This window comes from Amyelois transitella, chromosome 9, assembly GCF_032362555.1.
Source record: "Amyelois transitella isolate CPQ chromosome 9, ilAmyTran1.1, whole genome shotgun sequence".
NCBI lineage: Eukaryota > Metazoa > Arthropoda > Insecta > Lepidoptera > Pyralidae > Amyelois > Amyelois transitella.
In genome coordinates, this window is record NC_083512.1 from 6,055,418 (window position 1) to 6,283,709 (window position 228,292).

The 228,292-nt window shown below is 34.8% G+C and overlaps 13 protein-coding genes across 18 annotated transcripts; 7 read left to right on the forward strand and 6 right to left on the reverse strand.

Moving 5' to 3' along the window:
* The first annotated feature begins 3,899 nt into the window (after window positions 1–3,899).
* Window positions 3,900–41,093, forward strand: LOC106134688 (acetylcholine receptor subunit alpha-like). Its single transcript, XM_013334790.2, has 10 exons — window positions 3,900–4,139; window positions 16,952–17,106; window positions 20,671–20,851; window positions 23,698–23,813; window positions 26,536–26,704; window positions 30,314–30,450; window positions 33,375–33,521; window positions 35,493–35,690; window positions 36,434–36,668; window positions 38,209–41,093. The coding sequence occupies exons 1-10, from the start codon at window positions 3,951–3,953 to the stop codon at window positions 38,401–38,403; spliced, it is 1,722 nt and encodes a 573-aa protein (XP_013190244.1). The 5' UTR covers window positions 3,900–3,950; the 3' UTR covers window positions 38,404–41,093.
* Window positions 41,094–41,235: 142 nt separating this feature from the next.
* Window positions 41,236–42,949, reverse strand: LOC106134689 (uncharacterized). The gene is made up of 2 exons (XM_013334791.2): window positions 42,496–42,949; window positions 41,236–42,421 (listed from the first exon to the last, which is right to left on the reverse strand). The coding sequence occupies exons 1-2, from the start codon at window positions 42,538–42,540 to the stop codon at window positions 41,402–41,404; spliced, it is 1,065 nt and encodes a 354-aa protein (XP_013190245.1). The 5' UTR covers window positions 42,541–42,949; the 3' UTR covers window positions 41,236–41,401.
* A 127-nt stretch (window positions 42,950–43,076) lies between these two features.
* LOC106134687 (protein draper) lies at window positions 43,077–68,602 on the reverse strand. 4 transcript variants are annotated; one of them, XM_060945695.1, is made up of 20 exons: window positions 68,379–68,602; window positions 62,497–62,752; window positions 58,171–58,466; window positions 57,675–57,921; window positions 56,823–56,951; window positions 56,364–56,481; window positions 54,486–54,694; window positions 53,647–53,792; window positions 52,908–53,058; window positions 52,592–52,698; window positions 52,102–52,263; window positions 50,264–50,470; window positions 49,848–50,003; window positions 49,330–49,377; window positions 49,201–49,266; window positions 48,463–48,630; window positions 47,605–47,763; window positions 47,151–47,315; window positions 46,387–46,512; window positions 43,077–46,133 (listed from the first exon to the last, which is right to left on the reverse strand). In XM_060945695.1, exons 2-20 carry the CDS (start codon window positions 62,583–62,585, stop codon window positions 45,844–45,846), a joined length of 3,039 nt encoding a protein of 1,012 aa, XP_060801678.1. In that variant the 5' UTR covers window positions 62,586–62,752; window positions 68,379–68,602; the 3' UTR covers window positions 43,077–45,843. The 4 variants fall into 4 exon arrangements, with proteins under 4 accessions (XP_060801678.1, XP_060801676.1, XP_060801677.1 ...); XM_060945693.1 differs by having other exon boundaries at window positions 49,201–49,377; window positions 68,387–68,602; XM_060945694.1 differs by having other exon boundaries at window positions 49,201–49,377; window positions 68,383–68,602.
* A 2,321-nt stretch (window positions 68,603–70,923) lies between these two features.
* LOC106134647 (protein spindle-F) lies at window positions 70,924–72,746 on the forward strand. The gene is made up of 2 exons (XM_013334742.2): window positions 70,924–71,749; window positions 72,342–72,746. Exons 1-2 carry the CDS (start codon window positions 71,020–71,022, stop codon window positions 72,698–72,700), a joined length of 1,089 nt encoding a protein of 362 aa, XP_013190196.1. The 5' UTR covers window positions 70,924–71,019; the 3' UTR covers window positions 72,701–72,746.
* Window positions 72,747–72,951: 205 nt separating this feature from the next.
* LOC106134648 (large ribosomal subunit protein bL32m) lies at window positions 72,952–74,587 on the reverse strand. The gene is made up of 4 exons (XM_013334743.2): window positions 74,374–74,587; window positions 73,876–74,115; window positions 73,636–73,763; window positions 72,952–73,100 (listed from the first exon to the last, which is right to left on the reverse strand). The coding sequence occupies exons 1-4, from the start codon at window positions 74,459–74,461 to the stop codon at window positions 72,963–72,965; spliced, it is 594 nt and encodes a 197-aa protein (XP_013190197.1). The 5' UTR covers window positions 74,462–74,587; the 3' UTR covers window positions 72,952–72,962.
* Window positions 74,588–75,203: 616 nt separating this feature from the next.
* Window positions 75,204–113,912, forward strand: LOC106134616 (all trans-polyprenyl-diphosphate synthase PDSS1). The gene is made up of 8 exons (XM_013334711.2): window positions 75,204–75,471; window positions 88,847–89,038; window positions 93,332–93,471; window positions 95,949–96,090; window positions 107,884–107,973; window positions 110,076–110,207; window positions 110,971–111,165; window positions 112,056–113,912. The coding sequence occupies exons 1-8, from the start codon at window positions 75,322–75,324 to the stop codon at window positions 112,275–112,277; spliced, it is 1,263 nt and encodes a 420-aa protein (XP_013190165.2). The 5' UTR covers window positions 75,204–75,321; the 3' UTR covers window positions 112,278–113,912.
* A 2,760-nt stretch (window positions 113,913–116,672) lies between these two features.
* Window positions 116,673–129,184, forward strand: LOC106134615 (uncharacterized). Its single transcript, XM_013334710.2, has 9 exons — window positions 116,673–116,944; window positions 117,401–117,545; window positions 120,793–120,915; window positions 122,437–122,626; window positions 122,893–122,966; window positions 123,032–123,124; window positions 123,203–123,819; window positions 127,967–128,042; window positions 128,601–129,184. Exons 1-9 carry the CDS (start codon window positions 116,913–116,915, stop codon window positions 128,760–128,762), a joined length of 1,512 nt encoding a protein of 503 aa, XP_013190164.1. The 5' UTR covers window positions 116,673–116,912; the 3' UTR covers window positions 128,763–129,184.
* An 8,801-nt stretch (window positions 129,185–137,985) lies between these two features.
* LOC106134614 (serum response factor homolog A) lies at window positions 137,986–153,584 on the forward strand. The gene is made up of 2 exons (XM_060945889.1): window positions 137,986–138,069; window positions 151,411–153,584. Exons 1-2 carry the CDS (start codon window positions 138,061–138,063, stop codon window positions 153,157–153,159), a joined length of 1,758 nt encoding a protein of 585 aa, XP_060801872.1. The 5' UTR covers window positions 137,986–138,060; the 3' UTR covers window positions 153,160–153,584.
* Window positions 153,585–158,248: 4,664 nt separating this feature from the next.
* Window positions 158,249–162,298, reverse strand: LOC132902100 (uncharacterized protein K02A2.6-like). Its single transcript, XM_060945919.1, has one exon. It carries the CDS (start codon window positions 162,296–162,298, stop codon window positions 158,249–158,251), a length of 4,050 nt encoding a protein of 1,349 aa, XP_060801902.1.
* Window positions 162,299–162,997: 699 nt separating this feature from the next.
* Window positions 162,998–168,254, forward strand: LOC106134681 (coiled-coil domain-containing protein 12). 2 transcript variants are annotated; one of them, XM_060945842.1, is made up of 4 exons: window positions 162,998–163,309; window positions 163,757–163,877; window positions 164,054–164,273; window positions 168,117–168,254. In XM_060945842.1, the coding sequence occupies exons 1-3, from the start codon at window positions 163,167–163,169 to the stop codon at window positions 164,264–164,266; spliced, it is 477 nt and encodes a 158-aa protein (XP_060801825.1). In that variant the 5' UTR covers window positions 162,998–163,166; the 3' UTR covers window positions 164,267–164,273; window positions 168,117–168,254. The 2 variants fall into 2 exon arrangements, with proteins under 2 accessions (XP_060801825.1, XP_013190235.1); XM_013334781.2 differs by lacking the exon at window positions 168,117–168,254 and having other exon boundaries at window positions 164,054–164,383.
* On the reverse strand, window positions 167,427–192,330 carry LOC106134613 (carbonic anhydrase 7; the record flags this gene model as incomplete). The annotated part of the gene is made up of 7 exons (XM_060945920.1): window positions 192,035–192,330; window positions 173,857–173,904; window positions 173,032–173,196; window positions 170,209–170,347; window positions 168,587–168,692; window positions 168,083–168,310; window positions 167,427–167,678 (listed from the first exon to the last, which is right to left on the reverse strand). Coding segments are annotated over exons 1-7 (984 nt in total), but the record flags the coding sequence as incomplete, so codon positions are not given.
* A 7,049-nt stretch (window positions 192,331–199,379) lies between these two features.
* On the reverse strand, window positions 199,380–205,746 carry LOC106134612 (F-box only protein 28). 2 transcript variants are annotated; one of them, XM_060945717.1, is made up of 8 exons: window positions 205,599–205,746; window positions 205,002–205,304; window positions 204,363–204,611; window positions 203,504–203,699; window positions 201,423–201,639; window positions 200,855–201,053; window positions 200,269–200,388; window positions 199,380–199,765 (listed from the first exon to the last, which is right to left on the reverse strand). In XM_060945717.1, the coding sequence occupies exons 2-8, from the start codon at window positions 205,272–205,274 to the stop codon at window positions 199,517–199,519; spliced, it is 1,503 nt and encodes a 500-aa protein (XP_060801700.1). In that variant the 5' UTR covers window positions 205,275–205,304; window positions 205,599–205,746; the 3' UTR covers window positions 199,380–199,516. The 2 variants fall into 2 exon arrangements, with proteins under 2 accessions (XP_060801700.1, XP_060801701.1); XM_060945718.1 differs by having other exon boundaries at window positions 205,002–205,297; window positions 205,599–205,730.
* A 415-nt stretch (window positions 205,747–206,161) lies between these two features.
* Window positions 206,162–209,745, forward strand: LOC106134643 (max-like protein X). The gene is made up of 5 exons (XM_013334737.2): window positions 206,162–206,398; window positions 206,716–206,792; window positions 207,020–207,130; window positions 208,486–208,683; window positions 208,908–209,745. The coding sequence occupies exons 1-5, from the start codon at window positions 206,323–206,325 to the stop codon at window positions 209,073–209,075; spliced, it is 630 nt and encodes a 209-aa protein (XP_013190191.1). The 5' UTR covers window positions 206,162–206,322; the 3' UTR covers window positions 209,076–209,745.
* The last annotated feature ends 18,547 nt before the right edge of the window (window positions 209,746–228,292 follow it).

Sequence of the window (228,292 nt, forward strand, 5' to 3'; positions counted from 1 at the left end):
ACAGTAAATCAGTAACGGCGGAAATAACCATGCTTAAGTATCGGTTAAGCTTAGTTGCAATTTCTGTACTAAGGGCTTCTCATGAACTTAGTCAAACTCAAATACATATATAATATGGGTACGGGGTAAAAGAATCAAAAGTCAAGAGATTCGAAGGATTCCTATTCCTGCAGTCCCTACAGTCTTTTCAAGACTGTCGACTCTGCCTTGTGTCTATTATTGCTGAAAATAAAATCATATGTCATGTGGTTCCCGGCACTAATAAAAAAAAGAATAGGACTACTGTGTATCGTTTCAATGGATGTCGTAAAAGGCGACTAAGGAATAGGCTTATAAACTTGGAATTCTTCTTTAGGCGATAGGCTAGCAACCTGCCACTATTCAAATTTTAATTCTATCATTAAGCCAAACAGCTGAACATGGCCTGTAGCCAATTTTTTCTATTAAAATTTAATTCATCAAAACAAAGAAAGACTCTAATAAACTTCTTTATTAGAGCCGAGTTCTTAAATCTTGTTCAGAAAGTTATTTGTAATAATGGTACCCTATTAAAGCTTATTCCGGTTATTCCATTTTTTCTTTTAAATTTTACTCGCTTCCCAAGTGATACCTATTATGGAAATTATATTTAACTAGCGACCCTTTCAGGTTTCTAACTGTAGATGAATGTAATCTAACGAGTTCATAACCTTGTTATCAAACAATTCTTATTAAGAGATTAAATGATTTAAGCCTAAAAGAATATGTTCTATGGCATAATAGTTCAAAACTAATTTTTTTGTAATCATAGTGTAGTTATTTTTAAATTATCTTAACACTTTCACAATGGTCACCAAACTCGAAGACCCTGTTAAATGGATTCGCCTATATAAGCCCAAAAAAGGCTTATTTATTAGTCTTTGCTTTGTCTAAACCTATATTAGATTAATTGACATATCCAAATTTATCAATTTTAGCCGTGGAAGCTTACAGAAAGACTGAATGAATATATAACGGATTCAAATTAAAACCCCACAAGAGCTGTGATAACCAGCTTATATGTGAAATAAAAATTGTACCCGGGTAACGAATAGAATAATTTGTTGGAAAGATATTCACGAGAAGGGCCGCCTTAGCCGCTAAGCCGTATTTCAGGGGGAAATAAAACCAACAATTTGCCCGCGCCTTACTTAACGTTCACCGTAAATTCTGTTTCTGCGTTCAAATGATACTTGTGCCAAAATCAGTAACAAATTTCCAAATATTATTTATATTTTTAATTTTTTTTGCGTTACCCATTACATACATACCAGCTACTAGGACAGATAGTAAGAAGGTGTAAGTGTTACGGATAAAGGGACCTTGTCGTAGACTCTTCCTAGAGTCACTTAATAATTAAAGTTAATCTACAAATTTTGAAAATATGCACTTATTCTAATATAAGTCATTTACTTTTAAGAAATACCTCATAGACTGTTTTAATTTAAAATAAAGAAAATATAAATTAATGTCATTCAGGTCGGAGGTGCATAAAGGTACCCCTGCTCTGTTTTTGAAGCACGACATCAATTTTATTCTTGAATTTCTTTTACTTTTCTTCGTCAAGTAATACCAACATTTAATGTGCCTTCTTTTCTGACACACTGTAAGTAAATAAAATTTACAATATTTCGTTACTAAGAAGATACACTAAGTGCAAGAAATATGTTAACTACACTGTGAATAGCCTTAAAATGGAAAACCTCTGTCGTAAGGTCGGCAAAAATGCAATAAAAATATTTATGAGAGCATTCCCGAATACTGTTGTCTCAAACGGCGACGCAGCAGCCTTACAATAAAGAATTTAACGGGATCTATGTTTAGCTCGTCGAGAGTTGTTTGCTCCGTGACCTGGGTTCCGAGCTATACATGTTGTAGCTGCAATGATCCTTATTAGATCACATTGGATTATATCGAAACGTGAATGTAATATCACAGTTATTTCGGTGTCTTTTATAATTTGCATTCTTGGAATAGCTACCTCTGAGTATTTATTTTTACACGTTTTAATATTTCGTTATAGTGCCTTCTTTATTTGTATGAAATAAATCACAACAATTATTTTTATAGATTTCTGTCTGAACATTTGAACTTACTATCTACATACCACTCATACTTTGATTCTTTATAACAATATAGAAATACCATTGCTTACACTGAACATCTCAGGTACCCAACAAAGACGTTATATGCGTTATTTTGATTTATCTTTTGGAACTGACGGTACATGATCGTATGAAAGGGTCTTCTGTAATTGTCGACCTTTTTGTTTTCCTCAACAAATATAATATTTTTTGGAGTAGGTAAAGATATATATTGTTAATTTTGTCATAAAATGCTCTTTTTTAAAAATTGTATTGTTCAACTGACGCAAAAAAATCCAACGCTGAGATTTACGAGTAAATTTTTTAACATCGGACTTTAAATTTTCAGCCGGACCTTTGTTCTAAAATCTCACTGTATTTAGGGAGACATGAAATCTTCGTCTGCTGCACCATATATTTTTGTTGTTTAAATCATAACCATTAATTTAATTAAATGTAAAAAGTAAAAACATGAAATCAAGTAGCTGTAACAAAATCAGTAAAAACAATGGGAGCACTCACGAGAATAATTCAAATCGTGAACAAGCTATAAACAGTAAAGCTCCCGGGTCACTTGTACTCCGCTAATATAATATTTTGTGGAAATGTTTCCCCACAACTCTGAATCACGTTTTAATTTTACGGTATGCGAGTTAACAAAACTCTTTTATAAACACTTTGTCATGACACGCATGGCGATTTTTATCGGATATATCTTTGTTTGGTCGTTAAATTGAAAGAGAATACCTGCCGAGTTGCGTTTCCATTGTCATCGTGATACCGTGATTTCGGTTGGAGAGCTCCTTATTTTGGAGGAACAGAAAGCCGGGGACGCGTTGGGGTGGCGACAAGAACTTTCAGATTGTCATTTTCGTGGAAAATCTCGCTTCTCAAATAGCGCTGTAATCTTCCATCACCCAGTTATCTCATAAATTCGGTTATATTATATCCTATACAGAGCGCTATAAATTTCATCATGTTTATTACGATCTTGTCCTCAACTCACCCAAACCTTTACAGAACAAATAGTCTGTAGATCATTCTCTATGGATAAAAAATGTCATGTGTAGAAAATAGCCTTTATAAAAAAATATTTTTTCTACTTACTCTACTTTTTTATTTGATCCATAAGTAACCGCGTTTTGTAAAGTTAGCTTATTTTCTCTATTCATTAACGAAAAGTTGCAGTATGACTTTAACATAAACAAAGAGGTCAGACAATGCACTGCGATATCGACTCGCATATTTATAGATGGATGCGGGCGGGTAGCGGCCGCAGGACAGTCGGGACCCCGCCATCGACACAGCAGCATCCCTCGGGATCTATTACAGCTCGCAACACTCTAGTTACCGCTCTGAATGTGAACCATTATCATTCAACGCATTAAACGAACACTTAAGTTTTGTATAAATGTGCTGATAAAATTTTATTTTTAATTAAAATAGGTTAATTGTCGATTAAGTAATCAAACAAATAGTTTTATTTGCCATCGTTTGTAAAATAGTCACCTTCAAAAGACACAAATGATTGCTTTTCGCAAGCTTTTTCATCGGTGTCCTAAGAATCTAAAAACCCCAAAGGATCTAAATGTGACTTCCTAAATTAAACTACACATTCGGAATTCGTAGGTATAAGTAAATAGCGTTAATTAAAGCTACCGCAACTACTCGTACAAGAGTCGGTTGTCGGAGTGTACGGTGATTGTTTGGCAGGCGGCGGCAGGGCGCGGGTAGTGGCGGCAGGGCGCGCGGGGGCCCGGCGGGCGCGCAGGGCGGCAGTCAGCGCCGCGCCGCGCCCGGGCCCGCCGCATCCGAGCCTTACGTAACGATGGCCGAGCCCGCGAGCTGATGGCCGCGCTCGTCTGGTGGCTGGCGGCCTGCTGCCTGCTGCGCGCCGCCACCGCCGGCAACCCCGACGCCAAGCGCCTCTACGACGACCTCCTCTCCAATTACAACAAACTCGTGCGGCCCGTCGTCAACACCACCGACGTGCTCCGCGTTTGCATCAAACTTAAACTTAGTCAACTCATCGATGTTGTAAGTTTTTTCTATAAGCTAGCCGTTCATATGCACCGTCATTCCGACTGACCTACATCCCATAAAAGCGAGGGTGCACCGCCAACGCATACCTTGCTTGCACTTGCGCGTCGCATTTGGAATTTAAATAGACATGAATCGCATCAACGCCTCGAGCAGCGACCCAGTTTCTGCAGAACACTTCAGGTTTACACAAATATTGTACTCACTCGAGTGAGAAGTAGCCGAGTATTTTTAAAGATTGTGCATCGCGCGTTCCCGATATCGCAAATTCTCGCGAGGCGCCGCGCTGTCTCCTTATGTATTTCAAATCAGATCCCATAAATCACCCGGATAGAAAGAATTGCCAACCCATTGCTTCATATTTATTCAAGTGGTTCTCTTGTATGGGAAATGGATTATGGATCCAAAATTATTATCATTTTTTTGTATTGACGGTTTATGTAACTAGCTGTTTTGTTACTTAATTGAAGGTGACATTGCTTAAATTTTACATAAAAGTGATAAATAGGAGGAATTTCGGGATATTTTTGTCAATGGTTCTTTGTTTCTTATTTATTTAACAAAATATGTGTCCTATAGTTTGACAGACTCAGTAAATCTTGTACATTATATCATTCACATTTCTACAGAGATAAATAGTAACGCCTTTTTGCCTTAGATAAATTCCAAAATGATGGTATTTCTAACAGTAAACACCTTCAGATTTTTAGTAAAGTAATATGATATTTGCTTCATTATTGCCATATTTATAAGCCATTGATATGTTTATGACAAAGAAGGAATAAGATATATAACACGAGCTTCCCTAATAAACATTGGCTTAAAACGTAATTTTTCTTCTTCTCTTACTTTATTTACTTGATTCTGTAAAACACAGCTGAACGTGGCCTTCGAGACTTTTCGTGATTGCGAGCTTTGTGTACCCCGTAAGGGATAAAGACGTGACTATATGTAAGTATGTACGTATGTTCTGTTAAAAACTCTTTGTTTTTCGTGGAAGTATTTCAATACTAAGTAATTGGAATATCAAACTAGAGTATTCGCTAAATAAAAAAAATGATTCAAAAGATAAATGCTGAAAACCAGATCTCAGAAAATTACTGCTCATTTTCTTCGAAAATCGATTATTTATCTATCAAAATAGAGTATATTTATTTATCTTGTCCTGTAAAAGGTTACCATTTGGCTACAAAGGTAGAAGTTATACATCCCCACTAGTATTATAACCACTGAAACATAATTGGAATTCAGGTAAAGTAATTGTAATTACAAGCCGGTGTTGAAAGCGAAACTTTGTTTATTTTTATGATTGTAGCGAGGTTAATATTTGCAGAATAAATATTCTATTGCCCAAAATGAAATTAGCTTTATTTTATCAAGGTACTATTTATTATACACTTAACTGTTATGGATCACACAGAAACGCCTCATCAAATGTCTTACTACTATGAAAACCGATATGTACCGTATGACTATAGAAAGAAGTTTGACTATTTTCTACCACCGTTCCCAAGATCCATTCCCAAAATACTTCAGAAATGTTTACAAAATAAAGACATAAACTTCGCTCAATCAAAAACAAAGAACATCTTAGATAAAGTATCGCCGATGATTGGTTACAAATGGGAGCATCAAATTGCGGCTAAAAGCTGGGGCGATTCTCTTATTATGAGAACGAATCAGACTATAATGGCTAGATAAGGTATCCTACATTGAAAGGTATCTTATCATACTTATGTAAGGATACGTTTTGAATTAATACTATCCGTCGATGAAGTTCATTCACTTTTAGCACAGACCTACCAAAAAAAGTAACGTAAAAGACCAACCTTTTTTAAAGGCATATAAATTAATATGTAGAAATTTCGCCAGAGTCAAACATAGGCCGTTTACGCCTTTGGACCACATACCTGGTTCGACCACGGTGTTGGAAAATAATCATTTTCTGATCTGGATGGGGATAATATTTCAAAAGGTAAAAGAGAATCAGTTAACAAAGTTTTCTTGCACAATTTTTTACTAAATCCCTATTCGTCCATCTGTGCTTCAGAAAAAAAGGACTTATATACTGTCTGTGTTGTGATGACAGTCGCTAAGTCAGACGTTGTGTAACATACATACATACATACATAAAATCACGCCTCTTTCCCGGAGGGGTAGGCAGAGACTACCTCTTTCCACTTGCCACGATCTCTGCATACTTCTTTCGCTTCGTCCACATTCATAACTCTCTTCATACAAGCTCGGCGGTTTCGGGTACTTTTGACCTGACCCTTTACCAGGACGTCCTTAATTTGATCAAGATACGTTCGTCTAGGTCTTCCCACTCCGACCTTTCCCTCCACACTCTCCTTGTATATCTGCTTAGTCAACCTGCTTTCATTCATCCTCTCCACATGACGTTGTGTAAGCGGATTGAAAATCCGGTTCAATCTTGTTTATCTATGTATGAGTGGTCGTAATAATATGTGTGTAGTTACTTTTACATTATAAATTTCTATGTACTTTTTGTACCTGAAAGAAGCGATATTTTTCTTCCTCCCGGCGTTTATCCCGGCTACGTCCTCACCTTTCTGGAAAGGAGCTCGGGGTGGGCCTTGGACCTGGATCCTGGATTGGATGGGTCAGGTTTTTTACACAAAGCTTCCATTCTTCCATCTGACTTAGGGAACCTTTGCAGGGGAACCTAATACATATTGGCTCATGGTTTATCATTTCGGTTCCTCGCCATGTTTTCCTTCACGGTAATAGCAACGAGACTCGATTCAACAGACTATAGTCTGTTATGAAACTAAAATTTATTTATATTTCTCTAATTATTAAATAATTCCCTGTACTTTAGAATAGAAATACTCCAAAACTCTTGTCTATATCGTAAAAGGCGATATAGGGATAGGATTATAAACTTGGAATTCCTCTTGTAGGCGATGGGATAGCTGTCACGATTTGAATCTCAATTCCATCAAGAAACCATACAACTGAAAGTGGCCTTTCAGTACTTTTGAGACTGTTAGCTCTGTCTACCGCGCAAGGGATATAGACGTGACTATATATGTATGTTAAATATTTAAATTTTATACAAAAAATTTAACTGATTTATTTTTAAAATAAGGATTCATTCCGTTATAATGCAAATTCACAGTAAACAGTTTGAATTTCGAAGCGAAATTACGGGACTGGGATTTGGAAAACATTTGTTTGTTCTCGGTACTTTGCAAATACCCGTATTTAAATAGGTCCACCGATTTTAAGGCCATTATACAAACACTCAGAAACCTACAACTTTCCTCTTTCGACCAAATATATATAGGGCGGTACTGGCAGGGAGCCGCTCTAATTCCTTGCCATCAGATTGGTTGACGCGTAAGGAATTAAATATGGTAATATATTGTCATATATCTTTTCTGTTTTATGTGAACTTAAACACGTTAAAATAATAGGCGATTTATGATACTAATCTATTCCACGTAAATAATAACAAGAACATGGTATGATAGAAGTCACCCTCTGCTTCTGTCTACATCTGAACTTTGCTCTTTTATGAAGACGCAATGAATTTTGATGGAGATACAAAACGTTGTTCAAGGGACATTGAGCGATGCCCGGCTAGATCATTAGTATTTCATATAAGCACAAAAACACTAAATACTAAAACTTGCCTTTAAGTATTTATAAAACTATGTTGCAATATTGTGTAATAACCTTGAGACGCACTTTCCTAGCTTAGACACACAGACATAGATCTTGATCTTTGTCTGTTTAGACTTGATTTATTGCACAAATTTTCCGAGCATTATCTGCGGCATCTTATACCTAAGTGCTATAAATAATAGCCTCTGTTTATTGTACACTGTTCAGACACTTCAGTGCAGGATCATTAATCACATTTACAGTTCTACAACATTGCAGCTAAGTGGAATGCGCGACGGAGTAGCAATGCATTTTATATTTTTCGTCATAAATGTTGAGTGGCCCTTGATCTTAGTGATGCGGCTTTCATACGTAGTAAAAAAATCTTGTTTACATTTCACCGTAAAGCGTGAGTGTATTAAAATATGTATGTAGACACAAGGAGGGTAGGCGAAACGATAGCGAAAGCAAGTATCGAACAAACTTCGTCCTTACAGAGACACGTTTTGATTGCTTATTACCTGATCAAGTAATTTTAGGATTAAAGTAACTTTTGAGAAATTAAGAGTTAATAAATTTGAGAAGAATATGATTTCAATTTAATTTAAGTTTGTAATCAATGAAAATTACCTTTTTTTTGAAAGGAAAAAGATGCCAAGTCCAAACGGTTTCTCATTGTCGAGGTTCTTTATGCAAAATTATGCATATTATTGTTTGAGTATTCCTTTAAAAGTTGAGTCGAGATAGAACTTTACCGCGAACATCGTGTCAGTTAACTGGTTATTAATTTATTGAAATAGGGAAGAATTCAATTTGTTAAAGATAAAAGTAGTTTTGTGCCAAAGTATTGAGTATTGTGCCAAGTATGATTAAAATGGAAATCTGTTTGTCTGCTTTTACCACCAAAACTACTGGAAACATTTAATTCAATAAAATGTGTACTGTTAAATTGTTTACCATTTTCGCTAAACATCATTCTTCGTTGCTCTTCTGTAGTACGGACTGTAGAATAAGAGATCAAATTTTGTCATTTTACAATGTGTATGGTATGACGGAATTCTTTCAATCGTGTATTTCTATTGATCCGTGCCGATTCCGGTAATCTGAGCTGTCATATTCCAATGAATAATATCCGTGGAACACCCGGCCATCGTTCATGCTGCGACACATTTACCACATCGACATTTAATGATTACCGACTGACGACTTACAAAAAAGGATTCAAGGAAAATATAAAAGTGAAAAGGAGAATCTTTAAGCAGTTTGTTACCGCTTCTTCTGCACTGACGCCTTGGAAGCGGCAGTAAACTTAGTTTTTAAGTAATTTATTTGACGTCAACCAAGTTGTTAAACCATACGACAATTATTAAGCGATATGGAGGTATCCTATAATAATGAATAAAAAATTTTGAATTTTGAATTTTGAATTCTTGAGCAGTATCGTCTTTATATATATATATGTCTTTATACATAAATATATGCCGGACAAGTTACACAGATCGAGTTAGCCTCAAAGTTGATTCCGCTTTGCCGTCATAAACATTTTTCATGCAAAGCTTTAAAAATTCCAAAAAAATATTCATGTTCAAGCTAGGCTATATCTTTGATCATTAATCAGGCTGGTCAAATATATACCTAATGGGATTTGTTTTAAAATTATAAAGTATTAAAGTCACTATCTATCTATATCTATATATCTAATATTAGTTGGTATTCTGGTTTGTTCACATCCGTACATTGACTACTTAGAAACAGTTATATTTTTGCAGTACCATATGCCTTTGAGAGCTCTCAAAAGATCTGTTGGAAGCATCGTACGAGCATGAAAATCGATATTTTATTTTAAGCAGCAGCAAATTGAAAACACACAGAGTGTCTTCAGCAAGGAAAATTCTCAATCATTGTGATGTGTACATCACGACATGCATTGAAATTAATGTATACTGGGAATGGGAATAGGACCACTCCATCTCCCTCTCATAGATGTCGTAAAAGGCGACTAAGGGATAGGCTTACAAACTTGGGGTTCTTTTTTAGGCGAAGGGCTAGCAACCTATCACTATTTGAATCTCAATTCTATCTTAAAGCCAAATAGCTTAACGTGGCCTATCAGTCTTTTCAAGACTGTTGGCTCTGTCTACCCCACAAGGGATATAGACGTGATTATATGTATGTAAGTTCCTGAGATTAACGCGTTCAAACAAACAAACAAACTTTTCAGCTTTGTAATATTAGTATAGGTTAATACAGTATGACTATGCAAAATCTCAGCTTGAATAAATTGAATATCAATAGGTATAATCGAAGCTTATTCAATCTGTGTAATTTGTCCCGTATATATATTTATTTAATCGATATATCGGTTTCAAGAAATAATTTGAATTTAAAAATTTAAGGTAAGTAGTGTAGGTAGGTAAGTGTAGGTTTAGTACATAATTTTATGTGTATTTCATGGCCAAAAGTGTCAGCAAACAAGGCTATAAAATACAATATTTAATATTTCTTGATCCCAAAATCCAATATCTCTTAAAGCAATATGATATACACAATATTTACTTCATGATAAATATAGAATGTAGTGCAATAAAACGGTTCTTAAGGAATATTTATTGAACGGTTAGCAGTGATATTATTCACTGCTTAGTTGTGCGTTATACCAGAAAGCTTTCAAGGATTTCATATGTTGGAATAAAGGTTAGAATAAGTAACTCGTTTCAAACATTCACCTGCTCTGCATCTATTTGAAATTCTAGAAGGTAGCTTAAAATAACGGTGGAGTTATTCCAGATTTTCTGGCAGTTTTCTCTTTGTTACGTAATGGAGATTTGTGGCATCGAAAATTGTGCTAATATTATATTATGATCGGATGATGTTCATAATAAAACCCGCTTTCGGTAACCAGAATTCAATTATGAAGTAATTAATTTAAAGCCCGTAAGAATTTCCCCATAGTCATAGTCAGGGAATATTTGCTAAAATAACTACAAATAACGATTTTGGTTATAATTTTACCTAATTAATTTGCAAAAGAGCTCAATAGTTTTTAATAAGGTATATAAATTTTAAATGTCCAAATAAAAGTTTATTTATACCGCATTTTAATAAATAAATGGATGGACATATCTTTATAAATCAAGGTTTCGTTCGATTTTCCTTGGCGACCCAAGTGTCTGTTAAGATATGGAAAACAAAATGGCGGATTTCGGCTGCTCAATTCGTGAAAGAATCCAATTTTCTAGTGAAGTTTTAACATTAAACGTTATGAGGGTCCAATCGATTTAATTTTGACACTGTTGTTCAACAACACAATAAACGACAAAGGTTCCTTTAAAACAATCTGTCCGAATAAATAAATTTCATTTGTAATTTATCGGTACCTATTACTTTTTTTTTTTAACCCTTTTCCTGTATCTTTGATAATGTTGACCTTTTTTTTTAAATTTCAAGCGCTTAACAGGCTAATACGTTAGCAGTAAAAAAATATACTTTATTATTGCTGCGACAATTGATTAAAAAGTGAATTTACTTTACACACACACACATCTGCGTAATCACAAAAACCGTCCTTTTAAACGACCCAACGTGCGAGACGTAATGTTATTCAGTGATTAGAACGTTTTAGGAAAGCTTTCAGAGGTTGCAGGGAGCGGCTAGGACAGTAGACGTGACTCGTTGCGGAAAATTGATGACGAGCCCTTTGATACATAAAAGCAAAAGTTATGCTTCCTGAAACTTTAGGAGGCAATTCAGGCGTAAAAAATATAAGACATATCCTTTATAAGAACATACAATTTATGATACGCTGACATTATCATGTTAGAATCAAATTTGTTGCATGCCTGCAGGCTTATACAAATTGTATCATTAAGATATTAAATGGCTGAAAGAAATTAAATATTTTGATAATATTTTGCAAATTTTTCTAATTTTATGTTAAATAGAATTTTATCTTCTGATACGAAATTCTTTTTTTATTTCCCATCGGGCCTTTACTATTAATTTATCGGGCATAAAACGAAGGTATAAAATAAAAGGGCACGTTATGATGACGAAGGTCGTTCGACGTGCTCCCGATTTAGGCGTCCCCTGTGTTTGACTTGCTACTTTGTGCCTCCCGGGTATTTACACCAACTTTACTGAATGTTTGTGTGCGCTCACACTTCTTAACCGGGATCGAAGGTGAAATACTAAATTTGTGTTTATTGATTGTCTTCGCCTCTGGTTTCTGTCACAGGCTTCCTTAATTAAGTAAAAAATATCATATTTTTTCACCGAAAAACACAGTAATAATATTTTTACACCGAAGATACATGAACTGACGGCCTCTGTGGCGCAGCGGTAGTGCGCTTGTCTGTGACACCGGAGTTACCGGGTTCGAATCTCGGTCAGGGCATGATGAGAAACGAACTTTCTCTGATTGGCCTGGATCTTGGATGTTTATCAATATAAGTATTTATTATAAAACATAGTATCGTTGAGTTAGTATCTTGTAACACAAGTTTCGAACTTATTTCGAGGCTAACTCAATCTGTGTAATTTGTCCCGTATATATTTATTTATGAAAGTGAAATAAGGTAAAAGAATATTGAATTCACGATGATAAAACTATGAATAACCACATGCATCAATGAGTATAACAAATAGATACATTTTATCAAAATCCGTCTCCGAAAATTAGGGTTTTTTATGCAGCTGTCACATGACTAAAAACGACCGTGATTGGTTATTTCTATTATGACGTAAATTACCCATAAACAGACTGTGGATCGCACCGTTCTTTGGTGTTCGCTTTTATTTTTCAAGATTTAATAAGTGTTTTATCGCTCAGGATTGCTCAGATAACATAGGTATTTAATAATGGAACCAATTTCGAGAGAGCTGACAGTCGAAACCTACCAAAAGTGGACGCAATAATGGTTGGCGTCTTCTTCAAAGACAATCCAGATTTTTTTGCTGCCGAATAATAAGAACTTATCATCGTAAAAACTCACATCAAAGTGGTCTTCACAAAAATGAGGACATGTTTTGATGATATATCATCAGCATTTTGCCGAGAAAGCTGAAACCACTTCTTGCGAATATTCAAATCCATCGGCACAGAAAAAAACAGTTTCGTAGGAGTTTTTATTGTTGTATTAGTGCATTGAGGTACTGCACAACATTTATAGAAACTCATTTTAATAATTTTCACACATATGACGTGGCACAAGTTACATAAATAAAACAAGAGAAAATCAAAAACTATTCGAAACACCAACAAGCTCTGATATTTATGCGAAATTTACGTCACTGCATGCCATGGCCGCCATATTGCTAAAAGTCACGTTTTGGCGGCATATTTGAATATTCCATTTTCTTTTTCGATTTTTTTATAAAATAGCTAAAATAAAGACAAAAGTGTTTTTCTAGGGCTCCTTATAAACAAATAAATACCCTAAGATAGTTTTTAGAACATTGACAAATAGCCTATTAAAGCTATTTTAGCTTTGAAAAAAATAATTTATACATATTTATATTATATTATAATATGATAAGAGTGAAAATGATTCCATAACTATGATTATATGGCTTGAAGTAAGTTTAGGTAAGAAAAAAAAAGCTTAGTAAAACTACTTAGGAAGAATAAATCTTGTCGATTTAAGAATCAAGAATTAAAATCTAGCACCCGGAGAAATGAGAAATTTCTCCTAATTACATTCGCACAATGTAATTAATTAAGACCAAAATCCTCACAATTAAGATTGTGTGTTTTGTTAATCAAATCATATTTTGAATTGTATTGGTTAATGAGATTGTCATTAAGTATTTTTATGCTGTGTTCATTTGTGTGATTTCATTTAGCGGTGCACAAAACAAACCAACCACTGAGTGAATGTCACTAGAACATCAATAACTAGAAAAACATATCCTGTTTTAATGTTTATGATGGAGGATTTTTTCTGAAATTTTCGATAAATTCTATCTTAGTACACCCTATAGGAACCTGAGGCCACATTTCAAATCTCTAGATCCTGCGGTTTTGACAATTGACTGTCCTTGATTGAGTCAATCAGTATCCTCTTTTATATATTCAGAAGATTCGTTACGAAGAAACAAAAATACTAATCTCTTCTCTTTACTAGCTAATAAAAGCCGTACAATATATAATTGGAACAGTAATAAAGCTAGTAAACGACAAAGCCATATTAATACACGACTAGTTCAAACACACACTGTGTTGTCGGCGGATGTTGACTTCATCAGGCTTGCATAAACGCGGCGCCTAATCACCTGACCCAACAGCGTTCACTATTCACATGGTCCAGCCATGTGTTGACAACTTTGGTAAAAGGGGATTATAAACTTTTTTCAAATTAGGTTTATAGCTTGATCTAAAAATATCGTATACTATCAAGTTTTTGTAAAATAAAAAAAAGTAAAAGCTCATATCTCACATTAAACCGATAGCATACTTTTTAAAGTTATTGATGAAGATTTTAATTTCCTAACAAATTATTGTATGGCTGTCTGCATGACAACAAATTCTAACAGAACATATCGTATATATTATTATTTATAGTTATCGTGGTTTCAAAGGACTCCGATACTGACTTATTAAAAATAATAAAAATTGCTTACAAAACAATACCTACCTAATTACGTATTTAATTTGAACTTGAATTGTGTGGTTACCGGCACCAATAGAAAAAAGAATAGGACCACTTTATCTCTTTTCCATGGATGTCGTAAAAGGCGCCTAAGGGATAGGCTTGTAAACTAGGCTTTCTTCTATTATTTGAATTTCAATTTTATAATTAAGCCAAAAAAACAGCTAAACGTGACCTATCAATTTTTTCAAGACTGCTGGCTTTGTCTACCCCACAAGGGATATACACGTGATTGTATGCACATTTATGTATATGTATGTATGCACTTACCCGGTTTTCTTTAAGATGTCGTAATTTTATCGAAGGATCAAAGATAATTTTCCTAAGGTATATTAGTACCTGCCTATTTCGAATTCCTTCCACTAAGTTACTGTAACATTACTCGCTTTCACTTTTTCACTTGTTTTCACGTTTAGCTTCAGAGAATTAATGGAAATTATTGGTTGACACCAAACTGAGGCTGAGTAAATTACGGTTAATGGTTGTATTTATAATACAAACGATTTTAATTTCTCTTCTCTCTAGAGTAGAAATATATTTAAAAGCTACGTAACGTAACTCTTATTCTCAATATCATTGAAATGATAACTTTGTAGAACTAGTAGCTAAGAAAAAAAGTAGCCAGTTGCTTCTCTTATCCAACACATCTCATTAGGGAAAATCTCATAAACTTAGGATCCTTCTTTTACTCGATCGGCTGATAATCTGTCTCTATTTCTGAATCTATCTTTAACCCTTATAATGGGTCGACGAAACTTGTGACTGCTTATGCATATCCCCTGAAATATAAAGACGTGATATGTGGGAAACAGTGTAAAAGGCTCGTAATAAAATGACTTAACACAATTTGTGTTTGTTTGCAAAGAAGTAAATGAAGACAAAGTTATCTCCACCTATCGACTTGGCCGTCGTTCGTCGCGGGAGAAATCTAATATCCTTCGGGAAAACACGGCCGGTGATAGGCGTGATAGCGCCTCCCAGGAATATTAAATATTCACTCAGAAAGATAAGCTTTGGATTTATCTTTCATGTAATACCGCCGAGCTAGGCCAAATAAGGATTTTACTATCTTAATTGTAGTTAATTTTTATTATATATATTTTTAAAGTAAATTTTCCTTTTACTTACTTAGAATTTATCACGTTTTATTGCTGTATTTATTTTCTTGGTGCAATAAAGTGCACATTTACTTACTTACTCTTTGAGATGTTCAATTAATATCTTGTGACTTACCTATATTTTAAAAGCCGCAGGGTTAATTAATGGTCTGGGCTCATCGACGCGGCATAAACAACATTTTAAACAATTACGTCCATAGAAGTCCCTCGTAAGTCCCCTTTTAAAATATTAGAGATATATTATTTGTGGAATTGGTTTTTGAAATATTTGTTTAGGTTTTTTTTTAAATTATTTTATCAATGTTTTTTTAAATGAAAAATGGGTATAAATAAATAGCTTTCTGCTTTTCTTTTTACGCAGATTGCTCGTATAAAGTTTGGATTTTTCTTTAGGCTATATGTGCCCACTTCAGAATAGCCGGTATTTCTATGAAACGATATGATATTGTTGGATAGAAGTATAAGAGTGGAGATTTCAATTTTTATTTACTGTGTTATTTACTCTTTTAGTAGGTAATTCTTTTGGTTTGTAATTATTTTTATAGTTTGTTGAAAGAATTATTTTTAAGTAATAAGTAGTAAGTTAATTTAATTAAGAAAATAAAGAATACATAACGATATAACTATAAACTTGTAGTATAAGAAAACTTATGAGGTAATAATCAATATATTATAATATACATTAGAGTTTAATAACATTAACTTGTGTAGGTATATTGAGAAAATATACGCAATATCATTGACATCTACAGAATATTCATATTTCTATACAACAGAAATGTGAATTCATTTTATATTAGTATGTAGTGCTTATATGTACCTATTAGTGTTATTGTAAACAACTTATATATTCAGTGAATTCGGATACCATTGTCATTATAGTTATGTGTATGTCAGTCATAAACAAAAAATGCTGAATTCTCATTAAAACTATCATAAACTCAAGTTATTCGAATTAAATTTATGCCAAACAGGGTCGAACAAAGTAAGTTACGCAAAGCGAGAGCGGCAGTTAAAGTAAATAAAATAACTAAACTTGTTGAAGAAAGTGTTTAGTTAACACGAATTTCTCCATAATTTGGTCGAGAACTGAGAATCATAAACCTGCAGAATGTGAAGATATTAAAACGCCAACTATTTCCCTGCTTTCTCTCTAATAATGTTTGAGTTGTTACTCGTATCTTTAGCTATTTTATTTTGAGCCTAAGATCCACATAATAGATAGTTAAATGTTGCTAGTTCATCGCCTAAAAGAAGAATCACTAGTTTAAAAGGTTTTCCTTCGATTGATCATCCAAAGAGCTCGAGATGAGAAGCACCCAACTCATACTATATTTTCTTCACTACTACGAGTAGTATGGAGCTTGTATTAGATAAATGTGCTTATTAACTTAAGATCTGTTTCCTTCTCCAGAACCTGAAGAATCAGATAATGACGACGAACCTCTGGGTGGAGCAGTCGTGGTACGACTACAAGCTGCGCTGGGAGCCCAAGGAGTACGGCGGGGTGCACATGCTGCACGTGCCCTCCGACCACATATGGAGGCCCGACATCGTGCTGTACAACAAGTGAGACCAACACAGAACATCATGCATTGAGTTGTCTGATAAAACCAAAACTAAAACACGATTCAATGGCGTAGCGATGCGAGTTATTTGTATGTATCTCAATATACAAAGATTTATTTATTTATTTTTATTTATCAATGATAATGAACGAATATCAATCAGTTTACATATTTATATAACTCTTCCGTTACTAAACGACCAATACGCAACGTACATCCGAAACTACTGTGCAAATGAAGCTGAATTTTTTAATCAATTTAAAGCATTAGAATATTTTAAGAAATTTTGATACACACTAAAATTCAAGCGATTTTCCATCTTGAATTGTTATTGGTATTTTAGTTTTTTAAATAAAACTTTATAGTTTCTAAGTTAAGCAGTTAAAGCATAGAAATCTAAATAATATTTGAGAAAAATATCGAAGTGAGATTCACATTGTCATTTCCAGATATCGAATGATAAATGCCGTTTTAATATACCTAGCTTAAAATGGAATAGCTTTGTAAGATTTGCACAGATGTCTTTGTCATCGAACTTTATTGATCGCACGGGATGAGACGAAAAAGTTTTGGCAAATTGTATGCATATTAAATTATTTTCGACTAATTTAGATAAGTTTGAAGGACTTATTCAGGAAATTTTCTTTAAAAATAAAGTAATATTTTGTATGTTATTTATTATTAGTAATACATACATACATATGGTCACGTCTACATCCCCTGCGGGGTAGACAGAGCCAACAGTCTTAAAAAGGCTGAATGGCCACGTTCAGCTATTTGGCTTAATGATAGAATTGAGATTCAAATAGTGACAGGTTGCCAACCCAACGCCTAAAAAAGAATCCCAAGTTTGTAAGCCTATCCCTTAGTCGCCTTTTACGACATCCATGGAAAAGAGCTGGAGTGGTCTATTCTTTTTTGTGTTGGTGCCGAAACCACACGGCACGGCATTATTAGTAATATGTTCATAAAATGGTGCAGCTTACAAAGTAGTAAGCTATTTCACGCAATTGTGAGTGTGAGAGAAAATTTATTTACATTTGAATTCGTTACACAAATTTTCAACACAAAAATAACTTATTTTCACTTTATATACATACAATAAAAAGGTGCATTTTGTGATTTGTCTAAGTATTAAGTATCGCTAAGTAGCAAGTTTCCTCGTTTGAAATAACTTTTGTTTAAGATGTCTTTATGCTCCAAATATTTGCATTATCATGCCGCCATATATATTATGAATATTTCCAGTCTCATTTTCAAAAAATATTATGAGAGCTAATTATCTTTGAGTTCATCTTAAATTGTACGATCTCGCATCGCTACTTCATTATATTTAAAACAGTACTTAACATTTCATAACTTTTCGTAATTTGATCCAAATTTTAATTGCTGTGTGTAGATCTTCTGTATTGTAAAATCATTATTACTTTCAAATAAACAACACCAACCACTGCAAACATCCTTATAATTATGTACCTACATCATTGAATCATAATATACCCATAGACTCTACGAAATCCCGATATTACTCTACAGAACATTTTAATGCCCGGGAATTGTTTCAAAACTAAAAACAAACTCAATTTAATACTTGCAAACTAAAGGCGCGGTAACAACGTTACAAAGCTGAAAGTTGGTTGTAACAGAAAATAAATAAAGACGTAAATGGATTTCCAGCTAAGAGAGGCGGCGGCGCCGCGGGGCGCCTTTTGTAAAATACTACCTATAGCCATTCACACCATAGATAAGCGTAGGCCCAATCGATTGTCATCTACCAGACTATTCCGACTAAATCAGCGTGTTACGTTACGAGGCTACATCCAAAGGTGATCTATCTAGTCACACCCTCGAGGCACTTATTTGTTAGCAATCTGTGTAGTAGATAGACTGTAGATAAATAATTATTTATAATAAAATGAGGTTTCCTTATAAGCATAAAATTATATACTTATCAATAAAATTTCATTTTTTTTATACTAATACCACTCTTATATATTTCTGTTACGTATAATTTCGTTTTCGTTGTTTAATAATTATCCTGTAATGTTCTGTGCTTACTCTCTTAACTGTCTACTAAAAGTTTGTAAAACTTTTAGCGAAGACTTATTATCAAAATTATCTAGAAGTTTCACCTTAATTTATATGCCCGAACACTTGCTTCATTGTTCAGACGAACATTACCGAAGGCTTCGTGCTCATTGTTTTATGTGTAAATACATTTATATTTCATTAAAAAGATGTTTGTGCACGTATAGTTTGTGAGGTGACATTTCCCTAGACAGATAGTCGTGTTCTGTGTTCTAAACACAATGAAACCAATGTACTCGTATATCTTAATCTTGATATTGTTGCTACATTCTGTAAGTTTATTGGACGATTTTCCATGTTAACTACTAAGCCGAATAGTTTGTTTCACCAATTGTGATATTTTAGGTCAACGGGAATCCAGATATTATCTATGGTGTGAAAGTAATATACGAAGGCTTAAAGTACGGCGTATCGAAGTTGATTCGTGACGTGAAAGAAGATTTATGTAACGTATACAACGTAACCGTTCATACCGTGGATCGTTTGACGCACTTACAATATTCCTAAACCAACTGGTATGTAAGAGTAAATTATTATTATGCAGTCACAAAGCTTTTTAACAAAAGAAGTTCTCGTTTAACAGAATCCCAATGAATGTCGTCTCAGCGTGTACTCGTTAAATAAAGACATTAACAGTTATAAGCTGTATTAGTTCAGTTCTGTCCACCACCTCGCAGCTTTGATAAATGGCCGCGGACACGGGACGGCCATCGTTACTCATTTCCGATCCCTTCTCTACAATCTCGGTGCGCATTTCCTCCACTAATGCACACTTTTTTCCCCCCAACTTCCCACGGCGGTAAGATTAAAAGTGTATCCATTAGGTTGTCATTTCATGTCCATTTTTAATTTTGTAGTATTCCTGTTTTTTCTCCTTATATGGTGAATGTACTTCGATGTATTTTAATAAAAACAACTATAATAATATTAAACCATATAAAATGCATGTATTCGTGTTTCATTGTTTTTGTGTTGTGTAGGTGTATAGAAGTAACAATACACGGACAGCTAATAGCCCTGAATGCGGACGCCTCTGAATCCTCCGATCGTTAAACTTCATAAAAATTTACGCATTTTCCAGTGCAAAGTTATGCCGTGCTCTTTTTCGTGTAGTAATTGTATGATGACGTTAAACGACATATTTGATCTAAGAAGAATAGTTAATTAAATCAATGTTCTTAGGCGCAGATCCGCAAACTAACATTAATGTTATTGAATAAGGTGGGTAACAATATGAACGCGAGAGTCAATAGCGTTGACTACAGATTACACTTGTATACACACACATTCTAGGTACACAAACGTCACGTCTAGATAAACTATTCTATACATCAGGCCGAAGGTACATGAATCTTTAACAAAAAGTGCCTTAAGATGCACCACATGCGATACAGAAGCGACTGTTGAAGTTTCGACACAAACAGAGCACGCAAGGTAGGCGGTGCGTGCGGCGTGTAAACGTGCATTCACATTACAGTGCCGACGGCAACTTCGAGGTAACGTTGGCGACCAAGGCGACAATCTACCACCAGGGGCTAGTTGAATGGAAACCGCCTGCGATATACAAGTCCTCCTGTGAAATTGATGTGGAATATTTTCCGTTCGACGAGCAAACGTGCGTTCTTAAGTTCGGTAGCTGGACGTACGACGGATTCAAGGTAATTTGCGCGGAGCTCCGTCGCCGCTCTCGTTGACCGCTCTGTTTGTCCGCAGCGCTGACGGGAACTACGAGGTGACGCTGATGACCAAGGCCACCGTGTACTACAACGGCATGGTGGTGTGGCAGCCGCCCGCCGTCTATAAATCCTCCTGCTCGATCGACGTCGAGTTCTTTCCTTACGACGTGCAAACCTGTGTGCTTAAGTTAGGCAGCTGGACGTATGACGGCTTCAAGGTGACGCCCCGCTGTACGCTGCTTGGCGCCGCGCGCGCGGGCCGTAGCCGTAGGGCCCGCCGCCCCGGCCGATGTCCTTGCAATAGCTTGTTGGCTCGAACGTAATTCGTCGTGTAATTAAAACATTACTTTTCTGTCCATGTGGTATGTCTCACTTTTACATATTGACTGTACGACGGTGCTAGTTAGAGGCGTAGAGCGCGCGTCTCTTGCCGCCGCCCGCTCCCCGCCCCTGCTCCTTAGTTCTGACATGTTGCAAGTTTACATTTCTATTGCGATGGTGATGTTAAAGTATGTGGAGTAGCGGTATGTCGACGTGCGTGACCACGAATGCTCCAGATTATCCTCGGCCGGTTCCACTTAGCTCGGTCGGCCTTCCTCGCTCCACACGGAAAGGTATAAAATTCTCAACTGCCAGGTGATATGGGATGCAAATACTTCACTCGATCCGTTCCCATCCGACACATCCCGCTCCGCTTGAGTCTACCCGTGCTACGCGATTTCGTTTCTACGTAGTTATCTAAATGGCTTTTACTAAACTTGTAAGATGTCAATCAACGAGCCAACATGCATCGCGGCGCGGAGTGGCGTCACGCGGGGCCCTCACACCTTCCCTTAGCTGGCTCCGCTCGCGCCACACACACACGACACACTCCCACACTGAGCTTGTTGCATGTCTCCCTCGAGGTCGATGTACACTCACTCACCGCATGACTCCGGCTTCACTCCGAACCACTTGCATTCCCGATCACGGCGGCCCTTGCCGCGAGACGCGGCCTCGGCTCTGACACAGCTTCACACGATACCTACACGCGAACAGGTTGAGCACAGCACGTGAAATAACCAATGAAAATTCACATTTCTTGCTCAGAACACAATCGAGCATAAACAGTCATCATGATGCATATTTTATACCTTTCCCTATTAGCGACTCCCACTGGCTGTACTAATTCGGTGTCGCTGGTCGTCCATTGCATGAATGTCATTTTAAATTATTAAAAAGACTAATTTTCTACTCAAATCCAGACATGGAGTCCATCACAGAAATGCTAGATGTTATACTTTAGTAGAACGAATGTTTCGCCAACGGAAACGATCACCTGGCGACTTCTATTGGCGAGACATTCTTTGCATGCGATTACAACACTGACGGAGCTTCTGCTGATCTCAACAAGTAACAATTGTTGCGATTATAAGAACAATATTAGAATGTCAACGCTAATCGAAGTCCAGTACTGCGGCGGGTTGGCATCAGTGCGTAGCTCCAGACGCCGCGCCGCGTCCGCGCGATACACACATGCGCGGCGGAGCCGGCGCTTCCGACCTCTTATTATAAATTTGACGACCCATACAGAAACTTGTGGGTTATCATTATATTATACTTTCCTTAATATAAGATAACAGTGTGATCACTGTTTCGATAATGGCGTCAAAAAGGTCGTTTTTATTTTCTCCACTTTCGTCGAAGTCGACATGACATTCCTTTTATTATTCGGTGTTTCTGTGTTTTACGCGTTGATTCTTCGCATGATACGAAACATTGCGTTTTGATGTCTTATTTGAAAAAAAAGTTTACAGCTTTTCGACAGAAGTTTCTTGTCTGAGACTCATTTATTTTTTGTTGAAACAGGTACATCCTAACTTGGCACACTGTGGTAGGTCAGAAAGAAACACTGCGATTGATAACTTTTAAGTGGTGGAATTGTTTAACTAATATCTGAATGTATATATTCTCGGTTACTATGTGGATTTGGCTGAACTAAAAAAATAATTGATAACAATAAAAGTACCTATTGCTGCTAATATAGAAAAGAAATTGCTAAACAAGTCACGAAATGTAAAACAATGTTAATATATATTAACATAGTGTGACAGGGTGCATGTATCAAGTAAATAACACCGACATGATTTGTCATAAAAGCCTATCAATTAAACAAATTAATAAATCAAATTTTTTTATATGCTATTACGTGGTAGCAAAATATTTATTGCTGTAAAACTGGTTCATCAAAAATAGTTAATTATTATTTTTGCTGTACGTAAATAGCTATTATAAATAAACAACTAAAAGCATTATCTAGTAGATTAATAAAAAAACAAATTAAATATTTCAAACATAAAACTATTGACATTTGTTGTTGAATTTTATGTGTCTGTATTTTGAATGTTTTTGTCATTGTGTCAAAAGTGTGTAGTACGAGTATTTACAACTTAATTAATAGTCTACGAATTTTAAACTTTTATTATTTTAAGCTCAACTCGGGTTCAATCCCCGATCTGATAACGATATAAATTGGACGTTTTATAATTTAACTGGGTCTTAGATGTTGTTGTTAGTTGTCTTTACATGTATTTAAAAAAAAAACATTGAGTTATATATCCTGTACACAGCTTACTAAGGGGCCAGCTCAATCTGTTTGATATAACCTCTATATCTTGACATGTCCCCAGTTGCACCCTCAACTGTTACCTGGGATGAATAAATAAAATTCTAACATTTATTTCTCCACTTAAATTGTAATTTGCCTCTATTAAGGTATTTATTTATATGTTATCTTTGAAGATGAACATAAAAAGAATTGTGCATTTTTTGAGAGTTGCCGTGCGTAGGTGGACCTTCGACACATGGATGAGCAGGCCGGCAGCAACGTGGTGTCCGCGGGCGTGGACCTCTCGGAATTCTACATGTCTGTCGAGTGGGACATCCTGGAGGTGCCGGCTGTTAGGTATGGTCATCCTTTCCTTCTTCAGTAGCTAGTGTTTGTCTGTAATATCTTTGCAGTGCGAACAAAAATATACATTACAAATTAAGTATACAAAAGCGGACTTATTCCAAATAGGGATTTTGACTTGAGTACCATGAGTTGAATCCAGTTCAGTTTTTAGCATTATCCAATATCGGTTCGGTTTTCCTGCAAAGGTTGCGGAGATCAGACAAGAGTCGTTTCGTGTAAAAATCTATCTTACCTAATGCAGGATCATGGTCTCAAGGCCAACCCCAAGTTTCTCTTAAAAGAGGTTATCACGGTTATCACCGAGATTAATGCCTATATACTGCCCCATTAGGGCCAGTCACTGACCCTGGAGTAAAATGAGCGGCCAGCAACGTACTGGTCTACTGCCTTTTAATACACTGCGCAGTGGTTTGAAACACCGGGCTTGATTCCTGATAAAGTCAAGATAGAAATAAGATTTTTACATTATTAACATTTTTTATTACTCACTTAAAATAATATTTACATGACTGGAAGCTGGATGTTCTAGCAAAATATTGGCGAATTTACTTTCACTTAGAGAGGCGACGCGCCCGGAAAATAAATAGAAACGCCTCAAGTTATTAGTGAGTCCCAATTCCCCGTAGCACTAATGAAATGTTATGAGAGGGATGACGAGACTAAAAATAATGTGGCCGATTCAGTATGAGAACAATGAGAATATTCATCTCATGGAAAGGTACTTAGTGCGTAAATCTTACTGCGCTAACTTTAAAACTTATTTTCAAAGAGCAAGAGTATACAACAAATAATGTAAACTGCGAGTGTTGTAGACTAATATGAGAGTGATAAATGTGGATTATGGCAATGTGCTAACAACCGATGACTATCTCAATCTCAATTGCATCATTCTACCCAAATAAAGAAACTCCTTAATTATTTTCAAGACTCTGTCTACCCCACAAGGGATAAAGACTCGATATATGCATGTATGGTGCGTTCAGTGTAGTCATCTTAACATGGCCTATAATAAACTACCTATTATGTGGACGAAGCGAAAGAAGTATACGGCAAGTGCAAAGATGGAGTCTCTGCCCACCCCTTTGGGATGCATTTGGACGAGAGTTTAAGCAAACGCTTGATAGTGCAATCTGGAAAGCGCTGTGACAATGAAGAGGTCAGGATAGATACGGTAAAAGGAAGATCAAGTGGTCGCCGTTCCTAGCTCTCAGTTATGACTCTGACAAAGTTCACCTCCACGTCACTTTATGACGTGTATCCGCTTTGCTACATTAAGCCTTACTCAAAGCTTCATTCCGTGCTGTTATCGCGAATTCCACCCTTTCACAGACACACTTTGTTCTATTACGAAGGTACGAACTTTAATTCTTTTGATGTCGTTTTATTTTTAGCCTAGATTAAAAAGTAGATATGTACTCGTATTGAAGTGTATGTATATAAGTACCTTTTATCTATTATCATCGCTCCAAAATGGATGGTCAGATTTATGAAGCATTTTAATTCTTGCCATTTTTACAGTAAATACGAGTATAAAATTAAGACATTTCAATTTTCAAACAAATCGGTAAAAGAATGTGTTAATCTACAATAACTTTATACAATTCACAAGACTCCACAGTTAAAATATATATAAATAAAGTTACGGTTAGTTTACTACTATACCTATAGTTCATATCAGTGAAAACAAGAACAAAATTACATAAATGATTTGTGTAATTTCACTGTTAATGCTACGAATACAATAAACTGGGCTATTGTGAGACTAAATGTCTTTTCTCCTATAACAACAACTCTGGTTTAAACCAACAGCAAATCCACTTTGGAAAGCCTCCCGGCAATGTCCCTTACAATTATTATTATTATCATTACCAACAGCCATACCCTAGTTCCTTTGGTAGTTGTTACAAAGGTTGAATTCCCATAACACATATTCTATATTAAGTTTGCGAGCTTTGGCCAACATCTTCGTGCGTGCCTGAAAAAATATTGTTATATTATTATAAAATGTTCTTGTAAGGTGCAATATCTCAGACCTGTGTCGTTAAAAACACAAAGTGAAAATTGTGGTTAAACCTTTTTGTTCAATATTCCATAAAATGATGATATTCAGCTGAACGTGGTTTTAAGTCTTCTTAAGGCTGTTCTAATCTCTGTTTTCACCGTTAAGGATAAAGACGTGATTATATGTATCAAATGATGTAAACCTTTTGCCCTCATCATACGGTTTCCCTGTTGCATTCGCGGTTGTTAGCTTCTAACGTGCCGTAAATTGATTGGACAATAGTCTGTACGGTTGTGCGGTTGGCTATCGGACTAATATCAATCTTTCCTGAAAGTTAATTTTAGGCGATGGGCTCGCAATCTATCACATTTGAATGTCAATTCTATCATTAAGCCATACAGCTGAACTTAGCCTTTCTGTCGGTCTAAGCCATAAAGGATAAAGACATGATTGTATGTATGATTTTTTTTCACCAGGTTTGAATGTCTTTTAGTCTTCTCTCTTCCATGGCTCATTGTATCATAAACTTTTTACAATATAATTGTAATGAAATCCTTCAAACAGTAAAAAGTAAGATATTTTCAGTGTTTGTTGGCCAAAAAGCAGGTTAACATAACGTCAGCAGCAGTTACCTAGTGGATTAAAAATAAAATAACATTAATGTGCTGTGTTAAATGATAACGGTGGATTTCTACATTTGTTTTGTTGCAGGAATGAAAAGTTTTATACATGTTGCGACGAGCCGTACCTGGACATCACATTCAACATCACGATGAGGAGAAAAACATTATTTTATACAGTGAACATTATAATCCCTTGTATGGGGATTTCATTTCTCACAGTTCTAACATTTTATTTGCCGTCAGACAGCGGAGAAAAGGTATTTATGAAAATTTTTGTACTTTGTTATTGTAATTATTACTCCTTTTTGTAATTCGATTTCATTTAAACGCTAGACGAATTGAATAATTGAATGAATGAAATACTCAAACTTATGATTCAAACAAGTCGTTTTTACATACCTTATGTCATTTCTACACATAGTTTTTAGACGAAGCTATCACGAGACACTGTAAATATACATATAGTCGCGTCTATATCCCTCGCGAGGCAGACAGTGCAAACAGTCTTGATAAGTGAACACGTTCAGCTGTATAGGTGAATGATGGAATTGAGATTCAAATAGTGACAGGTTGCTAGCCCATCGTCTACAAGAGGAATTCCAAGTTTACAGGCCTATTCCTTAGTAGCCATATGAAAGATACTCGTAGTGAAGTGGTTCTATTCTAAAGTGACGGAAACCACACGGCTGTAAATACTCTATAAGTTAATTACTCAACGGCAATATTAAAGTGCTCGTTAAGTATCAGAGCATATCATGAATAGATACTGCAGTAACGACGTCGTTAGCTAGTGAAAAATTACACAGACGACAATGGCTTACTCTCCTCTTTGAATACCAAACGATAGAACTTTGCCTGCCGTCTGCCGTCACTCAATATCACATAAATGCAAAGCCGCTGGGTAACTTCAATTTATTATTATAACCAGCCATCAAGGCTCCTTTTCGTTGATATTCCTTTCAGTCTATGTGGTTATAAATTTTATGCAATAAATATAGAAGCGAATTTTATTATTACTTACATACATCTAAACGTGTCTAAAAATTGTTTTATTTGTCGCGTACATTGTGCAGAAAGTATACTAGATCTGTATAAGGAAAACGATAATATAAAACGCATTGAGGTCAACAATAATTTTAAACGATTATTGACCGGTTGAAATTGTTAGTCCCATCCGCTTCCTGCTTCCGTTATATTTCCGCTACCATAAATTTCCATCTCATGTTTCCAATTTTATGATTATTCTCTGAAGAAAATCACATTTAAGTTCTTGACATGCACACTTTTAAAAATATGTACGATAGTCAAATTTACATTTACATTTCATTTAATTTTAAAAATAAATTAGGTAATATAAAGTCGTCCTAGTAATATTCCATCATTTTATCGTGACTACGATATATGATGACGATAGAATCTATACTTAATATTATAAAGCTGAAGAGTTTGTTTTGTTTGTTTGTTTAAACGCGCTAATCTCAGAAACTACTGAACCGATTTGAATAATTCTTTCACTGTTAGATAGTCTATTTATCGAGGAAGGCTATAGGCTACATTTTATCCCGGATTTCCTACGGGAAACGTCAACAATGCAGGTGAAAGTTGAATGAGTCGGCCATCTGCGAGCTTTCCACGCGAACGCTGCGCAAACCAACAAAGATATAGTAAAACAATGTACTAAAGATGTGAAGTACTCATTATTTGCCACAAAAAAGTCCGCGAGAGCATATATCTATCTCTTAAGGTTTACTTACAATAACCACTTTTATGTTCATTTTTTAAGATTATTTTTTCATTATAAACATAAGTTATTTTGAAACCAATTTTCTTTAATTCAGTATTAATCCTTATCCAAATAAATATGTTTATTACTTTCGGCTTTTCATGTAGACTAAAATTGCCATTCACAGTATATAAATCAGACGAATAGGTTTTGAGATATAGTCATTATAAGCAATTTGCAGCGAAACATTTAATACGGCGAACCAGCGTTCTAATACGCGTGACCGCCTGACCGTCCCCCCGACTTCCACGCGGACGAAGTCGCGGGCACAGCTAGTTCATAATATAACATCCAACAAACTTCACAGTACACGGTAGGAAAACTACATCTTACGAGCACCATACATATACACGTTTTTAATTACAAAATATCTCCAAGAAGGTAGCAACAATCAAGTAAAATGTGAAGAAAATAACGGCTTTAAAATATTGCTAGGCACTTTGTGTTTTATTCTTATTGCCATATTTCATTTCTAGAAAGAAAAAGTTTCCTAAAATTGAAGCATTTCGCGCTCCACTACTCTAAATAGAGATACAACCTTAGGGTTTTCCACGGAGACTTGTACAAATCGGAGAATGTTTCGTCATCGAGAAATATATGACTAAGTTGCTTTGACGTAGGATTCCATTTTGCGTGATGAGATGTTTTGATGTCGAGTCGCAATTTGTATACATCTTTTTCGCAGCATGCACATACAATTTAACAAGCATCTCATGAAGCGACCTTCTTCGAGCGAGATTCCTCTTAGAATAAGAATAACATCTCAGGCGTTTGCTCAAGAGATGACTTTTAGTAGACTCGTGAATACAAAACTTGGCAGATATTTAATTGGAGGTCTTTTTATGTAGATTGTAGGAACATAGAAATAAATTCGTCCTTTTTATGGCAATAGTCAACCAGTGGATTGATTAAAATCTAAACAATTAAAGTACCTGTAAAACGAATATTCCCACTCGATTAATAATAAACAAAGTACATCAGCAAAAACTAGTTATCAATTGTGTCTTTCAAAACTAGTTATCAATTATGTACTAGTTATCAAAGTTTTGTTTTGTCTTAACTTAAATAGTAAAGACAAAACAAAACTGATCAATATCTTATATTAATGTCATACGCGTGGCATGCACTTGTTTCAACAACAACCGCTGAAAAGTTGAATAAAACATGAATAGTCAACACACAATGTACAAATTATGAAAAAAAATATTTGAACTACATATATTAATACTCCCTACACCTATAAGAACGATATTCATATTAAATTTCTTACGCTCATCGTATCATTAAATATAATATATCAAAATAACGAAAGTTTATTGGTTTTACACGTTTATTAAAAAAGTTGACATATTGATCTTCGTGACTTGACGTGAAAAAACGCTTTATTTTTACGCAACTAAAACTTAATTAGGCAATTCGTGAAAAACAGTTTTTTTATTCATGAAACGGGCATTATTACACGCTATTATGCTTTGTTGAGACAAAGACGAAATATTTTTAAATTATGGCTATATACATTTGCGCGACGGGCGTTTTGCGGAGGCGCGTACATACTGTTTTCACACAAGCATGAGGTAACGCCGCGGCGCGTCTCTGGAGCGCAGCGTGCGGGCCAGCTCCAACGACATTCTCAATATGACTGCCGACAGACTTGACAGACCTTATCTCCGGCATTGTAATGACAGACACATCTCTGTACCTATAACGGAGAGAAGATTCTAACTAAATTTGAGAACAATTTTAATTTTATAATTTGAGAAATGTAATTTTAAAATGTTTAACGAAAGATAAGAGCGTGGAGGGAAAGGTTGGAGTGGGAAGACCTAGACGAACGTATCTTCATCAAATTAAGGACGTCCTGGTCAGGTCAAGAGTGCCCGAAACCGCCGAGCTTGCATGAAGGGAGTTATGAATGTGGATGAAGCGAAGGAAGTATGTAGAGATTGTGGCAAGTGGAAAGAGGTAGCCTTTGCCTACCCCTCCGGGAAAGAAGCGTGATTTTATGTATATATGTATGTTAACGAAATAAATGTATATTGTTTATTTATTTATTTTATCTAATGGGGATTTTTTTTATTAACAGGTGACGTTATCGATATCGATATTGATTAGTCTCCACGTGTTCTTCCTGTTAGTAGTTGAAATTATCCCTCCAACCTCCCTGGTCGTGCCACTTCTGGGGAAGTACCTCATTTTTGCAATGATACTCGTCTCTATAAGGTAAGCACCAATTTGTATACATACTGCATACATAAGTTCTACATGTATGTATATGTCTATATCCCTTGCGGGGTAGACAGGGCCAACAGCCTTGATAAGGCTGACAGGAATTGGGATTCAAATAGTGACAGGATGCTAGCCCATCGCCTACAAGATGAATTCCAATTATAAGTCTTTTCCTAAGTCCCCTTGTACGGCACCCATGGCAAGTAATGGAGTGGTCCTATTCTAAAGGGCCGGGAACCACATGGCATATACCTACCCACCAATTTATATACTACTGACTAATATTTTAACAAATATCTATGGAACATTTTTTTTATAAAATAAACATCATCATATTATAAAACAAAAAACTGCTTGAATATATGTAATATACCTAAATAAATACAAAAAATAAGCAACTTGAACTTTCCTTCGTGAAGGTTTTTATGGAGATACCCAACGCTAATCTTGTACACACACTATGATGGAATTTAACGAGGGGTATAAAATATAATGTTAGGATATTATCGTTGTCACCCGAAGACCAAGACGAAGTGTGTTGTGTGTAACCAACCTCTGTTTTATTAAATTATATTTATGAGTGCTTTGAGTTCATATCGTGCAACAAAATTAAGTTAAAACGGTAGAAAACATAAATATTAACACATTATTAGTCTACAGCTAGGCAAATACTAGGCAAAAACTTTTCGCGAATTTGACAATATTATTTCAGTACGAAACTGTATTGTTTTACTTTTACTGTATTGATTTACTAATAAATCACTTTACGTAAATTTTCTTTAATGTACGAACTAAACAAAAGTTGACGTTTCGTTTTTCATTAATCAATTTAATTAAAACCCTAATAACATATTTGAAACAACCGCATTATAATCGAAGCAAGTTTTCGCGTTTTGCGAGGCCAAACATACAGACAGACAGGCAGACATGCGCATAGGCGATAACGTGGTCGAGCCCACAGATCTTTTTAAATACCTGCGATATCTGTACCAATTTTACATCGATTGCGACATTAAAGCCCGCATAACAACACCTTGGGCAAAAAGGCGTGAGCTGACGGGTGTCATCTGTGAACCCAGAATGTTAAAGGGGCAAATCTATAAATCATTAGACCTGTGTATGGCATTGAGACATGGCCAGTTCTAAAGCGGCAAAAGCAGGAGCTGCGTGTTACGGAGATGAATATGATGCGATGTATAAGCGGCGTTTTGCAGAGAGATGGCGTTAGGAACTCCCGTATTCACGGTAGCCTTCATGTCCGTGACTTGAAGGCGTGACAAGCGCCGCCTGTGCTGGTCCGGCCATGTCTTGTGGAAGTCTGCAGACTATCTGGGGAACAAAACGTCTGGTTATGCCGCTCCACCGCGTCCTTGGCGTCGCGAAATATGATAAAGATGCCAACCTTCTTAGGCGCCGTAGATCGGAAGAAGTGGTAAGAGAGCAGTAAGAAAGCCTGGGCTTTTTTACTTAACCAGGGCAACTGGCTGGGAACACGCCAAAATGAAAGAGAGATTAACGAGAAGCTTAATCAAGAAATATCAATCCTACTTAGGACATTACCAATTAGGTACAAAAGTTAAAGTGACATTGTTGCGTGTTGTTTTCGGAATAAAATAATATTTTAACTTCAAAAAGTGACGGTTTTTTGTTAATGAAAGTAATTTAATTATTTAAATCAAGCTCCGGGTCGCTCACAAGTTACGTAATTTACATATAAATTAAAAGTAAGTTTTACCAAATAAGTTATTTAATTGGTTACTTCAGCTTAAAGAAAATTACCATCCAACTATGAAGCATAATGATATACCCATTCAACGCTACATCTTCTTACATTTATGAACATGAGGATAACGTTTCAATTTTAATGAAAAATTACTCTCCTTTTTGGCGTATTTTCTCTTACTAATTAAGGAAACATTGATTTTACTTTACCATTAAGTTAAACTAAGTATCATATTAATAGGTACCATAAGTACAAATACCTAATTTATGGGTAGCTTTACTCAATGATAGTAACCTACGCTTATCAACAATGAAAGCTTTACAAAAAAATAAATCCATCTAAAAGTATTTCATCTGTTCGGTCTTGTACAGACCTTTGTATTTCGACTATTGAATGTTTGCAAAGGCACCAAATTAACTCCGCGCTTGTAATCAACATATTACGACCTAAGAAACGAGGTAACGTTAAATCGTATTCGTTTATTAGCCTGGCGTTACCACTTGAGTTGTGACACAAATTAAGGCACAGTACAGAAAATATACCTACCTCATGACAAAGAAAACAGTTTCTAAATAAGGTACAAAAATTTTCAACAGAGTTAAACACCGATAGCAACTTTTTTGTTTGCTTAGATTTAATTTGCACTTAAACAAGTAAAATCTAGGTGAGGTTGGTAAGGTAATATTTCTTTTGAACTAATCTTTAAATAAATGCACAAAGAAGCTTTTCGTTGGTGAAATAATGACTCTAATTTATCAGTACTGCAAACAAAACAGAAATCATCAATAAATAGTATAATAACATCGGCTGAAATTCTATTCTGTCCTTAATTTTCGCTCGTGTGGAAGGTAAATACCAAAACTGCTTATTCAGTGCGCCGCTCACACGCCCCTACGGCGAAATCCCCTCTAGCAAAGCCTCACCCCTGGCTATTAAGTTCACCCAATAAATCTTGATTAATTGCTATCGCTCTGTACTCGACACACTGTATATTAAAACTATTAAGAGACAATAAATGTTAAACTGATTATTGCCCCAATACAGACTTTTATTTAACAAGTGTTTAAAAATACTTATGCTATTTTGACGGCGAAAAAACTCGCAAATAGTTAGTATTCATATCTCTAAAACGAGCATGGTTAGGCAGAAAGTTTATCTTGTGTAGAACCCATCTAACTTCTCTGTTTATTTTCAGTATATGTGTCACGGTAGTGGTTTTAAATGTCCACTTCCGATCGCCACAGACACATCGGATGGCGCCGTGGGTGAAGAGAGTTTTTATACACATTTTACCAAGATTGCTATTCATGAAACGACCACAGTACAAGTTTGATACAACGAGGTGAGTAGACGGTGTTAGGTCCAGATGTTAAAATGTTCGCATCAATTGGAAGTTACGTGTGAACATAATCAAGCGCTAGTTAACAACGATTTATAGCAGCATCGGTGGAACACTGCATCAATGCGCACAGATACCCGCATCCGATCTCATAGAGGCACCAAATCGCGTTCCATTCAGTTTCGTGTTAAATTGACCCCAAACAAACTTTATTACGATTTGGCAGATACAGACAAATTTACTTCTGAGTTATGTATTGAGTGTTAATCTGTTAATGTTCAGATTAAATTGGAGCTCTACAAACTCGTTAGTTACAAATCCGACCGCGGATCAAAACAAGTGTAAATTAATTATAAGTTGGTTAAGACTCGTCCGCCGATAAAGTTGCTCGCTTATTTCCCGCCGCGGATGTAGTCAACTTTAATATTAATAAGCTTAAGTCGGAAAGTAGAAGTAAGAGCAGAAGCCGAGCCGCTCAAGAAAATAAACGTTTGTAAAGGAAACCTCGGCAGCGCCCGCGAAGACTTGGGAGATGGGGCGTTTGCAAATCAACATCGTTACTAAAGTTGTATTTATTTTTTCATTTTCATTTCGAAGTACTAAGTAAGCGTTTTCTATAAAATGTACTGATCAAATTCATAACCTATGATGAATGATTTCTTTGAACGAAATGATATTGATGATGTAGATTGAATTAGAAAACAATGTCCCTTATAACGAAATAGCGCAGTTCCAAATCATTTGCGTGAATATCCAGATGCTATCGTAAGTCAGTGGAGAATGTCTATTAGCAAGGCAAGTGGTATAAAAGGCGGCGCCCGCCTCGCAAAATAATTAAGATACAGAAAGTTACAAAGCAAACCCCGATCCTCTAAAAACGGTGATAAAACTATACGGTGATACGGGTATACACAAAGGTGAGAAAGTGAGGGAGACAGAAAGATTATTTTTTTTTTATGTTAATAACTACTTTAATTTTCGAAATCGCAGGAAGGCATACATTGGAATAAAACTCAATAGCTACAAATTTTTTTGCAGAATTCAAGCAAGCAATCTATGGTATTCTGTTAATTTTGTTCGTTCAATATTTTGTGTTACTCGTATGGTAGCCGAACATTACGTAAATGGATCAGTGGGCCGGATTAGGCTTGCCAAGCTCACTTTGATGCGAATGCTAAAAACTATTTTAGCATGAAACTGAATGCTTTAAGATATCATAAAATTTTCATTTTTTAATATGAGTAAAATTTGATACTCTTTACTTTACTCAGGTATCTTTTAATCACTAAAATTAAAGGCGGGATGTGTTTATTTTAAGTAACGACTTCATTTAGATATGAGTAAGTAATTCCAAAGAAATGTATGTTTAAAAAATGTTGTCAAAAACTAGTTAAAGAAAGAATGTATATTTTACAGACTACCTACCTATTAATCGCCATTACCACTATTAATGAGTGTAAAATGACAGATTACTTTATGCATAAAAATATGCAAAATATTTCATCAATATTTAATTGTATTGAGCGAGGCGCAATTAACCTGATTGCGACAAAATGGTTTTATGCTACCATAACAAGTTACTTTATATACGATGCATTACCTTTATTACTAAATATACTTTGAATAGGTAGATCTTATAGGAGTAGCTGAGTACCTACCTAAGTAATATCGTAATCAACACTTGTTCTCACCAGTGCATCAGATTCTATACCTAAGAACTCTATCTGAGAAATTTTCTTCTGTTTGCTATAATTGCTCTTTATAAGTCCTCCTGAAATTTGTGTCCTCAGCAAAGTTCTTCAGATCAGCATTTCGAATACATTCGTATCATTCTTATATGTATTTGTTTTAAATGAAATCAATTTAGATCATTTATAAACTCCAAAGCGAAAAGTTTTAACAAGAATATGAAAGCCGGAATGAAAGAGACGACCACTGTACCAAGTAAAACTACATAAGTATTTATTCGTATAGATCACGCTACACAGCGTGCGGCGTTGTGGTCCGTTGCGGCGGAGCTGCGAGGCCCCTGTACCCGTACCGACTGGCGGCCGCAGATGACGACTGCTGCGCGCCCGGGGCTTGGCCGCCGCCCGCCGCGCCGCCGCCGCGACCGCTCACACGCACTCCGAGCAAGGAGGACCTGACGCATACCACCTACCTCAATTCCGGGTAACGTACTGTAAAAGTTTTACTTGTATTACCCATCGCTTAAAGAATGGCAAGTTATACTCTATACTTATAAAGCCATCCAGTTAAGCATAGAATTTGGAATCCAAATGACCTATATGGGATGAACCCGCGTGTGGAATAAGGTAACGAAGAAGATAACAACAACAATTAAGTATAAGTATAGTAGAACAAGTTAAATGTATCACCACAACGCTTATAGACAACAACACACCCATATATATGGATAATATGGAAATTAAGCTTACTTTTTCGTGTTGCGAGGTACCTTTGCAAAATTTGGTCGGGGCATGATGGGATAATGTCCCGTTTTGCCTCGATCGACAAAGAGAATATCTAATTTATAAAGAAGACTAAGGGCATAAAAAACATTGATAAACAAAAATCAGAAAAAAAAGTTGACAAGGAAAACACTGAAAAGATCAGACAAAAAGAACAAAAACAAAAAATACCACTAATACAAGTTCATCTGAAGTCGATGAAAATGTTTAAAATGAACTGAAGGATGATTGACGAAAACTACAAATAGGCTCACATGTGAACATTGCCAACAAGATACATAAATATGTACACGCTATGCCCCATGGCCATTCCCATTTTGTCCCAATCGGGGAGCAAAACGGATTTTTTTTCCATTATCACACAATCATTATGTTAATTAAATGTATAAGTATTACGTTCGTTAACTTTGATTTTTACATTTTTTTTATTTTGACTTTTTACAGTATGGGTGACAGCAACCGCTTCGGTGGCAGCTGTGTCGTCCATGGATCTACGGAAGGTGGCCCCGGCGGTCTAGGTGGACTGCCAGGCCCGGCCAGCGAGGAAGAAACCTTGAGCCCCGTGCCGGACCCACCCCCTGGGTTCAGTCACTCCGCCTGCCCACCAGAAGTACACAAGACATGTTTCTGCGTGAGGTTCATAGCAGAGCATACACGGATGTTAGAAGATTCCACTAAAGTAAGTTAAATTATAGCGTCGGTGATCGAACTGTTAAGGTACCCCTGCAAAAAATGTTTTAGTCCCCGTGCCCGAACCCAGCCTGGTTTCAGCCACTCCGCCTGCCCGCCAGAAGTACACAAGACATGCTTCTGTGTGAGGTTCATAGTGAACATATCCGCGTATGAAAGAGAGAAGAGATTCCACTAAAGTAAGTATTGATCACTCATTTCTAAGATGATGTTGTATCGATCAAACAGTTAAGGCAACCCACGAAAAGAATGATGCACTGATTCAAATCCTAAAAGTCACTGTTCTGAGTTTGAAATATTTGTTTGATGATAATTGATCGGTTTCTTTCCGATACTCTTGTCTTGACGGAAAATATCGTAGCAAATTTACCAGATCAGAGAGATAAGGACGCGAGCACTACCTATACACCAAGAGAATGATGTCGTTTAAGATTTCAACATGAAAGAATCGATTGCACTTTTATAAAGAGTATAAGTAAGTAGATCAAGTTTCTTTCTTTGAATTCGAATACGTTCATTCTTTGAGTTCTTAATTTAAAGCAATATCTTCCTTTTCGCAAGGGTGTAAGATAAGTGTCGGTATCAAATGTTTTCCTTCATAAAATTGAATTAAACTTTTTAACATGAAACTGCACAAGATTTTCTTCAAGAAGCAAGAGGTTTAGGTTTTCTCCGCTGCCGCGAACATATTGATCTGATTGTAAAAACAATTTTCGTAATACAGAGCGCTTCGAAATAAGTAGGTACATTTTTATTTAGTTGCTTCGAAAGCGCTTTTATTATTTATTGAATAAAAGATTTTATAACTTTAAATAAAACTCCCTTATTTTTCCTAACATCGTACAAGTACCACGTCAACACGAGAAAAGAGACCCTAAGCATACGAAAGATATGTCCCCCTTGCCTCTTCTCCGGGAAAAGGGGCATTATCTATATCAATATCTTACATTTTCCCGCCGCTCTTACCGTGTACGTTTAAAGTCTGTGCATTATCATAAAATATGTGTCCATTTCGATCGGAATACTCAAAGGGAATATAAAGGCCTCTCAGCCGCCCACACCGCTGCGACTAGTCTTGGCAAGTGGAACTTTTTGCTCATAAGAACAAGTAAACATTGCGTACGTGCCTAAATCGACATCCTTTTAGGAAATAGGTCCAGTATACCTATACCTATATACCTATATTTTAGGAAATAATATTTCTAGATGACATTGATACACTCTACTAAGTTATCCAACCCAATACTGTAATTTTTTTTGCATTCAAAATGAAGTAGTATAATATATTAAGTTGACTCTTAAGTACTTAATACTTTTAAAAAAATCATCATACTTCTTATTTAGATGTATCTCCTTCCCTCTCATTTTCATAAAACAACTATTTTACTTAGCCCAAGAATTAATAGAATAAAGATAGGTTCCTAGAATACAAAGAAATATTATAAGACTTTGTAATTATATTGTTTTTAATAATAATAAAATAATTTCGTATGCCTAAACAAACCAATAAAAATCAAATGACGCAACAGGTAAAAGAAGATTGGAAGTACGTGGCGATGGTCCTAGACCGGCTGTTTCTCTGGATCTTCACACTCGCCGTGCTGGTGGGGACTGCCGGCATCATCCTGCAGGCGCCGACGCTGTACGACGACAGAGTACCCATCGACAACCACTTCAACCAGTATGCAACGTCCTCCTTGGTACGGTGTCCGCCGCCCGTCTAAGAACACAACTGAGTTCTGACTACAGCTGGGAATGACCTCGTGTGAACGTGTCATTTAAATCATAATAAATAACGACCATTTTTTTTCTTTTTTAGGTGGTCAATACAAAAAGAATGCTACAAATCGTAGAGTATCTTTATTTTTGAAATATCTGACTAGATTTCAATCAAACCTAATGGTCTGATGGTACATGAGCCTCACAGGGTTTAAGATATGATCACACGACAAATCTGTTAAATAGTCACAACTTCAGAAATTTACGAGAACACGTAGATGTGACTGGTGATGACTGATGTGGTGTGAATAACTGAAATTAAAAACCTGTAGTATTCCTGCCATATTAATAAGTAGTAAAAATATAACTGCCCAATATGTATAAAGATCTGCTACTTTGGGGCCCAATTCAACCTCAACCAACCACACCAATAAGTAAAATACATTATTTCATATTTTTTTTGTTTGCATTTTCGTGCATTCCTTACCGATTTTAAATCCTGAATGGTTTTGCATAGGATCACCGTGGTTTATTGCCGTCGTGAACAACATACTCCGATACATACAAATACTATTAGCCGAAGTATCGCCTTTCTGCCATAATAATAATTACGATAAGTAGGTATACGTCGCTGTGTGAGACTGCAGTTCAAACAATACATCTAAACTGCTACAGGTGGAGTTACTTACTACCAAACTAATTTGTCATTGAGTGTTTAATCAACTGATTCAGAGGCAAAAGGATCTACATCACATCTACGTTTTCCGTAATATTGCGTTGTATTAGTATGTCATATATGATATTACCATTCAATAAGTATGAAATTAGCTGTGGCATATGTTGTAGTTTATTTCGTAATAATTTATATATGTTCTTCTTGGCGTCAAAGAAAAAACAGGCATTTATTGAAACACTCGGTCCATTTCGAATTGTGATTGAAGTACTTGGCATATATGCCTACATCTATCTAGTTATGCCCTATTAATAAGTATTTTCATAAAGCAATTCATTATTGTTCCCTCGAGTCGCTAATGGCTAATTATTCACTAAATGCGCGTTACCCAAAATTAAGTTAAAAAAAGTTTTAGTGTGTGTGGTTTTACCACATTGATTTCAATACGAAGTAAATTACAACAACTGCAGTGGAGGAATACGAGACCCAACGCACACCCGTCCCGCCCGGCACGTGTTCTATTCCACGACACGTACCTACCTACTATTATGATAGTCATGTAAGATACTACTCTATTTCTCATCTTTTACACTTTAAAGTCACTATTGTAATCTAAGTCTTGAAACATAAGTTCATTATTTCGAATATGTTCCTATTTTATCATCTATTGATGACAATAACACATCGTAATCGATTTGTCATTACAATACAATGAGTTTAATGTGATTATTAGAGATTTTGATATGGTTTTATTTGTTATAAAATATTCTTAATGTCATAAAAATATTTTATTAATAAAAGTTCCGTTTGTTGTCTTTTTTTCAAAAGGTTAAGTCAGTCACATGTAACTTCTTTGAAAACTGACAGAATCTTAGCAATCGTTAAAATAAGAAAACGAATGAAACACCACCAAACTTAAATTGTCTGTGTTCAAAAAATGTATAGCTAATAACAGTAGGTCTAGTGGAAGTAGTGTCATCGTTCATGCTCCTATCATATGTAGCTCATAATTCGCACCTCGCTTATTCTTATAAGAACTTTACCTACTTATGTTTTCGTTCGTGTAATAAATGTTAGCGCTAAAGTAGAAATCAAAAGTAATGTAAATTAGGCATTTAATATACGGTTAGCTAATTTCAGTCTCTTCTAAGCTATGCTATTAGATATTACTGTAAATTGTCGTAGAATAGAACATGTACATTATAAATAACGATTTTATTATTTATAAGGAAAATATAGAAGTCGAAACCAATGAAATTCCGCTGGGTAAAATGATCATTTATGCGAAAATTATTGGCTTCGATAAAATTATGTTGAAGCGAATTTTTATAAAGACTACTAAAGGTTGACATGCCCAATATATGAAGAATTATCCTTATGATAATAAGTACAACATAACATTTAATTTAAGTAATGATTGCTCAATTTTCGAATGGGTATCTATTTTTCGCTACTCGATTTTCCCATTGATATATAATAATAAAAACAATTTATACCTTGTTTAATACTTACCTATGTTTTAAGTACTAATAAACAGAATTCATAAATGGTTTTTCTACATGTAATATGTACAATATGTAAAACAAATTATTTCATTTGTATGATTGTTTTTGCATTCATTTTATTAGGTACGTATCTATATTTGTTGTTCATGTAAATAATAATTTATTGTAAAGACAGTCTACTTAGTGGACTGATCATGTCGAAAATTTGGACAGGAATTGAAAAAAATATATAAACTGTAAAATTGTGAAAGTCGGTAAAAAGTAACAATGTATTTAAATGTTTGTACAAAAATAAATAACGAAATTTAACGGAAAACACAATAAAAATGTGTTTTTAATTATTATGATACGATGATTTTGGTAAAATTTCACACGAAATAAATTTTAAGATTCTTACATGATTGAAATTGATTGTCAGGTCGAGAGATAGTTAGGAAACGTTTTGGTGCATAGTTTAGTAGTAATATTAAATAGAAAATAATAGTTATGAATAAATTATTATTTATAATCTAAACACGACTAAGAAATTAAGCACATTGGACTGCTCGCGGTAGAGTAGCGCAGCTCAATTGTAGAAAAGTAAGTTTGTAATTACGTATTTATATTGTTAATAAAACCGTTATACATAGAAATATGAATTTTATTTAAACCAAGTATAAAATTACCAATCCTTCAATTTCTCCATTGATAACAATACTGTACTTACTTATTATTTAACTTGAACACAAATAATGTCATGATACATAGGCGTCACGGTCAGTACATAATTTGATAACATAATACTATTATTATACACTATACAGTTCGATATACAAATAAAGTTATCTATGTACCGAAATTGAATAGTTCAGGATGATCAAACAAATCAGTGCTTGTACTTTCGGCTTTTGCCAAACTATCAAACACTTTATTACGATATTTACTATCTTTGATTAGTTTCGTCGCTTCTTCCAAGGCAGCCTTTTTATCTTCACTATCTTTTGGGCCAAGTTGAGAAAGAACGTAGTTTTCAAATGCTTCGAACTCTGGTAAAGGTGTCGTAGTCGTAGATGATATAGGAGAAACGGTAGATGAGTCAGTTTTATTTTCTTTAATAATTTCACTTACATTTATATTCGATGCATTTTTATTTTTATCATTTGAAAGAGACTCGTGTTTTCGCATGTTTTCATTTTTTTCTTCTTTTTTCCACTCGGCGAACTGGTCATCTACCTCGGTTAATACGTGTTTTGAATTCTTTCCTAAGTCTTTAACGATGGTTTGAATTTTATCATCGTCTGATTCATTCGCATCAATACTATTTACTTTCATTATATTTAGAGTTTCATCAAGTACGTGTTGTATTTCACTAAGATGGGCATAATTTTTATAGCTGTGTTCAACATCGTGCAAGATTTTCAAATTATGCCAAATACTCCTAATAGGTTCTTGAGGTTCAGGCTCAATTTTAATATTTAATTTTAAATCTTTTGAAATGTTTTCCACTTCACGTTTTAACAGAGAACTTATTGTCATTAACCGATCAGTTTCGCTTTTAAATTCCGTTTCAATATTTTCTAATTCATGATTAGCATTTATACTGTTTATATAACTATATGCCTCATTTTTTTTATCCAGTTTTGGAAGTTCTTGAGTGACAGGCCGTGTCTGACCCCCGCATCTGCGATTGTAGTCTGAAGACTCATTGAATGTTTTATCAAAAGCAAGTACTTGTTTTACTGCTAATATTGTACAACCAATCGTTTGCGACACATCTGTATATACATCACTTATAAGCCTACCAAAACTATCTTGAACAGAATTCATTGCTCCGCGAAACTCTTCAAAGAACGATGCCGACGACGCCTTAAATAGTTAATAATAAAATGATTAAATTTCTGGATTATAGACATAAATAATAAATAAAAGAATTATCTCACCTGTGCAATAAAGAAAAATAAAATTATCACGTTTAATTTCATCATAGACAATTTTCACAATATACACTGCCTAATAATATGGTAGCATGTGCTTACATCTAGAAGAAGCATCACTTATTGATACTCCTCATTAGCCCCCAACAATTGATATTTGTCGTATATTTGTACGCTACGTCGTTTTTTCTTCACTTGTTTAAATATTTGCTGTTATACAGCCAGCAAGAATGGTATACTCGAAAAAACAACTGTTAGGTCTATGTGTGAAAAATAATTTATTTTATGAAATATTAACGAACAAAAAGTCCAACTTTGATTAGTTCATTTATTTTCAAATATCTTACACAATATTTATCACAAGATTTTATCTTTACACAATCGATGACAATATTTTATATATTTAGCGGGATTTTTTTCCACTTTATTGTCAAATATCATTTAATTATAATATTGACATATAAATTATATATTTTTAAATGCTGTAATGACAGTGTTTATAGGTATATTAAATTAATAAATAGTAAATAAATTAGATACCATGATAAAATAACGAAGCAGCCAAATTAAAGTCAATCTCAAAAAAATTTGCAAGCATTAATAAATGTTTAATAAATTCTCTACAAGTCTTTACAGATAATGTAAATAGACATACGTTTCTCACAATGGGTCAACTGCAAAAACTCGTGTCAAAGCGCAGACCGACAACACAATATGTACATTGCTGGTTACTTTGCTTTGTTAAATACGTGATACTTTTTCAATAAGGGTAATTCAATTTAGCTATTAGGCAAACAATTACTTACATGGTTATTTATAACTATTTATATTCATACCGTAAATAATTAAATGTTATAAAATATGGTTTTCTTTTCGTATTTCTAATGCCAGTTTTAGGTAGGTACTTACATTATTGCCAAAAGTTCTTACTAGTCAAATAACAAGTTTGATCGCAAAATTTAATAGTATAAAGTTTGGCACATTTTGAGCAAGTCCAATACTGTAGTATTGTAATTTCTCCCCATAGATATTCCCAAACAGCAATTCATTAACAATAAGAATTTTATCTGAAAAGCTAATTGAGATAAAGTTTATCTATTACTAAAAATACCTACAATTTAATACAAAAAAATTTAGACGATCATAGATCTTAACTTGTATTTTCTTTACCTTTACCTTTTTTGTCTATAGTTTTTTACATAACATTGAAAATATTTTTGTGTCTATAAAACGGATAAATATTATACAGTACAATGATGTTATCACGGGTATACAGTGTTGGGCATTAATCAATTAATTTGTTAATTGTCTTGTTAATTGATTAAAAAAGTAATTGCAATTAAATTAATTACAATTAAGTTAATCGCAATTGAACTTTTAATTGCACCTTGCAATTAAATTAATTTGATTAACGTGTGTCAATTGCAACTCACAATTAAAATAATTGCAATTAACTTTTTTAATTGTTTTATGAAACAATTAAAATTAACAATTAACTTATATACCACACGCACGCATACACACACAAACATACACACGCACGCGCGCTAACACACACATTCTCATGTGCACTGAGGCACGTACACCACAAAAAAAAAGTTGTCATGTAAACCTATTTAATTTAGTTCTCTACTCTTTGTTTTTGTTAAAGTCATACTTATTAGATATTGTAATAAAATCCTTATATAAACCTGTGGATGAAGGGATTCCCGGTGACTCAAAGGGGATTTATATATACCGGCTTTATATTATACAACAGTATTTTTATAATTGTTATTTTTAATTAAAATTAACAAAACAATTGAAAATTAATTAATTGTTAATTGTTACTAATACAGTTAACAATTAATTAATTGTAAATTGTTACTAATACAGTTAACAATTAAATAATTGTTAATTGTAATTTTTCACAATTACAATTGATTAATTGTTAATTGTATTAGTAACAATTAACAATTAATTAATTGTTAATCTTTAATTGTTCTTGCAATTAAAATTTGCCCAACACTGCGGGTATACAATAGTTTGTAATCTATTAAACATGCATGCTTAATAATATTCAGTTTTTACGTCAGAATAATTTAGCATTCAATAATTGTGATAACAAGAACTTTGTATGCAAGACGATAATGATAAATATGTAACTTCTGCATTTCATTTTGTTGTGACCTATGTTAATTACGTGTATGCATATCGATTTTTATTTATAAGCTATGTAACTTTATTCTTAAATTAGTTTTCTAATAGCAAAGCGCGCAAGTCCTGGTGGCATTTAAGATGCTGCGGTAAAAACTGTCCATTTAGTTAAAAATACAAGATTCGAATTGAATATGGACAATCACAGCGCCAACACGCTGTGATTGTCCGTTACATACACTAAAACACCCAAATCATTAATTTTATAAATATTAATAAGATACAAAACTTATACTTACCTACTATTCGTATCGTATATAAAAAAAATATGAAAAATGAGATGCCTAGCGTTGATTGAGAAAAGTAATTTGATAAATCTATTAAAATAATATTTCACAATAATAAAAATAGTCAAAACTATTTTATAAAAAAGAATATGTAAAACGAAAAATATAATCATATAATATTCATAAAAGCATTAGATTTCTATAAAATTAAAATGATAAATTACTCTATTAAAAATATAAACGTATTTGGGAATGGTTCCGTTGGTTTGACATATCAAGTTTTAAAAATAAATGTGTAAGTTGTAATTCTTTTAATTTCCTTAATATAAACTTTACCATAATTAGGTTAACATATTAAAATAGGTATGAAAAAATTACTAAAGTTGAACACAGGCCTGGTAGACCTTTACACCAATTTATAATGAATATAATAAACTGGCTTAATAATTAAATTTCTTTTTTCATAAATATTTGATTTGTAACATAAAAAAAATATTTATAAGAAATAACTTTCAATCGAATTATACGTCTCTTAATAAATATTAAAATTAACCTACAAATTAAAATAAGACATCTGATATCAGATTAAATATTCATCAAATCATTTTTTTAAGATATGGTATTACTAGATATGTGAGACAGTCTCTCAACCTTGACATGAAAGTACAACCATTGCATAAACACCAGTTCACAATAAATTGCATCATCAAACATTCGCAACCAACGTCAACGAATTACTATTCTAATCATTTAAGGCGACTGTGAAGGTCTACCACCTCAATATATCGATCATTACAAGGAGATCACTCACATAATATCATTTAATAACACGCGTTGTGTAAATTTTTATAAAAATATGATTCGTCGTAATAGATCGCTAAATAGTCTTCTACTTGGCACCGATCAAATGTTGATCACAAATTTCACTTATTTATTTGTTGTGTGTCTGCACAGACGCATTATCTAGTTCGGAAGGGGCGTCGTCTTCCCTCTCCGGTGGGGTGGGGGGTTCGGATCCGACGCTGTGCTGGTCGATGTCGGGCAGCGCGGGAGATATGATGTTCATTTTGGGGAGTGGCGGGATAGGCGGCGTCGAGATATCGTTCCGGGGAGCGGGGACCGGCTGGCCGTTGGGTACAGTGAATCCGTTCGTCATTCTTTGGTAATTTTGCTTCCATTTGTTGGCCGGTGGGGTATAGTTAAGATGATCGTATTCCCCTTCTGAAAGATAATTTGTTACTGATGATGACGTGTTCTCTTTTTGGCGAAACATGAGATACTGGATATATTTAAACGCTGTTTTTTTTTTTATTAATTCTATGAATAAAATACGAGTATTATTTTCGTTTAAATCTGCTGTGAAATGACAAAAGTTTTTGATCCTTAGAGAATTCAATGACAAAAGCATGATTTACCATTTAACCTTCAGAGAATCGAATATAAACCATAACTTGTATAGCATCACAATACTTACCATAACCCTCCTTATGCTTTATTTCATCGTAGACGTGATCTAGTTTTTCATCATCGATTATGTGGTATAAGTTGGGGTTGTTCGCGTCTGCATCTTTATTCTTCAAGGACGACAGGGGATCATATGCTATAAAAAAAAAGAAAGACCGCATAAATAAAAACGGAGATTATTTTTTTTTATTATTACTAACTGGCTAGTACCCCACGGCTTTAAAAAAATTTTCGCAAAATTAACTATCGCAACTACGAACGAAAAATATTTGTAATTTAACTACTTAGACATTCCCTCATAAACGAAACATCAGGCAAAACCTAGTTCAAGCTTGGTTAGAATTATAACATGCAATGAGAGCGCTAGTTCTGTATTTCATGTGGCAACACCAAATAGTAATGCCACATTGAGTGTATATATAATTTGACAATAGTGCACTATTGTCACATTGACGGCCTCTGTGGCGCAGCGGAAGTACGCTTGTCTGTGACAACGGATGTCCCGGGTCCGGCCAGGCCAAGATGAGAAACGAACTTTCTCTGATTGTCCTGGGTCTTGGATGTTTATCTATTTAAGTATTTATTGTAAAATATGGTATCGTTGAGTTAGTATCTTGTAACACAAGATTCGAACTTACTGCGAGGCTAACTCAATCTGTGTAATTTGTCCCGTATATATTTATTTATTTATTATCTCCAGTAAGTTTTGCCAACTCAATACTTTTATTCCTTTTTTAATATGTAACATATTTCTGGTCAAGCCATAAGACTCACTATCAGAAGAGCCGCCAGCCCTCATCCGGAGTTTCTCGAGAGTGGCGTTGTTGTTCTTGTTGCCGTTGCCCAAGTTGTTGAATATCGTGTTGTTGAGAAGAGTGGTCGCATCGTCGCTGCGGGTCGAGCCTTGATACGAGTACACCGGGTTGTCGAAGTGTTGTTCTGTACAAACGATCGATAAATCACTTTATTGCATTTGGAGAATGAAACCTTACAAAGTCTTAGAAATTTTTAACTTACTCCAAATGTTATTTGGAGTTTAAAATTAGATCTTTTGCACTCACATTCTCGAATGCTTTCTTTGTTCTCTCTCTCGTTTTGAGGTATTCCCGATTTCAGTTTATGTATTACTAGCGCTATTTTTAAAATCACGATCATGACATACACAGTTATACCCAGGCTATTTTCTAAAGAAAATATTATATGTCTATTATTGTTGAAGCAAGCTAACCTGGCTGCGCGTTAGGGTCGGCGGTGTAGTGCACGTGCGCGATCTCCCGCTTGAGGCTGCGCACGCGCTTGCGGTAGTACACGTACACCAGCAGCGCGGCCGCCGCGCACACCAACGCCAGGATCACCATCAGCACCGTCAGGCCTGTCGTCGATGATGCTGGGAAAAAGAAAATCATTAAATCCATACTTTAATATCTATACTAATATTATAAAACTGAAGAGTTTAGTTTGTTTGAACGCGCTAATCCCAGGAACTACTGGTTCAAATTATAAAAAATCCTTTTCTGTTGAATAGACCATTCATCGAGGAAGGCTTTAGGCTAAAAATTATCACGCTGCAAATATTAGGAGCAAAGAAATAATGGAGAATGTGAAAAAAATGCCCAAAATAACTATTCCACGCGGACAAGTCGCGGACACAGCTAGTTTAAATATAAGTAATTAAAAGATTTGTATTTTCGTTTGTAACAAATAAAATCACAAATTACTGAACCGATTTTGACGAAATTTAGCACAGAGATATATATCCCTTCACAGAGAAACACAATCTACTCCCGTGCACGAGCAACGTTCCGCGTAAAAGCTAGTTGTAAATAAAAAGAACCAGTGAAAGCGCTATATGTAACCGTCCAGGGGGTAGGAAGCATAATAAGTCATATTTTATGGTTTATCTTTATATTAAATTAAAAGAGAGTTTTAATAAGTCAACGTTCGTGAAGAAGAGGATAGGTGCCCAAAAAAAGTGCATAGTGGCACAGGGTCTACCACTCTTTTCCGAATTATGTACATTAGTTTGATTGCTGTTACCGTGAGTGAAAACATCGTGAAGAAACTTGCGCATTCAGAAAACACCCACCTTCCGCTCGGTTAGTAACAATCTGGTCTGCGGCGTGTATGTCGCAGTGCTCGCCGATGAAGTTCCTGTGACAGATGCAACCTTGTATGGGGTCGCACACCCAGTTGCCGACAGACGGACAAGAACACGCCTCCATGCAGTGGTCCCCGTAGTAACCTTCGGGGCAGACTGAAACAGAAAGAAGATATAATCCATGTAAATCAGAAAAATAATGTGTCTTCTTGGATTATGCAATTTTCTGTGTAGTTGCACAGCTTAAAATGTTTGATGATTCACCAGTACTAAATTATATTAGAAAAGAATAGATCTAGAATAGAAAATAACCCCCCTCCTTCCTTCTTCCCCCTCTTCACTTTTTTTTTTAAGTGTACTACTTGCGGTTCCAGTTTCTGAATTATCGGCACCTAGCCCTGTCAATGTTTATCCCTACGCATGAGGGTCGTGCCAGAAATGTGTTTCACTCGTATCGGTACACACATTTTCTTAACATGTCATTCTTAGCAGGGACCTGATGTGTGGAGACAACCTTAAGATGTAGTGTACGTGGACATGTACAAGAGTGAAAGAGAAGGAAGTATTATGCTCTCAGACACGCACACTCACTGTACTTTCCATCATGAACTGCTGTCCTGCTCTCTCTATAATGGCGGCTAGGGACGTCATAATACCTCCTACTGTTTCATTGATACACTTGTGCACACAGACAAGGGTTGTATCATTATAGTGGTATATACATACACTGCGTGCAGTAGTGGCCGGTGTAGCCGGGCCGACAGCGGCAGAAGCCGTCGCTGGCGCGGCACTGCGCGGCGTGCTGGCAGCGGCACGGCTGCGAGCAGCCCGCGCCCCACCAGCCCGCCGCGCAGCGCGCCTCGCAGCCGGCGCCCTGCCAGCCCGGCAGGCACTGGCACTCGCCTGGAAACGCATCATAACTATAATCAAATTGAAGATCAACGCGGGAATTGGCAAAAGTTAAGTTATGAGTACCTAAACAGACTAAGACGTAATAAATATTTATTTATTTAAAACTTTATTGCACATTAAAACATGTACAAAATGTAGACTTAATGCCGTTTAGCATTCTCTACCGGTCCCAGCTGACCAAGTAGAAAAAATTTTAGTTATAATATGTGTCTTTCTATCTATTTATGTACACTGAATGTCTATCTATCTAAACAAAGTTTGCCTACCCTTACAAGAAATATGCATGATTTTATGTAGATATGTACTAGTTGTTAACCGCAGTGCGAGCAGCGATTCACCCTTTTAATTGAATTTTAATGCCGTCCAGATAAGAGATGATACGAACGGATTTTAATGTGTAATAAATACAGTCGAGGAGCAGCAACGGCGCTCCGTTGCTCTGATCTGTTTAATATATTTACCTGTAACATGGTGACAATCGGCACCGTTCTTGCAATTACATTTCTGCAGACAGCCATCGCCGTAGGTGCCGAGTGGACACGGGTATTGGCAAGTAGGCCCGGTGTAGCCACTGCGACACGAGAAGTCGCCGGTCACAGGGTCGCACGTTGTGTTATCTGCCAAGAAATATAGCAAGAAAATTAGAAAAAAATAATAGAATACTTAAGTTCACACACGGGGGCACACACGTCGCAGGGATTTACTGTGATAAATATGTACATACAAAACTTTACGATAGGAATAATTTGAATAATCGAACACAAAATTTCGTTCACAATTTTGCTATTGCATTTTTTGCTACATCATTATATACGGAACTCTAGAACGTTCGCTCCCAACATTCATCGACTAAAACTTTAAAGTTTAAAAGTGGTACCGTCCCGCTGGTGGCGACACAGCTGCGAGCAGCCGGGCCCGTAGGAGCCGGGCGGGCACGGCGTGCGGCAGTCGTCGCCGGTCCAGCCGGCCGCGCACACGCAGCGCCCGCTGCCCGCCTCGCACGACGAGTTGTTCAGGCAGCGGCACCGCTGATCGCAATCCGGCCCGTACAGGCCTTCCGGACATTGGGTCTCGCAGCGGACGCCTGATTGATTAAATTCAGTTACAATAAATATTTGGTTTTCAAAATTTAATCTCAATTCCATTATTAAACCGTACAGCTGGAACATAAAGTAAAAACATATTTTCGTCGTCACATCAGTTTTACTGAGACATAATCTAAGCTAATCTATATTATTAGAAAGTTTGTAGAAATTCTTCCTTAAGCAGATGTAAAGTTTTATTATAAATATTTGTGCTAAATTACGTTTAAATCTTACCTGTGCGTTAAATGTAAATGTCAATCAACTATTTTTTTAATTTATTAAAATTTTATGCTTGTTTATTTACACAAAATTTCCTTCTGCCTTACTTTTTATATTTTTATGACTGAACACAAAAGTAAAAGTATTGTTTTCATCCAAAATTCCATGAGAAGTAACAAAAATTTCGTTCTATATTTAATTCAATATACAACAAAACCTTTCCAAGTTAATGTCGATCCAGTCTTGAATCAGATACAAATCTTAACACCTAATAAACAAACATTATCGTGCCTGGAAAGTGTAGTTTCTTCAACGGACGACAGTATAGGTATTTCGTAGAATTTATAATTACAGTGATATTGTATACCTAGTTTCAACCACATAGAAGACGGATATTTGTTCCACAGTAAGCGGTAAGATTATAAAGTTTTCTTTTACTTGATAAAGAGACCATTACATATAATAATTAGTATGTGCGCAAAATACATATCTGCTAACAAGTTCTATCAACGTTATGTGCAATTAGTATCAACATATTCCAATGGCAAACAAAGGCATGTAAGAACAATTTTTTTAGGATGCCCAAGAAAGTAAGAACATTTGTTTCTAATACATTTGCAAGACAATCATCGATAAAGAAATTTTCTCATAACAATTTAAAATTGTTACCACATAAAGTGCAATTAATATAAAACCCCATAATAGAAAATTTTCTTTAGTTTAGGTACATACCAAACGTCCTAGGTAGACCTGAACCAAGAGAAAATAGTATCAATACACTATACCTTCACATAAACGTCAATAAAATGCGTCTGTTGTATTGTTTGTGTAAAATGCAGTTTATAATAATATCACTGTTTTGTTATACAAATAAATACATATTTTTTAATAAAGTGAACTACGTTTATAAAAGTATATTGAGTGACGGTGATGTGGTATGTATAACATAAAAATATTAGTGAACAAAATATATTTTTATATATACTTTAAATATAAAGCGGAAATAGGTGAAGATAAAATTATTCTTTCACACTACATACATAAACAATTTCATGCAGGTGTTTGACACTTAATAAAATATCGTATTGTGTATTTGTATTGAGTAGGTGGTTTTATTTTTTAAAACAATGTACTTAACTAGTTCTATGGATTGCATTTGTAATTTTAAAAATGCGTAAATGAAGTTGTTAGGCTGGTATTGCAAATATTAAATAATAATACGAAATAATATTTGTTTGTTTCTTTTTACGCGTTATCTTGCAATCTCTTCTTGAAATTTCATGGAGTACATTTCATCCCGGTCAAAACTATAGTTCCCGTAGCATTTGTGAATTTTTATGTTGGCACTAAATTCACGCAAGCGAAACTATAAGTAAAAGCTAGCAGGCATCTAAATTAAAAAAAGTGTGACCTCTCCAGTTGGTGTCGCAGATGCACTGCCCGGTGACGTGGTGGCAGCCGGCCGCGTGCTCGCTGCAGGCGCACGCCGAGCCGCAGCCCGCGCCGAACGAGCCGCTCGCGCAGCGCCGCTCGCAGCGCGCGCCCGTGTACCCGGCGCTGCACACGCATTCACCTGCAATGCAAACGGTATTCCGACACGTCAGCTCCGGTAGCATGCCACGCGAGAAACTGTCGCTGCATCGCTTTATATTGTGATGTGAAAAGGGAAAATAACAGCATCGCGCGTGCCATGCTGCGGGGACTGGAATGAACAAAGAAAATAGGAATTCCGAAACTTTGTCGAACTAATGAACCAATATTTTTTAACTCGGGATGAAACATGTTGCGGCCACGTGCCGAGCACCGATTTGATGTACAATATCTACAGAAAGAAAATATAAGTACAAAATGTATTTAGTTCATAAATAGTTTAAGATAATACAATAACGATAACAATTTACCTGTGACAGGATTACAAGGAGCGTCGTTTTCACAGTTGCAAGGTTGCAGGCAATTGGGTCCAAATTTCTTGCCGTCACAAGGTCTATCGCACTTCAAGCCATCGTATCTATAAAGAAAAAAGGGATGTTTTATTTTAATTTCCACTCTTACCATCGATGTAGCGAAAGACATTTTGTTTTTTGACTTTATGTTTAATGCTCTTGTAATAAAGTTTTTTTATTTAAATCGACGATAGGTTGCGCTATTCTGCACGGTCTAATATTGCTGAGGCGACTAATAAACATGGTGGTACTGTATGGATGATAATTAACTCACCCAGGTGTGCAGTGACACTGTCCGGTCTCGGGCGAGCAGGTGGCGTTGTTGTAGCACTCGCACTTGTCCGCGCAGTTGTCGCCGTAGTACGGGAACTCGCACGTTTGCTCGCAACGAATGCCGCGGTAACCAGGCGCGCATAGACATGATCCTGAAAAAAAAAAACATTTTTATTTATATTTTTTACTTAAGAGGATCTTTTTGTACCAATGAGAAATGGTTGTGGTTGGAAATACCCTATTCTTGTAGCGGATGTAAAAATCTCGCCTCTTTTTAGAACAGCTGAAGATTGAAACCGCCCAAGAAAAATAACAGTGTTTGAACTGAGAAACATCTTTAGGTAAACTTATAAAAAACTCATTAACAACTTTTGCCTAGAATATCCTTAGGCATCGCTCATCACAATGGTAGTGAAAACAGACAGATGTTATGTCATCGGGTTTATTGCAAAATGAAGCCAAGCCTCTACTATGTCTTCTTCTCTATTGATCGGCTACTGCCGTTCTTCCAGACTGTTACTTCCTCCCCGGAAGAGATATAGCACTTTTATTCTAAAGTGTCGAAAACCACACTTCTTTGAAATATTATTATTATTCTCCTAAATTTTATTCCGGTTGCATCTTCCGTGAGACAAAAGTGGAATTCTTAGCAGCGAGGTAAGTCATAAATTAATAAAATGCTACCCTGAAGTGAAATATGTAATGGCGTGAGGTTTCGCTGAAGTTTATAAAAAAGTTACCGTTGACAGGCGAGCAGTGGCCGGAGTTCTCGCAGCGGCAGGTGTTGCGGCAGCCCTTGCCGTAGGTGAGCAGCGGGCACTGCCGCGAGCACTGCTCCCCGCCCCAGCCCGCCGCGCACTCGCACGCCCCCGTCCACGGGTCGCAGCTGGAGGGGAACAACGATATAAGCTATACGATCTAGACTAGATGCCGTGGGCTCGTCAAAAATGTTTCATTCGGCATTATATTCTTCTTTTTATTCTTCCTGCCCTTAGAACCGGCTGAGTTAAAAATATGAACAAATATATACGGGACAGGTTCTCTTTCAGTTCTCGCACCTGGACTGAGCAGGCTCTTCCAATGACCACGATCCAGGAGTCTTTACGACTCCCGTCTGACACCCGCAACCTCTGACAGCCCTTATCCGTATTTGATCATTGTTAAAACCATACGAATTAACATAAGGGATGTCACTGACAAGTTAATGGTGGGTCCTCACTTGCCGTTCATACAATCCTACTAACCTCACTCAGACTACATACGCACACCATCCGTTCTACTGTAGAACCATTAGAGAAAATGTGCCAGTACTACTGTGCTGTGTGGCTCCCGGCACCAATACAAAAAAAATAGGACCACTCCATCTCTTTCCCATGGATGTCGTCAAAGGCGACTAAGGGATAGGCTTACAAACTTGGGATTCTTTTTTAGGCGATGGGCTAGCAACCTGTCGCTAGTTGAATCTCAGTTCTATCGTTAAGCCAAATAGCTGTACGTGGCCATTCAGTCTTTTCAAGACTGTTGGCTCTGTCCACCCCGCAAGGGATATAGACGTGACCATGTATGTGTCAGTACTAACATGTCAGTGGTAGAAGGGTTGCACTCGCAGTCGTGTTCGCAGTTCGGCCCCCACTTGCCATCAGCACAGGCCCGCAGCTCGCACCACTCGCCGCGCCAGCCAGGCTTGCAGGCGCACGACCCGTTCCGCGGGGAACATTCCCCGTGCTGGCACGAACACTTGCCCAGGCAGTCCACGCCGTACGTACCCACTGGGCACTCTTCGAGGCACTGCAATGTTAAATTATATTTTATTTACATAGAAACGATCACTTATAATGCCGATCGCTCTATCATCAAACTTTTAGATAGATAGATAAACTCTTTATTGCACCAAAAGAAAAACAGAAAAGTTATTGTACATAGAATTTTGATTTTTATGTAAACTAATTTTGACAAGATCTGTATAAGAAAAGTTGTCAGTGAATTGGTTCTGCTGGAGGGCAGATCAAACAACGAATGTTTTCTGGGACTGGGACCTGCACCTGGTGTTAATGTTACTTACGAAGAACCCTTTCCTCGTTAGTACCTTTAACATCAAGTGCAAGTCCGGTGCAGCATCAAGCGAATCAACAAAATTATTTCGGATTTTGTAAAGGAAAATCTGATCACTATGAATTCTTTGATATTATAGACTAGATAAGATTGCGAACATCATAAGAAAACGGCCCTTAACGGTATTTGTTTTATAACTAAGTTAGCTTAAAATTGTCTTATTAAAACTAAAACAACAACTGAACAGATGCGTGTCACGTAGGATTAGGGCAGACATCGACAACGACATCTAGAATGTCAAATGTGCTATCAAATTATTCAAAAGCATTATAATTCTCAACTTATTAATATCCTTTGAAATAACAAACAATAAATTATCTCCATTCGCGCAATAAAATTACGGGTCACTTGAAATGTATGACTCAGTCCTGTAATTATTGTAATTGTTTTGTAAATCAGAAGGAAAATATATTGCAATTAATCACCAACAATGACACATAAATAATTTTATTTTCATACTAAACTTGAATGCAGCCTTAAAAAATTTCTTTCACGAAATTAAGCGAATATTCATTAAACCTTTACTTTGAATTTTTTAGTACACATACCCAAGTGGATGAGGGTTATTTAAGTAACTAAATATTCTTAAATTGTTCGCTTGCAGATCAATTGGGGTGCCAGAACAATTGATTCTGCATTTCCTGTTGTGAAGTTTCTGATTCAAAATACTTTATGCTTTATTGAGATGGTCGAGGTCTATAGACTTATTGTGACATTTGCCTTTCGAAATATGGAAAATTGTTTATTATCAGACAAATTGCACCCTAGTTTAAATTATTGATTGAACCTTTGAGCCTTATACAAATAGTACTGAGGTCTTACTAATCTCACAAATTTTTGCCGTACAAGAGATGATAAATCAACACTATTATAAGATGAAATTAGTAATATCAAATAATTTACTAAGTACATACTTGCAACACAGCAAATACTTTGGAAAATAAACTGATCATTGTTTAGTTAACAAAAACTTAAATATGTAATTACTTTATTACTTTGTAAATGATTTAATGAAATGTATTTTTTTCAAGGAAAGTAAAGTTCTGTCATAATAATTTATCAAAACACGCAAAATGAAATTGGTGTGGAGTGAAAGAGCAAAACAATGTTCAGTTCAGGAGAAAGTTAGTACTTACTATATTTTTAACTCATCTGTCCGCTCGAAAATAAATTCGAAATTAGAAGGTTGTCTGCTTAATTTCAATAGGTACCCTTTGATCAATTTTGGAATGGTCTTAATTTTTTTAAATGACGTATAAAAAACAAGATTTTTTTGTTTGATTTTGCCTCGTCTGTGAATCTAATACATAGTTGATCAGAGTAAGTATGTAATATTTTTAGTTACCTTTTCCCCGGTGAAACCTGCTTCACACTGACAGCGACCAGTCACGTGATGACAACCAGCGCCATTGGCACACTCACATGTCTTTTGACACTCCTCGCCCCATTTGCCAGTCGGACATCTGAAAAAAACCGAATAGGTGCTTTTTAATCAAATCCACCGTTTACATCTTTTAATTTTAACAAAAATATCTTGGTATTTTCAAAGTTCCAACAAAGCATTGTATGTCTTGGTGGTGGAAGGTCAGGTCAAGATTAAACAAACAAGCTTGCATCTCATCAGCTAAGGGGTCAATTAAAGATTTATGTCTAATAGGTAATGCAATATAACATTATGGTTACAGGTAACACTAATTTGACACTTATTAGTGTTAAGATTTTATATAAGTCGACATAAAATAGATATTCGAGATCGATTTATATTATCTATTCTATTAAGATAGGTCTTTAAATCTGAGTGTACCTGTTGGCGCACACTTCGCCAGTCCAGCCGGCGGTACAGTTGCACACGCCAAAAGCGTTGCAAACTCCATCGTTCTGACACCTGCAGCCCTGTGCGCACGGCTCATCTTCTTCACACTGTTTTTCACATCTGATAATCAAGTAAGAAACATTAAAGTAATCAACGTAGGGTGGACAAAAGAAGTATGTGAAAGCAAAAAATGTTTTGTTTGTAAAAACGACATTCAATCTTATACCAGTTCACGCTAAGAATATTGATGCTTATTATTACAATTGTTGGATATAAATATTAATTGCGTGCATATAATCCTGACCTTGAATATAAATGCAATCAATAAAGTTTGGTCATGCAGGCACAGGATAAGACTAAACATAACATTGTGATCCTTCCCACATTTGGTAAACAAGACGTGACTTATCTTATAAATAACAAATGCCCGACGTACATATACATAGAGCAATGCCTTTACTCAAGTCAATACAGAAAATATTTTCTTTCAGCTTAGTGTGATGACTGAAGTATGATTCAATACTCATTAACATTGAGTAGTTGTGACACAAATTATAACATTGAGGTAAAAGACAGAAACACAAGTTAGCTGAATGTAGATTATTATTATGCCCTTTTATTTTAGCGGCTTCGGTGGCGTAACGGTGCCTTCTGTACCTCCAGCTCAGGGTTCAAAATTGCGTGTGGTCAAAATGGAATATATAGGCGTGAACGAAAAAAAACGCGAGTATGTTGATCTAGAGCTAGCTGAATTTGCAAACGCACCAACGGCAAGAATCAAAATTCTCAAGCCACTGGTTGCTTATCACTTAAAAATTCAGCCCCTGACGGTGAAATACTAACAATGGTCCCGTAAATCCCGGTTTACAAGAGCAGGCTCCGCTGGCCGGATGGCAGGCCGCGCGGTTCTTACACATGCAGACCTCTCTGCAGTTGTCTCCGAAAGTGGTCAGGGGACAGGATTGCTCGCACGACTCGCCGCGCCACCCGGCCGTGCACGAACATTGACCTGTCAGCGGCTCGCAAGTACCGCCATTTTGGCAGTGGCAAGTGTTCTGACAGTGGCGACCCCAACGGCCTTGTGGGCAAGCTACGCAAAAAAAAAAACAAAAACATCAGTATTTTTCTTTCAGCTTGAATTATCAAAATAAAGCTTGCTGGTCTGAAAGACACTTAGGCATTAAATTAATTAAATTGTGATCAAATAATGGTCACCTAGTCAGGTACACATGATTCGTGTTTCTAATTACTAAAAATTTCATAGCCTTTTTATATTTCTTTCAAATATACACTTATTAAATCTGCAAGTTAGCCGATGAGGGCTCGTCGGTTTACTTACAAATGTCACACGCTGGTCCCCCATATCCGTGATTGCACGCACACGTATTAGGAGCGACGCATGTGCCGTATACACACTTTTCCTCGCACACAGGTACACAGTGTTGTCCCATTTCATCTGGCGCATATCCCTCGCAACATTCCTCCACTGGTCGATGCTTTGTAAGGGTTTGGTTTTTGAATACAGTCCGGAACTGTATTTTGTACTTTGAACATCGTGGCGGAAAATTAAAACACCATTTTGATTCTTTAACTTGGAACGGTTGGCTTTCCGAGACTCTGATGGTTGTGACATATCTACAAAACAATGAGGTCAAGGTTTATTTCTTGATTTCCCTTAGCAAATATCCAAACATCAAATACCTGCAAAATGTTTGCAAGTATGATCCATAAAATTAATTAACAACCACATTAATTCATGGTGATCCTAAAATTGATAAGGTCAAGGATTGTTGGGTATACAAACATCATTCATAATGATGTTGGGCCAATGTCATAACAGGAAGGAACGATAAAGTTAACTGACCCGACACATTACGTCCCGATGAGCGGTAATCAGTCGCCCCGGCCAGCGTATGAAAATAAATAATGAGCTTATTGGGTGAACAAAGAACAATAGCCATATTGGCCTGATCAAGCATGTCACAATTGTGTTATTTGAAACATCGGGTTACTTATTCATAATCTTTTCTAGGTACAAATGTATATGTATAATATACCTACGAAATACATTAAGAAAATGCCACACACAAAGGTTTAAGATTATTTTACAAATAAAAGATTGGGATGTGGGTTCGAGGGGTACAACATCAGCAAAAAGCGAAAACGAGGAGTTCTGGAATAGTGTAAGAGAAGTATTGAAAGTTACCAAGCCAAATGAGAAGATTATTATGTTAGGTGATTTTAATGGATGGGTGGGTGTAAAGCGTGATGGATATGAAAAGGTGCTTGGTGCGTTTGGTGACGAAAAGGTGAATGATAATGGAAGAAGTGTATTAGAAATTTGTCTAGAGTGGGATCTTTTTGTGTCGAACTCAATGTTTCAACATAAAGAGATCCACACCTACACAAGAGTGGAAGGTATTTTAAAAAGTATGATAGACTTTGTGATTGTAGATGAAAGATTGAAGAACAAAGTGCTGGATACCCGTGCATATCGCGGTGCTGGCATTGACTCGGACCATTTACTGGTGATATCCCGGATAAGGGGTATCTTCAATCGCTGGCGGCACAGGGTAAGGGAGCAAACCAGCGCTTTGGAAAGAGTAAAAGTAGAAAATTTGCAAGATATGGATGTAGGTAAGAAGTATATTAATAGACTGAAGGATGAATTTGAAGATTTAGAGGAAATGAGCGATATTGAAGATGGATGGAAGGAATTTAAAGAAAGAATTGTGAAAGTAGCTGTTGAAGTGTGTGGTGTAAGTAGAAGAAGGAAAGGAAAAAATCACAAAAATGCGTGGATGAGTAAAGATGTGCAAGAACTTGTGCGATTAAAGAAGAAAGCATGGCTGGATTTGTTAGCAGCAAAAGCTAACTTAAGAATGCAAGAGGTTATAGATGAAGATGTGAATGAAGCACGTAAGGAATATAAGAAAATGAAAGATTTGGTTAAGAAAGCTGTGATTAGAAAGAAAGAAGAGTATAAAGAGGATTTTGATAAAAGGCTATCAGAAGACTTTCAGTCAAATCTGAAAGTATTCTGGAAATCCGAAAGGTCAGCCCGAGGAAATACTATAACCAGAGAGCTGACTAGGATCAGATGCCAGGATGGTAGCGTTGTGAAAGGAGAAGAATGTGTACTAAAGATATGGAAGGACTATTTTGAAAGTTTATTTGAAAAAAAGGAAGGAAATAAGAAAGATTTCTGCTATAGCGAAGAAAAAGAGAATGAGATGGAAGGCGAAATTGAAATGTTCGAAATTGTGGAAGCACTTAAGAGTATGAAAGCGGGAAAGGCTGCTGGGTGTGATAGAGTGTCGGTCGAGATGCTTAAAGCAGGAAAAGGCGTAGTAGCTAGTCAGTTGTACTGCCTTTTCAATTTGTGTTAGAGAAGCGGCCGAGTACCAAAAGATTGGTGTAAGGCTGTTATCGTGCCACTTTACAAAGGAAAAGGGTCACAGCTGGACTGCAAAAATTATCGTGGTATAAGCCTGCTTAGCGTCGTCGGCAAATTGTATGCTAAGGTATTGATTAATAGAGTCAGGAATGAAACTGATGACAAAATATGGGATGCTCAAGCGGGATTTCGAAAGGGAATGGGATGTACTGATCAGGTCTTTTCCTTGCGGTGCATAGCCGAAAAGTTTTTGGCCAAGAGTCAAAAAGTCTATTGCACATTCGTAGATCTGGAAAAGGCCTATGACAGAGTTGAGAGGAATGAATTGTGGTCAGCACTTTCTATGCATGGGGTGAGCAGTCTCTTAATACGAGCACTGAAATCCTTATATGAGGATTCGAGTGCTTGTGTCAGGATAAACGGAGCGCACACTGAGTGGTTTAAGATTGAGAAAGGCGTTAGGCAAGGATGTGTTGCGTCACCGTGGCTGTTCAACCTATTTATGGATAGCTGTTTGACAGATTTGAAAGAGTCTAAAAGTGGATTAAGGATGAATGAGTTACTCGTCAAATGTCTGCTCTATGCCGACGATCAGGTTATACTGGCGTCATCAGCGGAGGAGTTATAGGAGATGGTAAACTGTATGCATGAAGCTTTAAAAGAGAAAGGAATGAAAGTGAACGTAAGTAAAACTAAAACACTGGTTTTTGAAATGGAGAAAGAAATGACAGCATGTAATATTTTGATTGGAGGAGAAAAAGTGGAGCAAGTGAAAGAGTTTGTATATCTAGGATCAAAGTTTACATCAGATGGCAAGTATGATAGTGATATTGAAAGGAGAGTGAACGCGGGGAACATGGTGAATGGAGCTTTGCATGCCTTTATGAGCAGTCAGAAACTATCCAAAAAGGCTCGACTGGCTGTGCACAGGGGCGTGTTGGTCCCGACATTAATGTATGGGAGTGAAAGTTGGGTATGGCAAAAGAAGCATGAAAGCAGAATAAATGCAGTGGAAATGAGAGCGTTAAGGAGTATGATGGGTGTGAAATTGAGTGACAGGATAAGGAACAGCGTGATAAGGGAATGTTGTGATGTGAAAGAAGATGTAGTTACAGGAATAGAAAAGGGTATGTTAAGATGGTTCGGTCATGTGGAGAGGATGAATGAAAGCAGGTTGACTAAGCAGATATACAAGGAGAGTGTGGAGGGAAAGGTCGGAGTGGGAAGACCTAGACGAACGTATCTTGATCAAATTAAAGACGTCCTGGTAAAGGGTCAGGTCAAAAGTACCCGAAACCGCCGAGCTTGTATGAAGAGAGTTATGAATGTGGACGAAGCGAAAGAAGTATGCAGAGATCGTGGCAAGTGGAAAGAGGTAGTCTCTGCCTACCCCTCCGGGAAAGAGGCGTGATTTTATGTATGTATGTATGTATGTAAAAGATTCATTGTTATAAAAAAAATACTCTCTTATTAGGTATGCTAAAGCCCTTCGGCATGGATATTAGAGTGCTTTAATTTGTCTTTATAATATTACTGCACAACTGAGCGACTGATGTTACTGTAGAAGATATATTTATATTTATGGACGAGCACTTTAATACATAACACTTTATTAGGTCATAACTAGGTACATCTGTTCAAAGTATGTGCTTCTATGAAAACAATATTTCTACGAAATTTGATTCCAGATGTTGGATGTTCTATTTTTACTTTTGATACTATCTTAACGTTTTATCGATTTGTAATATATGGAAAAACCCAGATTTTATATTAACTTGCTGTTATTTTTTAATGAATAATGTAAAATTTATCGCGAATTTAATTTCAAACATCATAACGTGTTATCATTATCACTAAAAAATCAATGCGGTATGCATTGATTTTTTGGCCAATTTATTAAATGATTTTATACCTTTTGATAACCAACTACAGGATGTTTTATTTTGAACTCGCCTTTATCTTTACTTTTGTTTAAATATGTCATAGTAAATAAATAACTCTTTCAGTAACCACACACTTTTTACGTGGAAAATCAAGAAGATAACAACCACCTATACTACATATTACATAATGCTAAACAGGTGAACCAGAACTTTCGTTCCTATAAGAAGACGTATATGTAAGTGCGAAGTAAAGTGGCCGTCAGCTACTACGTGTGTGTACACACGACACGACAAACAACAAAAGTACTTAACTACAAAATTTTGAAAAAAGTGAATTATACCATATATTGGCACGAGAAACAATATAATAAAATTAAACACTTACGCTTGCTGTTTGATACAGACATTGGGTCCTTCAAGCAAGGCAATCGCCGAGCCAAACAGTACGACGAGGACGCCAATATTCGACCACATCTTGACTCAGTTCACACCACAGTTTACCGTAAAGCCGCCATAACACGTCTATTGTTTAGGCGTAATGACATAACAGGCATATACGCATTCAAATATTATTCTTCTTAGCTACTATAGTTACTTTTCATAGCTGATATGAATTCGCAGAATTCGGCAGGGTATATTATCTGAAAGAAAACATTGTTGAAGTACATTTTACAAAGTATCGAGCAAAAATCAATCGCATGTAGACATTGAAGGTTTTAAGATGATGATTCAATAGACTAGGAAACTACCGGAACTTCAGTTAACAAAAGAAAAACAATGGCGCATCACACGATATCCTTTTCTTAACCTTGCTTGATTAAAATACACAATCAATAAAAACAATTATGTCAGTGTCATCAGACAACGTAAGAATCTTTATATTATTCTTTGTAAACTCAATTATTGTATTGTATTGTTCTCAATAATCCCCTTGCTTCAGATTTTCTTAGATCCGAATGTCGATTTCTCTCATGAAAGAATCCTACGTTCCTCTGAGAGATTGAGACCCTTGCAACACCTTTTCAACGTACAGGTTTCTAATCAAATTCTTTCGCTGCTTCAGTTGTTAGACTTTGGAATGCACTTCCCGATTCCGTACAAGCTTCTTCAAGCGTCGCACGTGGTCCGGTTGTTTCTGACTCGGTCGGTCATGAGAGAATAAATAATCTCTGTATGTAATTATATAGGTCTGTGTATGTTTAGTACAGGTTTATAGTATACAACGTATAGTATAGTATGTATGATTATTGCTTTCCCAAAAATATCCAAATATTATGCAATACAAGCAATAAAATTAAAATATGTTAGTAATTTCTAATTTTTATCGCCAATAACGCCCAGTTTAGCCAATTCGTCGAGAATTGGAGTAACTCCCATCCGGCTCGGTGAACCTGCCCCTATGACGACGGTTGAGAAAAATTTATTCAACGACCCTGGTATTTCGGCCCCGGCAAAAAACGGTGTTGATGTCCCGAATGATTCTCAACCATTCCGGTGGTCGGACCGGGTCAGACGGTTAGCAAAAAAAAATTCATTGACCCCGTTAGATCGGCCCGGTCCACCAACAGGATAAATGACACAGATTACATAAGTAACAACTATACAGGTGTGAGTTTTTACAAAAGCTATCTCGTCACAACGCTCACAGACATGATAGATTAGGTAGGTCACAGCTAGATATGTTTAAGAAAACGACGTTTACTCTAATTGTTTTCTTACATCGATGACTACTTTCCTACATTAATTACACCACGAAATTTAAAACACAGTATAAATTTACACTAACGGAACCTGTTAGTAAACGTCAATGGAAACTAAACACCGTTATTATGTTGTAGAGGTATGTAAAACTGACTGGCCTAGAAAACCGAACGATGATTATTTACTAAAATGCTTTTAAAATTTTGCACATTACAAATTAGGTATAAAATAATAGAACATAGGAAAATAATGGTTAAATACGTACATAGTTTAACGTTAGCTGTGGCGTAGCGGTAGTACGATTGTCTGTGACACCGGAGGTCCCGCGTTCGAATCCCGGTCAGGGCATAATGAGAAAAGAACTTTTTCTGATTGGCCTGGGTCTTGGATGTTTATCTATATAAGTATTTATTATAAAATATAGTATCGTTGAGTTAGTATCTTGTAACACAAGTCTCGAACTTCGAGGCTAACTCAATCAGTGTAATTTGTTTCGTATAAATATATACTTATATTTATTATATTTATATTTATTTTATTTATAGTTAAGAAATCAAAGTTAAGATTACGTATAACAATCAATAATTACATGCTATCAGTTGGTAACGAGGACTGTGAAAGACCCTACTTAGAAGATTATAATGAATGATTATGTGCATACATAAATATCATTAGGCATGTAAACAAAGTATTATTAATAACATCTGAAAACTATAAATCTGTTATGCAGGCACGGCAGGCGATACTGCATTTTCGATATTTTTAAATTAACCCTGAAAAGAATGTTCCGTATACGTACTAATATTAGGTACTTAGGTAGGTATATGCGAAAATCTGTTATACATTCTAAGGTCTACAGGACCAGTTTTTTTCTGGATATTCCCTTGGGAGATAGTTCCCAAAAAATAGTGCTTCCATAATTGCCAGGGTATGAAATGAAACTATAAGTTAACGTCAAACCTTAGGATACAGGCTAGTTAGGAAACAACTATGAACCGTAATGGTATATTACGGTTCAGAGGTACTAAGTTCCACGCGGGAGGAGCCGCAATCTAATACCAATTACAATATCCAGTTCTGTCGATCGTGTTAATAGGCTATTTGATAAAGTTCTAAAAACTATCTTAGGCTATTTATTTGTTTATAAGGAGCCCTACAAAAATACTTTTCTGCCTTTATTACAGCTATTTTATTAAAAAATCGAAAAAGAAAATGCTATATTCAAATATGCCGCCAAAACGCGACTTTTAGCAATATGGCGGCCATGGCATGCAGTGACGTAAATTTCGTGTAAATATCATACAAAGCTTGTTGGTGTTTCGAAAAGTTTTGATTTTCTCTTGTTTTATTTAACTTGTGCCACGTCATATGTGTGAAAATTATTAAAATGAGTTCCTATAAATGCTGTGCAGTGCCTAAATGCACTAATACAACAATAAAATCTCCTACGAAATCGTTTTTTTCTATGCCGATGGATTTGAATATTCGCAAGAAGTGGTTTCAGATCATGATCTAAGATCAGTGGTTACCAAGATATACTTACATTGATGTTTTCACATTCCTCAGTTTGGCAGCATAGAAATCTGGATTGTCTTTGAAGAAGACGCCAACCATTATTGGGTCCACTTTTGCCAAAAGTGGACCTACCAAAAGTCTTTTGGTAGGTTTCGACTGTCAGCTTTCGCGAAATTGGTTTCCATTATTAAATACCTATGTTATCTGAGTAATCCCGAGCGATCAAACACTTATAAAATCTTGAAAAATAATAGTAAACACTAAGGAACAGTACGATCCACAGTCTGTTTATGGATAATTGACGTCATAATAGAAATAGCCAATCACGTTCGTTTTTAGTCACGTGCCAGCTGCATAAAAAAGCCTAATTTTCTGAGACGGATTTTGTTAAAATAATGCAATATTTTTATCTCGCGTTATTACCAATCGCTCCAAAAAAATAATATTAAGACTGATGACATAAAAGAAATGTATATTTTTATTACAGTCAAATAGCCTATTGTACTAGGAATGTAGATCGATGTAGTACCTACTCCGTCAGGGAATTATTGAATTCATCAAAATTTAATCAATTCAAAATGCAACCACAGCGAATATTGTTCAAACACCAGTCAGTATGGTTGAAATTGCAGACAAAACAATTGAGTTCGTTGTTATGAGTTTAACAGGTCGCCTCGCTGGCCAATCGTGTGGGCAAACATGCAGACAATTGATACAAGGAGCGAAAGTAGATATCACGAATAGACATAACTATATATACTATATTAAAGGGTTAGTTGATTTTCGATTGTTGGTGTGTAAAGCTTATTTTCGTAAATACTGAACCGATCAAGAAAGAAAATGCTTTCACCGTTAATAAGGTACATTACCTGCGTGAATTATAGGTAATGTGTGTACAATGAACATAGGTAGGCTTTTATTTAAAAAAGGTTCATAAAAGTAATTATTAAAAGCATGACACTGGCTTATAAAGTTAAGATTCCTCTTTCAGGCGATGGGCTAGCAACCTGTCACTATTTGAATCTCAAATCTATCATTAAGCCAAATAGCTGAACGTGGCCATTCAGTCTTTTCAAGACTGTTGGCTCTGTCTACCCCGCAGGGGATATAGACGTGACCATATGTATGTATGACACTATAACACAATAAATGTACTCAGTCTTGTAGGGGGTTTGAACTGGCTTATCTTGTTTATTTTCAGTTATGCTTCTCCTTTCTAGGTACTTATGTCATATAAACAATACTTATGGCATATTCATTCTAAGAATCTTGTTCTGATATTCTATTGTATCATATATCATTACAGGATGAATTTCTTAGAGGGACTATATCACTACTGTATTGTAGCATAAGTAAGCATTTTGATTCAATATGCTCCTAATTTATATGATTAGGTTAATAAGTTAATTCATTAAACTTTATTGTAATATATTAAGATTTAAATTAATTTATTATACAGAGGGACCATTTTTAGGGTTCCATACCAAAAGCATAAAAACAATACCCTATTACCAAGCCTATGCCGTCTGACTCTCTGTCTGTCGCCAGTCTGTATCTTATAAACAGTGAAAGTTAAAAACCTGTCTTGTTTATATATGTAATTCCGATGCTGCTATAAAAATGCTTAAAAATAAAACAAATATTAAGGTACATACAGGAAATATGTTTTTATTTTTGCTCAATATTAATTACGATGAATGGAAGATTAAATATTCACAGTGCATTTACTCTTGTTAATAAACTTTCAAAATAAATAATTAAATAACAATAAAGTTATAATTACAGGGGGCTCACTGTTCAAGCCAGATTATAAAAGATAATTTTTCAACCACCTAATGTTGTGTGCAACTTGGTTGTGAAAGCAAAAGAATTCAAGATAGCAACTTCTGTTCTTGTATTATTTGTATGTTGAACATATATATATATTTTTTTCTTTTCTTTTTTTTTGTTTTGTTTTCATTGTACGTATGTCCGTGATGCCTACCCGGACACCCCCGGAAGATCAGCGCTGGCCGTGTAGCATATTGTTTACGGCCAGCATTATGCTGAGGGGGTACCCTTTCGGGAGCACCATACTACATGTTTGTTTTTGTACATATTCTTGTTTCCTTTTTTGTCTTTTTGTTATGGTGTTCTTTGAATAAATTCTTTTTACTTTACTTTTACTTTTTACTTACAACTTCAGCACAAAATGTGAGGTGCAAATAAATTTGGAACTGGTTTATTTCTAAACACCAAGTTCATATGCTATGTAGGAAAATAAGCTTTAATTTTGTACCTACTATATTTTAATTTGCTCCTTGCAGCTTTACAACCTACAAGAAACTTAATTATGGCAAAAAATCCTAAAGTTACTCTGTCTGTTGAAACCATGACACTTTCAAGCCTCAACCAATTTCAAACAGAGATAGAGTTCACTCTAAGGAAGACAAGGCTTTGGGAAAATAGGGTAGAAGGGGTTGATAGAGGCAATGTATGTTTGTATGGAAATTTGATGCAGACAAAGTCACAGGCAAAAGCTAGTATGCATCTTTTTCATCACATCATAATAAAAATAGTATTTAAACTGTAACCAAGTTCTGTGCAACTTGCTAAAATATTTGATTTTAAGTTAACTATAATATGCATATCTCATTCATCCACGAGAGATAATTTTAGCTAGGTAGTTATAAAGGAACATTGTCATCAGGCAATCAGTACCTAATGCAAGGGTTTTATTTATTTATTGATCTTTGATAAAAAAAACATGACATTTTATGAAATACCTAATAAAGGTGGTCAATTTCATTCTAAAGTTCCAACTAAACCAAATGAATAGAAATGCTAGTACTAGCTACTATAATAAACGCTATTTATTGTCGACGAATTTACCAAAATTAAAATTAAGACCTGAATGTAAAAATTCTATTGTAAGCTTAGTTATTATTATGCATTGAAGGTTTTATGAATAAAAAGGACATAAGAGATACATGGAAATAACGAACATACCTATATTATTTTACAATTTATGACGCTCTAACAATAAAAAAATAGTAATGATTCACTGTTTACCTACTTACTGCCAATCAAGAAATTCCACTGAACACAAACTCGATTTCCCTCACAAAAGTGGAGTATAACCACAATACAAAATAATAAAAGTCGGTTTAGATTTTTATTTCTTACGAATCACTGAAATCACTCCTCACAATCCAATTTTATAATTTCGGATCGTCTTCACGAATGAAATAGGTATACAAAATACAAATTGTCAGTCAGAGACAGATAGGGATGACGATCTGACCTCGATTAATCGCATAATCGATTATTTATGAACAAAGTCGATTTTTAAAATCGATAAATTGGAATCAAATTGGAAAATAAAAATCGAGCGAATCGTTTTTTCTTTAAAAATCGTAATTCGATTTTTTTATAACTATTAAATTATTTACAATTACTTAAATGTATCCATAATGTTACGTTGTTGCCAATAATTTGCGAAAATGTGGCTTTGAAAGTTTATAATTTCGTATAAAGTTTATAAACTTACGGTTCTTGTTAATTTCAGGTGACATTTACATAACATACTAAAACTTCACATTATTAATGATGGCCACTGTGAGTGTGAAGTTCACGTCACTGTGTTCGTATTAGTCAAAGTCAATTCCATATCGTCAATGTTGTTAGGTCAGACAATTTTTTTGCTGTGGTGGCAGTTATTATTCATATAATTTGGTTTGCTGTAGAGAAGACGATTCGTACCGAAAAAGAAATTGATTCGAATCGTAAGCGGATGAAGCGAATCACAACAAAATCGAAATCTAAAAGATGGATTTCTTCAAAATAGTTATTTTTATTCAAGTTTACATTCATAATGTAATATTAAATCCATTTTATGAAAAACAAGATAGATAACTTAAAAACTGATCGCTTACCAGTAAAATCAATTTTCTTTTTAGTTCAGGGAATTCGATAATATCAATAATTTATTAAATGCTTGTGCATTTTTGACATGATGTTGACATAATAGGTATTTATAGTGTGTACATATCTTATTTTATCTTTATTCGTGTTATTAATGTAGACATTGAGCATTCGTCCACGATTTAGATTCAAAAGATCTATATTTGTAAAAAGACGTCCGGTGAAAATGCTGCAGTGTAGTTTGTTCCGTCGCTTTTTCTACACATGACTTTTGGAAGCGGTAGTAGTTATAATTTGATTGAAGTGATGTGATTTCAATAAGTGATACCTTGTATCCAATTTTGAAAATAGATCTATTCTATTCATTTTATGTATTACCATATCAAAATCAGATCAGGTATGACAGTCATTTATTTTCAAAATGTATTAATTAAATGGAAAAGCTACAAATACTTCATAGAGTCTGGCTACCGAAAGATGACACTGGTTTTTAACCTAGGTTGTTGATCTGTCAAACAGAAAAATATTTCTGCGGTTTGTGAGATTTATTGTTGAAATCATATCTAAAACCCTAAAAAGCTACTTGCGGAGAGTTCTCTTTACTATGATTAATAAATTTGATAAGAAAAAATCGAAAGATATGTGATTTTTTATCAAAAACAAGAGTGTTTAGGTACGTATACTGAGTGCATTGGTTAGTATGAGGCGGACATGTTGATACTTTTTTTTGCGCATTATTATGATTAGCAAATGGTAATACGACAATGTGTCTAATATGTATTCTTTTGCAGGTAACATGGATGATAGGAATAAGGAAGTCATAGAAACGATAAAAGCATCCATTAACAAATTGAATGATCTCTTCGAAAAAGAACACATAATAGGTATTCTTGTGATAAATATCAAGTATTTAGACTATATTTCCAACTACAACACGAGTTGCCATATGTTGATTTTTTAAATTTGCCGCTTTTTTCAGTCTCATCTTTCGTTACCCAGACTCTATCTAAACAAAAATTCATACAATAAGTCTATGTGCTTTGTCAATAGTTAGCCAATAGTTTCCTAAAGACAGGTTACTATTCCACAAGAAGAATAGAATGGTCCTATTCTTTTCCTATTGGATCCGAGAACCACACGGCACACATATAATAAGTAAACTTAAAAAAAAAATTACGATAAAAATCGATTCTTGATTCTTCGATTTAAGATCGCCATCCCTAGTTTGCTGAAGTGAATGAATTAGGGATAACGATTCTTTCCAAAAAGGTCTATTTTTAAATCGTTCCGAATCGTTGACGGATGTATCGATTAACAAAAAAATCGAAATCTAAAAGATATAATTCCGAAATAAATACATTTTATGATAAAGAAGATAAAAAGCATTATAACTGGTCTCTCACCAGTGAAATCAGTTTTTTTTTTGATTTGATCAGGAAATTCGCTAATAACAATAATTTTATTACCATATCAGAGTCAGATCAGGCACAAAATAAGGATTTTCTTTTCAAAATGTATTTTTTAATTGCATGATAAAGTTAAAGCTTCCAATGCTTTTTAAATAAATTTAAAAAAAATCGAATTACGATTTTCAAAGGTAAAGTATCAATTCCCTGGATCGTTTCAGTATTGCATATCGATTTAAAAATCGAAATTTCTTTCCCAAACAAAAAAAATCGATTATCGATTAATTGATCTCAGATCATCATCCCTAGAATGAATTGAAAGAAAAATTGAGAGAAAGAAAGAAATACACACTTTACTGATTTTATCCAATTTTTAATTTAAAATGGATTCGTCTATTGTCAGTTTTACCAATGATGCCACATTCCAAAGTACATTGAAAGGAGACCATAACAATGTCAGTGTTCATGAATTAGCACTTCACGCTATGAGGGATCGCTGTTTGCTGCTACAAAAAAGAATCAACGCATTAGAAAGTGATAATATGCGTTTAAAGCTAGATTATACGAAGGCTACAGAGACCAAGCCTTACATTCCTTTGCAAGAAGATGAAAAGTCTGCCCTGTTACAGAAAATAGCCGAACTAAATCGACAAAAATCGCAATTAATGCATCATGTTTTTATGGTTTCATGTGAGAATAAAAATTTGTGGACCAAAATTTCATCTAATAAAATTAATAACAAAGATTACAACAAGCAACCTTTGTTACGCACTGAGACATACATTCATAGTACTCCGAAAAGTAGTGCTAACTATCAAGAAAAATATTCAGAGTCCAGCTTAGAAGAAATTTCATTAAAGCTAATCAATAGTTATATTGAAGAAAAATCTCAGCTGGTGAAGCAGTATGAACAATTGACACAACTTCAAAATGAAGACGATCAATTTTTGAATGTGGACTCAATCGGTTTTAATTACATTGAAGACCCAGCTATGAATTCCCTAAAAGAAATTCATATCCAAACAGAAAAACTACTCAATCTAAAGAAAGAAGTTGCTCAACAGGAATCTGATCTTAAATTAGTTATTTCTAAAATTGAAGAGTTCTTGAAAGGTTAGTTTAAGTTGTAATGTTAAATTGCCATAGTAGGGGAATTACCAAATGATAAATACTTTTCCATTAAATGTTATATTTGAAATAATTATAAAATCAATGTATCAAGTGGACACTGTTGCATGAAACACAATAGCTGAGGATAGTTGCCAGGTATATAATGTACAAGGGTACAAGTAATGGCTGATAGAGATCTGTGTTTGGTCAAACATTTGGGTAAAAAGCTGGACACCCTGAAATGAGATTAATTTCATTGGGTGTTGTTGGAGTACTTACTTGCTTGTAGATAAGGTAATTATTTAGGTCAAGCATGAGTGTTGCAATCAAATTTTGTGTTCAATTTAAAATTTGATTAGTGGGATCCCTGGCAACTTTAAGCTAAAGATGCAAAGAGAGGGATAAAAGGTGACTACGAATATTAATTACCAACTCTACTGCTGTGCTGATATAATTTTGAACAATTTTGGTAGACTAGAGATCTCTCTAGTCTGTCTCATTTTAAGTTTTCATAATCTTATGAAAACTTAAAATGAGGCAGACTATTTACCTATAATTATTTATTAATCTATCATTTATTGTAACCTTTTTTCAGATGGTTATAAATGTTCTACATGTGTAACAAGAAATAATGCGAAAATAATTTCATCAGAACACAAAGAAATAGAAACTAGTGATAGCTTAGCCAATTGGGCAACTCCAGTGGAATCTACCAATTATAATTACAATGATTTAAACTCATCAGCTTTCAAGAAAAACCAGGATGAAAACAATGTCAAAGAAGACACTGTTGATAAAATATGTCCTATGTGTGGCCAACAATTCCCAAGAAATGTAGCTTTTAATGAATTTCAAACCCATGTTGAAAATCATTTTATTGGTGAAAGTGACCCAGATTCCGTTATTATAGATAATTTTGAAAATGTACCAACTTCTTTTGACAACATTATTTAATTTATATTTTTTATCACTAGAAATAAATAAAAAATAAGATAGACTTTATTTAAGTTTTATTTAATATTAGATATATATTCTGTTGTTGATAGGAGTCTGAAAAATTTGGTTAGGAAATGGGTAGCAAGACACCTTCATCAAACACAAATACCCATATCTATAGACTTCTGATTGATCCAAATTCTATTATATTCAACAATGAAATAGAAAAGTCTAAATACATAACTGACATATTTTTTAACTACAATCTCAATACTAAAATCTAGGCTAGGTCAGTTGGTTTCACATCAGTAGAGTCTGAAGGCTTTTGTGTTGTTTTCTGAAGGAGATTTTTGCTGAACCACTGTGGCCTTTCCTTTTGCATCTCTATTATCCTTTTTCCTTTCCAAAACTCTGGTGGCTGAAAGAGAAAAATATATAAGCCAAATCAAATTTGATCACAAGAATTGAAGCAAATGCCTGAGAATGCAATCAGGGATCAGCCATGTCGACAGTACCATGATTGTTCAATCAAAAGGTAATAACACTAAACACCTTCCTTCCCTGTAACCTTGTTAATAGATGAATAGGCTATTTGACTGTAATAAAAATATACATTTCTTTTATGTCATCAGTCTTAATATAAATTTTTTGGAGCAATTTGTAATAACCCGAGATAAAAATATTGCATTTTCGATTTTTTAATAAAATATGTAAAATAAAGACAGAAAAGTATTTTTTAGGGCTCCTTATAAACAAATAAATACCCTAAGATAGTTTTTAGAACTTTGTCAAATAGCCTATTTGATAAGTGCTTATTCAATTGGTCACCATTTATAAAATCCATGGGAAAATACTATTTGTGTTAGGAAATGTAGCACATAGAAAAGTTTATTATCCTGTTTGAAACTGATTGCTTCTTAAATAAAAAATAGTCCTTTATAAAATCTACCTACCTGTTCAGGAGTGCTGTCACCTTCATACAATACAATAACATCCTTTTCAATAGGCCCGGTACCTAATTTCTCTTGGATTTTTTGTTTAATTTCTTCAGTTTCTTCCTTTACTTTTGAATAGCAGTTCCCTGTAAAAATATATACAGTAAAACTTGTGGTCCAGCCTACTCCATAAGAGATAAAGATGTGAATAATTGTATTAAATAGATATTGATTTGAAATATGAAAAATATTTATTACCACACAGTCTGCCACTTTCATAATGATGACCACAATCACGACAAACTTTGAGATTTGTTTTGACCTCTAACATTTTCCACACATAGTCTGGAGAACCGAACTTCCTCTTCAGTCTCTTTTCAACTGTTCTTCTAAACTTAGGAACCGCAAATAAAATGCCATCACCAATGATATCTTTTATTGACATCTTGCTCCTAATAGGAGTTTGGTTAGAATCTCCAACATACACTATGGAAAATTCTGTAAAAAATATGTTTATTATAATAGGTAGATGGATCAAATGGCAAATACAGAGAGATGAACTTTTGATACACTGTGTCTTTCTCACTAAAACCCTATACAGTTATGGTTATTATTATTAACAGCCCAATAAATTTGACTTAATACGTAAGTACTTTCATTGGAACTTGGAATACTACCTACCCATCGGAAACTTTGAAAGAAGTAGGATTAGCTGCAGTAAAATCATAGAAATGGAATTAGATGCGTAAAACTAACCTTTAGGTGGTCCCCCAAATACGCGATTATATATGTTACGTTCGATTTGTTTCATTATATTTATAAACTGAGCAACACGCGGAATCATTTTGAAATAATTTACTGTTTCCTTTCTTATTTATACGTTTATTCTAATAATAAATTAAAATATTACAAAAAATGCAAAACTACTGCTAGGTTAAAAGAATTAGAGTATGGGTACCTATACCTATCAAAGACTGTAATTTGAAATTTTATGAATTTAACTAACAATGACAGTGACAGATATTTTTTTTCTTAGGGATCAAGAAAATGAGACAAGGACAGACACTCATTACACACTATAGACGTTTTTGAAATATATGTTGCTAACAAGGTGAAAATATCAATGATTGATTGGAATTCAATGAATCATTTAGTAAATATGTATCCTATTTATGACAAATATTGATTTATAAAAAATCCAAAATAATCATACAAAAAGTGGGCTGTGATTAATCCATGTAGGATCTTGATATTCTATCCGTGCGACTATATTACTAAGTGTGCAACTAGAAATACAGAGCAGGCAACTCCAATATTGAAAAAAATACAGTGTCACGTTTGCACTCACATAAATATTATGAAGCTGCTAGTTAGTTATTTTAAGTAACTTAAATTAATGTTTGTAAGTCGCTATTCTGTTGATTTCTCGTCACTCGCAGTCAGTCGCTCACTTAATAATAATTAAGGTAAATTAAGTATTTTCGACACTTAAACGTTTAATTTATACTCGCACGATTAAATACTACCCTTTTCCTATTGGAACCTGTCAAAGAATTGTGGATGGACTTGGCAACACTTAACAAAACATGGCGCTTGTTTGACAATCAGCTGTCTGAAAGTGGGGAGGAAAAGGCGAACCGAACGTCTGTGTTTTATGTTCGTAATGTAGTTTATGTCCTCAAGCGTTTCGTTGCAGTTGTAACTATGGCGTGTTTAAGTTCGAGTAGGCTCTGTGCTCGTGTACAAGATAAGTTGTTGTGTCAATTTGGACATAAAGTTCGAAGGCAAACTGTATTTGTGAAACTCAAACCTCCTGGACCAACTCCGCTGCGGATATTTGGAAAGACCTGTCAGGTTAGATATTTCTGTAAAAAACTTTCATTTAAAATGTATATAATATATCTATCCCCAATCTGGACCTTGTATAAAATAGTAACAAAGCGTCTCATAATATTATGTCACTCCATACATTTCTGAGGACTTTTTACATAACACCCAGCGTGACAGTAAATAACCTATAAGTCAGCTGTTTTAGTTGAAAGTTTTAAAAAGTTTTTTTTTTTATGATTGTAGGTACTTAGGTATTTAAATAGAAATAGTGCTTAATTTTAAATAATCAAAATAGCCCTTATCGCGAATGATAAAAGTGAAATCTTCGCAAGTGTTGGACAGTGGGTCGCATCGCGCGCAGCACTGGTTTGTTGGGTTTGTTCAACGATTTCACTGTATGTAATGTAGGTACCACATAACTTTTACTTTCAGTTACAAGGCATTCTTTTATTCATAGTTCATGAAAAGACTACTTAATAAAATCTGGTATGAATGTAAAAAAACATAGGTAGTATCGTCACGTAATTATCGGCATATATTGCGAAATATTAGGCACTTTATTTGTAAGTAAACTTATTCACAATAAGGATCAATTATTGATGTTAAAAAGTTTTGTTTGGTTCTTTTTTTATTAAAAAATTTATCAACATGATTGAGCACGGCCTTTTTCGGCGCGGGCGCAGCTGCGGGTACGTCCAATACGCGCGTGAGTCCGTCGCCGCCGCTGTTGTCGCTCACTAGCGTCGTGCTTTCTCGCGCAGCATGCGGGCATGCAATGTCCAATCTCGACGACCACGAAACTTTCTAAGCAACAATTATTTTTCGCATTAATATTTCATTTGCTTCTTCAATCGCAACCGATTAGTGATAAATTTCTTTGAATGCGTTGAGCGTTGCATTTGCTTCGTTTTTCAAAGTCAAAAGTTATTGAAAGGATTGATATAGTTAGGTAGGTAGGTATGTATGAGAAAAAAAGCTAGTTAATATTGCAAACTTTTACGATCAGACATTTTGTAGGGTGTGCAGGATCAATGGACCTGACGCCTCCTTTATACCTATATTCACTGCCGAAAATATATCAAATTACCATTTCAAAAGAGGATGCTTTGATTAATAGGTAATCCAAAAAAATATCGCCTTAGATCGGGACTTAAATTCGTGGACTAGATCTTCTTATTCCTGCTGGCGTTAGTCCTGGTTACATACATACATACATACATATGGTCACGTCTATATCCCTTGCGGGGTAGACAGAGCCAACAGTCTTAAAAAGGCTGAATGGCCACGTTCAGCTTTTTGGCTTAATGATAGAATTGAGATTCAAATAGTGACAGGTTGCTAACCCAACGCCTAAAAAAGAATCCCAAGTTTGTAAGCCTATCCCTTAGTCGCCTTTTACGACATCCATGGAAAAGAGCTGGAGTGGTCCTATTCTTTTTTGTGTTGGTGCCGGGAACCACACGGCACCTGGTTACATCCTTAACTTTTTTTGGAGAGGACCCCGGGGTACGCCTTTACGACCATGATCTTGCATTAGGTGAGTCAGGTTTTTCACGAAGCAGCTCCCATCTGACCTTCGCAACGTTTGCAGATTAACCAAACTCATATTGGATCATGGTTACACATTTAGTTGCATGTCCTCACGATGTTAGCAGTCATACTAATGTAAGTACATAACTCAGAAAAAGCGAGTCATTGGTACAATACCGAGGTAAGATTGGAACCTGTGTCCCCATACGCATGATTTGTGCCGGTCTTTATTCGTGGACTAGATAAAGACTAAATAAATATTTAATATTAATGTAAAGATTGGTCCTATAGTTATATCATAAGGAAATTAAACTAAAAAATGTCGTGAAATGCGCATTGCCAGTGAAAGTCGTGTGATGATTCGTTGAATTTTTAATAGCTTGTAAAGTGCAAGTTGCCTTTCCAAAAGGATTGAAGCCTTTCTTATTGCTAGTCCTTTTGACGACATTGGACCTTCCTAAAATAGATGAAACTTACCCTTCAAAGAAAGTAACAAAAGGAATTTCAAAACGTAACAGTAAGTAACATTATAATATTTCGAGTTCCAAATTTTATTTTTCATATATTGTTTACACAGTTACAAGATTTAGGGTACGTTTGGTCAAGACTGAAAGTTGTTTTGATTCGCAAAGCGCATTTTCCTATCAAAAATTAACAAATATTGCCCAAACAGCCCTCAATTATTCATCTTAATAATAAAACAAAGGGCTTACAAAGGTGAACGGTTAAGCGGATGTGTCTTCAAAAATCAATTCAAATTGTTCGTGCGTAATGTATTTTTTTTTACAATTACTATTGGACGCTATGTTACACAGGAATTAATAGAACAATGGATTTACATACACAATTATTGAAAAAAAAAAAACGATATGTGGATATTAGTAAATCAAACCGATAGAACTCGCCGATATTGGCACATTGTTTCTTGAAAAGAAAAACACTATGGAGCTAAAGTAGACACAGCTTTATTTACTTAACGTGTATATTGTTATTTTTTTCACCTTTTGATGTTATCAGTTAATTCATGAGGAATATCAATGTGAAATTAACAAAAAAAGACGAGCGCAACCGTGGACTGGACACAGACTTCAAACAATTGTCGTAATAGTATGCACAGATTTTTAGTTTCCTAATAAGAAATCCTCATGTAATATGACGTATAAAAATATGTGTTACATTATTAGAATACGACAAAAAATAAATATAAATGATATAAAGACTGAAACTGTAAGGATTAGTAAAATAATGGTAAACTAAGCAAATAAATATGGATAATGTGCAATTACATAACTATGAGGAGAAAATGTATCTCTTGAGGTTCAGATTAGCATGTTGTCCACAATAATAACCATGTTACTGTTCATTGTTAATTTTCAAGTAGAATTTAGTGCATGAATTGGTCGAGTGAGCCGTGCCGCACGTAACGTCCTGCGTAAATGAAGCTCGGTAGAAATGCGGAACACACAACTATTTGTTCAGTCGACATCATTGTATAAGAGTTTGCGGCAACACATACCACGTAGCATATGTTATTTTCGCCTTACAACATTTTCTTGAATCCTAAATGACGTGATGGAAATATTAAGGGCCGCGTATAAAGCTTTAAATGTTTTATAGCTAAAGTTTGGTTTATTACTTAACAAGTTAAGATAGTTCAAGAACGGCTATTCGCCTTTGGAATATTTCTATGCGATATCATAATGGTAATGATGAATAGAAGAGCAAAATTTCCTCTAAAATTATACTTAAGATTATACACAATATATATATGTTCAGGGAAATTGCAAATTTTCAAATTGCCGATATCATATATTCCAGAAACCGCGTTCGTGCAAATTGCGTCAACAAGCAAGGGTCCACCGCTAAACAGCCTAATTTAATATGAATCAAACTTTCACATAAATAAAAAAAATATGCTTCACAAAATGTAACAAAGAATCAGCCTTAGGTACGCGAGAAAATTTATAGATTCAAAAATGTTAAAAAACCGCTTTAGCACCCGCCAAACCAACTGTGGTCCCATAAGATACGTTAATGCCATTATAAATATTAATGTAATCTCGAATTTACGTCTCACGTGGCAAGGTCATGTTTGCAGAACTAGGAAGACAATATAATTAGCTAAAACATAAATAAATATGTGAATTAAATACGTGATTTTAAACTGTAAATGAGATCGGATTGCTATAAGACACTAATTTCGGAAAACCTGTCCCCTGAACAAGTATAAAGCACAAAATTGTTGTGTTAGTTGTGGAAGATATTCCTTCAACTAATGTAGTCTAATAAAGTCGATGATGAACGGTTGCGACCCTGAATACTGGATAAGTTTTATATTTTACAACAAGATAGACATGTATTACTAGATCGTAAACTGGGACTACGGAAGAGATTTCCGCAATATTAATTCTTGTCTCTACCAGTTCTGTTCTCCTAAATCAATGCAACTAGACTGGTTCTTTGTTAAGCTGCGATTCACAAAATGCGTAGTTGTCAAAATTATTGAGTTAACCGCTGCAGAGGAAGGGGTCACCAGTTACTTGGCGTCCTTGCAGTGGCAGCGTGCTTAGCCCGGCATAGTTGAGCAACCGCGTTTCGGTCAGCACTTGCAAACAATGAACTCATCAGCAGCGTCTGGAAGCAATTTTAATTGCTGTCACTTGCGCTTGCGCACGTGACGATATTTGATAAGGGCCACGGTTTCTCATTGAGCAATCCGTCACCATGTACGTACATAATTGCTGTTTGTCATTTGCAAGATTAATATAAGACGAGTTAAATATTTAACGAAGTCTATGTTACGCAGTCCAGAAAATTGAATATGTGATATTTAACATAAATTAGTTGCTTAATTATAAATTTATCCTGTATAATAATTTAATTAATTTATCTATTGATTATTGTGTAAGTGGGCGACGTGATAGCCATCTATTACGATTTCAGAATCTTTATTCCACCTTTATGACCATTTGAAAAATATATATTGATTAATGTCACAGTAACATGCCATAGGGATAAACATAATTTTGCATGAAGATATGTTTATATGTGATGTACTGTGTACCCGTAAATCAGCATTGCGACATATCCGCGAAATCGTTCTTCAATGCCAATAAACGCCCTCGCTGGAGGAACCGACGCGATTACATTTTGTAGTTAAAAGTAGGTAAGAAAATATTTCATTTTTCTAAGCTACTTAAGCTTGGTTTGCGACTCCGTATACGATTGCTTCGATTATGTCGTAAAAAGTAGCCTTTCCATAGTTGAGACTGATAACCTGTTGCTATGATATGAGATATTTTCGATATAAATATGAGTTGGATGTTGCAGTACCCAAGAATCGGCTTCCGTATAAAGTTTTCCTTTCACACCCGTGTATTTATTTATCGAAACGTAAAATTACTCTCTTATCTGGTTCTGAAGGTTAACATTTTAATAATACCCTGTTTATAATAATAAGCCCAGGTATTTTTCCCAGTAACTTAAGTATTTAATTTTATCGTAACGGCGCTTTTATTAAAGAATTTTATTTATTTCTCACTTGGCTTGTTAATATTTCGCCTAATTTTTTATGTATCTCTCATTTCCCGGTTTCCCCTTGACCGCAATGATACGGGTACCAGAGTCCGCCACTGGTGTTTTTTTTTTAACCATAATGTGATAATATTTGAACAATTTTTTTTTAAACCTATTTCGTTGCTGAAAAGTTTCCGTCCAGACAATTCTATCTTATGGCTTAGTTATTTTTATTCATATTAAAGGTAAATCACCAGTAATTATAACATAGTTTTGAAATGTTTAGTGACCCCAAGTGCTATTTAGCTAAGTAATTATGATACACAATTATAAAAATATGTTTTCTTTATGTGTACCGTTGCAAAATATGAATTACTTTAATTATTTACAATTACTTAATTACATGAATATTTTTTGGTTTCTCTACCAAGGACTAACGTAATACTATTTTTTTATTTCTCTATGTCTCTTAAATGATTGAATAAAATTGAATTAAAAAGTGTCGACCTTCATTCTTAAGTACTGTATAAGCATCCAAGTTCTATTGCCACAAAAATCGTGGGAGTTAATGTTGAATGTTTCACGAGTTTCTATTATGTTCTCAAATAACTTACCAGGTTATAACGACCTTTTGTTAAGGTCAGTCAAAGCTAACACAACAAAACTTGGTTTGCTTATATTTTGGTCATCACAATCGATAAGTTTCTTAATTGTGAACCGCGAATAATTTCGATTAATCTTTTTTTTTTTCATTTCTAAGATTTTCTATTAACAAATAAAGCATAAATATTAAAATAACAAATATTTGTTGTTTAAAAACTGAATCAATAGAAAATTTATATAACCTCACTGTACTTATCAAATACTCTTTTCTGTGAGTCATAAAAGTGATTCTAAACCAAAACAAATAAAGAAAATACCTAAACATAATGCTACGGCGACATAGACAAGCATTCTAGCTAGATTCGTCCTTGATTCATAACCTCAGAGGCGGGCGCCCGTCTTCGACCCACATTCAAGACTCAAGTAATTACAGTACCGATAGTTATCTGTAGATGTGGTGAACGGACCCGGCAATGCACACATCCAAATGCAACCAGATTGCAACTGGATAGCGATTTAATGAATAGGTTTACTTTAAAGAATTCTGTCGAAATACGAGTTGATATTAAATTTAAGATAAAGATAAATGGATCGTTTATTTGGAAATGCTACGCTTTTTAAACACTTTTAGTTATCGATTTGAAAGTTATAAATAAGAAATGTATACGGTAATTGTTTTAAACGCAACTTAGTGTTATAAAAGTTTTTTATATATATACTTTTACGAAAGAAAGACTTTTAAGAAAAGTTTTGACTAGATAAACCATACCTATTATTCGGATGCCGGTAAATAATGTTGTATAACATTTTGTTTAGAAGAAAGTTAGCAGTAAACGTATGACGTTATTTTGCAAGACGATAACTTTCAACACAATAAATGCTATTAACTTTTCACAGTGCAATTTCTTACTGTGCGAATGAGTAAAGATAACTGACATCGGCAAGGATTATCCCTTTAATATAATATACCTACGTAAGAACTCATTAAAAACATAAAATAGAAATTTGTAATAATTAGTGAAAAAAATCAAACTTGTAGTAATCGCTAATCTAAGTACTATTAAAAATACTCGCGTTAATGATAGACTGGGTAATACGAAATGTACATCCAAAACAGTTGGCCGAAGGAAGCTAAAATTTGCGTGATTTTTTAAGCAACGAAGATTTCCCAAAATTGCCTAAGGAACAAGACGAGATTGTTACTTTTACGCGGGCGTTCTGAATTTAAATACATATCGGTACATCTAGTGACTTCAATATTCCTTGCGGGGAAGACAGCCTACAGTCTATGTAGAAAAAACTTGAAAAAAGGCACATTCAGTTGTATGAGGGAATTGAGATTCAAGTGGTGACAGGTTGGTAGCCCATCGCCCACAAGAGGAATCACAAGTTTATTAGCCTTTTCCTTAGTCGCCTTTTACGACATCCATGGAAAAGGAGTGGTTCTATTCTTAAGTACCGGAAACCACATGGTACGGCATCCGAATCCGAAAAACAAAAACTTTGGAATCCTGACACGACGTTTTATTCGTGAAATTTCTAATAGTATTTATTCTCTTTTGTTAGTCGTTAACATCTTACAATGTTAACATGAGGTAACCACACCGCGCCAAGGTTGCGCGTGTATCGACACGGATGCGGTTTGCAACACCCCGCTTTCAGCAACAGGAGCTGAATCTTCTAAATAAATGACATCTTCCGTTGTGCCTTTAAAATAATATATAGTTAACATCAAGTTCTACAAGCTGAATTAACATTAAAAATAATCATCATTAGTTAGGTACTCAAAGTTGACGAACGAGCGTAACGTAAATATTCCAATCAAATTAATTTTAACGTATTTATATAACGTGTGTACTTATTTGTAATACGTAGCTATACATAGATATTTGTCACAGGTTTCTGGTTATTTTTATTAAGTAGTTGTTAATAATATAAAATAAATAAAACAAGAAAACCGTAGGGAAATCGGTAAAGTTAGTTATTTACTATGCGTGTCTTCGACATTTAAAATATTGTTATGAATACTATATTTATTTTGTAGGTAATTACCTGATCAATGCTTTTAGCTATGATCAGGACCATTAAGTAGAAGTACACAGATACACGTTGTCGCGGTCACGCAACGCGTGTCGCATGTCCAGAATAATTTTACGCCGAACACACAATCAACACAGATGATATTGACCCTTTTTGGCCCAGACATACTTTGCTGAATACCCCTGCTAATAACTGTGTAATTTGTTAGCAAACCAGTTTATTTTCATTGATAAATATTTCAATTGTTGAAACTGTTATTGTTATATATAATTTCTGACAAGTAAATTGCTCACGCGCAGCTCAGCCGGCCGTGGCGCGTTGATGTCTTTTGTATGGAGTGTTAAATCGCGTCGATTCGAACATTCAATTTTGTTTAAAATGCTTTTCAATGTTTTAACGATTTATGGTAAAATTTTAAGATGATGATTCTTCGTCAAAGTATTTACACATATGCGTAAAATAAACACTCTATTATGCAAAACTCAAAGTGATTACATTTTGATATATTACCGATTGTATTTTGCACAAAGGCGTAAGTGAATAGCGAATGACAAAACTGGGAAGTTTAGAGTTATGTCACAGGTATTTCCAAATACTTTATGAAGAATATTTTACGTGAAGGAATATACTTGCTATCGTGCATATTGAATAGAAAAATATTTTATAATGTTGTCAAGATTTTGTTAAAGATAGTTCTAGAGTATCAGGTTGTATATATCGTTGAAAGTATGTTCAGAAGACTTAACTATTTATCATTCATGCCAATATGCTCTCCGATGAACGTTCGGCAACAGCAATCAGTCAATAATAAAGACGTGTCAATTGCTGCTCACTTCTATTTTAAGAATCGCAAGGAACGCTCACTTTCTATCGTGTTTTAATTGTTATGTGCGACCGGCGCACACGCATGCAATTTTACGTGCCGCTATGCTGTTCATCATTTACATCGATCACGGATTTGTTTTTGTTTTAATACAATTCTGTTCCTGATGCCGCTTGCGCATATTGACTACAGGTCGTCGCTCTCTCTTTCATCGTATTGTTATTTCCGGTTGTATCTGGTTGCTTCGATATTCGAAAATATAGGTGAGACAGGATTGGAGGGATTTAAACGTGATGTGTAATAAATTAGACAAAGTTTTTAGGGTTGTCTGCCTTACACTATGTGTGGGCGGCAAAGTAGCAATCAGCAGTATGCAGGAAATTGAGTTAAAGTAAAATTTAATTGTATTTATAAAAATATCTTTCAAGTATGTTCTAAATTTATTCCAATACGGAAATACGAATTATAAATAGGTTACAACAAAAACATGTACAACGTATGATTAGCGAACGACCATGTTATATTTTGGCGTGTTATCAAATCAGTTTAATGAAAAATAAGTAGGTAAAAATAAGTAATTTTGATTAAAACAGGAAATCCATTCTACTTTCCATTAGTTCCACAATTATCCTAAAAATTTACTTATCAAATTATGACGCCCAGTAATTATGCTGGAAAAGAAAGTGCGTTAGTGCGTTTACCACACCTGCCAAAAGTGAAGTCAGTCGCTAAGAAGTATTTGTTTTGTGTGAACTATCCGCTGAATGCTAAACAAAGGATTATGTTAGTAGAAGCTAGTTGGATAATAATGCGTAATACGGGTTGCGTTTTTTTAAATCGAATCTAGTTCAACTTGTTCGTTGAAAGATTTATTTACAAACGTGGTATCATTACAGTTGTCGTGTGCAATATAATAACAAGTAATCTTACAACATGCATCACGCTTTTTCCCGGAGATTTTGGCATTGCTCCATTTGCCGCGATCCATATATACTTACCTTTTTTCGCTCCATAATGCAAATCACCCTTTACGGGTAATTATTTTTGTAACTACGTAGGTAAATATTCTTAAACTATTTATTGCCAGAATATTGCAATCACAAAAATACTTAAGGGTCTTTTCAATTTGGTTAACCTCCAAAGATAGAAAGGGGGGCATTTATGCCTTAACAACGTCCTGACGTGAATAAGCCTCCTGAGCATTTCATACAACTCCTTATTCATAATACAACCTTCAAAAACAGAACTAATTCTGTTAAATAGTTACACAATGTCTACTAATGTTGTTGCACTCAGTATAATAAAATAGGTGTCAAATGGTGGTAATGTATGGTTGTGATATTATATACGATATCATAATAATACGTGACTCTTTCGTGGCAGGTCTAGTAATAAAATAAACAAGGCGATACGAAGCAGAAAAAAATTGTTTCAGTTTACTTCAGAATGAGATAAATGAAAATTTCATAAATCTATGAAAAACGGTATCTGTACTAGGTTACAGATTTGCTAAGTAAAATGAGAATTAACTAGGTGAAAAAAGTTAAACTGAGCCAATTGTTGTTAAGTTCTTTGTTTCATGTTACCGTTTTAATGGTTAATTATGACTAACGATTTAGTTCACTTTGTATTATAATGACGCATTTGGCAATTAAAATTCCCCAGAAGATTTACTGGCCGCAATAACTGTGACAAATTTCGTTGTTTTAATATCGTAGGTATTAATAACAGGAATAACTGGACGTGTGTTGACATATTTTTTTAAAACGCTTGTAGGTGCATTTTGTTTAGGATTTACGAAGTCGATAACTCTATTAATATTCCTTATCGCTCTAATCTTATTCGAAGTTATTCAACGCAGGCTGTAGTGACGCGTGTGAAATCGCGTGCGTATAATGTATTGTTATTCCGCCCCGTCACTGGGAATTAGGAAAACTGCCAGAACAACGTCGCTTATGGTGCCATCTACTTCCGAGAATCTACATGATAATGAGACACGTGCTGCCTGAATAAACCACGAATTTCAATGTCTTTATCTAAAAATTTAAAAAGAAGAATGATTGACATACATGTCAAGACACAGCTCAAACCCCTGCTGGGTAGCTGTTAAAATTTGGTATACATGTAAGTTTCTAAGGTCGAAGAGTTGTTGTACTGTCTTAGTTTCGCTCCAAACCACAAAAATTTCAAAAACTATACTTAGTTTAATCTAACTAAGCAATTTATGAGCTATGTATTATAACTCTAACCTTAGCATGGCAACCCTGCTAAGTGCTTATGTTGTTTGTCTTTTGTTTAGGGGTGTCGTATCTTGAGTGGTCACATGCGATTTAAATAGAAACATTTATTGTTTTCTAAGCATTACTTTTACTTGTCCTTGAATTGGGTATTGTAAAAGTATGTTCTAGAAAAACTGCATTTACTTATATTACTACATTAAAGTAGTTGACAAAATATTATCTATCACATAGCAAGATTTAAGAAGAAAAGAACCGAATTTAAACCCTGTGTCTTACTTCAGAATAAACGTTTCAATTTCATTCACTTAATAATAATTGTTTTAGTACGTTTTTAAAATATTTTTTGTTTTGTTGTTCAACATATCAAATCACACTGTGATCTATCTAAATTGCGTTATTATAAAGTAGGTTATATCTGTATGAATATGGATTTTATGAAATCATTGCTACTAGTTTTTTTAATTAGTCACGGTTGGTTACTTATGCTTTTTAACAATGAAATGAAGGTTAGTCGTCATATTTACTGAGATGACATTAGCAATGATGATTTACTTAAGTGTGTCATTATGAACTGGGTACGTTATTGTGACCATTTTCATAATACCCTAAATTATTTCCTTTTATACCCGTGATCTTACCGATCGTAATTAAACTTAAGCTACAGAACGCTGTGTTTGTATTAAAATCTACAAGTATGTTTTATTATTAAATCGATATTTCTAATAAATTTGATTTTGTAAAGTTATCTTCAATAATTAAATTATAGGTGTTACATAATCTTACACTGCTATTAGCTATCTCGATGTTTTTAAATGATTTATTAATTGTAGGATGTATTGCTACTCATTATGAGCTGCAAGTGATCCTTACATGGCATCGTACGTGCATTTGTACAGACAGTTGCGCATCAACCTTTCCAAATCCATTGCAATTTAGCAACTATTACCGCGTCATAAGGGCCATTGTAATTTAGTACGATATTCAGTCGATTGTACGTGTGCCTCTAGGTTTTGCAATGGTTGGTCGAAGCCCATCAGACTGCACTCGCTGCAGTTGCATAAATGCATTGCGAAACCCGAATCGCGGTCACTGCCGCCGCCACATAGTTAAGGGCACACGGCGCACCCTTCGCAGCTCGTACTAGTAACAAATATGTACCATTAATATTAGTGCGGAACATAAAGAACATTTATCTGTTATATAAACTTTCGAGTAGCACAAAACTAAAAAGGTCGCTTTGACAAAAATCATTTTGTCATGTTTATTGATGAGATTTCTTTGACTATTAGGATTTAAATGCCGTCTGAAAGATAACGAATTTATTTAAGAAAAAGAACCAACTTAAAAAAATAGTTGAGTGTTTATTTGTTTCAACCGCATGATATTTTAGAAACTATGATTTCAGTCTTGCGTAAAATGGTTGATAACAACGTTATAGATTCCAGATCGTTACTTAACAGTAGATTGGATTGTTTTCTGAAAACACCCGTTCAATTGCGTGAGTGACTCACTATCGTAACAATGTGGTTAAACATGTATGGAGTTAATTACCTAGTTTTTGTAAAAAATATTTTAAAATGTCACTAGCTTTTGTGCCCGATGGGATTCCCAAGTTACAAGGTCTGTTCTTTCTCTACCAATCAGGATACTCGTATACATTCCTATAAAAATACCTTGTATATGTGTAGTTTAATGTTAGAACACGTGGGAAGTTAAAAGTAAGGCCGACCACATATGCGGAATTCCGTTCTGAATTCAGAACGGAAAATTACAGTTTTTGTGTGGTTCATAGAACTGTTTTAAGTTTCTTCGTTCGATATTCTAAATCAATATTTCCGTATAGGACCATTTGTCCATCTTCATTTCGCGATGACATAAGTAATCGATTAAATGTTATCAACTTAGTCAGCATGCCATAGACAACGTTTCGCACATTGAATTTTTATTATTTTAATATTTATTAAGTTTACTTCCTAGTATCATCATTTTATTGTGTATATCGTAGAGATTTGCATTAAAATTTATTGCTAAACGTGATTCATCGCAATGTGCCTTTTCGTATAGTCGTTTTAATATTATTACGATTGTTTTGGCGATTTATCAAGTCTTCATTTCCGATTTTGAACTTTACAGTATTTTGAGAGGTCTTTGTCGTATATGTGTGCGAATTTATTTTACGCATGCAACTCATTATTGGGTTTGCCTTTTGTAATTTTCACTACTAAGTGAAACCTAAAAATGTAATCCAGACTAACTAGCAACAGGACTAATAATAGTAACTTGCTAGTTGCTTTTCTTCCCAGGCAGACCGTACTTATCAGGACTGTAGGACTGACTGGATTTCTCTATGATGGATTATAAGCTAAACAAGTTTTCGAGACCTGTGTTAATAAAGGTTGTGTTTAGTTTCGTTAAGTTCGGCCAAAAAGGCGGACCCCAGATATCTCTTCAGAGAGGCGAGGACGCCAGGAGGATGATAATTAATGTCCCAAACTTACTTTGGGGTTAAATAAATTTGTTTAATAAACCTTACATATTAGAAATTTACTGCCTTGTGTATAAAATTTATAATAATTACATAACTTTATTCTTATTTGATAAGATAGAGTTCACGTTTATAACTCCAGTACCTATTGATTTGTTACAGAGAGTAGCCACATGCGGCCCCGCGTGCGGCTCGGGCGGCGCCCCGGCGGCAGCGGTCGGCGTTGCTCGCCGTCTCGCCTCCAGCCTACAGAGCACGAGCACTGGCTCTCTCCCGGACTACGGCACACAGATCGTCGACCCTTACCGCTTGCTCGAAGACGACCTCAACGGAATCTATGAAGACATACGATCGGTAAGGATTTTGTTTCAAACTCATTTGTTTTTAGGAGCTTGAATTGGGATGATAGATAGTAATTAAAGTTAGCCGTTTCTTTCTCTACTTTTGGATTATCTTTTTGTCCAGAATGTGTAGTATAGTTGGCATTTGTTACTAGACAATAAATCAAGACTACTGTCTAAGAAACTGCATATTTTCCGGTAAAGTGACATTAAGTAAAAATCAAAAACAAGTAGCGTTTAAACGTTTACATTAAATAAAATTGGAGTTAAAGGAACAAAACTAAGATTGGCTCATTGATCACCAAGTGTGTCAAAGTCATGACAGTGTTTGCACGGCATGCCTTGCCGTTTCGTGATTAGCACATCGATGGTAATTAAATTTATTGTACTCTGCCTACTGTTGGGTTATTTTGATATACATAGTAAAATTTAATTAGCAATTTTATGACAAGAATGAACATCCATACAGGTGTGGATTATACTCTTATATAATATAAATGACTATGCGAAAACGAGGTTGAGCCTTGTAGGCAGTAAGGAAAAATAAAAATCTCGAAAGAAGTTCAATACAATATTTTCTCTGTCTGTATGAATGTTCTAATCACTAACAATTGGGGACGGATTTTGTTCCTTTTTGGCTTTTTCTGAGGAAGGTTAATATCTATAAATACTAGCTGTGCGTAGACTTTCCGAGATCGTAAGTATTTAATTAAGTTTGTCTTATTGGCATATCTCATTGGTCCATAGGTTTGAATACCGTAATTATACGTCAGAGGCTGTTTTCTACGACATTTGCAATGGCCGCTTCTCGCTTACCTACTTTCTGTTGGAAAACTCGTCCAAAACTAGGCCCCCTACGTGAATGTTGCTAGTTGCACATTTCTAAATACCCGTTTCCTACACCTTGTATTACCATATCAGCAGGCATCTAGGTATTTGTGTATAGGACTGGTTCCTTTTTAGCTTAAAGTAAGGTGAGAATTGGCATTGCTACACCAAAATGACTCGAGTGCAGCTGAATTTTTTAAAATTATTTGTTAAGTGTTAAATACGACCAATAATATGGCATACGACTTATTTTATGTGCTTTGACCTCTACGAGTAACTTGTTGTTGTTGTTAGTTAAATTAGTTCTATAGAAAATTTTATTTTTGGTCGATGAATGCTGTGATATCGGGTGGGCCCAGCAATGGAAAGTACGCCGCGTGAAACCACGCGAAACTTGAACATTGACCTTCTTTCCAGCTTCCTCGGCATGTACAGATCGTACAGAGCAAGCTATTATTACTGGAGAAGAAAGTGATTTCATTATACCTAAATATTTAATCTTAGCTTTTATGTGTATTTTAAGAAAATGACACGATATTTTATGTTTGTTTCAACTATTTGATGAATCTCCTTTTATGTCAAAATTTGTAAATTTTGGCATTCCTCTTGTTCAATTTACAACCATATTGTGAATCATTTTATATTTCACAGTACGCGAAGTGTCGAAACATGTCATTGGCGCATCATTTTCATTCATTACTACTAATAAAAATTAGCGCTTTTTCTGTGAAGCAGAATTGGTGACATTGTATTGAAAACGACCTTGATCCACAAACAGTTTTGTTGTCTACGGTCGGTCATAGTCACACTGCAATGATGACATATTATGGCTGGTTTCAGAGTAAATGCCTTGTCGATAAGAGTGCGATCGGTTATCCTTCACACGAAAAACATTTGTAGTTATTGTTTTGAACTGTTATTACGAATTACAAAGTATTAAACTTCCGGACGGTAGTGTAACAACGGAACAACGATTACAAAAATTGTATGATACATTGTAGTATCTTAGGAGTTAGTTTTAACCACCGTTTTTGTATAAGTTTTCGTTAGTTAATGTTTATTAGTAATTTATAAACAATTTAATTTCAAACCTTACAAAATGCACGAAATTAATTTAAGTATTAAGTAATTGAAGATTCTTATAATAAAGTAGAAATATAAGAAATCGGTAATGTTTGCTAGAATATAGCTTAAATTATCAATCGATCAGTGAACTAGACGGCCTCGAGTTTCGTAATCAGGCGTGCTTGATTTTACGTGCTACGCGCGTCTGCCACTACTTAAATAACATACAAATAATATGTGTATAACAAAATCAATAGTGCACATACAAAAAGGAAGTCTCGATTGAAATGGTGGAAGCCGCGAGCAAAATAAACAGTATCATAACGCAATTGCCCATTTAGTTACAAATTATGTTTTCCGTAATTATTTTATGATATACTCGTATTATTTAGATCGAAATTTAAAAAAATTGCTCTTTGTTATGTTTGTGCGGGTAATTGTAACTAATTTAGGCGTAATTTTCTGATTAATTGTATTGTTCTGACCAAGGCGTTGCCTATGGTTCAAAGATTGTGGATTAAAACTTGTGGAAAATTCGTTGTGCGGTTGTAAGCCATGTAAGAATACTGATAATGGCGCGGTTAAAAAAAGTGCTTCTGTGGAAGACGCAAACCGATTGGGTTGGAAAGGTAATATGGCAGTCGCTCTGTGTAAAACCAGTGACTTCCTCAAATCACTTTGAACGGAAGCTTGTAAGGATTCGATCGAGCAAACATTAACATACATATAAACGTAACATATAATCACGTCTATGCGGGTAAATACCCTTGCGGGGTAGACAGAGCCAACAGTTATCAAAAGACTGAAAGGAAAAAAAAGACATTAACGTTATGTTTATTTTTTGAACTTGTTGCTTGAATTAAGTTGAAATACGAACAGATGCGTGGTACTGTGATATCACATTCAACATTCAAGTATATCTGATTATATTCTTATCAAAAGCAGATTATATCTAAGTACTTGGTAGCAAACACTATGACGTGGTTTCATATTTGTAATCAATGTAATTGATATTGTCAAAATCCAATAGTACCTTTTTTGTTACCGTTTTGTTTTTATGTTAATATTCCAATAAACAATTGATTTGAAATTCTAGAGTCCACGCAGACTACCTCGCGGGTATCAGACAAAATTACATAATAACAGGTTGGTTCCGGCTGATAAAGATATTTTTTGCCGATGACCTTAACATCTGCCTATTTGAATGTGTGATGTATGGAGGCGGGCTATCAATTGGTTGTTAATAAAATGTTCAAGTTCGAGTAATAATATGTTTTATCATAAGCAGGTTATTTTTCTAAAACAATTATATAAAGGTACTTGATTCTTTTGTGTACTCAGATCTTTTCGGTTTGATACATATGAGTTACTGCCATTATGTGAATTATGCATCCTGTTCTGCTTCCATAAAATAAAATTGGTGTATAACAATGACAATGGTTGATGCAAAATTTTCACAATATGATTTTTGAAATGCATTGTGTGATCCATGCAGATTCTTGTAAAACAGTTTCAAAATCTGTTAAGTACATCCGTAACCACTGAAAGGATATCGAAAAAATTGCCATTATAAATAGTTAATGACAAACATTAGCAAAAAGTGTGGTCGCGGAAGTGAGTTCAGGATAACAAGAGAATTGAATATGAATATTAGTTTGCCTCAAAAAGTCATCCATTTTTAATACATATAATATTGATAACGACAGTAATTTTATACCGCATTAACATTTGAAAGCCTGAATTCCACAAATTACGAAGTATATGTCAAGTTTAAAAATTAGGTAAAGATGTAGCAATTCGTAGCAGTTTCGTAGAATGATCTACGAATATGTGAAGTCGTAGCCGCAACACTTTGCATTACGTAGTATCAAATTTGTTAAATATTTTTAATGAAACTTATAAGTGGATATCTTTCTATACAATTTGAAAGACATTTAAAATTAAACTATAATAACCTTAGAAAATCGAGTTCAGTTTCGTAACTATTTTCAACTCGTAAAACCTGTTAGGCGAGGCTTGCTGGAGAGATTAATATTGGCATTAAAATATGTGAATTCGAATAAACTTTACTCACACACACCCATAGATAAATAATGGCCCACCTTGATGGCTGAAAATAATAAACGTTTTCACGCGTCATTAAATTTTACAACTTAGTAGATTTTATTTAAGACCAAGTTTTGTACGGGCGTTCGCTGTTCGCTCTTGTATAAAATTCTTTTAATTAGAGAATCCTCATTACTCCTAAAGGTCTGTTTATTTCTGTGCAAAATTTTCGAATTTATATAAGAGTTGTTGAGTTAATTCGCTTTTCGTTAAATTTTTTTTTATTATGCTGTGTTGTTCCAATAGCAAGAAAAGAATGTGAACCACGATAAAGATTAGTTTTGACTGTAGGTCTTCTGTCTCACAGGAATTGGAGAAGAACACGAACCAGTCTGAACTGAACACCATAGCCACATACTACTTCGACGGGCAAGGCAAGGCTCTCAGGCCCATGGTCGCAATCCTGATGGCCAGGGCGGTCAACTATCACGTTTATGGTGAAAATAGGTAAGTCACACACATTTTACTCACAATACCCATATTATTATTATTATAAATCAAATAAAACGAAAGTATTTATTTTTATTTCTTACTGTCAATATATTATTTCACAAAATTGTAATGTGCAATATATAAATATGAGATAAAAAAACGAGACTAATGTATGCAGAGCCTGTATTACAATCCCATAGAACTCTGTTCGCTGGTTATTAAACATTATTCCATCAATCTAAATTTGGATCCCTTTTGAAAATAATGTAAGGGGCATTTTAAAGTTTACCTTAATTTCATTTTTATCATCTGTGTTGTTTATTTTTTCTTGTCAGACTTGTTGAATGCTTCAATCGTGATTACAACCAAAATGCACAAATAATTTCGCGAACTAATGCATTACCTGAATTGACATTAGTGTCTTCGCCTCTTAAATGATTATTATTTATCACGGTCGATGTGCGGTTTGTGTAAACTTCAATTTGTACAAGGCCCATTTTGTAATTCACGAACACATTATGTTTATAACAATATTTACTGAAATAACACATTATCCACTATTTCTTGTGGTTTAATTAATAAAAATAAAACATAAATGGTAACTCGAGTAATTATTATGTTACAGTTACATACATCTGTGTGGAAAATCTTTTAGTTCCAAAAAAAAAAAGAATGTTTTGTTTACAAAAGATAATCATCGAACAACTCTGTGCCTAATATTTCTATTCGTAGCCAAGTATCTGAATGAAGAATATTGCTCAATTTATGTTTAGCAATAATCGGAGATTGCGATCGGTGTCGGTCATCAGACCACACGCTCAATAGTTCAATGTCTCGTGGGAACCTTGGAGGAGTTTCTTTTCAAAATCAACCTTTTAATGTTGTCACGTTTCGCTATGGGCCATTCGGAAATATTATGAAAATAGGTCAGATTTGATTCCAAAATTTCGGATCTAAATATTACAAAGTACTTTTTTTTATAATAGTTAAGAATTTTTGTTTTTGTAATATAAGTGGTTTTCTAAATTAATAATACATAGTAGCATTAAAAATTTATCGAAAACTACTAAAATGTTTTAATTTGACACATCTTTAAGGAATGCGTGTGAAAAACCCACACGTGCGAAAAAAATATTGCCTTAATACATGAATAGTAAATTTATCTATTGAAGAGTAGGCTCACGCTTCCCTTAACATATGCCGCAGACGGATCCTAACACGCGGAGAATATTTTAAATAAAATACGATGAATGAGTTAAGATTAAATAGTTCTTAGAATTATTTATTATTAACCTGAGAGAAAATATTAGTACCGATCACCAGGCACAATAAGTATTTCTATCCCCTTATCTATGTGAATTTAAGAATGGTTGCTTAAATTGAATTACTTGTTTTTAAAGTTAAGGGCACGTCGAATCATTTTGGATAAATAAAGTCAATTGATAATAAAATCATGTGTGGTTCCCGGCACCAATAGAAAAAGAATAGGACTACACCATCTCGCTCCCATGGATGTCGTAAAAGGCGACTTAGTGGTAGTCTTATAAACTTGGGATTCTTCTTTAAGGCAATGGGCTAGCAACCTGTCACTATTTGAATCTCAATTCTATCTTAAAGCCAAATAGCTGAACGTGGCCTATCAGTCTTTTCAAGACTGTTGGCTCTGTCTTCTCCGCAAGGGATATAGACGTGATTATATGTATGTATGTATGTATCAAATAAACAGTTATAAAATTGCAAGTCATTGCGTCTCCATCATCAATGCCCTTGTCCTAGTTCATGTGGTTATGGCTATCAGGCCTCTCAGTTCGGAGGCGAAAGAATGTTCTATTCTAAATCACTGTGTCACAAGTTTATTAGATGTAATATATTAATTTTCCCACTATTGCCTTTGGATTTGCAGCACGTTCTGAAATATTTCTTGCAGACAAGTGCTAATTTTTATGTGGCTACTCGTCATTGTCACCAAGGCATCACATCATCACATGTCGTTTACAGAGAGAAGAGTTGCTTTTATATATTGCAATGTGGGAAATTAAGCTAATAGACTTAGCCGCTTATCGCTTATCATATTCGTATTAATATGGAGTATTAAGAACTGTTTAGATTGCGATTACTTATCAAAGACAATTGATTCAGTTTATATAGTTTATTTTTGCTGTTTTGTTTATACCTTTATTGGAAACCTTTATTTTACACAAAAAAATGTACAGCAAGTGCACTGCACATTATGGCATACAAAGCCAGGCAATTTATTGGGCCAAAACTGAGATTATTAGATTGTAACACAGTTTTTGAAAATCACTTTGTGCTTAAAGGCCGTGCCGATATGAGTATTTTGAGTAATTATACTGTCCTTGTCTATGTTTTTAGGTAGCCAAAGGCTACCACATGAAATCATTAGTCAAAATTATTTTTGCAAAAACCCAAAGTGCTTATTCAAAATTGCACTTCCTAATTCCTGTTAGTTTCAAGGTGTTTTTTGTTGTTAGTGCGCTGCTGCCGTCACAGCGGCAGGTGGCGATGATCAGCGAGATGATCCACTCGGCGTCGCTGATCCACGATGACGTCATCGACCAGAGCGACTTCCGCCGCGGAAAGCCCTCCGTCAACGTGCTCTGGAATCACAAGAAGGTAAGATTGTGGCATTGCGCAATCGAGTCACATAATATGAGATGAGACGCGACCTTCGTTTTCTTCTACTGTCCTTGTGTCGATATGGAAATTTTGTAAGATTTCTGTTGGTACTATCTTAACTAAAGTTTACAAGTTTCTTCCGCAAAATTTTTTCTTCGTCACTTTCTGCTTGTTAGTGATAATCCGCCTTTACAGTCAATCCCTTTACGTGGTCATCATCCTGGTTTAAGTCCCGGTTTCGTCCTCTGGATAAAAGCCCGCGATAGATCACGATCTTTGATTGGGAAACTCAAGTTTACACGATGGGACTTCGGTTTGAAATCCTTTTGTCGTAACCTTTACAAAAGAGTCATTTGTACTAGGTACATGATCGTAGTAGGATTTGAACCTGTGCCACCGGCGCACCACGCTTTTTTGTTTCTCAACCTTAACCGTTTGACCACTTACGCTCTTTTCCTCATATTTATGTCCACACAATATCAGTTTCACTTTTTTGTCCATATCCCGTTTAATTTGATTTACATAATAGCCTACGCATATCAATGGGGTTTTCAATATCAAAATGGCTATACTTGAATTCTAAATTCGTCTACATACAGGCGATAAATATAGTTTCATTTATATTTTGGGTTTTGCTAAATTACGTAATGTCACCTCAGAAGGTCCTACCATTCCGGATTTTGTGTTTCTATGTGAATTTATAATAATGAACATGGGAATAACCGTTTGGGTTCATTGGTTCTTTATAATTAGGTAATATATTGTGTAATAAAATAACCTGTTTTAAACAGTGGTGACCGATGGGTTCTATACATATTTTATTAGCAGTTAGTTAAAGGATTCGTCACCATATAAGGTAACATGAACACGTGAGGCGGATTAAAAAAATTGTGGTCAGTAGATTTTAATTATCCTTTTTAATACAACATACTCTATGTTTGATAAAAAAAAGTATAAAGCTAGACCTACTAGTGGAACAGAAGTAGCACTGGGTCTAGGGTTTTTCTTTGAACATGAAGAACCTATATATTAACTACTCTATCACCGATGTTCTGCTGAAAAAATCAATATTTGTATGTTTTATCATTAGCGAACTCATGTTTAATTAAATTGACTACATGGACCGACTATGGTCTCTTTCCTAAAATGTGACACCTGGGTATTTGCTAATTAGAATAAGCATGTACTTTGTCAATGGTGTCCACATACCTGTCAAACTTGTCCATTGGATCATTTCAAGGCCACCCATTAATAATAAACGGATTACAATATAATCTTCATTAGGAAATTCCAAATGTGATGTGAATAATCATGACATCTTTTTATCGCAACACAGTCTAATAATGTCTGTTGATTTCGAATCACATACAACCTTTTTACACTTCGTTATAGTAACCAATGTTAATATATGTTGGCATTTTATTTTGATAGAGTCCCAACTTAGGCAGCTGGTTATTGATTAAAGTACGGTGTCACATTGGGATGCCACAATTTAACACTTAACATGCGGATGATGTAGGCTCGAACGCGAGGTTGATTGAAAGTGTAAATAGGCTACTAGTGGAATAAAGAATGGCAGTTATGGCCTGTTGCTATGCGCGGATAGGAATTTTATATTTATGGCTAATCAATTAATGATGCATCGTTATCACAGAGAACTTTCACTTTTGTCAACATTTTATATAATATGTATTTAGATGTACGAAAACCAGCTTATAATTTTCACCTGTAATAGACACCATGTAAATCAGATGAAGATTGTTAGGAAATCGCAATGGTGTTTGTGGCGGAAGCGAAATATGTAGGTTAAGATCACGCCATTCAAGCCGTGGTTCATTGAAGCCATTCCCCGACTCTCGCGCATGCGGCTGCGGTGATCTCACCGATGTTATCAGAAAACAAACTTTCTTTTAATTTGAACACTATTCATATGTCATTAACATTATTTCATTGAGTTCATTTTGATTCCAAATATACGAGACGTTTACAAGCTGGTGAAAATTTGCTGTTACATCTTAAGAAATGTTGATTTCATCTTCAATTTTGAATGTGTATTTACCAACATAAATATTAATTCTTCTAAACACGAAGAGAAATAAATGAATACTTTATATTATAAAATTTACTCTTTAATTTCGTGGCTACGTGAGTGAAAAGGAAAATAAAATTTTCGTTTTAATTAAAGAGATAAGATAGATCCAATAAAAGATGTAGGCTATTAAGCCATTCACGGTTATTGGCCTAACCTAGCAAGTTAACAACAGAATGAAGTATCTGTGGGAAGTAGTCCGCATCGTCACGGTTTTGTTGGCGGAGTTATCGAGTATTACAGATACAGAATCTTCAAGTTAGTCTATTCTTTTCACTCGTCATGTAAAGAAACGAGACAGCGCTTCTGTCGGCATCCGATTCTGTGTTTGTGATACACTAGGTGACCGCGGAGAGTGCGGGCCCGGCGGGTCTCGGACGCGCCTCGCGTAGGTATGTGAGCCCAGAGGCCGAAAGCTGGACGACCCCCGGTGAAAGTGCCTCGCGGTCTCACACTTTGATGCCGTCTCGTTTTTATTATTTATGTGTTTACCTGCTACGGCGCAGTTATTATATTTCGTATATATAATATAATATCGGGCGGCATGATCCACGTACCGTTTTATGTGGGAGTTAAATTTAAGTTGCTACGAATGTTCATGAAGGTTTCACGGTTACTTTAATTAGCGAATGTTTGTAACACTTCGGTGGACTTTGCATCAACTTCACATAAGGCCTCAAGAACTTTCCCTTATTTTTACTATAAAACTATATTGCGCTCAAACACACTGGTAACTAGAACCTTTAATTTTTCTGTTTCATGAGGCTTTTTGTTATGTTTAAAGAGTTCGTTATTACTTTATGAAAATGAAAGTAAAACGTCCATTGTTGCACGAGAGCGTGTGACACAACTGACATAGGAATATAGAGTTTACGACTCTTCCAAATGACACGTAAACAGCAAGCATGGTAATACTTTAAACACGATTATTGTGTAATATTTCCCTCTTTAAATGAATATATTTGTTATAACTATTATACACTTTAGTCTGGTCAAGGTAGTTTTCGTAAGTATTATCACGACACTGCGACCATCTCATTTTAATATATACGAGTATCACTGCGGCGGCTTTGACGACACTCGCCTCTAGAGTATCCCGAACATCTTTATTGGTTCGATAGAGAAGCGGATTTACTTTACTGACCTTTGTGTCTGTGAGATGAATAACAAACACCAATGCAACAAAGAAATTCGCCCAGTATTTATCTTTGCTCAAGGAAAATGTTAAAATTAAATAATTCTTAAGTGCAGTATGAGAAGCGACTACTAAAAAGCTTTTGTTAGGGATAAACTTACTGGGAATTACCTGATGGGTAATTGTATGATAACTTACAAGCTTAACGCGTCTCGAACTTCATTATACATACATATTCAAGTACTTTTTATGAGTATTTTTTTTGTGGAATGAGATATATTAAATTATTTAAAGAAACCATCTTGTTGACAATTATAATATAATGTTCATGTACTTGAAAAAGAAACTGTAAATATTTTCACACCGAACTTAAGTTTTATCAAATGGTTTTTATTTTAGGTTCGAGTACCTTTCATACTTGTAAGTTGTACGTCAAATACTTAATTCTTCGAATGTCTTATCTGTATATTTAAGGCAGTTAACGGATGTTATCTCTGCCTTTAAAGACTTGCCCCAGTGTTCAGATCTAATAAATATCCCGTGTTTGAACAGCCATCTAAATATGTATTGTTTGTTTCTTCGGAATAGTTCATCTTCATACTTACCTTACACGCTGTGTGTACAGACGCCTCGGTAACAGGACACGCCTGTTTGATTTTTGGTACATTTATGGTAGTGATAACGTGTGCGGATATAGATTTATTTGCTGTTGAGGTTACGTAATATTTGTTCATCGTATATTTTACGTTACTTAGGATTTGCATAATATATTTTTCCCTGGTAACGTGCTCTTAAGTATATATGCTGGGTAAACTCCGGAGAACACTTGCCGGATAATTGTTGCAGGAAAATACAAATATTGGTGACATTATGAGAAACATGACGACTTCGCGGTCATCGACCTACTTATGCCACCTGAATATGCGTGCTCCATAAAGCTGTTAGTGATCGCGAGCGGCGACCGCGACAATAGGCGCACTTGACTTGATGAAGATGCTAAAGAACGTCAGAAGCGAATTGCGGATTCTTATCGTATCTACGTCCATTGTTCGGAATATGTCGCGTTCCTTATTGTTCAACTGTCTGCATTACGCGTTGAAATAGCGTTTTTAAATGAAGAGCGCACGCGGTTAGAATTTTCATATGTAAACTGCGTTTGTAAATACACAGAAGCCACTTAATGAAGGCTGTCAATATTCAGTATACTTCAAGGAGAAGCAATCCTACATGGGCATCTGCTTTAAGTGCGTGTTTACATTTAATTACATATATCAGTTAATCTTGCAAGTTAGTATTGCTTGTTTTTTATTTAGTTTCTATTGTTTTTCTCTTTTTAACAGAGATGATGTAACTTCTAGAGCACTTCCACAGCGTGAATCGACTGTTCGTCGTCACCTTTTTGAACTTCAACGGATATCCGTATGCTTTCGAAATCAGTAGTTTAGTTACTAATTACGTAATAGGAAATTCGTTCGATACACCATTGCAATGACTAATATAATTAGCTAGTTTCTTTTTACTGGCTTGATTAGATGAATTTCATTTTTCTGAGTACTAATCTTATGCCTTTAATACTTCTTGTGGATGATAGGCTAAAAGAAGCCAATTCTCGTAGAGGCCATACTCTAGAAATTGTTAATACTTTGGGTAATAGGAAAGTTTTCAATGAAAAGTTTTAACCAAAAACGAAAATATAGTCGAACTTTATGACAAATCCTGCGATTAAACGAAATATTTTACGATTACTAACCAAGATTGTCATTTAAGATTTCTAAATAGTGTTGTCGCGACGATAGATTCAGGTTCAGGTGTCGACATTGGAAGGACACGTGAGAGGCAGTGGAATGGTAGCTTTCACCATCAGCGTGGCGCGGGCGCGGCATGGGGGGTGTGCGGGCATCATCCGTCAATGCCCGTGCGTCAGCCACTCCGATGACGTAGGGTCAATGAACGGACTCTAAAGCTATCGGCTTTTTAGAGATCTGGGTCATGTTATGGCTCTCAATTTAATTAGATAATACAACAAGTAAGGGATAGCATTGATATAATTATAACTTGTCTTGATAATACTGAGAAAACTTTCGATTCACTTAAAGAATGTTCTAATGCTAATACAATACAAGTTTACAATGCTAGTAAAATACAGGCTTGCCTCGTTGCAAAATTATCCTATACATAAAATTTAAATATGTTTTCTTTTCTGCGTAAGTGTTTGAATTTTGATAATGTTGCGCCAATGCAGTATTTTGTTTAGTCCATCAGTACCAATGTTACCTAAAATTAGCTTTTCGTATTTGTTGAAGTTTAATTTAAATCTGTGTGAATCTCAAACCAAGGGTGGGCTTGAAGAAGCTATTTATTATGTCATATAAAAATTCAATTTGAAAAGTTGCTCGCACACTCTTTATCTGTTACATGCACGTAGTTTACTACTACTTTAACTACTTTTTTCTAGAGTTTTTCATCAAGGAAAAATAATTCTTACCAGAGTCGGCACACAAATACCAATTTATATAAAATGTTCTATAATGACATCGATTTCATTGTATGTGTGTAATAAAATATACGACTTGAAGGTATTGAACCAGGTATTAACAATGTAAAAAAAGAATTACGAAGATAGTGTGTCGTGTCTCGTCTCGTAAGTTGATAATTTATGTTCAACTGAATGAAAATATGCGAATAATTTGCTATACAAATTGATCGCGCCTTATTATCTGTCATCTTTAATATTAAAAATTATTCAGACTCATAAGGAAATGTCTTAAATATGCCGTAGCATCCTACTTCTATACAATGCGTGAAGGACAAAACTGGTTCTGCCGGTCCTCCATATTTATGTCCTCCACCTTTTTTGTATTAATGGTGCCCTTTTGCCATAAATCCATAGGCGAAGACATAAATATATCGGACACCTGGCCATCTTAACATTCCGCGCATGATTTGGTTGTCACTTTATGTTTAACAACTCGTAAAGCATACTATCTTACTCGTATATAGGTACTTAAGAAACCTATATCATTCTCATATAAGGATAATTTTATGATTTAAGTTCGCGATGCACACAAAAAAGTTAGTAACTTATACATTACTCTTTTTAAATGGATTTCCGATACCTATATTAAACAAAGTTCGTAGGTACGTTATTTTCTTCAATTGAATAATTCTTTATGCGTAAATTAAATAAATTTCGAATTTAAATTTGCACAAATTATCAGTATTCATTACTCATGTGATAAGACAAATAATTCTTTTGATGTTTAAAAAGTAGCTATTTTTTATTTATTTACTCCATTCAAGACATTTTTCCTTTTTGTATTAGTTTTGTTAGTTTCCCGCTATTATTTCTCAAATAAATAATAGCTTTTGATTACTCAAATTTTGTTCGGTATAACCGAATCAAATTATATTTAGTTGCACCAAAGTTTTTAGGAATGTTTCAATAATTCTCAGTGAACCAAATAGCGCGTGCGCAATTGTGCGTTGATGTCATTTGCACCGCAGCAGCAATGCTGCCACAGGTGAACGATTTACATGTATGAGGAAACTGTAATTATCACGCAACGCAAATGTTAAAAAATAACAATTCAAAAGACTCGCATTTATTTAATCTGTTTTAATAAACGCCGGTGAACTATTGCTTTCTATAGATGTTTCGTCATTGTATGAACACGTATTCTATCGAAAGCAAATTTCGTCCAACACTTTCCTTTGGGTGACCCACCGACTTTATTTGATGACGAGTGTTAAGTAAAAAGTAAAACTGGTATTTATAACTGTAATGCAGCGAGGAAAGAGGCGGAGAATGTGGGTCGGAAGCTCGTGAGTTGTGACCAACCTTGCATTCGATTAACTTTATTATATTTTGGTGCCGTACGTGAATTTTTATTTTTGAATAAAAAAATTTTAAAACACAGTATTAACCAAGGAGTATGTATTGTCTGGCACTAACTAAATGCTTATCTTTACAATAAGCGCATAGGGCAAGTGCACCATGTCAAGGTCCACATAATTACAATTTCATAACTTGTGCTTTACGGAAAAATTATGTTTTAATTATATTTATTTGAAAATGTATGTTACTATACGTACCTAGTTACCTGCTTTGTTATGTTTATGATTTAGATTTTATTTTTGTCCGTAGTGTTCTGGTATAGGAGCCAAAAGCCTCGAGTCTGTATGTCAAGGTCGACTCGTCTTCATGCTTAGTTGCTTTAAGGCGTGGTGGAAACAGACCAACACTTGCGACACAAGCTTTGGTAGAGTTTGACAGACATCTGTCTCTATATATTTATGCAAAAATATGACCACATTTATTCCCCAATATTGTACGTAATTCATTTTTTTTTTATTTACGGTATGAGTTAGATTGCAGAAGTGTCATTATAAAGTTCTCTGTCAGACCCAATGGTTGACTGGTAGATTATGCTTCTAGCATTAAGTCCGCCAATTGTGCTATATAATTGTATTTTGTGCAATGAAGTTTAAATAAATAAATCAATATAATATGTTTTTTAAAAATGACTACCGCTCAAAGCCTACTATTTTGGCAGTTTGAAGATATTATTTTTATATTCGAGTCCCGCGACACTGAGTACTTTATAAGCGATTTATTTATTGGCGTCTAGGAGAACACTGGTGTTACTTCTAAAACCGGAGTTAGCACACGTACCACCGTCCAGCGTATGTTGAAACGATGCCCACTCGTCGGCCACTAATCGCCAGTAGAACCCTGCTGGTTTCGCAATACACCGGACCTTCCACTCACTTGATACGAAACACGTCAATTGACTGTAATTCGAACATGCATCGGTCACATTAAATTCGGTTATCAGCTTCACTTTTAAAAGATTGAACTGATTTGTGCGGTTTACCAGTAAATGACCACGTAATTCATATAATTATTTCAGTAACACACAACGTTAACATTTTCACCGCTAGTTAAGTACGCGCTACTTATGTCGCTGTATGAAATAAAATTAATGGTATCTGAATAAATTATTACTCCATAGTTATTTTCTTTTTTTGTGTCTCAGTTCGCAGGAATATCTACCTTTACTATACATACTTTTAGACAATCAAAATATAGATCTTAAATCTATGTCACTAGGTGGTTGTCTCGATCACGGTGTGTCATGGGAATTGTAAATTTAAATTTTTATTTCAGTTGATGTCAAAAAAACTTTGCAACACGTTGTCTATAATCGGATGCAAAGTAAGTGGTCAAATTTGGATCAAACTTTTAGCATTTTGCAATCAATTAATTAATGAATAAGTTTAAACACTAAACTGTGATCCGTTGAGTTGGACTGGACACGGTTTTTGAGTGAGTAATAACGGATTCGTGGTTTGCAAGAGGATGAGGGGAGAGTCAAGGCCGGTAGCGCGACATACATCCCACCACATTCACCTTCCGTCCGCCGCTGCGCCACCTGTCCACCACCACTGTCAAGGCTATCTTGCGAAATACCACTACAGAACCACGCACAACGCGATCCGACGCACACAGACAACTCAATCTAGTTATGAGACACTCGCTTGTGAAAATAATGTTGCAACTATCTGCTGGTAATGGCCTTCATCAGACAACTATCCTTAAATTTATAAAGTAAAAGCACAATCGACAATATTTCCGCGTATTTTACTTCAATCGAGTTCCGCGTTAATAATATACTCCCCGGTTATTCCCAGCCGAGTATGGAGGAATTTATAAGCAACTTTTTTTCTGTCACTTGCTCATTATTTAAACCTGTGACATGAACACTTGATAAAGCTGAAAGACCGACTCCTTCACCTTGGACAATGTATATTTTATTTTTAAAGTGTCTTAGCGATTGTAAAATAATTAATCGATTAATATTGATTCAAAGTTTAAGCAAGCATTACAATGTAATGGGAATTACAGAATAGAAACCACAACGCATTCAGAATTAAGTTTGCGTGAAATCGTAGAGATTTTTCTGGTAAATTATTCATGTAGCTCACGTTGGGTAGACTTTCGACTCGTTCTTGTGAAAGCCTTTCACTCTTATCATGGGACTTATATGTATTATATAGTTTGCCAAAAGACAGGTTGTAGTGGCAAAATTTGTAATTATGTATGAATGTATTCAACGTAGTAAGTTATTCTTATTTCAGGCAATTATACCTACTGTGTAGTTACCATTTACGATTATAACTTGATTATAAGTCATAAAAGCATTTCATATGATTTCATGTTGGAATTCATCGAGGACTTGCTACATCGCCCGTTTCGTGGCAAACGCAGGCACGTAACGGATGCGTTTTTAGTTCGGTTAGCCGACTACGACAGAAAGTATGTTAATGCGTGCGCAATTTGCGCAACCAACCGAGAAAGACACGCGCCACCACCCGCTCCCGTACGCGATCCCGTTGCTCTCATCCACTTCTCATAACTAGCACTACTTCTAATCTAAGCGTACTAAAATAAGATTAAACAGATCCACTTATTAAGACAACGTATATCCAGAAAATCTTTTTCAAAAGAAGAATAACGTTCGTAATCGACTAACTCCATAATCAGAATTTTTCACTCTCAGAGTGCAGGCAAAGTTGGATAGGATAAAAAACTATTTCTAAATAAAAAAATATGAAGTCGATTCTACTTATAAATAAATACTATGCATGTTCTTTTGCGTCTATTCATGAACTCACGATTTTCCCGTCTCGTCTTCCAATATCATAGTCAATATCTGATGGTATTCTACACCGGTCACTTTCACATTTTTTACTTGTTTGCTTTTACCAAAAGCAAAATCTTCATAAAATTACGAACAGCGATGACCCTTTTTGATAAGTACTCAATTCATTAAAATCTTGACTTTATTGCCTAAGTTTTGATGAATTGAATAGCCCTTAAAATAGCTTGTTTAAATACGAATAATATTCTTGCGAAATAAAGTTAACGAGAAAATTAAATTATTAGATGATGACATTTCAATACATCGAATTCAAAGTAGTGCGCGTTTCCGTTCGTCCCTTGATTAAAATATGTAGGTGCCAGTCGGCCACTGTATGTAGGCTAACAAGTGTCGACTGATTGTAAGGCTTGATTTACACAGTGTGGACGCGTCTTAGGTGAGTGCAAGGTATTCGTTTTAGTTATAACTTCTGTCACGTAGTCGTTAAACGTTTACTCTTTTTAATATATTTTCACAAAATCCAATTAAAAGTTGTAGAACAGGACACCCGGATGATGTTGCCAGCAACTCAAGGATAGCAAGAGTCGAGCGACTTACAAAAATCATTTATACATTTATTAAGCTAGTCATCTTAAATTTCTTCCTTATACTAGCATCTTGATTTTAAACGTTCTGACATTATACCTGTCTGAATCTCAATTCCTTCATTAGCCATTCATCTAAACGTGTTCTCAAAGGTCTTTCAACTATTGGTTCTTTTTACCCGCAAAGTATAAAGACATTATATGTGTAGGTAATGACGATATAATAATCAGTCTCAATAAATATATAGTTAACAATTAATCATGCAAATTAAGCAGTTGTGTCAATAAAGGCGAAAGTTTTTTGTTTACATATAAAGTATAAATAAAAAATTGAGAGTGTAACCTTAGCCTTAATGAGCTTAGTGTCGCGCCCACGCCTTTTATACGGGCGGGCAGCGGCGGGCGAAACGTCCGACTTCGGCCGGCCGCTATTAGTATGCGGCCGGCCATCGCATCACAACTTTCTCGACATTCTTACTCGCCGTCAGCAACCGGGAGAAATGAGCGCCCGATACATTTAACAATTATTACTATGTGTTTTATTAACGGATAAAAAGATTTAGTAGTAGCCCTTTTGTGCCGTTGGTGCACACCAATGCAGTCTTAGATTTCAGTTTTAATGTTGTCTATTAAATTATCTAGTACAATTATTGATGTCTCTGAAGTGGGCTGACTTAAGAATGGTAGGTACTTTTGATGTCTAGTTAGAACTACATATTTTCCATTAACGTCAACGTCGTAACGACGTTGCCTCTTAGGCAACCAAGGGAATATTAGAACATCAAAATGTTGTGCCAGAACAGCATTTTCGAGGAGGGTTGACGTCATACAATCAGTCGTCAATTAATGACAAATCACTTTCTTTACGTAAACACAAATTAAAACTTACTTGCTTTTATGCGGGGCTTCGTTGCCGAATTCGTCTCATTGAAAATTCCAGAAAAAAAACCTACATGTCTTTCCTGCATGTTTTGTCTGTCTCTGTGTCAAATATGTAATGTAATGTAACTCGGTCCAAATAGCACATTTTATTTTCAGAAAATAATGAGTAATAATCTGTCCATTTCTCATTCGGTCAGGAAAGGAACGATGTCTTGACTATACGTCGGGTCAGGTTAGGAAAAGGATTAGGTTCGAGACAAAACTATTTTTTTTCTCATTCCTTACCTAACCCACAAACGTGTTAGAATTTCGGGTCAGGCTAGTAATAATCCGTTTTTAAATTTTATCTTTACAAAGAAAATACACATCTTTCCCCTTTATTATTTTAGTATGGATAGAATAATGAATGTACTTATGGTATGACTATGTTGTTTTCAGGTGGCGATGGCCGGCGACTTCATCCTCGCTGTGGCGTCGATGATGATAGCTCGCTTGCGCAGCGATGACGTCACACTCGTGCTCAGTCAGGTAAACCTATCATTCTTATTGTAGCATTGCTTAGGGTCTAAGTAGTTAGCGGTGAGCTACTACGTCAAGGGACTTGAAACAAGCCCTTTGGGCAAAGACAACCAACCCATGATCGTTAGACCTGGTATGCGAAGTTTTTACTTCGGGCCAATACCAAAAAATTGAATTTTGGTAAACCTCCATATGGAATAATTTTTTTTAACACTATCACACTTTTATTTAACACTAAAATTTTTAGTTTCTTAACTCAATCCTTATTAAGAAGAAATTGTTATTAAAAAGATACACATTGGGTTTTAAAGTCATGAGTCCTAAATGCTGGACCTGTTTAGTATATGTTTAACTAGATTTATGCTGGATTTGCATTCCTGTTGAAGCCATAAATCACTATGAAAATTCTTTGATGTAATAAAATAAGAAATGTAATCTTAATGCATTAGTTTGAATGCTAATCAGTGTTTTAGGGTAAGGGAAAACATCGTTTTAAAGCCAATCCGACTAGTGACATCTAGGCTGAAATCATGGTTACATAATTTACTTCAAAGAAAAATCGATCCATCCAATCTTTTTCATTTCATTGCTAGCCGTCTAGATGGCGTTGTGTATAAGATAGATGATTTGTATCTAAAAGACCAAGGTTTTAATTTCCAATTTATACGTGTCGAAACACATTGATCACATAGGATGTTATGAGAAAAATAATGACTAAATCATTATTTGCACCTTAATGAAATCAATGCATTTGCTTTGTTAAATATTTGTATCCGCAATTATATAAAAAAAAATATTTTATATATTTCCTGCTCGATGTATTTATTATACACCAGTTTTGTCCATTTTGCATCTAAGCAGGCACGCGATTATGCCACGTTATTAGAATTAATATCATTAAGATTCACCCGCGGGTGATCGGGTCAAGGGTGATTTGCGAAATAAACCACTCCATACAATGCTCATGAATTGACTTTAAGAGCTATCTTTGTTTGACAACACTTGAACTTGGTTTGGGAGGGGCTGACGTAAGGCTGTATGTGGTGTTGAACACTAAAACATCTTTTCAACAACAAGATTTGAAGCTGGATTATTAAACAAATAAAGTTTGTATGACAGTATATTTTAATGGCACGAGTATCAATATAAAAAAAGTATTTTATGTCGGTTAATATAAGACCAATATAAGAAGTTTCCATAACATTTTAAATGAGAGCATAGTAATCCTTCGTGTATAATTTATCTAGTGGGTGCCAGATAATGGTGCTTTATGCCCAACCATTTCACCTTTTTAGTTAAGTAAGCACTTCAATCAGTTGGCTAAAAATACATTACATACGTGCAAGAAATCACGCCTCTTTCCCGGAGGTGATGGCACCGACTACATCTTTGTACTTGGTACATAAGAAGTATGCAGGATCCCTGCATACTACTTTCTTTTCACCTTTTTGAAATGAAAAAAAAAGAATATATCCACGTTTTTTTTGGGCGAGGCATGATTACTTATGCACGTAGTCATCAAGTACATGTAATTATGATTTAATGCTAGGCTTTCCGGTGCATATGCATAATCTGCGCATCCTTCTTTTGCCCTTGTACGAACGAATTAGTAAAATGTACTTTAGATTTAGTAATTGCTTTACGTGTCATTGTTAGGAAATTAACATTATTGTTACGAGTATGCATCCTAAATGTGCCACGTTTATAACTTTGAATGTAACAATAACTTTGCATTCATAAGTGGTGCAATTTTTTGAAAAGCTCAATGCTAATCTGGAGTCAAATCATATTTTCGAGAGTGTCACGCTTAGTTCTTTTTAGTCGGCTTTCTCGACAGCCTATGTGTGGTAAGTTATACGCCTATGACGAGAGTCCTGTTATGTATTGGGATAATTTGCAACAGACTAAAATCATTAGGCTTCAATATTTGATTTGATCGACTATGTATTAAACTTTGACTTTTAAAAAATGCAAATAAATCCTTTAATTCTTAATTTATTATTCGCCTCGTCGTCGTATACTAGAAAAAATTAAGTATTACATACATGAAAAATATTATGAGTAGGAGGCGTGACAAATTGTTAAAAAATGATGTTTTATGTTGATTGCAGGTGGTAACAGATTTAGTACAGGGAGAGTTCATGCAGCTCGGCAGCAAAGAGACAGAGAACGAGCGATTCGCGCATTACCTCACAAAGACGTACAGAAAAACAGCCTCACTCATTGCAAACTCCGTCAAAGCGGTAAGTCCCTTAATTTTTATGATGCTTGAAGCAAACTACCGTGAACCACCAGGATTCGCTAATTGAACTATAGTCAATTCGCGAATCCGTTCCGCGTTCAAAATCTCGTCTACTTTCTATATTTTCGCTTTAAGTATATTCGACGTGTTCGACAAGTTCCTACTCTTGTTATCTCTAATTCAATATGAGTCAAGGCTGCTTATCGTTTGAATAAAATTTGCATTGACATATATTTTGCAAAATAACTGTAAATAACATGTGAGATAGGTTGTTAAATGAAAATAATATGAATCCTTCATAGGCGATGTAGCCTTCACGGGTTTGCATAGTTTAAATTATTATGAAATATAAATACTCGTATGTATTACGACGAACGAAGCCAAGAAGCGTATTCCTGCCGCATGGCACGCGCGACGCCGTTATATTTTTTTAAGTGAACATACATAGTGACAGCTTTTAAGTGAACATGCCATATAAGTTTCTATGGCTATCTACATCGCACATCCCTTTATGCCTTTGGTAACACTTCTTGTTAGTTTATTTTTATTAAGTTTATTTATTTATTTGTTCAATACATCTTACAAGCTAACAAATATAATATCCAAAATGCTTACAAGATAAATAATAAATAATTTAAAATAAAATTATATACAATTATTAGTATTGAATTTGTTCATATACATATAATTTATTTTCTCCTCCTAATCATTTAAAAAATTTACCTGCAAAGTGTAATCTTAAATGGACTGAATGATTTTCCCAGGTGGCCTTACTCAGCGGCGCCGATGAAACCACAAGCGAACTAGCGTTCCAGTACGGCCGGAATCTAGGCCTCTCATTCCAGTTGGTGGACGATTTACTAGACTTCGTATCTTCGGCCCAGGCCATGGGCAAGCCCACAGCCGCCGACCTCAAGCTAGGGTTGGCCACAGCGCCAGTTCTATTCGCCTGTGAAAAGGTAAAATTGTTGAGTTTAAAAAACTATTTTGTGAAATATAAATGTATGCCAGACTAGAGTAAGTAATTTTACGATAGCTACCCCGTGTCGCCGTCATGATGTTTTCTTCTAGAAATCTTTTTTTTTGACAACGTCACATCATATTTCGCCTGTTTATGTTATACTTGTTTTACACTTCGCGAATATTTCAATTACTGGGCCCGTACTTTGCCGAAATAAAAAGTACCCCAATGTAGTTTTAGGTACTTATGTGTAAACGTTCAAGAAGATGGTTGTGAGGAAAATGCTTTGTCCTCTAACTTAATTTTACATTAAAGTCATTGCAGCGAGTTGTTAGTCTTTTAATTTGTTAAGATTTCATCAAATAATGACCATACTTTGTTGTCTTAATTTATGATTAACTTGATTTGTTATTTTTGTATTGGACTTGACCCCGTAAGATAGAATCAATGTTTAATTGAATTAATTAATGCCGTTATAACGTAGTATTGTAAAGAAGAACAAGTATGGTATTAAGTCTACTTAAAATTTTAGATGTTTGATTACTAATGAAACAATTATACTTTATTTAACAGATTTAATGTAGCAATTATCATTTTTATTACATATAAAAGCATATTTTTTTTTGTTAATGGTTGTGTTGGTAATTTAAGCGTTTAACCTAAATGAAAACATAAAATTTAAATAAAGAGAGAAAATCCAATAATTTTATGTAAAAAGTTAAGTTCACTCAAACACATCAAACTTCACTCCGTTTAACTTACCTGAACTTCCTATTAGAATGGTGATCATAGGCGGTTTTCAGGGTACAATCGGTCACAAAAGTTGATGATGACGGTGTAAAATGTACGTAGTTTCCATGACATTAAGTTTATCAATAATATTTGCAGTACCCGGAACTGAACCCGATGATAATGAGGCGGTTCCAAGAGGCCGGCGACGTGGCCAAGGCGTTCGAGCTGGTGCACAAGTCGCGCGGCCTGGAGCAGACGCGGTTCCTGGCGCGCAAGCACGGCGCCGAGGCCGCGCGCCTGGCCGCCGAGCTCGCCGACTCGCCGTTCCAGAAGGCGCTCGTCGTCACCACCGACCTCGTCCTCAACAGGATCAAATAGCACCACCATACGGCTCACTTTAAGTATTCTATCAAATCCGTCTGGGAATAACGACCCCGCATTTTCGAAGTAATTTTTGGACTGAATGCACTCCTAAGAGTACTTTGAAAATCAACACCCTTTCGGACGTTACGACACGAATTTCGTACCTTTTAAGGTTGAGTGTGTTCGCATCACTTGCGAGTGTGCGTGAGACTGCGTGCGAGTGTTGGTGTGCGTCGAGTCACGAGTGGCGAGATATTATCGTAGATATTATACGTCAAGTTATATGTGCCCGAATAATGTATACATTATATTCGATTTACAATACATATACAAGTATGTAGTTATTATGATCAGTCTGACTGAATTGTTGACTTCGTTCGTGCGACGAATCAAAGTTTATAATACTTATATATTGGATTATGTATATAAAGTTATTTATACTTATTATTATTGTATTTGTACTTTTTTTTATTTATCCTCACTTTTGTGACCTGATTTAATATAAGATAGTTTTCTGTGAGAGTATTTTGAACATTGTGAACTATCTGCATCCCATATAATGTAGCTATTGCCACTGAGTGAGCGTGTATGTGACCAATCGTTACCAAATACCGCTATACATAAGTGTACAACAATATGCTCAAATGCTTATCGATATAACTGTACGTTATGATGAATAATCTGTTTAATGGTACGGTATAATAATGTACATAAAGGATTATTTAACGATTTCGTTTTCTTCGTTCCTCTGTTTTTTGTTATTGTGCAATTTAATAAATAAAGTGTTAGGAGGTATCTGGGTCTAATGCACATTAATATTCTGAACTAAAAAGATTGAAAAATTGTTGTAAGTGCAGAAAGCTCGTGGTCAGTTCGTCATGTAGATGCTATGTAAATACTGGAGTCATTGGATAAGTTACCCATGTTTTATCTTCAAAACCAATTACCTCAATTTCTTTAGCGTACACGTAACACGTTATAGAGGTGTATATGTTCTGATGTAGTATTAAATTATAAGTTTAATGAGGCCGCACATTACTTAGGCAAAATCCGTTAAAACCTTTTGGAATTTGGTAAAGAAATTCTGTTAGAAAATTAGTTATAATGATTGTAAATAATAAAAATGAATATTTCAGTAATACCTACTGATAAAATTGTAGTGGTATGATAATATACCCCACAAATACGCACCAAGAGCGCAGTATTTTAAAAACTTTTCTTGAAGTTCTCTATTTAACAAAATATTAGTCAATAATAAGGTAACATTATTAAGAAGGTGGCACAATGGTCGCGTCCCAGTTACGTAAAATTATGAGAACTTGAGTTTCGTTCCCGCATTGGTCAACGACTAATTGCCTAATTATTCAAATTAACGATCCCTCATAGTTTTATGTAACTATACTATTTAATTTTACAGATTTACGACCAAATATGAAAACGGTACTAACACAATTATAGCATAATGTCACCACGGCCATGGTGCCAACTTCCGATGGAAATGGAGTTGTATGTTTTGTACATTCAATGTTATAAAATGGGAGTCAATGAATTTTATTTATATGTATGTAGACATGTACGTAGCCGGTATTGTTTGTAAATATGATTACTATGTAAAATGCTAAATCATGAATAATTTTTAATATAAATATTAGTTACAGAATATTGTTTTATTTCAATTCGTCAGGAAGCTTATCTGACAATCGTTTGTGGAGTGTTTCCTACAGTCCCGCTTCAAAATAATTATTCTATAACTATCAATGAAATGTTGGTCCTTCACCTCGAAATTGTTGAAAACCATAAAGGTACAGTCTCATGGAAGTTCTACGACCATCATTGCTAAAGTGTTATTGATCGTAATTTTAGCACGCCAATATAATGCCCTTTTTACGTTTATTTTAAAATTATTAAAAGTACAATTACCTATATACACATACGTACGTAGGTATATCTTGTTATTGTCTCTCATTGGGTAGCCAATAGATTCTCAAAGGTCAATTTCATGCGATTGGCTTTATAAATGGAATCGAAATTCAGATGGTTAGTTGGAGAGCTAGTGAACCCTCCGAGTAACGGTCTTCCTGTAGGGCTAGAAATGTGTATAGTGATGATTAATAGCACACCAAGGCCTAAAATCATGACCTGGCAGGTATCTGCCCTGCACGTCATCAACGCTTTTATTTCTTTAAATGTAAATACGTACATGCGCCATAACAACGGGTTCCATTTGTTGAGTTAGCGAAATGTCAGTTATTATATTTACTGTAAAATATATTGATTTTATTTTTCCAACAATATAGTACCTACTTTTCATTGGATTATTTCTCTCCTCTTTTCTCCTTCTGTCTTCTGTAATGATCAACTAAATTTTTTCTATACTTCCGACAAACCTATAATGACCTATTTTCGCCAGAATAGCTTAATTCCTTATGTGGGTTGCAATTGTATCCTGCGTGTTTGCGACTATCGATCGACCCGCGCCCGGTACCGCCAGGACGGCTAAGAGTAGGCAAAAAAATAACACAGGTACTTAATATAAAACGATTGTTTAATAGTAAGTACTTAATGTCATCATCATCCATTTTAGTCCCGGTTCAATCACGTTAGTCCCGGTTGAATTCGCAACAATCTGTCTCGCGTCTGTTCATTAAAAGTACGAGACTACTCGTAATACAGCTTGGGTCATGCTAATATGCTCGCCTCCCTAACTTGCCGCCTGAATACATAATCAGATATCTGCCTGATGCCTTTCCTCACAATAAATCTAAGTTTGCTGCTCGGCAATTTAAATGCTTCAAAAATGTAACAATCGTATAATCTATATTAATATTATAAAGCTAAAGAGTTTGTTTGTTTGTTTGAAAGCGCTAATCTGAGGAACTATTGGTTTGAATTGAAAAATTCTTTTTGCGTTGAATAGACCATTTATCGAGGAAGGCTTTAGGCTATATTATAACACAACGCTGCATCTATAAGGAGCAAATAATGGAATATGTGAAAAAAAACGGGAAAAATTATTAATCCTTGAGGGCTTTAATGCTGCCCAAAATAATTATTCCACGAGGACGAAGTCGCGGGCACACAAAAAAATGGAGTAAATTTATTTATCTTGTGTAGATATGTAAACATAATAACCGTAGAATAATATAAAATAAATAAGCCTAAGTATAAACCTGCAAATGCACCCGATGCTTACTTACATAAATTCTAGAGCAAATTGTTTCCGCAAAACATTGCTTGTCTTTTATATGGGTTTGTAATACTAATCATTTTATTTATAGAGACAGTTGTACCTTCCTAAAATAGACTAAAAATAAGTAATTATTTCGAAGGTTTTTTCCAATGAATTATTAAATTTGCACAATATTTGCATACAGTTTAGTAAGAGAAGGACATGTAAGTATTCCATTTTGGGACGAAGCGTGACATCACCTTATGTAAATTACCAAGTATGTAAGCTTTCTGTGATGTATCGATTAATCATAAAAATACTTGCTACCTTTTCACTGACTTCTTTATTGTTGTTCGCGAAAAAGTGCTCAGTTATTTTTGGCAAATATTTAAGTAGGTACCTAATTTATTTCATGTATCCACCAATATTCGTTACAGTGTTCAGTTTGGCATGTTGTGTTCAAAGCGAATATCAAAGAAGTTTAAATAATTTATTATCAATCTGACAATAAATATTTTGAATATTAATCAAGCATGGATATGTTGTTGGTTTTATACTTTTAATATATTTTCCTGAGTGCAATATTTTTTAAATTAAGTACTAACCCTTTCTGACTGCTTTGTTGGGCGGATATAATTTGCTAGAATAAATGAGCAGGTAAAATATAGGTACCTTAAAAATTTGCAATATAAAGAATGATATATATATTTTTTTATTTTTATTAAAGTTAGAAGGTTAATTACCTATCAGCCGCTCAATCGTTTGGCCTAGATCGCGGCTATTTTTCAGGGGGTGGAACACGTGTTCACATCAATATGGACTACAATACATGATGATTTGCCGAGTTTCACATGGTTAAAAAATAAATGCGAGGTTACTAGACCTAATTGTGTAGTTCTTGCAAAACAACGTGTTTTTCATTTTGTAGAAACGGGATTTTTATATTTGCCTTATATACAGAAAAGAATAAAAAAGTTAATTTATTATACAAATAATTTTTTAAGTGGCTTCGATCAGTGATTAAAAAATAAAGATCTTTTTATTCTCCTTCTTAAAGTAAGTCCTTGTTACAAATATACGTATTACTTATTTTAAAATCATAAGAAGTGGCATAGTTACGTGTGAAAGCAAGCTTTTTTTTATAGATCACTTCCCGACCTGAACGTTATCGAAGATAAGAATTCATTTCACTTTTGCTACTAAACCATAAACTTGCTATTTCTAAATACTCCCCTGCTTATATTAATCGTATCGGCCGTATTCGCGGAAACAGTCACTGAAACATATTTATGGAATATTTCAGCGATGCCTACCATTTCGGAAATTCAGTTGCAAAGTTTCAGTCGTACGGTCGCAACTATGGCACTGCAAACGTGATTTCTCGGGCGTTTGATTGTTTCTTACAATACCAATGTGTTGTTACATCATTATCTGTTCTGTGATATGAAATTCTTTGTTGGGCTAAGTGAAATTTTGTTTAAATGTTTGCTTTGCATTCGCAGCGATTACGTAGGTAAGGCTCGGCAGCGTAGTAAAACCACTTGTGCTTCTAGGAAGTCTTATATTGGGTTTACACTGCAGTCGGAAAAAATATACAAAATCTTTTGATGTTATAGATTTTATAAATCTGACTCCTAGAAGTTTCACTTAGTTACAATTTATTTTCTAATAGGTATGACTAGACTTACTTTCCCTACCAAGTTTTTCGGAATACGTATAAACAGTTAACGAACGATTTTAAAATTGAACCCACCTTCTAAAATTAAACCCACTCAATAAAGACTAATATATATATATATATATATATGTGAGGATTTTTATTTATACTTACGGTATATATTTACTATAATTGAATGCCTGAAAATCAAGAATTACCTATTCGTCATTACACGATGTAGCTTAGAGTAAAGCTCTTGCCTCTGAATCTTGAAAACCACTTTATTGGCTCTGTGTGATATGTCCCTCATAGGAGGCTAAGTGCTCCGACGTCTGGGTCCGCTCGGCGGAGGGCCCGCGAGCGTCGCCGCGCCGAACAAACGCGACAGGAGTGCGAGCGCCTGGCTCGGGAGCGCCGGGAACAACGCCAGAGGGAGAAGTTGGAAGATCAACGACAGGTCAGTATGGTAACGTGTATCGTCAACCCTATTTACATAGAATAGGGTGTAAGTAATCAAGAATTAAAGGGAAACTAAAGAAAGTAGGGAGTCAAGAAAGGGTGCGCTGTTACAGAAAGCAAATCAAGAGCAGCGGACTTTTTTTCATGACTTGGCTTGTAAAACCGTAAGATTGCAAGTGCCATGGGTAGTGGTGGGATGAGTCTATTATAAAGAACTTATAGAAACACTATAACGATATTATAGGGAGTCAAGAGAGTATGTCAAGAAACTTTTGGAATCTTAAAAAAATCTTTTTAAGCTTTTATATTAAGAACGTGAGTTCTTTTATTGTTTGCACAAAAATTATTTCAGAAGTTTGATATTTAGTACCGTGGGTTTCTTCTTTTAGGCGATGAGCTAGCAACCCTGTCACTATTTGAATCTCAATTCTATTATCAAGCCAAACAGCTGAACGTGACTTATCGTTTTTTTAAGACTGTTGGCTCTGTCTACCCCGCAAGGGATATAGACGTGATTATATGTATAAATAATAAATAAATATATAGGGGACAAATTACACAGATTGAGTTAGCTCAACGATACTATATTTTATAATAGATACTTATAAGTATAGATAAACATCCAAGACCCAGGCCAATTAGAGAATGTTCTTTTCTCATCATGCCCTGGCCGGGATTCGAACCCGGGACCTCCGGTGTCACACAGACAAGCGTACTACAATGTGTGGTTCCGGGTACGTAAAAATAGGACCGCTCCATCTATTTCCCATGGAAAACGATATAAGCAAATTTATCTAATGCAATCCTCCATTTTAATGCCCTACGTAGGTACATAAAAATTATATTGATAAATCCTACACAATTTTAAATTTCATCAAAATGAGACAAACGGTTTTAATTAAAAAAAAATTCTCCCTAATTTGATTAAAATAAATATTTGCACTAAAAACTTTGGCAGTTGGTACGCAAGAACGAATTGCTAACATTCTACACCTTCCTATTCCCTAAATGACGTGCTCAAAACGAAAGTCGCCATTTGTTTCCTATTGAAACGACGTAAATGGAGAAAGCCATAGTCGGTACCTACATACAAGTCATAAAATATTTTTATGTTCACACTATTCTATTTGTCAAACATACATTTAGTTAGAGAATTACATACACGACTACTATTGGGAATGTCGTAATTAATGGCCACAGAGTAAGAATTTTGCTAGGTAAAATAATGTTAAACAAAGTCCTTATCTTGTATTATTTTACCTTTATTTACCATCCTAACAGTTACATCTTACTTTTCTGGAGAAGATTTCTGGTCCACGCATGGTATTGGCCATGGTTTTTCGGATCTACACTATCACTATCATCATCACTATCCTGGATTGGATTAGTCAGATTTTTACATGCCGCATTTCCTGTCTGACTAATGCTATTGAAACATGGTTACGGTAGGGTTTGAACCCGTGCACTCCGCTTTATTAGGTGTATCAAGAGTATCCAAAACCGACGACTTTGCATAAAGAGAGTTTTTAATGTGGAAGAAGCGAAATAAGTATGCAGGGATCGTGGCAAGAAGTAGACTCTGCCTACCCTTCGGGAAAGGGACGTGATTTAATGTATGTATGTGTATATGTACATATGTACCTATGTATCTTAACCGTTCTATCGCCGACGACTATCACAGATTATACGTGCCGATTTATATAAGTATGGTTAATGTCATGTATGCCCGTAATTATGATGGGCGATCTTTAGTGCTCTATGTATAGTTCCAATACGTGTTGACAAGGCGCTTAGTAATCTTTACTAGAAATGGAGAAGGCGTAGGTAGAGCCTGTCATTAATCTTACATAACAAAAGCTGAGACAGTCAGTTTGTAGAACATGAATGAGGCTGGTCAGAATTATCTGGAACATCACATAATGTCAATCAACACTAACTTATTGCTTGACACATACATACATACATAAGGTCAGATCTATATCCCTCGTGGGGTAGACAGAGCCAACAGTGTTGAAATGACTGATAGGCCACATTCAGCTATTTGGCTTAATGATTGAATTGAGATTCAAAAGTGACGGATTGGTAGCCCATCGCCTAAAAGAAGAAGTTTGTAAGCCTATCCCTTAGTCGCCATATACGTCATCCATGGTAAAGAGATGGAGTGGTCCTATTCTTTTTTGTATTGATGCCGGGAACCACATGGCACTTATTGCTTGACATCAATTCTTAGTAGATAATAAAGTCACTATCCATATCAACTTTACTTATTCTTTGTTCGCTGTACGTTTCTTTGACTCGTAAGTTGTTAACAAAACGCAGTTACGTATTATAATAATTAATTAAGTATATATTAAAAAAGTTCATTTATTGCCTCTGAGGTCGAGATAAAATCAAATTTCTTAGCATACTGTTAGAAATTTATTGGAGGTGTGTTTGGATAAATTTTTCTTATTTTTGGTCGTAATATAGAGAGGAATAAATTATGGTCAGCACTTTCTGTGCATGGGGTGACCAGTGCCATGATACGAGCACTGAAATCTTTATATGAGGATTCGAATGCTTGTGTCGGTATAAACGGAGCGCACACTGAGTGGTTTAAAATTGAGAAAGGCGTTAGACAAAGATTCAACCTATTTTTAAATAGTTGTTTGAAAGAGATTTCATAGATCAGATTTGAAAGACTCTGAAAGTGGATTAGTATAAATGATTTACTCGTCAAATGCCTTCTCTATGCCGACAATCAGGTAACACTGGCGTTGTTAGCCGAAGAGTTACAGGAGATGATAAACTATACAGTTTACCATCTCCTGTAACTCTTCGGCGGTATATAACTTTGAATAAGAAAGGAATGAAGGTAAGTAAAAGAAAAGAATGAAATGACAGAATATAATATTTTGATTGGAGGAGAAAAGTTGAGCAAGTGATATAGTTTGTATATCTAGGATCAAAGTTTACATCAGATGGCAAGTGTGATAGTGATATTGAAAGGAGAGTGAACGCAGGGAACATGGTGAATGGAGCATTGCATGTCTTTATGAGCAGTCAGAAACTGTCCAAAAAAGCTCAGCTGGCTGTGCATAAGGGCGTGTTAGTCCCAACATTAATGTATGGGAGTGAAAGTTGGGTGTGGCAAAAGTACTCGTACGTAACTTTTCGGCCATAATCCCTTTGGAAAGCTTTTGTGTCATGTTTTTCTGAACAAATTAAAATACTCAGATGTCAATAAAAACTATCTTGTTGGACAGGCCCGAGAAGAGTTTTCCTCCTACGAGCCCTGGGGCCGTGCTGGCGGCGGTGCTCCCAACCCTCAGGGTATCAGATTTACCAACATACGAGCCCGCGGCATTTACCCAGAAGACGAACTAAGGGTAAGATTGAGATTTATAATTTGGGTTTATAACTTAGGTATAATAACGATTAAATTAAATGTGAACCAAGGGAGAGACTAATAAACAGGGTTATAGCTCTTGGTATAGGGTACGATAGAGCTGGCATGCCTAATAAGGACAAAAGCCCTTAAAAATTGTTAGTGTAAAAAACAATTATTGCGTACGACTTTTCATCATTAGTAAGTCCCCAATTACCCACGTATACCTACCTACACATTATTCAAATTTAATGAACTGCCAATTAATTTAATAGGAATACTGATAACGATACTGATTTGACCTTTCACTTGACTGACAGTGCGGCACCCAGAACTGTGATATATGATAGTTCTACCCTTTTCACATTCGACATTGCATGCTTACTACTGAAAACTATGATGAAAAACTCTCATTCTTACTATTTCGGTTTGTAAATAAGTTGCAATCATAAACCATTCAGTGAAGGATCGTAGTCGATTTTTGCCGCATTATTTCCAGATTTTTACACCAAATATGTTATATGGATACTTACCAACTTTTCATTACCGTACTAATCAAATGACAAAAGCAACAATAATAATAAAACACATAAACTTTTCAAGTTCTTAATAAAGAAAACAATCTTTTCTTAAGCTTATTTTTTTAAATAAATTAATATTAATTATTTGTATAAATTTCCTTATGTATGTCAAAAGCAATAACAGGCTATAAATCTGAATAAGGCAATGGGTCACTCATTCATTAGCCACCATCAAGAGGGCCGGCATGATGTAACACTCTAAAATATGCGAACGAACGGCCTTTGCCTCATCGAGGATATGAAATTTGTTAACATACTATACAATTTTACCTTCCTTTTTTAAAAAAAGAAAGTGTTCTACATTGTCTTTAAATGTCAGTCCTCATAAAATAAAGAATGTTGATTATTAATAGAAAGCCTAAAAGTCATCTTGAGGTACTTCGTGGTTCTTTGTGATCGAAGTAAGGCGCAAGTACTGCCAGCTTTTTCTCTGAGCTTTGTGTCGCTGGTTTGAACTACAGTTTACGATAGTTTTAATAAATTCACTTTTCATATTATCAGGATACGATATGAAAAGTGAATTTATTAAAACTTGTGGGGCAGGTAGGTATGTTTAAAACATTCAGTGTTTCCCTGGACTTCAAATGTTAAGTACTTCAAACGTATAAAGTCTTACTTTATACGTTTGAAGTACTTTATACGTATTAAGTCCCGGTTATTTTTTTATAAAAACGTATAAAGTCTTACTTTATACGTTTTTATAAAAAAATAACCGGGACATTTAGATATTTTCTAATTTAACACTATTTAACAAGAACCCAGTCGCTTGACTTTTAAAATAGGAACGATGACCAGGCAAAATCAACCTGCAAAAGTTGTGGAGATCAGGCGGGAGCCGCTACGTGTAAAACCTAAATTACCTACTCCTAGATCATGGTCATAGGCCTCCTTTTTATAAAAGCGAGGAAACAACTGGAACTAATAAAAAATGATGTTTCCAGGGAGTGTCCCAGGTGGAGGCGTGCTACCGTTGGCCCACTCTCCGGCACCGACGTATTATACGCCGCACGCCGCTCCGCCTGCGCGAAGACCCGCAACTCTGCTACGCTGACAACCTTAGGCAGAGTGTGGATAACGACATCAGATACCGACAGACGCCGGTGCAGCAGCAAAACTATAAACAATTCTTGGGTTTGTATTTGGATTCGTCAGATTTTTCTTGATAACTCTTTCCAGTCTTTTTGTGGATCCTATTATCGCATCTTCCGCTACTATTCCCCAATACTCTTTGCTACATTTCTCTCTCATTTTAATCTTATTGTTTTCGTGTTCGTAGGGGATTTTTCCTGTATAGCAGGGAAGTAATAAAATAATTGCCGTTTTATTTACATCTATAGTTATTATTACACGTTCGTAATATTAAAAATAAAAATAAATGTTGACTGTCATTTTTTCAGATGAGATGGTTGATAAAAGAAGAAAAGCTATTAACAAAGCAATTAAAGAAAACTTGGAATATGAACGCAAAATGGTAAAACACTCTTTTCATTTGTAAGCGATGCGAGATATAGATGTAACTTTAATTTTTTATTCCAGCATACTATGGAGGGACCTTGGGGTCGGCCCGGCCCCGGTGGGACCACGTGGAGAAATCCTCGAGACATTGGATTAAATTTCTCAAAGTCTATGGTATGCTCTATGATCGTGAAGTATTAACTGAAAAAATATAATACTTCTATAGAAAAATGAGACCTCTTCTGTTTTCAGGGTTGGACAGATAATGAAATTTTCAATAAAATGTCAGGGGAAGATAAACGCTGCTTACGATCTTCGCTTACTTTACCTAAAGTAAAGAGAGATGATGATTCAAAAGAAAATGATCCACCAGTTAATGAATACCTTAAAACGTCTGTGAGTAACGTCGACAAATTACCGGACATCAATCATACAAATAGTGCAAATGCAAAAACACCTGAAGACCAAAATAAAAGCAATGGCCAAGAAAAAGCTTTAGGACAAATTAAAGAGGTAGGAACTAATATTGACAATAACAAGCATGTAAAAAGTCCTAACGGAAGAGATAAACCTAAAAATGGCAATGGAAATCAGAAAGGTAACAAAAGCCCCCCAAAGAGTAAATTTGTCAAAAGATTATCTAACGGGGACAGAGTAAGGAAAGTTATTCCTGACGACGATTACGACACAAGAGCACAAAAAAACGATGACCAATCAATAGTCTATGAGAAGAAACCCACACCTGAAGCAACGATTTTAGGATTGACAGGCGGCGTGGAGTTGGTGCCACTACTTGCAAGAAGAAGGCGTGTCGGCGCTCGCACTTTGCCTTCTAGCGACGTCACCAGGCCGCCAGAACAATTCTGTCAGTACGTACAAATCACACATTGATGTCCAAACTACCAAAGGTTAACGAAACGGCAAGAGATGATTATCCTTTGTCATATCCTATTCTTAACACTGTGTTAACCCCACTGATTTCTCAATATTTTTCCTAAGTCTTACGTAAGAATATACTTGAATATTCTTTATTACAATTGGTATACTGACTGTGAGATTGTGACCAAGGTAAGCTGTAGAATAATAGACTTTAAATTTCGAGAGGTCACGGCGCTGACCCTTTTTAGTTTGATAATTAAATAGTAAAATTGACAACACTCAACAGCCCATTGTAATAATTGAACATATGCCATGACAAGTACCATGCACGCAAAAGAGCACAAACTCATTTTCGTAGAAATAGGTATAATCTGGTTATCAAATCCAGAATCTTTGTAATGTATTATATAACCTACTAGAGGACGCCCGCGACTCCGTTCGGGGAAAACGAAAAATCATCTCGTGATGCTCCCCTAGACCACGTAGAGAACCAACACAAATAATGAACTCTCTAATTCAAGTCTCTAGTCCCAGCGGTTTGAGCTGTGCGTTGATGTCATTCGCTTTCTTCTTTTAAATATTTAGATTTGTTAGTAGATACGCCCTAAAAAGTACGACAAATGTTATTTATTTTGATATAATAATATTTATATCAGAAAATTGTGTTGGACATTGTATGGGCTCTAGACAATAAGCAGCTAGACAATGCGGGGTTGAATAAGTTCTTTGATTTCAGTAACGATAACACAGATTACAAACGAAACAATGAAATGTGGCCTTGGATATCAATATTGCTACTTAAATTCATGCAAATGTAAATTAGAGTTGACACCTGGTTTCTTATTTCTGCCTATTTTAAATCTGTTAGCTTTTGCACAAAATATTTTTGTGTTGCAACGTTATATTTTATCAGATATAGAAATAACCTGTGTCGATGCAGAGTTACGAGTATTATAACCGAGCTTATAAATTGCGGAATCGCTTGCTTCAATACTTACTGGTATTATTCATGAATTCCTAATCAAAATTTACATATCATTCAATGTAATGATTGATAAATGCGTGGTTATGAAAAACTGAATTGAGTTTTTGTCGCACTTATGACCTCTTTTAATATAAATGAAGATTTATCTATATATATAAAACTCTTCCGTTACTGAGTGACTGACTGACAGACAACGCACAGCCGAAACTACTGGTCGTAGACAGCTGAAATTTGGAATGTAGGTTCCTTGGGATATGTAGGGGAGCACTAAGAAAGGATTTTTGGAAATTCAACCCCCAAGGGGGGGAAAAGGGGTAAAAACGTTTCTATGAAAAATCTTATTCCTTGGGTTTATAAACTTGAAACTTGGCATGAACACGTACATAGGCAAGTAAATATGTTTGACATTATAAGTTTTTTCAAACTACCCTCCAATCGTGATTTAGGGGGTGCGATTGGGTGACTGATTTATTAACGCACAGCCGAAACCGCTCGGTATAGGAGTCTGAGATTTTGAACAGAGGTTCCTTTAGTAACATAAGTGAGCACTAAGAAGGGATTTTTGAAATGTCAACCCCCAAGGGGGGGAAACGGGATAAACTGAGCCGGGGCTGCGGGAAAGTTCTAACGAGATACCGTGGCCCCGGAACGCAAAGGGCAACTGAAAGAACGAGGTGGGTTTTAGTCAGTAAAAGTCTGACACTCCCTTCCGTTCCACCCAGAGCGGGAGAGGTCATTTGATGATTTCCCATCCTTAAAAAAAAAGACTTTGTATGACAACTTTCAGTCGTCTCTTTAACATACATAATATAATAACATACATAATTATGTACATACATGCATAACATTAATAACATCACGCCTTTAAATCCCTATTTTGTGTTAACACTACCCATACAAACAGCTACGAAATTTGTCCGCATCCATTTTCACCTAAATTCTTAACGTTAATGAGATTTACTTTTTATTATCAGGTCAACCTAATAGCCTCACATGTACGTATAACTTCGTAAGAATTTTCTTTCAACTCCTAACCGTTGAGGAGTTGTACCTTCCATCATCAGCTCATTCACATGGGATGATGACTATCAGACGCAAATACTTAAACAGATCTATGAAATTGTCAAAAACGTAATTGCCTGTAAATTTGAGGTTTGCCCTTGATTTCCCTGGAATACCATCATCAGATCCTGACTAGGTAACAACGGGACCAACTTGAAAGTATACTCTACCGAACAAAAAAAGAATCACGTAAATCGGTCCATAAATCTCGGCGTAATCGGTATGCATAAATAAAACACCCGAATTTAATTTTCTACTAGCTGTGCCCGCGACTTCGTCCGCGTATTAGAAAGAACGCTGGTTCGCCGTATTAAATGTTTCGCTGCAAATTGCTTATAACGACTATATCTCAAAACCTATTCGTCTGATTTATATACTGTAAATGGCAATTTTAGTCTACATGAAAAGCCGAAAGTAATAAACATATTTATTTGGATAAGGATTAATACTGAATTAAAGAAAATTGGTTTCAAAATAACTTATGTTTATAATGAAAAAATAATCTTAAAAAATGAACATAAAAGTGGTTATTGTAAGTAAACCTTAAGAGATAGATATATGCTCTCGCGGACTTTTTTGTGGCAAAAAATGAGTACTTCACATCTTTAGTACATTGTTTTACTATATATTTGTTGGTTTGCGCAGCGTTCGCGTGGAAAGCTCGCAGATGGCCGACTCATTCAACTTTCACCTGCATTGTTGACGTTTCCCGTAGGAAATCCGGGATAAAATGTAGCCTATAGCCTTCCTCGATAAATAGGCTATCTAACAGTGAAAAAATTATTCAAATCGGTTCAGTAGTTTCTGAGATCAGCGCGTTTAAACAAACAAACAAACAAAACAAACTCTTCAGCTTTATAATATTAGTATAGATTAACTATCACGAGTTGTCTCGATGCTCGATAGATGGCGTTGGCATCGAGATAGATCGCGCTATGGTTTCGTTACCGTCCTTTAGCTAGGTAGCGTAAAATATTTTAATTTATCGTGTAATTTTAGCAGCGCCCCTAGCGGACATACGCGAAACTACATATTACACTACAAATATTTTGATTTGAAATTATTATTCGTTTGATTCATTAACTTTTAACTTGACTTATTTAACTTATTAAACGGTTTTATTTAGCTCACCCCGTTTGTTTTATTTTACTCTCTATTTCAGTTAATTTTTGATTTGTTGATTAGATTTGACATTTTTGATAGTGATAGGTGTCGAAGTGCGAGAAGTCTTAAATATTGGTTAGTAAAAAATACGTATCAGTTGCGGAAAGCAGGATGGCACTAAATAGGATGGGATGGGACAGGATAGGACTGGACGGGGCAGGACGGGACACAACAGGTTGGGACGGGACGGAACAGAACGAGAAGAGACGGGACAAGACGGGAGAAGCCATATGAATTTAAACCAAATATAAACATAAAACAGCCCCGCACGATACGGGATAAAAAAATGGGTGAAATTTTATGGCGTATCCTTATAATATAAATAAATTTGCGCGGGCGAAGCCGCGGGCAAAAGCTAGTATTTAAATATATTTTAGAACGTTCATTATATTCATGGGAATTATAAGAATTTAACGCATATTTTATTTTGTTTGTCTTTTGAAAGACATGGGTACAAAATGTTCTTGTTCAATATAGTTCTAGTAGGTTGCCGGGTGGGTCTGATGAGCTATTATTGCTAAACTCAATCATTGTTCTGGACTTTACATTGTACCGCTACTACACAGGCCCGTTCGAGTACCACCGGCATTGCGTCACCGCTTTCTATCGGTGCTTTATGACACGCGTGAAGATTAACGCTTGCCATTAGATCTTCGAAATTGATCACGCCAGCCAATCATATATAATATCGTCAGATTCTTCAGATAAGCATATTTCCAATTACGTGTCAACCTCCTCATTTTCTCTGGTTTTGTATGTGTAAAATTGTAACCTTTGCATATCTTAATCTCTACGCTCGGTTTGATCTCAGCGTGTAGCAATCTATTGTTAGTTTGTAAGTTTATTACCACTGTTTTCTGCTAATTAATATTATTGCATCGCTGGCACAATGGCGTGACTGCGATAAAGTGACAATATGTTTGCAGGTGGCGGGAAATGCTGAACATGGATTACTTGAGGGAACTAAAGCATCAAATGCGTGTGAAAAGCGAACAGAAAGAGGTGAGACGTGAGTTCAATAGATGGAATTGATTTCGTAAGAAGTCTCGATGTTATGATGGGTAAACGCCCGCGCCGGTCGTAACCTGTCGGATTGCGGGTCAATATGATAATGCGTTACTACACAACACCGCGTCTAATTCTAAAAATAATTCTATTTTAGACAGCCTTTTGGTGTAGTGGTAAGATTCTTGCCTTTGAAATTTAGAGCCCGAGTTCGAGTTCTTCTCTGGTCAAGATAGGAAATCATAATTTTCTAATTGCATTCATTTGTTTCAAAATATGTAATTGTTGAGTTCGATAGTTTTAAGGATTTTTCCGTACCTATAACTATGTATTTTTTTTCTAAAGAAGCAAATTAACTTACTGAGTACAAATAAATAAAGTCATAATTTTTCGAAAGAAAAAATAATGCAACTTCAGGAATGCATATAGGTAAACCAAATATGCAACGCGGCCTTTCAAAATAATCGGTTGCCAATCATAATTTTTGCTAGAAAATATTACATAAAAAATTATTCTTTGTAGATAGAGATGCTGACATTATTATGATTCCTTTAGGAAAGCCGGCGTGACTCTGCGGAGAGCGTCCGCCGCCACCACGAGACCTGGGCATCTTTATGGGGAAGACCCGGACACGGCGCCCCGCAGTGCCGCGGCAAGTACGCCAGGAGCAACCTCGCGCAACTGCTCTATGTTGCACCCTTGGGGAATTCCCGCTAATATGTAAAATTAATCGACTCGACACTGATATCGGCAGGATTCACAACAAAAATACTTGGAGTATAGATTTATTAGGTACCGCTAGCAAGTAACAAACACCTACCATTTACACGATGATATACATAAATTTAGTTTATAAGTGATCTATCCACCAAAATAACACAAAGACATCAAATTATAAATGTTTTATAGTTTGATGAACACTGCTTTGAGACTCTTAGATTGTTTCTGTACTTTAGTAATATCGAATTACACGGTTACAGGAGCGAAAAATAAAGTTTGTTATTTAATTAAGTTTGAGAATGCAATCATATTTATTCATGTGTATATTTATTCACTTAGTGCAATTTATATAGTAAAGCAAAAATATAAAAATATCCTGCCTAACAAATGTAAAAAATATAGCAAATAGAAAAAAGTATATATATTCTATTTACATTCTAAAATTAGTGCCAATCGGAATAGCTATGAAAATGATATTTTTAATCAAAAAGATATTAGCTACTGTAATTAGTGTTTCTTATTTATTTCTTTAGACAGATTGGTACATACAAGGTGAAATAGTTGAATTCATTAATGTGTTGGATATAATATTACATATATATAGAATGCAATATTCATAAGCGGATTATAGTTAATATTTTGTTCTAATTTGACACCAACTTTACATATCTTAAATATACATATAATAGACCAATTTTAATTGTTCTTTTATAGAAAGTTAACTATTTCTATTAATTTTGTAACTTGAAGTTGTAAAAAGTAGTTAGTGATAAGTAGATACTTTTAACCTATTATCTATTTATATTTATAAACAGATTTTATTAAAGTGTATTAAAAACGAAATCAAGCTATAATTTTGTTTTCACGACTTCAATTATGTCGTAATAAGTTTACGAAATTAATTGCAGTAACTTCCACAAAGAATGATGGTTTTAATAAATTATAAACAATAATTTGTTTTTATATTATTTTAGTGATTTAGGGATCGCTTAAAGATAATGTACTAATGTAGAGAACGTTATGGAAAATGAATTGGAAGAGACCGGATGCAAACCTGGAATGCTCTAGGGCGGTCAATGCCAAAGAGGTGACAGCTGCTAAATTATTGTTCATAATTATAATTTCATTGATACACCAATACTTAGCGAAATCTTTTGACATATTTACCGAATGCAATGTACGAAACAATTAGTAGTAAAATTGATTTACAAATATCAATTACACACACACACACACACAATCACGTCTATATCCCTTGCGGGGTAGACAGAGCCAACAGTCTTGTAAAGACTGATAGGCCACGTTCAGCTATTTGGCTTAAAGATAGAATTGAGATTCAAATAGTGACAGGTTGCTAGCCCATCGCCTAAAATAGGAATCCCAAGTTTATAAGCCTATCCCTTAGTCGCCTTTAACGACATCCGTAGGAAAGAGATGGAGTGGTCCTATTCTTTTTTGTAATGGTGCCGGGAACCACACGGCACTATTTACCCTAAAAATATATTTTATGTACAAAATGTTGACTGACCCAACCACGCATTGGAATTGGAAAACTCCAAAGTTTTTTTTAAGTCGTTTATAAATTGTACTTACCTAGATATAACGATGTTTATATATTATAGGAACTCCCATCAAAGATTCGAAAAATAGTGACAAAAGAAAATTGTGTGACTGACAATATGATATAAAATAAGTAAAACTAATTAAGCAGAACCAAAATCAATGGGCAGGGATAGCGATCACAATTAATTGAGAGGAAGTATTTTTTTTAGTTTTCACTGAAATAAAACATACAGAATTTTATTATAATAGGTATAACCTACAAAACGACGATATTGATATTATACGAATGATGAGCCTCATCATTATTTCTAAATTGAAGTCATCGTTTGCCTTTAAAAAGAAACAAAGATATACGATATGTCATAGGTGTGTCTCGTGATAATAGGTTGGAAAAAATAATAATTTACGCAGGTCGAGTGTTTTATCAATAAATTACACAATGCATTCCACAAGCTGTCTTCATCGGGGTTATGCAACGTTGCATCGAGATGCACCAACTTGAATGCAGCCAACTTAAAAGTGGTTTATGTATGGTTTATAATAATTATTTACCATTTTTCGGTGTGTTAAGATCTTCTGAGTTACAATACAGACATACATTCAGTCAAAAAAGTATCGGGAATGGATTATTTATTTATGGTTCCAAATTCAAATTTTTGTTTTTTTTGTTGTTGTTAGATTGGCACAACTGTTTTCCATTTTGGCGCGGAGTTTGAGTTGCATCTGTTGTTTACATTAAATACAGTGCTATTTTTAGTTATATCATATCTAGTGTGTATTGCTAATTTCATAATGGATAAAAACATCGAACAAAGAGTTTGTCTTAAATTTTGCATTGCCAATGGAATATCGTGTTCAGAGTCACTGAAAATGTTACAGAAGGCTTACGGTGAATCGACTTTATCAAAAACTCGTGCTTATGAGTGGTACAAAGCGTTCAAAAGCGGTCGAGATGTGATGGAAGATTTGCCTCGCTCTGGTAGGCCATCAACGTCTGCAACTGAAGTTAACATCGCAAAAGTGAAGGAAATAGTGACTGAAAATCCTCATTCAACTTTGAGAGAGATAGCCACCGAACTTTCTGTATCTCACGAGTCGATCCGTACCATTTTAACTAATAATTTGGGTATGAAACATGTTGCCGCTCGGCTAGTCCCAAAAGACCTGAATTTTTTTCAAAAACTCAATCGCATGAGAGTCGCTGAGGACATGCTAGAACGAGTCAATTCCGACCCAACATTCATGAAACGCATTGTTACTGGTGACGAGACGTGGGTTTACGAGTTTGACATGCAAACTAGTCAACAAGCTTCGGAGTGGCGCCTTCCAACTGAACCGAAACCGAAAAAACCACGCCAAAGTCGTTCAAAAGTCAAAGTCATGTTGACTGTTTTCTTTGACTATCGCGGTGTTGTGCACTCGGAATTCTTGCCGGAAGGTCAAACGTTAAATAAGGAATATTATTTGAGTGTTATGCGGCGTTTAAGAGAGCAAATCCGACGAAAAAGGCCAGATTTGTGGAAAGAAAATTCTTGGATTTTGCACCATGATAATGCACCTTCGCACAAGGCCATCATTGTGAACGAATTTTTAACCAAACACTCAACAAATACCATCGAGCAACCACCATATTCACCAGATATGGCTCCAGCCGACTTTTTTCTTTTTCCTAAACTCAAATTACCACTTCGTGGCACCCGTTTTCAATCGGTAGAAGACATAAAAGAGAATTCGCGGCGAGAACTGACCTCAATTCCGGAAACAGCGTTTAAAAAATGTTTTGATGATTGGATTATTCGTTGGCGTAAGTGTATCGTTTCTAAAGGAGCATATTTTGAAGGTGATAAAATAAATTTGGATGAATAACAAACAGTTTGTGTATTATTGATCTTTTCCTGCTACTTTCTTGACAGAGTAGTACATGGCGAATTAAGGATTTTCTAATAGATCTAAGAGTTCTGAAAACTCGAAAATCACTAAATTTATAATTAGTATAAATGCAGTGGAAATGAGAGCGTTAAGGAGTATGATGGGTGTGAAATTGAGTGACAGGATAAGGAACAGCGTGATAAGGGAATGTTGTGATGTGAAAGAAGATGTAGTTACAGGAATAGAAAAGGGTATGTTAAGATGGTTCGGTCATGTGGAGAGGATGAATGAAAGCAGGTTGACTAAGCAGATATACAAGGAGAGTGTGGAGGGAAAGGTCGGAGTGGGAAGACCTAGACGAACGTATCTTGATCAAATTAAGGACGTCCTGGTAAAGGGTCAGGTCAAAAGTACCCGAAACCGCCGAGCTTGTATGAAGAGAGTTATGAATGTGGACGAAGCGAAAGAAGTATGCAGAGATCGTGGCAAGTGGAAAGAGGTAGTCTCTGCCTACCCCTCCGGGAAAGAGGCGTGATTTTATGTATGTATGTATGTATGTTTATAATTAGTCATTACTATTTAAAATATACCTGCAGCACCACAAAATATTTTTTGTTTTCTTTCTTTTTACTAGTGGGAAGTTTGGTATATCTGCTCTTAGTGCGACACATATGCAAATTTCACCGTTCTACGTCAGTAATAGTTTCAACTGCACGTTGTGTCAGTCAGTCACCTATTAAAGCAAGAATTGTATATGCCTATTTATATTAATTTTTAATTATAAATTAATTTTAAATTTACACGGTTATTTCAATGTGAGCAAAATCTCTTTATTAAGTGCCTACACGAGGGTCTTGGTTTCAAATGAATGTAATTACTTTCTTGTCAGTTAATTACATAAACCAAAAGCTTTAACACATAGTAATTAGCAAATAGATTTTACGGTGTTGGTAAACAATTGATTACCGGATGTCTAATTAAGAGGAGTCCTCGACGCGTGGGACCGCAGAGAAATTGATAAAGTCAACAGAAAAGTGCGTATGTAAATGAGACGCGGAGAGAAAGCCTACTATGATGAAACACTATAAAATCTGACATTTTTCCCAGGCGCAGCGGCCTGTCGCGTCATCCGTTATTATTTCATAAATAAATATTTATTAAGACTATGCAAATTGATATAAAGCAAGACCTGAATAAGTATTTTTTTGCTCGGACTATAATGTTTGTCGAAATAAGTCTGTGTTTTATTATCAGACAATTGAAGCATTTTGTTCTCGGTACTTTAGAGTACGACAACTTTTCCATGTATATCGTAACAGTCTAAAGGTACTGATCGTGACCTTCGAGAATTATACAGACTATTTATGGACTCTGTCTAACTCGTAAGGCATAAAAACGTGCTATTATGAATGTACATATATATATGTTTAATATGAATAATACCTCATAATAATAATTTATCAATAAATCTTGAATGACAATGAAGTGATTAGGCACCAAAACATACCTTTACTTATTTATTCCTTTGGCATGCGTGCATAAGCGTAAACGAATTTATCAGAAATGAATAACGAATGACAGATTATATTACCGCAATCAACCCATCACATTGAGTGACCACACATTAAGATGTGACTATTGACAGCGCTGTTACAATACAATGTTTTTATTACTTTTCACCATTTGCTGATTAGTAACCTTTGTTCGTAAGATGTGAAAGAAGATTCCTTATTGTTGACAGCGTTCTTACTATAAATCAAATTATACTTGAAAAATTATTTACCTAGTAGTTTTATTTAACTGCGAAATTAAATTTACTAGAAGCGATGAGGCACATTTTCTACATAATAAAAAAAGTGACTAACATACCTATCAACTTAAGGCTGAAACCGTTGGGTCTAGATACTTGAAATTTGGCGTATAAGTTCTTCATGTGGTCTAGGGGTGAACTAATTACGGTAGTAACTAAGGCGACCTTCATATTTAGTAACTGTACCCACGATTCTCAGATCAAATGATGATCAGAATCTGGAATTCTCGTCATTTGCACCGCAAGATGGCGATAAGAACAAGAAAAGAGATGGCGGCGTCTATATTTATGGTTTTTTAAGGTATGTACATGTTCAATTTCACCTAAGAACAAACGTCTTAATGCTATAGGCTACCGCCGACCTTTAACCACTTAATGTAACAGATTGACACACAAGGGATATTAAGGAGTTGTATGTTGGGTTCTAGCGTGTCATTAATTAGTTTTGCTACATATATTTGGCAACAGCTGCACCCATTACTGTAGCTTAACCTAGTTTCCGGTCCATTTCAAATTATACTATTTTGACCAGACTTTTTGAGTCGGTGGGAACTTGTCGTTTTTATTTGAGGTAAAAATGTAATAGATTGATTCTTATTCTTCCTTCTTATTATTAGGGGAAAACTTTAGATCTCGATTGCTTATTGTGTTAGTGAATCTTGGTACAATTAGGATAATATATAATTTGACACATCGTTTCCATCTTTATACGGAAAAGACACACATACATATAATCACATCTATATCCTTTGTGGGGTAGACAGAGCTAACAATCTTGAAATGTTCCACGTTTAACTATGTGGATTAAGACAGAATTGAGATTCAAATAGTGACAGGTTACTAACACGTCGCCTAAAAAAAGAATTTTAAGTTTATGAGCCTATCCCTTAGTCACCTTTCACGACATTCTTGGTAAAGAGATGGAGTGGTCCTATTATTTTTTCTATTGGTGCCGGGAACCACACGGCATAGCGACTGTTACAAGATTACTCATTAGCATATTAGCAAGACATCTGCGAATATTTTAAACAAAATTAATATTCATGAATCGACAGAATTGCATCCAATAACCTTATTTTTATGCACAAAATGAGCGACTTTATCGTTTTAATGACATAAACTTTCCGTTGCGGAACACACCTTCTATTAATCAGACATAAAATTCGCCAATACGAGTATGCGGCGTGTGTTACGTCACGGTGCGTGTGACGCAACCTCCAATAGTTCCGTTGACGGCGACACTTCTTGGCGGGGTGGTAGACTCTAGCACGAAACACAGAAGGGTATATAATGTATTAGGAAAGAAGTTATTTTTTTTTTCTATTTAATCAAACATACATCTATTCTAAAGTGCCGTTCCCATGGATGTCCTAAAATGCGACGGATAGGCTTATAAACTTAGGATTTCTGTAGTAGTCGATGGGTCAGCAGTCAGTAACTATTTGAATCCCAATTCTATCATGAAGTCATACAGCAGAACGTAGCCTTTAAGTCTTTTCAAAACTGTCGATGTAGATGAGGATATATGATTGTACATAATATTAAAGGCTTTTATAACTATAACCATTATAATAGCATGTAATTTCTGTACTTACTTTATTTTGTGACACTAGGCCAAGGAAAAGAAAGTCTGGGTGTGAGTCCAAACCGGCTGGTGATCTTTGACCTCAAACAATATGCCTCTAAATATTTTTTACAAATCCGTTTATTATTTTTAACTAGTTGACGCCCGCAAATCCGTTTGCGTGTTATTGGAAATACGAAGGTTAAGGTTATTAAATTTACTCAAATTTCGGTACATATTACAGAGTAGCTGGTTTCTTTGGCTTCTACATCGCATGATCCAGATCTTCCAATTTTTTCGCCAAAAGAAAATGCTCATCAGTTTGAACAACTTTTGTCAAGACGTTTTTTCGATAATTCGGGTGATTAAGCTGGTCTATAATGATTCTGCAACAGGCAGGTATTCCAGATCCTCGATTTTTATACGCCAACAGATAATGCTCATCAGGTCGAGCAACTTATGCTAAGACGTCAATTCGATATTTCCTTTAGTATAGCTGAGTTGTTATGGTTCGATATCAGCTATACCAGATTCCAAAATAAATTATAGGTACCCTATATGTTGGCCAGGCATAAGAGCTATACAACAAAAAAAGTTTCATTCAAATCCGTTCAGTAGGTCCGAAGATTAGTGTGTACAAACAAAAAATTCATGCTCGGGTACTATTTTATATCGTTATAAATATATTTTTTTAATATAGGTACTCAATGTACAGAACAAATTATATTATTGTGTGATGATGATATGTATTGATAATGAAATAAGCTTACCAATCTTTTTAATAAATTTTAACTTTTCTACCCGGTAGCGATATAAAAAAATCGTATTCGAATAACAACAATTTAAAATAATATATAAACTGAACTGTACAATTTGTTTGAAATGACTACGCGTTGAAGTCTTTTGTATACGACGGTGTTTGATTATTATTCATTTGTATAATACGAATTAAATTGTCATGAACTCTTTTATAAACATTAACTAAAATAATATTAACCTAGTTTTGCTCATCACACGCAACGATCCAAACCGACAGCATTGTTTTCTTTTGTGGATAAACAGTGTCTTGCGTCTCAACTAGACAGGCTCATTCGTCTTGACAATTTCCAGCATTTGTCACACTCGTACCTCTACTCATTCTCGTAAAGCGGTAAATAAGAATGTACCATAGAATAATATAAACAATAGACGTGACCATCAGTAACTAAAACAAGATAATGTACCTTTTTAAAGGGTAGAGGTAGAGGTACAGGTAAGACAATTTTAATGATAATTTTCGTATTTGCGAAGATTGGCACTCACATAGAAACAATTAAAGTTACAATACTTTAACTCTTTATTATATGAGTATAGATTACAACATCTCAATTTAAGCTTTTTATACGACACTTTAGCACGAGGAAAGTACGTGGAATGCAAAAAACATCATTTCTTTAATGCAAGTGCATTTCTATTGCCTTAAAATATTTTGATTCCTATGGAATGCACATATGCATAATAAATGTATGACGATTAACTCCTATTGAACTGGTATTTTGTCTGCTTCCAGTTTTATGAACCGTTACGTCTATTACGGCGAGACACTGCGATTACACATCGCATGAGCTGACAAATCAAACGAGTTTTAGGGTTTTACTTAACAGTAATACTATAATGGGTTTATTTTTAGATGCTAATGCAATTACGATATGGTGTTATATGTTTTAGACATAATCAAGTTCATGCACACGATCCAATTCTTTGCAAACAGATCAGGGTGACGTGAAAGTGACCATAATAGTGTATATATATACTAAATGGATAAAAAAGGTAGAATGCACTCATTGAAGGAAAATTGAAATTGATTGAAAATGAATGGGTAAAATTCGATTACCGATTATAAAAATCCGTCTGCATCCATAAATATAAAAATGTTTATAAATAATAATCAATTAAAGTAAGCTAACCAATTTTCACACGAGAACATGTTTATTTGCAACAAAAATTGGTTTTACTATTAGGCGTCAATACTACTCCCTGCGAGTATCAGAGATTTGGGTCTTGGTACGTATAAGAATTTTATTTTATTTATTTTTATTTATCTTAATCTCTTTTTAGTTATCTAATGAACAGGCTTCAAACCAGCACAGATCCTAGCTTAAATGAATGAGGAGTTACCCCTAATAAATAGGAACAAAGTGCTAAAGATGAATAGAAATATTAAATTTCAAAACTTATTTCATTCACATCATCGGTAACATATTTTTCTACAATTGAAGATCTGACCAAAGAAAGCTAATGAGAAGGCTCGTTTGTAAACAGTACTTTTTTCACACCCAAGTCTGTATGTCGCATGCGTTTACACAATCGTTGGTCGGGTGTCGCCAGCGCAGACCGCGTCTTCAGCCGCAGTTACCCGCAGTACACACGGACTGTTTAGCGTGAGTGCCGGTGCGCACGCGACTCTCGTCAGGAGACCTAGTGTCACCAGTGAATATCACCACGACACAATGCGCCCAGTGAGTACCAGTGCTTCATTACAATGTTATGGTGACTTTACATGGAGATATCAAGTGAATTGTCATCAGTTATTTCCAATCAGTGTTATAATTTATGATGTGTATACTAATTTTGTGTGCATGTGGTATCTTCAAAAATTTTTAATGAAGCAAAGTTTTTTCACTGAATACAGTTCACTTGTTCAATCATATTATTTTGTAAAGAAATCTGTAACTGATTTCATAGTAGGATAACTCATTATTGTAATGCCGTGTATTTGTAAGTTGCGTGTATATGTAGTATAAAATAAACTCAATTTGTCAGATCTTTTAAAATTATACTTACAAAATTATAATGTTATTATTTTAAATTTTGCGCTGGCATATTTTTAATTCATGTACAAACCTTAAAATATTGATTGTTAAAAAAACAACTTTCACACTTGATAACGGTCCCTTTAGAAAGGTAAACAAAACATCGAATAACAATAAACAATAGCTAATTTATCAAAATATTTTCATACAACTCTCACTCACATCTATACCAATCATCAATCGTTTATCTGTTATTATGTCTATTATTAGCACCAAATGCCAGTCTTTCGTTGAAACTGACCTTTCTTTGACTGTCACTCTCTTGTACACACACTCATCTCTTCAATATAACTTTTTGAAGTCTTATTGTAATGCCTTCACAAGCGTTGTAATAATTATAACTTTTTCTATTACATAATTAAATAATCAAATCAACTTTAACCACATAAGTCGAGCTTTATTCAAACGGAAGCATGATTACACTTAATTACTTCGTTAATGGATGTTGCTTCTATTTGAGAAAAAATACAATAAGGTTTAGTTCCGCGTTCAAACCATGAGAGAATATCGCAACGAGAAGTCATGCTAAAAATCTTTTAAAAATATAAATGTACTTTCCCCCATTCTGGTGACGTAAGATGAATGCGTGATGATGCGATCTGTTCAATTACTTGATCGTCAGAACTCGGAAGATAACATTCGCAATAACATTAAGGATTCGACGGATGCTCGGGCGAAAGACATTATACGCGTCGCATTCACTGTGTCATCGTGATGTAGGTGAAATTGATTATTTAACTTAACTTTTGGTCTGCTCATATCATCCTACAGAAATAATTAATTATATCCTTAAGCTCTGAAATATGTGAGCGATTATATAATTTTTCACGAGTATCTAGATTCATTCAAGTAATTTCACAGTTTATATTATGTTTCGTACAACCGGAATAAGACATTCTATAAAGTAAAACAAGTTATTTTGTAAAAATGCTAACTTCTGTAATATTTCTTGGAGGTAAAGAAGCGTTTTTAAAAAGAGGCCATAAATAGAGAGTAACTCTATCGCCAATTTTTTTAAATACTATTTCCAAAACTACGTAAATATAACGATTATTTGCATTAACATGTAACCATTTGTAGTAAGCCTTTAGTTCATACAAACCTTAGTTGTATTGCATTACACTTTACCTTAGACCTGTGCATACATTATTAATGAACTGAGAGTAAAGCCCTTGTGAAATAAGTTTATGTCTTTGAAAAAGACAATTGGATCCTCAAACATTTGTGTTAAATGTATTGACTTCAAATTATTTCTCCATAAATACACACATTATAACATTATAAGAGATAGATATGCCTATCATAGTGTAGTAATAATAATAGTAATATATATATATATATATATATATGTAGTAAAAGTAACCCTTTGCTGTCAATATGATATAACGTTAATTATTATAGTATATATTTTAGTAATCGAATTTTTGAAAATGTTATATTAAGAATAATTTGCATAAACTTTCTTCCATTAGTCATTTTATTGCGAAATATGTACTCGTAAAGGTCAAAGATTACTGGACGCGCACCAAACAAGAAGAAGCCATTTGCAGTGACCTAATCGGGATCAGCGGGCACAAGCCAGCTCTCTCTTTATAATAAGCGTAACCTACAGAACTGCAGCAACCTCTAGATTAGATGAATCCACGTGAATTATAGGTGAAGTAGCTTTAAACCAGTTCGTTCTAGCATTTACGCGAATATTATTTCCGAGGTTTTCACTAACAGATCACGACGAGACGACTCTATATGAGCCTTTCCCAGGTTATTTTCAAATCATGCTTGATCGACTTGCAAACGTATATATAGTTTGTCACGTTTTCATTGAGTGGAAGTATATTCCTGTACTTAACTGTCGACACATAGATATTAATCGCACCGTGCCTTATGCGATTTCTATTAATTTTACATTTCGTTAGTCATGCCACAATCGCATTTTGATAACGATCGTCATTCTCACAGTAATTCATGAACTGTCAAATATCAATTTAACATCATAGATGTTACTGATAAGTCAAATCATCACTATACAAAGGCGACTTAGCTGTTTCAGTGCTTCCCCCGTGGGACAGTGAAAGCTTTAAGATAACCATATAATTTTGATATTTCTCTCACGATCTCTTACTGATTAATGTAAGCTTGTACCAGTTTCTAGTTTAAATTTTTGCACACGGTGAAGACTGTTTTGATTATGCAATGGATCTCATATCAGAAACGGTACATAATGAAATGATTTATTTTCGATTTTGTTTGTAATCACTGACCTTTTCCTTTAGCAAATAGAAATGTATTAATAAGATAGTTTGTTCTACAATGCAAATGGCCTCTATGGGAAGGACCGCTTGCATTGTGTGCCTTAGGGGTCTTACATCTTATTTTTAGCGCCATACGAGGTTGATGTATTTTGGATGCCTACAAAGGTCGTGGCACAGTGGTTACGCAACTCGATTTATCTCGCCGCTAGCTAACTGTAAAGCTGACTGATTCATGTCTTTAAAATTAACATTCAATATTCTGAACAGTCAGTGATTGATTATCATAATATCCTAGACAGAAGCCACGCGAGTGTGATAAAATGTTTGAAAGATTTTTACTACATCGCTAAACAACTTAGTTGCTTCCTTAAATATTTGGACAACGCCACTTAGTCCGAGCATTCGGAAGACACAATGACGTGACGTCCGCCAATGTACTGACAATTTGTTTGAACTCAAAAATAATAAAATAAATAACATCCTTTAGCAACATTCGAAATGTTCCGGCCACGTGTTAGTATATGTTATACAGTTAGTATAAAGGAATCATGTACTGTTTAATGCAAAAAAATGCGATCATCAAAGATTCTATTGAGATATTGATCAGAAAAGAATATTTAATCACTTCATTATTCGTCTTTCAGAATAAAATATTGAAACTTTATCCCTTTAATGTTGTGAGTCTGTAACGGTGTAAATAATAAAACAATAATTTAACTATCCATTGTAAAAATATTACAAAGTGTATCATAACATCACTTAACAGTATTAAGGAAGTGAAAGACATTGTTCGTGTTTTACTTTAGATAATCACCCTTAGATAAAATAAACAACAAACGTTTATTGTTATAAAAAGTAGTGTCAATTGTTTTCTTTTTTGTTTGTTTTAGATTTTTAGCGGTTTCCGTGAAAATGGTAACTAACAAGGAAGTTAGACATTAATATTGTCGGGTTTAAATTACTAAGACAATACATACATTGACATGATACTTATTGTTCAAAGAGCACCTAGTTTACAAAAATCACGAAAGCCACGGTTAGTTGCTTAGTTGTTGAGAATGTGATGATTGACCCTTATTGATGATTATGATGAACCCAATGATTAACAAATAGGCTCAATGTAGGTCTACATTGAGTCTATTTATGAATCATAGGGTTTATAATTGACTTATAAATACAGAGCCTATCTTTAAGACAATGCTTAATACATTAAGCTATTTTATTCAAAGAAATAATGAAATTATACCTATGTAAGTGCTCGAAATTTACCAGCTTTTATGTTCGCTGTGTGTTTGTGTCAAAACTTTACAAATCTATTAGCGAGTGCTACTTTTGTTAAGGTCTAAGTAGCTTCTACTATTACATGTTTATTTTTTTAATTGATATATCTCTAGAACTTATACATGACACGCTCTCTTCAAACAATAATTGCCATGCGTGTCCATTTGATATGACAGATATACGATTTATATGAAGGTTTAACAACGGATATAATTTTCACAATTCCTTTAGTGTTGTTAGTAAATACAAATAACTAACACTAACGCTAACACTGTTGGTTGAGATGATTTCTTTATCAAGTCATCAAGACTCAGAAATAAAATAAACACTTTCATGCCCAAAAGCTTTTGAACTGACTGACAAATTCCTTAAGCTACAAGTAGTTATTTTATTTAACATGATATAATCTAAATTACAAAATTACAAATCCGTTACCCAAGGTAAGCTGAGGCCTATATGCTTTGGACAATATATAGTTCTTAATTCTTCTTCTTACAAGTATACACAGGAACCTTTTAGACGCTAAAAGAGTCTGAAGAGCTTAAGAATAGCTTTATCTTGACAAAGTGCTTTGTATTAACAATCACTCGTATTCAATGCACTTATCGCAAAATCAGTGCTAATTAGGCCGTAACGAGCACAATGAGTGTATACATGCAGACAAAACGTTGCATACCTTTGATTAATACACTTCTACATACTAGAACATAAACAATGCTTTTCACAAGTGAAGTTAATCTAATATAATGAGAATGTCGCAAGTTATGGGTGCTTATTCAGTCGTACAAACTTGCAAGTGTCGTTTGTCGTAAGATTAGGTAGGTTTCTCACAACATTCGTTGCGGTATAAGTCATGTGTGTAATCCAAATTACTTCATCTGTCTTACATTTGTTTATAGGCTGTTCTAATTAAAAAGCTTTTCGCATGTTTCTGGTAGTGTGGGTGATTTGCATTGTGTTAATATCTAAGTTAGTTTTGTACATTATGTTCTTAATATGTGATAAGCCTCTGCATATAAGCTCGAATTCGATAGATGATGATAAACATTCAAAACGTTTAATTGAAAATATTTTATAGATTACAACAAATATTGTAGAAAAAAAGCCGGGAAAACTCTTGAATTATTAATTTACATGTAAAACATAACATTATGAAACCGTATGTAAGCATGGGAAAATGTGCTATTAGACCATAACTAAGTCCGATCATTGATAACTCTAAAAGGTTACCAGACCTGATGCCACCACTGCACATCTTGATCAGATAAACAGTGACATTTGCTCATCTTTGTAATAATCACAATTCGCAATCGTACCCTGTTTACATGCTTTGCAATCTTAGAATGAGAATTTAAGTAAAAGTGCTAGACTAGAAACTAATGCGTTATGTAAAAGTGAACAATTGCTTATTCCGTCCTGTTCGTAAAGCTATAATAAAACTAGTTTTCTCGTGAGAACTGAAGACGCAGCGTATAATTCGTTAATTAGTTTGTTATCAAAATACGTAGGTATTGCTTTAGTGTATTTTAGTATTGTTACTGAATTTGCAATTCATCTGCTACTTGCGACTTGTACTTACAGAAGTTTTTTGCCAGTATATCTTAAAGATGGCATTTTCTAATTATTATCGAATCGTCCTCTCGTGTCGTGTTATTAAATTTTCTCTCCCTGATTATCGCATCGAGCTCCATGTGAGGAACATGCATAACTAGGAAAAGCAATTTTATAAATTCTGCACGTTGTTATGTGGCATGATGTTAACTTTCTCTGCAGCGACATCTCACTGCACTGGTAACTGTTTAAACTAATAAACATATCCCGTATCTACTTATATAACGCAATGTCAAAAAGGACTGTTGCCTACGACTGTTGCACGCGTGGTAGAGTCCATCACGTTGCTTCTTATTCGTCGGTTCGCTCTTGGCAGGGCGATTATTATTTTTATTGGCTTAGATTATTCATTATTGAAAACTATAAAATTAAGTTATATAAGCAAAATTTAAAAAAATTTTGCTATAATTTTTTTTAAATTAAGCTTTTTGTGCCGTGTGGCTCCCGGCACCAATACAAAAAAGAATAGGACCACTCCAAATCTTTCCCATGGATGTCGTAAAAGGCGACTAAGGGATAGGCTTACAAACTTGGGATTCTTTTTTAGGCGATGGGCTAGCAACCTGTCACTAGTTGAATCTAAATTCTATCGTTAAGCCAAATAGCTGTACGTGGCCATTCAGTCTTTTCAAGACTGTTGGCTCTGTCTACCCCGCAAGGGATATAGACGTGACCATTTGTATGTATGTATGTATAAGCTTTAAATAATTTCAACGGTACGGTAATTATTACCGTTTGAAAGTTAATTATATATATTATAATCTTTTATTCAGCATTTAGCTCTTTTAGTTATTTTATATGAACACCAGCATTTTTAATATACATTCACAAAAGATTCCCCAATATTAGAATTATTGAAAAAAAGTCAGTACAAATAATGACTTGTTAGGAAAGAACTAAAAATATGGTGTGGACACACATTTGCTTGAGTGGAAAGTTTTATTTATACTAAAAACTTGCAACGAACGCGATTATGTAAGCAATGTGATCGCCCGACCTGGGCGATCATGCGTTCTTGTGCAGATCTAAATGTTCTGTCAGAATTATGATACTTTAATAAGATTGCCCGTAATATTAAAAAAAAACATAAATCCTACGTTGAAACGTAAAATCCCTATTATTTCCGTTCGCGTGGAAATTTCGCGGATTTTTTTTGCAATATTTGATCACATGCGAAATAGATATTGGTATGCCTAATTTCAAGTAGGTATCTAGACTTAGTGGTTTGGGCTGTATGTTAAGCATTTATATAAGTATGCTATAGATCGTTGGTGCGCAACTATATGATACCTTATGCTATTTGATTTTTTTGTTTTGGGATATAATATATAATGGTGCCCGACAACTAATCGCAAGGTTTGTTTTATCTATGTACAAAAGGGGTTATGGGGATGAAAGTGGTTATGTGGTAGTAAACAGCATATACTTCAGCATGGGTTAATTAATACAATCAATTGAGCAGTGCGGGTCTATCAGAGTCTCTTGTATAACAATTTACGCAAGAAATTTCGTAAAGCACGCACGTAACCCAAGTTGTCCACAATTATTATTATGATTTATGCAAATTGACAATAGACGTATGGCGGAGAGAAACCCATGCTGTGCCGACCTGAGTATGTGTTTAGGGAAACCTCTTTTGTTGTATTTGTTGGAGGCATTACCATCTCTATAATAAGCTAAACTAGAAGCCATTACGTTACATGTTAAAGGCCGTCCAAGTAGCAATAATATTTGAAGATAGCATTGTCTTCGTTTATTTCAGGATGTCGCGGTTCAAACAAACTTCGGTGCATGCATTCGTTTGTAATCATAAAATCAAAACATCCGAATCATTGTCTTAAAGCGAAGATATGCAATACATGCGCATGAATAGTGTGTGTACACATTTCTGATGTTTGTTTTTCCTTTCAATAAAATATTTATAATTACCACAATAATTAAGTGTGAATTAGAACGCAATAAAAACCGATAAAATGAATTTTCACTTTAGATGAAAATTTAAGTATATGCCTCGAAGCCAAAAATATTTGTTAAATATTAAAGAATTCTTTCTTTTTTATAAGTCGTTTAAGCTTTAGTTATAATTTGAGTTCATTTTAATTAAATTGTTATCACAGAATGGTTTACTTAAATAAACAATAATCAACATCACAAACTCATTTCCTTTAATTTGTTGTTCTAATAAATTAACTTTTTATTCACAACTTTTACGAGGAAATGACGAGTCGACACCTGTCATTATACCTCAAGATGATGGCGATGACGATCAATAAATTTATATGTGCATATTATAAGATTATGAGATAATAGTGCTGTGTGGCATACCGCAGTTTCGTAAGAGACATTAGGCTCTGCTCTACACAATAGGAGGCACTTTGTACTTACCTGTCCATGTCTGTGCACCACATAGTTGAGGGAAGTTACTCGTACTGTGCCTGTGGGCAAACGTGTCGGTGTAGAAAGCCGCTGTTTCCTCCGTTCATTATGTAGTTCAACTTTATGAGCCATAACAAATGGCACCTATTTTAATATTTACTGTTTTTACCCTGCTCTAATATAAAAATAATTACTTTCACATAGTTCATTTAGAAGAAAGTACCTAGTCCTAAAAGAATGTAGTTTTTAAATGAAATAAATAGTTTATAAACTTTTGATTATACCCTGAGCGAGATGTACATAAATACTTTACGTGTGTGTGTTTTTTGCTGTAAATGAGTAATCGTAATACCTACGTTGCACTTGTGATTAATTAATTAAAAGTACAGAGTTGTTAATACTTTCGTTGATCAACGTACGACAATTAATGTTACAACACAGATCGTTATAACTGTGAAGAGTAATTATTCGTGTTACAAATATAATAACAAGGTAGGCGATGTCGAGGGGAGCTCGCGGCGGTCTGTGCTCTTATAATTATCAGCCAATTCGGGCTTTGACCGTGTTATCTACTTGCACAATGCACGAGTCTAGGGTACAATTTGTGTAACTATGAACCCTGAGATTACGATTAAAATATAATACTACAACCAATAGCGATTATTTTATTTTTATTAGATTAGCGTCGGTGGTTGAATGGGTAGGGTGCCCGGTTAAAAATGCGTGTGCCGCAAGACCAATGACTATTGTCGCAGTTATGTACATGTGTGAATACGAACTGACGGTGAGGGAAAACATCGTGAGGAAATTTGCACTTTCAGGCAACTGGATGTGTAACCATGATCGATCCAATACGGATTAGGTTCCCCTGAAAAGGTTGTGGAGGTCAGACGGGAGTCGCTTTGTGTAAAAACCTGACTCCCCCAATCCAGGATCCATGGTCAAAATTCTCCAGAGTGGTGATGATGCAACTGGGACTAAAGCCAGAAGGACAAGAACCAATTTATTTGACTGACTCATAACTATTCGCTGATTATTAAATCGAAATTAAGCTTATTCAACTTGAAGCGATGAAGAATCAAGTATCATTTATGGATGCGACCGAGACAACATAATTAAGACTAACGCAATCATTAGTTGCTAGGTTCACATCACAAAGCAAATAACTAATGATTAGTGTCACTCGAACGTCGTATTCAAAGGTTGATTAAGTCTAGTCAAGAATATCTCTTTCAATAACCGATTGATCCGTTAACATTGTGTGAGATCCTTACAAACGAATACTAACTATTGAAAGTTGACAATGATGCCATATGTAATTACGAACTATTGTATTCAAGTAGCACTATTGACCATTGTACATAAGAACCTAATAATATAAAGGCAGATACACCTACAAGTATAGACGTCTCCAACTGGATTGATTTCCCAATTCCCACAGTCGGTGAAAAGTAGCCGTTAGACAAATTTTCTTAAAATACCGGTCTTGCATAGTTGCATTTTTAGGGTTCCGTGAATGAAAAAAGAACCATCACAGCCTTGCCATTTTTGTTTAAACTATCTTTATGCAGCTTAGCTTACATATTCTTTTATGAGTATAGTTATATCGAAGATTAAGGGAAAGTAGAACTAATAAGTTTGTATAAGGTCTTGTGGTGGTTGATAGTCAATGCCTTCTGATTATCGAAAAGCAATCCAACTGATTATTACAAATGTAAGTAATTTTTAAGGGCGAGATGTAAAAAATTGGTGCCGTGTGGTTCCCGATACCAATAGAAAAAAAATATAGGAACACTCCATCTCTTTCCCATGAATGTCGTAAAAGACAACTAATAGGCTTGGAATTCTTTCTTTAGACGATGGGTTAGCATCCTGTCACAATTTGAATCTTAATTCTTTTATTAAGCCAAACAGCTGAACATGGCCAATCAGTCTTTTCAAGACTGTTGGCTCTGTCTACCCCGTAAGGGATGTAGACGTGATTATATGTATGAGTTGTAAAAGTTTTTTTTTTTGTCTACTTACTATGGAACCTACATATTACATGGGATCCGACACGCGTAATTGTTATTCAAATTCCGACTGCTTTTATTTACACGTCTGCAGTCATCGGCCTATGAACAAGTTGCATATGAGAAATACAGCATTATGGATTTACCAGTTAGTTCACCGATGATTTGAGTGCTTAGACCATTATATATTGGCTATTTTATTTCTGTAACCTACTAATAGGGCAACACCACAAAAATTTATCTATTACAGACCACAAAAATCAGTTAGTAAGAATAAAATAATAAAGTACATCTTTTAACATTTCATTTTGTTTTCCGACGAGTAATTACGAACGGTTCGACAGTGAGATGATATCAGGTTTGGAGGAGGTCGCCTCACGACTTCGGGGTCAAGCGGGAATTTTCTCCAATGTAACATAACTGCAATTGCATTGCATCTCTGTGCTTATCCAATAAATCTGTAGAATGGAAACTGCTGTACATTAAAAATAAAAAAAAGGAAATAGCCGGGCATTACTTGATCGATATTGAAACAAAAGTGTGATTAGATTTTTTGTCTTTCTGTCTATCGGTAAGTACGTACGTACTGAGTATTTAAACATCAGGCAAATAATACTGGTTAGATTACGATGAAACGTGGTGAACATCGTACTTAATTATTATGTGATAAAATTATGTTTACATGTCTTCTGTCATTCAATCCTACTCATTATATATACATACCTTGCTTTTTTTTTTAAAACTTTTAACGATTAAGATAGATGCGCAGATTTGCTGGCGATATGTATTTGGAATGTCATGCCATTAGTAAGGCTTGACTTTTACAGCGGGTGCGCTTACGCAAGCTAAGCCATTAGCTTTATAAATAATATAACAAAAGAAAACATATTACTTAATCCGGCTATTTTCGCCTACACAGATTTTATACTCTGTCATCTATCTACTTTCATTGTAAAGTCAACTTATTTTGTTCCCAAATAAGTTGACTTGTATATAAACCTTAGCCACATAGCGTACCTACACGTAAATTACCTAAGATAAATTCTACAAGATTATATACAAAGAAGCAGGTACTCATCTAACAGAATCTGCAGTCTTACAAACTATGGAGATTCTATATCCATTATCTAATCAAAAAGTCATCAAATCTTTTGTTTTCACAATGTTTATACACGAATCTGCAACCACCGAAATCGAAGTAGCTGCCACCCTTTTCTATTAATTTTCTATTAATGCTTAGTTTATTTCGCTACAAACTTTTATCGAACTTTTATTCGCTACAAAGTTCATCATAATAACAATCTAAATTAAATTACAGACGGCAGTCTAAATTTACAGTAACTGGTCAAATTCTCTATATTCGATAGGCCTATTAATTAAAATTGATGCTCGGTACTTTTGAAGATTGCGTGTTTTGGGTTGATAGACTTTCTGCGGATATGCGATACGACATTGGATCAGGCAACGTCTCTCTTACCAACACCACCGGTGAAAGTGTCAAGATGCTACTTCGCAATTTCGCAACAAGTGTCGTCCACTCCACACCCGAATGTTTTTTATAATTGCCAGCACGCCCACTATTTATTACTTACAAGAACATTGGGCAATTTACAACAATAAGTTATAATACTTACCTACTTCATAAAAGTCTAAGAAGATTTTAATGACAATTGACAATCATTATAGCGTAGCTTCATAAAATAATAAATTATAATTGATAAATGCAAGCACTTGTTGCCATATTGGATAGGTGTGTACTGAGTTAATCATATCTACTGTTTGGTTCAGTTGTATAAGCTTACCAAAAGTAGGTGGAGTAGGTAGTATTTCGCATAATATCTCGCACAAATTTCCCAGGATTATCGTTGTTGTAACCATTGTGATATACTTGGATAGTAAGTCCGATTTTAGAGTGATTATAAAAATAGGTACATTATTGTCAGCTAACTAGAATAAATAGAAGAGATAGAAGATCACATTTAATTTACATTGACTTTTATTTAATTTTTCAACAGGTCACTAAAAGTACTTATGAGCTATTAAAATTTTAATAACAACACGGACTTTAAATTTTTATTAACATGAAACGCTATCATCATAAGATCAAGGTATGACTTGCGCCTTTTTAGTATGAAGTGTCGAAAGCGATCACTAGATTGAAACTACTTTTTCGCCACAACAAAGAGTTTAACAACTGATTAATTATCCGCGTTGTATTGATAAATAATGTGTACTGTTGCATTATGGTTACTAACATTTGAAGTCACGACCTCACCAGTTCAAATATTACATTGTTTGTAACCACCTTATTGGAATGTTAGTTAAGACATAGGTACTCCAGGCTACCCGTAGGTAGCCGTAGCCTACTTAGAATTTTCTGAAGTTCAGGGACATAATTATTTCACATCTTGTACTCCTGTACAATGATGTTAATAAACAAAAATCAGTTTAGTTTGTTTGGCATTATAACTTTACAAAAATTTGATAAGTAGATTCTTACCGTTATTTAACTTTACTTACTTCACTGAACTAAAGGTCGTCTTCCTAGATATTTTTTTATTTTACAGATAGTTATATATCTCTCCCAACTACGTTATGACATGACCTGAATGACCTACTGTACAATCTAAATGATAGTTTTACATCAATTTACCATGAAAAATTAATTGAGAATAAGTTAGCTACACTGCCTCTCATAACGCATAATTTGTCGATTGGCTAATAAACAATTAGGTATGCATAAAATCTAGATATAAAAGTTACGGATATTTTGTTCCTCAATACAATTATTGTTGTATAATCAACACACGCTATAAGATCTCAGTTATTTTCCACATTGTATGATACAAAGCCTCTTAAACGTAAGAACCGTGGAAATGTGGAAGTATGTAGGTAGGTACATAATCACAAAACGCGATTGGCGACGACATCCCACGTCCGTGACATCACGTAACCTGGTAACCCGATTCCTTGATCGATTGTCTGAGAATTCACATAATTTCTTGTCATTATGGGATATACGGCCTAATTTATACTGTGGTGTTTCCAAAATTAGATTCTCATTTTTAATAGAGACTGGATTTACGGGGATTATCAAATTTATTGTGTGTGATTCCAAATTAATGAAATAATGAACATATCTAATATATGTGAATCAATCATGTTCAAACTTTAAAAAGGCCCTAAAATTGGGAGCTCTTCAAACTAGATAGGTACTCAATGTTATAATTGTTTTTAAGTTTATTTTAAGTCAGATTATTATATGATTAGATAGGATTTTAAGTAGTTTTTTACAATAAGTAGATGGATGTGTTCCCAAATTATAGACAATAATATGTATTGTTAGTCTGACACGTACATATCTTAACTGCACTAATTTATACGATGATAAGATTTATTCTTCGAATTTTGTCGATAAGATACGATTCACTAATTAAAGCATTTTAATTTTACAGGTGGCGTTAGTTCTTGTCGCTCTCATCTCTCTGGGAGTGGCGCAGGACAACATAACAGATGGAATTGACGATAAAATTAATACTGTTGAATCAAAGTCGTCAGTAAGGTTAGATCCCTATATCCGAAAAGCATTATTGAAAGCTCTGAGCGAACTTGAACAAAGTGAAACGTCTACGATAAATGACGATATTTCTGAGACTTCTACAATAAATGCTGAGGAAATTGCAAAAACTTTGCAACCACCATTTCCAAACGAAGAAATAAAAATACATTCATTTGTAGTAAATGGTCAGGCTGCATTTGCTAATAGTACCAATATAACACCGACAATTATTGATAACAAAATATCGATATTAAGTACGACAGCAGGTAATGTCGAAAACTACGTAACAGCAACACTGCCGACACAAACACCATTCAATGAAATATTTCAAACTAGAGAAAGTGGTGTAAATTTTCAACAAGTAAGAAGTGTGAAAACGATGTCAAGTCAAGAATCAAAAAATGCTCTTATTAAAGAAACTACTTTCAAACCAGCTCCTACAACCACTACAACAACGACAACAACGACGACGACCACTACGACGCCGAAACCAACCCACAATGATGACGGAGAAAATATAGAAGAGGTCGACAAACGTGATGTTCAAGTATTTCAAGCACCCTTAGTAGCAGCTTTCACAGTTCATCAAGATGCCCAAGGTTTACCTAAAAAAGTAATTCCAATATATCAACAAACAACTGTTCAAGAAACTTTAAGACCCCAGCCTGCAACCAATTTTGCAACTGGTGTGCTGCCACCTCAAGTTAATGGAAATACAAGTCCATCTTTTCCTATTGCTAATCAAATTCCGCCGTCAGATTTCGTTAGTCAGCAGTTAGCCTTGCAAAGACAATTAGAAGAAAAGCAACGAATTCTCGAAGAACAACTTCGCTTATTGCAACTGCAACAAAGACAGCAGGAAGAATTATTAAGAAAACAACAATTGCTGTTACAACAAAAGGAAGCTCAACGTCAGCAACAACTTCTTTTTGAACAAGATCAACTCAAAAGGCAGAATATTTTCTCTGAACAGCAGAAAGGACCAATAAATGCCAACAATAATATTCAAGTGCAAGGTTTACCAAAACCAAATCACCAAAACCAGTTTCTAAATAATGGACTTAAACAACAGAACTCTCAGATTTCTATATTGCCCAGTGTTCCAATAATAGAAACCTCTCAAACAGTCACAAGCCAGCAACAATTGCCCAATCGAGAAGCTGTAGATTTTCTATTGCACTTACGTAATCAACAGCCTGAACAATTTCCTTTACAAGAAAATCACCTTCCACAGGGTATAAGTAACTTTTTACAACCAAATTCTATAAATTTTCATCAAGGACCTAATGTTAATCAAGTTAGGGGTGTGGACCAATTCGGACAAAAGCAAGGTAATCGCGTATTTCGTCAGGAAAACGGTGTCGGTAATTTTGGTTTAAATAATCAAAACCAAAATTATAATAGATTTAATACATTCAGCCCTCTTCATACCAACCGTTTCTTCCCGAATAATAGATTTAATCAATTTAGTCCAGATGCTGAACTAAAGCAACTATTATATCAAACGGGATTGAATACAAGAAGTCAAGAGGATTTGAATATTGTATCCAAGGTGTTATCATTAAATCATGGCATCCCTCTAAACAATATCGTCTCTAATAAACTTCAATTCGATAGCAGAAGGAATGTAAGGACGCCCTTATAGAAATACTAACAAATAAAAAATATACTTAGGGGCGGAAAAAATATTTCAAGGATTATTATTCTCAACCTCAACAATTTATTTTACTTTTAGTACATAATCAATTTCGTGCTGTAGATGAGGAATTAATTCAATTTATGCCATCTTATCAACATAGCTTTCAATAGATATGGTAACCAAAGAATCAATGTCAAGGATATAACTCTAACGACGCGTTTACCTTACTGCCTTATTTTTAGATTAAAGGAGAAAATTAAGGATTATTTATTTTATCTTTATGAACTGCCATAAGTAGTAAAAATTAGAAACGAAGCCCAAAAAGTAAATTGAATCATGCTACGGTAATCGAATGCATACATATATTGCAACGGTAGTTACCGTGATTACTTTCTTAAATTTTACTTGAATACAACATTATGCCTGCAGTCCTTATAGAGCAAGATCCCAGAGCCGTAAGACACAACTTATTTTCTAAAGAATGGATCTTTCGATTCTCAGTAGTCTTTCATGTACTTTTAATACCTGCATGTTTGTGAGACTTGCCCGGTGACACCTGCGCAGGTACCAGGCGAGAAAGGTAACTAAAAATCACAGTTACTTAACTTAAATTTTTATGACTGATTTTTATATATATTTTATAGACTATTACTCTGAAGTCATATCAGAGAAGTCAGACGCTTTCCATGCGCCAAAACTTTTGTCAGACGCTTTAAAGCTCTATCAAAAAAAAATTAACTTAATTTATTTTTAAATGTCTGACTTTTATATATGTTATTCAGATAACTATTACAAAGTTGTATTAAATCAGTCAGACAGTTTGTAATGACCAAACACCCCTTAAACACAAGAATTACTCAGCCTCGAGTATGAGCGCGATAGCACAATGCGCATGCGCGTCAGAGTAAAATATCTAATATTTGAAAAGTACTTACTGTTTTCAATTTCATATCTTTGCATATCTATTCAAATACGATGAAATTTATAATTAAAATAATAATTAATCATTTTTAAAATAATATAATATATTGCATATAAATAGGGGAAAATGAATTTTTTTGTAGCAATAGCCTTTCAAAAAGAATGATTTTTATTTTATTTAAAAAAATATATCTATTATAATAATTTCAATAAAAAAATAATTAATTATGATTAATCAATTGAATATTTATTTTATTGTCTTTTTATCATCTTCATCATCAAAATAATCATTTGAATTTTCATCATTTATTAAATCTCTATACTGTCCACTCAAGTCATCGTCCTCATCATCAGATAGATTGTCGTTGCTGGCAGAATTTTCCGTAAAAATAAAATCATAAACAATTAAAAAATAGTATAGTAATAGTAAACCTATAACATATAAATATAAGTGAAAGGCGACTAAGGGATAGGCTTACAAACTTGGGATTCTTTTTTAGGCGATGGGCGAGCAACCTATCACTATTTGAATCTCAATTCTATCATTAAGCCAAATAGCTGAACGTGGCCATTTAGTCTTTTCAAGACTGTTGGCTCTGTCTACCCCGCAAGGGATATAGACGTGACCATATGTATGTAGTCTACTTTAATTTCGACACTACCGCAACGGCTTCGATGGTCCAGTGGTTAGCGCATGAGACTGTGAAGTTGGCGGTCCGAGTTCGAGCCCCAACAATAACAAGATATTATTATTTTTTATTAAAAATGTTTTTTTTTTTGTGTTGTTTGAGTATTTATTAAAAAAACTGAAATCAAAATACTACATATAATCATACGGTAAAAATATTTTGTCTGTACATTTAATATTTTGACTGAAACAAATAGAGATTTTTTTTTTACATTTTTTGTCTGTCTGTCTGTATCAGACTGTATGATTAAGATTCAACTCGAACTTTACGCGGACGACGTCGCGGGCAACAGCTAGTATGCAATATATTATATATTATTTTAAAAATGATTAATTATTATTTTAATTATAAATTTCATCGTATTTGAATAGATATGCAAAAATATGAAATTGAAAACAGTAAGTACTTTTCAAATATTAGATATTTTACTCTGACGCGCATGCGCATTGTGCTATCGCGCTCATACTCGAGGCCGAGTAATTCTTGTGTTTAAGGGGTGTTTGGTCATTACAAACTGTCTGACTGATTTAATACAACTTCGTAATAGTTATCTGAATAACATATATAAAAGTCAGACATTTAAAAATAAATTAAGTTAATTTTTTTTTGATAGAGCTTTAAAGCGTCTGACAAAAGTTTTGGCGCATGGAAAGCGTCTGACTTCTCTGATATGACTTCAGAGTAATAGTCTATAAAATATATATAAAAATCAGTCATAAAAATTTAAGTTAAGTAACTGTGATTTTTAGTTACCTTTCTCGCCTGGTACCTGCGCAGGTGTCACCGGGCAAGTCTCACAAACATGCAGGTATTAAAAGTACATGAAAGACTACTGAGAATCGAAAGATCCATTCTTTAGAAAATAAGTTGTGTCTTACGGCTCTGGGATCTTGGACTATTATTACCAGAGTCATCCGAGGAGTTTTAAACGATAATAAAACATACTGTCATTATAGGTGTGACTTAGTATTCAGTGCTAAGATTGATTTACTTCTTGGTCTTTAGTTAAGTAGTTTAGACATAGTTCATACATATTATTGTTTTTCTAATTAATAAATACTTATCTTATTATGCAACATTTCTACCTTAGGTACCTTTTATAGATTGTACATGTAGGTACATCTATGAGTCCATGTCCCTAAAAGTGTTTTCGATCCGATAATATGATTAATAAATACCTACCTTTTTAAAGACAACAGTAAAATACATACTGTTTATTTCTGAGTATCATACTTAGTTGTTAAATTTGGACATGCATTTAATGGTGCTATGTAACCTTTAACAAAGATCGATTTAAGTCCTGTTAAATAACGATAGGTAGTAAGATAATCCTGTTTGATTTTTATTAAATCGGTGCTATATTTTTTTACAACTACGCAGGTAATTAATTATATAAAGAGCAAATCAGGTTGTTAAATGATATAATATACGTGCATGCATATAATCACGTCTATATTCCTTGCGGGGTAAACAGAGGCTGTTATGATTTAGGTATGTTCGTGATACCGAATTAAAAAATAAAACTGTTAATTTTGTCTACCGAAAACATTGGTTAAACATTAACCAGTTTCAGGTCTGGCCAAGATCAAAACTCAAGTTTTATTATACGTAATAAAGATAAACACATAAATAGATTTCAGGATAGGTACCTATCTATAGACCTTGTGAACTTTTTAATAAGTTAAAATTTTCATCGATTCATTTAAATAATACTTAGTTACTTACTAAACGAAAAGAAATCACATTCACATTTCTGTTGCTAGTTTTAAAATTGAGACTCTAACTGGCCGAAACCGAAACTTCGGCAGGTAAACTGCTGTTTTGTACTCCAATATGCTTAGGTACATACTCACTTGTAACAATTTTACCGATTGTGAATGTACCTATGTATCTTTATATAATAACATAGAAATGTAACGATAAATATATTTAGATTAATATCTACAGTGCATTAGTCATAATTGTATGTACCTTACTTATTTAAGTTGTAAATAGATAAAATGAAAATTACCTAAAATGCAGTTTAATTTACTACCTACCTATCCTATCTACTTTGTTCCTACCTCGTAAGCTATAATCAAGAATAATGTTTAGTTTCTACTTACAAAGAGGTAAATACGTGGCCAATATACCTACATTTATATTAATATACCTACATGTACGAGTATAGCTTATGAGTCAGAAAGTTATTTTCTTATTGTAATTTCTTTATGGTTTATTTTGTTACATTTATGAAGTTTTGATTTCAGTAAGGTAAAACGTTCAGTTTAACACTAAAGATAGCATGGTGGTTTTATACTATCGTTCATTGTTCTATGAATAAAATGTCCATGGTGGGCGGAATTTATGTAGCCATATATTTATGGCATGGAGGTGTTGCTAAGGTTTTATTAATAAACTATTTTTTTAGTTCACCTAGGACACAATATTTTTACTAGATTAGTTAGACCCATATTGAACATGACAGATGAATGGATAATAAATCTATAAAATATATAAAAGTCTTTTATCCAATCAAGGGAAAGGCTAATAAACTTGGAATTCCTCTTATATGCGATGGGCTAGCAACTTTTCTTAATGTGGTCATTCAGACTTTTCAAACATTTGGGCTCTGTCTACCTTATAAGGAATAAAGACATGATATATAGATATGTATATGTTATCGTCTAGGTACTTCTATCTAATTAATTTTTAACTGCATTTCAATTTATTAGTCTTTCGAGACTATTGTAGCTGTGTCTTCACCATGAGGGATAATGTTCGTATAGGCGAGTGGAAACCAAAGTTAAAACCACCCCAATAAATCTACCATAATTCTAATTATAAACTGCCACCCCCCAAATAAGGTTTTGCTGAACTTTAGTTTGTGTACTAACCAAAACATTTTTACAGTGAGGTAAAACATTTTTGTACTAAATTTCTCTTTAGTTTATGTCGTAATTGAAAGGCAGGTTGAACCAAGACTAATTTGTTTATTCAATACCCACAAATAAATGACATGCACCAATAATAATCACAACATCTTTCCCTCACAAAAAAAAATTAACAGAAAAAAAAAATTAAAATAATTTGTTATGTTATGAGTCAGCAACTTAAACAATAATATACATAGAAAAAAAAAAAAAACAAGAAAAATAAACATATAACCGACTTCAATACTACATACCTTAATATATATATATTATATATCTAGATTAATGTATATTTTTACAGTTTTTTATAAAGGCTAATCTTATCATTGTAATTTTTATGGGATCACCGCTGATATATATAAGCCCTTTTAAACAAAAATATATTAATCGAAAATTTGGAAAAAAAATGACTAAGAAAATTGGTGAACATACATACAAAAATAAAAATACTTACATACATTTAATTTTATGAAGTCGGACAATTAACAATAACAGCTTGGGTGAAGTAACATAGTACAATCTTTTATACCAATTTTATACAATTCTAATTTTAAGCTCAGATTGCATTATGATTTATTTTTCCCTATTTAGTTTGGCAATAATAGTGCGGGCCGCCTCAGCCGCCGGTCTGCGCGCGCGATCTAACCGGCCTTTCAAAATATCACCCCGGGAGTCCTCAGAGAGACGCGACCCATCCCCGCTGGTTAAAACAAACGTAGGATCATCTGCGTTGTCCTCACTTTCGGCCATGGACCAATCCTCTTCCTCGTAATGTTCTTGCTCCTCGGGCGTATATTGGGATGGAGAAGAAAGAGCTGCCTCCACATTAATTAAATGGCGTCTATTTCTTCTGTACCGCTTTCCTGTTGAGTCTATTACGAAGTAGGAGCGTGGTTGTGGCGCCCGCGCCTGGACGCGCGCGTGCTTCCTGTCTCCGGCGTCCACCATCACCACACGTTGCCCAGCCCGCAGCTCCGGCAACGCTCGTGCTCGTTTATCATAGTGCTGTTTGTCGCGGGCTTGCTTGCTTGTGATAGCCTTATAATCGTCACGGTTGTCACGGCTGGGTTGCAGTTTACAGTCGTGAGATGGGAGCCTGGAATTAAGCCTGCGTCCCATAAGTAACTGAGATGGTGAGCTAATTCCATCCCTGGGAGTTGTTCTAAGGTTTAGCAACCCTAAATAGAAATCAGAACCAGATGACAAAGATTTGGTTAACATATTTTTAACTATGTGTACTGCCTTCTCACTTCGTCCATTTGATACCGGATATTTCGGCGAACTCGTAACATGTTTGAACCCCCATTGCTTACTAAATGTAGCAAATTCCTTCGAGGCATACGCTGGCCCATTATCAGTTATCAGTTCCTGTGGGATGCCGTGCCTTGCAAATTGATCCTTCATCGCTGTTATGACTGTCTTGCTAGTAATGTTCAGCAGTGGACAAACTTCGATATAATTCGAAAAATAGTCGACTAAGATTAAAAAATACTTGTTACCGTTCTGAAATATGTCCGAGCCTATTTTAGCCCACGGCAGGCTCGGGATAGGATGTGGCAAGAGCGGTTCCCGCGCGGGCCGCGCCACCCTCTCGGCGCACGTCGCACAGCGGCGTACTGCACTCTCGATGTCTCGAGACATCCCTGGCCAGAACATCACATCCCGCGCATGCCGTTTGCATCTATCTATACCCATATGCCCATCGTGAACTCGCTTTACCATTTCGTACCTTAACTTAAATGGAATATAAACCAAATTATCTTTAAATATTATACCATCGACATATTCAAAACTTTCCTTATACGACCACTGCTCTTTTACTCTTTCATCCACTTCATACTTATAATTTGGCCAGCCATTTTTTATATATCTTATAATTAACTGACATTCTTCATCTTTCATTGTATGCTCCTTTATCATACTCAATTTACTGTCACTAAACCTAACATTTTCTATAAGAAAACATGATTGCTCCGAAATTTCATCACTTACTTTTTGTTGTAACTGTTCAGGTAAAGGTGCCCTCGAAAGGGTGTCTGCAACGAACATATATTTTCCAGGTTTATACGTAACCTTGAAATCGTATCCCTGTATACGTAACATCATGCGCTGCAGTCTGGCTGGAACGGAATCCAACGCCTTATGAAATAGCGTTTCCAATGGCTTGTGATCCGTCTCCACTGTGACATCTTTACGGCCATAAACATATTGGTGAAATCGTTCGAGCGCAAACACGATCGCCAACAGCTCTTTTTCAATTTGAGCATACCTGCATTGCGTGTCGGTGAGTGTGGATGACGCATACTCGACCGGCCGGCCGCCCTGCATGAGCACTGCGCCGAGCGCGCGAGAGCTCGCGTCTACTGATAACAGCACCGGCTCGCGCGCAGAATACAAAGCCAGTACAGGCGCGGCGCACACTGACTCTTTTAAACGCCGCACGGTCGCTTCATGTACTTCGTCCCAATTCCATACAGAGTCTTTTTTCAAAAGGATACGTAGAGGAGCCGCTATCTCTGAATAATGTGGTATAAATTTTGATAAATAATTTACCATGCCCAAAAAACGCTCTAATGAACTCCTGTCTTGCGGATTCGGCATGTCACGAATTGCCTTAAGTTTACTTTCATCTATTTGCATACCTTTGGAGCTAAAGGTATGTCCAAGGTAAGTTACCGTTTGAACACAAAATTCACATTTTTCTTTATTAAATTTAATACCAGCATCACGTGCCCTATTTAATAAAAGCTTAAGCCTCTCGTCATGTTCTGAAATTGAAGACCCCCAAACTATGACATCATCAACAAATGAATCTACGCCCTCTAAGCCCTCTAATATTTGACGTATTTTTTGATGAAAAACTTCAGATGCACAGTTTATACCATAAGGTAAACGTAGATACTGGTATCTGCCATATGGTGTTCCAAACGTACATAAATCAGCGCTATCATCATCTAACTGAACCATCCAAAATCCAGATCGAGCGTCTAATTTACTAAAATACCTAGCTCCTTCTAATTTAGTCGCGATATCAGTGAGCGTCGGCAACGGGTAGTGTGCGCGTCGCACGGCCCTATTAAGCGGCCGCGGGTCGAGGCACACTCGAATGCTGCCATCTTTTTTCGCCGCCACTACGATTGCATTCACCCACGGGGTCGGGTGCGTCACTCTTCTAATAACGCCTAGATTTTCCATTCGATCTAATTCGATTCGTAACTTATCTCGTACGCCCACGGGTATTTTTCTAACGGGACAGACTGACGGCTGCGCGCCCGGAATTGTTACTATTTTGTATTTGTCAGGCAACTTTCCCAAACCTTTGAAAATATCATCATACTGGTTAATATCTATTGAATATAAACGTTTTATTAAGCCTAGTTGTTCACAAGAAAATTTGCCCAGCACATTTTGACAGTCGTGTTCAGAAATTATGAAACGTAATTTATACACTTTATTTTTATAAAACCAATTGATGTAACATGATCCAACAATAGGAATAAAATTGCCACAAAACGATAAAGCTCTCGTATTATCTGATGTTAACTCTGATAAGTTCAAACCCAATTTACAATATGTTTTCAAGGACATTACATTTAAATCCGAACCAGTATCTAGCTTAAATCTTTCTTTTAAATCACTACCATATAAAAATAAAGTCTCATACCATTTGTGGCTGTCCATACCGTCACCGAAATTGTCGACCGTGGAGACGTAGTACAAATCTGAATCGTCAGTTGATAACTCTTCCTCAATTTGGTATACTCTGCTCTTTAACTTAGGACATGCACTTTTAAAATGTCCCCGTTCACTGCACCAAAAACATTGAGCATTTCTAGCCGCACACTTATAGTCTCCGTCACACTGATCCTTCATGCAAGCCCGACACGCACTCCTAGAAGCTGCCCCGCGTCGGCCGCCTGCAGTGGCCGCTCCCCGAGCGCCGGCCGCACGGAGCTGGCCCCGCGGCCGCGGCCGGCCCCAGCCGCCACGCGCCGCTCGCGACGGTCCGCCTGCGCCGCCGTACACCACGTCCACGGCTGCCGACGACGCGCCCCCGTCGGTTACCGCCTTGGTTCCTTCTATCTGCCGTTTTTCCTCTGTAGACATCTCACTAGCTTGACAAATCTTCACAGCTCGTGCGAGGGTCAGATCCTCAGCTCTCAGTAATCGATCACGTATTTTTCCATCGGTGACCCCGCAAACAACACGATCGCGTATCAGACCTTCTTCGAGATGCTCGAATTCACAATGCTGCGAAAGTATTTTCAATGCTGTGACGTACTCATCGACAGATTCACCATTTTCTTGATTTCTTGTAAAAAATTTGAAACGAGCCATGGTAGTATTTTGTTTCGTACCGAAATGCTCATTAAATTTGCTGACCAACTTGTCGAAATTCTCCCGATCAGTCTCCTTTTCGAATTTAAACGTAGTATATACGTCGTAACCTTCTGAGCCTATCAGGTTAATGAGGAGACTGGCTTGTACATCTGTCGGTTCTTTATAGACTCCCGAGGCCTTCAGGAACACCAAAAACTGCTTGTACCATTTTCGCCACGCGTCAGCGCGGTTTGCCGGCCCGCCCTCTAGGCATAATTCCGATGGCGGACGCGCGTGTTCCATAGTAATAATAAAACACTATCACTTTTTCTACGTACGAACACTTAATTTTAGCTTAAAGTCGACTTTTTATACCGAAAATTAATTATTTTAGACGACACCTGACACCATGTCGTAATTGAAAGGCAGGTTGAACCAAGACTAATTTGTTTATTCAATACCCACAAATAAATGACATGCACCAATAATAATCACAACAGTTTATTCTTATTCGTTCTATTATTAGTTCTATTTATATTTTTTTTATGTACATATATAAACATGATGAAAAATCCAGCAAATTAAAGCTACTGGATGTGTGACTATGTCATAGGTTAGGTTCCCTTGAAAAGGTTACGAAGCTAAGGAAATATACGTTCGTGAAATAAATAATCGTAATGAAATATATTGCACTCAAGATATTGTATAATAGAGGTCGCTGCCACATACATACATAAAATCACGCCTCTTTCCCGGAGGGGTAGGCAGAGACTTTCCACTTGCCACGATCTCTGCATACTTCCTTCGCATCGTCGCAGCCACATTTGGGTATAAGGCTCGTGAATCTTAATTTTGGCACACTGGTCATGGCCACGCACCTTTTACGTTTCAGTTATGTTTAAAATTCTACTTCTACGTTTCCATGGCTTAAAAAACTTTAAAAAGATATTTAATTTGACATTGACATTTAAGTTGACAGTTTCTTGCTAAACATTTTCTGTTTTCGTTTTGAGGTTATGTTTTGCTTTGTTCACTTGCTGGATTTTGTTCAATATTTTGATTTTTGATAATTCTATCATACCGTTCCCAATAATTTTTGGGTTTTTAATCTCTAAATATTTCGGAGATTGAGCTGTGAAGTTCTTTTCTTTAACTATAAACATTCAGTACTATGGTTATAATGGATAGTGTTGAAGGAATTGGTAATTTAGAAGAACAAGCCCTCAAAAGAAAAGAAAGACTCAAGAACTTAAAGAGAAAAAATCCTGGTGGTGACAATATAGAGCCTACATCTGAGGTGGTACCATTACCGAAGTAAGTTATTTTTATGTATATTGTCTCGACATTTTGGTAAATTTATTGCCTACAATACTAAGAGTAGCACATCCAATCTTTCTAAATATTTTTTAAGTAACATAAGATTAAAAAAATCTTTCATTATCTACTCACTTCTAGTTCTAGTTTAAAAACGCTTCCAGTGTGTAGTAGCATTTGTTGGACAAAAGTAGTTTTTTGTTTTTAATAAATAGGTTTTCATTTCCTACTTTTTGCATTCAGGTAAGGCATTATAGATTTTTGTAGTCATCGCTAATGGGGCAACTAACTGTTTCCACTGAATATCTCCCAAAAAATATGTTATTGATCTAGAGCTCATGAAATTTTCATAAAAACACTTATTATAAACTTAGTATCAAATCATGAATATCAGTGATACCAAGTTGTTTTTCTTGACTGTAAAAATTTATGTTTGTAAAATTGCAGACCTAAATTCAGGAGTTATAAACCTCAGGATGAAACACTGCAAGAGGCCAAGTTAGACGACGCCCTGCCTGCTGTTGTGGAAGAAGAAGTCAAAGATTTACTGGAAGCTGGTAAAGAAAAAGTAAGTAGAACCATAATGAAAACAAACATATTTCTATATAATTTTAATATTTCATTTTCTGGAAGCTTATTATTTGCAATAAAAGTAAATTTGTTGTAAACAACAGTTACTTACCCATTCTATGGTTATGTACAATATTAACTACCCACTACAATATTAAGATAAATAATTTTCAGGTTGTCTTACAAGATCTGGATATATCTAGTTTAGCACCTAGAAAACCAGACTGGGATCTTAAAAGAGATGTAGCGAAAAAATTGGAGAAACTAGAAAGGCGGACACAAAAAGCGATTGCTGAGCTTATCTGGGAGCGGTTGAAAGAAGGGTCAGAGGATAACCTTGGGGCAGTGGTCACCATGGCTGACAACAGACAACTTGAAGAAGACTGATATATTGGTAAAGTAATTTACACAAGATGGTACTTTTGAACACTCAATTTGATTCCTCAAGTTACTAAGTAGGTTAAATTAATATAATGTATTTTAAGCAATAAAAATCAGAAACAATCTCATATTTTTATTAAATTATCACAGGATACACAATTATTATTCTTAAATATTATCAGTCTGTCATTTAAAATAATTACAAATAACATTTGCAATATCTATTTATTTACAATATTAATTTTATGCTTTAAGTATATTTTTCTATTTTAGTACTATGAATTAAAGAAGTAACTATTTAACTTTTCCTCCAGCATTTTTAACAGACTACAAATTTTTTATGTGTGTAAAGGTTTGTAAAACGCAATAATTAATCATTTCATTAAGGTATTATTATTACATAAACATTAATTAAATTAATGTTTATAATGAATTCATTTCTTTCAAAATTTTTAACAATATTATTGCATAAACTATAGTTCCTAGATAGAAATAAACTATTCCTTTAACATATGGTTAAGTGGGAATATTGCTCAAAGTCAATATTTATTTAGAAAGGTATAAAACGAAAAATATAATTAAATTACACAAGACATCACTACTCAAATTTGTATAGGAGTTTTAGCTAACACATCAAAATCGACTGCTATTGTTTAGACAGTTCTTTAACTTAGCTATGCCTTAAATTTGCCAGTCAAATTTCCTTAGCACTTTATATAAATTTTATAAGTAAACTAGCTTTTGCCCGCGGCTTCGCCCGCGCAAATTTATTTATATTATAAGGATACGCCATAAAATTTCACCCATTTTTTTATCCCGTATCGTGCGGGGCTGTTTTATGTTTATATTTGGTTTAAATTCATATGGCTTCTCCCGTCTTGTCCCGTCTCTTCTCGTTCTGTTCCGTCCCGTCCCAACCTGTTGTGTCCCGTCCTGCCCCGTCCAGTCCTATCCTGTCCCATCCCATCCTATTTAGTGCCATCCTGCTTTCCGCAACTGATACGTATTTTTTACTAACCAATATTTAAGACTTCTCGCACTTCGACACCTATCACTATCAAAAATGTCAAATCTAATCAACAAATCAAAAATTAACTGAAATAGAGAGTAAAATAAAACAAACGGGGTGAGCTAAATAAAACCGTTTAATAAGTTAAATAAGTCAAGTTAAAAGTTAATGAATCAAACGAATAATAATTTCAAATCAAAATATTTGTAGTGTAATATGTAGTTTCGCGTATGTCCGCTAGGGGCGCTGCTAAAATTACACGATAAATTAAAATATTTTACGCTACCTAGCTAAAGGACGGTAACGAAACCATAGCGCGATCTATCTCGATGCCAACGCCATCTATCGAGCATCGAGACAACTCGTGATAGTTAATCTATACTAATATTATAAAGCTGAAGAGTTTGTTTTGTTTGTTTGTTTGTTTAAACGCGCTGATCTCAGAAACTACTGAACCGATTTGAATAATTTTTTCACTGTTAGATAGCCTATTTATCGAGGAAGGCTATAGGCTACATTTTATCCCGGATTTCCTACGGGAAACGTCAACAATGCAGGTGAAAGTTGAATGAGTCGGCCATCTGCGAGCTTTCCACGCGAACGCTGCGCAAACCAACAAATATATAGTAAAACAATGTACTAAAGATGTGAAGTACTCATTTTTTGCCACAAAAAAGTCCGCGAGAGCATATATCTATCTCTTAAGGTTTACTTACAATAACCACTTTTATGTTCATTTTTTAAGATTATTTTTTCATTATAAACATAAGTTATTTTGAAACCAATTTTCTTTAATTCAGTATTAATCCTTATCCAAATAAATATGTTTATTACTTTCGGCTTTTCATGTAGACTAAAATTGCCATTTACAGTATATAAATCAGACGAATAGGTTTTGAGATATAGTCGTTATAAGCAATTTGCAGCGAAACATTTAATACGGCGAACCAGCGTTCTTTCTAATACGCGGACGAAGTCGCGGGCACAGCTAGTAGAAAATTAAATTCGGGTGTTTTATTTATGCATACCGATTACGCCGAGATTTATGGACCGATTTACGTGATTCTTTTTTTGTTCGGTAGAGTATACTTTCAAGTTGGTCCCGTTGTTACCTAGTCAGGATCTGATGATGGTATTCCAGGGAAATCAAGGGCAAACCTCAAATTTACAGGCAATTACGTTTTTGACAATTTCATAGATCTGTTTAAGTATTTGCGTCTGATAGTCATCATCCCATGTGAATGAGCTGATGATGGAAGGTACAACTCCTCAACGGTTAGGAGTTGAAAGAAAATTCTTACGAAGTTATACGTACATGTGAGGCTATTAGGTTGACCTGATAATAAAAAGTAAATCTCATTAACGTTAAGAATTTAGGTGAAAATGGATGCGGACAAATTTCGTAGCTGTTTGTATGGGTAGTGTTAACACAAAATAGGGATTTAAAGGCGTGATGTTATTAATGTTATGCATGTATGTACATAATTATGTATGTTATTATATTATGTATGTTAAAGAGACGACTGAAAGTTGTCATACAAAGTCTTTTTTTTTAAGGATGGGAAATCATCAAATGACCTCTCCCGCTCTGGGTGGAACGGAAGGGAGTGTCAGACTTTTACTGACTAAAACCCACCTCGTTCTTTCAGTTGCCCTTTGCGTTCCGGGGCCACGGTATCTCGTTAGAACTTTCCCGCAGCCCCGGCTCAGTTTATCCCGTTTCCCCCCCTTGGGGGTTGACATTTCAAAAATCCCTTCTTAGTGCTCACTTATGTTACTAAAGGAACCTCTGTTCAAAATCTCAGACTCCTATACCGAGCGGTTTCGGCTGTGCGTTAATAAATCAGTCACCCAATCGCACCCCCTAAATCACGATTGGAGGGTAGTTTGAAAAAACTTATAATGTCAAACATATTTACTTGCCTATGTACGTGTTCATGCCAAGTTTCAAGTTTATAAACCCAAGGAATAAGATTTTTCATAGAAACGTTTTTACCCCTTTTCCCCCCCTTGGGGGTTGAATTTCCAAAAATCCTTTCTTAGTGCTCCCCTACATATCCCAAGGAACCTACATTCCAAATTTCAGCTGTCTACGACCAGTAGTTTCGGCTGTGCGTTGTCTGTCAGTCAGTCACTCAGTAACGGAAGAGTTTTATATATATAGATGTAAACAGCTATCATTACAAAAGCAAGAATTCCGTGATAACTAGGTCGGCCCGCGTTGTTACCCTTCCTCCTACGATGTGGTCGTGAAGTCGTTGTTGATTCTGTAGGCTCGTCGATTTCGTTGTAGCTAAAGTAATTGTTGTCTATGTTGTAGTACACCACTCGGTCGCCGATGGGCTGGATCGGTCTAAAATTGTGTGTTATTTTCCCATGGGCTGATTTCAACTCTCTGAAAGCTTCTATCTGCAAGCAATAACAAAATATTATCCTTTTTGTAATTCTCCTGGAGTGAGCGTACTCTCTTGAAGGTGGAGATTATTTTGTGCCTACAATTGAAGTTGGGAAAATTTAACTTTTCAATTGCAACATGGTTTATAGTCTTTTTTATGTTTCAAGGCTTATTTAGAGGACGATAACTTAAATTTTACATTTATGAGTATTTATTTTATTTAGATATTCATATTCAAATAGCTCAACAATATTAGATACTTAACTTAGAATCATTACACGTTTTTTTTTGTAGTCGTTTAAAAAACCTCAAACCATTTAATACATACTAATTAGCCATTTGCGCATACGCAAGATAGGAATCACCAGTTTTTCCTGTCTCTTTTTATCTTAACTTTTGACGGTCGCATTTGTTTTACCTGATCATGTGCTAATCGAATGGGTTGTTCAAAGTCCAGCCATATGACGACCTCGGAACAAGGCGGAGTGGTGAGGGAGCCTCTGTAGGTGAAGTAGCGGCGAAGGTCGTAAGGAAGGATGTTGAGGAAAGAGAAGGGGTGCTGCATGACGACGCTAGTGTGGGGCTCCGTCACGTTCCGCAGCGCCGAGGTTATGTCGTCGTAGGCCGGGTGCTGATGACGGTCCAACTGAAACGGTCACGTTGCTTTTATTACAACTAAGACTGTGTTGCTATTTCTAATGTAATGGCATAATACCATGTTTAAGTTCTTTCCTACATTTGTATATTTAACACTGGTATTGGTTTATGTTGTAGACAACATTGCTTAAAAATCATAAATATTTGTAGCTGAGTGCACCTAGCGAAATTTATTTGTGAATCTCTATTTTCTGCGTGTTCCCGTTGCATCTTCAGTTCTTTTGTTTGCTCGAAAAAGTCTATAGGATATAAAATTAAAACTCACCTCGTAAAAGAATGCAAGAACTGTTAAGCCGTCAGAATGCTGTACAGCTTCGAAAGTTGTATTATATTCTTCTTTAAAGAAAACCATGTGCAGCTCCATAGGAAAACTGTAAAAAGAAAAATCAATTATAGATTTTTTTTATAAAATTTTCTATTTTTTGAAAATGATGCGACTACCATGTAATAAAAACATGACATATTATGTGTTTCTTATGAAGTTAGCGGATAAATACACTTTGACGATAAATATTTGAGAAAAGCATTTCAATTAAATGAATGTTTTTTAATTTTGAGATTATTATCTAAAAATGCTTTTCTGATAAAACACATTGTGTGCCAGCTGCTGCTCCTCTTCCCGCTCATAAACATGGGATTCTACCTTTAGGATATGGGCAAGCAACCTGTTACTATCTTGAGATTTTAATTCCTTCATCAAGCCATCCAGTTAAACTATTGGCTCTGTCCTTAAGCGATGAACACGTGATATGTGGCACACAAAATATTTCAATGCCTGATTTAACTCCAATAATTGTCCTGATGAAGTAGGTACCTATAGTTTAAGAGCTGTTGCTCCCATGGAACGCTAACTAAGAAGGTACCATCCATCAAGGTTTATGACCGCGGCACGTCATCACTGTCATAAGCACGGATTCATTTCCGTACCGAAAATTTCCCAGTGGTTACACAAGCTCTCTAATCATAAGTGTAAATACCTACCAGTCTGGGCCGACGCATTTGTACTTTTATATTTAAAATGTGAAAATTACCTGACTTTTATTCTTTTATTTATTGCATGCATGCATGTAGAATCTTCTAGAAAACTCACACCAAATCAACCAACAGATACAGGTAAAATGAAGGCCAAAGATATTTTTTTTTATCAGATGTATTCTGGCCTTTTAATAGGTTCACTAGACAAACAAATGCAGGGGGAAAAAACGGCAGATTGTTTGCTGGCAGTGAAACATGGATAGCGAGGGTGAAATACCTTACTTTTATATAACCTACTACTCATAAAGTCACCCGGCCGCCCTTGGTCGTTGGAATTGCAAGATTATTCCATTCTTCTTTCAACATCACCTACATTTTTAGTACAGACGCCCCAGTAGACAGTGGTATAGTTGGTATAACTTCGCCTGCGTCCGTTTGTCCATCATCACACTTGAAACTGCTTTGTAGGTACTTAAATAGGTTATCTTCTAGAAATTTTGGATGTAACGATTAAAAATCCAAGATATTTTAAATTATTTTATTTCCTACTGAGCAGAACAGGTCCACTGCATATCTTCCTGTAAATACTACTACTACTTCAAAACAAATAGGAATAAAAATACCCAATACTTAAAGGTAAGTATTAGGCTGACAACCAACCGCAATACAACTTTGCCAAATAATTTCATAACTCACAGGCTTGTCTTTAGGTTTTAAGAAAGATGAAATTATGTATTAACCATCTTAGCCTCATAAACATCCCACTGCTGAACATAAATCGCCCAAAGATTTGCCTTGACTTTTTAGAAATGGATTTTTATGCTGCACTTGCTATGGCTTTTATTCGTCGCGTTATTTTGAGGTTTTGAAGTTACATTTATTTAAAGTTACATTAATTTTACACGTAGGTACCTTCTGTGATTAATTTTATCCTCGGAGCCGAACGTGTCGTTGTCGCCCCAGTGAAAATGCATCTGGCTGAAGACATAGTCCCCCTCCAAAGGCCCCCCTCGCACTCGAGGGTGCGGCTCGTTCTCCACCTCGATTAGTACTGGAAAATCAAATTTTTATTTATTTACTACAAAAACATACAGCTTTTTACGACATACACGATACTAATACAAAACACAAATCCATACGAATATTATAAATGTAATTGTGATTGATGAATTGATAAATATGATTGTGTGTTTGTGTGTTCGTCTTTCACGTCAAAACTACTGAACCGATCTCCGTTAAATTTTGCACACATTATGGTGGAGAAAGACATATGGTATTTATCACTCGGACTAAGTCGCGGTCGAGAGCTAGTAAACCAGGATAACCTAATTAAAATAAAAGGGAAAAAATAAGCGGCGATCAGTTAAAGTACTAAATAAATGTGTCTGATTACTCTGAATAGATGATTTTCTAAAACGGCAGTTTTTATTCTTATTCAGTTGTTAAAAATCTGTCAAGGTCCAAACGATTTTCACATACACTTCATAATTTTTTATGAAACTTATTATAAGGTAGCCAGGCATCTCACAATTTGTCATTGATTCATAAAATCAATCATATTAAAGACAAAATATCGTGACTAACTGATTACGGTCAATGCTGATCTAGTTAAGTTTGGCTTCAGTCAGCTTAGATTAACTTTATCATAGACATAAATCAATATTATCGTTTTACATGACATTTTGCAAAAAATATACTAAACCCAAGGTTTTAAGTTCCAAAGACAAATCCTATATGTATTTATAATTCCGTGAAGTTTATTGTGTTTACATAGTAACTTATACCTATTTAAAATTTTGGCAAATATTATAATTTATTCAGGTGCCTAAATAACTAATATTTTAACACCTAAAATGTCACGCTTGCCCGTAGGCGACATATATACCTAAACCTTATTTGGTAATTCCAACTTTCCCTTGAAAGACAGACAAACTAATCCATATGCATTGCAATATGAGTACCTACTATATGATACATAACATACATTAAATCACGTGTTAATCCCTTACGGGGTAGACGCCAGCAGACGGCAGCAGCCTCGCAAAAACTGAAAGGCCACGTTCAGCTGTATAGCTTAAAGATGAAATTGAGATTCAAATAGTGACAGGTAGCTGGTAGCCATAGCTCATCGCCTAAAACAAGAATCCCAAGTTTATGCGCATATCTTTTAGTCTCCTTCTACGACATCCAAAGGGAAAGGGAAGTGGTACTATTATAAATGTGAAAGTGTGTTTGTTTGTCCATTTTGACTTCAAAACCATTCAACCGATCTCTATAAAATTTGTCATATAGTGTGAAAGTACGGAAAAAGACATAGAGCACATTGGCACTTTAAACGCGCGCGGAGTACTAGGTACAAAAGGACGTTGACATTCTGATAGACCGTACAATTAATTACGACAGAATAGATAGCGAATAACAAGTACCTAACTTTGATTTGAGTATAAGTGTCAAGCACCCAGATAAGGTAGACCAGAAATATATACTCGTATCGAATTTAGAGTATCATGTTTTCTTGGAATTTCTTTATCCATAATATGGATAACAGTAAATCATGATTTAAAGATAAAATGAGCAAGTTCATGGCCAACGGAAGCATGAACTTGAACTAACAATACCGTAATAAAGAATAGCTTTTACTAAAGGAATTAAAGTTGACATGTGCATTCCTTCCCGCCGCTGATTGCTGTCAGTAGGTACTTAATAAAAACATTATGATGTGATTAACTGTCATTTATTTTTAATAATTTGCACAAATTAATATGAATACGAATAATTAAAAATTTACATTACTGAAAACTACTTATCGACCCTATTACGCCGACATGAAAGGCAAACACGCTGACCAATTGAGCAAAAGTTTCGCGTCGAAATTATCATACTAAAATTGTTTTGGATGAAAATATAGATTTTCCCATATCCTAGACCCAGCTCGATCGATTTATTGTCAAATGTACCTTTATTTTAACGAAAAAATATTCTCAATATCTGAACCTGACCTTACGACGAAAGCCGCTGTATTATACTGACTGACATAATATTTTGAATATGCAATAAGTACTTTGAAAATGGATATATCCACCTCCTTAATCGGCCATAAGCAATGCAACTTCTCGCGACAAAACCAATATCCATCAGTGGACTGCAATAAGCACAGAGTTCGGATTAATATAAGGTAAAAGAGTGGTAAAAACTGGTGAATGTGACATCAACACTTGGAGATTATTTGTACTTATTGTCAGACTTGCAACTGCGTACGTAAACAAAAAGCGACGGCACATCATTTCTATACTTTTTAATTACAATCTCACTCTCTCATCTTTGTTTGATCCTAGTTGCGTCCTCCGCCACTATATTTCGGGGCTTGGTGGCTTGGTGGCACATTTTTCCTTTCCACTGTGACCTGTTTATTTATTTAAAACTTTATTGCACAAAATAAAAAAAAAATACAAAAGGCGGACTTAATGCCGTTTGGCATTCTCTACCAGTCAACCAGCTGACCAAACAGAAAAACTTTAAGTTGGTGGTGCGAAAAAGTGCACATGCATATCTACCTACTGCAAAATTACATACATTACAAAAAAATGCATAAATACATACAAGATACATTATAAATACATAATAATACCTGTTCATAATTAAGAGTCCGCAGCCTCTTCAGTTTTTATTCAAATACAAAATGAAAATCAATCGTTATAACAATTTCTATGCCAATAACAAACAGTGTACACATACCTGTGTGTCCGTTATTGGTGACGTGCACGCCATCTATGGAGTCATCGAAGCCGATGAACACGATGTCGGGCAACGTGACCTGTTTCACGCTCAGCACGTTGATGTTGATGGGACTCTGGTGCTTGCCCGCGCACTCGCGGTATCGCTCGCCCCAGTGCATCGGCCCTGAAAGTATTGTTGTTAGCGGCTGGGTTGTCTAGAAATACAAGACGACAGTGTGTCGACGCAAGTACGAGTAGTATCCTACACAAGCGGCTGACCCATCCTTCTTAGCAGAAAAATTCTCCTCAGAGTTTTACACCCGCGATTTCTTGCCATCATTAGTGATCAATGCATCAAGTAGTCGCTGGTACATTGAAACAAGAAAGAAATAGGTAAGATTCCGATAGTACCTAATGTAAGAAGTCCCCCGATGTCAGTGGTGTCTACTGCAACCGATTGCATAGCTTTGATTGCTCCATTGCCATTGCCACCTACGTGTCTTACCACTTTTTTAAGTTTTTTACTAGAAAATTGCACCGCGTACAAGTTATAAAGTGTCACAACAGCGAAAGATAAGGACAGCTTCCCGGATACTTTCAATTTGCCATTAACGAGTTTCTAACGAAATGCTAAGGTGCCGATCTAAGGTATAGTTTGAAATGCAAATTGAGAACTTGTATAACGCTATCTGTGATAAGGTATCCAGTTATTTGCATTTTATAAGTACGGTACGTATCCTTGTAATAATGACATGGTATTGTGTTGGAGAACAAAGACATTCATGTTATAGTAGTCTACCTTAAAAGTTATTTTTGTCATATTCTGGTAAAAAAATAAAATTACCTGTAACTCCATCATATCCGAAGTCTTCGCCTTTCGTCAGTTCTGGAGCTTAAATAGAAAATATTTAAAATTTAATACATTTGTATTTACAAGTTTTTATGCGACAAAATAGAACTATACACACATATCAGAGGTAAGCAGGGCTAAAGGCCATTTAACTGGACAAGTGTAAGAGATAGCGACAGCTTCCAAGCGCATCGCCGTAAAGAATTCAAAGTAGAGAATCTGCCCTCATCTTGGCCCGCACACACTATGAACTGGCAGATAAAGTTTGTGCGGTTGATGTAAGAATACACTGCGAAAAGGTTTTAACAAATCTGTTTTCAAAGTTTATTTAATTTGCGCAGAGTGTGATAAGAATATATACCTACATTTTCGGAATACCGTCCAAGTTTATCCCATTTGCGTGTCTTGTTTATTTTATTCGTATGTCACAATATAAATAAGAAGTAAGTATAAACTCAAATAGACGAAGGAAATGCTACTTTAACTAGAACAACAACCGATATCGCAAATTATTGACACGGGGACCTTTCCTACAATAAACCATCTCTGTACAAGTTGTATTGTGTATGGAATATCCCTTTGTATTCAGTCTTATAACCGGAACATTGTCATTATATCATTAAATGATCCACAATTCATATGGAAGTGAGTACATTAAAATAATTCTATTCTGATTCCGCACCATGCATAGGCAGCGCCACAAAATAGTCCACCTATACATAGACTCTATCAATAAGGAACAACACTGATAAGGCAATTAATTCTATTTAAGAGAACTTTGCATGAGTCTCACGATATAATGAGAAGTCATTATCAGCATATACGTTACTAGCCATTAGATATATGAATTCACCTTGCATACTTTTTGCCTTTCCTATTGGCACAAGACATAGACATATTATACTCTAAATAAACCTACTAATTGCGTATCGAATCTGTAAACGTAGGGTCTGTTTTATCGTTAGATCACAAATTGTCGCTCTTTGACGTAGTAACAGGATAGTTTTATATTAACTTAACTATTAAAAATGACAATAATTCCCGTTCCCGTGAGAATTTGGGCAAATCCTCTTTTAGTGTTCCCCCATACTCCCTAAGGAATCCTCATACCAAATTTTAACTTTCTACGCTAAGTGGTTTCGGCTGTGCGTTGTCCGTCAGCCACTCAGTAACGGAAGAGTTGTATTATATGTATTGAGGAAATTGAAGCTTTCATGATTAGTAGCTCGGTTTATATAATGCAACATCAGTATTATTTCCTAAGACGACGGCCTCTGTGCCCGGCCCGGGTTCGAATCCCGGCCAAGGAATTATGAGAAAAGAACATTTTCTGATTGGCCTGGGTCTTGAATGTTTATCTATATAAGTATTTATTATAAAATAAAGTTGGCTCTGTCTACCCCGCAAGGGATAAAGACGTGACCATATATATGTATAAAATAAAGTATCGTTGAGTCAGTATCTCGTAACACGTCTCGAACTTACTTCGAGGCTAACTCGATCAGTGTAATTTGTCCCGTATTTGTATATTTATTTATTAAGACTTCATAAAGATAAGGACTTGCTAAAATATTATTTACTACTTGCCTTGCAGTTTGCAATGTCTTTTTACGTTGCGATTGCATCTCAAGGTTCGTGAATCTTTTTTTTTGTTAAAATAATATAAAGTGACATTAAACGAGAAACATTTCGAAATATTTTTGCGTGCAATGTCTACAACTCGCTGACCTAAGGAATCTTGTATTAGAGTGATTCTTCCGTTTCGTTCAAATCTCAACGATTTTGAATAATATTTTTTTTTAATCGATTTTTAAAAACAGTTACATATAATCATTCGGGTACCTTTCAAGTATAGATTATCAGTAAAGGCCTTCATGAAAAAGCTTTCATTGTCAAGAAAATAGCTGGAATGTAATGAACCCACGGAAGGTAATGAAATAAGTACGGAAGGTAATGCTTGAATTTGGAAGGTAATGAAATAAAATTAAATATGACGGGAATGTAATGATTTTGTATGGAAAGTAATGAATAATCAGAATGATCTCTCTCTCTCCTCATGACCAAACCATCTTAACATACCCTTTTCTATTCCTGTAACTACATTTACTTTCACATCGCAACATTCCCTTATAACGCTGTTCCTCCGTTCACTCAATTTCCACCCATCATACTCCTTAACGCTCTCATTTCCACTGCATTTATTCTGCTTTCGTGCTTCTTTTGCCATACCCAACTTTCATTCCCATACATTAAAAATGTTATAAAATGTAACGGATAAGTTAACATTATAAACAATAAGTAGGAACTCTCAAGAATTAAATTAGTAATCTGTCTAATCAAAGTTACAATCAGTCATTTTTACTTATTTAAAATTAATATTTAGTAAATTTTTATACATAACTTGCCCTCTTCTAAATTCTTCCAGCTCATTCAAACGTTGCAAAATTTGTGATTCGGGTATTCATCATCGCTAATTCATCATTCATTCATCATTTTGTTTGATTCATCATCGCTAATTAGCGGCCATCCAAATTTCTTAGACTTGCCCTGACCTTTCCTTAAAAAAATATTTTATACTGTAGAGAACCTTGCACTCTATTTAAAATTTTACCGATAAAATTGGGACTAACTCTTGGGCCATGTTCAAAACTGGTTGTAAGTGTGCCCATATAGCAGAAGTATCGTGCTTTATATTTTCGCTTATTGTGCAAAAAGAATTATGAATGACTACTTTGGTTTCCTGATCATAAAAATATAAAACTCCTGTATGCAAAGAGATTTGTTGGCGGCTTCCACCGAAATGAAAACTTTGTATTTCTTCATTATATTTTAATAAATAATTTTCGCTGAAGTCTATATGGCATATGACTTCACTAGGAGATAAATCACATTGCAGATTCTTAATAGCGGAATATTGCATTGTTATATTCAAAACACTATTGTTTCTTCAAAAAACTGCCAGTAGAGTTTCGAACTTCATAATGACGTTACGTGGTAAATCTTCCTTTTTTAATGTAACTCTCTTGTTTTTTTTTTCATCTTTTCCTACGTAGTCTTGCTTCTCAAAAATCCATTCATGATAAATAATAGTTTTCCGATTGTCAAATTCCTGGTACGTCGTGACTCTATTTTTGCAGATTTTGCACTTTCTCTCTAAACAATTTCTTTCGTACACACTACAACATAAATTGTTCAAAACCTCAAATGAAGAATTTTCTGTGATTATATTAGCTTCCTTTAAAAATTTAATAAAAAGTTCAATGTTAGAGTGCAGCTTGCATTGGCACGTGTCTCTTTTTGATGAAGGTTGAATTATCGAGAATGGTCTATATTTGCAGAATACTGAGTAATGTATATGGCCCCATTTCTTACAAAACTTCGCATGTAAATTTTTCATATTATCGGTTAAATATATTTTTTGTTTTTTTAATGCACCTTTTTTTAATAAATTCGTTTTTTCCTGGCGCCATTTTACTGTTTACATCGTCTTGTAGAAAATTTTCAACACTGTTTTAGTTTCGCAGTTTTATTATCTCGAATTTTTTTTCAGTTAATTTCTTTCTCATAGCAAAAGTAATATTTGACAATATCCCATACTTTTTAAACCTCGAATTATCAATTATATCTCCAGCAAAAGCTCCTCTTTCCTCTTTTTTCGGAAGGCTTTTGTGTTTTTCTGATCCTCCTCGACAAACTGTTTCATTAAACAAAAACTTCTTTTTCACTTCTTGTACCTTCTCATTATTTATGTTTTTTATGACTTCATCTACTTTCTTTTCTAGGCTATCTTGAATCTTATCTTTTTGTAACTTCCGCTCCATAAATTAATGTCTTCTTAAAATCGCTTTCTCATTTTTTTAGTTTGTCAATATCATTCTGTAAGATTGTAATTGCTTTTTTAGATCTGTATCGCAATTTTCTCATTGCGCTTGAAATACTAGTTTTTTGATGCACTAAATGTGACTTCGATGTACTTTGGCTTGATGTGGATTCTTCTTGTAACACAAGAGGGTCGCGTATTGTAGGATCTGGATGTTTATAATTTCCTCAGTTTCACTACTGGGTGGAGAGTTGTCTATTAAAATTCTTTGAAATTTTTTCTGCTCTTTTAGCTTATTTAAATATTTTTTGGAGTTTTTTCGCCATCATCGCCTTTGCTCCCTCTTTTGTCGTGCCGTCATCTCTGTTATACTTAGGACTTGTTTCTTTTCTTTTTTTTACAAGGTATTTCCTCTTTTGTTTCCCCTTCTCTAATTTGTATTTTTCAGGATCCGCCTTGATTTCTGCGTATTTTACCTTCTTTCGCAATCTGTCTTTAGCAAATTTTTCTTCTTTAGTTTCCTATTTCTTCGGCTTCGACATTATTGCAGATGTATCTAAAAAACAAAACTAAGCAAAATAACCGAATATTTCACGAAACCTTCTTTATTAATTAGGTACCTACTTATTCCGTTTGTTCAGTAGTTTTTCAGTTTATTGCGAACAGATAGAAAGGCAGGCAGAAAGAAAAAAGTAGCGGGGAATTATTATTTACTAATAAGTACTTAGGTAGGTTACAAAATGTACAGATTTAATTTTATGTTAGTTCAATAGTACTGACATATACTTACACAAGTTATAATTCGATATAATCAAAATAATAGAAAAAATTTAACAAAGAGACATAGGTAGGTACATATAAATTTTATATTTAAAAAAAAATCATTACAATCCAAAGTGATTCATTGCCCTCCTTTAAAAAAATGGAGGGAACGGAAGGGAATTATACGGAAAGAAATGAAGTTTGAGCAGATTTCCTGAATTTACTCATAAATTAATAAAGGCTAGATATTCATAATTAATTGATAACTAGACCCTACAGTATGCTAATTACCTAAAGTTGAAATTATTTTATTACGTCTACACTTACATACAAAAACTATGGAAGGTAATGTTTACTTACTCGTGACAAACGCTGTTTTCAGAAATTAAATCGTAAAAATATTTTGTCTGGGCAGCGTGTGACCTCTCCTGAGGACTTGTATCGACGGACTGAGGTGCGCGGGAGCGTCTTTTGTTTGGCAAGAAATAGATAGTATTGTACGTGCATAAAAATTTTAATGTTATATTTTTGTGGAAGGCAATGTAGTTTTTGGGTTGACAAAACTTTGAAGTCGATTCTTTCTATATTAAACACTTATAAAAAATACTGTATTGCAGGTTTATAATAGTCAGTGAATACATTAGTATAAAAGAAAAAAAAAAATGTACTTTTCTCCTAGGAAAGTCAACAAAAGTGTGTCACAACGTTCTGAGGGTCCATTTGAACAAGGAGAGGAATGAAAAAAATACATGTTTCTGTTCTAAAATTTTTTTTGTTATGGGGTTTAAACCTGATATAGATGATGGATATTTAAGATAAAAGTACGTCCTACTTTATTCAATAAAAAAAATACGGTTGATTACAATATTCCTAACGACTTTTGACCTGGAAAGGCGATTAGGACGAAACGAAAGAACCACTCATTAGCAAAAATAGAGAAGGTGACTTGGTAACTATTTTATGAAAATCTTCCATTGCTTTAGTAAAAATAATGTCAACTCAATCTTCCATGACTGTTTCGTAATAAATAAAAATAGTAAAATATAGGTAAGTAGATAAATAAAGTTTGATAAAGGAATAAACCTTTTAATTCAAAAATTTTCATTCCACTTAAAAACGCTTTAACTTCCGTTCCCGCGGAAATTTCGAAAATCCTCTCTTAGTGAACCTCTAAACCACATTAGGAACCTACATGCAAAATTTTAACGTTTAGATCCAGCGATTTGCCTCATACGGTCAAATATCAAGTGTCCTCTTTTATTTATTTAAATAAATATAGACCTAAAAATCTTTTGACATCGTTTTTAAGTAATAAAAACTTGATAATGTTTGATGAATTTTCCTCTGACCTTTCTTAAACTCTAGTTACCTATATTGAGACTACTTAAACAAACCTTAACAAAAAACCTGAGGTGTTTAAAAAAGGCGGTGATTGCCGTATTTAGCCACTGATAAAAGTATACCGTAACGAGAAGTGACGCGTGTCAAGTTCATTGATAAAAATAATCGTAGTTACTATTAACGTTTTTGCGTTAGCTTGAAAATTAGTTTCGTAAAACCTATTTTCGATCAGATTCCATTTTATTCGTTGCATTCAGATATTTAACAGTTTTAAGATATTAGTTGGGTGTACATCATAACCAATAGTCTCATAAAGAATTATATTGTCATGAAATACACTAATGCACATTCTCGTAATAAAATGTATCTAAATAAATAATTTAAACACAGAATACAGAGGATCTTACTATATAAGACTAACACACCAAGAATATGATTTTATAGAACTTCTGTCTGTCCATATGTTTGTACTCGCATCACGCGAAAGTTATTGCTCCGATTTGGATGAGGTTTATACAGATAAACAAGTTTGATCCAACTTAAAAACTGGTATTCAAACATTTCTCTAAAGGAGCAATACAGGGGATCAATATTTTTTCGTTTTTATGGCGGGTAAAGTCGCTTTCTTCAGTTTATAAGAACCTAAAAATAATTCAATATTTTGCCTGGTATAAGTACTAATTCAACTGCTGCTAATATAATAAATGGTTATAAAATTTACTACTTCTAATGCACATATATATTTATAGAGCTATAATAAAGCCTTGCTGGAGATCTAGTATTCGCACAACTTTCTCTTTGCGATTGTCGTTTTCGCTCGTGCAAATACTTAAACATAAAACAATACCTTCTACCTTAGGTAATAGCACTTTTTAATATAAGTCTTATTAATTGGTGATAAAGCCTGGTATTAAAAAGTATTATAAACTTTGGTATTTGGTATATAAAAGGTATTAAAACTTATTAAAAATGTGAAAGTTTTTGTGTTCTTTCACGGGTAGGTAATCCAAATATGGAATTGAGTAAGTGCCGTTAGGTTTCCGGCACCGATAGAAAACAGAATAGGATCTTTCCATCTCTTACAAATGGATGTCGTTAAAGGCGACTAAGGGATAACTTTTAAACTTGGGATTCTTATTTGAGGCAAGGGGCTTGTTACTATTTGAATCTCAATTCACTAAGCCAAACAGCTGAACGTGGCCTGTCAGTCTTCTCACAACATTGGCTCCGTCTTTCCCGCAAGGGATATAGACGTGATTATATGTATGTATGAATAAGCTTTAAGTTATATTTAACATTTAGTTAAATATTATTTAATCAAATGTACCAATTTTTATCGCACAATTTAAACGAAAACCATTGAGGAAAAATGATGTGTACCTGGTTTTTATTCGTGCAAATCTCAGGAATGGTTTGTCGGATGTTAATTCTGCCTTTTAAATACAAAAGCCTTGATAAATGACTGATTTAACATTTAAGTAGGTAATAGTAACGTAGAACCTAGCCTTGGTAAATCTAAATATTTTAACTATTTTTGTTATTACAAATTTAATAACAAAAATAGTTAAAATTATTTTTAACACTTCGCGCTCATGCTCAAATTGTTTTACAAAACGGAACGTAATAGACGATTGTTTTAAGATTTGTCATCGCCACGCTATCGCTGTGAAACGCGGTTGAAGACTCCACGTTGTCTTTAATGATTTAATGGCCATTAAGCTAAGGTATCCTTACATTGTGCCAAAACTACGACGAAGAGGTCCTTATTTTGTTGCGATAAAAATTATGTGACTTTATGAAAATTCTTAAATTTTGTACTGTAGAATTTGATTTAATACTAGGTGAGAATATTGAACTGCTACAACTGAATTTTTATTTCTGGTAGATACTAACATATTATCTAATAAAGGCATTGAACAGCAGCATACATAATTATTAGCTCTGTAAAGCATTTTGATTTACCTTGACCGTACAATGTTTCGCCCATGAATGTACCTAAATATTTGATAAGTAAAATATATCACTGAACCTGAAATAGGTACACTGCGAAAGAATCAATCAATGACATGCATCCACTATTAAACAGTGACAGTTGCAACTGACACGCGATTTTTGTTGTGTGTGGCCGTCTTCATACTTAATTCAGACCATAATGACACCTACCTATATCTTTTTCAAAGAAACACGTAAGTAGGTAATTTCCTTTATGATCAAAAATGATGACTGCTATCACATCAATTGATTATATCTACTCTAATCATAGTGATTGAGCTCGTTTTCAACATGCGCTCCACTGAGTACATCGTTTTCTTTCTTTTAAATAAAGAAGACAGTCAATGAAGATCTCACTATAATGAGGGCTTCGCCATGTTCAATAAAAAATGTTCAGTATTTTCAAACTTACTTTTGCAAAAAAATTAAAGAATTTTTTTAACAAAAGTATATTGATATAGTTTATGCTTATATTTAAATTCACATTGAACATTTGCATGTTGTCGTAATATAATACCTAAGTATTTAGTTTCCGTCTGTCATGTACGTAAATGGTTGCGTCTTTTCTTTTCAAATTATGACAGAATCATTTTTTGTTGCACTTTAATTTGCATAATCTTCGGGAGAATTTGAATTACAGATACGGGACGATATTGGCTACCACTTTTGTCCAACGTAAACTTTAACTTAGGTCTTGAAATTAATAAAATAACTCGCAGTTAAAAACTACTTTTATATTAATCCTCAAGACTAAGTCTATTATTTGTGTGAATATTTTATTAGTCGTTGTATTAAACTTTGATATAACAACTATGAATGTGGTAAGTGGCGTGTACATATTCTTTATATTATTATTAGATGGTTATAACTTTTTGCTGGTTACTTCATCTTACCAGTCTAATAACCGGTTCTTTTGAGAGGGAAGTTGTAAAAATGTAATGGTATTAAAATATGTGATCATATTTACGCTTGCTATGACGAACACTTATCTTAAAGTAAGTATCACCATTTCCTCACTGAACCCAAAAGGGAAGGTAACCAGTATTCGTGCGTCATGAGCACGACAAAACGCTGCTCAAAATTTGTTCCAGTTGTGAAAAAAGGCTTTACAAAACTCTTTCCTTTAACTTTCACCACGAAAAAGATTAAATCAAAATCCTCATACATTAAATAAGTACTTTATTTTATTAGACATAACTTTATTGTTTTGACTGCATTGCGGCTTGCGACTGCAGTGGAACGAGCTCAAAGCAAAACAGTAAGGTACATAATTTTATACTTATTGAATACATTTCTAGTTATCAACATTATCATGTTGTTATAGTCTACGTGTAACATTTAACCATTAAATTATTTTCATGGGAAAGAGGCGTGATTTTATGTAGGTATGTATTATTTTCATAGAAACATCTAACAAATTATCCCCTCTGGTTGCATTATCATTTTGGTATCGTCATAGTTTTTCTGTCATCCGGATGACCCTTCTCTTAACCACCTGCGGGGCATTTTAAACTATATTATGTGATCGCTTTAATCATGTTTCTTGGGTACTATGGCTGATCCGAATGGGTGTCACGCACGCATCATCTTTTTACTTAATTGGGTAAAGAATAACCTCTCACGGTTTCATTATATCCCGATTGCATTCCCAGTCAGTAAAGCATGTATCTTTCAGCGATTTTGTTCTGAAGTCACCTACGATGGCTACAGGAATATAATAAGGAAGTTCTATTCAACTCTACCGAAAACCTGACGCCATTTTTTGAACAAACTTTGGGCTTTTGCTCAAAATTTGATTTGAGCCATGTGAGTGTGGATTTTGTTGTATAATTCTTAAATTATAAGAAGTCGCAAAATTCTTTATCTAATTCCAATGTCATTTAACGAAATCCATGAGCAAGTTTTTTTTTCATTATTTAATCTCGTAATAATTAGTTGTCTGACGTAGAGTTTTCTTTGAGAAATTAATGTGTATTCGCATTACCGCGACACTCGACATTGTGTGTGAAGTGGACATTAATTACATCATATTTACTAAGGTTTATAAGGTAAACGATCTGCAACAAAATAATTTAAAATCATGCGTTTAATGCTGTCACACAAATTAGGTAATTTACCAATAGGTACTGTGGATTTATTAAGTGCTCATACACTTACGTTAAAACCTATGCTTTTGCTTTATAGTAGTTAGCTAGTAAGGATTAAATGTCTTTCCTTATATAACATGATTCGATTCTTAGAATTTTAGAGTTGTAAGTATTAATTAAAGCAGTGAAACACAATTTATAGGTACAGATGTCGTCAGGATAGAATCATTGTAACTACTTTAACACATGCACATCTTAAGCTAAACAACTGTTAAAGACGCTAAACTGTTTGTTTGTTTGTTTTAAGGAGATGTAACATCTGCTGTAAATAAACCAAAAGAAAAGACATATTTTTTTACAATTGAGAGCGTTTACAAATTTGGTTCAGAAACAGTAGGGACTTTTTAAATCTGTTAAAAACCAATAACCACTTCTATTATTAATAATCTATAATAAGATACTTATTAATCTCTTATAATATTGTAAGTCTCAATAGTTAATAAAGAAAATATTACGATCAAAAGGGGTTTTTGTGCATTCTATCAAGAATGATAAACTCTTTATTGCACCAAATGAAAAAGAAAATCAGATGAAGGAAATTGAGATCAGAAGTTTTTATACAAAAACTAACAAAGCATTCTTATAAATTTGAAAACATTGCCATTGTGATTCATTAAGAAAGAATGGAAAATATTGTGAATTGCGTAAATGCATGTAACCTGCTGAATACGCATGCATCGCAATATATGATGCATAACATATATTAAATCCCGTCTTCATCCCTTACGAAGAAGACAGAGCCAACCCTATCGCAAAAGACTGAAAGGCTGCGTTCGGCTTAATGATGCAATTGAGATTTAAATATTGTTTCAATATAATAAATATTAATTAAGACATTGAACACAGTCTATCTGACACTTTGTCTGTACTACAAATCTAGATACCCCACACTTAGATACCCATGAACTAACTCTGAGTCAAATAAAACAATATTTTTCTTCATTAGAGTCCAACTCTTCTTGTGATTGCGTTGTAGGGAAAGTGGCATTGACCACAGAATAATGACGCACATTCATTTTACGGAAGTTGCATTACGCGAGTAAATTTTATCTGTCTTGAAACTTGCAAGAAATATCGCGAAGCAGTAAAATTTCATTGCAAATTTATTGTTATGCTTGCTAAGAAAACGCCAAGTGAAAGTATTTATAGCAATCATAATACTATTTTCAACGTTAGGTACAGCTATATCGATTTTATTTCTGCGAGTAGCATCAAGTTTTAAAAGTTGGTTTCTTCATCTAGTTAGGTGTCAATTACAATTTTATTTTATTTGCAGTAAATATATTTTACAATATGGTCCATAATTACAATACATAAAAATAATATTGCATAGAAAATATTGTCGTTAACAATAGGTATACGTAAATAGCTATCATCAATCAGTTTTAACGCATGATCCAAATACAGAACGTAAATAGGAAGGTAATGCAGTTGGTCACAATCCAAATGCCATAAATTGTTTTTATTTCTTTAAGCATCTGCGCATGTAGCCAACATTTTAGTTTAATTATAACAGTATATTAACTCATTAAACATTTTTAGTATTAGAAACAACATCAACGACAAATCAATAAGTAAAGCGAAGCCACTGTATCACTCGCACGTGGGCATAATATTTGCATTTATATTTAAGTAAAACTACTAGTTTAGTATACTTGATTGAAATTTGAGTGCTTTTCTTTCTTTCTTTTTTATATGTTATAGAAAACATGGAATCGACGCTTCGTTTTATGTCGCACGTCATGAAACTTCAAAAGTTTAATAAGACCGACAAGATCACACAAAACTATAAAAAAAACCTACAGCATAATATTTATTCTATCTAGGTATCTACTTATGTTATTAAATTTATAGAAATCCTACAAATTACTGTGTAATTCATCATAAAAAGTAATTTTAGGCGTGATAACAATAAAAACAATTGCGGGGTATTGTTTTATTTATGCTCGTTCGTGTTAATGATAGTAACATACTCGTAGGTAATTGAATTTGACATGGTAAGAAGCCTTGAGCAACTATATAGAAAGATTAAACTCATGGAAATCTCTTAAACAAATTGTATTTCACCAATCTCCCTATGATCAACCATTAAAAAATATGTATATTCGGGTGTGGTTTAACGACATTTAACAAAGTGAAATACAGGAGTCCCTGCAGCTTTAAACTTTGTGGTCGAAAGGTCTTAAATGTGTGTGGCGAACAGGCTCAAATCCTATCTCGGCCATATACCAATGACTGTTTTCTTAGTTATATGCATTAGTTTAAGTGCTAACCGTTTTAATGCTATTATGGCGGGCGAAAACATCATGAGGAAACCTGTACATCCAGGCCACGGAATGTGTAACCATGATCTAATGTAAGTTAGGTTCTCCTGCGAAGGTTGCGTAGGTAAGATGGGAGTCACTTCTTGTAGAAACCTAACTCACCCAATTCAGTATCATGGTCGTAAAAGTGCACCCCGGGCTTTATCAGGAGGAAGAGGACAGCAGCTTTAAAGTATGGCATTGTTTTCGAATTCGTAGAAGTTTAGTGTTGGAATGAAAATTATGACAAATTCTAAGATATGATTTTTTATGAAACTTTGCAATATCATTTTAAAGTTTTATCACCATAATAGCACGTCTAAATTATCAAGTATAACCCGTTTGGAAATCAAAATTAAGTAGGTTAGGCAATAGCTATAAAATAAAATTACATGAATCTTTAGCATTAATCATTTGCAAGGTACACGAGAAAAAAACTAATAAAAAATAGACACAAGCGCTTGAGTGATTGTGTATAGACTCAACATTTATGTTATATATGAGGTTACCTACTTGACCATTTTGTGAGTACCTTTACTACCTACTTTTGAAAATCCGGTTGTTTAATATTATCTTAACCCTGCCTACTTCTTTAGTTAAGCACATTGGAACATATTTTTTAAATTACTAGACATAACTTTGCATTAGTGTAACTTAATTCATCGTAAAGTTGGCTTATGGTTGGCTTGACGGCCTTGAGCAGCGGTAGTACGCTTGTCTGTGACACCGGTGGTCCCGGGTTCGAATCCCGGCCAGGGCATGATGAGAAAATAACTTTTTCTGATTGGCCTGGGTCATGGATGTTTATCAAATCAATATAAGTATTTATTACAAAATATAGTATCGTTGAGTTAGTAGGTATCTTGTAACACAAGTCTCGAACTTACTTCGGGGCTAACTCAATCTGTGTAATTTGTCCCGTATATATTAATTAATTTATTTATAGGAGATAGCTGTGCCACCTCGCTTTGAGCGGTTACCGGGACGTGGGCCAGATATCGCCTAGACCCACTGTAGGACAAGGTCTTTTATGGGCTCTTAATTTACCAAAGAATTTAATACTCGTAAGTAATTTATTACTTGTCTATCCTGATGAAGTGTTGGGAGAGTAATCTTTCAGATATGTCAGTAAATATTGTCACGTCCATCATCTGACAAAATAAAATCCAATATTTTTGAAGTATTTTGGGTAGTGACAATATTTACTTAAGTTCGTATTGGTTTACATTTGGCTGCCAAGTTATAAAGTGTACTTAGTTTAATTTACTCGATGCTTATGAGAACATTACGACAGAAAGCCTGTTGCAAAATAATTAACAAGTAGGTAACTACCTAAATGATAAAAAAAATTGGCCATTTGGCCGACTGGTCTAGACATAGATATAAAAAGCTCATAACATTTTATATTTGATATACGTAATTTTTTTTTTTTTTTTTACAGGACAAATTACACAGATTGAGTTAGCCTCGATGTAAGTTCGAAACTTGTGTTACGAGATACTAACTCAACGATACTATATTTTATAATAAATACGTATATAGATAAACATCCAAGACCCAGGCCAATCAGAGAAAGTTCGTTTCTCATCATGCCCTGGCCGGGATTCGAACCCGGGACCTCCGGTGACACAGACAAGCGCACTACCGCTGCGCCACAGAGACCGTCATATTACCGTCAATTATGTTTATAGAACGTTTAAGTACAAGTAGTAATTATATACCATAGGAAAGATAAATGATTTTGCTGGATCAAAGCGAATCGTTCGATCGAGAGATCCAGAAAAAAATTGTAAGTACTCAAATGGGTGTCAAGAATAATCAAAGGATGATGATATGTAAAATTTATTTTTTCTACGGCGTTTTATCACTATGCTGTCTGCCAACGTCTCGGCAGGAAAGAACAAGTATTCATTTGGTTGTTTAGAAGAACCCTCGTTTTTGTTTCTGAATTACAATATGAATGGACAAAATTGACATTCACTTTAATAGTTTGCCGTACCTCGTACTTGTAACGCGCGTGTGCAAATGTTTAAGAAGTAGAGCGGCAACAAGTGGCCTTTTGTAATGCAAACAATGCCTTTGATTTCCACTTATTTCTTTGAAACGCAACTTTACTTGGTTGTACAGTTACCTTTCTTATTATGGGAAAGGTACAACTAAGAAAAATTACATTGAAAAGTTTAAAATCTCGGGTCCGTGAAGCCAGCATGGAAATGATGAAACTCTACACAAAAATATTTGACAAAGTTCCAAAGCCTTATTACTAGTTGTTATTCATTTATTTGGTATGATTGAATATTTGTCCTTAGCCACTTTTAACATACACAGGAACAGTGGCCTCTTTGTAAACCTAATTTTCGTAGAAGTTCGTTTCAACTCCTACTTTTTTTTAGAGAGCTGTACCGCAAAACGCAAAAAACTGTCTTGGTGTCTGTCCGTATCTCGTTAAATGATCGTAATTTAGAATAATTAAATTGAGATTTGGTATCTAATTATACTTATGAATAGGCAAATATGGTATATACCTTGGTAAGTGCCGTGTGGTTCCCGGTACCAATAGAAAAAACAATAGGAACACTCCATGTCATTCCCGTGGATGTCGTAAAAATCGACTAAGGGAACGGCTTGGAATTCTTCTTTTCGGCGATGGGCTAGCAACCTGCCATTATTTTAATTTCAATTCTACCATTAAGCCAAACCGCTGAACGTGGCCTATCGGTCTTTCAAGACTGTTGGCTTTATCTTGTCTACCCTGCAAGGGATATAGACGTGATTATACGATTGTATATATGTATGGTCCGTATCTTTATGGGACGCCTAGCGATATATCAGAAAAATATAAATTTGTTTTTGAAATCTACCTTATTTCAAAGGATTAAGGATACCCTTATTTTTGTATTTGATTCTATTCCAACTAAACAACCAATAATTTTTAATGCGAAAGTAAATTTATTACGAGTAGTTTGGTTGGCGTCTCTTTACCTACGTATTAAGTTTTCAACCAATCTTCTTGAAAATTTGCGAATATGTAATTATGATTCTGGCGGAGGATATAGGGTACTCATCCCGATAAAAACTTAAGATCCCGTTGGATTTGAGAAAAACCTGTATTCCTTAGTAGGTGGCGCTAAAAATGCACGGGCGAAGATGCGGGTAAAAGCTATCTACTGATAAATAAATTATAGGTAGGTTTAATATAGACTTACAAGTAGGTATGATTGTTTTTTCGTCCGAAAGTAATATTATAACAACTTCTATAATATTGATAAGTAACAATGTACCTATTTTAAAATGACATAATGATATTCCAAATTCTTTAGTTTTCTATTTCTATGCTATCTCTATTCTTCTTCGTTACCTTAATAATCGAATTGGCTTGACGATTTTAAAGTAACTCTTATCATTTAACTTAGTACTTATTGTCAATCTACTACTTTAGGGTTTGTGTAACTACTCATCATTTTCCACGAAGCAATCGGTGACAAACGTTTGTTACATCTAGAATATACCAAAAAATTATTGAATGTTCTCGTATTCTGAATTTAATTTATTATCCTTAATAACCAGTGTCGACTTATGTATGTGTATAGACTCACAATACGCACACGAAATTAAACAGGGATGCCAATATAAATTTTAGTTATTTAAGTCACAAGATGAATGATTTTGGACAGTAAGAAATAAAGAAAAATTGTTTAATTGGTACATACATTAAAAACAAATTATAAAGACTATTAAATAAAATTATTTATAAAATATGCACTAAAATTGTCAAAAATAATTTCTTCAAGGGTAAGTACGCACAAATTCGAGGATAAATATGTAATTGTGTATACTTCAATAGACAAATTAATTAACCATAACTTACTTAATACCAGCCCCAATGTCGTTACGATATGACCCATAACAAATATTTCCCTTGACTGCAACAAGAGCATTACATTAACGCATTTAAAGGTCGTCTTTTGTTAGGCATCGATACCTTTTTATAACAAAACAAAAACTTCTAAGGCTTACACTGAGGGTTCAATGGAACGTGATTATATTTCATAAGAACAAGTAAAACCCGTCAAGTAACTGCTTGCCTTTCATAACCATGAATCCTGTGATATGCAAGTGAGTTATGGTTTCTTTGTAAGCTTACTGAACGTAGAACAAGTTCGTTATCTTTCTCATCAAAGCGTATATCACGTTGTAATTTCATCTGTTGATTTCAAAGCTAGTCTACAAGAACATTTTTAATGATACTCCATGCTATAAAATTACTTATTTGGAAAAGTATTTATGGTCTGCGGAAGTGCCTATTCTTCTTAGAAATGTGTATGTCCATCCTATCGTAATAAAATTGTATCACCCTTTAAGGGTGGTAATGGTAACATTAACAATCACAAAATTATGGGACTTCCCCATAATTTAATATTAGTTAATTACGGGCGGTAGATATATTACATTTATTTATGTAAAATAATTACTATGAAATAATAAGTTACCTTCTAAAATCAAAAGGAATATTCCTAGAAAACGGTTTACGCTAGTATATTACATAAGAGTTAGAAAATTTTATATCGTGATTGAACTAAGTATCTAAGTAAATTTGAAGTTAGCGATCAATTTAGCACAGGTAATTTTAATTCATCCCAAATAAAGCAAACGTCGTCAAAAGCATTACTTCTTACTTCACGGGATCTTTATTTTTGAATCTGATCGATTACAAAATTTAATTTTTAAATTTTTGTTCATTTCTATTTCTCTAAGATCGGAAATACAATACCACAAACCACTACCACACTATTATAGTATGTAGGTTTTTTTTCTCTATTTAATCGCATAGATTTTTAGTTTATCTTTGGCCCTGAGATTGTTAATGTTTAAAACTATACAATTTTATAACCGTTGTTAGAGCTAGTCCATCGCCTAAAAGAAGAATCCTTAGTATTTAGCCCTTCCCTTAATTGCCCGCTTGTCGTTACGGGAAGAGAAGCAGCTGGCACACACTATGTTTACTATTCTTCGCTGCCAGACCAGCCTGCACCAGATGAATGTGCATTTACCTAATAGTCACCTTAAACGACATCCGAGAAAGCGATGGATTGGTCCTATTGTTAAGTGCCACACGGCAAACCACAGCTTTTTACTAATTTAAATTTTAACGACTTAATGACGTTTTTATTTTAAACTTTAAGTAAATTTTAAGGCACATTTATAAGAACTTATAACCCTTGGAACACTCAAGTTTAAATAGTTCTGTAGGTAGTTTAAGTTCCTTCTCAACGGGTAATAAATAGGATGAAGGCGCGAGATGAGACTTGTTAATATGTTAACCATACCCTTCTTAGATAAGATAATTTCTCATCTAGTGAAGTCCCATACATCTCATGTAAAAATAAATCTACATTTTAAGATCGTGAATGAATCGGTTATTAACGTAAGATTTAAACTAATATGATAGTTTTTCGATAAGGGTAGAAAATATTGAACAAATTTCAAAAATTATTTAGTTCCACTTAGATACAGGTGACCCTTTTTAATAAAGTTATAAAAAATAAATAAATTTCATTTATTTTGGACAAGAGTCCATAATGTCGAACATCTAACAAGAGTCGGGTCCTAGGGCGTACTTAGTACATAACTATTGTTATACTTATAATAAAGAGAAAATATATGTTTGTAATGGATAAACTCAACAACTTCCGATCTGATTTTGATGAAATTTGGTACACAGATAGAATAGACCTTTAGGAATTCCCACGGAAGCAAAGCCCCGCGAAAACGCCAATTAGGTACCTATAAAATTAAAATGTACATACCTTGAAATAATGCCAGGGCAAAAAATGATACAATTAATATTCGCATTATGATTGTAGAGACCAGACTAATTAGATGTTATATTTTTTTTCGATGCTCAGATTTAGACTTTAAATAAGAAAATCACCGGCCGTCAAACATCTTCTAATAAAATTTCCTTAATAATCAATATTTGTCACATAAATTTTGAGTCATATTTCCTTGATTATTTGGTTAGTCAGTCAGTCAATAAAGTATTGATAAGGAGTCGCGAGGTGTTCTCATAAGGGCGCGGTGGCGCGACACTGCCCGGCAGTGGTTGGCGGCCAACTGTGCGCTTCCACCACTTTTACCTGCTTATAAAATGCCCTGTGTGACACGGAAAGGACGTTAGCTGTTTGCGGCACATAGTTTTCCGAGAATATACTGAAGCCTCCTGACCGACAAGACATTAATTACCCTTAACGTTGTTAGAGACTTGGGTTTCAAATCTAGTCTGACCTCTGTCCTGTTCAATTCTGCTGCCTCATCTTTGAAAAATTCCTATAAAAATCAATGTTTATGATAGGTTGTATACTTTATAGCCAGCTGATAAAATACTAAAAGTTGGTGATAGGGCTAAAAAGGCTTCTTGAATATGGCGAAGGTTGGAATGGAAGAACAAAAGTTGGCCTAAGTTTGACATGATATTTTTTTTTATTTCTATATTTCTGCTTTCGAGAATATAAGCTGCCAATAAGAACCAACCCATGTCTTCGACCCCTTATGAGAAACACACAAAGAGGGAAAAATGAAAATCTATTAGAGCCCGAGCATATTTATTGTCCATCTGCGGCCTAGCTCAGACTCTATCTATTACATAGCTCCAGAAAAAATTGATTTGTGTTCTGCTCGTTATTACAACAAATTTTAAATCTTCAATTCGAGTGCGTGAAGGCACACAAGAATACGCTGACTAGACGTCTACGCCTTATCGCAATAGCTAAGTATCATGTTACCGACTCTTTAAGTTCGTTACAATATACTCGTATCATTTGCTTTACATTCGTAATATTAATATAAGTACTTGTACATTGAACTAATATGTCATTTTACAAAATATTAACTCTGATAGCTTAAACATAAGTGAACTTAGTGTATTTTTACACTAATTACTCAATTAATTATATCATTTACTCCTAGTGAAAAATAAAAGTACATTTCAGTATGATTTATACCTAGATACAAACTATAGTTAATTAAGTAGTACCACTGACATTATTAATTATTGGATCAAATCTGAACAACAATCCTAACAAGAATACAATAATAAATTTAATTGCGTACCTACTCACTCTATGCTAATCATAAAACACATGATAATATCGATTAGAAAAAAATTGTACTGAAATTAAATATTAACACTGACACTGACACGACTGTAATGTGCTTCCTTGTGGAGAAATAGTTGGAGGTGATGTACCAGTGGTCTGCATCAGCGAAACGTTAGGGTCGCTACACTGATGGTGCTAATAACCATCAGTTGCTACAACAAATTCTCCAGTAGGTACTTATCAATTCTAAACTTATATTATTCCGAATTAGATTGCGAATTCTATATGCATATATCTGCCATTGTTATTTCGGCAGAGTTCATTTTTACACTATTGAAAATAAATTTAGCTGGTGATAACCTAACGAGTAAAATGTATAGAAATCGGAGTAATATATATGGCTAAATCTTTCATTTGTTTTTAAAATATTGAGCACGTTTAGAATAATATTAAATGTACCTAAAAAAATTCTATTCCGCTAAATCCTTGTGAATTAATGAGGGGTTAGTTTCCCCTGGGTAAGACAGAGTCGCCTCGTGTCAAAACCTGACTCAGTCAGTCCAAGTTCATGATTAAAGGACACCACCAGGCTCGCTCTCCAAAGGATGTATCTAACGCCAAAAGAAAAGAACTCGCATGCAATCATGACAATAGCTCATTTTGACCTTAGGTAAAAACTAATGGTAGGTACCTAATTTAGGTAAACCCTCTACAATTTTTGTCTTTAAAATACAGCCCCTAGCCTCCTGGTCTATTTTGTATCCAATAGCAAAGGCACCAGAAGGCTAGAAAAATAATCAATAAACCCCAAACAAATAGCAACAAAAATGGGTTAACAGTTTTTGAGAAGCGAGTTAACACTGGTTTCAATAACACAAGCTTTATTCGCGATATTGTAACAACTGATTAGTTGGAATATAGAATAATTTAGGTAGGGATCGGAAATTCTGAATATATTCCAGTATCGGAAGAAATAAGACTAAGGAGTTTAATTCAAACACATTTTTATTGGACTTCACACATTTATTGTATTTTTGTCTAATAAAAATACTATATCAATATAACTATATAAGAGAATATCTACAGCAATTGACAGTCTTGCTGGTTGTACACATTCGCCAGAGCACAACTAAATCTCCACTTTAGTGCACTTCGTAAAAGGGTTTTTCACTAAAAGAACTATTTAAATCTTAATTTACAGCCCTAACGTAACAATTTTCTTTTTCATAATAAAAACTACAATTTCCAAAAAATAAAAAAAACTATTGAATGGATTTTAATTCATGTATTGCACAGCAGAAACTAATCTATGAAACTTAATTTTAGATTACTTCATACATCGAAGCATCGAATGTCTGTTTAAATGGATCAATTCAAATTTCTGTTTTTTTTTTTTAATTATTTGTTTTGGTAAATATGTTTCAGGAGATTTTGTATATACTATATAGAAAGAGAAGTGTTATAATATTTTGAATAGATATTAGATTCATATCCAACTATTAGGTACATTTTTGTGCAATGTTTCGTAATATATATTCAAATAAACCTTTTTTCTATGTTTTATGTCAAGAAGTGCATTCGTCACATTGCTTTACGGTACTCACAATGAAAATGAAGTGATAAAAATACATTTCAATTATCCGAGAATGGATATGAACTAAGTAGTTGAAAATACCTTGTCATACTAATTGGAAAATAAACAAGACTACTTAAATATTAAGTTTTAATTTATGTACAGAATGTGACTAAAAGTAATTAGCTAAATAATAAAATAGGTATTTCGATTGTTTTTTAGTTAGTTAATCTTTTAATTACGAACTGAAATAAAAATTATTATAAGTAGGCGACACTCCTTCTGGTAGTTTATCAGTGAAAGTCTTTATATCTTTGTTTGAATTTATCGGTTGATCATAGCCTTCATCATTTTGTATTCTTTTTTACAACTATAATGATTTCTGAAATAGTGAGGATTGTCATATTTTTTGATAGTGGACCAAAATAAGCATTACACGAAAGTCAACGTCTGAACTCTGGAGAGTTGCGAGACAATACAATAAAACACTTTCTCTGACGGAGAATTGCTCAGATAGTTCGTGCATAACCGAGCAATAAAAATAAAGTCACTACATAAAAATAATCTGTGGACTTCTCTGAATTCTATAATTTTTCTTACAACTCTAAAATGTGAAACAATCTACAGTTCTACACACAGCATACATAGTATGTACAATCGTAACTATATACACAATCATAACATGGCAAAGATATTGAACGAGCACTTTGCCTCGCCGTGTCTGAGAACACGCATAAGCATTTCACCCTTTATTATTACAATAAAAATATATTTTTCCGTCAGTAGGTACTCGATGATTGTCGACATTAAAGCATTTATAAGGCAAATTCTAATGCATGTTCACTACTGTGGCAGAGCTGGCAGAAATTGGTAACTAACAAGTTTTATTGTCCAAATAGGTAGCTGATCAACATGCACCAATCGTGCTTTGTTGGATGTTCCAACTAATATTTTACTTACGCACATTCGTCTACTAGACGTATTTCTTAGATTTCTACAATTTTACATAAATTACAACAAGCTCTCTACACGTGTGTCGTTTAAATAAAAATTGCCTGAATTTCATTTACAAATATTGAGGTGAATGATTCTAATTGAAAATATTTGATTTTTTTCTATAAATTGGGGACATATTTATTCAAGCTAGTACACATATTGATTATTGTGCGTCATAATTTACAATGTTGGAAATGTACTTAACCGCAATGATGAGAAAATGGCTCGTTGAATTTGGTTGATATGTTGGACGTCGTTGAGCGACATGATGCAAAAACTGTGTGAAGCCCGAGCACATCTTTAAACACGCAATGTATGGAAAATATTTTATGCCGCAACTACTGCTGCTAACTATACACCATGTCACAAAAATATTTAATTTATACACAGTTTGTATATTTATATAATCATAAATATATTTATTTGTACATTACACGTGTGATTTTTTAAACTATTTACAAATAAACACAACACTTTGTCCATCACCTCCGTTTACAAGTATCTGAACCTCTAAACTATCTGAATGAAAAGGTGATCAGGGCTGTAAAACCTAAAATTAAACTAATATTAATTATTATCGCTACACAAATGTAAATATATTACAAACGTTTTCTTATAAACTCATTGAGTTACAATAAAACAGGCTCAGATTTCAGACGATTCATTGTCGTCTTGTTGACCATCATCAGACGAAGCTTCGTTTGCACGGGAATAGATGAATTTTGTGAAAGTTTTATGTTAAAGGTAAAGACAAATCTGGTATCTGGGAGAAACCTGTTATTTTACATCAATATAAAAATTTAGTTTCAAATCAAATCTATAATACCGCAATATCAGTCGGACACAACTGACACAAAATCTGGTATTCAAAGATACCAATTTTCACAAACACCCCCCAAGATTTATTCCCAATTTTAACTTGTACAGGGGTTAAATTTCAACAATGAGTTTTAACGCTTCATTATTCTGTATACAAAATAAAAATATTGAAAAATGCTTCAATGCTAAATATTTTTAGAACATGAACACAGCTAAATCCATTAATTTTGAACAATGCAATTCATAAAAAGAAGTGTTAAAAAATCCGTAATGCTCATTTAATCCCGTGCATGCGTAGTGATAAGTTCTATAAAATAACTTCATTGTATTATTGAGGTACGATTTTTATTAAGTTATTTGATATGGTTCGTCTAATATAAGTCAACCGGGATTATTATCTCATATAATAATTATAGATATGCCTGAGCACTGTGAAGTTATTATTAATTCTTAGTTTATCTGTAACATTATAATTATTATGTACATAAACCCTACAACATACCCGCTGTTGCATTATTGCAATCAAAAATTCTATTTGCAAAAGTTTCATTTGTCTTCAAGAAACTACAAATTGTACCTATTTTGTCATAAAGAATCTATCTAGCCATTTGGTATACAAATACTGCCCTGAAAAATAAATTTGCAATATTTAAGAAGTACAAGTTAATATATTACAACAAAATATGGATGTACAACAACTGTATTCTTACGATGTTAATTGCATGCAGACACGATATGTTTTTAACAGCTAGGATAAAATACTTTAACGAAGCTTTTTGGATATCAATGATAGGGTCGAAACGGACTCTACTCATTTGTTATAGTTAAAAGAAAATAAATACGGAAATAAGGCCTTTAAGGACCAAATACAAATACTCAAAACGCATGTTAAGAACAACAAAGTGGGTATTCCACTTGAATAAATTAAGTCGTCCTAAATGATTCAGTAACTAATTCAAACATATCTGAATTAGTTAGCTAAGTTAATCATTCAGCTACATACTTTAAATCAAGTGAAATACACGCTTTAGAACTACATTGACAACCACGTCAGAAGTGTATGACTGACAAGAAACGAATATCGCTTTTGTTGACCGTCCAGTCTTGAATATTAGGCACGGCCTTCCTATATTTAGTTTTATATGAAATTGAACACTTTTTCTCATACCATAGTAATTCGGTAAAAGTATAAGTTCGCACAAAATGACTGCTACGACTGGGGACGCGATCATTGCTTATGAAAATGCGACTAAAAACAGCTACACAAAGTAGTTTGCTGTCCACAAATTTGAACATAACACTTTTTGTTAATGGGTCTATACAAATCTATTTTTATTATTTACAAAATTAAACAGCCCAGACTAAGCTTAGCTTATGTCGTGAGTCCGACAGACGCAAACGTCAGGTTTGTCTTTCCTTAGTACATACATAAAGATCATTTAGCTAGATTTAACAGTCAAAGTTGAATGAAACATTGTTAGTCCTTCCCCTAAAACCACAGTCGCGGGATTTTACAGAGCAAAAGAAAGGTGACTAAAAGAGGAATAATGTCCCCGATGCCGTTTGAAACATATATGGTTTTTGACATTGATAAAATCGAAGATTGGGTTTTAGTAATTTAAAATTGTGCATAAATGTATAGAAATAAAATGGTGCCGGCCACATCCTAAGCCTATTTATATAGGGAACTGGGTGGCTAAAATCTTGAAAATAACTTTTGCCATTTTGATATTAAGGCTTTTCTAAACTTATAACGATATTCTCTCGACTCATTTAGTCTTTACGCGATATAATTGTCGAATAGACTTTTTGAAACTGGAAAGGTCGTACTGACTTGCTATGGTGAAATTACTGTCAATTCGCAGCAAATTCATTTGCTAATAAAATTCGAAAACATGCAGATTCCCATTGCACATAGTGTACAATAACTATATGCCTACACTGTCTTAAGTATTTTTGAAAGAGGCATGTTCATACAAATATTATACTGTAAGAAAATGAGCAAGAACTATGTAACATACATTACAGCATTCTATATTGGTCGAAAAGTATATTCAGTTTCTGATGGATGCATGCCATAAAGGCGATATAATTACATAGTACCTATTTTTAAAATTAGAACATGTTTTTTCAGCCTGCTCAGTGATGGTTACATATCAGGTGTAAACAGGTTGAGAAAATAGTCTTAATGAGAATGAGCCTTTAACCGAAAAATACGAGGTTTTCTATGGCTTTCCTGCTACAAGGAACACAAATCAACAGGTGGTAAGTTTGGCTTACAAAAGTCATCTCCGATACGAAGTTTATGTGGCTCTGTAACATGCAACACAGATGAGCAGGTACTTATTATTTTTCCATGGCCAACCTGCAGAGGTGTAACTCATAATAAAGGTTGGTAAGATTATGACCTACTTTCCCTGACATACAGGGTGTAATGAAAAACTGCACAAGTGAACCAGCCCATGAAATCAAGATAAATGGACTGAAATTAAAAAAAATGAACTCCCATACAAAATGGTTCAGATAATCAACATAGTTGTATCAGAAATCCTTTTTTAATTTCACACCATGATTCTTGAGAAAAGTTGTTCGATGCCATGGACAGATGCAGAGCAGATTTATGCTCCTTTTTCGTTACACCTGTATATTATGATCAGAGTTATCTTTAAATTTCTGTGGCCTACCTGCCACGCGCAACACATAAACCGGTATTAAGATTATCAAAGCTGTCATCGCGTTCCCTACGGAGTAGCACGCGCCAATGAATGCGTCGCTCGCAGGCGTCGCGATTACCCGCGTCGTTTTCAAAGCTTGCGCGGGCGCGTGAGGCGGCGCTTCTTGCGCTCGGGCGTGGCGGCGCCGGGCTCGGCGGAGGCGCGGCGGCGCGCGGCGGGCGCGGGCGGCGTGTCGGCGGCCGCCTCGGGCTTGGCGTCGCTGCGGCCCTCCACCGGCGTCTCCGCCGCCACGGCCGCCCCCACGGCCGGCCCGGCGCTGGCGGCGGCCGCGTCGCCGGACCACTCCGCCGGTCCGGCCTCGGAGCTCGATCCTAGCCACTGGAATAAAATTATGACCATGTTATCATGATCATTATCCGTGCGGGCCCGGTGGCAGCACCTGTGCACCAAACGTCTGACCTTCGCCTTCTTTCTATTACTTTGGTTAACCTTAAAGTTAGAGAGGTGATAATATTTTAATAACACGTCAACGATCATGAAAGAGTCCCCTCTGGAAAGGATCAAGGGTTCCGACTGTGATCCTAGAGTGCATCAGTCAGTTTACACGAGGCAACTGCTTTCTGCCTAGCCAGTCCAGTCTGCTAAACAAGCTTGGAGTAAAATACAAGGACATTCGTGAAAAATAGCCTTTAACTTGAGTGATCCAAAATGTAAGCTTAATATTAACAAAGATAAAACAAAAATACAAATCCTTATTAATGGTAATTAACACATTATAACAGCTACCAGCTTACCGTGCTGTGGTGACCCTCATATCATAAAGTAGGATAGCTTCCCTATTTGTGACCAAACATGATAGAAATACATAGCTACTACTTTACCTGTGCTAAAGACGACGACGGCGACATACGTAACGAGGCGCCGCATTCCGCGCACAGAGGCGGCACGGCGGGCGAACGAGACCGCCAGTACTGCAACTCCGTCTTGCATTTGTTTAGCTCCTGCAATACAAAACCAATACTGAAACAGCACGCATGTAGTTCTCATGTTGTTAGCACATCAAAATCATGAGAAAATATGTAAATGACGCCTAACAATATTTGTTTAGCTTGATTGTCAACAAGCTAGCATGTTTTTTATACAAAACTCTTAAATACCAGTAGTTGAGACGTTGGAGATCTCTGACTTTAATGAGCCACCAGATTATGTTATAGATATTTCAGACATGAATGTAAATCAATGAACTGTGTTTTACTACCGGCTTTTCTAGCTAGCCCCAGGAGAAGATTCCTTTTATGCTTATTCCTTATCTATCAGATTAACAATTTTAAAGCGTAAAATCCAAGACCTAGGTTAAAAAGGGAAAAGACAATTTTTATTATGATCTGAGATTGGGAATTAAATCATATTTAACCATTTTAGAGCAATTATCTCTAGTAATCAACAAGTTTTGAATATGAAACACACCTGAAGAAGAGTTTGAAACTTTCGGCTGGTCTCCTCGTTCTTCTTATCATAGTCATCAAGGCGATTTGCATATTCTAAAGTTTGCTTTTGCTGTTCAGCAATCTGTTTCTGCTGCTCAGCAATTTGCTTCTGCTGCAGCGCGGTTTTGCGCTTGCAACTGCGCAAATCGCTACGTAATGCTGATAACTGATCATTGTACCTAAAAAGGAAAACATCTTATTTTTGCAAATGATAAAAAGGATGTAAATTATATCACAAGTGTTTTAACCACATGTTTGCATACTACCATGTGAGATAGCATGATCCATGTTCTATTATTGTAACCATAAGCAGCCAGACTCTGTATGTTTCCTACGGAGAATGCAACTAGGAAAAAACAATTGATGATGATGAGATGAATAATAAGACAGGTTGGTGAACATTTAAGAAATAGCATGTATGTATGTACATGCAACAATACTAAAATACAGCACGTTCCTATTAAATAAATATTTTAATGTACAACTGTTGCTGTGCTTAACTTTTCATGTTTAATGTAGATGAATTTGTAAATAAAATAAAGTCTTACTTCTTCATCCCTTGTTTGATACGATGTATCCTTTTCCTAAGCACCATATTACTCTGCGGCGGCGGAGGGGAAGGCGGCAGGCTTTCTTCCATATACATGTTAAGGGAGGACACGCGACGATCGCACGAAGAACTCCCCCCTTGTTGTTGAGAAGAAGACTCAAAACCGCTCGGCGGAGGAGAGTCTAGGCACATGTACGATTTACTGCTCTCACCCGCTAAAACGTGAGGTAACAGAATCAATCTTTGTGTTTTATGGCAGTGCAATAGTGGCAAATATGTACTAGCTGTACCCGCGACTTCGTCCGCGTGGAATAGTTATTATATATGATAATATTTTTGGGCATCATTTTTGCTAACAGCCTCCTCAGCTTTATATTTGATTACAATAAAATCGGTTCTAGTGAGTTAATCTTAAAAGATAGACATATACTGATGTGGACATTTTTTTAGATTATTTCAAGAAGAATAATTCTTTCATACATATATTTTTGGTATCTTGAACCGTTTTCGCAGCGCGCGCAACGGAAGCCCTCAAGGATGAAAAATTTTCCCCGTTTTTTTTCACATTTTCCATTATTTCTTCACTTCTAATAGTTGCAGCGTGATGTTTTATAGCCTACACCCTTCCTCGATAAATGGTCTATTTAACACAAAAATAATTTTTCAATTCGAACAAGAAGTTCCTGAGATTAGCGCGTTCAAACAAACAAACTTCTCAGCTTAATAATATTGGTATAGATAAGATCGAATTTTTGCGTTAATACAAAGAAACATAATTTCTTAAATTGATCTAGTGCAGGATGTGTAAATTGTATTTATTATCCTCTTTAGGCTTGTTTAAATCTATGTGCTATAAATCTTACCCAACATCTGACCAATCTGATTATTTTCTTACATTACCATTACTTTGTAGTAGAGAACAAAAACTTGAGCTAAGAGAAAACATCCATTAAAAAGTATTTTCAATTAAAATATTTTTATTAACCGAACTAATTTGTGGACTAATTCCCACTGAATAGTGAGTATATAAAATACAGGTGAATTCCTATTTGCTTAACTTATGCAAATCTTGCTTAAACCAACACATGTCTCATGTTTTTTTAAAAAATAATAATAAAGTTTGAAATTAAAACCAGACTACTAAAACACGCTCTAAAAAGCCGTCTATATCCTATACTATTAAACGCGCTCAAATTCGCGTTCGCGGCATAAAAAATTGATTTAGCTGGGTCCCATGTCCAGGAGGAAAATATTTTGCGATCACGTAACGCGATGGCTCAGTTGGCAAGCGATTGATTTTTTGAGTCAAGTGCTTGGGTTCGATCCTTGGCAATGGGGATATTTGAATTTCCTGTTATCATTACATTTTGGTAGGTTGATATGATTTTTCTACTATTTTATGTGTTTTTTTTTTATTTTACTACCTTTTCTGGTTTTTCTGACATCTACATAGGAGACAGTTTTAGTGATTTGTTACTTTTTTGGAGTTATGTGAATTTGTGTTAGGTATACTTATTATGCTGAGCAGACCTAATATAGCAAATGTTTCATTATAACTATCTAAATTATGATATCTAACTAGCTTAGAAGTGATTTTAAAAATTCATCAGGTACTTGCAAGCAAAGCATGATATATCAATAGTGCCGCTAATATGATTGAAAAAAAGAAAGCTCTGTCATTTGATACCCCACAGGACATTATACAGAATTTATTTTTGCTTACTTTAAGTACCCTAGATGGCGCTGTAATCAATTTAACGTGACGTCATGTAGCCTATAACCAGCAGATGACCAAGAGGCTTATAAAAAACCTCACCTTTGAACAGTAACAGATGAACATCCATAACCACATCATACAGGTCAAAGTCGTATAAACCTTCTCTTTTCTTTGCCATAGTTGGGAAAAATTTACTTATAGGATACCTTAATGTTAATCAATTCCCATCAAAACCTTTGAAACAATCTCCATAGAATTTTGTATATGGAGCAGAGTACAAGTATTATGTTGACAGAGCCGCAAGCAAAGAGAGCGAGCGAACCATATAATGATGAACAGAAAATACTAAATCAAATACTCACGAGAAAATGCAGTTGTGATATCAAAGAAATCTGTTCCAAAATATGTTATCTCTGGTAAATTAGGCTCTATGTGTTCCTTGAAATACTCCATGGCCATGGTTGTCAAATCAAATAACTCATCAGTGACTTTATAAGGTCTGGCTAATTTGGTGGTAGTCTTCAAGTATGACAAAATACTATACACCTCATCCAGTATCTGAAATTAATTAACAATTTTATCTATTCATTTAATGAAGATTCTGAAAAGTATTCCAACAGATAATTCTTATATGAATTCAAGTAACATGTGCGATTCTAAGACCATCCTAACAGACCATTGGACAATGTTAACCTACACTATCAACATGACAATGTTAAAGCATGTTAATCCATATTTTACTAGAAAATAAAATGGTTTTCTATCTTGGCCTGTATTTTAATTAACTGTATTGACATGAAACTTCAATGTCTTAACAATTCCAAAGCAGAATGGCATTTTCTGCTACATAATTAAACTTGATTAGTTGGTTACTACTGTGACAAAATTTTCTGGAAAGTTGTTTGTAAAAACTAATTAATAAACATAACAAAAAACATAGTATGACAAAAATAATAATGCACAATGTTGGTCTTAATCCTAAGTGGTTTCAAAGAAAATTTATTGAAGTATATCAATTTTTTCTGACTTACTATCAGCAGCACAGCCATGTTGGTTTAAGATTAAAATCATTATCTTACTCATTATTTAAGTAGAAGTGGTTCAGGTAAAATGTTTCAAAAATCAGTTATAACTCATGAACCCACACCAATAAGCAAACAAATCAACTAAAACAAGTAGGTAAGTAAATGTAAGAAAATAGTTTGTGGGCTACTTATTTACCTCTCCCGGGAAAAAACAGCAGTGTTTCCTTTCAATGTGTTTGCCAAATGTCATTTGCAGTAAGCTTAGCCTCATGTGCAAAGTTTCAATGATGTCTGATTCACAGGCCAAAGGATGACTTCTGCGAGCCGATTCTCGACGAGGCATCTTTGCCTTTATTGACTGGAATCTGTGCAACATCTGATTTTGGAGACGTTGAAATGTTGAATTTAAAATGGTACTGCAGATAGTGTTGAACTGCCGATTGACCTGTTGATAGAAATTTCAGAAATTAACATACCCAAATGAATTCAAGAATAATTTTTAATGTTTACTTATTCTGTGGAAATATAAGATCTCATCACATAATGGATAATTTCATTTCTAGATGGTTAGGTACTTCAAATACAAAATCAGAAAAAAATCACACACAGCAAATTGTTATGTCACTATCAGGATATATTTGTGAAAAAAAGAAAAATCACAAAAGAAATTTAAGTGAATCAACTAATAATAGGCATGAAATATTCCATTCCTTTTGCTAACAACAGCATTATTAACTATAGGTGTTGCAGATCTGACATGCCATTTTAAGTAATTCCATGTGAGGTTGCAAGCATTTTTAAGCTAAATTGATCTAAAAAGAAGTAAAATATTAACCATTCTCATGTGTGACACTGTCTTAAAACCCAAGTAGCTAAAGATCTTATCTATGACTTCAATGGGCAGATCGAGGAAATTAGTAGCCGATTTTGATGCTGGCACTAAAGATGTACACTTTGAGGTGCTGGCGTGCGGCGAAGAGCCTCCAGGGAGTAGTGCGCTTGAATGCCTGGTGACACGCGACACCGCTGCTGGTTCAACGTGAGATGGACCTGCACCATCACTGCTGCCACTACCTCCTACGCTACTCATCTGCCGTGTCGATACCATTTTTCCTCGTACAAATTATAATTCTGAAAGCTAAATTTCAATCACTTCAAGTTGTATCATCGATAAAAATCGGCGTTCAGTAAATTCTATGACAAATTAATGATTATAAATTAACAGCTAATGAAATATTGCTCAAAACTTTTCAGAAATACACAGTGGTATCAAATATTTTTTATTGAAATTATAATAATTTACAACTGTGCACTACCGAGCATATTCTAAAATGGAGGCCATGGATGGCTAGATCAAACCTAATCACTTGATTACAAGATTTACAATATAATATGGCAGTAAATTTAATAGAATTTAAAATAAATAACTCACTCAAGAGTTTATGAACATGTTTTGTGGAATAATTTGAATTTTTATACGAACTAATAAATTAAATGAGACGCAGTAGTTAAAAACGCGCTACGCTTTCACAAAAATGTTTTTTGTTGGGTTTGGTTGGTTTGGTCATGGAGGGAGGGAGTTGGAAACTCAAAACGTAAAGTTGCCAGGAGAATAAAATTAAAGGCTTTATTCACTTTGCAATTTGTCAGACATTACGCGCTTTCGACAGTAATAGAGTATCGTGGGACTCGTCGAAAGAAGTTTAAAGCTTGTTTCCACATAATATGTATTGAAATGATTAACTGAACTTGATATTTTTGGTCGTCCACACGTGCGTTTTTTAAATTATTTTCCTGTTGGCAAAGATTACCTGTTCTTGTTGGTTTATTGTATTACACATTCTTACATAAGTAACACTCGAGGGAGTAAAGTAAACTCAACGGGCCATAAAAACTCGCGAGTAAATACACACATCCGTGTGGTCACCCTGTGGTGTCACCCATTTTCCAAAAATGTTGTTGTCAAAGTCACTGTCAACAGTGACTGCAGTATACGATGATAAGGTATGGTATGGCAGTCAGCAAAGTAAAGCCAGCCCAGCAGTTTATGTTTGGTAATTGATAACAGTTATCTAATACATGCCTATTTTTTAAGTTTCTGTTTAAACAACGCAGAAGCTATTCACATCAAATAACAAAATAAAACGTTCTAAATAATGTATCCGCGCTGTGGTAGTAGTGGTTCTATTCAAAACATTCATCAGACCCCGTCTTCATCAAATCATAATTCTGGTAAGTTTGTAACCTTTGCCCTTCTAATTTATAAATTCGTTAGTACCTGTAAATTTTACAGGTACTAACGAATTTTTTTTAGGTACAAAATTTAACAAATCGCTTAAGCCGAGATCCATTTGGTGACTGTATAGTTTCTCTGCAATGATGTTATAATGTAAACATGATCTTTATTCAATACTAATCCTTTGCAAATATATGTGCCATACTATAAAACCGTGCAGGTATTACCTGGAGTTTGGAAAGTATAATGACAGTCAGTTTTGTAAGAATCATTTAAATTATCTGCTACATGAAATAAAAACTCCCTTTTGCAGAAGACGAAGATGACAGTGGTGACAATAAGGCTTCAGCATTAAGTTTCAAAGAACGACGGAGAGAAGCTCACACACAGGTGAATGTTATTATTTTATATAAATATATTTGCTCATCTGGGCTGCTTCTGTCTGTAAAATAAAGCTTGACTTTTGTGACAGATACCCATGCAGATGCATACATTTTATGGTTTCTTTTTAAAGCCTAGATCAGAGTTAACTTTTCATCCTACCATGGTAATAATTTGTTAGTTACAATGATCATAATCACATTATGATCTTTCATTTATTACATGTACATTTACAGGCGGAACAGAAAAGAAGAGATGCTATTAAAAAGGGCTATGACTCATTACAAGAATTAGTTCCGACTTGCCAACAGACAGATGCTTCAGGATATAAACCAAGTAAAGCAGCTGTAAGTATTCCTTGTTATATATGGTTTTGAAAGTATTGTATGTGCCCTCTGTTATACCTTTGTATAATCTGTAACAGTTTCCCTTATCTTGGCTTTCATTTACAGCTGTTGGTTTTAATGTTCAGGTTTCAAAAAAGACAATGTAGGTGTTATTTTATTTTTTATTTATTTATTAAGGTAGGTACACATACAGACAGATAACAATATTGCATTTTTATCCTTAGGAAATGTATAAATTGTAAAATAAAATGTCCAACTTTAGTTTACACACCATGATCATGTAAAATGAGTCATTAACAGAACAAGAACTCAAACAATTAGACATTAAAACAAGAACAATGAAGTAGCTAAGGAAGTTATCACAAAACAATGGCTTATATGAAATGTTAGGAAAAGGATACAAAAATAAAATAGACTAGGGGAACAATATAATTAAAAAATTTCTGAATTGTTTGATACTTTGGCTTTTTAGATTATTCAATACAAAATTGCTTATATAGTTTTAATTCTTCTTCCTCCTGGCTTTAGGCCCCAGTTGCATCCTCAACACCCTGGAGAGGAGCCTGGGGGGTATGCATTTGACCATGGATCCTAGATTGGGTAATGTTTTAACACGAAGCAACTCCTATCTAACCTCCTCAACCATTGCAAGAGAACCTAATCAGTATCGGATTGATCATGGTTTGTTTGCATTGATTTGTATTCAAACTAATGAACATGGTGAAAATAGTCATTGATACATGGCCGAGGTGGGATTCAAACCTGTACCTTTCTCCGCATCACTCATTTTAACCAAACAACTCATGATTCGGCAACTAATGCTCAATTATTTCATAGTTATACTATTACTTATATTGTATAGAGTATAAAATTTATAAAGTAGATGGCATTAAAGTTAATACTTTTGTACTTTTGCATTATATGATTAATAATGTGGGAAACCCAGTTTTTGACTGCCAGGAAAAAACGAGGTATATTCACGTTAATATCGTTAATTCCCATTGGCATTAATTTTTTATTTGGGGCTAGTCAGTCACATATGAAAACCTTACAATAAATGATGATTTATTTATTTCATTCATATAGTAACGTCTATATCCCTTGGGGGTAGTCAGAGCCAACAGTCTAGAAGATACTGAAAGGCCACGTTCAGCTGTTTGGCTTAATGATAGAATTGAGATTCAAATAGTGGCAGATTGCCCATCGCCTTAAATAAGAATCACAAGTTTACAAGCCTATCCCTTATTCGCCTTTTACGACATCCATGGGAACGAAATAGCGTGGTCCTATTCTTTTTTATATTGGTGTCGGGAACCACACGGCACTGAGAAACATAATGCTTTTTTACACTTCAGGTGCTACAAAAGTCAATTGACTACATACAATACTTGCTGCAACAGCGTCGTCGACAGGAGGAAGAACGGAATGCTCTGCGCAAGGATGTGGTTGCATTACGCATAATGCAAACAAACTATGAACAAATTGTAAAAGCTCAACACTCTGTGCCTGGCCACAACGAACAGAGGCTAACAGATCAGGATAAATTCCAAGTTGTAAGTTATATGGTCAATTACTATATTCACAGTATAAGTGTACTCAGCAGAAATTGGTATAATATGTGACTACATTACTATAACCTGGAATAATAGCATATAGCGTAATTTTCATCCTGAAATTCCCATGGGAGCGAAGTACGTACTATAACATAAACTATATGTTACAGACTGTAACTTAAAATCTCGTTGATAGTTGAATAAAAATATATTTAATTTTCTAGTTTCAGGGTATAATGGACAAACTCTTCGACTCGTTCGAGTCAGTGCCTACAAACAACTTTGCTGAGTTTTCTGGTGGGGTGTTCAACTGGCTGGAGGAGTACTGCAAGCCTCAATCTTTGAGAACGATGGTACACGATGTCTTGCGTGAACAAAATTTTACTCCCTGATTATTTTGTTTTACTTGCTTGATTTTAGTTACTTTGTACACAGTTTGATGCCAAGGGACGTATATATTCATATATAGTTGGAGTTAAAATATGTAGTGTGATCTATGATTCTTAGAAAAAAGTGATCGGGGGGGGGGGTCAAAATAAAAATATGTCTATAATGTATAAATAAAAGTTTGTTCGCAAATCGAATTAAACACTAAAAACTGTGTGCATAATAAACAAGCAAGATATCCTTAGTTTTCAATCACCTGTTAATTTTTTTATTTTATATGTAAAGTAAAAGACATTTCTATAATGTAAACAAGCTTTTACCAAAAAGAAAAATATATAAACTTATATGTTTATTTCAACAACAGACTTATTTTCGACGTTACACGTTCTGTACATTATACAGAGATAATGTATTATATATAATAACAATGTTGTAAATAATTTTGATATCTGTACATAAAATACATTTAATTTTCGATATGAAAATATATAGTTCCGTCTACTTTTGACATGCACCTTGTTCTAAGGAAAAGAATGTGTAAAGAATAATTTACAATAATTTCTTATACAAATTTTAATATTACGAGTTTACAAATGTTTACATTAATTCGTGACAATATTAGTGCCTTTATACATAGTTTGCCTTGTCAAATAAAATATTGATATTGTTTTCAAAGACTTGTTTAATTTTATCACCAATGTTGTTGTAGTTAATCCGAATGGCGAAACGTATTAGCAATTGAGTCTTCTGCTCAATTGCTAATACGTTTCGCCATTCTGTGGGAGTTTGATAGCCTGTGCGGACAATTTTTAGCAATTTTGTACGAGTTTCGGGAATGCGTGTCCAATTCCTTTTATGACAAAATATAGTCGCTTTTTCCCTCGTTATGGGCTACATATATTTCTATCCTTTATTTCAAGCTAGGAATTTTATAATAGTGTTTGATATATGAGCTTATGCGAAGGCTTGTGCAAACTATTTTTTTTCGTATATCTACAGTAAAAGTATTTATTACATGATTTTTATTTAGATACAATTTTATAACATATTAGTATAACCTAATATATAATTAAATAGATATAATAGAATAGATAATTGAGATTCAAACAGTGGCAGATTGTCAGGGCTTAACGCCCGTGGCCTACAAGAAAAATCTCAAGTTTATAACCCTATCGCTAGGCAACTAGCCTATTTCGATCCATAGGAAAGCCCATTCATAGAAAGTGGTTCAATTCTTAAAGTGCCGGAAACCACACGGCACGCGGAGTTAATTTAAATCGAATCATATTAAAATAAAAAAGGCTGTTTTAGATTACATTTCTTTACTAAATAATTTTACATCGGTTGGCTTACACAAATTATATACATCACACACGTTCGCTCTCAGTCGGCTGAGACAGTAGCGTGACGTCACCCATAGGATAGCTCTCTGTCCTTCTCGCACACGCCGCATGCTTGGTCCGTTCCCTCGGGGTTCCGCAGCAGAGCCGCCTGAGCACGCAAGCATAGCACATGAGCAAAGACAGCATGAGAAGAAGACCAACCACCACGGTCACTACGAGAAGTATCCGCAGCTCGCCATTGGACTCCACAGCCGTAGAGTTTCGACCCATTCTCAGCATTCAGAGGCGCTTCACCTGTAACAAGGCATTTCAATTTGTGATAGTCATTCTTTCTTCCGGTCAAGGTTCACCTTATCTTAAAAAAGGTTGTGGAATGTTAAGTGTAGGTATATATTTCTATCCATAAGTAAAAAGTGGCTACCTGCTAATCGAAGAAATATTACTCGCACTTCGCTCAAACATGCATATAATCACGTCTTTATCCCTTCCGGGGTAGACAGAGCCAACAGTCTTCAAAAGACTGATAGGCCACATTCAGCTGTTTTGCTTAATGATAGAATTGAGATTCAAATAGTGACAGATTGCTAGCCCATCGTCTAAAGAAGAATCCCAAGTTTATAAACCTTTCCTTTAGTCGCCTTTTACGACATCCATGGGAAGGAGATGGAGTGATCCTATTCTTTTTTTATTGGTGTCGAGAACCACACGGCACTTCGCTCATGATGACTGACAAGCGTAAAAATAGACTCGTACTTGGTAATTATCATACAATCAGGATTATTCTTAACCAGCTTTAACTCGCTGTTAGCCTGCGAATTAAGCGCCGCCTACACCAGCTAATTTAGCGCCACCTTCATAAGAATACGGGTTAGTAGTACTAGTAGTAGGTAGTTTTGTCGGGATGACGTCCTAAAACGGGAGTACCTACTCTATGTCTTTCTCCAGCCCCCTTATCATTTATACGCAATGACGGATTACTTCCAGCAATACAGGTAGTATTGCTACTTGGAAATATACACTTAAAAGTATCAATAGAAAGGTATAAAATGTCAACCATACGTTAGAAACATTTAACTTTTCAGGTGGGCGCTCCCGTGGGAAAAACCGTCCATTATTTAGATGCCTAATTCATAATCGTTGTAGTGCCTAGTTTATTTGATTTTTCTTTATTGTTACATACATATAGTCATCGTCTATATCCCTTGCGAGGTAGACAGAGCCAACAGTCTTGAAAAGACTGGAAGACCACGTTCAGCTGTATGGCTTTATGATGGCTGTATTCTTTATTGTTAGCATGGATTATAAATTATTCCCTAGTATGATGAAACTAATTTGCAAACTGTTGATGAGTTTCAATGTAGTTTAGAAGTTCGATACATGTTCGACGCGGCACATGTTATAAGTGCTTTTGTATAGGTATGCTAGAAAAACACTATAAACCTAAAACATAAGTAAATTCTTAGTATAAGTTATATTACAAATCTACATACATATAGTCACGTCTTTATCCCTTTCGGGGTAGACAGAGCCAACAATCTTGAAATTACTAATAAGTTATATTATCTAAATAAATATAATCATTTATAATATGTATGAAAAGGTATGTAGTCAAATATATAGCAATTTAGTTTGAATGTGTGATCATGAAGACGAGTTTGTTAGTTAAAAAAGAAAACAATACTGTCTTGAAATTGAAATATATCGACACTGAACGAACAAAGAATTCAAACACCGAATCGTATATACCTATATATTCGTAAAGTACTTGTAAAGAACTAAATAAGTGCCTACTAAGACAACTTCCAACCGTAGTTGGATCCAATCATCCGCATTTTCATTACTTTTCTCATTTTCCACCACACCGGCCTTATATTGAAGGAATATGATAGTTGTTGATAAATATCACGTGTATCACCCTTGACACAAATACGTTCAAAAAAGCACGTCTATTTGCTTGCTGCTTACTTCTTTCGCTTCACCCGCATTCCTCGATGGTTTAGGAAGTAGGCAGTTTATTACCCTTCTGCTAGTTTATCCGTATGCTGCCTAAAATGATAAATTTTATTATTCTTCTTAAGGACTTTTACGTGCCAACTCTCTGTACAGACTCACTGTTACTTATTTATCAAAAAATCACAACAGTTTGCTATACCATTGTAATCTTCTCTTAAGAACTATACCACTTACCTACCAAAATTATTCCCCCACCCCTCTAAGAGGGCAATACAGAGGGTCACCTTTTTTAATTTGAATACATTAAAACTGATATCCACGCATTTGACGTTGTGGGCCACATACAATATCAAATATAAAATTTAAAAGTAATAAAGGTAGAGAAGAAGTACCAGAATTATTGGGAACTGACTCTACTCTTTTTGAGGTGAATGAAATTTCTTATAACTCGGATAATGGAAATGGAATGGAATATTTGATCTGTTTTCAGTTTTTAAGTTTCAGAGTACTGACTGATATTTTCTCAGTACAAACAAAGACCTGCTGTTATATGTCAATATTGTTGTATCGGTCTGGAAAAATATAATTCATGTGCAATTATTATAAGCTTTTGAAATGATTTCCATAATTGACTTTCGTACGCTAAACATACATACATTCATAAAATCACATTTCTTTCTCGGAGTGGTCGGCAGAGCTTGCATCTTTCCACGATCTTTACGTACCTACTACTTTCGCTTCATGTACATATGTATGTGACTATGTTACATTTTAATATTTATTAAGTCCGTAATACACTGTAACATAACACTATTTTTGTGGTTATGTCACAATCTATATACATGTATATAAAAAATGTATATAACATATACCTTCTGGTAAATCTACTTGCAATCAATTGTTAAAAAAAAAACCAATACTCAAAAGAGCAAAAGAAAATGGGGTCCTGCCCTTTTAAATTGACCGTGACTTAATTGTCATAAATGGATTATTTTTTAAGATTGCGACCTCCATTTTACCATTAAGCCTTTGATTGATCTCTTAAGCGATGAAGACTTGTAAAAGAGTATTGTAAAAAGTATATGTGAAAAGTAGAGGAGAGTGTGAACTGAACGTTGTAGTGGGAAGAGGAGAAACGTACCTTGATCAAATCGGAGACGCCCTGGCTAAAGCTCAGACAAAGGGTACCAGAAACCGAGGAGCTTGAATTGTAGAGAAAAATGTGGTTAAAGAGATAGATGTATGCAGGGATCTTGGCAAGTAGAAAGATGAACTTTGCCTACACTTCCGGGAAAGAGGTATGATCTTATGTAAGTATATAAAGATTTATACATACATACATAAATTTTGTTTGACTAAATTGAGATTGCGTTTTTTCTTTGGTGCAGACCCAGCTTAACTTATTTCCATTTCGCCACTCTCTACAAATCCCCTTTTTGCGGTGAACATGGCGCTACTTAGCCTCATATAGCGGATTAAGAACTTTGTTAGATTCCACGCTTTTATGACAGATTTTTAAGAATCCCAACTAATATTAAAAATTCGAAAGTAAGTTTGTTTGGTTTTTACTCTTCACGCGTTATCTACTTAATCAATCTTCGTGAAATTTTGAGTCTTTAAATCGGTAAAAACTTTAGTTTCTAAAATGTATATTCTTTTGTAGGTTGCGCTAAATTCGCGCAAGCGAACGTTGATCTCGATGGCTTACTAATGGAATTCAGATAGTGACAGATTGTTAGCCCATCGCCTAAAAGAAGAATCCCAAGTGTATTCAAACTTTCTCGTGATTGACTTTAACAATCTACACAGAAAGAAAAGCCAAACACTTTATTTTTCTTCGCTACCATACCTATTAAAAACTGAGTTCGTAAAATAATCGGTCTTTGTTAAACACTGTTATAGTTTTTTTCGGATAAATAAATAATAGAAGATTTAAAATGACTATAAAATTAAAGGACGCATTAATTACAATCATCGTCTGCCCAATTAAATTAATAGTTTCTATAGAAAGAGAAAAACGTACGTATATGTGTTGAGGACGGGCAGAAGCCTGATTTATCCGATGGAAATAACTTTCTTGAATAATAAGTTTTATTCTTCGAGTTCCGTTTAGTGACAAGTTACATACATAAAATCACGCCTCTTTCCCGGAGGGGTAGGCAGAGACTACCTCTTTCCACTTGCCACGATCTCTGCATACTTCCTTCGCTTCATCCACATTCATGCAAGCTCGGCGGTTTCGGGTACTTTTGACCTGACCCTTTACCAGAACGTCCCTAATTTGATCAAGATACGTTCGTCTAGGTCTTCCCACTCCGACCTTTCCCTCCACACTCTCCTTGTATATCTGCTTAGTCAACCTGCTTTCATTCATCCTCTCCACATGACCAAACCATCTTAACGTACCCTTTTCTATTCCTGTAACTACATCTTCTTTCACATCACAATATTCCCTTATCACACTGGTCCTTATCCGGTCACTCAATTTCACACCCATCATACTCCTTAACGCTCTCATTTCCACTGCATTTATTCTGCTAGTGACAAGTTAATTGAGTAATAAATTAGTTACCAAATAAAACTTTCTCATTAAGAGTACTTATATCAAAGTAGCCTAATGCACAATAATATATATAATACAACGCGTAGCTAAACAGCTACGCCGTAGACAGAACGTCTACGCCAACTGCTCGTAGCAGTTCGCAGCGCGTTACATAGCTACGGCGTAGCATAGGCGTGGTCTTATTGGAAATAAAGTTGTTTATAAGTTATGTAATTTTAATGTAGCAAAAAAATTTTTGCTACTTGTTAGATGCGATTTAAGCGATTATGAGTGTCATCATCGTCATGCATCGCGCACCAAAACAATTTTAAAATTTTCTTGTGAAGAAACACCATGATTTTCTTGTAAAGAAACACCATGCTCTAGTTACAATTTTGGACAACAACATATGACGAGAAGAACTTAAATGCAGAATAATATGGGGATACCTTGCTCTACTCCTTATAATAATTAGATAGACATTGGTCATATCAACTAGAAATAATTATATTTTATGGCATAGGATATTTGGTTAAGATTCCGTCGTGTGTCATTAAAGGCGACTGAAGGAAAAAGCATATTCGTCCAGTGAAAGCTTCCATGTTGGTCGGGTGGTGAAGAAAAAGCATAGTGTGTGCTCGTTAGCTTTCTGCCCGCGCACATTGTGTCAGTCAAAGAATTCCCTTCTTTGACTTATAAACTTTTTGATTCTTCTTTTAGGCGAAGGGCTGGAAAAGCTCTACCCCATCATAAAGCCATCGACCTTCGAGACTTGTAAATATTGCCCCTGTTAATCTCGGATCGAAAGGCCTGTATTTTGAATTACTTTTTATTACAACCTTTTTAAGTATATATTTTCTTTGTATGATATCTTGTTACATACTTCAAATGAAAAAGAAATACCTATTCAACTGCTTACGGGTTTTATCATTAAATAATAATAATCGATTTTATTTCATCTCATTATAAAGTCCACTTCACAACAACCTGAATGTGTGCGTTACATTCAGGTTGCTGTGAAGTGGACTTACAATACGTGTATGTATGTATACGTTTCGCCAAACAAAATCACAATATCTTTTGAACCATACACAATCATTTAACGTTACAAAAAAGGTATTCATAAAATAATACGATACTCTATTAGTTCGGGACTATAGAATATAATAATATATCTTTTCTGTAACAATAGAAGTGTAATTTCCTGAAGATCGCCAGTCGGTTACTCCGCACAAACAGTGCGGTGTCCTAGATAAAACAAACGCTGTGTGTACAAGAAAACTCCGCGTTTCATAATACTAGCTCTACTTAAAACAATTCTATGTAATTACTTTGAAACGTACGGATTTTTCGTTTGCGCAAGAAAAGCTCTTAAGAGTCGACGGTAATGTAATGAAGTGATTTATATACTGCACCCAATTATAAATTAAAAATGTTTGATTTTAATACCATGTTAATTCAAATGATTATATCATTAAAGCTTTTTATACTTTTTGTTCAGAGGATTCAAATGAGATTTTTATCTAACTCACATGTCACACTGTATGTAATATTGTTCTTATAAAGGGGATTTCCCTCATCTTCGCGTGTTCCCGGTTGCACCCTCAGCCGCTATGCTCTCGGCCTGAGATTCGCGGTAAGATTGTTTTCCTTCCACTTTTTTGGTTTTGAACATCCTTGACTTACTTCATTAGGCATCTATATATATATATAATGCAAAGGTGACTGACCGATCTATCAACGCACAGCCCATTACTAAAACGATCGGAGTGGAATTTGGCATGTAATTTCTATGATGTAGACATCCGCTAAGAAAGGATTTCCTAAAATTCTTGCGGGAAAGAAATTCCACAAAAAATCTAAAACCTCATAGACAAAACCTATACACAAACTTTTACATTTATAAAATTGGTATTTTATAAATAAAGTACGACTTCATTCAGGTTCTAAATCAAAACAAATTGTTCATATTTCATAAAACTTTTCCTTTGAGTTAGTAACAAACTCGGAGTTTGAAAGCAAACAGTTCAGAAAGCAATCAAGAACACATAGTTCACTCTCTGTGAACTATTAACCGACCACACTCGACTGGAGAGAAACTAATAAAGTAACTAGTGCGTAAATTACATAGCCATTCGCACTATAAGAACATAAAAACCTAATAAATCAAGTGATCGCTGAGAACGATATATCTTTTCTCCTGTTTTATGATCGTAATATTATCAGTAAACGAGGTCGACAGCTTATGAAAGGGATATTAAAATAAAATGTTCTGGAACTTCCAGCGATATTAACATTTCAAAATATGCGCTCCCTATAAGAAACGTTTCATATGTTAAACAGTCCTCAAATGCTACTTTATATTTTTGTGAATATGTTTGGTAGGTATTCATCGATATCTTTGTAACGAAGTTTCAAAGGAAAAAAGGTGGCTGTTTATGTTACGCGGTAGGACTTCTGAAACTCATACCAAGTTGTGTATAGACTATTTACGCGCTAAATCGAAGGGTGTTTGCGGCACACCGCGTCATCAACGAACAAACATTCTAATAATACTGCTCCATATATTCCCCGTTGACTCACGGTTGGTCAATATTACGTATGTGTACGAACAATATTTAGAAACATGTCCTGATAACCAAACTTTACCTTAATAACTACTTTGTAAAAAAAATCTAAGGAGGCCTGATTAATTTTTGCCTAAAACCAAGATAATAAAACTACTTCCTGGGTAGAAGTTTCTAATGTTCCGACTAATGTATAGTTTTGAAATATTGTAAATGACCAAATATTGAACAAAATCCTATTTTTTGATAACTCTGGTTAATTATTACTCGAATAGAAAGGAGACTCTCCCACTTAACTTTAATCTTAAGTAAAACAAATGTCAAGACCACCCATATCAAATATCTTAGGCGATCAAAGACCCGGCCAAGAGCTTGTAAAAATGAAAATAGTTTTAACAAATATCGCCAAATGAAAATTTAGAACGCTGAGCTCAGGCGTAACCAGATTTTTATTATTTATGACCGCTATAAATCAAAGCTGATTTGTGTTACGCATCCGAGAACTTTTCTGTAGAAAAAAAATACATTTTCGTACATTTGGATTAGATATCATATGTTTACTTTATCACGTCAATCCTTCAAAATATAAAAACTTACATAGAAAATTAATAAAACTATTAAAGTGTCTCTTATAACGTCGATTTCATCGCTTACGTTAATGGGGAAAAACGCCCCTGAATGTAGTTCTTCATACTATAATGTAATGTCTTATGTCTCTACTTCCGTATGAATTAATACTACAAATAAATTAACTATCCGACTATAAAACAAGGTTTGTTTGAAATATGTTGGCTGTGCGAGATGGAACAGATTGTTACGGCAAACAAAAATATACAGTAGCAATTTTATTCCTAGTGTATTTTTCTATGAGGCAATGAATTATTTTTTTAAAGTCATAACCACTCATTGGCCTTAATGCTTTGTAGTGTTCTTTTTTGATATAGAAGACTATGTTCCGCCTTAATTATTCCCAGATCACAATTATAGGCGTAAGTACCATGGGGTCCTTACCAATTGAAAGAATTCAACAGGGATAAAATATCAAGAGGATGACGATGAATACCAAACCCACAGTAGACTTAATTCTTGTTCGATTTACAAGACCGCTTGTCTATCCGTAATTGTGAATTGAGCACGTTCACAATCCAGTTTACATTGAAATACGATTTCTAAGGTTTTTCGCAATCAGCGCTGAAGTAATATTTTCTTTTCAATAGAGAAGCATATTTTCTCCGACGTCACTTCAACGAGTGTCGTCTCCATAAATCGAAGTTCTTCATTAATATTCATTGTCTCTTAAGATTTTAATGTTTATGTTAAATTTCCTTTGAAGTTGATTGCTAATAGAAACATAACAATACCATGTTCACAAAGATTTGTCTAATTAAAAGTGTTTCGAATAAGCAAAAAAAATTCGCAATAAAAACCTCATTTGCTTATTCAACTCTGAAGGTCAGGGTCATCACTACTTTATTGTAGTCTGTATGTACATATATAGGTACAGACAGGCGTTCAAGACGAAGTGTTCAGATAATTGCATTTGGCTGTCCCGGAGCGACGCCATGGGCTGTGGTGAGCCAGAATAGCGGGAACCGCAAGTTCCTATTACAAGCTTTGCCTTGTAATGTCGCAGCATAGTGTTATTGAAATAAATAGATAGTGTCAATCAATGATGGTTTTTACGTCTTTTGCCCTTTTGATATTTCCTACTATAATTTTATTGATATTTTCTAGTTATCTCTGTAACATTTTTTATAAGTTTATTGGACCAATGGTCATGTAAATTTTACAACTCTGTCCGATTGTTGAAATTGATTCTTTTCGAATTGTCGCTAGAGAACTTTCATAATAATTGTATTTTTTCTTAACGTTCCTTTTGTTATTGTACTATGATAAAATAACACTTATAACATTACAAAATTAAATCTTGACGGCAAACAACGTGTAATTACACGCGCCTTTTTTTTTTTTTGGTCGCCCGGTCAGCGCGTTGTAGTCAAATCCTGTTGTGACTTACTTTGAATTCGCAAAATAATATGGGAAATTACTAGAAAAAGAATTTCGATCATATTTTACGAACTGCTTGGATGTTTCACATTTATTTTAGGCATAGTATTTATTTATTTATTTGGAAGACCAACAACCGTTTACAAAAATAGTGCCAGATATGTAAAACAAATGGTCAATTATAGGTCCTCATAGATACAAAACATTAATGCAATAAAATAAAAGTAACATCAATCTCTAAACAATCAACAATAACAATTTATAAGTTAACGTCTAGTTCAGCCATCAACCACATCGCTTGGAAAGAAGAATTGTATAAGAGTTCCGCCTCAATTTAGGAATGCTAAAATCAAAGTCTACTGAAATTTGATTGTACAGATGAGCGGTTCTCCATAAATAAGAATTTTGTCTATAATTAGTGTTGACTTTAAAGCCTATCCTTGCAAGAATATCAGGACAATCAACAATACTATTGATTATTTTGGAAAAAAAATATTGAATCTATACCTACTATATGTTTATTTAAATCAAATCTTTTTACGGTGATTATAAATCTGCGCAAGTTTGGAAGGCTAAAAACATTCACGAAATCAATTATTTTAGAATCCCTTAACTATAAACTAGGGCTTTTAAAAGTTTAAAGATTTTAACTATTTTATAAAGTAAAGATTTAAAGGAGGATGTAAGACCAATTCTTGACTGGAAACAGACGTGCCCAGAGAGCGATCAGTAAAAACCACAAATACGAAGGCTGAAGAACGATAAGATTGCATTTTAACTGTGCGACTAAATTAATTTCATACCATTAAAACTTCATCATGTCCGTGATCCATGAAGCCTCTGGGAACAGTTGAATAAGTGGAATAAGTTTTAATTAATCCATTTCTCAACTTTGGAAAGAACGGTCAGGTTTCTGTTTTCCATTCATCCAGCGGAGGTATAACTTCGGCAGTTATAAACTCATTTTAGTACGTTATAAAGATCGAGTCTAAGATATTATTTATAGAATTAGATTATTTTAAGAATTAGGTAGCTATATGTTCATATGTTAAAAATGTGTATTTGTTTGGTATCGTTAAAATTGTATACATATCCTAACTGCTCCCTAAAGCAATTTCATCTACTAAAAGGTACAATGAAATATTAAAATATATCAAAATTGTTTTTGGAATTTTAACCTGGATAGATCGTAAACGTATATCTGAAATATTAATTTTCCACAATATATCTAGGTAACATAACAAAAGTTTCTTTTTCCTTTTTGGTTTGCGTGTGTTTTTGTGACCAGCGTTATATTATTTTTTAATGTTAATCTGTTATAGAATTTGTTTCTTTGAAAATCTATTCAATAAGAATTTTTGATAAAGAAAGAACTTGTCTTAAAGGTTTTTACAAAATATCATTTAATTTAAAAAGCTTACCTGCGGAAACAATAAAAATTCCGTTTGTAATCCGCATTCCGAGCAGGGCCGTTAAATAACAAAGACCTTTAGCTTGTTTTCAAATCAAATACAAAAGTCTTTTAATTTTCTTAATGAATATGCTATTCATAATTTTAATTAGGCTTTGTTTATTCCAGAATAATTTTATTAAGATGATGAGTATTGCATAAATTAATTATTTCATAATAATCGGTCCTCCTAACTACGAAAAACTGTGTCATATATTACATTATTTGATAAGATTTGTTATTAATAAAACTTTATATTGTTTATGTAATTACACTCTAAAGATACTCCATCTGCTTATTTTAGAAAGTTTAATTCACCAATATATTGATTAACCCATATAATAAGAACCCATACTTATTTATTATCATTCATTACGAGTACATGCACGATTCAGTACCTTTCATACTCCTACAATTTTCGCTTGCTAATTTATATATTAAATCAATTTAATAGAGGAGATTGCATGTATAGGTCTTTGATAATTTAAAATTTTAATATGTGTCAGGGTCGCGATAGTCTAACATGAGACATTTACTATCTGATATTGACGTGTGAGTATTAAAACATCACTACATAGTATAAAACAAAGTCGCTATTTTAGTCTGTTTGTCTGTATGCTTAAATCTTTAAAATTACGCAACGGATTTTGATGCGGTTTTTTGTAACAGGTAGAGTGATTCAAGAGGAAGGTTTTTATGTATAATAACATATATAATTTTGCACCCGTGCGAAGCCGGGGCGGGTCGCTAGTATCCTATAATATTCTACACGTTACAAACTACATATTTATTAAGCTTTTGCGTGAAGCTACGCTTCCACTGGCCTGGGTATTCCTGAAATTCTATTTTATCTCTCTGCCAAATTTCGTCAGAATCGGCTCAGTAGTTTTAAGCTTACTTGTTAGAAACTTAAAACACAAATCTTTCCTCTCTATTGTATTATTATAGAACTATGAATTGTCACATCTCTAAGGAGCAAAGGATTTTTTGGTAAAATATTAAATTCAGAGAATGTTTCGTATGTTTCGGGAATTAAAAACAATTATTATAAATGCTATAAAATCATTAAAGAAAGATTGTAGCTTAAAAGAAGAGAGCTAAAAATCAGACAGAGGCAAAGATGCGGCTTTGGTTTCAAAATGATTTTTTTTAGTGATAAATAACAGCATCTTTGAATGTTTAGTTTGGGTGAAATAAATCGTATTGAGATGTACTACTCTGTCAAGAAAGTAGCAGGAAAAGATCAATAATACACAAACTGTTTGTTATTCATCCAAATTTATTTTATCACCTTCAAAATATGCTCCTTTAGAAACGATACAACGAATAATCCAATCATCAAAACATTTTTTAAACGCTGTTTCCGGAATTGAGGTCAGTTCTCGCCGCGAATTCTCTTTTATGTCTTCTACCGATTGAAAACGGGTGCCACGAAGTGGTAATTTGAGTTTAGGAAAAAGAAAAAAGTCGGCTGGAGCCATATCTGGTGAATATGGTGGTTGCTCGATGGTATTTGTTGAGTGTTTGGTTAAAAATTCGTTCACAATGATGGCCTTGTGCGAAGGTGCATTATCATGGTGCAAAATCCAAGAATTTTCTTTCCATAAATCTGGCCTTTTTCGTCGGATTTGCTCTCTTAAACGCCGCAAAACACTCAAATAATATTCCTTATTTACCGTTTGACCTTCCGGCAAGAATTCCGAGTGCACAACACCGCGATAGTCAAAGAAAACAGTCAACATGACTTTGACTTTTGAACGACTTTGGCGTGGTTTTTTCGGTTTCGGTTCAGTTGGAAGGCGCCACTCCGAAGCTTGTTGACTAGTTTGCATGTCAAACTCGTAAACCCACGTCTCGTCACCAGTAACAATGAGTTTCATGAATGTTGGGTCGGAATTGACTCGTTCTAGCATGTCCTCAGCGACTCTCATTCGATTGAGTTTTTGAAAAAAATTCAGGTCTTTTGGGACTAGCCGAGCGGCAACATGTTTCATACCCAAATTATTAGTTAAAATGGTACGGATCGACTCGTGAGATACAGAAAGTTCGGTGGCTATCTCTCTTAAAGTTGAATGAGGATTTTCAGTCACTATTTCCTTCACTTTTGCGATGTTAACTTCAGTTGCAGACGTTGATGGCCTACCAGAGCGAGGCAAATCTTCCATCACATCTCGACCGCTTTTGAACGCTTTGTACCACTCATAAGCACGAGTTTTTGATAAAGTCGATTCACCGTAAGCCTTCTGTAACATTTTCAGTGACTCCGAACACGATATTCCATTGGCAATGCAAAATTTAAGACAAACTCTTTGTTCGATGTTTTTATCCATTATGAAATTAGCAATACACACTAGATATGATATAACTAAAAATAGCACTGTATTTAATGTAAACAACAGATGCAACTCAAACTCCGCGCCAAAATGGAAAACAGTTGTGCCAATCTAACAACAACAAAAAAAAACAAAAATTTGAATTTGGAACCATAAATAAATAATCCATTCCCGATACTTTTCTGACTGAATGTATATAATGTAGTTACAACACGTGTGCCATGTGGTTCCTGGCAATTTTGTTTAAGACCAACCCATCTTTTTCCCATGGATGACGCAAAAGGCAACTAAGGGAATAGAAAGATTCATCTAGTGCAGCGGCGCATTTACCATGATCCAATATGGTAAGTTTACCTCCGATGGAATCGCTTTGTGTAAAAACGTTAACCAATTCAGAATCATGTTCCAGGAGCAGCTCACGCTCCTCTCCAGATACAACGCAAGGAGGCAGAAGAAAAATGTAGGTAGATACCAAACCTCGCAAGCATGTAGGTATAGGTCAGTTGACAATGAGAACAAATATTTGATGGCTAATATATATCTATCTATAGCAAACGACAACCAAAATTTTCTCCAGTATATTGTAAAAACGAACGTTTGTTTGAATGATCTTTTCTGTTTCAAGTTAAATCTACTGAACGGGTTTGGATGAAATTTTAATATAAACACATCAGAATAATATATGTATGAGCTTTAAATATACACCCAAAAATAGTAGCGAGTGGATAATATTAGATAAGTAAATATGTGTAGTTTCTAAAATACAGAATAGATATTTAAAACACACGTATGTAATTAAAGTAAGTAAGGAGATTACTTCTAGTTTCTGTGAAAAGGGAAGTGAATTTATAACTTACCTCATTTTTTATGGAAGTTTTCAGGACCATTTGCTTCAAAAGATGACAATTCCTAGCGTAAAGTTTTATTTCATGAAAGTGTTCCAATTAATGTACTGAAACAATTTGTCCAAATTTTATTAACGAACAAATCTTTTGTATTCTATATGAGTAAAACGGGATGAAATCTATTTTCTAGGTAGAAAATATTAGGTACGAATTCGAATTAAACGACAACATATTATTTAAACAATTAAGATCAATCAAATAATAAAAATAAAGGGCGAGCGTGCGCCCTTACTCAACACTAAATTGATACTGAATCAGTAGACGTGTGCCGCTACTTTACTATATCTGTCGTATTCTCTCCACCGTCGATTTTCTACGAGCAATTTTCCATTTCCCCGGCGTAAAGGCGGCGTTCCGGAACGGTTTTAAAAGAAATTGCAATGGAAGTTGAACGTGACGCAATGTCCAGCAATACAAATAAAAATTAATAGAAGGAAACAATAGCAGTGAAGGAGGCATAAACCAGATACGGTCATCGCGCAAAAGCGACAAGATTATAGCTTCGCAACAATTCCGATCTTTTCATAAACGTGGAATTCCATCTTACATTTATTGTTTGCCTTCAAAGGAGAAATCATTTTGAATTTTATGACCATTTGTGATATTTTTGCAAGCACATTTTTCAGTTCTCTTGATTGTTGAAAAAAATATTCATTCTAAATCAAATACATACTAAAAAGCCAATTTGTATATTTGGTTTTAACGCTTTCAATTAACCAGCTTTTTTATTTTCTACACGATAAGATAGCTGAACTGAGAAGAAAAAAAAAAAGAAAAAGCTGTTCCCGTGAAATATTTCAAGTGTAATTTTAAGGAAAATAAATAATTGATCCATTGAAACATTGAATTATTAATTGATTATTATTTAATATTGACTGATCGGTACGTAAATGGAGGTGCTAATACATATGTTATAAAAACTGTTTTTTTTGAAATGTAAAAAATGTTGAAGATTTCTGTAGCGATTGATTATAAAAAAATATCAAAATAAACAAATTTAATAGCACTTGTGCCTTTATTTCACTTAAGGCTTTGTACAACCTACAACAGTTACTTGAATAATGTTTTAGCTAAAAATATTTACGAATCTTTTGAAATGTTTGATCACAAGTCAATTTACCACATTGACGGAGTCCAGATACGATGTTTGTTCGGTAAATAGTGAGCTATGCTTTGATATTTAACAGTATGATTGGTATTTAATGACCAAGATTTATTGAAAAATATGCGTTTCATGGCTCCAGTTCATTTCTTTAGGTACCGATTGTATTTTTCAACAAAAAGACGTACCTACTCATAGATTGTTTACCTTTATTTTTTAGTACATGAAATGAATAGGTACGACTATGTAAAAATAACATTATTCAGTAGAAATTAATTACATGATATTTAACATGTAAGAGCACAACATAGTTACATTTTCTCCTACAACTTGTAATGTTTTGTGATAATAACAAGATCATAAGTTTTACCCTATAACCCATTTGACACGATAAATGACATTGTTCGCGAGCTAACACACAGTAAAAACTAGTGTCTTTCTCTCATCTTTGTGTGTTTTCGGTTGCACACTCCATAGAAGTGTTTCGGGGCCCGGGGTCCGCGTTACAACTATTCTCTCTGCATTTGGTCCGGTTTTCGGTGCCCTTAGATTTTAGGCCATTGGCTCGCATATCATATTTTGCGGCGAAAAAAATAGTCTATTTAGTGCTTTATTTTTTAATGCCCACTTGGGTACGACACTTTCGGATTCCCAGAAATCGACTCCTATCCTACTTTACCGAGTCTAACAATAAATTATGTCTTAACAAAATTAAAAGTTCATTAACCATAAAATGTATTGTTCTGGAGCTTTGTTAAACATAATTACCATTTTAAGAAGATGAAAGGCTTACACAGATCACAGAAACTTTTTCTGCTAGATGTATCCCCAAAAAAACAACAAGCATTCCGGGGCCTATTGTTTATTAAATAATTCAGTCAACAACACAGATTTAAGTCTATAAATAAGTACCAATGGAGTAAAGAGACAAAAAATGCTTCAGTGGCTTTATAATAATTTTAAGGGCGTCTTTTGTCTTTTCATTTATTGTTTTTCAATAATCGGATTGCAGAAACAAATCAATACATTCACGTAAATCCTTGTGAAATCTTTTGTTACTGTTTTATAGGAATTTGGCAAGAAATAGACAAAAGTAAATAAAAAATAAAGGAGTTTTTAAAATTCCGTAGAAGTGACCTTGATATGTTGTGATAGTTGATAGAAAGTGATCTTTGCTGTTAGTTTATAGTTGTTATCAACTTACAGCGAAAATAAGTAATTCATCTAAAATTCTCTTGACGTTAGTCGCGGTTAAACATCTTTACTTCTCAGGAGAGGAGCCTGAAGTGCGTCTATTTCCATGATCCTGGATTAAATTCTAAAGACAGGTTTTTACTACATATAATATTTAGACATTAATAAAATTATTTTACGCTACGAAACCAAGCTCTTCAGAGTTGTTGCCGCTATCGATGATTATCATAAAATCCAACAAGATTTAGATTCCCATTCAATGAAATCCCAATTACCAGATAATATTGAGGAAGTTCAGAAGAATTTTTTGAAAATTTTAAATTTTAGAAATCTTTATCAAATACTTTCTATAATGACTGGCTAGTTCACCATAAACAACAACGAGTATCTCTGGAAAACCATTCAAAATCCCTAACAATCTCGTTGATTCTCCTAGTCTCGTGTATTAAATTGATTTTATAAGTAAAGCTCGACTACCGGTTCGTCATCTATAAACATATTGATTTCGAGTTGCTTTCTCAAGTAGAATACTCAAATGATTTTTTTCTATCGCAGTATTACCTGATTTCATATGGACATTCCAGATAATTCATTGAAAGCTGTGTCATCAGCTTCGTTAAGTTTAATTGTAATAGAGTATGTACTTATACCCGAAACCGCCGAGCTTGCATGAAGAGAGTTATGAATGTGGATGAAGCGAAGGAAATATGCAGAGATCGTAGCAAGTGGAAAGAGGTAGTCTCTGCCTACCCCTCCGGGAAAGAGGCGTGATTTTATGTATGTATGTACTTATAGAATCCATTGCCTTAAGTGGTTACAACAATACTTGTATATATATTCTTACTACTTACTAGTACCAACCTGTCAACACACTATCTTATAATGTTTTCTTTTTATTAAGTTTTCGGCGCTATTTTTTTCGGTAATAGATAGTATAGTCCAAACTGGCTTAGTTTCCTATATTTTCAGGGTCACGGAGTTCAGATGAGAACCTGACTTACCCAATCCAGGATCATAGTTATCGAAAGCGCACCCTGAGCTCAGCTCCAGAGAGAATGTAACCGGGACTAACGCCAGGACGAGAAGTGAAAGTGAAAATATACTTTTAAGGATTTAATAAAATAGAAAGCATCGATAGCCTACTAGCCGTAATCAACGTGGTACCGGCTTGACGGGAACTAACCAAATTTTTCCCGAAGTAGGTACTGACGACGCAGCTCTACGTGTCCCGATTATTTCACTCCACTACACTCGATGACCTATTGAAGTACTTACTTGCATAAGAAGTCCAACATCCTGTTGAGAGCCGAAAAGCTGGAGTCGCGCAACGAAGTTAACTTTACTTCGTTTGGGCCCCTACGAATCGTTTGGCGACCTCCATGGATGAGGATTTTTGGTTCAAAGGTATCGTGTATCAGCGTTTCCGAAGAAAGCCACGTGACACTACGACATCAAGAGGGCAGCGAAGTAGCTAGTTTCCTTTAATTTTATTAAAATACTAATCCTCATTTTTCAAAAGTTCAGATTTCCATCACTACATACATTAAGTCCTCCTATCCTCTCTGTCTGTACGTATGCGCTAATCTCGGAAAGTTGTGGATGGATTTTGTTCCTATTTGCATATGAAAGAGGGTTTTTTGATAAAAGTTTATACTTATTTCTATAAATGCTAACCGTGCGAAGCCGGGGCAGGTCGCCAGTTGAACATAAAATGGTATGACCACCATAGATGTAAATAACTTCCGAGATAATATTAAAAACAATACTAATTTCAAAAAATTTTAAGAGTTCCGTTGACTTCATCAAGATCATTAAAACTAATTTTA

Excerpts from the sequence above, each read along its gene's own strand:
- LOC106134643 (XM_013334737.2), top strand. The coding sequence starts at position 206,323 with ATGTATCCGCGCTGTGGTAGTAGTGGTTCTATTCAAAACATTCATCAG. Across the intron at positions 206,399-206,715 it reads TTCATCAAATCATAATTCTG|AAGACGAAGATGACAGTGGT; the intron begins GTAAGTTTGTAA and ends TCCCTTTTGCAG. Across the intron at positions 206,793-207,019 it reads GGAGAGAAGCTCACACACAG|GCGGAACAGAAAAGAAGAGA; the intron begins GTGAATGTTATT and ends GTACATTTACAG.
- LOC106134681 (XM_060945842.1), top strand. The coding sequence starts at position 163,167 with ATGGTTATAATGGATAGTGTTGAAGGAATTGGTAATTTAGAAGAACAA. Across the intron at positions 163,310-163,756 it reads GAGGTGGTACCATTACCGAA|ACCTAAATTCAGGAGTTATA; the intron begins GTAAGTTATTTT and ends GTAAAATTGCAG. Across the intron at positions 163,878-164,053 it reads TGGAAGCTGGTAAAGAAAAA|GTTGTCTTACAAGATCTGGA; the intron begins GTAAGTAGAACC and ends AATAATTTTCAG.
- LOC106134648 (XM_013334743.2), bottom strand. The coding sequence starts at position 74,461 with ATGATTCCGCGTGTTGCTCAGTTTATAAATATAATGAAACAAATCGAA. Across the intron at positions 73,764-73,875 it reads TGAAAGTGGCAGACTGTGTG|GGAACTGCTATTCAAAAGTA; the intron begins GTAATAAATATT and ends ATATTTTTACAG. Across the intron at positions 73,101-73,635 it reads GTGACAGCACTCCTGAACAG|CCACCAGAGTTTTGGAAAGG; the intron begins GTAGGTAGATTT and ends TTTCTCTTTCAG.
- LOC106134612 (XM_060945717.1), bottom strand. The coding sequence starts at position 205,274 with ATGGTATCGACACGGCAGATGAGTAGCGTAGGAGGTAGTGGCAGCAGT. Across the intron at positions 201,640-203,503 it reads TATCACAACTGCATTTTCTC|CGGGTGAGAGCAGTAAATCG; the intron begins GTGAGTATTTGA and ends CTCACGTTTTAG. Across the intron at positions 199,766-200,268 it reads CGTCGTCGTCTTTAGCACAG|TGGCTAGGATCGAGCTCCGA; the intron begins GTAAAGTAGTAG and ends ATTTTATTCCAG.
- LOC106134687 (XM_060945693.1), bottom strand. The coding sequence starts at position 62,585 with ATGTGGTCGAATATTGGCGTCCTCGTCGTACTGTTTGGCTCGGCGATT. Across the intron at positions 57,922-58,170 it reads GGGACCAGCGTGTGACATTT|CTTGCCCACAAGGCCGTTGG; the intron begins GTAAGTAAACCG and ends TTTTTTGCGTAG. Across the intron at positions 48,631-49,200 it reads CGGCCACTACTGCACGCAGT|TCTGCCCCGAAGGTTACTAC; the intron begins GTATGTATATAC and ends TTTCTGTTTCAG.
- LOC106134616 (XM_013334711.2), top strand. The coding sequence starts at position 75,322 with ATGGCGTGTTTAAGTTCGAGTAGGCTCTGTGCTCGTGTACAAGATAAG. Across the intron at positions 75,472-88,846 it reads TATTTGGAAAGACCTGTCAG|AGAGTAGCCACATGCGGCCC; the intron begins GTTAGATATTTC and ends GATTTGTTACAG. Across the intron at positions 93,472-95,948 it reads CACGTTTATGGTGAAAATAG|TGCGCTGCTGCCGTCACAGC; the intron begins GTAAGTCACACA and ends TTTTGTTGTTAG.
- LOC106134615 (XM_013334710.2), top strand. The coding sequence starts at position 116,913 with ATGTTTGCTTTGCATTCGCAGCGATTACGTAG. Across the intron at positions 116,945-117,400 it reads CATTCGCAGCGATTACGTAG|GAGGCTAAGTGCTCCGACGT; the intron begins GTAAGGCTCGGC and ends TGTCCCTCATAG. Across the intron at positions 122,627-122,892 it reads AAACTATAAACAATTCTTGG|ATGAGATGGTTGATAAAAGA; the intron begins GTTTGTATTTGG and ends TCATTTTTTCAG.
- LOC106134689 (XM_013334791.2), bottom strand. The coding sequence starts at position 42,540 with ATGATGAAATTAAACGTGATAATTTTATTTTTCTTTATTGCACAG. Across the intron at positions 42,422-42,495 it reads TATTTTTCTTTATTGCACAG|GCGTCGTCGGCATCGTTCTT; the intron begins GTGAGATAATTC and ends TAACTATTTAAG.
- LOC106134688 (XM_013334790.2), top strand. The coding sequence starts at position 3,951 with ATGGCCGCGCTCGTCTGGTGGCTGGCGGCCTGCTGCCTGCTGCGCGCC. Across the intron at positions 4,140-16,951 it reads TTAGTCAACTCATCGATGTT|AACCTGAAGAATCAGATAAT; the intron begins GTAAGTTTTTTC and ends TTCCTTCTCCAG. Across the intron at positions 23,814-26,535 it reads CTGGAGGTGCCGGCTGTTAG|GAATGAAAAGTTTTATACAT; the intron begins GTATGGTCATCC and ends GTTTTGTTGCAG.
- LOC106134647 (XM_013334742.2), top strand. The coding sequence starts at position 71,020 with ATGGATTCGTCTATTGTCAGTTTTACCAATGATGCCACATTCCAAAGT. Across the intron at positions 71,750-72,341 it reads AATTGAAGAGTTCTTGAAAG|ATGGTTATAAATGTTCTACA; the intron begins GTTAGTTTAAGT and ends ACCTTTTTTCAG.
- LOC132902100 (XM_060945919.1), bottom strand. The coding sequence starts at position 162,298 with ATGGAACACGCGCGTCCGCCATCGGAATTATGCCTAGAGGGCGGGCCG.